The following is a 288,358-nucleotide window of genomic DNA, read 5'->3' as shown; positions in this document are numbered from 1 at the left end:
CCCATATGGAATACACTTTCAGACTTTGCGGCCGCAGCAGGGCTAAAGGTCAACTGGGCAAAATCCACTATATATCCCCTGAACCCAGATCTTTCCCCACGAGAGATAAGAGTCGGAGACTTGAGGATTGCCTGGAATACATGCACCCCACGATAACTTAGCATTCGACTTTATCACTGTCCCACAGACTTCTTTGAGGTCAACCATCGTAGAGCCCTAGCTGGAGCCAGGGCCTGGGTAACCTTTTTGAAGGTTTTGCCCATGGCCCCAATAGGCAAGATAGCCTTAGCGAAGATGATCTTAGTGCCGCAATTTCTCTTCTACTTTGCTACTACCCCTGTCACCACCCCCTCACTCTTTATTCCACTAACTGGATACCTTATTGAGCTTGAGCTCCCTCATATGGGGAAATGGACGCCAGAGAGTGGCCCTTTCAAAACTGCAACTCCTGACAGACCGGGGAGGACTGGGGCCGCCATCCTTTGAAGCCTACTTTCTTGCGGTGCAACTCCAGTGGCTGTCCCAATGGACAGCGGTACGACATCTGGGGGAGACCGCCTCGGAGATGGGACCTATGTCAGTTCAGGCTATTTGCCGCCTGCTCCTTCCTGGCACCCGTCCTGAGTCGACATATCCCATACAGGTGACGGTAGCATGCACATGCATATTACACATTCACAGCATGTCTGGCAGGACCCCTCTATACACCCTCTACTAGCTGAACTCTCTAGAAACGGAGGATACTACTCTGCCCGAACAATGCACATCTGGATGAACCATTCAGTCCTGGAGGTGGGATCCCTGTTCACAGAAAGGTCAACTACTTCCATTCAACCAGTTCTAGGGGGAGACAGGCTTCCCATGGGGCCAGTTCCTGCTCCATAGACAAATAATCCTAAGTTGCCGCCACCTTTGGGACCTCTCAGAGGGGGAACCCGCAACGCATCCGGTACTCCACGCAATACTCAATATGGGCATGGCCGACACTTAATTACATGGCTTTATAAAGCAATCTGAGATCTCACTGCCACTACACTTACCTCGTTATGACAGAAATGGGAGGAGGAGATAGGACACCCACTACATGATAAGGAATGGGACAAGCCCTAGAATACCACAAGAAACTCTCCCGCAATGCTCGGTTTAAAAACATACATATCTCCATAATACATCGGGCCTATCTTACCCCGGCGCGACTCCAACGGTTTTACCCAGACACACGATTCCCCTGCCAAAGATGTCAAGCTCCAGATGCAACATTTAAACACATGTTTTGGCAATGACCCATGATACAGTCCTATTGGAGTACAATAAACAAGGCACTACAGGAGTTAACAGGGCTCACTGACATTCACACCTGGGAAGCCAGCGAGATTGGGATATTCCGCAGACGAAAGACCCTTAAGATCCATACACGCTTTGTCTCCCAAGCCCTTCTACTGGCTCAGAGAGGGATCACAATGTACTAGAGAGCCCCAGAAGGGCCCACACTGGCAGCCTGGACAGGAGCAGTTAGCAAATGGGGCTCGGCAGAGGAGGACATAATCAGGTGGGAAGAGGTGCAAGGAGTGCGTAAGAAACATTTCCATGGAGTTGACTTCCCTACTGCACCAAATTCGCCACCACGCAGTAAGCACCCAGCAAACGCCACCACAGCCCATTACAACTGAAGCCCCAAGATATACAATCCCAGCCTGCCCTGCATACCGGTAACACTGTGGCTAACTCCAGACATCACCATAACGCATGACCTGGCAGTACCCCCACGGGGAGCTAATGACCCACACACAGCGCTTACACTTGTCTGCGCCTTACTGTGGAAGAGCCTTGCTTCCTCCCCTAAAAAGTACATGCAACAACATAATCTTCCCACTTCTTGATGCCTATGGATGAAGATGACCTCACTTGACTCACCCCAATCACCCCAGGTTCTTACCCCAGTTCGTTATACATACCAGTAGTTTCAGGGACCGGATACCGTACAAGTTACATGACACCTATTATAGCTTTATTAAGACACATCACAACACTGCACGACCACAGCAGGGAGGCCAATAGCTAATCCCACTATGCACGTACTCCATCACACCCCTGATGGACTGGTAAACATATACTGCGGAATTGTGATAATCGTGCCAATTGATATAATTAACAATATTTGTCAGCTGTTGTGAAAACGTCAATAAAAATTGTTTTAAAAAAATAAATAAATAAGGCAAATAGCACTACAAGGTGTAGGATGCACATGTCACCTATACTGGTAGGCAATTTTTAAGAGTGCTTGGTCTGAAGAAGCACAAACTGAGGATTCAGAACATAACACCATGGTTAGGGTTAACTTTAATGATAGGAATTCATTCTATCCTAACAAACCTTTTTTTAGCAACAACAAGATAAAGAAAGACTGGGAAGAAAACATAACTTTGTAACCTGTAACATGCACCTTGCATGCAGCTCTTTCACGGCAGTTCACAGCTCACTGTGCTAGATTACATATGTAACTTATGAGCTGCACAGTAACAAAAGAATCTCAGTGACGAAAGTAGTAACCCACTGAGTTCGGCACATAAAACACAAGTTACTTACCTGTACACCGTGGTTCTCCAGTATTGATATCTTTTATAGATTCACATGCTTGTATCTTCCCTGTCGTCATGGTGGAAGTCTCGCGGTAGTTAGAAAAGTAGTACCATAGAAGTACATTAGAAACCACCAAAGGGAAAGGACATTTTTAACATTCGTCAGCATCTTGATGTAGGTCCAAACTTTGACCAATCAGAGACGAGCCCTAGACCTCACCTCCCCAGCAGAGCCACCAGACCTCAGATTTCGCGCACAAGTGTGCTAAGGTTAAGAAGTAGCATGAGGTAAGAAGTGTCAAACCTAGACAGGGAGGAGAGAGGGCCACATGTGAATCTATGAAAGATATCAATACTGGAGAACCACAGTGTACAGGTAAGTAACTTGTTTTCTCTCAAGTATTGAATCTTTCATAGATTCACATGTTCGTATATGAGTAATCAGCAGCTCCATTCCTTAAAAGCTTTGCGTCTAAGCGAAGACCTTCATATGCATTAAGAATGAACACAATTAAACATGCCGATCTATATGAATCACGAAATCCAAGTAAATGACTATAAACATATAAATCTGTGAAAACCAAATAAACAACATAAAATAGAGGTGATAAATATAAATAGATGGTACCTCAAGAGAACAGATGCCTCAGGACCACCTGACCCACTGCAACATCTGCTTTCATTGCCGAATCTAGGCAGTAAAGCTTGGTGAACGTATGCACGTCATACCATGTTGCCGCTCTACAAATGTCTGGAAGCAATAGCCCGGCAAAGAGGGCTTTAGAGTCTGCCATCTTCCTTGTGGAGTGCGCAGACACCTTCGCAGATAGAGGTTTCCAGCTTTTTTATGGCAGAAAACAATTGCAGAGGAGATCCAACGTGCAATACTGCTCCTTGAAAGTGCCTGTCCCTTCCTTGGCAATGTAAAGGAAACAAAGAGCTGATCCGATTTTCTGAAAGTCTGTGTTCTATGGATGTAGAACTTGATGTATCGCTTTACATCCAAAGTACACAATGCTCTTTCAGCAGCGGTTGAAGGATTTCCAAAGTACGTAGAGAGCACTACCGGCTCATTTAAGTGAAAAGAGGTTTGAACTTCAGGAATAAAGCAGGGGGTTGTTTTTAATAATAGTTTGTCTTGCTTGAATTTAAGAAAGAGTGCAGCCACAGTGAAAGCCTGAATCTCGCTGATTCTACTAGCCGATGTGAGGGCCAATAGGAGAGCCGTTTTCCATTAAACATATTTTAAGTCAGCTTTGTGTATCGGCTTGAAAGGCCATTCCATCAATTGGGCTAGGACTGTGATTAACCCCCACGGGACTGCCGGGCACTATAAGGGTGGAAAAACTCATCTTGCTCAACATTGCTTCGGATTAGAGGAAAACGGCGGAAAAGCATAGGCGAACGTCCCCATCCATTGCATTATTGCATAGATTCACATGCTTGTATCTTCCCTGTCGTCATGGTGGAAGTCTCGCGGTAGTTAGAAAAGTAGTACCATAGAAGTACATTAGAAACCACCAAAGGGAAAGGACATTTTTAACATTCGTCAGCATCTTTATGTAGGTCCAAACTTTGACCAATCAGAGACGAGCCCTAGACCTCACCTCCCCAGCAGAGCCACCAGACCTCAGATTTCGCGCACAAGTGCGCTAAGGTTAAGAAGTAGCATGAGGTAAGAAGTGTCAAACCTAGACAGGGAGGAGAGAGGGCCACATGTGAATCTATGAAAGATATCAATACTGGAGAACCACAGTGTACAGGTAAGTAACTTGTTTTCTCTCAAGTATTGAATCTTTCATAGATTCACATGCTTGTATATGAGTAATCAGCAGCTCCATTCCTTAAAAGCTTTGCGTCTAAGCGAAGACCTTCATATGCATTAAGAATGAACACAATTAAACATGTCGATCTATATGAATCACGAAATCCAAGTAAATGACTATAAACATATAAATCTGTGAAAACCAAATAAACAACATAAAATAGAGGTGATAAATATAAATAGATGGTACCTCAAGAGAACAGATGTCTCAGGACCACCTGACCCACTGCAACATCTGCTTTCATTGCCGAATCTAGGCAGTAAAGCTTGGTGAACGTATGCACGTCATACCATGTTGCCGCTCTACAAATGTCTGGAAGCAATAGCCCGGCAAAGAGGGCTTTAGAGTCTGCCATCTTCCTTGTGGAGTGCGCAGACACCTTCGCAGATAGAGGTTTCCAGCTTTTTTATGGCAGAAAACAATTGCAGAGGAGATCCAACGTGCAATACTGCTCCTTGAAAGAGCCTGTCCCTTCCTTGGCAATGTAAAGGAAACAAAGAGCTGATCCGATTTTCTGAAAGTCTGTGTTCTATGGATGTAGAACTTGATGTATCGCTTTACATCCAAAGTACACAATGCTCTTTCAGCAGCGGTTGAAGGATTTCCAAAGTACGTAGAGAGCACTACCGGCTCATTTAAGTGAAAAGAGGTTTGAACTTTAGGAATAAAGCAGGGGGTTGTTTTTAATAATAGTTTGTCTTGCTTGAATTTAAGAAAGAGTGCAGCCACAGTGAAAGCCTGAATCTCGCTGATTCTACTAGCCGATGTGAGGGCCAATAGGAGAGCCGTTTTCCATTAAACATATTTTAAGTCAGCTTTGTGTATCGGCTTGAAAGGCCATTCCATCAATTGGGCTAGGACTGTGATTAACCCCTATGGGACTGCCGGGCACTATAAGGGTGGAAAAACTCATCTTGCTCAACATTGCTTCGGATTAGAGGAAAACGGCGGAAAAGCATAGGCGAACGTCCCCGTCCATTGCATCTGCAGAGCGTTTCCCCAAGAGTTTGCCTGAGGAAACCTGCTGGCAAACCTTTCCACTTCTTGTTGCTTGCTGTTGCAAAGAGATCCAGTTTTGGAGTACCCCACAGTTTGAAGACTTGTCGCAGCTGTTCTCAATCTAATTCCCATTCGTGACATTGGGAATTGGTTCTGGTTAGAAAATCCGCCCAATTGTTTTCCACGCCCGGAACATGCTCTATTTGCAATGTTATTTTGTGCTGAATTGGTCACTTCCAAATTTCCTGGGCCTGTTCTGACAATGTGAGTGACCTAGTGCCCCCTTGTTTGGGCAAATAGAACAGCGTTGTGGTATTGTCTGTTCTTACCAGAACAGAGGATCCCTGGATTCTTGGGAGAAATGCCTGCAGTCCCAGAAAAACTAAATTCCAAGAGATTGATGTACAATAGTGTTTCTTAAACGGACCATTTTCCGTGGATTTGCAATTCCTGGAGTTGTGCTCCCCAACCGTCCATTGATGCATCCGTGTTCATAATGTAACAAGGCGGTGTTGCTTGAAACAAGAGGCCTGAAGAAATATTGCTTTCTTTCTCCCACCATGACAGAGCCTGCTTTATTGTCTGAGAGAGAGAGAGATGATGTCCTCAAATGAGTCCTGCACCTGAATCCACTCCATGTCTAACTGCTCTTGGAGAAGCCACATGTGCAGCCGATAATTCAGAATCAACGGGATGCATGATGACAGCATCCCCAGAAAATACTTGAACACTCTTACAGAAGTGAACTCTCTTTCGCATAGAAGGGTTGCTAAGCGCCTTATCTTGAGCTTCGTTCTGAAGTAGGAAGCGCCTTCGCCAAGTGGTGTTTACTAATGCCCCGAGAAAGATACACTTCTGACTTGGAATCAAGTGCGACTTCTCTACGTTGAGTTGCAATCCTAGAGACTTCAAAAGCCGTTGACAAGCCTGTGTAAATTTTCTTGTAGAGTGGAACGTGGTCCCTTTTACCAGCCAATTGTCCAGGCAGAGATAAACCTGGTGTCCCTGCCTCCTCAGAAAATCCACTATTGGGGCCATACATTTCGTGAAAACTCTGGGAGCTGAGCGAAAGCCAAAGGGTAAAACCTTGAACTGGTAGTGATCCTCGAGCCTCAGAAATTGATGATGCTTCGCATGAATGGAGATGTGAAAATATGAGTCCAAGGGATTGAGGGACGCTAGACAATCTCCCTTGCTTACTAAAAAGAGAATCTCTAGCAGGGACAACATTCTGAATGATTGTTTCTTGATGTATTTGTTCAGCTGTCTGAGGTCCATGACCTGTCTCCATTTCCCGCACTTTTTATTTATGAGGAAGAAATTGGAATACAAGCCCTTCCCTCGTTGACTGGAAGGCACCTTTTCTATCGCCCCTTTCTTTAGCAAGGTATAGAGAGAAGAGAAGATGATGATGCATTTTCTTTGGGGGCGGATTTCGAGGAGGCTTGTGGACACATTCTAGGGTGTGGCCTCGTGGGATGATGTCCAGTACCCATTTGTCCTTTGTAATGGCTTGCCATTGGCTTAGAAATGGAGAGAGCTGATTGGACTGCAGAGGTTGAAGTCGAGATGAGGTGGCTGTTGGGAGACAAACGTCACTGTCGTCTAGAGGAATCCTGTGATTTTCCTCATCCCTCAGGCTTGCGTCTAGCTGATTTCTGATTGTATGGCACATTGGAAGCACAAATCTGCTGTGGTTGCTGTCCTCCATATTGTGGTCTGTAATTTTGTTGGGTATATGGCTGGAATCCGTATGACTGATAGGACGATCTTTGTTGAAACTGACCTCGTCCTCTACCTCCACAAAAGGACTGAAAGCTCTTTTGTTGCAACATGCCTAAGGAACGTGCGGTTTCAGTATCCTTTTAGATACCCTGTAGCTCTTCATCCACGTGCTTCCCAAACAGATTTTCCTCATCGAAGGACATGTCCAAAACCTTTGATTGAACTTCAGGGCAGAAGGACGTCGCCCTAAGCCAGCCCTGTCTACGAAGAACAGTGGCACCTGCCATTTGCCTGAAAGCAAATCCATTGCTGAGTCAGTCACTTCCGAAGAAGCCCTAGCACCTTCCTGCAGGAGGTCTTTCGCTTCGTCCTTTTATCTTCGGGAAGGTGTTCGAGAAGAGGAGCAAGACATGACCATAACTGACGGTCGCACTTCCCCAAAATCGCGAAGGCGTTAGAGGCCTTGATAGATGTAGCGGCCATAGTAGTGAAGCGTCTTCTGATGCTGTCAAGTCGTTTGCCTTCCCTGTCTGGAGGCACCGAGCACAGAGATTACGGATTCCTGGAGCGCCTCTGCGCAGCTTGCATTAATACCGAATCCAGACGAGTATGACCAATTAAACACGCCGGAGCAGAATCAGGTGCTTTATATTTTTTTGTCCATCCTCTGTAATACAGCAGGAACTGAGGCTGGATTCTTCACAATCTTCAAACCTTCATTCCAAATATAATCCACAATAGGTATGGATCGAATCGATTTTTTAGCCGCATCCTTAAAATCATAAATGAAGCATTCGGTTTGTATCACAGGCAAAGACAAATCGAATCTTCTAGGGGCTCTTTCAAGTAATTCGTGGAAGCCCCCAATATCCCCTGGAAAAGTTGCTGGAGGAGGGGAAGGCGACGGCAAAGATTTAGCAAAATAATCATCCCATTCCTGACCAACTAGGTCTGGATCCTGAATGAGCTCACCCTCCTCGGGCTGATCGTCTGCTTCACTCTCGATGTAATCATCTTGAATTGTAATGCATCGAGGAGCCTGTCTCTCTACCTGTGCAACAGGCGGTGTAGCAACCACTGGTGGTGGCTGAGTAATTTGAATACCTGGACCGCCGGGCGTCAACGGAACTGGAGCGTGATTTTTTATATTAGTCATGAAGCATGTGCCTAAGGTTGATGACCAGGGAGAATGGCACCAGCATGGAATCTCTTTGAACTTCCTGAGGCTATTTGTAAGTTTCATAAGGATAGTTCTCTTGGAAAGAGTCGTATCGTTGGGCCTGCGAGTGACCCGTGAAGAAGTAATCCCCTTCCATATACTCTGACGTGTCCTGCCCCTGTGTCTCCTCCTCCTCATCAGTGTCCTGGCATTTAATTCCAAGCTGCGAGGGGCTGGAAGCGGGACCAAACAGACTTTTATCCCCTGATACCTCCGTATCAAGAAGGTGAGAGGGAGGAAAAGGTGAAATCTTGGATAAAGATGACAAAGCTGGAGAACTTGGGACAAACTGGAGATCTTTAAAGTCCTGTTATTGATCTTTCGACGATGGCGTCGTCGACAACAGAAGACGCCTAAAAGTGATCATTATCGATATTAGCAGAGAGGGTGTCTTAAACACTGTTCTCGACAGAGTGTCAGCTGATGGGGTCGTAGACGCCATTATCGACAGTGTTCCCATCGACGGAGTCGTAGACATATTCGTCAACGCAGTGTTCGTCGTTGTCGTCATTGGAGCCGCCGAAGAGAAAATAGTCGTCACCGTATTCGTCGACGATGCTATCACCACTGCCATCGATGATGCAGTAGTCGCCACAGAAGTCAGGGATTTGGTAGAGGTCCTAGACGACGGGTCCGTCAACGGTGCTTTTTTCATCAACAAAGCCTGTTTCAGAGGTGTGACAGGCAGAGAAGTAGTATCAAATTTTTTCAGGCCCGAATCTTTTTGCTTAAAGACTGCTGTATTGGCAGTGGAGGATTTTTCTGCCTTCAATCCCTTAGAATCAGCCTTTAATGAGGTAGAGCCCTCATTTTTATGCTTCCTCCCGGCTGAGGATGGCCCAAGAGTCTCTTCAACATCAGATCCAGAGTCCGATTGAGATTTTTTCTTCTGGAGCCTTAATAATAATCTTGCCTCTCTATCCTTCAGAGTTTTGTCTGAAAAGGTTCTGCAGTATTTACAGCCCTTGGCTGTATGTTTGGGGTAAAGGCAATAAATACAGTCCTTGTGGGGATCTTCAGAAAAGAGCCTTGCTTTCCCACAAGATCGGCAGGGTCTAAAAAGCCTCTTCATCGAACCCTCTGACATTTTTTAAGCAAAGAAGGTAGAAAGGCAGTACCTTGAGGTGAATTCTAGAAGTGTCAAAAGTGCACTCACTGACAAACTCAAGAACTCAAGAAGACTCCCTTACACACGACGTGAGGTTAGAAATCTGAGGTCTGGTGGCTCTGCTGGGGAGTTGAAGTCTAGGGCTCGTCTTTTATTGGTCAAAGTTTGGACCTACATAAAGATGCTGACGAATGTTTTTCCTTTCCCTTTGGTGGTTTCTAATGTACTTCTATGGTACTACTTTTCTAACTACCGCGAGACTTCCACCATTACGACGGGGAAGATAAAAGCATGTGAATCTATGAAAGATTCAATACTGGAGAAAATACTATTCTTTGATATGCAAGGTACACATTCTTTGCAGCAGGCATACTTAACCCTCTGTGCTACCTTAGATGATTCAAAACTCCCATCTCGCTCCAGCAGGTACATTAGTCAGCAGGCACTGGTGAACCACACCTAAAAATAAGTGAGGCTTCTTTCATAGTTGCCTGAAAACTGCTGGATATTCAAGGAACTTTGCAGTGTCATCCCTCAGTAACAAACATCCTCTCCCCTTTCCTGCCCCCCAGAAGAACGCCCGGTGCCCGGTCTGGCCGGTGCGGCCTTGCTGCCACCCTCCATTGGTGCCCCTCATCATTACATAGACCTTCTCTCATGCGAATTTAATTTCTTTTTTAGTTCTACTCATCCCAAGTATGTAGGGCAGGGTGTCGGAGTGCATTACATTATACACATGTTATATAGAGACAATGAATCATATAAATATGAAAGCCAATGTATAGGAAATGTTACTTAAGATAATGGGGGCTACAAGGTGTAGTCATTCTTTAATCCATCATTCAGTCTTTCACCATTCATTCTGTCCTTGAATCTCTGTGCCCAGACATATCCAAACATATTCAACCATTTAAAAAACTATCCATCAGGTATCCTACCATCCATCATTCCAATCATCTATCCCTTCATCCACCCTTTCACTCATCCATCCAGTATCCATCCATCCACCCTTTCATCCTATCCATCCGTACACTCATCCATGCACTCTTCTAGCCATCCATCCATTCACTCATCCATCCAGTCATTTACCCTTTCATCCATCCAGCCATCCTTTCACTTAATCATCCATCCACCCAGTCACTCATCCTTCCACCCAGTCACCATTTCAGTCAGCCATCCATCCTCCCTCTCTCTCTCTCTCTTCATCTCCCTTTCACTCAGCCATCCATCCTTCCATCCACCCATCTACTCATCCACTCATGAATCCATCCATTGATCCCATCAGTCATCCATCCATCCTTTCTCTCATCCATTCACCCTGTCACTCCTTCACTCATCTATCCATCCTTTTGTCCATCTACCCTCTCTTTCACTCTGATCCATTCTTACATCCACCCTTTCACTTATCAATTCATCAATCCATCCTTTCACTCATCCATCCACCCATTCACTCGCCCATCATCCACCCTTTCACTCATCCATCCATCCTTTCACTCATCCATCCATCCTTTCACCCATCCATCCAACCTTTTACCCATCAATCTACCCTTCCACCCATAGATTCATCTATTTACCTTTTCTTTTATCCATCCTTCCACTCATCCATCCATCCTTTCTCTCATTATCAATCCATTCACCCTTTCATTCATCCTTTCACTAATCCATCCACCTATCCCTTCACTTACTCACTCACCTACCTTTTCACATTAATTATGAGCAGAGCCTTTGTCTGCAGAGTTGCAGACAGACCATATCCATCAAGAACTCCACCCGCGCTGTAGCTCTTAAAGCAAGGGGGGGGGAATGGGGGGAGGGTTTACTATGCCCCTGCACATAGGCAATGTGAAAAAGTGGAAGTCATGAGTCATGCATGATAGGGACAGGACGTGAGGTGACTGTGACATGGTGTTGTTCCCAGGGCTTTAAGTGGGATGAAAAAACTGGGGGGTCTCTCCATAAAGGGTGTTCGATGTAATTAAGGGTGTGGCTTACACCTCAGCTAAAAATCTGTGCTAAGCATAGTGTGCCGTCCAACTGGTATTTTGCTGCTTCTGTCACTGCATACAGATTTATAATACAACAAGTAACGTTACAACAAGCCAAAACTATTGGCCTCATCAATGTTTGTTAGTTGCATAAAAAAAAATCTGCAACCATGGCTTCGTTGAATATTGAAAATGCATCAGTTCTAAAATGAGATTGTGAAAGAACTATAACCCCTTATTTTTAACTTGTTTCACCGCCTTCTTTTCATAAACTGGATTCTCACGTAGCATCTGACAGAATGCCTTGCCCTAGAACGAGGCAGGAGGAGGCCCACCACATGCTGTAACAGCCCGGATTGGTCCATTGTCATTCTTTATGTGACAATCAGCTGGCATACAGAATGACAATGGACAGGGTGGGGCTGCTCTTGTGCTCTGAGGATGAGTTAGAGGGGGGCCCATCAGGGAGCTGAGGCGTTTTGCAGGGGTGACAGTGATGAGAAGGTACTCGCGCTTTGCATCGCGCTATGCGCCTCAATACCGCGCTATCATTTTTAAAGCTACCCTTATAACTATTTGTGTTCTTCTTAGTTGTATTTTGCCCTGATTTTAATAGGATTTATTGTAACCCCCTCACCTGCACTCTAATCGGCTCCTTCACCGCTGTTTTGGCGGGTCCGGTCTCTGGGGTGGGATTGGCTTTGGGCGCCATCTTGGATTGGTGATCACTCTGGGTGGGTGTTGCTGACGAGCGGTCTAGCGCTCCGGCTGAGTGGAGGGACGCCTATCTAAGGCGACCTGCCCTGTGGACTGCCTTGAGAAGGTACTCGCGCTTTGCATCGCGCTATGCGCCTCAATACCGCGCTATCATTTTTAAAGCTACCCTTATAACTATTTGTGTTCTTCTTAGTTGTATTTTGCCCTGATTTTAATAGGATTTATTGTAACCCCCTCACCTGCACTCTAATCGGTTCCTTCACCGCTGTTTTGGCGGGTCCGGTGTCTGGGGTGGGATTGGCTTTGGGCGCCATCTTGGAGTGGTGGTCACTCTGGGTGGGTGTTGCTGACGAGCGGTCTAGCGCTCCGGCTGAGTGGAGGGACGCCTATTTAAAGCTCCCTCCAACGCGCAGCGGGTATGTGCAGTGGGCGTGCCTTCGCTGTGCCTGAGTCGTACCAGAGTCCTGCCCGTCTGCGCCCGTCCGCGCTAAGGAAGTGCGGCTCGCGGCAGAGCTCTGGACCTGGCCATCATGACTATACCTTTGAGAACTTATAGTAGGGCTGATCTACTGGCCCTTCGGGACCGATGTACACGCTGCGAGTTTTCGCCTGTAGTCCCGCTGTGTGGCCCATATCATTGTAGGTGTGGTGCTTGGTCATTGGAATCCCCCTCTCTTATACGCCCCTTGGGGCCTGTTATAAAGAGGGTAGGACAACGGGACCTGAGTATCTGGAGCTTAAACGTCAGATCTGTGGTAAAGCACCATCAGGAGGTTTACGACCTTCTTATTGATGGTTCGCCGGATGTGCTCTTTCTGACGGAAACGTGGCTCCAGGACTCTGACTCCTCGATAATTAACCTAGCCTTTCCCCCAGAGTATGCTATTTTCACTTTAAATCGGACGACTAGGGGTGGAGGTATTGCGATGGCCACCAAACGGTGTTATCCCTGCGAGTGGAAAGCCGCTGAACTTTTGGGGTGTGAGGGTGCCCTATTTAAAATAGCGTTTAGTCACCAGTTTACCTTCTCTGGGCTATTAATTTACCGGCCTCCGGGCTGTGACTCTGTTTTTAGGGCTGCTCTTCCTGAGTATATTAGCATAGAGGCACTAGGATGTGCAAATTTTAATGTTGTGGGAGATCTTAATCTCCATTTGGACTGCCCTTCTTTACCCTCTATTAGGAGCTTTCTGGCGGATCTTGAGGCTCTACAGCTCTCGCAGATGATTACTTTCCCCACACATAAAGGTGGTCATATTCTCGACCCGTTCTTCACAAATCTAGAAGGATTCAGAGTTCTTGGTTCCTCCCAGTTGGTTTGGACAGACCACATGCTGGTGAAAACGGCATGCTCTTTGTCTGACTCTCCTTTTCTATCTCAGGATAGACTTGTTCTTAAACGACTCTGGAACAAATTAAGACTGGAGGACTTTTACCATCAGCTCGAGAAGGTTCCTTTAGGTCCGCTCACCGAGGTTGATTGTGGATACGACTGCTTCTGTGAGTGGATATCTGGTGCCCTCGACTCTCTGATTCCTATGTGTTGGTCCAAGTGTCACCAGAAGGAGCCGAGCCCTTGGTATGACACTTCCTTGGCATCTCTTAAGAGGGCCTGTAGACAGGCCGAAAGATTATGGAGGAAGTCGTACGACCCAGATCTGAAAATATGTTATCTGGCCAAGGTCAAGATTTATCACAGGGCAGTGTGTCAAACTCGTGCTTCCTTTTATGCTCAACAGTTTCAGAACTCTGCCAATCCATCGAAACTTATTTTTAAAGTATTAAAGGACTTGATGGCGAAGAGAGCAACTGCAGTGGAAATATGCTCGGACTCACATTGTGAGGGTTTGGCCTCTTTCTTCCATGAAAAAGTGCAAGCCATCTATCGCACTTTCCCAACGGGTTCCCTGATGCTAGAGCAGGTTGGTCGCACCTTAGGTGAGGGGGAATGTCTTTCCATCTTACCCCCCTTATCTCTGGAGGTGTTTGACTTTCTCAGCGCCAAAATCAAGTCTGGATCTCCGGCAGACCCGCTGAAACCGGCCCAACTCAAGACCCTGGCACCGGTTTGCCGTACCCCAGTGCTGTCTTTGATCAACCTGTCTCTCTCTTCTGGAGTGGTTCCCGTTAGATGGAAGCAGGCAGTAGTCACGCCAATTCTGAAGAAGGCGACCCTTAACCCCCTTACACCTGAAAGCTACTGCCCTATCTCCCTTCTCCCTTGGGCCACGAAAATAGCGGAGGCCCATGTGAATGCCACTCTTACAGACCATCTTGGTAGGCTTAACATTCTCGACCCTACCCAGAACGGGTTCCGTGCGGGTCACAGCACGGAGACGGCCCTTCTCTCGATGGTCGAGCATCTGCGTTCCGTGCTGGATTCCGGTCGGACGGCGGCACTACTGTTATTAGATCTTAGTGCCGCCTTCGACACGGTCTCGCACGGGATTCTGATTCGGCGTCTTGAGGAGGTGGGCGTTTCTGGCTCCGCCTTGCACTGGTTTTGTTCCTTCCTTACGGATAGGTCATTCCAGGTGGCGATCCCGCCCGGTAAGTCGTCATCCTACCCGCTAGACCAGGGAGTCCCACAGGGGTCTTCACTGAGTCCCACCCTTTTCAATCTGTATGTGAGACCGTTGGCTGCGGTCATCAAGCGGTGGGGCCTGACCATGGTCTCTTACGCATATGACACGCAGCTGGCGGTCACACTGAATGGGGACCCAGACCTGGAGGCTCCCAGGTTCTGTGATGGTCTGCGGGAAGTGGCTAACTGGATAAATTCCAACTGTCTCCAGTTAAACACCAAGAAGACGGAGATTATGGTGGTTGGTAAACAGGTGGCTTTGTGGGATGACAAATGGTGGCCTTCGGAGTTGGGTGTGACTCCCCTCCCAGCGGCAGAGATAAAAAACTTGGGGGTGTGGTTTGATCCTTCTCTGAGTTTCATCTGTCATACCAAGAAGGTGGCGGCTTCTTGTTATGGCATCATCAGAGGACTTCGACCCATCCTCAAGTTCTTTGATGCACTCCTCGGCACTCCTCAGCTTAAATTTGACTCAGCACGTCACCACCCCCACTCACACCGGGGGCCACATCCTGGATCACATCTGGACGCAGGGGGTATCGCTCTCCTGTCCGATCATTTCCCCATGCGTCTGGTCAGATCACTCGTTGATCGAGTCCTCCATCTCTGTGAAGGGACTGGTTAGACTCCCGCCTTTGGAGGGTGGGGTCGCTAGGAAATGGAATGCTCTTGATCTCCCTGCCTTCCTCTCTCTTCTCGCAGAGACCCAACCCCCACCTAGTAACAGCCCAGGCGTCAATGCTTTGGATGCAAATATCACCCACTGGCTCACGACGGCTAGCGACCAATTTGCCCCCCTATCCCGGTTCCCTCGCTCCCGACACAGTAAATCTCATAAATGGTTTAACTAAGCTTTGAAATCTCAACATCTTGAGCTACACCAAGTGGAGCGTAGGTGGAGGCATAATTACCTTAGCACCGACAGGGAGGCGTACGTGCTTGCACGTAAAGAATACAAAAAAGCCATTACCACCACTAAGGCCGCCTTTGTCTCCAAGAGAATACTAACTGCCCCTAATAAATCCAAAGAGATATTTAAGGTTCTTGCTGAATTAACATCAGACGCCAGGACACTCCCCAACCAGGCCCCCTCCTCCGAGTCATGCAATGCCTTGAACTCTTTCTTCATCGATAAGATTTCGGTAATTAAAAATTCCATTCCTCATTCTCCCCCTCTGGCTACTGTTGTAGTCTCTTCTATTAACACCTCTACCTTGACTTGCTTCCCGACCCTTGACTCCGACTCCCTAGCCGAATTGGCTACGCGAGTGAAATCTGGCTCCCCCAAAGATTGTTGCCCTCCTTCAGTGTTTCGTGAGATCTGCCATACTTTCCCGCACAGTGTTTTACCCCTACTTAATGCCTCTCTCAGCTCTGGAACAGTCCCCAGGTCGTTCAAGGAGGCCATCCTGGTGCCTTTGCTGAAAAAGCCTGGCGCGGACCCTGCGGTCCTCGCCAATTATCGGCCCATCTCCCTCCTACCTTACCTGTCTAAAGTCTTAGAGGCACATGTCACTGCTTGCCTCTCGCAATTCATTGAGGAATCCAACTTCTTAGAACTAAATCAAGCCGGCTTTAGACCAGCCCATTCCACCGAGGCTGTTATCCTCGCCGTGCTGGACAACCTCAGAAGCAATGCTGACAGAGGACTCTCCCAGGCACTGGTCCTACTGGATTTGTCGGCAGCATTCGACACGGTGGATCATGCCATCTTACTCCACCGTGTCGAGTCAGCTGGAATCCGTGGGCTCGCTCTGACCTGAGTTAGATCTTTTCTCGAGGGAAGATCCCAAGCTGTCAGCCTGAGCCCTTTCAGAGCTCCCAGCGCCCCGTCGCTCTGTGGCGTCCCCCAAGGATCATCTTTGTCCCCCCTTCTTTTTAATTTGTATCTCCAACCCCTTATTCACTCCTTGGGTAGGTGGGACGTCACCGTGTTCAACTACGCGGACGACCTACAAATTATTTTTCCCCTCACTTCCCCTGACGCCATCACCAACTTCCAGGCGGTCATGATACACATCCAGCACTGGATGAATCAAAACCAACTGAAGCTCAACCCTGGGAAAACTGAGCTCCTCCTTCCCGGGAGGAGCGCTTCCCACTGGGGCCCCCAGTATTGGCCCTCTGAGCTTGGCCCTCCGCCTCTCCCAGCTGGTTGTGTAAAGAGTCTCGGGGTCATCATTGACTCTGAGCTCAATCTCAAGGCCCAGGTGAGCGCTGTAACATCCGCCTGTATGTTCCAGCTTTACAGGATACGGAAAGTCGCCCACCTTCTGACCCCGGAAGCCTTGCTACAGGTCATTATAGCATTGGTGATGTCCCGTTTGGACTTCTCCAATTCCCTGTACCATAGCCTCCCAAAATCCCTGCTATCCAGGCTACAGATCATTCAAAACCAGGCCGCAAGACTTGCCTTTAAAATCCCAAGATGGCAGCCGGCCAGACCCCTACTCCAACAATTACACTGGCTGCCCATCAGTGAAAGAATAGCCTTCAAGGTCTGCTGCCTGGTCTTTAAAGCCCGGACTGGCCCCTCCCCGGCTTTCGTGAAGTCCCTGGTCACCCCCTACTGTCCCTCCCGTACTTTGAGGTCCACTAACCTCCTGCTTCTGGTCATCCCTCGTTTTAAACTCTCCAGACTAGGCGGCCGCAGCTTCATCCACCTGGCTCCCAAACTGTGGAATTCTCTTCCACTCTCCCTCAAGACTGAGCCCTCTCTTCTGTCCTTTAGGAAATCCTTGAAAACTCTGCTCTTTTCACACCCCCGCTAAATCCCTCCTGCACAATCTCGGTGGTCTATCAGCGCCAGGAAACTCATGGTGACAGTGCGCTTAACAAATCTCCCTTAACATTAACATTAACACCCACAAGACAGCTGGTGGTCCAAGCATCAGTGCTGTCCAGGCTGGACTATGCCAGCTCCCTACTGGCGGGGATAAACCAGTCAGAACTTCTGCGGCTCCAGTGGGTTCAAAACGCTGCTGCCCGACTGATGACAGGTCTGCCTAGGCGATGCTCAGTGTCCAATACTCTGCGCTCTCTCCACTGGCTCCCTGTGCAGCAGAGGATTAGATTTAAGGTTCTCTGCTTTGCATTTAAAATCCTAAAGGGTACTCCCCCACAAATCTTGGAGAAATTGCTGATCCCCTATGTCCCCTCTCGCACTCTTAGATCGTTAGGCCAGAACTTAGCAGTGGTCCCGCGTTTTAAGTTGAGCAGAATTGGTGGCCGCTCCTTTCGAGTCCTGGCAGCGAGTTGGTGGAATTCTCTTCCTCCACAAATTCGGGCCATCGATGAGCTCCTTCAGTTTAGACGGGCTATCAAGACCTTTTTATTTGTTTAGTTCATCTGTTGTGTCTCGTCTCCTTTTGTCCGCTTTTAGTGCTGTGTTGTGTTCACCTTCTCAAAGCGCCAGGACGCCCCTTTGCTGAGGCAGCTGTGCGCGGTATAAATAAAAATAACATAACATAACATAACATAACATGCTCCCTTTAAACTCCAAAAATACGGACAAAAGGCGTCTGTAAAAGGGATCATCAGTGACAACGGACATGAGATCCAACTTACGGACGGTCTGTAAAATGTACGGACGGTTGGTCACCCTAAAGTGAGCACAAACACACTGTGGTCTCAAGGGGGAGACAAAAGCATGTACCAAAGAGATGGAATGCGAACTGTGACCAAAGTCGGGCTTGGACCGGAAGACTCAGAAGGGCTGGGGACATAAGGAACCATCCGAGGTAAGTAACCAGGAACCCCACAGAGGCTATGTGTAGAGTGGAAACATAGCTGGGTGCTTAACGCCAGTCATAGGGAAAGTTTTGGTTGCAGTTTGCAAGAAGGACCCTTCCCAGTGGACCCAGAAGAAACCCCGTGAAAGACAGAAGGTTGGAGAGTCAGCCCACCCGTGGATACCCCAGGAACCAGGATACCTACACCAGGGAAGCCAGGAGCATATGTGCGATGTAACATTGGAAACTGCCGTAGAACACAATGGAAGACTTCAGGAAAGATGCCGCTGGTGAAGAAGGTGAAAGAGTCTGATGGAATCCAAGGGTGGATTCTTGAAGAGAAGAACCTGCAAGCAGAGGCGACAGAGTCCATGCCACTTGTAGGTGACCAAAAGGCACGAAAGAGCAATGACCACCGATAATGGAAGATGCAGGAGTGTTGACTGTGACATTGCCACTGCAGATGTGCGGACCAGGCGATGCAGTGGAAGACTAGGAGCCGTTCATGAGCTGTCCCACATTGGAAGTCGAGAGCCAGGGGGTCAGTGTCCGGCGGGAGCACCTACAAGCCTTGGCAGCAGCAACAGACATGGTAAACAAAAAAAGAGCAACATTGGGACCAGCAATGTCCAAGGCACTCATTTGACTGAAGCACTTTGTGTCTTAATAACTGAGTCATGTAAAGTCAGAGTTGGTCCCGAGCAAGCAGGGGAGCCCACTGAAGTCAAAGAAGACTCTAAAGAGGACCTACAGGCCGAAGGCATGGGAGTTGCAAGAGGACCTTGAGCAACTCACCAAACATGCAGCCCCACGGTCCAGAGGATGCAGTGGGGAAGAAGATTGTGACAAGAAGAGATGCTGGAGGCTGGAGCTTCTTGTAGCCCGAAGATCTCTGCAGTACAGAGCCAACAAGCCTTGGCAACGGCAAATCAATGCGGTGCACATGGGTTCTGTTCCAGCGGTTCTGACGAGGGATACTGACCTCAAACTTGCTGAGATGACAGGTCAGACCTCGAGGGAGTTGCAGAACCACCACCTATGTTGCTGAGCCTTTCGATGTCCAAGGGACATCAGGAGCAGCAGAATAGTCAGGGAGATTACTTTGGTGTCCTTGATTCCCACAGGCCTGGAGAAGAACCTGGAAGAAGCACATGCACAGACAACAAAAAAGACTTGCAGAACAGCGAGACCAGGAGAAGCAGGAGCCCTCCTTTGTGCAGTCTTGGTTCCAGGTGTAGTCCAGCAAAGTCCAGGTGCCCAGACGGTCAAAGTTGAAGGTTTGAATCTTGTCCCACGACGAATCTGAAGAGCCACCCACAGGTAAGCCCTTGAGTACCCAAGGGAAAGGTTTGGAACGATTCAAGGGTCCCTCCTAGAGTGGGGGCTGGACAGAGGGGAGGATATTCCCATGTCCTCTGTCCAGTTTAGCGCCGAGCATGAGCCAATGGCACCCTGAACTGGCTCAAACTGGAGTATGCAAGAATGGCACCACATGTGCCCTTCAAAGCAGTCTCGTGGCGCTGGCAAGTGCTCCCACCTCAGCCCAATACAGTAAGTCCTGTCTGGGAGGTGGTCACACCTCCCTCCGACAGGAAACTTATTGTTCTACCTTCCCCTGCTCAAGCTCAGCTCAGCAGCAGGAAGGCAGAATCGTGTCTGGGATCAGCAGCAGCCTTGGCTTGCTGACAGACCCTGGAAGGCTAGTATCGGGAGTACTGGGGACTTCCCAGAGAAGCCCCCAGTGCACGGAATCATACCTCTAACACTGGCAATGGTGTTGGGGTATGATTCCAAGATGTTTGATACCAAACATGCCCAGGTTCGGCACGGCCAATAAATAGTTAGCAGTTGCATAATGACGCATGGCCACTATATGTATCAAAATGACTGAGCGCACTTACAAAGCCTGGGGAATCGACTCCGGGGTTTGTAGAGGGTGTCCTGCTCATGCAGGGCACCCTCACACTTATCACCCAGGACCCTGCCTTAAGGATTCAAAGGCCTGCCTAGGGGTGACATAGGTTTTAAGTGTTATGACTTCAGATATAAGGAAAGTTTATTCTGTCGTAATTGGTGCTAGCACCAACTCACACTGTCTGCAATGACAGACATATAGTCACAGTTTGAGCGGTCTCTCATGGGTGGCATAATGCATGCTGCGGCCCATGGGAGACCCCTGGTGTACCTATGCCCTGGGTACCTCAGTATCATATGCTGGGGACTTACATGGGTACACAAGTAGCCAAATGGGAAGGTACCAAAGTAATTACCACTGTCAAATTTAGGGAGAAAGCACAGTGACTGAGGTCCTGATTACCAGTCGGACTAGTCAATAACAGAATAACACCAGCAAAAAGTGGGGGTAACCATGAAAGCAGATCCCACTTTCGCACAAGAAGTCATTACTGTGGCAAGCTCATTTAAATCAGGCTTGTTGCTTCCAATAGATATCCTACTGAAAGGGGGAGATGTGTGGCCCCCCTTCTTTTTCTAATTTATTGGCCCTGGGGACCCCATCCCCCAGGGCCTGCCCCCTAATGATTTTTTTTAGGAAAAGAAAATTTGTAAGGGGGCCGCATGGACCCCTCCCAAGGCTTTAATCGGCCCCGGGACCCCAACCCCCGGGGCATGGCCTTTTAAAAATAAAATCTTTAGGAGGGGGGCTGCGTTACCCCCATCCTCAGGCCACTTATGGCCCCGGGGACCCCATCCCCCGGGGCCGGCCTTTGTTTTTTATTATTTTTTAAAAATATATATTTATAAAAACACCTAGGACATGCTGGACAAACCGTACGTACCTATCACCATGACGATTTGAGTGATATTCATTAAAAGGCGACTATGCATACAATGAATCCATGTGAAATGTATTTACACCGCTAGTGAAGTTCTGACATGTCTGACGCCCTACCGTGCCTAATCCCGGCGCCTCTGCCGGTGGGTACTCTCCAAGTAGACACCCTTGTCGTTTATTTATACAAACATGGGTAGCTATTGACGGGCACATTTAATACACACGCACACCAAGCCATTCAAGGGGGATTCGACAAAAATTAGACCAAAACTATGCAAGAAACCCCCCTCACGGTTAATATAACACACATCCACCACCGGATGTGTAATACTTTTTATTTTACTCTCTGGAAAGGAGACAAACCTCACTTGAGAGTCACAGCGTGCTCCTGGCTGATCCCAATGCTGTGTTACACCCACCAGTGCCCGCCGAGTGCCACAAACCTCTGTGTTGTACACTTTAACACCACCCTGTGAATATGTCATGCCACACTTGCCTTCGCACGGGTTATATTGTCCCATCTAACGTGCCTTCCTCGATGCCTATGTTATAACGCACAGCGCTATGCCATACATATTACAATCTGGGATCCATATCTTGTCACAGTGCATATGCAACGTTACACTCCCCAGCACATATTTTATATTACAACGTTAGAGACTAGTTAGGTTACACAACACTGCCCTGTGCATATTACACTCCAAGGCGCATATCGCATAGCACGCGCTAGTGCCTGTGCTATCTCGCACTCTCCAATGAATCTGTCATTGCGCACAATGTAGTGCATATTATATTTCATGCCCCGGTTCATCTTATATCACACTTTTTGGTGCATAGTTTATACCATACACTAAATCACTATATCTAGTTTTCATTTTCAATCGTGCTCTCAGGACTATGTTCTATCTAACACTGCGTTCACTTACCCTTTTCACGGGCATTACATTTTGCGATGGGGGGGGGGGTCAGGGGGTGTTTCTGCCAAGTGAGCCCAGAGTCACAGTCACAAACGTCCTCTTCTTCCTGAATAAAAGTGAGATTATGCTGCATACTTGTTCATATTTTAAGTAGTTCGCACAGACACACATTTTAAAAACAATAAAGTTCCTAATACCCACCTTCTCTGAACAGTTAGCTTGCTGCCCCATCCACCTCCTCCCTATGATCTGTTGTCTGAATCCATGGACTAGCCTCCTCCCTCCTGCCATGCATGGCCTGATGTGCTGCCACTGCCCTCCATTTAGCATGATGTACCAGTCCACTCCTCCTGCCCTCCATTGCCCAATTCTATGCCCCATCATTGACCTCCTGCTTAGCCTCTGTGCTTAGCTTGCTGCCCCTATTCTCTTTCCCCCTGCCCTCCGATGTCTTTGTGCATGCCCCTGCTCCATCCTTTTTGCCCACCATGTTCCATGGACCTGCCACTCCTATCTACTCTGAGTGTTCTGTTGAGCTGCCATACCCCTCCCACGTGCCTAGCATTGTCAGATGACTGTAATCTGTCCCTGCCACCTCCACCCTGCCTGTCCACATGCCATGCCCCTATCCCCTTCCTCCTGTCCTCCATGGTCCATTTTACTGCCACACCCTTCTGCCCTCCCTGGCCTGTTGTGCTGCAACTGCTCCTCCTGCCTGCCCCGCGCGGTCTCCTGTGAGGCCCCTTCCCCTGAACTCTCGTCTGTGCCCAGGTCCTGACCCTCCTTCTATCCTCCATGGTCCGTTGTGCATGCCCCTGCACCCTCCTTCTTGCCCATCATAGCCATTGTGCTGCCACTAACCCTCCCACTTGCCATGCATGGTCTTCTGTGCTGCCACGGCCCCTACCACCTTCCCTGTGTGGTCAGCAAGCTGCCCCTGACCCTCTCCCACCTTCCCTCCATGGTCTGTGTGTATGCCATCATAGTCTCACTGTTGCTCTCCATGGTGTGTCTTGCTTCTAGTGCCCATCCTGCCTGACCTCCATGGTCATCTTGCTGCTCCTGCCCTGCCCCCTTGCCCCCAGCCCTCTGTTTCCATGTGCAGACCCCTATTCCCTCCCTCCTGGCTTGTCTGTTCCATTGTAATGCCCCCTGATCCGTCCCTCCTGCCCTTTATGGTCTGTTATGCTGCAGCTTTCTCTCCTGTCTGTCCATTATGGTCAGCTAGCTACCATTTCCTCTTTCCCCTCTGTTCTCTGTTGTCCATGTGCATGGTCCTGTCCCCTCCCTATTGCTTTCTATGGATTGTTGTGCTGCACTCCCGTCCCGCATGCCCTGTGTGGTGTATTGTACTGCTGCAAACCCTGGTGCCTGCCCTGTAGGGTCAGTTTGGTGCACCTCTCCATGTCCCTCCTGTCCTCTGTTATCCGAGTCCATGTCCCTACCCCAATTCCTCCTGCCTTCCATGAGCCAATGTACCATACTTGCGAACATTTTGAACTTGGTAAGAGGGAGATTTTGAAAAAAAACTGGGGTATTGATTTTCCCCTTTGAGTTACATTGAAAAAGAGGAGATTGTAGACAGGAGACAGATCAAATAAAGCCCATTTGAGCTTAAAAACATTGGATGTTTCCTGGCTGAATTGGGTCTGTTGGCATGTATGGTTGTACTACCACTGCCTCTTCCTTCTGCCCACAATGGTCTATTATATTGCCACAGCCTCTCTTGCAAGTCCTGTATTGTTGGTTTGTTGCCCCTGACCCCCTTTCCACTGCCCTCCATAGTCTGTTGTGCTGCCACTGCCCAGTGTGGTCAAATTGTTGCCTCTGCACCCTCCTACCTGCGTTCAATTTTCAAAGTCCGTGCCACTGGCCTCTGCCTCTCAACAGTATCCTAATGAACAACTAGATTGCTAACATTCTTTATTTATTACAAAAGTGTGGAACGCCTGACGTCATCTTGATGTAATCAAAACTGAAATACCTAGAGCATTTCCTTTAGAAATTACATATATTAGAGGGACTTATTTGCATCAAAATTATGGTTAGTCCTCTAAAAAACTAAAATGAGGACATATTTTCTGAGTTTTCAAATAGCGACAAAGCACTTTTAAATTATTTGGTATCTTTATGTTTTTTTTATCCAGCTGACCACTTGATTAAATGTTGCACTTAGGGGAGAGGATGTGGTGTTACTTCCAGAGCTGCAGACTTTGCAACTGGGGAACCAGGTTGGAGTTTCTGCTTCAGCTCAACATTCTGTGATTCTGGTCAAATCACTTAATCTATCCATGTATAAAACCAAAATGAATTTGGTCTTGTGTGATGTAACCAATGCTCATGTAAAGCACTCCAATACCTGACAAGTCTGCACTATATAAAACTGCAAAAACACAAAAAATAAAAAGTATTTTGCACACCTCTGTCATTGGGCTACATGTGGGCTACATCTGGGTGATATTTGAGCTGCATTTGGGTTCTTTTGTCTCTGGTGGCCATCTTGGGAGATTTATTTGTTATGAAGTTTCCTAATTTCCTCATTTACTGCAGTCTCCTCAGTAGGAAATGCTTTCAGTTTTTTACTTTGATTCCATCAAGAAGGTATTAAGATATGTCACACATTTGCCATAAATTCTGAATGTTAGCACTCTAGTTGCTCATTAGATCACTGTAGTAAAGCTACTGCTCACCACGGATGTCTGCTGCTGGTATTAAAAGTGCATGTTTCAGTCTGCATGTCAGAATTTTTTAATGAAATAGAAGAGGATTTGAGAAGTCACTCAAAATGTGCCCTAATTTTTCTTTCTTCAGCACTAATCATAATTTCTATGGCAAAATGAACCCCCTCATTATGTTCCGTTTTAAATTAAATGTTTAAGTGTTACCAGTTTATTCCAATCAAGATGGCTTCAGGTGTGCCATACTTTTGTCATAAGTAAGACAGTAAGCGCTCTAGTTGTTTGTTAGAACACTCTGGGACATTCTGTCATTGGGCTATACTTGGGCTACATCTGGGTGATATTTGTGCTACATTTGGGCTCGTTTGTCTCTGGTGGCCATCTTGGGAGACTTATTTGTTATGAAGTTTCCTAATTTCCTCATTTACTACAGTCTCCTCAGTAGGAAATACTTTCAGTTTTTTACTTTGATTCCATCAAGAAGGCATTCAGATGTGTCACACATTTGCCATAAATTCAGAATGTTAGCACTCTAGTTGCTCATTAGATCACTGTAGTAAAGCTACTGCTCACCAGGGAAGTCTGCTGCTGGTATTGAAAGTGCATGTTTCAGTCTGCATTTCAGAATCTTTTCATGAAATAGAAGAGGATTTGAGAAGTCACTCAAAATGTGCCCTAATTTTTCTTTCTGCAGCACTAATCATACTTTCTATGGCAAAATGAACCCCCTCATGGTGTTCCTTTTTAAATTAAATGTTTTAAGAGTTACCACTTTATTCCAATCAAGATGGCTTCAGGTGTGCAATACGTTTGTCATAAGTAGGACTGTTAGCGCTCTAGTTGTTCTTTAGAACACTCTGGAAAGCTGCAGTAGAACACAAAGGAAACAACTGACAGTCTCTGCCCTTGTAGGATGTACATGTTTTACTGAGAATGTCACACTTCATTCTCACATGACTGAGAAAGATAATGTGAATTTACAGAAAATATGCTCTCAGTTTAGCTTATAGATCACCTTCCAAACCTCTGTGGGAAAAGCATGAGAAAATAGTTTTCTCTCAAACATGATTCATGATATCACAGCAGAAGGCTTTTTCACATGGTAAAATCACCTTAGAGCACACCACAATTCCTAAAATGAGTATGGTACCATCAACAAATGATTTATAATGTAAATAAAGTCTTAAAACCTTCTATTAACTGCAATGCTTTTTAATGAGGTGCTATCATGTATATTGGTGCCAAGATGGCTGCCAACACTTCTTGGATGAAGTGCTGACAGCCAATCAGATCTCACGATGAGATGTGTGGTTAGGCTCCGCCCAGATATATATGTGATTTTGATTTTCTCAGGAACTACTGAACGGATTTACACCATTTAAGCAAAAGGCACGACTCTGAACCAAGGTCTACCTTTCTGCCGAATTTGGTGTAATTCCGTTCAGCAGTTCGAGCTGCAGCTGCAACTAACGGTCCCTATGGGAAATTGCATGGGGAAAACACGTTTTGGGACCCCCCTTTTTTCTCGACCCCCGCTTTACAAATCACCCCGAGATTTTCAGGATAGGAGCGGACCGGAGTGGGCCACAAGTTTTGAACATTTCGCGAAGATTCCACAACCGGCGCCAAAGTTATTCCAAATAGAATGTTGCGGATTTCCTATGGATAATAGGTCCTAACTATAACTACCTACTGGCAACCGCCAGTAGGATATATATATATATATTCTTTCTTGATTGTTTCATGCAGCACATATAGTATCAATTTTCCATATCCGTAGACATCCTACTGTTTGACTGACCTTGTTAACCTTACCTGTATCCTCACTAATTATATGAATATCAGTTTTCTAATGCACTTGGAGTAGAACTGTTACCCAGTCGTTTGGACTAATTTGCACCTTTTATACTTTCCCCTACTTTTGTCTTTCTAATTTTAAAGGAGTGAGGCGCCAGACAACAAAGCAATGAACACTAAACGCTCTCTCCGCATAACGATATGCAAACATGAGGACACTGTCATCCGAGTTTCCTTCCCCATCTGGGTATTACACCAACAAGTTACAAGCAGCTTCGGGGACCTTTATTAACTTGGGACTCATGTTTGTTTAAATTTATGTTCGTGGTTGACATTATGTATCTGCCACGACGGAATTTCATTTAGGAGATTAGTATTTTGGAGTGTTTCTCTTATCTACCTCCTCGCTGGATTCCCGCTGGATTTTTATCATTATTTCACTAGTTTTGCACTTTACTCACTTTTAGATTGGTTTTAGGATCGTTAACATTGGCTATTGATTTTAACAGCTATTTTTGGTCGCTCACTTAGATTTTATCATCGGATATTCCTCTAAACAAATGTTGATGGGTGGTAATGAATTCTGATTGTGCAATATTTAAGGACAGTATCTATGGTCTCCATATGCATTAATATGCATCTATTTGCAGTTTGCACTACCTTTGCGTATTTTGCACATTTGCATTTTGTTGCACATTGACAGTACCTCTTTGCACTTTAGGTATGAAATCTTGTACCTACTATTGCGTATTTGCACAACGTAGCACTGTCCCTTTAACCTATGTAGAATAACTTGTAGTTATAAGGTTGTGATATCGCTATCAACATAAAAGAGCAGTTTGAATCAGGTTCACCGATTTGCATTACTATTTAACGTTTCCGACCCACGCTGGTTCATTTGCCAATGTATTTGTATTTGTTACATGTTTTCCATCACTGTATAACAAACTTAGAAACCAATGTAGTATTTTTTCCATGTCCATGGACACAAGTATCACGAGATGTTAGAGTGCTCTTGAAGTATAAAAGCATAATGTTTCAGCAGTTACTTCATGTGATCAAGGCCATCTTGTGGCCGAAACGCGTAATGGCGTGCTGTGTGGGTGCTGAACAACATTAAATACCTTTGAAGCACGATCTGGTGTCCGTGTGCTTCTTCCTCGCCGGCTGGAGGTGGGAGATAGCTGTTTGGATTCTTATACCAATCATCCGGTAGTGGGTCTGCTACCGTTCACGGATCCCCTCGAAGAGCGTGGGCCGCCGTTTTCAGCCGCTTCATGTAATGTATTCCTGGTAAGGAACAACGCGGTGGCTCCCCCGTACGGACTACATATCCCAGAGTGCCCATGGTGAAGTCTTGCCGGATGCGATTCTCCGACGCATTTGTTGGTTATTCCAGGCAGTCTCTCTGAACTTGGGCCAGAAGGATTTCAGACGCGTATGGGTTTCGAGGTAGTGCTTCAGTATTCATCCGATCCGGGCACATCTCCGGATCTTGACGAGTAAGTGACATCACCACCCCACAGGCATGTCAAGTAACGTCCAGCGGGATCGCGAGGCGGAGGCCGAGGAGCTTTTCAAAGATCTGATGGCAGCATCTGCAAAACCCTCAGATTCTGTCATTGGTCCGACTGCTAACCCAGACCTTAGAACACTACTTAAATCACTCGAAAAATGCCAACGGAGTGAAATGACAAAGTGGTGGGAGGAGATATCTTTAACTAAATATGTGGAAGCAGGTCGGATCCCACGAGGCTTGAGGATTATGCTGGCACCCAACTTCGACAACATCCACCCAGAAATGCTGGTGGAATGGGCGAATAACAACTTAAATGCGTCCATGAATGCAGTGAAAATCCTCATCAAATATGCCCGAATCGATCGTGATGCACTCATCAAACAGATAGAGGATATCAACGACCAACTTAACAATCGTACAGAAAAGGAAGAAATTGCCAAACAAAGAAAAGAAATCGAGGACAGGATTAAGGTACAACAAGAAAAAATCAAACTGAGGAAATTACGAAAATTCGTAAGAGATAAAGAGGACTATGAGCTGGGGCAGATCTTTACTTTTGCCCGCCGCTATGATGGTGCGCGGAAGAGACGTTCGGATAAATTGGCTACCACCACGCGTGAAATACCTAATAGTGGCGAACAATGCATGACAATAGAATCCGATACAGGTGATTCTGCTTCCCTGACCAGTGGAAGCGGCAATGAAGGCGATGAAATGATCCGAGGCAGTCTCATGTCCGGCATATTACAACCTGGTGAGGAGCTGAATTTTTTAGCCGAGGACCGCCGTCAAACCCTGAGGCCGCGGAATCCACAAGTATCTGCAGGGCAAAACAAAACAAAAAACGCAATGCCAGAAGGAAGGCCCGCCGCGCAAAGAGGCAGGAAACCACAATGGCGGCGACGTTAGATGAGGACCATACCAACAAAAACACCGTAGTGAATCTATCCAAGATCGTGCTCACCTCCAAAGAGGAGAATATCCTTTCCTTGGGCCTCTCATATTGCGCTGGCAATAATTTCAACTACTGCAAAACCAGAGCAGATTTATTCAATTTTACAAGGAAGTTGAAATTAAAAAAGTTTTTTACCATCAAATCTGGCAGTAAAACGAACATGGGCCCCAAGGACACCAGTGCAATTCCCAATGACTACAACTTGGAATCTGCAGATGCTCAGTTACTTCTTACTCTGGCGGATCTGACCAGAACGAATCAGGATTCCCCCAGCCAGACAGTCGACATACGGCCCTCTCAAGACAGACTTACTTCAATCATTGGCACAGAACCTTGTGCAGGGCTAAGCCCCTTTAGAGGCAAATCCAATTTCATCCCTATGATGCCCAAGGACGCGATCGACATCTTTCAAGAGATGGTAACCAATGACCTAAAGCATCTCTATCGGGTCACTAGTTCCAACAGCAGGAAAACAAAACAACGAGATCTAGAATATAAGAACTTGATCCGCAAATTGAATAGTAACCCTGGCCTCATAATTTGCATGTCCGACAAGGGGGGCAATGTGGTCATCTGGCCCAAGGAGGAATACAGGCTTGAAGCAAAAAGGCAGCTTTCAGACATTGAGTGCTATGAGAAAATCAGCCTGAAAATTTACAACACTTCTAAGGAATCCCTTAAGAAAATGTTACATGCCTATAAAAGGCAGGGATTAATTTCTAGCCAAGAATTCGAGTTTTTGTTCAATGAATTTCCGATCATCCCAACGCTCCGCCTGATACCAAAAATCCACAAAGGCGTGAGACCAGTACCTGGCAGACCAATCATTTCGTCTATTGGGAGCATCAGTGAAAACGCCAGTAAGTATGTGGACTATTTTTTACAGCCATTAGTCCGAGCCTTACCAACGTACATTAAGGATACTGGTGATTTTATCAGGAAACTAGCTCAAATTGAATGGCATGAGGATTTCTTATTGGTCACTCTTGACATAGAGTCCCTGTATACTAGTATAGAACACAATACAGGGATTGCCGCCACTAAACACTATCTGGACTGCAGACCAATCAAGTTTTATAATCATAACAATATGCTTTTAGAACTTATCCACTGGGCATTACATAACAACTATTTCATGTTTGAAAATGAACTGTATTCTCAAAAGAGGGGAGTAGCCATGGGAGCTTGCTTTTCCCCCAGTTATGCCTGCTTGCATGTTGGCTGGTGGGAGGAGCAGGTTCTCATGGGAACCTATGCTAATGTGTTTGGATCTAAAATTGCAGAGTGGTATAGATACATTGATGATGTTTTTATGGTTTGGAGAGGCGATCGTGAAAGTGTGATTGATTTTATTGGGGTTTTAAATGATAACGCTTTTAATCTCAAATTCACTTTTAAGATAGACAACACATCAGTTGAATTTTTAGATACTACTGTCACGATTGTTGATAACCATGTAGAAACATGTCTGTATAGGAAACCCACTGCTGGCAATTCCATCCTACACGCCAGCAGTGCCCATCCATCACACCTCATAAAAAGTATCCCTTATGGGGAACTCCTCCGTATTAAACAAATATGCAGTATACCGGAGGAGAGGGTACGATGTTCAGAAGAAGCAATGAACAGGATGAGGCAAAGGGGTTACTCTGAGGGGACCCTCAGGGAAGCTTACAGAAAAGTTGAATCCACTCCCAGAAACTCACTACTCATAGACAAATCAGTCAATACGAGTGAACAAAGTACTGTGGGCACATTTGAAAATACAAATTCAAATGTACCACGCCTGATCACAACATTTAATAAACAACACAGCAAGATCAGAGCCATGGTGAATAAAAACTGGCCAATCGTACTGACTGATGGTGTACTGGCCCCTATGTTACCTTCAAAACCTGTGTTGACATTTAGAAGGGCCAGAACCATGAGAGAGGAGCTTATGAGACCCAACAACCAAACCCCGACCAACAGTTCATGGCTAAAACCTAGAAGAGGTTTTTTCAAATGCACCAGTTGTAGAGCTTGTAAATTCGGTCAGAACACCAGTCAGTACTCAGTTCCGTTCAGTGATAACCCTAGACAAATTAAGGGTCACTTCACTTGTAGATCTGAATTTGTGGTGTATGTCCTTTCTTGCACATGTGGCTTGAATTACATCGGGAGCACCAAGCTACAGGCCCATGTAAGAATTTTACAGCATCTAAGGGCAATCGTAAATAATGATTCCAGCTACCCCGTAGCTAGGCATTTCAGTAAACATCATAATAATGATCTTAGTTGCCTGAAATATTTCATTGTTGATGGTGTCCCCGCACAGCGAAGAGGGGGCAACAGAGAAAAAGCCCTTAGACAACTCGAAACTAAATACATACTCGAGTTTGATAGTAAAGCACCTATGGGCCTCAACACCAATTTTATCTGATTACTGGCAGACCGTAGGTTTTCACTCTTGTGCTCTCTCACATTTTAAAATCAGTTTTTATCTTTCTTGATTGTTTCATGCAGCACATATAGTATCAATTTTCCATATCCGTAGACATCCTACTGTTTGACTGACCTTGTTAACCTTACCTGTATCCTCACTAATTATATGAATATCAGTTTTCTAATGCACTTGGAGTAGAACTGTTACCCAGTCGTTTGGACTAATTTGCACCTTTTATACTTTCCCCTACTTTTGTCTTTCTAATTTTAAAGGAGTGAGGCGCCAGACAACAAAGCAATGAACACTAAACGCTCTCTCCGCATAACGATATGCAAACATGAGGACACTGTCATCCGAGTTTCCTTCCCCATCTGGGTATTACACCAACAAGTTACAAGCAGCTTCGGGGACCTTTATTAACTTGGGACTCATGTTTGTTTAAATTTATGTTCGTGGTTGACATTATGTATCTGCCACGACGGAATTTCATTTAGGAGATTAGTATTTTGGAGTGTTTCTCTTATCTACCTCCTCGCTGGATTCCCGCTGGATTTTTATCATTATTTCACTAGTTTTGCACTTTACTCACTTTTAGATTGGTTTTAGGATCGTTAACATTGGCTATTGATTTTAACAGCTATTTTTGGTCGCTCACTTAGATTTTATCATCGGATATTCCTCTAAACAAATGTTGATGGGTGGTAATGAATTCTGATTGTGCAATATTTAAGGACAGTATCTATGGTCTCCATATGCATTAATATGCATCTATTTGCAGTTTGCACTACCTTTGCGTATTTTGCACATTTGCATTTTGTTGCACATTGACAGTACCTCTTTGCACTTTAGGTATGAAATCTTGTACCTACTATTGCGTATTTGCACAACGTAGCACTGTCCCTTTAACCTATGTAGAATAACTTATAGTTATAAGGTTGTGATATCGCTATCAACATAAAAGAGCAGTTTGAATCAGGTTCACCGATTTGCATTACTATTTAACGTTTCCGACCCACGCTGGTTCATTTGCCAATGTATTTGTATTTGTTACATGTTTTCCATCACTGTATAACAAACTTAGAAACCAATGTAGTATTTTTTCCATGTCCATGGACACAAGTATCACGAGATGTTAGAGTGCTCTTGAAGTATAAAAGCATAATGTTTCAGCAGTTACTTCATGTGATCAAGGCCATCTGGTGGCCGAAACGCGTAATGGCGTGCTGTGTGGGTGCTGAACAACATTAAATACCTTTGAAGCACGATCTGGTGTCCGTGTGCTTCTTCCTCGCCGGCTGGAGGTGGGAGATAGCTGTTTGGATTCTTATATATATATATATATATATATATATATATGAGTGGGTGTATGAGTGTCTGAATAGATGATTTAGTAGGTGCGTGACAGTATAAGTGAGTGATTAAACGTGTCTTACTGAATGCATGGGTTAGTGAGTAAACTGTGTAAATGTCTGTATCAGTCTGTGTGACGAAGTGCTCCTCCCTCAGACTCATACCCCACACAAGGGAGCAGAACCAGGCTCCCCTTACCCTTCTCCCTGTCCCCTCCTCTTTTTTCAGAATGCGGCTAAAGGACAAGATGGACACTATTCCTTTAAGGACTGGTTCCCGTCAGATCCACTCCCAGATAACTTGACCGCCCAGGAAATCCGCTCTCGCTAAAAGTGGAAGAGGCGGTATGGAGAAGGCGTTCATCCGGAACACCATGATCAGCGAGGGAGGAACCGGAGGAAGCCGAGGGAGGAATTCAGACCTTCTTCGTCTCCCCAGGACTGCCGGTGCTGATGATATCCGAAGACAGAGAGAAAGCAACACCAGAAGAAGGACCTGCAGTCGTCCTTTCCAAATGAGACCCAGAGAGGGAGCCAGACCCTATCTGGCATCACGCAGACGCCTGCTGCGTCCCTGGAGTGACGTGGCTCCACAAGGAACGGATCAGGGTGGAGACCGTGTGGGGAAAGGGGACCGGTATTTCCACGGAAGGCAAGGGTGGAGGATACTGAGTACGTAAAGCACTTTTCTCTGGGTGGCATAACGTTGAGCGCGTAACTGCTCTTCACTGCGCAACCACACTGGTGCTGGTATCAGGTGCATAATCCCCACACTCCCCATCCCTGACCACTACTTAAAGAAACAGAGCCTCCTCCTTACGGGGCTATGAACCAGGAAGTCGACAGTATATTCGCCTTGGGGGTGATACAGCCATGCCAGAGCGAGTGGTCATCTCCCATAGTACTAGTGCCAAAACCGGATGGTTCCGTCCGGTTCTGTATTGATTTTAGGGCTGTGAGAGCAATCTCCAAGTGTGATTCCTATCCCCTTCCCCGTGTGGATGAGCTGATCGAAAAGCTAGGCGAGGCACAGTACATTACCACCCTGGACCTCACAAAGGGGTATTGGCAGGTGCCTCTAAGAGCACAGGACCAAGAAAAAAATGCCTTTTCGACCCCCACAGGCTTATTCGAATTTATTGTTCTACCTTTCAGTCTACACGGGGCACCTGTCACGTTTCAAAGGCTCATAAACAGGGTATTGTCCGAACACCAGGCTTATTCGTCCGCCTACCGTGACGATATTATCATCTACAGCCCCACCTGGGACTTACATCTACTGCACTGCCGTCAGATTCTTCAGGCCCTTCTGGAAGCAGGCTTACACATAAATGTGAAGAAATCCCACGACAGCTTCCAGAAGGTTAGATATCTGGGGTACCTTCTAGGGGATGGGTACATTGAACCCCAAGAAGAAAAAGTCAAAGCAATAGCACAAGCCCCTTTTTCACCACTAAGAAAGAGGTCAGAACATTCCTAGGCCTTCTTGGATACTACAGATGCTTCATCCCACAGTATTCCGAGATGGCCACCCCTCTTACCAATCTGTTACAAAAACAGGCAAAAACAAAAGACCTACTGCATCCCTCCCCTGAAGCCGAGAAGGCCCTATTTTAAGGTCACCAGATTTCTCGCAACCCTTTTTGCTCCAGACTGACGCCTCTGAACATGGGGTTGGGGCGGTATTGTCCCAAATCTCACCTAAGGGGGTGGAACACCAGGTCCTCTTCATAACCCACAAACTCTACCCGCGAGAACAACGATATCCAATAATAGAAAAAGAGTGTCTAGCGATCAAGTGGGCGGTGGACAAGCTGAGATACTACTCGGAGGGTTCCCACTTCCTCCTATATACCGATCATGCCCCACTCCTATGGATGAGTCGGAATAAAGGGAACAACAGACAAATCTTCCACTGGTTCCTCTCCCTCCAGCCCTTCTCATTTGAAGTCCGCCACTGAAAGGGCTCTGATAATGGGAACGCAGGCTTCCTTTCGCGCATCTCCCTGTTCCCCGACCGTGAACAGACTGGGGTAGGAGTGTGTGACGAAGCACTCCTCCCTCAGACTCATACCCCCCACACAAGGGATCAGAACCTGGCTCCCCTTATCTGTCTCCTTGTCCCCTCCTCTTTTTTCAGAAGGCGGCTGTAGGACAAGATGGACACTATTCCTTTAAGGACTAGTTCCCATTGGGTCCACTCCCTGATCACGTGACTGCCCCAGGAAATCCGCTCTTGCTAAAAGCGGAAGAGGCGGAATGGAGATGGCGTTCATCCGGAACACCGTGGTCGGTGAGGGAGGAACCGGAGGAAGCTGAGGGACGAGTCCAGACCGTCTTTGTCTCCCCGGGACTGCTAGTGCTGACGACATCCGAAGACGGAGAGAAAGCGACGCCAGAAGAAGGGCCCGCAGTCGTCCTTTCCAAACGAGACCCAGAGAGGGAGCCGGACCCTATCCGGCATCACGCAGACACCTGCCACGTCCCTGGAGGGATGTGGCTCCACAAGGTACGAGCCAGGGTGGAGACCGTGTGGGGAAAGGGGACTGGTATTCCCACAGGAGGCAAGGGTGGAGGATACTGAGTACCGTAAAGCGCTTTTCTCTAGGTGGCATAACGTTGAGCGCGTAACTGCTCTTCACTGCGCAATCACACTGGTGCTGGTATTGGGTGCATGATCCCCACACTCCCCGTCCCTGACCACTACTTAAAGAAACAGAGCCTCCTCCTTACGGGGTGTTTTTTTTGGTTTGTTTTCCTATGTTCTTTGGGCCTTGACGATCCGGTGAGAATCTCTCCCCCCCCCCCCCCATCTGAGCCGTGGTGACAGAAAGTCGAGGACCTCCACACTCTCTGGAAGAAGAGAGAAAAGACGACGTCCGCCCACAAAAAGATCCCACAGGAAGCCTTATAGTTAATAAACTGTGCACTGACTATCCAGACAACCTTGACTTGTTAATAAAGCCTTTCAAAGGTTATTGGTTGTGTCCCTGTCTGCTTCTCCACCACGCCACAGTCTATCAGTTGGTGTGTAAGCAGCTGCATGGGTTGGTGAGTAGCTACATGAGTGTCTATATGGGTTGTCTGAGTATCTGTATGTGTGCCTGAGTGTCTGTGTGGGTGGGTTGGGGGTGTGTGACTCTGTGCATAGATGTGTGAGTGGGTAATGCACTAGGTAAATAGGTTCAAGAGTGCATCTGTGAAGGGCTGTATGGGTTGGTGAGTGTGTGTATGGGTATGTTGGTGAGTGAATGGGTGTCTCAGTTGTACATGTGTGAGTAACTACATATGTGAAAGGCAGTATATGTGAGCGTTGGAGTATATAAATCACTATATGTGAGAGTGGCTGTATGGATGAGTGTGTGCTTGTATCAGTGATTGTATACGAGAGTAAGTAGGTGTTGGTATCTGTATGAATAAGTGAGGTGGTGTGTGTATAACTGTATAGGTGAGTAAATGGGAGCGTGAATGATTCTTTGCATGATTGACTAGGTGTGTGAGTAACTCTATGGATGAGTGGCGATGTGTGAGTGTCAGTATAGGTGTGTGAGTGCAAATGATAGTAATGTACTGATGAGTGATTGCATGTACGAGTGACTGTATGGTGAATGAGTGAATGTGTGTGTAGACCTAGGAATCAGTGAGTGGGTATGTAGTAACTGGTATTGGTGTGTCTATGGTTTCGAAAATGGTAGTCTGTATTTTAGAGTGCGTGTATCAAAGGTTATACTAGGGTGTGAGGAGGTGCATCAGATTATCACATGGATGATGTCATCAGTGATGTCATTAGAGATGTCATCAGTGATGTCACTGACCATGTCATGAATGATGTAATATGTGACATCAGCAGTGCATTGCGGGGGCACGAGTTATAGTTAGCTCAACTAGCTATAACGGCCAAATTTCTCTGGTTTGTACGAGTGAAATGTCCAACTAACTATAACGTCCCTGAAACCTATGTTTTTTTCAGTGAATTTCTATGTTTTTTTTAAATGCTAATTTCTAACTATAATGTCCCTGAAACCTATGGTTTTTTAAGTGAATTTCAAAGGTTTTTTAAATGATAATTTCTAACTATATTGTCCCTGAAACCTATGGTTTTTTAAGTGAATTTCTATGGTTTTTTAAATGATAATTTCTAACTATAACGTCCCTGAAACCTATGATTTTTTCCAGTGAATTTCAAATGTTTTTTAAATTATAATTTCTAACTATAACGTCCCCGAAACCTATGGTTTTTTCAGTGAATGTCAAAGGTTTTTTAAATGATAATTTCTAACTATGCCTACAGAGGTAGGACATCTGAAGAAAGAGGAAGTAAGGCACAGAAAGAAGCAAGAGAAATGCAGAAAGAGACAACAGAGGTGGAGAAAAAGCTTTGTTGCAAAGTCATCCTGTGCCCTCAACATTTACTGACTGGTACTGGTGGTAACTGACTCTGACTAACCAGGCCCGGAGCCAGTGCTATGCTGAAAGACACTTACAATACAGTGACATCACCTACATACACTAGGGTACACTATGGGTTGGGATACCCCTGCAATTGGCATGACCTCCCCTGTAAGGCCATAGTACATATTAAGGCAGGGGGATTAAAACTACCTCTAACTCAGAGGTGCAGAAAGAGGCAAGATAGGTGCATGAACAGGCAGGAAAGGTGCAGAAACAGGGAACAGGGGTGCAGAAAGAGGCAAGTGAGGTGCAGAAAGAAGTAAGAGCAGTGCAGAAAGAACCAACACAGGTGTAAAAAGAGGCAAGAGGGGTGCAGAAAAAGGTAGCAGGGGTGTACAAAGAGGCAAGAGAGGTGCAGAAAGGCAGGAGGGGCGCAGAAAGAAGGAAGAAGTGCAGAAAGAAGCAACAAAGGTGCTGAAAGAGGCACGAGGGGTGCAGAAAGAAAGAAGTGCAAAAAGAAGCAACAGAGGTGCTGAAAGAGGCACAAAGGGTACATAATGAGGCAAGAGAAGTGCAGAGAGAAGCAACAGAGGTACAGAAAGAGGCAAGAGTGGTGCAGAAAGAGGGAAGAGAGGTGTAGAAAGAGGCAAGAGAGTTGCACAAATAGGGAAGCGGGGTGCAGAAAGAGGCAGGAGGGGTGCAGAAAGAATTAACAGAGGTGCCGAAAGAGGCAAGAGAGGTGCAGAAAGAAGCAAGTTAAGTGCAGAAAGAGGCAACAGCAGTGTAGAAAGATGCAAGCGAGGTGCAGAAACAAGCAAAAGTTTAGAAAGAGCTAAGAGAATTGCTGAAAGAAGCAACAGAGGTTTAGAAAGAAGCAAGAGTAGAGCAGAAAGAGGCAAGTGAGGTACAGAAAGAAGAAAGAGCAGCGCAGAAAGAACCAACAGAGGTGCAAAAAGAGGCAAGAGGGGTGCAGAAAGAGGTAGGAGAGGTGCACAATGAGTCAAGAGAGGTACAGAAAGAGGCAGGAGGGGTGCAGAAAGATGGAAGAGAAGTGCAGAAAGAGGCAAGAGAATTGCTGAAAGAAGCAACAGAGGTGTAGAAAGAAGCAAGAGAAGTGCAGAAAGAGGCAAGTGAGGTGCAGAAAAAAGCAGGAGTAGTGCAGAAAGAACCAACAGAGGTGCAGAAAGAGGCAAGATGGGTGCAGAAAGCGGTAGGAGCGGTGCACCAAGAGGCAAGAGAGGTGCAGAAAGAAGGAACAGAAGTGCAGAAAGAAGGAACAGAAGTGCAGAAAGAAGTAACAGAGGTGCAGAAAGAGGCAAAAAGGGTGAAGAAAGACGTAAGAGGGGTACAGAAAAAGGCGAGAGGTGCAGAAAGAGGGAAGAAGGGTGCAGAAAGAGGTAAGAAGAGTACAGAAAGAAACAAATGAGGTGCAGAAAGAGGGAAGACGGGTTCAGAAAGAGGCAAGAAGGGTACAGAAAGAAGCAAATGAGGTGCAGAAAGAGGGAAGAAGGGTGCAGAAAGAGGCAAGAAGGGTACAGAAAGAAGCAAATTAGGTGCAGAAAGAGGTAAGAGAGGTGAAGAAAGTAGAAGAGATTTGCAGAAAGAGGCAAGAGAGGCGCAGAAGGAAGCAAGAGTGGCTTGCACACCATTAGTACCAATTTAACACCCACATTTAGCAATAAGTAACAGGTGACCATTCTAGGTTTGCAAAGGGCCTTCCACCACGCTGTAACACTTGTCGCTGCATTTTTGGTAACATTTTTGCCATTTGAGCTAGAAACAAGGCTTTTTTTGTTCAAATCTGCAGATTAGGGAGCAGATGATGAATTATGTGGCTAATGCAGAAAATGTATATTTGTGCAAAAGTCGGTGCAGCCAAACAGTCGCATAATTCCCACAAGTGCTCCTCAGTGATTCCTTCTTTTTTTGTCTTACTAAGTTCATAGTTGAGCTTCTATGGAAACGATGAAGACTAAACCTGAGGTTACCACTCCACAACACAGACTACCATACCACATAATTACTCTCCATAACACATAATCCCACTCTACATAATTCCTATACACTAAATACCACATACTTTCTATCCACATAATTTCACTGCACAACATACCACATAATTCCACTACACACAACATACATCCACTCCACTCCAAAAAACATTGGTAAAAATCTTTTACATTTACAATGCCAATAGCTCTATCTCTTGCAAATGCGAAACCTATTACTTTGCAAACACTTCTTTAACTAGTAGTCGCGTTTGCAGAGTGGTGGAGAAAGGGTGCTATGCCTCTGACCATCACTCAGGAATTTCACTGCATAGGACTTACAGGAGGTACCAGGAGGGCTTCTTGCCCCCAAAGTCCATCAGGAGTAAATTGGACGTCATCCCCCATCCCGTAGTCTGCCAGGAACCGCGTTTGCAGAGTGGTGGAGAAAGGGGGCATGGCCTCCGAACACATTTTAGCAATCCCACTGTGTGGGACTTACTGGAGGTAACAAAAGAGGTAGTTGGGCCCCCAAGGACAGCACCACACAGCAGGATTGTTAAGTTCTCATAAGAGGCCACGCCCCCTTTGCCCATCACTCTGCAAACGCGCTCCCTGGTGCGCTCTTTAATAGGGATTGAACTCCCTTCCCTGCTGGGGGTCCTTAGGGGCCAACTAGCCTACCTCTTACCTCCAGTAAGCCCCACACAGTGGGATTGCGAGAGGCAGGCACAGGCCACTCCCCCTTTCTCCCCCACTCTGCAAACACGCCTCCTGGCACGTTCCAAGTTGGGGGATTAAGTCCCCATGAATACTGAGGGTCCCTCGGGGCCAACTAGCCCACCAGTTACCTCCAGTAAGCGCCACACAGCTGGATTGTAGAGAGGTGGTCCAAGGCCATGCCCCCTTTTTACACCACTCTGTAAACACGACTCCTGGCGCACTGCTGCTCGGAGGATGAAGTCCACTTGTGTCTTGAGCTCCTCAGGACACAAGAGGACCTAATCGCCACACCAGCAGTGTGCCACGAGGCACGTTTGCAGAGTGGTGTAAAAAGGGGCGTGGCCTCAGATCACCTCTCTGCAATCCAGCTCTGTGGCGCTTACTGGAGGTACCTGGTGGGCTAGTTGGCCCCCAGGGACCCTCAGTATTCAAGGGGAATGAATTCCCCAACTTACAAGCCGGCATTGCTTTTGTACACAGGGAGCTCCTGACATGCAGCTCCCCTTGCCCAAAAGCAAATCTGCTTTGCTTTTTGGAAGCTTGCGTTCAAAAACCAAAGCAGAGTTTGCTATGGCAGGGCGGGAGCCGTGCTCCTACCCTGCCATAGCAAACAGCATTGTTCCGGGGTTGGGCTCCCCGGGACATTGCAGGAGCCGGCTCTGGGGGGGTGGCAATCACCAGGGCCATCAAGGGCTCCAGGAGGGGGGCTGCATGGCCCCCTTCCCTACATTTTCAAAGCTGCAGGGAGGTGGTGGTCCCCACTATGGACCTCAGCATTTAAATAATTAGTGCCCTAGGGAGGTGGTGGTCCCCGGGGCAGTGTGGGGGAGCACGGGCTCCCCCCACACCTATTTTATATTAATTTAAGCCCCGGGAGGTGGTGGAGCCACATGCCCTCACGCATAATCAAATAAAGCCCCAGGGAGGTGGCGGTCCTCGGGGAATGGGGGGCCTGGGATCCCCCCGCATCCAATTAAAGAAGACCCGGGGAGGTGGCGGCCCCGAATATAATTAGCATAGCCCCAGGAAGGTGGCGGTCCCCGGGGCTGCGGTTACCGAGTCACAAGATGGATGCCAAAAACTTCCTGGTTTGGAGTGGTGACAGCCAAACAGATCTCACAATGAGATGCGTGGTTAGGCTCCGCCCAGATATCGATATTTTTTTATTTTTGAATTTCTTAGAAACTACTGAACAGATTTACACCATTTTAATAAAGCACGCTTTCTAGACCAAGACCTACCTTTTTGCCAAATTTGGTGTAAATCTGTTCAGCAGTTCGGGCTGTAACCCGTTTCAAACTTTCTATGGAAATTAGCAAGGGAAAAACACATTTTGGGACTCTCCTTTTTTCTCAGCCCTCGCTTGACGAATCACCCCAAAACTTTCAAGAACGGAACTGACCGGTCTGCCCCATTAGTTTTGAAAATTTTGCAAAGATTCGTCAAACAGTGCCAAAGATATTGGCAAATCATAAAACGCTTTTCCTAAGAAAACTAGGTCCTAAGTATAACTACCTACTGGCAACCGCCAGTAGGTAATGTGTATTATATTATATATATATATATATATATATATATATATATATATATATATATATATATATTAAAGCTCCAAGGTGCCCACAGGCAAGGTTGCACTCATCCAGCAGCACTTCACTTACAAGCGGGTAAAGGACATCACCGCATGCCGGTCTGCAGCTCTCATGTCTCGATTTAAAGCCTGACGCGTTTCTGAGCCTTCGCTCGTCTTCAGAGGCTCGACTTGAGTATGGCGCTTTGACACTCCCACTATTTAAACCATAAACGCCCAGGATTGGGCAAACTCCAATGAGTTTGAACGCACTGCATTGTGGGACTAATAGTCCGTGTCATCTCCCTGTATGGGTGCGTCTCTGCCATTTCACAGCCCTGGATGGGCCCCGGGATGCAGGTGTCCATTGATCCCTCGGCTGCTGCCTCACTTCAGAGGCTCGGCGAATTCCGGCCCCCGTGACCCCCATTTTTCTCGGGGGGGTGCAAACCTTCGCGGCTGGGCTGCCGCGTGTCAATTAAAGCTCCAAGGTGCCCACAGGCAAGGTTGCACTCATCCAGCAGCACTTCACTTACAAGCGGGTAAAGGACATCACCGCATGCCGGTCTGCAGCTCTCATGTCTCGATTTAAAGCCTGACGCGTTTCTGAGCCTTCGCTCGTCTTCAGAGGCTCGACTTGAGTATGGCGCTTTGACACTCCCACTATTTAAACCATAAACGCCCAGGATTGGGCAAACTCCAATGAGTTTGAACGCACTGCATTGTGGGACTAATAGTCCGTGTCATCTCCCTGTATGGGTGCGTCTCTGCCATTTCACAGCCCTGGATGGACCCCGGGATGCAGGTGTCCATTGATCCCTCGGCTGCTGCCTCACTTCAGAGGCTCGGCGAATTCCGGCCCCCGTGACCCCCATTTTTCTCGGGGGGGTGCAAACCTTCGCGGCTGGGCTGCCGCGTGTCAATTAAAGCTCCAAGGTGCCCACAGGCAAGGTTGCACTCATCCAGCAGCACTTCACTTACAAGCGGGTAAAGGACATCACCGCATGCCGGTCTGCAGCTCTCATGTCTCGATTTAAAGCCTGACGCGTTTCTGAGCCTTCGCTCGTCTTCAGAGGCTCGACTTGAGTATGGCGCTTTGACACTCCCACTATTTAAACCATTGGAGTTTAAACCATTGGAGTTTGCCCAATCCTGGGCGTTTATGGTTTAAATAGTGGGAGTGTCAAAGCGCCATACTCAAGTCGAGCCTCTGAAGACGAGCGAAGGCTCAGAAACGCGTCAGGCTTTAAATCGAGACATGAGAGCTGCAGACCGGCATGCGGTGATGTCCTTTGCCCGCTTGTAAGTGAAGTGCTGCTGGATGAGTGCAACCTTGCCTGTGGGCACCTTGGAGCTTTAATATATATATATATATATATATATATATATATATATAATCTGTCCCTGAACAAATGCAGTGTTCCGGAGGAATGGAAACATGCTATCATACACCCTTTACTTAAGAACCCCACACTGGGCCTCGGGGTGGAAGAAAATTACAGACCTAGAAGGTTGCTCCCTGTGGTCAGCAAAATCTTAGAGAAGACAATAAACCGGCATCTTTTTGAATACCTAAGAGCCAATAATATCCTTTACCCCACTCCAACAGGATTCTGCGCAAGTTGTGGCACAGAACCAGCACTTTTAAGTGCCAAGGATCTCATAATGGTCTTGGACCAGGGTGGGTCAGCTGCACTACTCCTTCTAGACCCTAGGGCAAAATTTGATATGGTCTCCTATCCTATTCTAATCCAGAGTTTGGAAGATGTAGGCATTACATGAAGTGCCTTAAAATGGTGAACCTCATTTTTGGAGAAGCAGAGCTTTCAGGTTAGTGTGGGACCCTTCCTCTCAACAAGTCATTAGCTGAAATGTGTGGTACCACAAGGCTTCTCCTTGAGCCCTAAACTTTTTATTCTGCACGTCAGCCTTTTATCTGATACCATTGGCTCATTTGGCTTCTCAACTGTATCCTACTTGGACAATACTCAGATTGTCTCTCTATCTCTCAATATAGGTTCTACCTCTTTGAGACTTAACAGTTGCCTAGAGAAGGTATCCAAATGGATGGCAGCCAGCTGCTTAAAGGTAAACAGGGATAAAACAGAGGTCATGGTAACTGGTAACAATCCAACACTTTGGGACCAAAATACTTGGCCTTCATCCCTAGGAGAACATCCATCCCCCCAAACTGGAAGTCAAGAGCCTAGGAAATACTCTGGACAATCAGTTCTCCAGGTCATCAATAAAGAAGGTGGCAGGCAGCTGCTTTGCATTCCTAAGAGCCTTAAGGAAGACTCTGAAATTGCTTCATATGGAGGCCCAAAGGAAAGTGATTGAAGGACTGATTCTTTCCGGCCTTGACTATGGCAACTTACATTACTTGGGCAGTACAATGTCGGTCATTAAAAAAACTCCAAGTCATTCACAAAGCTGCAGCTCGATTACTGTTGGGTAGTCCTAAACCAGTCAGCACATGCAGTGCTCAAAACTCTTCACTGGCTGCCTTTAAGTTGCAGAATATGAATACAATTTAAGGTACTATGTATCACACAACGGGCAGAACTCAAAGTGGGCCCAAATGTTCTCCCCCATTTGGTCACCTCCCATTGGACCAACAGTGCTCTTAGGTCTAACAATCATGGTCTTCTGCTTGTCCCCAGAGTCAAGATAGCTAAAAGTGGAATTAGCTCCTTCACATATGTGGCACCAAAACTCTGGAATTCTTCGCCTATTAGTTTGAGAATGGAAGATACTTTTTTGAGTTTCAAAAAGCAAATGAAAAAACTTCTCTTTCCCCCTAAACATCTTTAATTATCCTCCAGCTAGAACTGATAGCGATGGTAAGACCGTTCGGGTATCCATGTGCTTTATCGAACAGATGAATAGAATAGAATGGAATGGAAGCCAAACGGATGGCCCTCAGGTCTAAAATGGTGATGTGGAGGCCGGTCTCATTCGGAGACCTCTAATCTCCACCTCTCCCAGGTGGTCACACCAACCCAGAAACAATGAATCGGTCACCACTGTCAACCCAGGGTGCGGAACGGAGAGAGACCCGCCACTGACCCAACTGCTGTAGAACTACCACTGCAGGTCTTTGGCACCCACCCCTGAGATCAGGACATGTTCAGAGATCCCCTTGATGGGCCTTCTGAGACTTCAGAACCCACTGCAGAGCTGTCATAGGTCACCAGGTGTGCTTGACCACCTGGATGCAGGAGGTAGTCAGTCACAGTAGCCTCAGTCAACCTCACTGAAATACAGGAAAGAGGCCGAACTATCAGGATCATAGCCTGAATGTCCTGGGATCTCCTTTTCGGAGGAAAGGCACAAAACCAGACCATATCCAGAATGGCTCAGATGAAAGGGAGATTCTGAGGAGTTGGGTGTAACTTCGGCATGTCGATTGTGAACACCAAGGATGTGAGGAGGTTTTCCGTAGTCTGGAGGTGGATGACTGCCCTGGGCGAGCCTGCCTTGAACCGCCAGTTGTTGAGGCAGGGGAAGACTGGAACCACTGACCTCCAAAGATGTGCTGCCACCACCAACATTATGAGTGAATGCCCAAGGGGCAATGGTGAAACCTAAGGGGAGCACATGGGACTGAAAATGCTCCTGCTGCACCATAAACCACAGAAAATAGGCATACTGCACGTCCAACACTACGATCCAGTTTTCATGGTCGAGGGCAGACAAGACCTGGGACAGAGTGAACATCTTGAACTTGCCTTTGCGGAGGAAGGCATTAAGAAGGTGCAGGCCTAAATAGGATGGTGGCCTCAGTCTTTCTTTAGCACCAACAAGTAGCGGGAGTACCCATGTCCCATGCGCATACATATATCTACAAGGACCACCCTATATGCCCATGGGACACGGGTACATAAGTATATAAATCTCAAAATAATGTTGCATAGGACTCATTTAAAAGGAAGGAGATCTCCTCCATGAGTTAGAGGCCTCTATCTTATTTTAACGTAATTCAATTTAACTTGACTATGGGGAAAGAGAGAGGGAAGTTCCAATAAATTCACAATCTTTTCTTGTTACTTGTAGGTGCCAACCACAAGGTTCGACCCTAAATTATTTCTGGGGCATGCAATCAAAACCTGAAGTGTAGTTCTTGGTCCAAAGTATCTTATTTACAGGTATCCACACGGATGGCTACTCTAAATGTGAGAGCCCTACGTGGTTGCCACTACTTCAATGACATAGTGAATATATACTGGAAATATCAGGTTACCAAAACCGGGACCAATCGGTGTCTTAATTAAAGTGCTTACTGTTGTCTTGATAACAGTCCCATATGTGACCAGTGATTTCAAAGAAGGTTAAACCCCAAGACTCTAAGCGCAATATTTCAAGAAGTCCACAATGCTCCTACAACATTATAGTTTCTATTGCCTTGTAAATAATTGTGCAATTCAATATCACTAGAGGCAAGGAGAAAAGAGAGCAAAAAAAAAAAAAAAAAGGTCTGGTACCACCCTTGTTATTTGTAATCTACAGAACTGAAAATTTGCCAAATAAACATGTGCATACTCACAAGCGGGAGAGCTCCATGCGCCTCGCTTCTTCAATTGCCGATACAGTAGGAAGACGCAGCAGAAACTGCGGACTAAACTTCAGGTTTTGATTGCATGTTTACTGGATTCAAATTGAGGTTGTTAATGGGGATATTGGAGTGCCCTGGTTTTGCCTGAGCACCGATTCCCATAGTCCCGCTGCACAGTGATGGAGGGCAGGAACGTTGGATAATAGTTAGTGAAATGTGTAATTTTTGTCTTTTGATTCAGTCGTAGAATATATGAAGATAGATGGTTGATGCTATCCAATACATGCGAGGGTGGAGAGTAACTGTAGTCAGCGCGGCAGGGCAGACAAACCCAATGAGTGTGCTGTGGCACTACTTTCTTTGAAATGCTCCATAGCAGAGTCTGTCTCATCCCCAAGAACAGGAGTCCTGTCAAAGGGCATGTCTATAACGGACTACTGTACACTGCTGGAGAAGCCCGTAAATCTCAACCAGGAGTGGCAACGAATGGCGATGCTAGTTCCAATGGCTTGCCCACAGGAAGCTGTAGTCTCCAGGCAACAACGGATTTTGCAGCATCACTCCTTGTATGGCTCATGTCAGTAGTAGGCTTAGCTCTTCCAGGACCCATGGGAGAACTTGAGCTAGAGTCCCAGAGTGCGTAGGTATAGTGACCTAAAAGGCAGCTGGCATTTGCTGACCAGAGCCAAACTTAAGGAAGAAAATAGCCTTCTTCTAAAAGGTCTGCAGCCTATAAAATAACCTATACGGAGAATTAGTCGTGAAGGCATTCTGGTTTATTCTGCTGGAAGAAGCTTATACCAACAAGCTCTCAGGGGAAGAGTGCAGAGTTAGAAAAACAGTGTTGCAGAGGGCAGGGCAATCGCTCCGCACAATCTGGCGATGCACTGGGGGTGGGGTGTTAGGGGAGGGGACTAAAGCAAGGCAAGGATAAGGCCCCTAAAAGAGTGTCGGTGACAGCCAAATTAAATAGCAACAAGGGCTCAGTATTGGTCTGCCCTGGTTGTAGATCTTCAGTTAGCACAGTTTTGGCATTCAAGGTGGGGATCTGGTGATCGAGAACCCTCCACATAACCATTGGGAAGCAGGCACTTTACTTCGTGGCAGGGCCTGGAGTCAAGACCAGCCCAGTATCGTGAGTCGTGTTGAGACCATAGGCATCTTGGATGTCTTCATTCCACTTTCCTTCATGATAGGGCTGCCCAAACTGGTCTCCTACATTCTCATTGTCAGAGTCTGTCCCAAATAAGGAATGCAGCGTATGAGGCCTATCCTGCGGAACTGGGACACTGATCGGCTCAGATGGAGCAGGCAAAGGCGGAGGCTCATGAACACCAAGTGTGGCCTCAGTTGATATTGGGGCAGCATCGAGTTGGAGAGCACAATAGGTAGTGCCTTGTCCTCTAGGATTGATGTACCGGAGACTGGCCTGGAGCTAAAGGTGGAGTTAGCAACTGTGCTATTAGGGGCCTGGCTGTGGGCTCAGGTGGTCCAACCGGTACAGAGGGTTAACCCACCGGCAGTATCACAGATTGAAGACCTCTCAGCTGGAGATGGAGTCTGCAGGTGTGCCAGAGGGAGTTGGAAGTGATCCAAAAAGTCAGATCAACATTGGGAACTCTGGTTGTGCTGGGACAAGTTGCAGCATTGACTCAGACATCGACAGACTTCGGTAGCAACTTGACGACCTCCGCCGTCTCACAAGTACAAGAATGGTGAGAAGGAACAGATGTATTGATTTTGAAAGTTTTGTATAGCGCGAGTATGACCTTTGCGGGAATCAGAGAGGCTTATAGGGAAAAGGAAAAGTACGAGGTATATCATTATTGCCTCCTGTTATAGTTACAAAAGTGTATTAAGACAGAAAATACAGAAACGTTAAAAACAGTGATGGCCAACATCTGTCATGCAGGTTACATCAATCTTGTAAGTGAACTCATGAGTAGAGACTTAACTTCTTTCTTGAAAGCGAGTAGAGGGATTAATTCTGGTTTCGGGGGGTGGGGGGGAAATGCGTTCCAGATCCTTGCTGCGATTCCAGAGAAGGCTCAGTTAGGTTTTCTTTTTGGAAAATCCTTGTGGTTTCAGAAAAGTGATGGAGCTCCTGGAGGATCTATCACCACCCTAGAGCACCAATTTCTGGGTAGATATCTTGGGGTCCTGTAGTGAAGGGCTTTAGGAGTCACGTAAGAGATTTTTTTGTTGAATTTTTGCTTCATATGGGAGCCAATTGAGAGCTTTAAGGTCAGGGGAAATGTGGGAGTTTAGCCTGGCAGCCGAATTGAGGGAGGCTCTTAGAGGGGCCGTTGTAGACCTGGGAAGTCCACAAAGAGTTGCAATTCCACAATCTAGTCTGGGGATTACTAGAGAATGTACTGCCAATTTGAAGTTATTAGGGGGAAGGAAGAGTTTTAATTTTTTTCAGAATGCTCATTTGTAGGTTTTATTCCAAGAGATCTCACCGAGTCGATAACTTGAGGCTGACACTTAAGCGCTGTAAGTTGTTTAAGCCATTCCTCTATAATGGATGTTTGATTGGGAGAAGCAATTAGGAGGAATTCAGTCGGGAGGGTGTTTAGTTTAAGGTGGTTTTCAGCAAGCCAAAACTGCATTTTTTGTAGAGTTTAATTAAGAGATCTGATGTCCCTAGGGGAAGAGACCTTTAAGCACAGTTGTGTATCGTCCGTAAACATGTGATAATGATTGTTTGAAGAGCTAAGAATTTCGGGAAGAGATTCTATGAATGGCTGGGGACTCTGGATGACACTGACTGGAGGGACGCCCAGATGGCCCCTAAAATAATTGAAGTCTCGGCGAGGCTGCGGCTAGTCCAAATATACTTCTTACATGCTGCCTATCTTACACTGTTGCGTCTTCACCACGCGGGGCTTCGACTCGATGGCCTCTGTCCCCGCTGTTCCCACTCCCAGGCTGATTTTTATCATATGGTGTGGCTTTGCCCTGCGATACAGGGGTATTGGCAGTCAGTAACGGGAGAGCTCTCGGAGGTCTTGGGCTGGGAGGTTCCCATCGACCCTACACATATTCTCCTGGGCATCACAGAGGGGCTGGATGGCACCAGGGCTGAGAAACTCTTCCTTAATACAGCGCTAGCAGTAGCCAAGAGGGACATTGCAGCTCACTGGCTGAATAATACCACACCCACATTGGCGCGTTGGTGCGGGGGGGGTGGACTGGTGTGCCACACAAGAACGGCCTCTTTATGTGGCATGGGGTTGTCCTAAGAAATTTCACTGAGTGTGAGGCAAATAGGTCGGTTTGATAGAAGACTGATTTGGACTGATTCCTCAAGTTTTCAGTCTTCTCACTGGAGGAGGCAAATTCCTTGCAACTAGCTAATGAGCAAGGTCTAGCTTGGGGGGTGGACGGGAAGGGGGGGGGCGAGTGTCGGTTTTTAACTTAGTCTAACTGGTTCCTAAAAAGGTTTGCTTTAGACCTTCTGATGTTTTGCAGTAGGAGTTCCTGGTAGCTCTTAGAAGCTTAAGGTGGTCAAGGGACGGGTTGGCTCTCCACCAACGTTCAATTAGTCTTAAGGTACATCTATCTGAATTGATGCTGCCACCGTACCATGGTTTGGAGTCTTGGTAGAAAGTCTTTTCAGTTGTAGCTGTGCCACAGAATCTAGTACAGTAGTCATGGAACTGAAGTAGTGGTTTGTAAGGCCCTGTCATCAGTGGGAGGCAAGAGGTTGCCACGGAGAGCTGTTAGTAGATTAATGTTATCATTTCAGCTTTGACAATGACAAGATCTAAGACTGAACACTTATGTGTGGGGCTGTTGCAGATTCGATTCAGGTCGAGGTCCGTAAGGAATGCTTTGAGGCTGTTCACAGCAGAGTCATTTAGGTCTTTCTAATATAGTTTGAGACCTCCGAGAAAGATTTGGATGCCTTGTTGCCCTGTATTTGCAGTCACGATATCCATAAACTGGTCAATGAAAGTGAGGTTGTCACCTGGAGGATGGTAGAACGTGTGCAAGGTGCAAACTGGTCTGTTGCTACATGCGATATCAATACAAAGGTATTCGCAAGAGGATAATTCCGGTGAGTGAGATTGTTTCACAGTAAGGCTAGTCTGATGGATGCAGGCAATGCCACCCCCAAGTCTATCAGATATGTCTAATCTAGTGATAGCATAGTTTGGAGTGACCAGGATGGGTGTGGACGATTCATTTAACCAGGTTTCGGTCAGGATTAGAAGGTCGGGTTCGTCATAAGATCACCTATGTCCACCGCATGTCTTTAAGATTTCCGCTTGGATTTCTTGTGCTTTTTTCTTTGACTTATCAGAGGATTTGCAGCATTACCACGATCAACCTCAGGACCAACTTCTGGACTGCGATCGAGACAAACATTTGGACCTGGACCAGACCTGACATGGAGCCTCCATTGCCTGCTGACGTAGAGTTTTGCCTCATGGTTGCAAATGGCCGTAGGGTTTATCGATGTAGTCATTGCATGCATTAGGGTCGTGACCATGGGCACTGCAGGTAAATGAAAGGAAATGACAACATGCAGGTGTGGTGTCTATATTGTCTCCACATATAATTTCCAGAGTGGAACAGCATCAGTGAAGAGCAGCACGGCAAAACCTAGCAGTGTGTAGAGGTACTGCTCAAAGGTTTCCAGATCCAGTCCGACGCCTGTAGAAGTATTCAAAAGGTAAGGGAACTGCATTTAGAAGTCTATCAGAAACCCTTAACTGACAGCTCAAAAGGAACACCCATCAAAAAGGTTAGCAAAAGGTTCAGACGTCACTGGAAAACTAAAACAACTTCCTGGGTGGTGCAGCGTGGAAGGAGGAAGGCTAACTGATCAGATGGCCCTTGCCTCTATACTGTCAAAGAAGCTGCTTCTGTGGAAGCTATGAAGGTAGCAAAAAACTTAGGATAATCTTTGAAACTCGTCAAAACCGATGGGAGTTTTTTTTACTTAGAACTGAAGGCCAAGAGTTTGGGTTGTCGCTCTGTCTACCTTGAAACGCTCCAGTGCGACATCTGCCTTGTCCCAAAATAGATGTGCCCCATCAAAATGCATGCTGATAAAGTCTGACTGGATGTTACAAAAGAAGTCAGTTGGCCTAAGCCAAGCGTGCCTCAGTCAGAGATGAGCCCAGATCACTAGCCACAGAATTGTCTGTGTCGAGATCTGCTGTGATTACTTGTCTAGAAGCATTCTACCAATCCTCAACTACCCCCCCAAATTAGCCACCAAGATAGGTAGGCAGCTATGGCACTAGCACATGTGCATGTTCTATAGAGTGTGGGTATATCTCCTCTAACTAGCAAGCTGCATTTAGGGATCGGAGTGTCAGGCTGTCAGATGAAAAGACCTCCTGAACTAGGTCTACAGATTAAACAAAAAATCTTTTTAACTCAGTCTGCAGGCGCCTCTGAGAAAGACCCCAGATTTTGCTTAGTACATGAGCTCTGCACACCCACGTTTCCTGGAGATGGGTGGACTAGCCAGAACTATCGGATCTGTAGAGGTCAGTCAGGCTGTCACAAGTGGCAATTTATTTACTGCTACAGCAGGAGTATGGCTTTTCCCCCATGCAGACGTGACTGGGTCTATTGCTACCTTATTAAAGGACAGTAAAGTAAACTTCTTAAAATATTGGCCTTAGTCTCAAAAGAAGGCAAAGGTAGCTTGAGGGTGTGCACTTTCTTGAAAGCAGCATGAAATGACACCACCTCTGAGGGAATTGGTCCTGATGGGAAAGCCTTGCCCACCATGGGGATCTAATCCACTAACCTGCCAAGTAATTCACTCCGTCAGATGATGGGGCAGAAGCAGACTGGGGGCTTTGCCGCTGTCATACGTATCATGCCGAAGAGGATCCAGCATCTGAATTAGGTTGTTGTCCAAGACCAACAAATCATGAATGGTCTGCCGGAAACTGTGGCAGAAGTATCTACTTGTTTTTCCCTGTACCTGTCAAATAATTGATTGGGATTCATTTCTGATCCCCGCAATATAGTTGGATTTAGGTACAGGCTATTTCATAGTCAGAGGAGTCCGGTGCAGATGCCTTCAACTGTTGACCTACCTATGTCCCATTTGTAAGTCAACAGTTGAAGGCATCTGCACTGGTAAGTTTCTTGACAGCACAAGAGGAGTTTCAAGCAGAACCAAGGGTATGAACAATTCTGAGGGAGGACTTGCCATTAGGAATCCAAAAAGAACCCCGAAAGGTTCCATGGGCCTAAAGGCATAGCATGGGAGACCAAAGCACACCTAAATATCTCTATTATGGTGTGCAGCAAGAAGGTAGGTTTGGCTTCTAGTGCTGGAAACTCAGGTTATGCATAAAGTGGCACTAGAAAGTACGCTAGAGGTTCTGTGGCCCTAGCCCCTCTACTAGTAGATGATCGCTGGGAAGAGTGATAGTCTCTGCAGTCTTCTTCAAAACCAGAAAGGATGACCAAGGGTTGTTATGACATTCCCTTAGAACAGTAGTGGTGCTACTGTGAAGAATCACCATGCCTTCGGTTATTTTTGTGTCTCCCCTGCCTTCCTTTGAAGGCAGAGGAAGTAGACAATCTGGACTAGGATTTCGATCTGGAGCCCAAACACCATTTACCCCAACACTCAAAGGCCATGAAAAGTAAAGTCTCACAATCTTTAAAGGCCTTGGAGCTCATTCTGTTACAGAGCTCTCATGACCTAGACCTGCTTTGCCCCCAAGCACCACAAGCAAACATCGTTTGGGTCAGTGATAGATTGCTTAACCCTAACTTTTTAAGGTGCAACATCTCTAATTACTGGACCTGTATGAAATTTAGGAGAGACTTTCTCTGGCAAGAAATTGTTTTTTAAATGAGGAAAGCTTCAGACCTTTGCCAAAGAGCACAGAAAAGGGTGAACCTAACTTTGATCTCTAATGTGGGTGAATTTATGGTTTCAATGACGTCACAAGGGCATCACTTCCAGCACAAGAGAGCTATTGAAAAGTTTCTGGATCTAGTTTAACGCTTGGTGATATTCAACAAGAGAGAAATCTACATGTAGAAGTATCAATCAGAGAAAGAACCTACACAGAGTATTGTTCTGAGTCAGACAGAATCCTAAATATCACACACACCAGGTACCAACAAGTATACTGCCAACACATAAATGGTGCTTTAGCCATCACTTATAACAAAAAATCGAAACTAAATTAAAACAAACACTTCCTCCAAAGGCATTCCACGTGGCTTGAACGGATGGCTGAATCACTTTTTTTGACATTTCTTTTCACTATTAGCCAGATTTTCTTCATAGGTGTGAATCCATCGGTTTGTTAGACATCAACTACCTTCTTAAAAATATGTCCACTAAAGTTTCTTTGAAGAAATAATCAATTCATTTAGGACAATGCTTCTGAACTCAGTGGTAAAAAAATATCTAAAGATAGTGAACATGCTTTCAATATTGTGGATTTATTGTCAGTTATCAATGTCTTCATGAGAGATATTAACTTCGCATCTGGTTGGTGCACAGAGATGATTTTTACATCTGTTCTTCAAACCAAGTGCTCTAACATAAGAAAACAAGTTACTTACCTGTAACTTTAGTTCTCCGGTATTGGAAACTTTCATAGACTCACATGATTTAATCATTCCCCGTCATCCAGATGGGAGTCCCCGGTATATAAAAATAGCAATGCAAAGCCATTACAAGCTAGAAACCAGGCCTAGGCCTATTACAGTTTTGTAACATAGCCACCTCTTTTTGTATAAAAAAAAAAAATCCACAACCAATCAGATCAGCCTCACCCCTTAGAACCTTCCTGAGAGAACCTCAGGCCTTCAGATTTTCGTAGCCGTAGAGCCATAGGGTAACCAAGAACATGCAGAAGGTCGAGCTCTCCCAGGGGAGGAGGGTGGGTTGCATGTTAATTTTATGAACGTTTCTAATACTGGAGAACTAAAGTTACAGGTAAGTAACTTGTTTTCTTACTCCAGTATTGGAACTTTCATAGATTCACATGCTTGAATCAGAGTAGCTAGCAGTAATGAGCACTTTTTTTGTCTTAGTATATTTAACAACCATAAACTATGAACAGAAGAATAGAGAAATGTAACATTTTCTCATTTTAGACTTCATAAAATATCACGACTACATTAAGGGTAACCCAACGGAAAATTTAAAGAAGAGAAACAAGAAGCATCATCAAAGCTTACAAGCCCATAGAATATAATCAGAAACAATATATTTATCAAATAATGTGCGAAAACTTCAATAAAAAGGAAGGAGGGATGAGAGGGAAAGCTCACTGCTACTTAAACAGGTTCCTCAGGACTGCTTGTCCCATTGCAGTGTCGCTCTGCATCGAAGAATCCAAGCAGTAATGTCTAGTAAGGAGTAGTTTCTTACCTGTAACTCCAGTTCTGTAGTAGGGGTATCTCTGTTATAGTCATAATCTATGAATAGTCCCGCCCATGTGCGGGGACCCCGGAGCAATCAAAATATCTCTTAAGCTGTCCTGCATTTGCAAACCTGCAAAGACACTTAAGAGACAGACAAAATAATACAGCCTAATAACAATATGGCTGCACTGGCCAGCACTTCATCTGAAGTGAACACAAAAGCCAACATAAAGTTTAAATGTCATTTTTATTCACATCTGACATGTTACTTTATTGTATCACACTCCCTTCACCAAAATCCCTTTAAACAATAGAGAGGAAGGGGTGGACAGACAAGCCCTATAGGCTGTCATTATGTGTCTGCTAAAAGGATACCGTGCTTTTAAGGAACTCTCTAAGAGACCCCCGGTATCCCAGGATGCACAGCCAAAGCAAGTTACTTTCAGTTCTTTTTGAAGGTGTATAACAACAGGCATGATACTGTCAGGTTACTCCACCGGGGAGGAGGGAGGGCCGCTTATGACTATAACAGAGATACCCCTACTACAGAACTGGAGTTACAGGTAAGAAACTACTCCTTCTGTAGTAGGGGATCTCTGTGTATAGTCATAATCTATGAATAGAATGGCAAGCCCATCCCAACCAACAAACAGCGGTGGAGTAAAAACCGAACACCAAAAAAATTACTGTGCAAACAAATTCCTCAGCGAAGCCTGTCCAACCTGCGCATCTGCCCTAGCATCAGAGTCCAGGCAGTAATGCTTTGTAAACGTATGGACCGACTTCCAGGTGGCAGCCTTACAAATGTCAGCAATTGGAACATTCCTAAGCAAAGCTGTAGTCGCTGCTTTGCCCCTAGTCGAATGCGCTGTAGGCTTACCCCCTAACGTCTTATTAGCTTTCTGATAACAGAGCTGAATACAGGACACAATCCATCTGGAGATGGACTGTTTCGAGGTAGCTAGACCAGTTCTTACTGAACCATAATTTACAAACAGTTGATCCGACCTGCGGATGTCTTTTGTCTTATCTAGATAGAATTTCAACACTCTACGCACATCTAGCGAATGCAGAGACCTCTCCGCCGGAGAGGAGGGATGCTGAAAAAATGTAGGCAAAGTTATCATTTGATTTACATGGAAATCAGATATCACTTTAGGCAAAAACTTAGGATGAGTACGCATTACCACTTTAGAAGCATGGAATACAGTATACGGCTCTTGACAACACAGAGCCTGAATCTCACTTACTCTCCTGGCCGAAGTAATGGCCACAAGGAAGGCAGCCTTCCAGGACAAATGCTGCAGAGAAGCCTTATGAATAGGCTCAAAAGGCTCCCTCATTAATCTGGACAACACCACGTTCAATTCCCATGGTGGAGAAGGTCGTCTAACAGGGGGAAACACCTTACGCAAACCCTCCAAAAAATCTTTAATCACAGGGATTTGAAAAAATGAGGTTTGGGAAGGGCCCTTTCTATACGCAGTCAAAGCTGCGAGATGAACTTTAATAGACTGAAAATTAAGCCCAGATTGAGCTAACTGCAGCAGATAAGGCAAAACAACATCTTCTTTACAGGATGTAGGGTCAATGTCCTTTGCCGTGCACCATAAGCAGAATCTCTTCCACTTATAGGCGTAAGAAGTCCTCGTAGACTGTCTCTTCGCCTCTTTCAAGATCTCCATACAGTCCTGAGGTAGGTTCAAGTGTCCATACTGTACTAGCTCAGGAGCCATGCTGCCAAACTCAAGGACGAGAGATTGGGGTGAACCATCTGTCCTCCGAATTTCATGAGAAGGTCTGGCCGACACGGCAGGCGCCGGTGTGGCAGAACAGACCGGTGAAGAAGGTCGGTGAACCACCATTGCCTCGGCCACTCCGGAGCAATCAGGATCATCCTGGTTCTGGATTGCGACAGCTTGATCAGCACCGCCGGAATCAGGGGAATGGGTGGAAAGGCGTAGAGAAAGCTGTTGGACCAGCTGATCCATAGGGCATTCCCAAGTGTCCCTGGTTGGTAGTACCTGGACGCGAAGTCGCGGCATTTCCTGTTTTCTGCCGTAGCGAACAGATCGATATCCGGAGTGCCCCACTCTGCAAAGACGTCTCTTAGCACGTCGTCGTTTAGCACCCACTCGTGATTTTCTTGAACGAGCCTGCTGAGCGCATCGGCTTGGGCATTCTGCACTCCCGGCAGATGGATTGCCGTGATCGTTAGGTTCCTGGCCACCAGCCAATTCCAGATAGTCTGTGCCTCCCGAGACAGCGTGCGTGAACAGGAGCCCCCCTGCTTGTTGAGGTAATACATGGTAGTAGTATTGTCCGTCTGAACCAGCAGGGAGTTCGTCTTGAAGGAGGGATGGAACGCCTTCAGGGCCAAGTGTACTGCTCTGAGTTCCAAAAAGTTGATGTGGTAAGTCATCTCCGTCTGTGACCATTGTAGGAGAGTAGGGTCTGCTTTCTATGTTCACCCCCACTTTTTGCTTTTGCTTTACTGGTTTTCGACTTGGATGTGGCTGTGGGCCTGCTAACCAGACCCACAGCCCTGCTGTTCTCTCTCTAAATTGATACTATGTACTTTAGGTGCATAACACCTTTGGATAGGATCACCTTATTGGCCCCTGTACAGTGTACCCTAGGTACCCAGGGCATAGGTGTACCCTAGGCCTACCAGGGGCTGCAGCATGTATTATGCCACCCCTGGCCTGGCCTTCCATTATGACACAACTGGCTGATCACTCAGCTGGGGCAAGGTTGTGTAATCACTCCTTGCTTAGGTGTAGTATTCCTATACCTAACTTACATATAGACACATGTGTACCTATCAGCCACTCCTATGGCAGGCCTTAACAATCCTGGAGGCAGAGTGCTTGGTAACATGTGAGATGGTGCTCTAGCATGAGCTGAGCCTGTCTGCAGCTTTCGGAACCATGTCCTTATAGCTGTTCTATGATATAGCCTACCATATACTCTTAAAGTGCCTTATAATCTTAAACGGTTATGGTAACTATGGTTTGGCTTTATAAAAACATGTCGTGTAAGGTGTCTAACACTTTGGAATAATACCCCCATCCCATATCTGGGGATGAGGATATTATCCCTCCCTTCTAGAGGGAGAAGACAAGTTGTAACCTACTTACCCGGTTAAAGTTAACCAGAGCCCCAGCATCACAAAATGGATGCTGCTGCCACAGACACGAGTCTGACCTCCTGCTGCTGGGAGTGATCCCGGCAAGGGAGGCTTGGACAATAGGTTTCCTGCCTTGGGAGGTGCGAGCACCACCCCAGACAGGCCTTAGTGTATTGGGGCAGGGAGGGATGAAAAGAATGAGACATGCCTGGGGCACACAAGGTGTCCCGTGCATAGTCCAGTTCAAACCGGTGCTGGGGCACTCCAGCCCCAGTCCTGGCGCGAAACTGGACAAAGGGAAGGGGGTGTAACCACCCCCCTCCCAGGTCCCACCCATAAGGCGTGACCTAGCAGGTAACCCAGCCCCCCAGATTAGTATAAGAGTGGTAGCTGGGCCCCAGGAGATTAGATTATCCTGAACCTGCAACTTGAACAGAAACTCTGGACCTTCGACATTCGACGAAAGAAGAAGACTGAAGAATCTCCCTTGTGGCCAAGGAGTGGCTACCCTGTGCAAACAGGCACCATCAAGAGACTACCCTTTGCTTTGCTAAAGTTCTACGAGGGACCGACTGCAGAGCCCGACCAGAGCCTTGACTTCCAGACTTCTCCGACCCTGATCCACATCCACAGCCGAGCTGAGATCCGTGGAGGCGACGAGAGACGTGGGACCGGCTACCTGGGAAAAGTGGCTAGTATCTTCCAGCACAGCTTCTGAGGCACCCTCGAAGTTGTGCACCGGGGATTGAGAAGCCCCAACCCCAAGCACCATCTGCACCGAAGATCAGCCCCTCACACTCCAAGAGTCCTGCGTGGGGCCCTTCTGCATTTTCCTGCTTGCCGCGTCTGTCCGGTTGCTTGCCCGTTGGCTAGTGGCCTTTGTGACGACGCATCCAGAAATCTTCACTGCTGGTTTGGCTCCTCCAGACTGGCTCCCGCTTCCTTGCAAAAGAGAAGCACCCCAGACCATCCTGGTCTGCACCAGAAGCAAGTCCTCCGTGGGTTCCGCTTGCCAAGGCTTGGTGAGTCCTAGTCCAACTTCGACGCCGTCGACAGCAAGAGCCTTTGTGGGACAGCTCGCCTCCTGGTCCTGGTCGTCCTCGACGTTCCCTGGTCCTCGTGGCTGCAGCGACAAGCTTCACCTTCACCTGCCATCTTCACGACATCGCCTGGTTCCTTCCTGGTTCCACGTGGTCACTGGCTAGTGACCTTGACTCTGTCCCTTCTGCTTGCAGGTCTCCTCTCTTCTTGATCCCAGCCTTGGGATCCACCGGACACTCTTCACTGACTGCCTGTCAGCATCTTTCCTTCAGGCATCCATAGAAGTCCACGACGAAACCCGACGCAAGTTCACACCTATGCACCCGCAGCCTGTGGGCTAGGTAACTTGGGTACTTCGGTGCTCACAAGGGTAGTGACTATCCTAGGGTCTAGTTTCCGAGTCTCGACTCTCTAGCTGCTTCAGAAGTGTCCTTAAACTGTTAATTTCTAACTGCTAGTAATTCTATCGACTTTTACGCATTACGCGTGAGTGTTTCCACTCTGCACCTGAATCCCGTGGGCCTCCCACTTCCTAACTGTTGCTAGTGTAGTGTAGCCCCAGCGATTCCCTAGGCCTAGGCCTATCCTATTTCCGTGACAGTGGTCCTTATACCACTTACTTAGTATATGGTTTGCGTGGCCCCTAGGGCCTAACTGTATTACTTACCTGTGTGACTTAATGTATCCTTAAATAAGACTGTGTTGTACTTACCTCTAATCTCATAAAGAGTGCTGAGGGTTTGACTAGAATAAATACACTTTATTTTATATATATATCTGTTGTGGTGTCCTTTCATTTGGTATTCAAGGGATTATATATGGTATCACAGCTGGCTTCACATGCCATTCAGAGTTTAGCCTAAGACTGCTCTTGTCCATGCTACCACTAGGATAGCTGGTCTATAAGGTTGACTTTACAACCAATCACCATAAGGGTTGTTTGGACTGATATAAGGTGTACACTAGAACTAGTGACATCATACATCAGGCCAACTTCTCACAACCATATCCCCTGAATCTGAAGAGGGCCCGAATGCGCTCCCCAGCCCTGGAGAGACGCATCGGTCACTATGGTCTGGACCGGAATATCCTTGTGAAAGGGAGTCCCCTTGCAGACATTCTCTGAGGAGCACCACCATTTCAGAGACTGTAGAGCGTGTTGGGACAGATGAATCTTGTCCTCCCAACGCCCCCGCCTCTGGTCCCATTGATCCTCCACACATTCCTGCAGAGGCCTCATATGCAGACGTGCATTGGGGGTGAGAAAGATGCAGGAAGCCATCGACCCCAGTAAAGAGGACACCGTCCTCACTGTAGGAGAGTGGGCTGAGAGGAGGTGCAGGGCCTTCCAACGGATAGATAAGCGTCTCTCCTCCGAAGGACACACGCTTGCGTTCAAAGTATTGACTGAGGCCCCCCAAGTACTGGAGACACTGTACAGTGATCGGCACTGACTTCGACATGTTGATGTGCAGTCCCAGGCGATGAAGCAAGGCAGCTGTCCTGTTGAAATGACACTGGGCTTCCTGGTACGTGGAAGCTTTGATCAGCCAATCGTCCAGGTATGGATACACAAACACTTTGTTCTTCCGCAAGTGTGCTGCCACCACTGCCATGCACTTGGAGAACGTCCTTGGTGCAGACTTCAGACCAAACGGGAGTACTGTATATTGGTAATGGTTGTTGCCTACCAGAAACCTCAGGAACTTGCGATGCTTTTGTGCGATCGGCACATGAAAGTAAGCGTCCTGCAGATCTATGGCGCACAGCCAGTCTCCTCGATGCAACTGAGGGTAAATCTGATGCAGGGACAACATACGGAACTTTTCTCTGCGGATCCACTTGTTTGCTTGACGCAGATCTAGAATAGGCCTGAACTCGTTCTTGTCCTTTTTTCTGACGAGAAAGAACCTTGAGTAAAGACCTTTTCCTTTGTGCCTCAAAGGAACAGTTTCTATCGCCTTCTTCTTTAACAGAACGTCCGCCTCCCACTGGAGCTCTCGCACCATGAAGGAAGAGCGCACTGGTGGAATCTGTGGAGGCGGGCTGGTGAAACGAAGACTGTACCCATTGCAAACAATATTCAGCACCCACTTGTCCTGAGTTATTGTTCTCCACTCTGCCAGGTAGTATTGAATACTTCCCCCCCCACCGGAGCGGGTAACGGATGAGGGGGAAGTGACTTTTCAGGGCTTCGACCCGGCCGGGCCTTTGTTCCCCGACGAGGATTGATGCTGGCCTCTGCCCCTCTGGCGCTTTTGAAAGGACTGCCTCGGGAACTGTTGTTGTTGCTGGTGTGGTTGTTGACCAGACTGACGCCCTTGGCCGCGCTGTTTAGAATAACGCCTGCCATAGGAACGGAAAGATCTCTTCTGTTCCTTGGGTTTTTCCAACCCTACGGCCTTCAGGGTTTCTGCTTCGGCCTTCATGCGGGCCATTTCGTCATCCGCATGAGACCCAAACAACGTCGTGCCAGAGAAAGGCAAGTTAGCAATCTTTTGTTGCGCTTCAGGCTTCAGAGAGGTAAGTCTCAGCCAGGAATGTCTCCTCATGTGTACTCCATGACAGTACCCATGGGCCGCCAGCAATGACACATCCCCCGCTGCACTGATGATCTCGTTGGAGACCATCATGCCCTCATTCAACACCTCCTGGAAGTCTTCCCGTTTATCCTAGGCAGGGAGTCAGCAAACTGTTGCAGGGAGTCCCATAACGATCGGTCATAGCGACCCAGCAGAGCGGAGGCGCTAGCAGCCTTCATAGTCGAGGCCGACGTAGAGCACATCCTCCTCCCCAAGGAGGAGCTGTGGAAGAGGGCGACGTGGCATGTTGCTTCCTAGCCGCAACCACAATGACAGAGTCCGGGGGAGGATCCACCCTGAGGGAGTCCGGGGGAGGATCCACCCTGAGGAACGCCGGGTCCGAATCAGGGGCCCTGTATTTCTTTTGCAACCTTGAGGGTGCAGACTTCACCACGGCCGGTGTCAAGAAGACCTCCATGGCTGGTTCCTCCAGAGCTGGAACCAAAGGGAGGAGGGGGCGTGATAGATGCGCCTTGTGTAAAGTCTCGAATATCACAGAGGTAGGGGGAACTGGTACTGTCACTGAGATTCCCAATTTCGCCGCCCCTCTCATCAGAACATCTTGGAAAGTGGCAATATCATCCACTGGCGAGATTCTAGTAGGCGGCATTCCCGATAACGTGGGGGAAAGCCGTCCAGTGCCAGAAGAGTCCGAATACCTCGTGCCTCTAGATCGAGACCTATACCTCCGTCGCCCATGCCTTGTGTGAGTGGACGATCTGTGCCTGCTCCGTGACCTCCGGCGCGATCTAGAGCGTGATCTCAGTCTCTTAGGAGCCACCGGTCGCCGAGGAGAAGGCGGGAGCTGCGGCACCAGAGGCGGTGGTGGCGGAGGTCGCTTAGGAGGCGCCACTGGGAGCCGGGGGTCAGGCGGAGGAGGAGGAGAAGGAGGAGGAGGCGTGGGAGGCTTAGGTTGCGGTCGCGGCATGGGGTCCATTGGAGACTCTCTCCCATCACTCCTTGCGGGAGAACCCGGACTAGCCCTGTCCGGACTTCCGTCCACCCTTCTCTTCTTTGCAGGTCTACTCCGTGAAGAGGCCGAAGTGAACGAGGGGGAGCGTCCCGCTCTCCGAGATCCACGACTGGAGATCGTAATCACTGAAGAAGTGTTACCAGGTGATCTCGTCCTAGACGTAGAACCATGCGTGGACCTCGTACGGCTTCTCCTCGCCGTTTAACGCAAACTGCGTCTTCTCGACGTCGAACGGCGTCTTCTCGACGTAGAGTGCCTTCGTCTCGACGGCGAGCCTCGAAGTCGACGGTGATCTCCGGCGCCTTGACGGCGATCTCCTTCGGCTCGACGGCAATCTCCGTCGCCTCGACGGCAATCTCCGTCGCCTCGACGGCGATCTCCTTCGCCTCGACGGCGATCTCCTTCGCCTCGACGGCGATCTCCTTCGCCTCGACGGCGATCTCCCTCGACTCGACGTCCGTCGCCGGTGGCTTTGCGTCGATGACGTCGATCCACGAGTCAACGGCGAAGGAGGCGAGCGGGCTCGCCTCGATGGCGAGCGGCGCTGGCTGCGGGGCTCAGTACGACGTCGATGGTGTGTCGACGTCGACTGTGAAGCCTTCGACGGCGACCTAGTCCGAGGTCTCGCCGGCCCCTCTCTCGACGGCGAACGTCGAGGACGCCGAGATCCAGAGCCCTGGATCGACGGCGAACACACCGGTGCTGTACCTTTCGCCGTCGAAGCCCTCGACGTCGAACGGGATCTTCCGGCCGGTAGGCGTCGTTTCTGCTCCATTTTCTGCCCGGAGGTCCCTCCAGTGGCTGAAGCATGGGCAGAGGATGGGGAAGGAGATCCTCCATGCCCAGAAGTCCCACCTGTTCTCTGCTTCTCCTGTCCCTGAAGGCGAATCTTCTCTCTGTCTCTCAGGGTCCTCCTGGAGAAGGTCTTGCAGATGTCACATGTAGCAGGGACATGTGAAGATGATAAGCAGAGAATACAGACATCATGTGGGTCCGTCTTGGCCATTTTCCTCCCACACTCAGGGCATTTATCAAATAAAGCCATGCTAAGGGTGGGCCAAACTGCACCAAATTGCAGGATGCAGCAGAGAAAGGCTCTAGACGTCGAATGAACAAACTTCTTTATAAAAAAAAAAAAACAATTTTTATCCAAATTATCCACCCAAAAGGGTAGAGGTCAAGCTCCAGGCTGTGCATCCTGGGATACTGGGGGTCTCTGGAGAGTTCCTTAAAGGCACGGTATCCTTTTAGCAGACACATAATGACAGCCTATAGGGCTTGTCTGTCCACCCCTTCCTCTCTATTGTTTAAAGGGATTTTGGTGAAGGGAGTGTGATATAATAAAGGAACATGTCAGATGTGAATAAAAATGACATTTAAACTTTATGTTGGCTTTTGTGTTCACTTCAGATGAAGTGCTGGCCAGTGCAGCCATATTGTTATCAGGCTGTATTATTTTGTCTGTCTCTTAAGTGTCTTTGCAGGTTTGCAAATGCAGGACAGCTTAAGCGATATTTTGATTGCTCCGGGGTCCCCGCACATGGGCGTGACTATTCATAGATTATGACTATACACAGAGATCCCCTACTACAGAAGGTATGGCTACTCTTCCAGGTGGCTGCTCTGCAGATGTCCCGGATAGGTTACCCAGCAAAGAGGGCTGTAGAGGAAGAGACTGCCCTCGTGGAGTGCGCACGGACTTTACCCTGAATGGGTTTCCCAGCTAATTGATAACAATACTGGATAGAGCTGGCAAGCCAACTTGCAATTCCTTGTTTAGAAAGGGGGAAACCCTTACGAGGAGCACTACCACAAAGAGTTGTGGCGACTTCCTAAAGTGTTTAGTCCTTTTAAGATAGAATTTTAAGCAACACTGAATGTCTAATGAATGAAGTGACCTCTCTGCCGGAGTTGCAGGTCTAGGGAAGGAGACTTGAGTACCACAGGTTCGTTTAAGTGAAAATTCGAGGGCACCTTGGGGATGAACTTTGGGTAAGTGCAGAGCACTACCTTGTTATTTTTTAACTGCAGAAAAGGATCCTGGATAGTGAGTGCTTGCAATTCACTAACCATTCTAGCAGAAGAGACCGCAGAAGAGCCACCTTCCACAACAGGAATTTCAAGTCCCCCCCCCGAATCGGCTCGAAGGGATGTTTCATGAGCTGAGCCAAGACCATGTTAAGGTGCCACAGCGGTGGAGGAGGCTTAATCAGAGAATCCCCTTCATAAATTGTTTATTCTTGCTGACCAAAGAGAAGGGCCCGAAGTTGTTCTCCTGTAGTGAGAGATGGCCGCAAGGTGAACCTTAATGGATGCATGAGCCAGGCCCGCTTTTGCCAAAGACAGAACGTAAGGTAGGATTTCATGAGAAGAGAATGGATGCACTCCCGATTCTTGGCACCAGTGACAAAATCTGTCTCCACTTCATGCGGTATGTCTTGTTTGTACTCTGAGCACGAGCTTGGGAAAGGATCCCTCTACATTCTGCAGACAGCTTTAGGTTGAGAAACTCTGTGCTGAGGAGCCATGATGATAATTGCAGGGATTTGGGATCCGGATATAGTATCTGGCCCTGGGACATAGGCAGTAATGACGAGATAGGATCCAAAGGAATCGGATGCTGAGATTTAGTTGGACTGAGCCTGTCAGACCTATGGGAGGTCTTTTTAGAGGCTTTTTGGGGGCGCTCCTCAGAAGAAGCTGGGTCAGATCATCTTTTCTCAGATCTTCCAGAAGATGCAGCAGATGAGGCCTCATCATTGTCATCATTAGACACTGGATATCTTCTGGATTGTAGTTTCTGGAGCCAGGTAAGGAGACGCCCCTCACGGTCCCTGAAGGTTTTCGTAGAAAGGGTACGATATACCTTGCAGTCCTTGGCCTTATGGTTCGGATACAGGCAATATATGCAATCTTTATGAAGGTCATCCACATAAAGACTCTTTTTAGAGCAGGTGGCACAAGCCTTAACAAGCATTTACAATGCAATGGTCTCGGCATTGGTAAGGTTAGAGCTATTGGCATTGCTCATGACATTATTTTTGTTTATGTTTTTTGTTTTTAAAACATTTAAAGAAACGGCATTGTCATGAGCAATGCCAATAGCTCTAACTTTAACAATGCCGAGACCGTAATTAAGGCCAAAGGATGTGTGAAGTCACTTCCGCTACCCCAGGCATTTTGGTGAATTGACGCCCATGCTAACTCCTCTTAACTTAACGCACCACTAGAAACTGGACAGAAGGCTTCCCTTCCCTCTAAGCACAGCACTTACCAACACATTTTCATCCGTAACCAATCATCCTTGGGCTAACCTCGAACTGCGGATTACGTTGAAGCGTGCTGCTCGCCATAAAGCGCCTTGCGAGGCACAGTAGGCGCTGTGTAAATGCAATTATAATGCATTTACCTCACAAAAGCACAGCGGCCGTCACCCCAGTCGGTGCCTCCAAGAGGTCCCACCTGCGAGGCCTCGCCTGTGATTTACGCCCAGCTAACACATTTACTTCCCCCGCGTGCCTTGGGGTTTCTGTCTGTTTTGAAAGTTAAATACACATCCCTGCGGGGTTGAGTGAGGGCTCGGCCAGCGGTGACACCCGGGTGTTTTTCTTCCTGACAGCCCCCCATCGACGGCGAGGACAGTGTGATGGTAGCGGGGGCGCTCCTCGAAGGAACTTCAAAAGCCGTCTGTCCTCGCCGAGCGGCCAGGTTCCTGTCGGGGAGGCTGATAAGAGACCGAGGCCGCCGAGCTCTTCCTCCGCAGAGGAGTGCGGGAGAGATTTAAAGCCTGCTCCTCCTAAAGCGCTTCCTCGGGTCAAAAGTCGCCGACATTAGGTTATAATGAGACACCCCAGGCCATTTGTAAAGGCCTGGCATCGGGCGTGAGGAGAAGGGGGTGCGGGTAAACGTAGAGCATGCCGCAGCCATCAGGCACAGGACAGCGCAGGTGGTTGAGTGAATGTAGTGATGAAGACGCTGCCCACTCTGGCTGACGTCACAGAGGAGGACTGTCCTGTGGGGAAACTGGGGGATTTACAGGCAGAACTATGGTTCTATAATTCTAAAAAGCCCGTTGGGCTGGGGCGGGAGTCAGACAGAAAGACTCTGTCTCAACAGTAGCAGCTCTACGGAGGCCGGATGTGATGATACAAATGAGACTGCTAGGCGGAGGGCGTGGACACGCAAACCCACCCTCTGCAAGCTTAGCTTACCTGGGCTTGGCTGTAAATTGATCCCCTCCCGTACCAGCATTTCGGGCTTCCATTGTGACTGGTTACATCTACCGCACGCACCGCCCGGCAGCGCAGGCGAGGAGGAGGAGGAGGAAGAAGGACGACGACGACATCCAGGAGGTGCGAATACCGGGCAATGATGATGATGAGGAGGACGACGACATCGAGGAGCTGGAGAACAGCCGGGAGCCTGAGCTCAAGGAAAACAACCGGAAGACACCACCGCCTTTCTCCGAGGCAGAGAAGAACTGCCTCGGAGAAACGCAGCGTCGTTTTCGGATTCGGGGGCGTGTTTTGCTGTTGTCTCCTCCCTGAGACTTTTCGCAAAAAACACGCCCCCGATCCGAAAAGGACGGGGCAGGATTGGAGTGACGGGACCTCTTCTCCAATGGCTGGCCAGCATTTACTAGGCCAGCCAATGGAGAACAGGGTAGAAGAGGGGCGGGTTCAAGCCCCTCTTCTCCCAAGTCATTATCTCTCGCGAGCGAGACTGCGCAAGCGCAGCCATCGCTAGCCGAGACCTAAAAATGCCTTTTTTCTCCTTGTCTGCCATTATGAAAAGAGAACAGACCAAAAAGTAGAGTAATCTGTTGAAAAAAGTACTGAAGAACTCTCTCAAAAGTAGTAATAAGGAATAACTGAGCAGAGTTCAGTGGAGACTCCCCAGCACAAAGTGTGGTAGAAAATCTGAAGGTCTGAGGTTCTCTCAGGGGGTTCTAAGGGGTGAGGCTGATCTGATTGGTTGTTGACTTTATTTGGTCTCTTTTACAAAAAAGAGGTGGATATGTTACAAAACTGGAATGGGCCTAGGCATGGTTTCTACTTTGTAATGGTTTTGCATTATGACTCCCATCACGACGACGGGGAATGATTCAAGCATGTGAATCTATGAAAGTTCCAATACTGGAGTAAGGAAAATGCTACTTACCAGTATGCATCTGTTCTTGGCATGTAGAGCTGCAGAGTTGTACACTATGCATAGATCGCCATCTGGTGTTGGGCTCAGATGCTTGCTCGTTGTCTTGGAAGTCTTTTGTAGTCACGAGATAGGGGACTCCTCCCTTGGACGATAGTGCGCATGGGCATCGACTCCATCCTCAGGTTGTTTCTCCATAATGGGGAAATGGTGGAGTCAGTAAGAAGTAAGATGTCCATGAGAATGTATCTAATCAAGATAATACTGGAACAGACAGGTTCCGGGGAGGCGGGTGGGCATGTACAACTCTGCAGCTCTACATGCCAAGAACAGATGCATACTGGTAAGTAGCACTTTCCGTTCGAGGCATATGAGCTGCAGATTGTAAACTATGCATAGACTGTACAGCAGTGTCTCCCCTAGCGGTGGTCACTAGTATCTGTTGCAGTAGTTTGAAAAAGTGTTTTAGAAACAGCCTGGCCTACAAAAGCTAGTGGCTTAGCCTGCACATCAACAATAGTGTTTGGTGAAGGTGTGTGGTGTAGGCCATGTTGCTGCTTTGCAGATGTCATCTAAGGGAATGTTCCTTAGGAATGCCATGGAAGCCCCTAGTTTGCATGTTGAATGCGCTCTAGGGGGTTTTGTCAATGTGGGTTTAGCCTTCTGGTAGCATATTTGAATGCATTTTACTATCCACCTCGCGATCCCAGCTTTGTAGATGGAGTTGCCTTTATGAGGTGGGGAGAAGGCTACAAACAGTTGTTTTGTCTTTTTAAAGGGCTTAGTCCGGTCAATGTAATAAAGTAGGGCTCTTTTGACATCTAGTGTGTGAAGAGCTCTCTCTGCCAGAGTCTGAGTTTTGGAAAAACACCGGTAACTCAACTGACTAGTTAAGATGGAAAACGGAGATTACTTTGGGAAGGAATTTTGGATTTGTTCTGAGAACCACTTTATTATAATGTATTTGTAAGAGGGGTTCTTGTATGGTTAAAGCCTGGATCTCACTTACCCTTCTGAGAGAGGTAATTGCGACAAGGAAAGCTACTTTCCATGTGAGGAACTGAAGTTCACATTTATGTAGAGGTTCAAATGGGGGACCCCATGAGACTGGTAAGAACAACGTTTAAATTCCACACCGGAGAGGGTGGCAGTCTGGGAGGAATTCTTTTTTTAAGGCCCTCCATAAAGGCTTTAATGGCAGGTACTCTAAATAGTGACAAGTGTTGTCTGTTGTGTAAATAAGCAGCAAGTGTGCTAGATGTAATCGTATGGATGAATATGCTAGATTACATCTTTGTAAGTGTAGCAAATGATGTCTTGGATTGAAGCATCCAGTGGCTCAATCTTGTTATTGCAGTAGATGCCAAATCTTTTCCATTTAGCTGCATTGCAAGCTCTAGTAGTAGGGCGTCTGGCTTCTTTAATGATGTTCATACAGTCCGGTGGAAGGTTAAGGTAACCGAACTCTAGGACTTCAGGAGCCAGATCGCTAGATTCAGTTGACCTGCATTGGGGGGCCTCATCTCTCCATGGTTCTGCGTAAGCAATGTTGGGGAGAGGCGTAGTTTTTGGTGGGGAACTACTGAGAGTGTTGTGAACCACGGTTGCCGTGCCCATGTGGGAGCCACCAGGATCACCCTGAGAGACTGTTGTCTGAGCTTGGGTACTACTAGGGGATTCAATGGGAGTGGCGGAAAAGCATATGCAAATCTGCCTGACCAGTTCATCCATATCACATTGCCTTTGGACAACGGGTGTGGAAACCTGGCGGTGAAGGTGGCTAAGAGATCTATGTCTGGTTGACCCCACATTTAGAAAAATGGTTGAAGAACTTGGGGATGAAGTTCCCATTTGTGTATCTGCTGTGTCTGTCGACTTAGCAGATCCGCAATTGTATTGTGAACTCCTGGAAGATGTTCTGCCAGAAGGTATATGTTTTGTGGAATGGCCCATCTCCAAATGGTTTGTGCGAACTGGGACAGCTGCAAAGAATGTGTGCCTCCTTGTTTCTGTATGTAATACATGGTTGTCATGTTGTCTGTCCGGACTAGGACAGTCTTGTGCTGTAGATGTACTTGGAATGATTTTAGTGCTAGAAATATTGCCAGTAATTGTAGGTGATTGATGTGGAGCACTTTCTGCTGCGTGGTCCATTTGCCTTGAATCGTGTGGTTTAGGAGATGGGCTCCCCAGCCGGTGAGTGATGCGACTGCTGTTAGCACTATCTGTGGAACCAGCTGGAGGAACGGCCGCCCTTTGGAAAGGTTTCGTGTGTTCCACCACTGCAGAGAGCGATGTGTGCGGCTGTCCACCAACACCAGATCTTTAAGTTGACCTCGAGCCTGGTTCCACTGATGTGCTAGGCATTCCTGTAAGAGGTGCATCTGAAGTCTTGCATGAGGTACGATAAAGATGCAAGAGGCCATCATCCCTATGAGTTGCATGAATACCCTTGTTGGGAGGGAATGCTGTGGTTGAAATCTGGAAATTAGTGTTTGCATACCGGCTATCCTCGTTGGATTGGGATATGCTAGAGCTCTGGAGGTGTCTAATGAGGCCCCTAGATACTGATGTATGTGGGAGGGCTGAAGATTTGACTTGGGGTAGTTTACTGTGAATCCCAAGTCGTGTAGCAGCTGGATGGTTTGAGGAGTGTGATGAACACACTGGTTGAATGACTTGGCTTGTATTAGCCAGTCATCGAGATATGGAAAGAAATGGATTTGTTGTCTTCTCAAGTGTGCGGCTACCACTGCAAGGCACTTTGTTAACACTCTGGGTGCGGTGGTCACCCCGAATGGAAGGTCTTTGAACTGATAGTGTTGTCCGTCTACTATGAACCTTAGATACTTCCTGTGAGCAGGATGTATGGGAATGTTGAAGTAGGCGTCCTTGAGATCTAGGGTGGTAAGGAAGTCGACTTGTTTTTTTTTTTTTTGAAACCGTTTATTGCAATCTCAAATATATACAGATATGGGCCTACAACCTTCCGGCCGGCCGCTAAAATGACGACGACAAATGGCATACATACAATGAGGCACTGAACTTTACATAGACACTAAGGCAGGAGGTATCCACAACGCGGGCCATATGGCTCTGAGCCCACAATACGGTTTCATTTTATACAACACAACAACAGAAATAAACACACACCCGCAAGGCAACCCACGATCAAAAGCGGCAGCACGTGCTCCTCAAATGGGGGACCCCAAACCATCCAATGAAAACCCCCAAGCGGGGAAGGGAAACAGGTCCGGGACTAGGAGAATATTGTGCTCGGAACTGAGGGAGGGAGTAAACTAGGGGGATGGAGCTGGGGAAGCGGGAGGCAGCAACGGCGGCTCGCAGATACCCCCGCGGTAGGCGTTCCAGGGGCCCCATATCTTCACCCATGCCCCAGGCTTACCCCGCGCCACATACACCACCTTCTCTCGGAACATGCACCAATCCATGTGTTCTTTCCAGGCCGACACCGCCGGGGACCTCTGGGATCCCCACAGCTGCACAACGTCCCGTTTAGCCACCATATAGCCCAGAGTCACCCATCGCGTCTGCGGAACCGAGTAATCGGTCGGTTCCCACACATTCAGCAAACATCTCGCTTCAGGCAACAGCGCGACATGCGTGACCGCTCGCAGGACCTCATGCACACCACGCCAGAATCGCTCCACCCTCGGGCATTCCCACAAAATGTGCAAAAAGGTCGCGTAAGCACCACACCCACGCCTACACAATCCGTCCTCGGCATAGCCCATACGCAGAAGCCTTGGCCCCGTCATGTACACCCGGTGGAGTATCTTAAGCTGGACGAAACGAAGGCGAGCCGGGATGGCCACCTCCTTCGGAGAGGCCACCGCGGAAATCCAGTCCTCGTCGTCCAACTCCAGCCCATCGGCAACCCAGGCCTCGCGGAGGCCAGTCAGTAAGCCCGAGCGATCATTTATCAATTTCTTGTAAATGAGGGAGATCGTGCTGTCCGGAACATGGCCATCTAGCACTCGATCCTCCAGGGGGGAGGACTCCGGGATGGAGGCCACGTCTGGGAAGACGGAGCCCAGCGCGTGACGGACCTGCAGGTAACGAAAGTGTTCACTGCCCCGCAGCTGAAACTCCGCCTGCAGCGTCTCGAATGTTTTGAATCCTCCCCTCGTCCAGAGATCCCCCACTGTACTGATGCCTATAGTGTCCCACTGCTCAAAGCCCTTCGAGGTCCACAGAGAGCCCAACCTCTCAGACGCGTACAGCGGTGACGCCCGGGTCAAACGGTCCTTCCAGCCCATAGCTGCATTAGCCGCGTGCCATACTCGCACCATGACACGCGTGGGTCCCGTCAAGCGGGAATCGGGCACACTAGCGTAGAGCGCTCGATTGTAGTCGCCACCGGGCAGGAGCATCTTGTCCATTTCAAATGCCGGGTTTAGGGCGGGCCCATAGAGGCCCTGATTAATTGCAGCCAACTGGGAGGCCCAGTAATACCGTTTAATATCCGGGAGGGCAATCCCTCCATCGTACCACGGGAGCGTCAACTTTGCCAAGGCTATACGCGGCCTCCCATCCAAGAACAGGCGGCGCTGTAGACCTTCCACTTCACGGAAGTAGCGCGCTGGGACCAGGTCCATAGTGTTCTGGAGAGCGTACAGGAAGCGCGGCAGTGACATCATCTTGAACAACGCCGCCCGGCCGAGCGGCGAAAGTGGCAAGCGCCGCCAGCGCGCGACGTCCTCCTTCAAGCGCTGGAGGGGGGGAAGCAAATTTCGTTCGTAGCGGGCCACCGGGTCCAGCGTAATGTAGACACCCAAGTATCGAAATCCCTCCGAGGCAATCTGGATCGGACAGCCCCGCGGGAGGACAGGAGCCTCCCCGGAAAGCACATAGACACAGGATTTGGCCCAGTTGATGACAAGGCCTGAATTGCGGCCAAAAGAGCGCAGAACATCGACCAGGACAATCAGTGATTTGCGCGGGGAAGCTAAGTACAAAAGGATGTCGTCTGCATAGAGAGACACGCGGTCCTCATACTCAGGGGTCCAACGGAGACCTCGGATAGAAGGGTGCCACCGCAGCCACTCTGCCAGGGGTTCCAAGGCCAGTGCGAACAGGAGCGGCGACAGGGGGCAACCCTGTCGCGTGCCCCGTCCCAGCACGAATGGGGCCGAGACTCGACCATTCACCACCACCTGCGCAAGTGGGTCCGAGTACAACAATTTGACCCAGCTGATGAAGCCCGGCCCGAAGCCAAACTTCGCCAGCATCGCCCAGATGTACGGCCACTCGAGTGTGTCAAACGCCATAGTGGCGTCCAAAGCCGCCAAGATGGCCGGCTCCCGCACGAACGGAACACGCGCTAGCACGCCGTGCAGGCGTCGCAAATTAAGAGCCGTATTGCGATGGAGGATAAAGCCGGACTGGTCTTGGTGGACCAGGTCGCCCACCACGCCGACCAGCCGGTTGGCGAGCACCTTGGCAAGGATTTTAGGTTCCGCATTCAAGAGCGAGATAGGCCGATAGGATGTGACCCGATCTCGAGGTCTCCCCTCCTTGTGGATGACCACGATGGTAGCCAGACGCTGGTCCGGCGGGAGGGAGCCCCGCGAGTGGGCCGCAAGGAACATTGCGCGGAGGTGGGGTGCCAGTACATCCGGTCGCAGCTTGTATAACTCGATAGGAATGCCGTTTGGGCCCATGGCCTTGCCAGAAGCGACCGAGCGGATGGCGAGGGCGATTTCGTCCGAGGTGGGGGCGGCATCCAGCGACTCCCTGTCCTCCACAGAAAGGGAGGGGAGCGCGATGTCACGCAGCAGGGCATGGGAATCCTCCTCCGAGCAGGGAGAAACCGGGGAATATACCTCGCGGAAATAATCCGCAAAGCAAGAAACAATGCCTTCCGGCTCAATGACATGCACGCCATCCGTCCTCTCAATCAGCGGGACCACACGACTCGCTCTCTCCTTCTTATCCAGCCACGCAATCAACTTGCCCGCCTTATCACCCACATCATACAATCGCCCCTGTTGCTCTCTGCTGAGGCCCCTGGCCGCCTCCGTGACGAGGGCCCTATAGGCCGCCTGCTTAAGGTGCAGGACGTGGAGCGCAGCGTCAGTCACCCCACTCCCCAAATCACCCTCCAATTCAGTAATTTCGGCCTCCACCCGGGTCACCTCCTCCTGTGCGCGCCTCCGGGCATGGGAAATAAAGGAGAGGGCCTCCCCTCTCAGTACCGTCTTGAAAGCCTCCCACAGGGAGATAGCAGACAGGACTGACCCCACATTCTCCTCGAAATACCGTTGCAAGGATTTAATCAAGGCAGCGCGAATAGTGGGGTCGCGCAGGTACCAAGCGTTGATTGGAGCTACCCTGCCCTCCCCCCTCGGGAAGACATCAAAGTGCAACAGGAGCGGGGAGTGATCTGAAATGCCCCTCGCCAGATGGCGCACCTCCCCCACCCTCCCGGCATAGGCCGCAGGGACAAGGATATGATCAAGCCGCGAAAGGCTACCATGGGCACCCGAATGGAAGGTGTACTGCAGCTGAGTGGGATGCTGTAAACGCCAGCAGTCTACCAATCCCAGTGTGTCCAAAAGGCCCGACAGCCACGCCTGTGCCCGGGGGAGGTCCCTAGGGGGATAACGATCCATAGTCCCAGAAACCACCGCGTTGAAGTCCCCCCCAACCACCAGAAGCCCCCCCGGAAGGTCAAGAAGGAGGCGTCCCAGGTCCGCAAAGGTGGTGGACTGTAGCCCCGGTGGGACGTACACTGAGACAAAGACGACTACTTTGCCCTCCATTCTCCCCACCAAAACAGTGTAGCGTCCCCTCTCATCATGGCGCACCTCGTCTATTTCTAGCGGGAGCGAGGTCTTGACCATAATGCCCACCCCTCGTGAGCCTGACGTAAAGCCCGAGTGGGCCACCAAACGATAACCACGTCGATTCATGGCACAAAAGGAGTTACCAATAAGGTGTGTCTCCTGCAGAAAGACCACATCAGGCGAAATCCGTTTCAGATACTGCAGGACCACACCCCGCTTAATCCTATCCCCCAGCCCGTTAACGTTCCAGGACAACAAAGTCAGGTCCCTACCCCCCATCACATACAGAAGCCATCATTTGTCCCCCCGAGAGCAACTCAAAAACACCAGTACAATAAAGGGTTTGCCTTGCGGTAGAAACGAACCACACCCCACCCCAACCCACCCATCCCAACAGAACTCCCCCCACCCTGCACCCCTGCATGAGCCCGAACAGCCCCCCCAAAGTGCAGTGTGCCTGTCGCCCCATAGAAGAAAACTAACTAGTCCCCCAGAGGAGGAGGGAGATCCCCCAAGAGACCCCGCACGACCTCCACAGGAGGGGAACTTACCCTAACAGTCAATGGTGACAATAACACAGCCCGGAGCAAGGCCTACCATTAGTCCCTTAGTCCTGATCCGGCGGGCCCTCCCCACCAACCGCACCCCCCCGCCCCCCCGGCCCCGATCTCCAGGCAAAGTGTCCAGCCAGTCCCCGGCCGCCTCGGGACGATCAAAAAAGTGCGTGCGGCCATCTACCTCCACCCTCAGCTTAGCTGGAAAAAGCATCGAATATTTGAGATTCAGGTCTCGTAGGCGACGTTTGACACCCAGAAAGCTTAGTCTCTGCTTTTGGACCGCCGGGGTGAAGTCAGGATAGAAATTAATATCCATGTTATCAAGTCTGACTGGCCCTTGGAGCCTAGAAGTCTGCAGGATAGCGTCTCTGTCCCTAAAATTGAAGATCCGGGCGATGAGAGGCCTCGGAGGGGCGCCGATCTTAGGCCTACCCCCGGGGACCCTATGGGCCCGTTCCACTGCAAAGAATTTGCTCAGCCCCCGAGGCTGTAGGTGGGTGAGGACCAGGTCCTCCACGAACAGATCCGCTGCCTCCGCCTCTCGTCCCTCCGGCACCCCGATAATGCGGACGTTGTTTCTCCGGGCCCGACCCTCGGAATCCTCCAGTCGACGATTCATCAGGGCGCTCGCCTGGCCAAGCCTGCGCACCTCCTGTTGGAGGGCCGCCACGTCAGTTGTGAGGCCCGAGGTAGAGTGGGCCAAAGAATCGACCCGGTCATTTGTTTTAGACAGATCGGCTCTCACGAGGCCCACGTCCACGAGGGCCGAGTCGATCTTCTGCGCCAGAGTGTCAAAGCGCTGGTCCACCGAGGCCTTCATCTCGGCGATGGCGCCCATGACGTCCCGGAGGGTCAGGTCCGTGGGCGGAACAGGAGCATCAGTCGGGCCCGTGGGGGACCTACGCAGCACCTCTGGAGATCCCTTCTGGAGGGTGTAGCGGTCCATGTTATTGGATTGTTGGGCCGTGCCACGACGGGTCGACTTCACCTTGGCCCGGTCGCCATCTTGTTTTGTGGCCATGGTCGCAATCCCCAAATCGAGCCAATCTCCTCAGAAAAGGGGCAGACAATCCCGTTCAAGGGCTCCGGGGGGGGGGCGACCACCGCTCCTCAGGACGGATCGCAGCCGGCGGGCCGGCAGGGCAGCCCAACGAGGCCACAGCACCGCACACCGCCCCGCAACCCAACCTCGCCTGGCAGCAAGGAGGGCGCAAAAGCGAAAGTGAAAGCGCGGGGTACGCGAGCCACCCAGCTTTGCCCGCCGCTGTTGTTCACTTTGTGTCCGGATCGCCCCACGACTCCAGTACGGGGGGCCGGCGTGGAGAAGGCCGCAAACCTCAATCGATGCTCCTGCCGGTGTCCGAGGTCCGATTTAAAAACGGAAAACGGGCGTCACCTCTGCACGGGTTCACAAATACAGTCCCCTCATCTGGGACAGGATTCTGTCAGGATTTATACAGGAGGTCGCGGAGGTCCTCGGGAGCCTCGCACCTACGCGGCCATCTTGGTTGCGCGCTAGGCTCCTCCTCCGGAAGTCACCTTGTTGAAGTAGTGGGAGGACCTGTTGGAGAGTGATCATATAAAAATGATCTGATTGTATATAGAGACTGAGGGGTCTGAGGTAGAGTATTGGCCGTAGGGTCCCGTCTTTTTGGGGGATTAGGAAATACCACGAGTAAACCCCTGTTCCTTGATACTGTAAGAGAACTAGTTCGATTGCCTGCTTTTGAAGCAGTGAGAGAACCTCTTGTTTTAAGAGCGCGAGGTGTTCCGTGGACATTGGATGCGGTTTGGGTGGTATGGTGGGTGGGGTTGCTGTAAGTTCCAGGCAGTAACCATACTGGATAATTTGTCTTACCCTCTTGTCTGTTGTGATGGAATCCCAGACAAGTGGGAACTGTGAGTCTCCCTCCGACTGGAGTGGAATGGTCTGGAGGGAGTGGAGGGAAGTCACTGTTTATTAGTGGGGGAGGCACAAGTGTTGTGGTTACCTCGGCCTCTCTTTGTTATTTCCCCTGTATCCACCTCTACAATATCCTCTGTTGGGGGATGTTTGCATGGTGTTTTTGTAGGAAGAGGAGGCAGGGCCTGTTCCAATGTTTTATGGATGCTCCTCTATAGAAGGAGCGACGAAAGGAACCATGTGTGGATGGAGACTGTAATGCGCCCATAGATTTAGCAGTCTCCGTGTCCTTTTTCATCTTCTCAAGAGTGGTATCTACAGCCGGTCCAAAACGTTGTTCCTGATTGAACAGCTGGTGGAGGATAGTGGTTTGTCAATCCCGGGATTGAGAATTCTAGCTCTCACAGGGTCTTTGAATATGTCGGGGGCATGTTTAATTACCCTTTTTGCATTGACAGGATTTGGACAGTTTTCTGTGATTGTTCAAAAGTGTCTAGGAGGAAGTCCTCATCTGCAGGGTCTGAATGCATCTGAACACCATGGTAGACAGCAGCTCTATTTACAAGCTGACCAAAGCCAATATTGTCATCTGGTGGAGATGACTGTTGGATATGGGTGGGGATCCGGGAGGTCTGGGGGGGATCAATTGGGTCATCATAATCGTCCCAATCGTCTTGTGGTACGTCCGTGTTGTCATCTGGGTCAGTGAAAGAGTCATTGTTGCCTTCCCCAACCCCTAAATCATCATCGTCATCCTGCGGTGGTGGTGGAAGTTTTGGAGGCTGTGGAGGAGAGACAGGCTTAGGTGAAAGAACAGGCTCAGGAGGAAGGACAGGAGAAGAGGGTCTTATAGAAGAAGTGGCACAGTCTTTTTCTTCACAAGCACTGCAGGAGTGTCTGGTGAGTCCAGCTTCCTCTGGAACAGCAGCCACATGTCCCGTTTTGGGGTCTATATGGAGTTTTTTCTGCTTCAGATCGACAGGATACGGTTGAAAAAGTTCTTCCTCCTCGGTAACCGCTTTCGGCGCTTGGGTCAGAGCAGGGTTTGGACTTCTGCTCCAAGGCCTTAGGAGTTGGTTTGGAGTCCTTTGGCTTGGCTATGGAGACGGAAATCTTTTTCGGTTCCAAAGGCTTTGGTTTTGGATCCAATTACTTTTCTTTCGGCGTCGAGGTAGTCGGTGCAGACTTCTTTTTGGGAGTAGGATCAACTGGGTCATCATAATCGTCCCAATCGTCTTGTGGTACGTCAGTGTCGTCATCAGGGTCAGTGAAAGGGTCATTGTTGCCTTCCCCAACCCCTAAATCATCATCGTCATCCTGCGGTGGTGGTGGAAGTTTTGGAGGCTGTGGAGGAGAGACAGGCTTAGGAGGAAGAACAGGCTTAGGAGGAAGAACAGGCTCAGGAGGAAGGACAGGAGAAGAGGGTCATATAGATGAAGTGGCACAGTCTTTTTCTTCACAAGCACTGCAGGAGTGTCTGGTGAGTCCAGCTTCCTCTGGAACAGCAACCACATGTCCCGTTTTGGGGTCTATATGGAGTTTTCTGCTTCAGATCGACAGGATACGGTCGAAAAAGTTCCTCCTCCTCGGTAACCGCTTTCGGCGCTTGGGTCAGAGCAGGGTTTGGACTTCTGCTCCGAGGCCTTAGGAGTTGGTTTGGGGTCCTTTGGCTTGGCTATGGAGACGGAAATCTTTTTCGGTTCCAAAGCCTTTGGTTTTGGATCCAATGGCTTTTCTTTCGGCGTCGAGGTAGTCGGTGGAGACTTCTTTTTGGGAGTAGGTTGCTCTCCCGTCTTCGGTGCCGAAGGCGCCTGCGGGACACTGAGATACGGTTTGCTCAGTCCCGGCTACCGGAAGGCTTGTCCTTTATTTTCGGAGGCGGGCGCGGGGCTTCTGAAGCTGGTTTTCAGTCACGACTGGGGCCAGCAGGCGAAGTCTTGACCAGGGCCTTCTTTTTTTTTGGGTGGAGTTGGGTTAGGGGGAGTTGTACTCACTGGTTGACCAGGAGTGATTTGGTCATCTGAGTAGTCTGCTTCGGACATGATTGCCAGGTCCTCAGAATCCTCCTCTGGGACATCGGGTCCTTCATCGAAGATGTCCACTGGTGTCGAGGCTGCTCGCTGCGCCATGATGTCGTTGGGCCCTGCGATCAAGGATGGTTTTCTTGGATCGAAAAGAGGCGCAGGCCTGGCAATTGTTCTAGTCGTGCTCGGGCGAGACACACAGGTTACAGACCTTGTGATGGTCACTGTGTGGGAATTTCGCTCCACACTGGGGGCATTTTTTGAAGGGAGTCCTTTCCATGAGCTGTAGGCCCGAACGGCGTAGATAGGCCAAGAGGCCTGCATCGACGACTGGAATAGAGTAGCTCGGATGCACGAAGATCACTCGATCGAAAACAATACCCTCGAGTTGCAGATATTTTGCGCGTTGAAAAGGTTTGGACAATAACGTGCCGAACCGGAATGGAAAAATTACATACGTACCCAATGGCGGAAAAAAACAATCTGAGGATTGACTGGATGCCCATGCGCACTATCGTCCAAGGGAGGCGTCACCTATCTCGTGACTACAAAAGACTCTTCCAAGACAACAACGTGCAAGCATCCGAGCCAACTACCAGATGGCGATCTATGCATAGTGTACAATCTGCAGCTCATATGCCTCGAACACAAATTTCCTAATCTGGGAAATAATTACAAGAGAAATGTAAAGATAGAGGTTGATAAAACAAATTGTGCCAAAAATATGACCTTTCAAAAACGGCCTATGATGTGTGATCGAAAGAAACTCATTTTTAAGCTTTCAAACAAAACCTATATAAACTTAAGATTAGATTGGTAGGACAAAACTTTTCTGTGCTAAACTTCTGGGTTGGACAGCTTTTCAGTACAAGCTATTTATAACGTAGCTATAACTTAGTCAACACACAAGGCACACTGAACTGATCAGGGACTATACTAAAGAACAAAACAGGACGTGCTGACCTAAATCTGTTGAGTCACACTAGTTTATTACTTTAAGGCATTTTTGATATTTTGTAGAAATAGCACTTAGAAGAAACTAGCTGCTTCACAATTTGAGGGACAGATACAGATACCTAGAATTAACCTTTTGGTCATGTGCCAAAGCTACAATTAATGAATCAGGCTTCAACATCAGTGACTTAGTCACTAGATCAGATCTTCGTTCCAGAAATGTTATTCAAAAGGTGGGAAGCACCGGCTGAAACTACACCCATAAACTGTCAAATTATATTTGGACACACCTGTTAATTTCTGGGTGAAACTAAGCATTTCTGTGCATGACCCAGCGAGAAAGATCATGGAGGGCATATCTTATTAAAAAACAATACAATATTTTCAAACCAGTTTTTACTCACAAGAATATTTATTTTATATAAATGGTTTAGAGAGACCATATTTAATACCCCATATTATTTAGTGTTGTGGGTCTCATAAAACATGTATGAACGAGCGTCTACTTACCTGTAATTCTAGTTCACCTTCCTTGGAATCCTTATTGAAGTCATAAGCACTTAATTGTTTCACCAACGTGTGGAAGCATTTTTCAATATAGATCACTAGCACACTCACACATTGTGTTACATTATATATATATATATATATATATATATATATATATATATATACACACACACACACACATATATACATACACACACACATATATATATATATATATATACACACACACATATATATACACACACATACAATTCTCTCAACACAATGAATTGATAGAATCCTTGATTTTTTGCTTGACTAATAACATCTTCGTTTTCCAAAGACAGCTCTACAGACAAACCAAAGGCACGGCGATGGGCACCTGCTTCGCCCCCAGCTATGCGAACCTATTCGTAGGCTGGTGGGAGAAGCGGGTGGCCGGCACAGAGACTAACAACCGCTGGGTCTCGTCTGCAGTATGCAGGTATCGGTACATTGATGATCTTTTTATTCTTTTGAAACGTCCACAATCAGAAGCAGAGACATACATCAGGAAACTTACCAAAACACTTACCAATACAGTGAACCTTCACTTTAGTGGCCACATAAGTGCATCTGAAGTAGATTTCCTTGATCTAAAAGTCTTCATACATGAAGGGTCAATATGCACAAAACTTTTCAGAAAAACCACGGCCGACAACTCGATCTTGGAAGCACACAGTAACCACCCAATATCCTTTAAGAAAAGTATCCCCTATGGGGAATTACTTGGGCTCAAGAGAAATTGTACCAATGAGAATGATTTTCAACGGGCAGCCAGAGATTCTATTGAGAGATTTGTGGTAAGAGGATATGCCCCTACACTACTGAATGACACCTTAAGTAGAGTAGAGAACATTCCACGGCATACCCTTCTAAAAGATAAACCACTTAAGAAGCATGCATCAGAAAGTACACCGAGATTCATAACTACTTTCTCAAGTGACTCCAATGACATTAGAACCATTTTATCACGCAATTGGAACATTCTTAAATCAGATACTATAAATCGGCAAGAATCTAGCAGAACGCCCTCTAATAACTTTCAGGGGTAGCCGATCGTTAAAGGATTCCTTAGTACATAGTCACTATGAAGGGATCACTTAGAATCTAAGAATTGGCAATCTGACAGGATTTTATCCATGTTCCAATTGCAAAGCATGTAAAAATAGTCCTAAACCCCTCCCCTATGAAATTCCAGGCAGGAAAGAAAAGCGGACCATCAATACATTTTTTTACCTGCACCACCCCTTTCTGTGTATATTGTCTAGTGTGTCCATGTAGAAAGATCTATATTGGGAGCACAATACATCCCACAAAACGAAAGATCTTGGAACACGCCAGAGCTATTGAGAAACGTGACTTTTCATACCCTGTCGCAAGACATTTTGATAAGTTTCATTAAAGCGACAGGAACCTTAAGATTTTTCTGTATCAATCACATAGCAGAACACAAAAGAGGAAATCGAGAGTTAAAATTCCGTAGGTTCGAGTCTAGATACATTTTGGATTTACAAACAAAAGCTCCAAATGGATTAAATACTGAAGAAGAGCTAGCGATCCATCTGTGAAAAACAAACTGCCTAAGATCGAGTTAGACAAAACTAGGTGATGGTCTATAATCAATTACGGGATCTGATTTAATACTGGATACCTTTAAAAGAAACAGAATGTCAAAATGAGTTGATAAGTATTGGTATTTTGATAAGTTTAGCTCCCGAGATGCAATCCTCCAATTCTGACCTTAGATCACGAATTTCAAAATTGTCTGCTAAATTGCTGTGTACTGTTGCCCATTTGGGGCCCCACAAACAGAGAGATACGCCCATCCAGGGCTCAATTATGTCTAAACATGTAGAACTGCTTACCTAATTTTAGGTCTTAATTCTTTTGAGTTTCGTTTTTTGGTGGTTTATTTTGTACAAATATCCTTTTAAAAAATAAAGCTTAGGAAACTCCTGAAATACATGATAATTTTGATTTAATTACAAATTACCTGCCATGATTGAAGTAATATGGCACAGGCCAATAGTGGCAAATATGATTAACTGAAATTAAGACTGACCTGTATATATCTGTATATTTTAGCGATTCGTCCAAAAATGAAATGCTCATCCAGGGTTTCATAATGTCAAACATGAACGCGTTACAGTGCTTTGATTAGAGAATAAGAAAGCTTTATTGAAATGACACTTTCCGTTTTTATTCCAATATGGCGCAAAGTTGAGTAACAATATGTTTGTCCTCCTTTTAGGTTATTGATAGTATTATGGAGAGACAATAATGCTGTACCATTTCGCTGTTCATGCTTTATTCCTTTTTAAAAAATGCACCCCTTCCCGTTTCCACTTACAGTGGAAAAAGGCGCTATGCCGAAACGCATCCCGTCCCTATGCACGAGTTCTCAGTGTTGAAATAAACTGAATTTTCCCCAGAAAGCAGTGTGCGGTCGTCCTCGTTTCGAGTGGAGACGAGTTGGGAGCGGATATACACACATATACATACATACACACACACATATACACACACTATAACCACAATCAATCCTCCAATAAAAGATTGCGCCGAGCCCAAAGTTTCTTCAGCGTGCTTTATTCAATTCAAACAGCAATGGCAAACACTGCCCGGCGCGTTTCAGACCAGCCGTTCCTTTGTCACGGGTCAATCAGAGGTTCACGTTTACCATGTGATATAGTGCACCACAGTGTAATCAATACTAACAAAGGACTACTTCGCTGCCTCAAATGCATGATTGCAGCAGCATCCATTTTGTAACGGTAATTTCATACTACAAATTTCATGCTTTTCAGTATAAATGTACATGAGCATTTGTATTTGCCACATTACTTTGATAGAACCATGTCATTTTCTCTAGTAAATTACTTCCTAGGAACCAAATAAATTTTCGTAAGTAAACTTAAAAACAATTCTACCCCCGTGGGTTGTTTCTCACATTGAAATACAATGTCAGTTTACATTCTGCTCATTTCAATTCCTTGAAGTTAGAGAGATTATCAGAATTACTTAAAGAAAAATGTACCGCAAGTGAATTAGATATGGAAATAACCAAATTAAAGTCAAGTCTCGAGGAAGCAGAAGAAGAGATTAAACTGAAAAAGCAGCGGAAATTTCACCGAGACGAAATTATAATCAAGGCCAGATTTTGACATTTGGCAGGAAATTTGACCACTTGAGAGAGAAATAGACACCACATATGGGAACTGCACAAGAGGTCCAAGAAACATTGAAGTCACGAATGAAGCAGCTTCAACAGCACGATTACTGACAAGGGAAAGAATAAAACCCCAGAAAAACAAGACACATTGGGAGTTAAATCCAGCATTTTAAAATAATACAACATCATTACCAGGGGAAGACAGGAATCAGCGAGTCCCCTAGCGGCAAGAGGTCAAGGCGTCAGAAGCGCCGAGCAAGGCGCAAAGAAGCATACAAAGCTTCATGGGAATGACAAGAGGCGAAACAACGACAAAATGAAGGACACCCTTCCGGTAATGAATTTATAAAATGTTTTATAGACTGATGATCAAATAGATGTGCTCTCTCTTTTGTCTAACTAGAAGTTTTAACTATACTGAAAGTAGAATTGATTTATTTTTCTTTATACGTAAACTGAAATTGAAAAAGTGGCATGCTAATCGACAGACAGATGGTACATACAACTACAGATAAGGAGCCCAGGTTAACGATTGGGGATATAGAGACATTGCAAATACTCAGATAATTGGGGGACTGATGATTGGGTGGATGACCCTTTAGTCTAGCACAAGAAGAAATCACAATTGATCAATAGTGCGCCAGTGGTTTTAAATCTGTATTTTTGCCCCAAGTATATAAAGAACCCATTGAGGTTTTTGAAAAAGGAGTTCAGAAAGAATTTAAGAAATTGGCAAAACCTAAAATACATTTCCATAGTAACCTCACCAGAAACAACAGACAGCAATTAAGGAATTACAGGACAACAAGTTATTGGTAATCAAAAAATCAGATAGGGGGTGGGGGGGACGTAGCTGCATAGCCTCTTATAATGTATCTGGAGGAAGGAAGAAGACAACTTAATGACACAAAGTTATGTAAAAAGTAATAGGCAATGTTACGAAATAAGTAATGATGTGTATAAGAATAATGTGGTCAAATGTAAAAATGAGAACGTGATATCAAATGATGAATACAAGTATTTGTATTGTGAACATCCAAGATTGTCTGCGATGTATTTACTGCCTAAAGTCCACAAAGAAATGTATTCCACATGGACGACCTATTGTATCTTCAATAGGGAGCATGTTTGAAAACACCTCAAAATACATTGCTCACTTCTTAAGACCATACGTACAAGCATTACCTTCGTATGTACAAGATACGGGGCATTTTCTGAGAAAGATAGAAAATATAACCTGGGAACAAGATATGCTATTACTAACATTAGATGTAAATAGCCTTTACACATGTATACCCCATGAATTGGGCTTAGAAGCCTGTAGATACTATCTAAAAGGTTGGCCTGTCTGTTACCTCATGCATACAGAAATGCTACTGAACAGGATGTCTATTTGCCTGAAAAACTATTTTTTCATTTTTGATCATGTGATCTACTGTCAGGCCCGGGGAACGGCGATGGGAACCTGCTTCACCCCCAGCTATGCGGGTCTGTACCTAGGCTGGTGGGAGGAGCAGGTGGCAAAGAACATCGAAGCTTTTAACCATAAAGTCGTCCCATGGGCCAGATACATTGATGACATATTCTGTATTTGGAGAGGGGAGGAAAGGGACGCAATTAAATGTGTGGATTTCCCGAAGGACAACAGTTTAAACCTTAAGTTTACCTGCTCATTGAATAAGAATACTATTGAATTCTTAGACGTAGAGGTAGAAGTGAAGGGAAATCGGCTGGAAAGCAAGCTATTTCGAAAAGGCACGGCTGGAAACAGCATATTATATGCCGAAAGCGGTCATCCTACCAATCTTATAAACAGTATACCCTATGGGGTATTGCTAAGGGCACGACGCAATTGTAGTTCAGAGAACGCATTTGAAGAAGAAATTAATACTATGAGAAGTAGAGTTGAAGAAAGAAGATTACCAAAAAGTAATTAAGAAAGCCTGTGATAAGGTAAAAAAAGTTGAGAGGAATTACTTACAATTAAAGATGATGTCCATAAGATTCATCACTTCTTTTAGCAATCAGGCAGGAGAAGTGCGAAAATGTTTGAAGAGATTTTGGAATGTACTAAGCACGGATGAAACCATGGCGAAGTGTATGGATAGTAATCCTAAAATTACATTTCGCAGATGCCCAGCATTGAAAGATATGTTGTGCAAAAGTATTTTACCCCCTGAGAAGGACACATGATTAAATATTCAAGGGTTTTACAGGTGCACGTCATGCAAGACATGTAGGAATAGCACAAATTGCAAACAGATACTACTTTCAAAATCTTTGAAAGCATTTATTATCACAAAACACCTAAATTGCAAATCCGATTTGTGTGTGTATGCCCTAATATGTCCCTGCCAGTTGGACTATACTGGTAGTACCATCCACAAAGTTAAACGGCACCTTTTAGAACACATGTGGGCGATAACAAATGAAGATAAGCAATATCCCATTGCCCAGGCATTTTAAAGAATGTCATAATAAAGATGTAAGTTTGCTTAGATACTGTGCCCTTGATAGAATTCCCATTTCAGAGAGAGGTGGAAATAGGATTCAAGAGTTACGACGATTAGAATCACGAATGATTATAAAATACGAAACTATGTATCCTGAGGGCATTAACAAAGACGAGGAGCTATCAGTACATCTCGTCTGAGATGTATTAGAACCATGACTTACTGATGTATGATATATGAAAACTCGCAAGATTGCCTCTTGTAAATGATGTTTGTGTTTTTAAATTAGGTATGAGACCATCTGTTGATTAGTGCACTTGGTTTTATTTATTTTTTAGGAGACGGAGCTTATGCCTTGTTGTGGAGAAATGCAGAATATGCTACCAGTGACTGTGTTATTTCATGAATTGAAGACATGCATGTTTAAATTGGATATTAGCCCACTGGGGCAGAATTGAAATGAGCAGAATGTAACATTGTAATATTTTAATGTGCAAAACAACCTACTGGGGTAGAATTGTTTTAAATTTACTTATGAAAATGTATTTGGTTCCTAGGAAGCAATTTACTAGAGAAAATGACGTGATTCTGTCAAGTAATGTGACAAATACAAATGCTCATGTACATTTATACTGAAAAGCATGAAATTTGTAGTATGAAATTACCGTTACAAAATGGATGCTGCTGCAATCATGCATTTGAGGCAGCGAATTAGTCCTTTGTTAGTATTGATTACACTGTGGTGCACTATATCACATGGTAAACGTGAACCGCTGACCCGTGACAAAGGAACGGCTGTTCCGAAACGCGTCGGGCGGTGTTTGCCATTGCTTTTTTAATTGAATAAAGCACGCTGAAGAAAAAGACTTTGGGCTCGGCACAATCTTTTATTGGAGGACTGATTGTGGTTAAAATTGAAGGGTCGCGACCTTGCCGGCAGCCCGCCACCATTGGACGGCAGAGGAAATACGCGAAAAACGATTTATACACACACACACACAGGCATGTATGCATACATACATGTATGTATGTATACATACATAAATGTATTTCGCCAAATGTTATTCCAAAGGAAAGAAGGATCCACACGAGCCCGCTCGATCAGTGTAGCAGTTTAATTCAGTCAGGCAGAAAAGGACGACGCGTTTCGACCACGTCCGTGGTCTTGGTCACCAATTTATACACACATGCATGTATACATACACATATACATACACGTAATTAGCTAGCTTGCAGCCTTCAAAAGCAAAAAGACACTAACCTTTTATGGAGGCAGCACCACCAATTTTCCATCATGCGCTAGTGTCAGTTAATTCAGTTCTTTTCTGGCTCATGTTCTGAGGGTTCCAGAGGACGTAGCGTTCTCTTATGTTTTTTTTGTTTGTTTTTTTAAATAGTCATTTCAAAGTAACTTGTGTAGGTTTTCACTCGACATAATTAGGGGCTAGTGTTTGTGAGGCATTTTGGAAAATGTTGGTCAATGTTTTATCCAACCACAAGGCACTTCACAAACTCAATAAGGACGCCATGAATACAACTAGGGTTTTTACTGCTTAATGATTTAGTGAACCCAATCAGGAGGGAGCGGATTGCATTGCTCTGTTAGGTTAGGTACTTGCACCATGTATTCAGGGCTACAGCATGCAAGGGTAAGTCAAAATGGAATACATACACCTGAAATGTTAATTTTCCAAAATTGCCGCTATAAAATGTATTTTGAGCTCAAAAGGTGAAGCAAACAGAGGCGCAGAACTGAAAACACCACAATATCGACAATTTGGGGAGGCAGGAGAGAATTTATTGATAATTACAGACTGATATTGGTAATGCTTTGGTATGCCTGTCAAATTGGACGAGACTAAAAATATATACAGTAATCTTCTGAGCTCACATAGCAGTATCAAATACACATGTTTTCTATCAAGAAAAAAAGATTTTAAATACTGAAAAAAAGAACATTGTATGTGTGCACAAAGTGAAAAAAAAGAAAAAAAAATACATTGAAATGAGCCTAAAATAGGAGCCCATAACTAGGTGTTCCATCACAACAGTCAAACATAAGCACTTATTTTAGTGACATGGATGTGTATACAAGTTGAAAAGCTTATGTCGTCAATGCTACGTTATAAGTCTTGTATTAGTGACCAACACAACTGCATATGCATCCCCAATGCGTATTCTAATTCAACGTAAACAGTAGGAGGGTTTTGCACACACTTCAGCAACATATGCTTAAGGACAAAAGGGGTTACCATACCAGAGCAACTACTTACCGACTACATGCCCACAAGAAAAGTCTGATGCTGCAAATCTGCAAAAGTAGTAAAAGAAGCAATCCTCTGCCCTCAACCGCCTCTCTTCACTAATAACTGCCCGCTTGCTCTTCATGCACACTTTGATACACATCAATGAACTGAGCTTTCAAAGGGACATGAAAACTAGAATTATGTCTGCTGAGTTAACTTACAATGTTCAGCATCACACTACACCTTTCCGATGTGAACTGTAAAGATCTCAATAATGTACTCGTTTATGATAATCCAAAAAGACAACTTACTAAAAAATAAGATGTGCTGCTTCAATTGGGAAGGATACAAATACTATAAGGAACCTAAATGATGCAAGTAACCCTATGGTAATGTTTGATATACAAGAAAACTAATGACATTTGTGGTATTCTACTTGGTATATTTGAGGAAGATCTCCCATAGAAGCATAATCTTAGTATTAAAATACACTCAGGAATTACGGTTATTGCCAGTCGTAAAAAATACGTGGTTGCAGGGGAAAAATACTCCAGTAGGTACAGGCCTAATTCCCGATGAAGTATTACAGGTGATCATGAGAACTGTCACATTTGCAGGGGAAAGCACACTCACCTGTCCAGTATTTTACTAGATTGCTGCTCGAGACAGAAAAATTAACAACACTCTCGTACTTCGGTATACAGCAAAAATAAGTCTTACATTTATTTAAAGGACTACATTGAAATTTTGGACATAGGTACAGCACATTTCTTAGCATCACTCAAAAAAGTAACACATTTAAGGCATCCATGATTAAAAAGATTCTGCAACTATAACTGATGGCCCATAACAGAAGAACGATGTAGTGAAACTGAGCAAAAATTATTATTTCGGCGAAACAGGATTTTTCAGTCTGTAGACAAAATAAAATTTAACACATCATACAGCCAAGGAAACACTTAAAACGACGACCCACATGATACAATTGCATAGATTTTCCCTTTGCAAATGGTGACAGAAGTCATGGAGGATTGTAGTTTGGACATCATCATATACATGGTACTACTGCAAAGAAGAACAAGGATAAAGACTCGGAAGGTCAGAGTAATTCTTGAAGGACTGCAGATGAACATTTACTGTGCATTGTAGTTCAAGTCCTGATTCTTCACCAAATGAGTTGCAACAAAACATTTCACCTGCACTTAAAGTCTGAACTGACATTAACTGTACCTTCATACGAATTAACTCATTAGCCTCTCCTGTGCTTGTATGGAGAAAGAAAATTACTCAACAGCTTGAACAAGGCTTCCGAGAAACAGGTCTTAAAACGTGTGGCTTTGTTCTAGTCCTAATCTTTGCAGATTAAAAGCCACAAGTACGACTGTTAACAGGTCAAATATGTCCGACAAGCTTTCAGTCAGACTTGTCTTTCTTTTTTCCTGTTAAAGGAACTTTACTTGAAACAGCGGATCCAACAGCCGACATGCCACCAGCAACTGCAGAAACACTTCCTTTAACAAGGCTCACTCCCATCGAAGGCACTGCTGTAACAGCAGTCTTGGTCACCTCATAGCTTTTTCCTCCAATCCAGGCTACACCGCCAATGGTAGCACCCACTGCCCCTTTGGTAACGCTGAAGATTCCACCAGTTACTCGAGAAAACATTCCAGGCTGCGGCTGTGGATGATCTTTCATGGTACCTGACGAATAAAAGAAAGCTCCAGTCAATGTAGGTTAAGACCAGTCTTTAAAGGACAGACAACGCATTCACCTGACATACTGTGAAAAAGCTGCTCTTAAAAACACAAAACCAAACATCATGCTAAGTAAACCAAAAGGTTTGTCAAAGAATGCTAAAATTAAGGTTGAAGTGTTTCTGGGTCGAACAAGGTAAACTTTGTCTGGCTTGTGAAGAACATCTTCATTTTGTATACCAGAAATACATATTTGTTGCTTTCAATATAAATAGTCAAGACAAGGCTACCGCTACATTAAAAAGGGCAAATTACTCTATAAACAATAGGAATACAAACACTGGGTAACTAGGTGAAGTACGTGAACAATGTATAAAAGTACACATGCTTAATATCAGAGAATGGACTGAGATTCAAACGTGGGTGGAATGCAGCGACAGTGAGCAGTTACGAAAAAATCTGAATGGTTAGAAATATTCTTTATTCGTCACAAAGGAGCTATGCATCAAATCAATACAAAGACTCTCAAATTAGCTAATATTCAGTTATTCTCATGTTTTACTGACATCGCACAAGCACAATACTTTCTACAGGGGTAACACTAAATATTTACTTTCAGATCCCTTATACAAACAATTCATGTTACAGCAAAGAAAGCACCATGGACAACATCCCCTCAGTGGAAACTACAAATTGGTATTTAGTGCTTTTGGGAAAAGCCTGGACATACTAATGTTTCCCTTCAGGCGATAGCAGTGAAACATCTAGATCAGGGGTCTCCAACCTTTTCTGTAATGAGAGCTATTTTCGGTTCAGTTCAGTGAAAATCTTTGTGAGCTACTGAAGGCTAAACAACTCCCGCATTTTTACCAGACACCCCCACACCCAGTTTCATTGACTTGAAGCCTTTTGTCCATAGAGCCAAATAATATTTTAACAAAATACTTTGGTTAGAGGCACAGTGACAGGGCTGCAATGTGAGTTAGTAAGAGCATTGTCTTTGGGAATGTATGAACATGTGAGCGTATGAATGGGATGTATGTGCATCTGGGAGCCTGTGCTGTATGTACATGCGTTATGCGAACAGTAGTTCTGCCACATCAATACTTTTCATTTTATATCCCCCAAGGGTGGGACTACCAACAATGATTTAGTTACGCATAACACTGGTAATGTAAACAAAAAGAATCAACTTGAAAGACGTTAATATATTTGAAAAAAAAACATTTATTTTTAGATAATGACATAAAAGGACCCATATCGAACCTACACAACAAACATAGGTGATTATGTACAATTGTGACATAAAAGTGGATACACAGTGACTGTACACAATTCAACAATCTAAAGTTTACACAGAAAACCGTACATGGAACATCAATTTTTCATTTCATAGCATTGTATAAAGTGTAACAGAAACCCTAGCAAGAACTCCTTTATTCTATGGGTCTGGTTGGGCAACAACGCTTAATTATGAACGACGTTTCGACCCCTAAAAGCGTGTGTATCACTGACCTCACGGTAGGGTCTTCAACAGGACTAACAGTCGTGTATGGCCTTTTACAGAGACTGATGAAGTTCAATTCATTTGACAGCTTACAACCTTCACAGTCAAGCGCAGGATTTAAATGATCCAGAGCCCGCCGGGCTAACCATGACTTTAAAAAAGTTAGAGGTGAAGATATCTTCCTCTGGAGAGCCTGGTGTCTCAACAATTCAAAAGCATAGTCTTTCAAATTGAAGTATCAGGGGCACGCCTGCTCCCAACCGATCTACTGCGTCACGCGCTCAGAGAACGAAGATGGCGTCTTATGCCTACAAAGCTGCACACATCTTATATCAAACAGACCAGGTCAGTGCCAATGTCTGTATTTACCCGGCAATATCGAGGTTGAATTCCTTTGGATTCCCTGGCGTCTCGCGCTCCGAGTTCACTGTGAGAGCATGATGTATGTATTTGCAGCACAGAACATACGTTACATGAGCAACACAAACATACAATTTTTTTGTTGACAACATTTTTTATTGCAATTTGCACAACTTCTATATCGGACCGGCAGCACCTGTGACCCAGCAACACATAGTGGGATGCTTTTTCCTGATACAGTTTCATACTAAGTGACACTGGTCATGGTCCACAAATCCCTTACTGATGCTACTTTAAACAGGCATGGAAAAAATAAAAACGCCTCCCTCCCTCCATTCCCAACATTAAACTAAATAGGTGCAAAGAAAATAGTAAATAACAGGGTGAGGTACTCAGTCAGAATATCGGAGGCTGACTAGTGTTAACTATAGGTGTGCGCACTTGGGGCGCAACTTGAGGACAGAGGCAAGTTCCAGACATCTCATTTGTTTCGGTGGAAAACAGTTAGATTTACAAAAGGTGTAGTGCCCTTGTCCTAAACGGTCATGCCAACAGCGGTAGGCCCCTCGTGAGATAACAGGCTAGGCCCCCCCCCCCGGTATATTAAAAGTTTTTAAAGTCATACCCAAAGATGTCACTCAACCGCTCCATAGCGAGTGCTAGCCAGAGACGGGTGTGATACTGGGTGATGGACGGTGCCCCAGGCTTCGTCCAGGCTACCGACACATCCATTTTACCTACCCAGACATAACCACATAAAACCTTTATCCGCCTTTGTCTGGTACTTTAAGGACAGAGCCACAGATTCCCTATGAACCGTTATGTTCATGGAAAGAGAGTGGGCCACTATGGAACAATACCCAGTGGGTATAAAAAGCCCTCACTCGCCAACCTGGTTGGTGACATGCTTCATCATTGGGCTTCCACTGGGACGACCGAATGTCATCCCAGTGTGCTGCGACGCCAGGTTACTGCGGAGCGGGGTTTGTTGTGTGGGGAAAGTGAATTTAAAATATCCAATTGAGTCAAAAAGAAACTTTAATGATTTTGCTTAATTGGAAAGGAGTAAAAAGGAGTGAGGGTCAAAAAAATAAAAGACCTGGTTCACTCCGTGGCGGTCAACATGTTTCTGCCTCTAAGAGTGTTAATCGGGCATTCTTCAGGACCAGAGTGGGATGTGCGGAGCCCCGGTGGTGTGAACACACTAAGGTCCACCCTACCGTGGGCTGCTATGTGAAAATCAAAAAAACACTAAATAGTGTAAACTCCGCCAGATAATGTAATTAATTATGGGGAGAGGAACGAGTTTACTCTGACAATACAAAGAGACAAACAAACAAAGACAAAACATAAAGAGAGATATCAATGTTTGTCGCAAAATCGTGCTCTACAAATCAGGAGTTAGGAACTGTTGTGCTCGAAGGACAAATGAGTGCCTCTAGATCTACCTCAGGTGCCAAAATGTGAGAAGCTGTGCACCTAGGTATAATCAAATATCGGTGTAGAATAACAGAACGTTATCCTGTCAAAAGTGACTAATAGTCAAATCTCGGAACGCACGTGAAATGTAACGGTGACACTCAAATGCGGAGACATAGGGCTAGGGACTGAATCAACTGCCCGCGATGCTCAGTATGCACAAATAAGGGAATGAATCTTACAGAGAGGCCAGTCCGTTAAATGCCTCATGGATCCCGGGAGGCGGGTGGGAGCAAATTGGCACACCCTGCATCAGGAAGAAATGAAAAGAAAACGGAGTTCGTGTGAATGTCACGAACGGAGGAGAAAGCGAAGGCTCGCTTACCTTGTTGGGCGAGGAGCGGATAATGGTACTTACGCCCTTGCTGCTCTACACCCGTGAAAAGCCTACACAGCCTCTTGCTGCCGGGTCCGGATGGTAGTGATCCGGGTCCGGATGGTAGTGATCCGGGGCCGGAGGTGTGTATATAAAGGCCACTCGGCGCGTCCCTGGTCAGGCTCTCTAAGAGAGCTTCTACCTGATTGGGTAGGAAGCTCTTGCTCCTATGCTGATTGGCCAAGAGAGATCCAATCGGAGCAACGGTGAGAAAGAAGAGGTTGTTCGTTGCGCTTGGCAACGCGTAACAACGAAGGAGGAAAGAAAAGGGTTTGTACAAAACTTTAATGGCAGGTAACACTGGGAGCGCTAAACAAACCAACACAGAGCACACGTGGAGTGTGCATCGGAGCCTGGAGGAATTACCCGGTCCCAAATGGGTGGATGAAGAGTATCGAGTGTACTGTACTGCTCGAAGGGACTATGAGGCAGACTCGCGCACTTGGTCAAGGAGACCTTGCCTGTCTGAGGTTAGGGCATGGATAGACGAACGTGTCAACATGGCTGGGAAAATGACAAAATTCGGACATCGCTGCCGGGGTGGCAGGAGTTCCTAATGTACACAAAATTTATCGTTATAGCAGGAAAGATGAAATACACCAAACGACTAATTAGAGTCAGAATAGTAGTGGTATCAGGGGTTTCTAATGAAAATAGTGATCATCATATAGGCTGAGAGTGTTCAAAGGATATTGGCCCAAGGGACATTATCATTCAACCCATGGAGGTTAGTCCCCAAACGGTAGACCCATCTCTGCTCCCTTTCAAAAAGTACTTTAGGGATGTTTCTACCACTTGAGATCTCTTCTATGACCGTCCACTTAAGGTCGTTGGTTGTGTGGTTGACGGATAGAAAGTGTTCACTCATTTTGGTAGTTGCGCGTTTGCACCTGACGTTACTCCGGTGTTCGCATATCCGGAGTCTGACCTTCCTCGTCGTCATCCCTACGTATCGTAAACCGCAGGGGCATGTAATGAGGTAAACCACATTCGGAGTGTTACAATTCGTGTGGCCTCTTTGGGTCCAGATCTTGTTAGGTTCAAGGTTGAGGGTTTTGGTATGTGAGGTCAGATGGCATACACTGCAGTCAGAACAAGGAAAATGCCCAGTGATCTTGGGGAGGCCCCAAGCTTCCGTTATAGATCTTTGTGGGGTCTCTCGTGGCATCAGTGGTCGTGTATGTACCAGATTGTTGCGGAGGCTTTGTGCGCGTTTGAATGAAAAGAGCGGTTTTTCCCAGTTGCGATTAGCGCTGTTGATTATACCCCAATGTTTATTGATAGTTTTTTTCAGTTTGTTTGAAAGGGTACAATAGGTGGTGACACAAGTAAGTGGGATAGACGCAGTATCCTTTGGGTAGTCAGTTAAGAGTACATCCCTTGGTTGATTCCTCGCACGTTTGTAACTTCTGGAGAGGAGGGGGGAGGGGTACCCTCTCGTTTTCAGTTTGGTTGTTAAATCATGAGATTGGCTCTTGAAATCGCTCAGGGTGGTGCAATTTCGTCGTAGGCGGAGGTATTGTCCGTAGGGTAAATTTTCCCTCAGGGTGCGTGGGTGGAAACTGGTAAACTCGAGGAGATTGTTCCTCGAGGTTGGCTTGTAATAGGTCCTGGTTTGAAAGGACCCTCGTATCTTAGTTATCACCACATCAAGAAATACAACCTCAGATTCGTCAAATGTATGTGTGAAATTCAGGTGCGGGTTCAGAGTGTTGATCCATGTGAGGAAAGACTGGAGGGTGTTATTACCTTGCCAGATCAGAAGCACATCGTCTATATATCGCTTCCATAAGGCTATGGAAGAGCGATATGGGTTAGAGGTCGAGAGGATGAACTTCTGTTCAAAAGCATAGACGTACAGTCCAGCTACACTGGGAGCAAAGGTACTCCCCATGGAAGTACCTGTGGTTTGGAGATATAATTGTCCCTGGAACTCAAAGAAGTTTCTCTTCAAGGCCAAGGAAGCACATTGAATCACAAACTCTTTAGTGGTTCTGTATTCCCAGGGAGTGGAATCAAGTGATTCTTCCAGGACCCTGATGGTTTCGTCCTGGGGAATGCTCGTATACAAGCTTTCTATGTCCAATGTTGCCAGTATAGTGTGTTCTGAGCACGTGGTGTTACTGAGTAGTTTTAGAAGGTCCTTAGTATCCTTGAGGTAGGTGGTAGATTTTTGGACCAAGGGTTTCAGGAAGTGGTCACAGAACCGGGATAGGGGTTCCAAGAGAGAGTCAATCCCCGAGACTATGGGGCGTCCAGGTGGGGGGACTCTCTCTTTATGGATCTTGGGAAGTGTGTAGAAATAAGGGATCTTACCCGGGCCTTCAGTAAGGAAACGCGCTTCAACCCTGTGACCACTTCCTGAAACCCTTGGTCCAAAAATCTACCACCTACCTCAAGGATACTAAGGACCTTCTAAAACTACTCAGTAACACCACGTGCTCAGAACACACTATACTGGCAACATTGGACATAGAAAGCTTGTATACGAGCATTCCCCAGGACGAAACCATCAGGGTCCTGGAAGAATCACTTGATTCCACTCCCTGGGAATACAGAACCACTAAAGAGTTCGTGATTCAATGTGCTTCCTTGGCCTTGAAGAGAAACTTCTTTGAGTTCCAGGGACAATTATATCTCCAAACCACAGGTACTTCCATGGGGAGTACCTTTGCTCCCAGTGTAGCTGGACTGTACGTCTATGCTTTTGAACAGAAGTTCATCCTCTCGACCTCTAACCCATATCGCTCTTCCATAGCCTTATGGAAGCGATATATAGACGATGTGCTTCTGATCTGGCAAGGTAATAACAACACCCTCCAGTCTTTCCTCACATGGATCAACACTCTGAACCCGCACCTGAATTTCACACATACATTTGACGAATCTGAGGTTGTATTTCTTGATGTGGTGATAACTAAGATACGAGGGTCCTTTCAAACCAGGACCTATTACAAGCCAACCTCGAGGAACAATCTCCTCGAGTTTACCAGTTTCCACCCACGCACCCTGAGGGAAAATTTACCCTACGGACAATACCTCCGCCTACGACGAAATTGCACCACCCTGAGCGATTTCAAGAGCCAATCTCATGATTTAACAACCAAACTGAAAACGAGAGGGTACCCCTTCCCCCTCCTCTCCAGAAGTTACAAACGTGCGAGGAATCAACCAAGGGATGTACTCTTAACTGACTACCCAAAGGATACTGCGTCTATCCCACTTACTTGTGTCACCACCTATTGTACCCTTTCAAACAAACTGAAAAAAACTATCAATAAACATTGGGGTATAATCAACAGCGCTAATCGCAACTGGGAAAAACCGCTCTTTTCATTCAAACGCGCACAAAGCCTCCGCAACAATCTGGTACATACACGACCACTGATGCCACGAGAGACCCCACAAAGATCTATAACGGAAGCTTGGGGCCTCCCCAAGATCACTGGGCATTTTCCTTGTTCTGACTGCAGTGTATGCCATCTGACCTCACATACCAAAACCCTCAACCTTGAACCTAACAAGATCTGGACCCAAAGAGGCCACACGAATTGTAACACTCCGAATGTGGTTTACCTCATTACATGCCCCTGCGGTTTACGATACGTAGGGATGACGACGAGGAAGGTCAGACTCCGGATATGCGAACACCGGAGTAACGTCAGGTGCAAACGCGCAACTACCAAAATGAGTGAACACTTTCTATCCGTCAACCACACAACCAACGACCTTAAGTGGACGGTCATAGAAGAGATCTCAAGTGGTAGAAACATCCCTAAAGTACTTTTTGAAAGGGAGCAGAGATGGGTCTACCGTTTGGGGACTAACCTCCATGGGTTGAATGATAATGTCCCTTGGGCCAATATCCTTTGAACACTCTCAGCCTATATGATGATCACTATTTTCATTAGAAACCCCTGATACCACTACTATTCTGACTAATTAGTCGTTTGGTGTATTTCATCTTTCCTGCTAGAACGATAAATTTTGTGTACATTAGGAACTCCTGCCACCCCGGCAGCGATGTCCGAATTTTGTCATTTTCCCAGCCATGTTGACACATTCGTCTATCCATGCCCTAACCTCAGACAGGCAAGGTCTCCTTGACCAAGTGCGCGAGTCTGCCTCATAGTCCCTTCGAGCAGTACCGTACACTCGATACTCTTCATCCACCCATTTGGGACCGGGTAATTCCTCCAGGCTCCGATGCACACTCCACGTGTGCTCTGTGTTGGTTTGTTTAGCGCTCCCAGTGTTACCTGCCATTAAAGTTTTGTACAAACCCTTTTCTTTCCTCCTTCGTTGTTACGCGTTGCCAAGCGCAACGAACAACCTCTTCTTTCTCACCGTTGCTCCGATTGGATCTCTCTTGGCCAATCAGCATAGGAGCAAGAGCTTCCTACCCAATCAGGTAGAAGCTCTCTTAGAGAGCCTGACCAGGGACGCGCCAAGTGGCCTTTATATACACACCTCCGGCCCCGGATCACTACCATCCGGACCCGGCAGCAAGAGGCTGTGTAGGCTTTTCACGGGTGTAGAGCAGCAAGGGCGTAAGTACCATTATCCGCTCCTCGCCCAACAAGGTAAGCAAGCCTTCGCTTTCTCCTCCGTTCGTGACATTCACACGAACTCCGTTTTCTTTTCATTTCTTCCTGATGCAGGGTGTGCCAATTTGCTCCCACCCCCCTCCCGGGATCCATGAGGCATTTAACGGACTGGCCTCTCTGTAAGATTCATTCCCTTATTTGTGCATACTGAGCATCGCGGGCAGTTGATTCAGTCCCTAGCCCTATTTCTCCGCATTTGAGTGTCACCGTTACATTCACGTGCGTTCCGAGATTTGACTATTAGTCACTTTTGACAGGATAACGTTCTGTTATTCTACACCGATATTTGATTATACCTAGGTGCACAGCTTCTCACATTTTGGCACCTGAGGTAGATCTAGAGGCACTCATTTGTCCTTCGAGCACAACAGTTCCTAACTCCTGATTTGTAGAGCACGATTTTGCGACAAACATTGATATCTCTCTTTATGTTTTGTCTTTCTGTTTGTTTGTCTCTTTGTATTGTCAGAGTAAACTCGTTCCTCTCCCCATAATTAATTACATTATCTGGCGGAGTTTACACTATTTAGTGTTTTTTTGATTTTCACATAGCAGCCCACGGTAGGGTGGACCTTAGTGTGTTCACACCACCGGGGCTCCGCACATTCCACTCTGGTCCTGAAGAATGCCCGATTAACACTCTTAGAGGCAGAAACATGTTGACCGCCACGGAGTGAACCAGGTCTTTTATTTTTTTGACCCTCACTCCTTTTTACTCCTTTCCAATTAAGCAAAATCATTAAAGTTTCTTTTTGACTCAATTGGATATTTTAAATTCACTTTCCCCACACAACAAACCCCGCTCCGCAGTAACCTGGCGTCGCAGCACACTGGGATGACATTCGGTCGTCCCAGTGGAAGCCCAATGATGAAGCATGTCACCAACCAGGTTGGCGAGTGAGGGCTTTTTATACCCACTGGGTATTGTTCCATAGTGGCCCACTCTCTTTCCATGAACATAACGGTTCATAGGGAATCTGTGGCTCTGTGCTCTTTTGATTACTGTATTGCATTAACTACAGTGCCCCTTGTTTTGAATTACTGTACACTGGCTTTGTTGATTCTGGATAATCTACTGAGGGGACTAGCCGTGTTGATCCCTTCCTCTCTTGTTGATTTTTGATGGTACTTTAAGGAGTCTGTCCTGTGCCCTAATAGCAAAAAGGATACTCCGGGTAGCCCAGAACAAAATTTATTTCGGATAAGGTTTATGATTAAAACGGGTGAATGTTCGGCCAGTCCCACCAAATAGGAGGAAGTCGCCCAATAGTCCACATCCCCTCCAGCATAGAGCTGATGTGTCTGGATAACATTCTTGCAACTTCGTGCGGTGTAAGTACTAGTCGTATAATATTTTGTAGTGTGCCTCTCTGAGATAAAGGGAATGGTTATGTTTGTGTATGTCCCTCCAGAGTGATTGACTTATGGTCTGAGATATCGTGACCCAGGATTCGTTCCCAGAAGGCCATATGTCGCGGTAGTGGGCGGGTGTTGTGCGTAGTAGCAGAGAATATAGGGAGGAGATAATGCCCATAGTACCTTGGGCCCTCTTCATGAAGGTTTCTAGTGGGGTGAGATATCTTGTACTAGCTTCTCTCATCTCTGGCTGCAGTGCCCAGTGTCGTAGTTGTGGGAAGTGAAAAATTCCTCTTTTGTTAAATTAAAGTCTCGCTGGCAGTGTTCAATGGTGAGAATGTCTGTATTATAGAATAGATGTGACAGAGTCAGACAGCCCCCTTCCCTCTAGGCATCAAAGGGTCTGGGGTGCAGTCCTGGTGGGAACGCTGAGTTATAGAGGATCAGGGTAAAAGGGGAGGGAAATTATGTCCAATGTGATTTCGTGGGCAATTCATCCCAAACCTTTAGGACTGTTCTAGTCAGAGTCCTAACATAAGCATTGGCGGGACTGTCTGTTTTGGGTTTCCACAAAAAGTCTCAAATGACTACCTGCGATTGCCGTGTCCATGTGTAGCCTGTGCTTGTCCTATTTCCTCCGTGAGCACTCTATAATGACCCTTCGCTGCACTGCCTTATAGTATAGATTAAAGGTCGGGAACCCAAGACCACCCTCCGTTCTGAGTCGTCGAAGAAACATAAAAGGCAGTGACGCCGGTTTATTTGGCCATATAAACTTATTGAGGATGGTTTTGAGTTTATCTAGAAATTCTGCCTCACGTTCAATAGGTAAACTTTGGAATAGGTGGGGAATCGAGGCAGTACTACCAATTTTATTGTGTGGATTCTACCAAACCAGGAAAGAGAGTGGGGCCCATCTCTTCAAGTCTAGAGTTTGTGCTTGTAACAAGGGTGGATAGTTGGCTTGGAATAATTGGGAGAGTTGGTGTCAATTTAATATCTAGGTATGAGGTTTTTCTTTGCCTATTGAAAGGGTGTGGAACGAGTGAGTACCCCCATCTTACCCTCCGGGAGGGTTAGATTTAAGATAAAAGATTTGGGGAGATTAATATGGAAACCTCCTACTTTTTCGAAGAGACATAGTTTTGGAGGGTCTACAGGGAACCCTGTGAGGGGGAGTTATAGATCGACTGCGAACAAGGACATTTTATGCTTTTCCCTACCAAAGGTTATCCCTTTGATCGCCTGATAGGCTCTAATCGCTGCTGCTAGGGGTTCGATACTCAGGGCGAAAAGAAGGCGAGAGAGCAGACACCCGGCTTGTCCCCCTTTCCAATCGGTATGGTTTCGCACTTGCGCCATTCACGAGGACTCTTGAGCTAGGGGCGTCGTAATTTGCTCGGATCACATCTATGAATGCATCCCTAAAGCCAAAGCTTTGCGAATATAAATTCCCAGTCGACCCGGTCAAACGCTTTTTCCACTTCTAGACCATGCAGAACTGCAGGTATTCTTTTAGTTGTTTTTTCGATGAGGTGGAGAACTCATCTAACGTTATCGTGCATCTGTTGCCCCTTTATGAACCCAGATTGGTCAGAATGAATCCCTCGGGCATTTGGTCTTCTAGGCGCGACACTATTATTTTTTAGTACATTTTGGTGTCCAAATTAAGAAGTGCTATAGGGCGGTAGGAGCTACACAGCTGTGGGTCTTTCCCAGCTTTGGGAATTACTATTGTAAGTGCTTCCCTCACTGGGGGCGTGACCTTCCCTACTGCAGCAATGTGATTAAATAATACTGTCATGTGTGGAGTCAGGTCCGAGCTAAATGCTTTGTAAAAACGTGCTGTCAGTCGGTCTGGACCTGGGGATTTAAAATGTTTTAGGGAGCCAATTGAAAGCTGAACCTCTTCCTCACTGATGGGTTCTGCCAACCTGTCCTGTTGTTTGGGAGTTAGTTTAGGAAGATCGAATTTGTCGAGATATCTTGTGTGAATGTGTGTGTGGGTGTATTCCGCCTTGTATAGGAAATGATAAAATTTCCCCGAAAACTTCCGCTTTTCGATGCTCTGCGGTTTCTAGCCTATGGAGTTCTGTATTTCACTGACAAACCTCGTCTCTCTTCATTCTGAGCAGTCGCGCTAGGTTTGTACACATCTCGTTACCTTGTGTGTATGTTTGTTTCAGCCTGAATAACGTCAGTTCGGCCCGGTTTGCATAGATTGCGTTTAATTTGCCCTAGGCTGCGGTAACTTTACACTGGAGGGTTAGACTGGGCACCTTCTTGTGTGCCTTTTAGGGGGCTTGGAACTCTGATTCTAAGGAGCGACGTTCCACGGCCCATTGCCTGTTTAATTCTGCTTTTACTGCTATACAATGTCCCCTTAGAACTGTTTTGAAAGCATCCCAGTCATTAGTAGGAGTTGTGTTTTGAGGGTGATTTAGTTGAAAGAATTCCTTTATGGTTTTGCGGGGGTCATCTCGCGCAAGTCCTTCTCGCAGTAGCGCCTGTGGGACAAACCAACGTGAATGTTTGTGGGAGTGTTTTCGCCATTCAAAGGAGCACGATACCTGTGCGTGGTCTGAGATGATAGATTTAATGTCGGCGGTGTGCATATCGCACTTTAGGGTCCTACCCATAAAAATGTAATCACATACCAAGAATATGTGATAAGAAAGTGACCCTGCACGAAGACCCAAGGAGCAACATACAGGGGTGAGGGGCAGAACGTTGGGAAAAACGCTGGATAAGACTCCAGGCCGTGTCGGGCCCAGGTCCAAGGGAGCACGGACAACAGGGTTGGGTCCACTCCACTGCGCCCCCCCTCCCTCTTCCTTTCTCCCCCCTCTGGCTGGTCAATACAGGCAACTCAGGAACTTGCGGGGAACGCATGGCCAAGGAAGCAACTGGTGGTGCCGACCCACTGGCAACATTGATGGTCATCAATTGGGCGGGGCTCTGCATCAGGCCTGCCATCCCCCTCTCCTCTTCACGGGCAAATGCAAAAGTGCAGTGGCCCTGTGCCAGAGCGCATGAAGTGCACTGACACCCCCCACCTGTGCGGGGGCTGGTACCAGGAGGCCTAGACACGAACTCAACAAGAGGCCTCCTCCCACACGCACAAGAACTGCTTGTCCCTCCTGGGACTGACAGTATGGGTTGTGAGTTGGAACCCTACATCGCTGACACGCCTGTGGTGTGCGCCCCAAGAAAATGAATCCAGGCTGGATCGGCTTATGCCTTCTGCCCTACAGCTAGCCATGGGTCGACTGTGGTCCACCAACCCGCAAACATCCACCCACGCGGACTCAAGAGGGGCCACAACAAGCACGGGCAACACAAAAAACAGAGCTCCAACATCAGTTGCTTTCAGCAAAAACCGATATGGTCTTGAACTCAGTGGAGAAGCTGGGTGCAACGACGGAACAAACTAGCTCCTCTTTAGAAGCAAAAATTGACAAAGTGGCCAGGGACTGCACGCAGATCACAGGAAGCTAGCAAACAGGGTAACGCCCACGAAACGGCAATCACAGAACTCCGCCCCGCCACCAGCTCAAACACAACTACAATGCTCAATCTTACAACCAGGATTCAGACTCTGGTGGAAAGGCAAGAGAATGCAGAAGCCCGGTCACTACGCAACAATGTACCAGTGGTGGGAATGTCGGAGAATGTGGATGGCCAAGACCCAGTGTCCTATGCAAAACAGTGAATACAGGATTTGCTACCTGAAGATGCTGAGATAGACGCTGTGATGAAGGAGACTGAAATTCCCAGGCATAACAGTAAGCAACGCCCACGTCATGTTCTTCACGGACTACACTGCACAGGTCCAAAGACGCAGAAGCTCCTTCCAGTCGGTGAAGAAACGTCTCCAGGAGCAGAGTATGCGTTACTCCCTCCTGTTCCCAGCCTAGCTTCGTGTAGTGGCAGAAGAATCCACACACTTCTTTGATTGTCCCACAGAAGCTTGTAAATGGCTGAGGAGCTAGGGCTAGCCTCAGGACATCCAGAACCCGGAGCCAATGAGAAGGTGCGATGAGACAAATAGCCGGAACCTAAAACAACAAAGCTATAATGCAGTCAACCACGCAGATCACACTCCCCAACCTGGAACAAATCATTACGGAGCGCTGGAGAGCCATACAGATCGCAGGTGCAATAGGCGACCAGCCTCACAGTTCAGACGCAGACACAGAGTCTATACAATCCATGAATGAAGAAGATTAGACCCATTTGTAGCCAGAGGGGCTAGATTCACCCAGCCTCCGCGAGGCAACACCGCAGACATCTGACATCATCTAATACACGCAACTACAGGGCGCACCCCCCTTAAATGTACCGTCAGCCCAGACGCAGCAAAACAGCCAGGCGGAGCCGCGCATCGCCTTGTGATCACAAATCTGCGCCACTATGCCACAACATCAGAGACGCATAAAGATCTTGCCGAAACCTGCTGTCCTCTGCAAGGGACTGTATCAGAGAGAAACCACAAGGGCGCAACAAAACCACCACCACCGCACAATATCAACCCCATCTTGAACTAAGGTTTTTTTTTTAAGCAGGATAGATCAACAACAAAGTTTGGGAGGACCCTCGTTGGGGTTCCTCTCCGATAATGTTCTTCAAGTTTTACTGTTTATTCCCTTTCACATCTCACGCAGTCCGCACTGAAGCACACACTACCTAGGGCTGACGCGTTTACACAATTCTATTACTAAGGGGTCAGCAAGCCAATGGCAAGCAGGGCACAGCGCCAGGACACACAACTGCAAATGGCACATACTAATGTAATTACATGGAACGTGAGTCATTCACACCCCAGTAAGGCGATACTCCATATATTCGTATCGGAGGCGCAGGGCCGCTATTGTAGCGTTACTACAGGAGATGTACATTACGCAGCTTGAGGCCACTAAACTCCGTAGACGTTGTGAGGGCAGGTGTTCAGTACCAATTTTTCCACACAAGCAAGAGGGTCGCTAATATGGATAAGGGCTTGAACTCCTTTTGTAGCAGACAAGGTGGCGACAGATCCGGGTGGCAGAAATGTCCTTGTAGGAGGCAGTCTAAATGGACAGTCTATTCTTATAGGGTCCATATATGCCCCAAATATAGAACAGCCAACCTTTCTATGCCACCTTACACGTACGCTTGCACCCTGGGCTGATATTCCTTGGCTGCTGGGAGGGGACTTTAATTCAGTGCTCGGCACTTTTTAGACCGCGAATAAAGGAATTGAAATCTACCTGCCAAATTGAGGTCGCGTTTAACTATGCAGTTATAAAATACTAATGAATGAAAAAATCCTTGATGTAATTATACTGTGCTTATGCACGACTACAATAAGAGTGCTGGATCATTTAGTTTCATAAGCTTAGCAAAACCGTCTAACTTTTTTTTTTTTTTATTTGGCCTATCAGACCGCTCTCACCATCTTTCAGATATCATTTCAAGAAAATGTATTCATAAATATATACCAAACCTATGGTGTACATGATATAAATATGTACAGTAGCTTCCGGTCAGCCCTCTTCATCCACTGAATGAATTAATTTATTCATGTTCGATTAATTAAATTAATTACATGTATAGACCATTACATAAAATAAAATCATTAATGTTACAGCCAGGGAAATAGTGATATTTTAAACGGGAGTGCAAATTAATTGGTACCACGTATATTAAAACATGGCTAAAATGATGGGCAGATGAGGTTTTAAGCACGGTTGGCTTTAGACCAACCAGATTCAAGGGTCAAGAATCAAAGTTTAAAGTGCGGTGTGCCTAGTGCAAAAACTCCTTGAGTGCCCTGCTGTTTGGGCCCCCACTGCACACAAACATCTTGGACCACTGGAGGTATACCTGGGCTGGATACCTGCGGCTGTGAAACCATCTGGGATGGTTCTCCCGGAGAAACCACTGCAGAAGCTGATGGTGTAGGCACAGCATGTACCACAGAAAAAGTCGAAGAAGGAGGAGTGGCTTGAGAAAACCTCTTCCTATAATCCTGCAACATGTCCTGGAGACCTGCCAGGAGGAAAGAAGGGACTGAAACCATCTTGTGGCCTGCGCCTTCCCGACGACGATAGGATTGCTGGTATGAGAAACTCATAAATGTATTCGCCCTCAGAATCAGTGTCTTGGCATTTTACCAATAATTGTGAGGGGCTATGGGCATAGCCAAAAGAATCCCGATCATCCCCGTAAGAGTCCTCTTCTTCCTCGAGGAACAGTGCGATAGGCAAGGGGGTAACCCTCCTTGGAGAAGTCATATCAGGTGTTATCCTCCTTAAGAAAATAGTGATCCTCTCCGTCGACGAAGATGTCGTCGACGGTGGCGATGGGGTTGTAAGAGAAACCATAGTCGGCGAGGTCGACTGAAAATGCACAGTCGACGGTTGAATCGTCGACGAAGAGATGGGCGTCGTCGACACTGCCGTCGACGAGACAGTCGACACTCTTGCAGTCGTCGTAGTTGCTCTCTTTGACGACAACATCGTCGCCGCTACGATCATTGACACACTCGTCGTTGTAACCGTCGTCGACGCTCCGATCGACACTGACTTCGATATGTGGTTAGAAGGTATCGTCGACGGTGCAACTTTTTTCACCTGGGATTTTCAAATTTTCCTCAAAGGAGTCTTCTGCAGAGTCGTCGACGATCTGGATTCTTTCTCTGACTTCTCAGATGTCAGAGAAGAGGGCTTTTTAAAAGCTTTAGCAGACTCCACCACTGCTGCAGCTGAAGATAGTCTTTCCCTCTCCTTTGCATCATGGTGAGGAGATTTGCTAGCACTCCGGCTCTCAGACTCACGGGGGTCTTTTTTGAGGCCTTAATAGGACGTTCTGAGGATGGTTAAGGGGAAGCCCTACCCCTTTTCACTGACCTTCTAGATGAGGTGCCAGATGAGGAGTCCTCACTGTCACTTGACAGTTTCCTTCCTAGACTTCAGCTTCTGGAGCCAAGTGAGGAGGCAACCCTCACGGTCCCGGAGGGTCTTTGTAGAGAAGGTGCAGCAGATCTTGCAGTCCGCTGCCTTGAGATCAGGTTACAGGCAATAAATGCAGTCCTTATGCCTGTCCTCCACATACAGCCTCTTCTTGCCACAGATGGAACAAGCCTTGAAAAGGGCTTTCTTCGCCTTGTCAGACATTTCCAGATGAAATACCATACAATTCTGAAGAAAAAAATGCTGAAAAAGTAGTCAACTAGAGTTGAAGTGAGCAGAGCTCAAAGGAGACCCCCTTAGCACAACGTGCGGTAGAAAATCTGAGGCTCTCTCAGGAAGGTTCAATGGGGTGAGGCTAATCTGATTGGCTGTTGCTTTACTTTGGTCTCTTTTGCAAAAAAGAGGTGGATATGCTACAAAAGGGAATGAGGCCTAGGCATTTTCTTTCTCTTTTGTACCTATTGCTATGTTATTTTGTTTACAGAGACTCCCATTCCGATGACGGGGAATGATACAAGCTATGGGAATCTATGAAAGTTCCAATACTAGAGTAACCCATCTTCCGCCTACCCTTCATGGCAAAGGTCACCGAGAAGACCGTCAACATCCAACTAACTAAATTAATTGAAGAAAACTTCATTCTCGACCCCTCCCAATCTGGATTCCGCAGCAACCACAGCACAGAGACTGCTCTACTCGCCGCCACAGATGACATATGCATGGTCCTCGACCAAGTCCACACCGCAGCCCTGATTCTACTCAACCTCTCTGCAGCCTTCGACACAGTTTCCCACCTCACACTCGCCCCAGACTCCATGACGCAGGCATAGAGGGAAACGCCCTCAACTGGCTCTGCTCCTTCCTCACCAGCAGAATGCAAAGAATCAGACTGCCACCCTTCCTCTACAAACCTGCTGAAATCAACTGCAGAGTACCCCAAGGATCATCGCTCAGGCCCGTGCTCTTCAACATCTACATGCCCCGCACCCCTCACCGCAATCGTCAGACAGCACAGACTCAGCATAGTATTCTATGCCGACGACACCCAGCTCATCCTCTCCCTCACCAAAGACCCAATCACCACCAGACTCAACTTCCATGAAGAAATGAAGGACGTTGCATCCTGGATGAGCAGCAGCTGCTTGAAGCTCAACTCAGAAAAGACAGGAGTCCTCGGACCCTCCTCCTCTGCATAGGACAACACCTGGTGGCCCACCACCCTCGGCAGTCTCCCAGCCCCCATGGACCACGCCCGAAACCTTGGCATCGTGCTCGACTCCTCCCTCTCCATGGCACGACAGGTCAAAGCAGTTGCCTCCACCTGCTTCAACACCCTCCACTTCCTACGAAAGACCTTCAAATGGATCCCCCCAAATCAAGGAAGACCATCACCCACACACTCGTATCCAGTAGACTACACCGGAATCAACATATCTCTGCTCGCCAAGCTCCAGACCATAAACCACACCGCAGCCAGACTAGTCCTCGGCATACCGCGACATTAACACATCACCCAACACCTACGCAACCTCCACTGGCTCCCCGTCGAGAAGAGAGCAACCTTCAAGATACTCACCCACTCCTACGAATGCCTCCACAACACCGGCCCCCAATACCTCAACGACAGAATCCCCTTTCACATACCCAAGAGGAACCTCCGATCAGCCGACCTCGCCGAACCCAGAGCATCCGCAGAGCAAGAACAGGCGGCAGAACCTTCTCCTACATGATGGGCAAGACCTGGAACGAGCTACCGATCAACATCAGACGAGCCCTTACCCTGCACATCTTCAGGAAGACCCTTAAGACCAGGCTCTTCAACTGACCGAAGCTGCTCACATCTCCACCCCCCCCCCCCCGCGCCTGAGACCCTCACAAGTGAGTAGCACGCTTAAAGAATCCCCGCCTGATTGACTGATTAGCCCAGGTGGGGGTCGAACTTGGCAACAATCAGGGCAAATGGCCTCATATAGAGAATTTTGTTGGCAAAGGGCCTCATATAGAGATTTTTCTTGTGGGCCTGGGCAGAGTGCGCAAGTTGAAAACATGGCTGTCTTTCCTGGGCTATATGATTTGTCCAGTGCCTGTCAGTGGAATGTGCTGGAGACTCCCAACTTTTTCCAGGCTGAGAATGGGATGTCTTGCATATGCAGGCTGTCTGACCTTATCTTCAAAGGGCTTATTGCTGCTGCCAGTTGTAATTGGGAACCTGCTTCTTCAACAATTGCTCTCAGGTGGTATTGGAGTGAAGACTCTGGCCTGCAAGACACTGAAATAGTACTTTATTAGGTCCCCCTGTCCTGCAAGGTAAGGCCTCCAAAGGCCCAATTCCAGCCCCAATCATGATCTTCTGCCCTGCCGAGGAGCAAGTAAAGTTGTCTTGTAGGCCTTAATCTGAGAATTCGTTTAAAAGTTGTGACGAGCACCAGGGAAGGCCATGTGGCAATAATTAAGGGCTGGGATCAATTTTGGTCTTAATACTATCTGCATGGGCTCAGCTGTTGGGCTTGGTAGGCAATTGCCGAGACGCTTTAGTAGATGAAGGACTGTGGAGCCTTTAATTTTAAGATGCCTCAGGTGGGCGGCTAAATTGGCCCTTTCCGATAGCCACACTCCAAGGTAATTGTAGGCTGGGGCGGTCGTTATTAGGAGGTCCCCCAGCTGCCAGTGAGTTTGTTTTTTTGGTGCGGATATTTGCCAAATACAATGACTTTGGGTTTTTTCAGATTCACGTGCAAATTGTTAGCTAAATTGTAGCAGTGGAGTGCTTTGAGGTCACTTTGTAAACCTACCCTCTCTAAGGCTCACTGCAGTCCCGGAAGCTTCTTTGTCCCGCCATCCTAACATTGGTCAAGTCGCCATTTAACCTTTTCCTTTCTTGGCTCATGGCAGACTTGGCCGCTTTTAAATCTCAGAACCCCAGCCCAACTGCTCACGTCAGTTACTGCAGATTATCTGCCTTATTTCTTCATTACAAACAAAGGGCTCAACTATCACCATTGTAAAGCTTCATAAATCTATGTGAATATAATTATGGTTCTTTTTATGTTGGAAGATCGGCATTTCACTTCTATATGCCTTTCGTAATACTTAATTAATGGACTCCATTCTGGCCCTCGTGCCCTTCCGGTACTTGGAAAACTGCCTTGTTCCTCACCTAACGCCATCATTTAAATTACATTATCAATACAATCTAGACACAGAATTAAGCTTGAAAGCTGCGCATTTTAAACACTGGGAATCGTGTGATTTTATACTGGATTATATTGTTCTGTTAGTATGTATTAAATCTTTCTTTTTAAAACAAATGTGAGATTCCTGGCTTATTTTAATGGAATATTTCTTTCTGCACTTTTTTTTTTTTTTTAAACAGCCGCCTGCCTATGCGTGCTTGCTAATGAACCAAATGGAGTTAGTCCCTAGATTGTGGCAATTAATACGAACAAATACTACGGGATAATACAGAATATTTTGTTCAAAGGAGTGTGGACACGCAATTATCTTTAGCTACTCTAGCACTTTCGTATACAATGCGCTACTCTTAGTCTACAGAACAGTTAACCAAGGCTTTAGTCTGGTACTGCGTTGTTACAGGATTGGTTTTTTAGGTCTCGGCTAGCGAAGGCTGCGCTTGCGCAGTCTCGCTTGCGAGATTTCATGACTTGGAGAAGAGGGGCTTGAACCCCCCCCTCTTCTCCCCAGTTCTCCATTGGCTGGCCTCTTGAATGCTGGCCAGCCATTGGAGAAGAGGTCAGTCATTCCGATTAGGCCCCGTCCTTTTCGGATCGGGGGGCGTGTTTTTTGCAAGAAGTCTAATTATCTCCTCCAGCCAATGGCTGGAGGAGAGAAAAGACAAACACGCCCCCGAATCCGAAAATGCCGCTGCCTTTCTCCGAGGCATTTCTGCTCTGCCTCGGAGAACGGCAGTGGTGTGCTTGTTCCCTCTTGTCTTGGTTTCCTCCTCAAACCCCCCCAGAAGTTGGCCGCATCGTTGTTAAAGTGCTTTCTTGTCCGGCAAAGAATGCAAGCAGCTTCATTAGCGGCAATCCAAAGATGTTATATTATTTGACCAAACACGAATACGGCGATTTAAACAAGCCCCAGGGGTGTAAAGGGTGAGGTTAACTTGGTGCTGTAGAAACTTGCCCATAACAAACCCACCCTCGGCTCACTTTCTACACGCCCTCCAACCAAACCCTGGCCCACAAAAGATCAACAACAAAAAAATGAACTACGATTTTTTGTTCTAAATTGGCAGGTTTTACGAAAGACTACTTATCCATTAGGTTTTAACTCTAGACAGACTGCAATCGTCGTGCTTCCACAAGCATTAAAACACTAATATTCAGCGATCTCACCCGAACAAATCTAGCGCCTGCGCAGTGCAACATACACGACTCTCAGCGAGTCGCCAGCACGCATGCGTCAGTGTATGGAGCTTGGGCTGGTGACATTGACGTGCGCGTTCTTGGCAGAAGAACGGCCCCGTATCTGGTGCTGGCCGCCAGGTCACCGCTGAGCGGCGGTGGAACGCTGTTTTGTGCACTAAAATTGAGCTCCCGTACCTCCTTTCTCAACCGGGTGAGTTATATACAGAAACAGCGTGTATGACTGACATTGAAGAAGGACTAGCTTAATACGACGCAGCGGCTAGAGCGGCAGGCTCCAATAAGTAAGGGGAAAGAATAGAGCGAGCAAAAGATATTATAATGTTGTTATCTGCAAACGGTGTAATAACACTTGAAGTCACATCTACAAAACGTGTAGTTTTGTATTCCTTGGAGGAAGGTAAAATTCTTGATACGATCTTACCTTGGTAACTGACTGAGTGTGCATTCTCACTCTGTTCTGGTTCACGGTTTCATGTTATTTTCGGAAAGTTGTACTTTTGCTTTACAGAAGACACAGTGCGCTGGAAGCAATTGGCTCCTCTAAAATCGAACCTTTCCAACATGGCCGATCCATAGTGTGGTCCATGATTGGGTGTGCGGTTAGGAACAAGTGACAGGCCAAACGTCAGAGCATGATTTACATATTAGGAGTCCCGAGCTATTATCTGTTTTGATTTTGAAACCTGGCTATTGGCGAATTGGTAGTGTGCATTTTAGAATTGTATTTCACACCCTTAGTATTCTGTCTTTATATTTCCACTCAATCACTCTTAATTAAAATTATATAATCCACCCTCAGTTCCCAAGTGCATGTAATGGAGCCATATATAAAGCAGTGGGAGACGTATAGGTATGAAGCGGAGTAAGCTCATCACTGAGGTCACGTGCAGAGTGCGTATGTCACTCATGAACCTTGGGGAAGGTCTGTAAGTGTGGGTGGCTCTGTGTGTGTGTGTGTGTATGTGTGTGCCTCTGTGTGTAGCTCTGTGTGGGTGGCTTTTTTTGTAGGTGGCTCTATGCGTGGGTGGCTCTGTCTGTGTGTGGGTAACAGTGTGTGTGTGTAGGTGGCTCTATTTGTGTGTGGGTTGCTCTATGTGAATATCTCTGTGTAGGTGGCTCTGTGTGGGTGGCTTTGTGTGTGTGGCTCTGTGTGGGTGCAAATGCAATCGGTCTCGGCATTGTTAAAGTTAGAGCTATTGCCATTGCTCATGACAAATGCCGTTTCTTTAAATGTTTTAAAAACAAACAAAAATAATGTTATGAGCATTTTAGATCAACGTTTATAAAACATCGAAGCAGTTATTCTTTTAAATTAGCACGTTCGCCCACAAACGCTGCAGTAAATGTATGGTTTGTATATTATTTACCTTTTTCGTGATGGATGTCTTTAATAAAAGAGTTCGAATATGTGCGCTTTAGACCTGCTCCAGCATTCGGTAGTGAAGTAGTTATATTATAAATTCTAATGTAAAAAGAGGACTTACTCCACCACTACCTTTATCACTACCACCACCAGCATTCTCGCTTCCATCTCTATTAACATGCGAGATAATCAGCACCTCTTTTTGTTCCAATTTCCAAAAGCACTATTACCATCACTTTCACACAGGATAACAGCACCTTCAATAGTTACCACCGTTATGAATTCTAGAATTTAGCACCACTAATATCGCCACCAACATTGCCATCAGTAGCACTATCAGCATCACTACTACCAACCCACCCCCTGAAACAATCCTCACGACTATTTGTGTGCGTTAAGAGCAATGTGTGGAAGGCAGAACTGTGTATGTGATTAAGAGAAAGTGTGATGTTGGCATGTGCGAGAAAGGCTGTGTGCTATCAGTTTTATGGAAAAAAGGCCACACCCATAAGCGTTTTTGTCATCCTGGTCTCTTTAATTAAACTGTGTTCCCGTTGTGCTCATTCCGACTAAATACTAGCTTTTCTGCGCACTACTAAAGATCAGTTTCCTGCTTTAAGTATTTCATAAAAAAGAGTTTCCATAAATGAGCCAAGTACACGTGCCAAGTACACCTGCCTACGGGGGTACCCATTCTGTTATAATAAACTACACAATTTTTTTCTCGCAGCGGCAGGGGTTTTCAGCCACCACTCTTATCTATTGGTATGTTGCATCATTAACATTTTTTCTGTCCACTACAAGATACACCACAGGGTGATAGGGCAGCTCTTTTAAGCCATTGGCTGCCTTCTCTGACTGACTGCATTCTGCTCTTTTACAAGTGCCAAGAACTACTTCCTACCCTTCTCCCTCCTCCATGCTCCATCATTTCTCTCACTCGACACCTTCCCACTACCTCCTCTGCAGCTGCACTCGGCCCCAGTACTCTTCTCTCCCCCCCTCTACTTCATCTGAATTCAACCCATCCCACTACCTCCTCTTTATACGGCCCCTACCGTTGCTCTCCCCTCTACTTCCTTCTGCATCCCATTACTGCCGCTTCGGTTACGCTCCCTACCTTTACCCTCCCCTTCTCTTTCTGAATCTACTCCTGCCTACCTCTTGACATGTGGCCTGCACCTTCTGGTCTCCCCTCTTCCATCCTTCCATCTCTTTCACCTTCTCATTACCCTCCTACTTCCATCTCAGTGCTTACCTACCCTCTCACTCCCTTTTTTCTCCCTCTTCGTCCACTAGCCCTTCTTCTGACTTTAAACCTACTCTCTACTCCCCTTTAGTTATCCCTTCATCCCATCAGCCCCCTCCCTCTGCTAATGCTACCACTCCTTGTGTTCTCTGTACTCTCCTTCTCTGCACCCTACCCACTTCCATCTAATGCCTACCTACGTTATCTATCTTAGTCCCTCTCTCGCACTTCCTCTTCCTCTCCGATACCTCCTATTATCCATTTCACTCCAACCATGTCCTCATCTCTAGTTTTCCCTGATCTCAATGTACCTGCTTTCCATTCTATGGCGTTTCAATTCACCCTCTGGTTTGGTTAACGTATTTTACTATGCAAATAGCTCTAAAGCCTCTTGGTGTTTGGTGCTGGTAAACAATTATGGCAATTAACGATTTTTTAGAACAATTTATTTCTCAAAGTTTTACAAAAGGTATAACAAAATAAAACAAACATCGGATAAATCCAAATGGCTGGGAGACCAAAATATTGAACCTGACGTATCAGTGGTCTCCCAGAGTGGCCAGTACCCTTTTTCCAGCGGGCAACACACTCCATTAATTGGAAGTGATGATTTCTATTTGAATTGCCGGCCTGCTATCTCGGACTCCTGTATGGGCAGGGGGTAATTCGTCCAGCAGTGGAGATGCAGGGGTTCTAAGAAGGGATGAAAAAACAACAAAGCCTTGTTAACAAGTAAATGGTCTTTTAAAGATCTGTGAAGTACTCTGGTGCGGCTGCAATAAGACAGGCGCCAGGCTACAGCAGCTCAAGATCGGTCTGTGTGTGTCCGGGTAGCTGTCTCAGCCCGGGCTGACACACACGATGGGGGAGGAGGGGGCTGAAGCCTTTTAAGACCTATGGGCGTTGTGCACCTGATAACTGTTACTACACTCCTGAAAGAGTTAATCATCTGTTTCTCGCACCTGCTCTAGGTGCTGGGAGAGAACGTGGTCAGAGGTGCGACACTTTGCATATCTGGTGGTCTTGCTCAAATCTCAAAACATTTTAGACTGAGGAATGTCAACCACCACTATACGTGAGAGCAGGGTCGGATTGGGATCACAATTCGCCCCGGGCACTCCAAAAAAAAAATATATATAAAAGTGGCACACATTCCCGGATCTTTCATTAAACACCAATTGGTTTAGTCTCATTGGGTACATGTTTATAGAAATGTTTGGTAATTTTAACATTTTATAGCTTATTGAGCCAGAGCTACAACACCTGATCTGATGGGTATTTTAATATCCTGTCCTGTACAAAAATGACACAAATCACCCGAATCCAGTATTTTTTCCCCTTATCAGTATGTATTTTAAACAGTAAACGTAAGGCAAATGCACTTTATATTGATTTCTAAAGGTATCTTTGTGACCCGTGACTGATCGTAAAGTTAAAGGCATAAACGCCATGTTAAAAAGGAATAAGGTATTTATCATATATAAAGATTCGTCTTCAATTATTATGCTCTAGCGTTTGCAACATTTTAAAACGTGAACAATGGCTGGTTATCTTTTTAAATGTTTTATTATAGTTTTATATAGTGTGAACTGCTCCCAAGGGCATTGATCCATCTACATGAGCACCAGCTGCCTTAGAGGAGATCAAATTCGTTATTTTTCAGCCTCAAGGCATCAAGTGATTTGCCCAGAATCGCAGGATGTTGAGCTAAAGCTGGGACTCCAACATAGTTCCAGAGTTCCAAGCTCTGGTCAAGGCCTATGCAAACCCCCGTCTCCCGTCTCCCCCCTCCCCCCCCAACCACCTTACACTCAACGCAGAAAGACACTGGGGCTGAGATGAAAACACCTGGTCTCCAGCAAAGCCCCTGAATACGGTCTCCCTCCTCGTCCGCCAAGGCCTGAACATGATGTGATGGCCCAGTGGGGGAGGGGACAGGGAAGAGACCGTGATTTTGGGCTGGATCGAACCCTAGGGGCGAGGTGAAAATTACCCTACAGCCAGAGGAACAACTAGCCCCCAGGGAGGCCTCAAGCCACATCATACTCAAACTCCACAGCCCACAATAGCCTCGGGGCTATGACCTGGCAGAGGTGGAAGGAAGCAAAGAACAAAGCTTTTGGGCAGGCCTAGGAGGTGGGGGGCCATGGGGGCTGAGGTGAAGATGGGCCATCGGCCGTTATCACCCGACACTGAACCACCCAGGGAGGCTGCTTTACTCCTCCCGGCATGCCTTTAACAGCCCAGCAGGGGAGAAGGAACACTGCTTTTGGGTGCATGCAGACCTCCAGGGGCTAAGCTGATGTCTGTGACAGCAGGCTAGTGATGCAAGTCCCTGCCCTGACAGTCAACCTGCCTTACAATACAGGGGCCTGGCTGGGGGACTGTCGAAGATTGCAAGGTTTCGTGGGCCAGGTGACAGGGCTTCAAAAACAAGCATTTGCAATACAATAGGCCTCGCAAGTACGCGAGTTTGAGCTATCGGCATTCTAAATAACAATGCCTTTTTTGTTTTGTTTTTTAAAACATAAATTAAAGACATTGTCATTTACAATGCCAATAGCTTAAACTTGCGTAAATGCCAGACCTGTTGTAATGGTCTTACCTGATGAAAGCGCTAGATACAATTCGAACAGGACAAACAAACATTTTCCTACAATCTCATGATGAAGGCCTTTCACGAAGATGAAAATAAATGGGGAATACGCTACTAATCTTCCAACAACAAAAGGAACATGACAGGGGTGTCCACGCTCACTCTTGATGTTTGCGCTCACAATGGAGCCTCGCATACAACAAATCTTCTGCAACCGGAGTTGCAAGGGTATAAAGGTGGGGAATGTCGAGCACAAACTAGAGCTGTTTGCATACAATATCCTTGGCTTTATAACCAATACTGGATCATTAGGCATCACGTAAAAGCCTTGCAAAATGAGCTGGGCCAGTTTGCAGAGGTTTCTGTGGTTAAAATTAACTATTCTAGATTATAGGGCACTAGAGTTGTGGACCCCCGTCGAACAGCCCATTAATATGTGCTACAGGCAGGCTTTACACGGAAAAGTGACCCCCACCCCATACTTGTGGGTTAACCCCCCATCCACCACAAAAGCCAATTAAAAAAAAACAGCAATCCTCCTCTTCTCCAAATGCTATATAAGGACATGCATCGTTGAGAGAAGCTAGAACTTTCTTGGTTCAGAAGTATAAACTAGCTTAAAAATGAACTTCCTACCTCAATTATTATATATGGCCCAGACACGGGCCCTTTATTTCCCCAAGGCGACCATACTTCAAATCCGAAAAGAAATATCAAGCATTGGTTGGCAAGTCATGGAACCAAGAGTTTTGAAAACGACACTGAATCAGGCCACAGCAGAAAAGGACTTGGCATTCCCCGACATAACACCCTATAACCAGTAAGATCAAATCGCCGAGCTTTAGACTGGAACTATAACCCAAATGAAAAGCCTTGGATTCTTGAAGTAGAGCAGGCTTAATTCAAAATCCCATTGTAATATTTGTTGTGGCGACCTCCAAGTTCTAGGATCAGGGCCTATACTTTTCTTCAGACTGCATCAAAGCTATTAGAGTACTGGCAACAAATACGGAGGAAAAGAGGTTCCACCATCCGTCCCCAGTGCTTTACACCCTAGATTTCCTGCCAAGGTTAACTGCCCCGGATTTCCTTAGTTGGAGCAAAGCTCAGTCACCATTCGTTAGCGACTTTTTTTGATTAAGACCCATCAAGGGGACAATCAAGGAAAAAAAAAAATAAGGCCTGGCTCGCAGAGACGAATACAGACTGTCCCAAATGCTCCACTGAATTATCAGTAGGGAAGTTTGGTAACTAACGAGTAGGGATATACATCACAGAGAGACCATGTTTAGCAATACATTATATTGCAATGGCATCATGTGGTTATAGCAATATATTCAAAAACTCAAACTGCAATACAAACACTATTAGGCACTGAACTAGGAAAGGAGCTACGGATAGAAATAGCAGAGAACACTTGGGCCACAATTTGGACAAAAAAGTGCGGCTAAATAAATGCCTAAAATCTTAACTAGATGGCGTTTCTCACCTTGGAGGCATGAAGGCAATGTTTGGAGAGTCAGACATATGATATAAAGGGTGTGGAGAGGGGCACATTCCTACGAAAGTGATGGTCTAGTGCCCATGTCCAGCCATAAAAGCGTGAAATGTTATCCCACTTTAGTTCAGTAATGGACATTTCATTAACGCGGTTATGAGGAAACCCAGGAGAGAACATATACTCCCTGGACATCTAGATTGGAAAACTAGTCTTACACTTCCTCCAGGAAGTTAGATTAGCCTTAGCTCAGATGGTGAACAACCAATAGCCCATACAATTAATTAATGTTGGGGAAAGGTATGGTCCATTTATGAGATGGAAAAGATCTTGGAAAACGTTCACAGAGTATATATAAGTTTGACAGTGCTCCCATTTGTTACTCATGTGAAAACATCTCATGTGCTGGGAGGAGACCTGCAGTAATAGACACAATACACCACTCTCGGATATCGAATAAATCTCGTAACAGAGGTTTTTATTAGGTCTCGCCTGGCGAAAGCAGCGCATGCGCTGCTCTCGCTATTGCAAGTACCTATCGGAATCTATTCTGCCGAGGGCTTTCATGCACGCGTCTGCATGGACAAACATGGCTGCTGTTGCCATTTCTCCATAGCAAACAGCATGCGCGTGTCCGTCGGACTGTGGACAGTCGAACGCCATCTTGTGAAAATAGCTTTCTATTGTCATGGCAACCAAGCTTCTTATCAGAAGCTTGGTCACGTTAGTTTCCTGTCCCCACCCCGTGACATTTTTTCGTGACTTATTACTTTAATGAGTGCGGCGCCCGCTAGGGACACTGCGCTCACTTTATTTATATTTTCGCAATCGGCTTCCCAAGGCGGAGGGCAAAGTTAGCCGCGCCGCTTGTTTTGCGTTGATTCGAGAAGGAGAGCTCAGCGAGTCAACCTGCAGATAAAGAGAAAGATATTTGCGCACATGGTTTACAGTGATACGGAAAAAAGCTTATTTGATTCGCCGCAGGTCATGAGTTGCGTTTGTAAGCAGGCCATGCTTGCGGAGTTACACAAGTGCTGCTTAGGCTCTGGGTTCTAGCGAGACCGTGCGCTGCCTTCTGGATCACAACACACGTCTAGTTTTTTTAAGCCGCTTAAGTGCTGACAAAGGCAACACAGATTAGAATCCCCATGTTGTGCTCACCATTCAAACCCAAGGTGAATCACACTACATGCACATCACATTCCACACAGCTCCCTGTCCATACAGGAGGCAGTGAAGCGGCCCAGCTGTAGTCGACTCAATGGATGCTGCACAGACATGTCGGCAGACGGCATCTCAGCGAGATAGGCAAACAGGCCTGTGCTCCCGCTCTATAACAGCTGCCAACAACCTTCTAGCCTCCTCATGACCTGGTAAAGGGATGTGGGCGGGGGCACGGTGTTTGTGTACGTCCAGTCCAGTCCAGCACAGCATTGCTCTCTGCCAGAGCAGCAACAAGATACCTGGAGCTGCATCGTCGTCCTTCGTGCAGACTCTCGAGCACGCGGAGGGAACCCAACAGGGCAGGCAGAAGCAAGGCCAAGCAGATAGACTTGCTTTACTTGCCATGCCTCAATATCCGGCCTACCCCAGGGTTTAATTATTGTAATTCCTTTCCTATAGTACCACTCTGTTGCATTCTTCCTGGCCAGAACTACAAAGCCGGATACACTTCCTGCATAAGGTGTAGTCTTTAGGTTCACTGAAATGTTGGCAAGATTGGAAAAAGAGGAAGTTACAATCATTCACCCAAAAAACGATTTCAGTCGTGGCGCACTTACTAGTCAGTCTGTACGCTTTTAGGGTGTCAAAGAATGGTGTACGAAAGAGTTTTTGTCTAAAGTCAAAGCCTCAGATCCCTGCTGTTTAATCCTTTATTTATAAAGTCTTTGCACAAATACATCGAAATGATACATTGGTTCACTAAACTGTGGCCGGGCATCTTTTACTTACTTAAAAGCTTGGTCGCGGATAGAGTTTCACAAGCGCCTGCCAGGGCAAATTCATATAAAAAACTAAAAAAACACATCACGCTCATTTACAATTTTTAAGAGATTATAAAAAATCGTTTCGCGTAATCATTTGTTTCTCCATGCTGTTAACACTTTCATAGCGTTTCATTAATCAAGAGCTACTGAAGCGCTTCATTAAACCCCATCTAACAATATTCTGTTGCCATTAGAAAAACCTCGATATTGATGTAGGACTGGCATTGAAACTTAAGACTAAGACACTGTTAGAATGTTGAAATAGTCAAGGGAAATATACATATATTTAAGGAGAATGCTTTTGTCATTCCTTAGTTTCAGTGCATCAGACACAAACATTAACGTCACCAGTTGTCAATGACACATGGCTCCCAGGTTTTAGCTTAATTAGGTGTGGTGTGACATTGAAATAACATGTGTGAAACATCAAAATGGGCGCAACAAGGCAATTATGTGCACGTTGACAGATTAATTTAATACATTTCTCCTTTGCTGTAAAGTAAAAACTTGAAAATGGAGCACAATTCACTTTATTGCAGAGAAGTCCGTATTCACAGGCTCTGACAGTTACACACAGGTAACGAGTCCATTGATACAGTAAAGCTCCAAGAGACAGGTAAACAGCAGTGTCAACCCGGTGGAGCATTGCCCCACAGACTGTCCAAGTCTTCTGGCATCAGGCTAACATACAGGATCATGGGACAGCCGCATCCGGACACTCCTCTAGTGCGTTCTTCCATTCCCACACCATCACTGTTGTGAATCATAGGCCCACCAGGGGACTCTCTTACAGAATCGGCCCTTCCTCTAGGAGTTCCAGGATTGTTAGTTGCCACCTACACCTGAAGCAGAAACAAAGACTGCTGAACCACAGCGGAACTAAGTGAACAAGTCACTATGCATCCTGGGCTTGTTCCTAAGGAAAAAAACCGAGATATGCGCCCTCCTCCTAGCTTTCCTCTTTCACTGCTAGGGCCAAGAAGCACTTTGGTGTAGGCACAGTTACAAGTAGCTCATTCACTTGCTCCCCCCACCATATGTCATCTTCCTTCTTTTCACCATTCACTGCTTGCTCTCCACCCATCTAAGGTTTTTCTTCTCTGCTCTTGCCCTCTCCATCCTCCATCTTCTCCCTATCGCTACCCATACTTCTTCCTTTCGCCCACCTTTCTGTCTGCCTCTTTTAGCCAGGGGAGGCGCTAGGCATTGGCAATGTGAGCAGATGTCCTGGGCCCTGCGCTCTGCTCGAAAACATGGGGCCCTGTTCTGTGTGAAATGCCACACTATCAGTCTGTCCACCTGCTCTTCAAGTGCACCTCCTCAATCATAAAACATCAAAGCGCTACAATGCCTCGTCAGGGGTAGTAAGAGATATTTAAATTTAATTGCAAATGTCATTTAAAGGAATGTTTCTTACTCTCGATGGTACAAGGGCATAGTGGCATCCCTGGGTTCAGGGGTGGGGGAAGGGAAACCGTGGGTGGGGAAGTGGGCAACAGCAAAGCCAACGATTGTGTTGGCTCACAGGGTCTGGGGTGGGAGGGCAGCACTTTTCTTAATTAAACCACCCAGAAATGGTCAATAAATGCTGCTATTATCAGATACATTTTGTATTTATACCTGCACATGCCACCCACTGTACTCAAGCTGCAAAACAGTAGTCAAATGGTAAATAAATGCATCTTAACTTTCCAATCAACAGGTTTTGTACAATACATGCTCAACTTGTCCCTTTTTATTTTGTTTGTCGGATGCTATTGAAGGCATTTCAGTTACAAAGCTAGGCAATTTGGCGAACCTGCAATACCAGGCTGTTGAAGTTACCAGCGACGTCTGATGACAAACTCCGTAAAGTGTAGTCTCAGGTATCGAGTACATTTTACATTGATGGCACGTTCTGGTAATACCTTAAATTCTCAATAATTAGGTTTCATCCGCAAACTGTTTTGGCAGCTGTGTAACCGCCAGTCACCCTGTAATCCATCAATGTGATGACTATATCATGGATATACCTATCGAGTAACTTGCTTGCTTTCATTTTAATGAATGAATTTTGTCAACTACGCATTGCTGTCTAATGGATACAAACGATGCTTTGTATTAATTGAAATAATGCCTGACACCCCGCCCCCCCACCCCCCAGAGGCACTTGTATTGACGCAATTCACTTGTTTGACAAACCCATTAAATATAGGTTTAAAAAAATAGCAGCTCTTGTACCAGGACACCAGTGTTAAATCACAACACCTACCACAGACACTGCCCTGAGGCCCAAGACTGCTCTAACTACAGTCCGCACAAGCAGTCGAGGCTTGTCATGGTGTCCCTATGTTGGTGTTGTCGGTTCTGGTTCTAGTATATGTGCGTTTGTTCATGTGATGGTTAATCTGCTATGTCTGCACTAGTACCACCAGTGCTTGCCAGCGTTTGACGTTATATCAGGGCAGTCAGTGATTGTATCAGTGTCTCACTCCATATTGCAACTGATACTTGTATTTGTGTTTCTATGCTTTTACCATATCACCGATTGCCGTGGTATTTCTCAGTTGTGGATATACAGTGCTTATGATGGCAACGCTAAGTTGAAACAATGGTGAAGCTGGTTGCGCCGTCTCCCTGTGCCTGTCTGGTGTGTGCTTACGCTGGGGCTTCAGTGCGTTGATGCAATCAGAGGTTGTCCTCTTTTTGTTGCATACTTGTGAATTGGAGACTGCCACTTCACCATACCTTGCTGCCTTCCTCCCTGTGCTCTGGCGAATTTCGCCGTTTGGTCGAATGCCAGTATTTATCACACTGCCCCTCTGTGTTATAATGTTTTGGTTTGTCAGCTAGCGTCAACACTAGTGTCTATTTTGGAGCAAGAAGTGCTTGTATTCGTATCTCTCAGATTGGTTGAAGTCAGTACTTGTCCTGTTATAGCACGAGCTCATCTGCCTTTCAATCCCTGAGCTAGCCCATGGCCATTCTATGTTCAAACCCTTTGGACTACTAAAACTCAATTGGCACAACTGCTCCGGGTAAACTTCAGAGTTCAAGCCACCTCTCGAGAAGTCTACCCTTAAGCCCAATTCTGAAGTACATTCTCAGCTGACTCATGATGAGAATCCCCCCCCCCCCCACCCCTAGCTTTTTTTGCTTCGAATCTCCAGAGTTGTGCAAGTTTAGGCATTACAGTGTCCATTCCTTCACCAATAACCTCCATCACTGTTCTATATAACCATCACTAGAACTCTGCAGTACGGCATCGTCTGGTACTATGACCAGTATTTGCAGCTAAATAGTGTCATCCATAAATATCTACAGACATGCACTGAGGTAGGAGATGCATGCCTAGGTATCCCTCCATGTTGGACTGTCTGCAATTGCCCCGGAGTGTCATGTTTTGGTGTAGTGTCGGGGCTCGCCCTGGTGTCCCTTTGTGTTAGTGCAATCATTGCTCCAGCAGTTTTCTATTTGTGTTACGGAAGACTCTAGTTTTACAGATGTAGCTCTGGGTTGGTGGAGCAATGTTTGTCATAGTGCCTCTTTGTGTCAATTAACTTGACGTGCTGATCAGCGTTTGCTCAGGTGTTTTGTGCCAGTGCAGTATGAGCTTGATCTGTTGTCACTTGTTAGTGTAGCTAACATTTCGCCATTCAGTGTTTGGCCTGATGTGCCTTTCAGGCCCATTAGTGCTTGCCCTTGTTTCTGTGTCGAGTCAGTCAATGGCTGATTATCTGAAAACTCCCACATGATTTATACCATGGATGCCGATTAGTTACCTAGTTATAGTGTTCACTCCACTGGATTAAGCACGCTGCGACTTGTACGGTAACATGTTTAATAGGAAAGTGAAACTACAGCTCCCAGCAAGCCCACAGCTGTTTGTGAAACAACTGTCAAAAAGTCACCCTCCTAAAAAAAAAGTGTGATGTTTGCCCAGTTAGTGTTTCTCATCGTGCCTGTGCTGCTGTGCAGTCGGTAACTAGGTGTCCGAGTTGGTCGTGAAGTCAGCGCTCATCACCGTTGGGTATAGAAACCCCGTCCTCCAACCCTGATTTCCCCAGTCTCTCACCAGTATTCCGGCTACCAGACACCCGAACATGCTAACGGTGATTGAATGGTAATAGCTTATCGTCTCACCGAGTGCGGAAGCAAATCTTTCTGTATATATCAAAGGGGCGGGGTGAGGTCCTCGTAGTGGGCAGAGCAAACACACGTGTGCAGTGCATTTTGTCTACACTCTTTCCCCAGCTCCATGCCTCTGTTGTAAACCAGCATTTGCAATGCAATAGGTCTCCAATTTACGCAAGACATATTGCATTGTAAATGGTTGGCAACTTGGCATCACGGACAACGGGAGGGAGGGTGGTTGAGGGAGACAGCACAGACATCGGTAGGGAGGGCAGGAGAAGGCAAGGACAACGGGAGGCCAGGCTGTTTCAAAAGTGAAAGCAGACGTGGCCGCTAAATGTGGGGGGAGGAGAGGAGAAGGCACAGAGAACAATAGGGAGGGTGGGAAGGGGAAAATAAGGCACGGACAACGGAAGGGAGGGTGGAGGGGGGAAGGGAGGGGGGGGGGGGGAGAAGGCACGACAAAGGGAATCCAGGCTGTTTCAAAAGTGAAAGCAGACGTGGCCGCTAAATGTAAGCCAAGCACGTCCTCCGCCTAATGGAGAAACTTAATAAAAGAAAATAGTACATGTCCTGTGTAACAACCAAGTAAAGGGGTCAGTAGCCATGGGAGGATACAAATTACATGGCTATACTAAGGAGGGACTAACAAGCCTCATAATGAATCAGAAGCCAGCATTTACAAAGGAAACACAGACGCCAATGAAAAATAAGGGCGGGGGAGTGGGCGAAGCTGCTCTCTGTACTGAACTACCACAGCTCTTTGCAGAGCAGCGCTTACGCGTTGGCTCACGCTTGACCTAAAAACTGTGACACTTAGGTCCAGCCCATTGGCCAATGCCTGACTGCCCGTCTTTCCAATACGACCCTGCTTGAGAGGTGGTTGGTACATCTTTACACCCGCAGACTCTGGAACAGTACAGTTAGGATTATGAGCCAAAGAAGGGTGGATGTCTAGAACAAAACATACCCTGATATTGCAGTGTCTAGGAGCAACATGCAGTGGAAAAAGAGGAAGGCTCCCTTCTTTCACTACGGTATACATAAAGTTGGAATGTTTAGGCCATGGAAAGGCATGTGGTAATATTTGACACTAAGTTTAACGCTGTCTGGAAAGCTCTACTGGAATGCAGATCAGTGGACATCCAGCTTTGGCATGGACATCTTGTCTCCAGGCACTTGATCTTTTTCCCCTGATGAGTTAATAGGAGGCCTAGATGCAATACGGATAGTAGTTCTAGTATCAGAATGATAGAAGATACCCTTTTCACTAGAATTATGCAGGGGTCCGGCTGGGATATGAGGATGTTGTTCCAGCTTCTGTTCTCCATGAGTACGCAAGCAGTAGGGTGCCTAGGACTGGGAAGGGGTGGGGGTAAGTAGGAAGTTGGAATTATTACCTTTTCTCATATTGACTGATTGAACCAACGTGATGTGATGCTGCAACAATGCGAGGCTGTTTTACGTGCCTTTGTAACCCTTTCCCAGCAATGCCCCTCCCTCTCTCTCCCCCCCCACTCTCTCCCCCCCCCATTCCCCCCCCCCTCCCCCCAGTTCCAAGTCCTCCTGAATCTGTGGCGTTAGGCATATTAAAGGAAGATCAGATTTGAGTGGAAATAAAAATGCACATGAAGTCACAAGCACTAAACTTGTAATAGGCGCCAGATTTCTGTGGAAAAACAAAGCAGAAGGGACACACAAGAAAAGCAACAGCACCACTTTGAGTAGAACAGAAACAATTGTTATTTGCATAGGATTGCTTAGGTGCCTGAATTGATGCAATGGGCATAAAAATAATGGACTGAAATATCGCTCGAGTGACACTGGCAGACACCTTTGTCAGCATTTCACAGTTCACCTGTTGCTGCTTGATAGTTTGAATCAAGCCAGCAAATGAAAATGCTTCATTTGAAAGCTGGATCTACCATTATAGGCCTTGCAGAAGGAGGATTCTGTGGTGGACAGCTCAGTCTCGCTGGTGTGCTGCACCCTGCCCCTCAACAACAGCAAAAGGGCAAGTGCTAGCAAAATCTGCACCACTAATTGCTGCAGTCAGCTACATCACCACAACAGCTGCTGACGGCTGATGACGTGGAAATTCTGGCTTCACCGTTGTTTTGGTGATGGGGAATGTAAGCCGAATAGCCACACAAAGTGAAAAATAAAAAATACACGTAGTGTTTAATGTTTTCTACTTTTCTGTGGTCGATTGCTTCACACCTTACTTTAAGGGAAAGCCCAAAGACAGTTGTGCAAAAGCAGCTTCAATGGACGGGAAGCTAGTGCTCGGAGCCGTTTTTAAACACAGCTACCGTATGCCAAAGCGGCACCCCCGATGAGACAGCACCTGCTTTTCTCTATTTTTAAGGGGGTGGGGTTAGTTAATGGGTTTAATTCTCTTACCTGCAGGGTAATAATTCATTTTAAATACCAGTCATTACAAGACATTGCCTGTAGCCCAGGCCCATAATTAACAGCCATTATTGCTTGCAAGTGCAAACAATGATGCTTAATAAAACAAATCCCCTCCAACAAGGAAGATGTACATTTTGCTACCTGCCTATTTTCACAGTACATTAAAAAGGAAGTTTTGAAATCTTACTTTGTAAGCTGAGAACACAAGACTCAAAAATAACCCCTCAACCTATACATTGTATCCAATATAGGTCTGCGGTTCCAACTAACCGAGCGAGTGGCCAGAGATGCACAGAACGAAGACAAAATGACACTTACACGATGAAACGGTTTTGCTGCCCTTTAGCGATGTGGAAGGAGGCAAAGTAGACACAGAACTTTTGCCAACCAATTTCTTTCAACTTCAGTGTTTTGGGAAGATATACATGATTAACACATCTTATGTGCTGACTATTTGAGGGATCACAGTGCCACACTTGAACCCACATGCTTCAGCTACCCAGTGGACTACCAAAATCTTCAAGAGAAGAAACAGTTCTCTTGTCTAACTTTTTTTGATGGGATTAATACAGAAGACAACCATGTCTCCTTATTGGTCTACTAATCACGAAGGTATACTGCTATTTTTCAGTAGCCTTTTGCAGAGGTCATGGTTTGCTTCTTCTACCAATGCTGCATTTGTTGGTAATGCAACTGCATTGCCACAAGAGAACCCCAATTGTGAGAGTCTCAAGATTCAGCTTAGTCTTGATTATTACGTAGATCATTTCAAAGAGATCTATGCTTCAGGTCAAAATGTAAGCTATGGATGAGTCTCTGGCCATATTTAAGGGCCGTTTTGTTGTCAAAAAGTACATACCCAACAAGAGATTGTGTTTAGACACTAAGTATGTGGTACATAAATGTGCCACTGGATATGCTTACCGTTTTAAAGTCAACACTAGTAAGAATTATTCTTCCAAGAACACTCCTATCCCCACCCCACCCAGCTACTTTTAGGACAAGTGAAAATATTGATTGGGAATTTGCCAGTACATTTTTCACAAAGAGCATCCCTTGCAGCTTGATAATTTCTACACAGAACAGGACTGCAATGTACTGCAACTGCATTCATATAGTGCTTAGTTTTCCAGGCGAGGTACTGATATGCCATATGCTACACCGGACCCCAAGGTTAGTCCGGTGGTTATTGCGATTGCTAAAGTACTCCAGGGAAGAAAACAAACATTCCAAGCATTTACTCCAGTTTTTTGTGATGGAATATATTATTAGGAGTTACGTGTGATCATAAATTGGGGCAAAGTTGGTTCATGCAAATGGTTGGTGTGATGAATTAAACTAGTGGAGACTAGGTATTGTTAGGTTATCCAAAGCTTTTCAAGCCTGGAACGCAGACTTGCCCACTCCGTTATCTGAGGACCAGTGGGGGTTCTGTTAAAAGCAACTAACGGCACTGTCCCCCAAGTATAAACTTCGCCTAATTCATTTTACATAGGTTCTATAGGACTCCCTCTCAGCTGCACCGTATGGGGATTAGGGCGATCCACAGATGATAGAGATGTGGCTACTCACCGCCGCGTTTCTGCACATGGCGTGGGACTGCCCTCAATTGGTCACTTTCTGGGTTATGATTTTCGACACTATACACGATATCACCTAAAGGTACCAGGAAGTTACATGCTATGCTATAGTTGCTAGTCAAGCGGAGGGTTGCCATGCAGTGGGGTGGGAGGGGAATCTCCTCTATGAAAGACTGGATTCGGGACGTGACATTCAGCCATACACAACTTTACCTTTCTGGGTGCTAATGCCATCGGCCTCCCGGCCAAGAGATATATAAAGTCTTTTCTTGGAGTGGGCCTGTACGCGTCAACAGGACGTCACAGACACCATGGAAACACCTGCTAACTAGTAGTCTTACACACCCACGCCTGGGGATGACTAGTGTCTGTATGTTTTAAACACATGTGTATATTATAACAAAGCTGAGTTTACTACAGTGGATAGGAGTGGGCCCCTTCCTTACTCAAGTATCAGATTCAATTACAGTCCTGTATTTTCTTTCCGCTAAAGTACATTCCAACCATTACTTAGATATACAATGTAATATGCCTCTTTATCTGCGATTCCTAGTCATCAGTAAAACAGATGGATTTTTTGTTTGCATAGAGACATGTGACATTACTCATACAAAGCTGATGTATGTTCTGACGAGAAGTATCTGGCTTCTATGTTTTTGTTGTTTGTTTATCGAAATGCCAATAAAGAAATAAATACAAAAGTATTGTTAGGTTATAGAAACAGGGGTTTCAAAGATTGTTAACTATGAAGTGAGGGGTGAACCATTTGGAGAAAACCAATACTAAAGATTAAGGCAAATAGGAATGAGACAGAAGGATGTACTCAGAAAGAGGAGGAATGCAAGACGGTCAAAGAAAAAAGAAAGGAGTGTAATCAAGAGTTGTGATTCAAAGTAACTTTTTCATGCAGGGTTTTAGGAATACAGTGGAAGGTGTCTTTATGAGCTAGTATACAATTTGAGGGTGTAAAGCTGTAGAAAGTAACAATATTATACATCTCTATGTACAGGGCAGATTGCCTAAGCAGGATAGTCAAGAGTTTGTAGACCATTTAAACACAGTGAGTCCGGGTCTGCTGTGTGCCAAGCCTATGGCAGTCCTAAATCCAGTCAGAAGTATCTAAAGCTTGGAACAAGGTCTGTATACTGCACAAGGGGAGATGGTGTAGAGGCCTTCATTAGGAAAAGCTTAATTTAATGATCTTTCCTCAAGCAGTCTCACTCGCACTTTTAGAATTCGGTAAATAGGGAGCACTCTAATGTGTGCGTGCACCCATAAAGGGTCATAATCACAGCTGCAGAGCGGCCATTGTTATGTACGACACATTTTGCAATTCCTCGTTGTTTAGCCGGCGCCACTTTGCATGCTGGGATTTTTGAGCCCATACTTAGTTTTAAAAGTAAAATTGCAATTCGCAGAAAGAAACGCTCCTTTGGCCAGCAGGCGTGCCAAGTCAGAAAGTGTGAGTTATTCTTCTGAAAATTCCCTGCCTGCATGCTCGGGTGCATATTACAAAATCTTTCTAGGTCTGGCAGCATTACACAATGTCTCTCCAATCACTCCAGTGCAGGGGTACTAAAGTTGAGAGACTGTATGCTTGCCCTTCCCACCTGTGCCTCAGCCATCATTGCCATGAGTGACCCGTCAATTAGTCAATATAACTTTATTTGAATACATGTTGCATCCATAAAAGTGTAACAATAAAAATACATTCGATTCATTAAAAACCATAACCATACATAAATATGACATACAATGAATAAAAAAAGTTTAGAGATCAAGCGCCCTCAAAAGTACATAAAGTGCGAAATCGTGCATCAGAGCTATGCAGTATTCATGGAGCAATGTGAATGAATGAATGATACTTTATTGATCAGTTAATTAAAACTTACTTTCTGGTACTTTGTTTTTGTCTGATCTCGAGTCTATTGTTCTTGTAAAAAATGCTATATGCTACAAGTTGACCATATACAGGTGGAAGTCTTAGGTCCCTGTATATAATTTATGTAGGAATAGTGCGGACTTAAAACAACTTCCGGGTCGTAAGAAAGGTCAGCCCCCAGCATGCCCGGTTGTGTAGTCTTCACAGTTTTAGGTTACTACTGTACCACTTTGTAGCCTGCAGATCATGTTGCCTCTGTATCTGGTTACAATGGCGGCAGCTGGGACGTGCTACTAACACACGAATATCTTCTAATAACTACTGTTAGTGGAATATGATTCACAGAGCATTGACCAGTTTGTCTGGGAAAAGTTGTGTTGCAAGTTCATTTGATAAAATAAGAGGCGATCCAAGGTCAGACAGTAAACAGCTGACCTCAGCTGGTTGACTGCCTGATTAGCCAATGAGGACCAGGCATATACAACAACCAGTGCTGAACCTTTTGGGGGTTTACTTCCCATCTGGACCCCACAGACTAGAAAAAGAGCCCTTGCACAGAGAGAGGCATTACCAGGCATGCCCCCAATTGCTCAGGCTTCCAACTGCCCTTGGGAATAACAAGGCACAGTATGTTTTTGTCCCGGGGGGCCTGCCATAAGGAGTCTTGGGGTATTTGCATGAAGCCCCTATGGATGCTTTCTTGTGGTTGCTTTTTGCATCAACATGCTTTGGATTGCCGTGTATCTAAGCCAAGCCTCTGGAGAGGCAAATGCCTTCACTGGGACCTCCCACCATTACCCGCATCGTTAGATGACCAGAGTTTAATTTGTATTTTTTTCCCATTCCTCTTTAATCTATCTTTCGGTCTGTCCATACTTCTTTCCTTCCATCTCATTGTATTCATCTTTCTGACTTTGGTTATATTAAATGTCATTTAATTTCCTTCTTCCATCCTTTTTGTAATTCATTATTTTCTTGTTCCTTCTGTTCTTATCATCCCCTTATCCTTCCTCCCCCCTTGATTCTATCCTTTTTTGTATTCCTTCAATTTAATACTTCCTCTTTTTCCCTTCCTTTGCCCTTACTTTTGTCTCCCATTTCTTCTTTCCATTATTTCATTCTATTTTCCAGCTCTCCTTATTTTTTCTGCTTCCATTTTCCGTTTTATTTGTTACTTCCATTTTCTTCCTTCGTCCTTTTTTTCTTTCTTTCCATCTTTCTTCTTTTGAGCCTTTTTCCGTTCTGCTCCATTTTCCATCTTTCTCTTCTTATTTGCACTGTTTACTCCTTCCTTCACACTCTCTCACTTTATTTGCTCTGACTTATGTTTTCTTTACCATTTACATACTTTCTCTTTCTGTCTGTCACAGTTTTTTTGGCTACTTGTGCAACCCTTGGCCACTGTCACACACCTGTGTCATGGTAATTATTCTTCCAGTACTACGAACCACAGATCAAAGATAACAAGCACTGGTATAGCCAATAGGTCTCGCCTTTGGGACCTTATAAGTGTTTAGCCATGCAACAGTTGGTGTTGTTGCACCAAGGATATTGTGCTGCTTAACTAAATACTTATAAGGTCCCAAAAGCGAGACCTTTTGGCTATGCCAATGCTTGTTTTCTATATTGTCGATACCATGACTAGGTTCAGCACTGCACACAATGATTAAAACTCTTTTAGAAAACCACAAGATTTTTGAGAACTGGCAAAAATTCAAACTATTTTGCTGTGCTCATCCTCAAAGTATTGAACATTCGACGGATTCAAAAGCAGTAAAATAATTTTCTGCGACAAGCACAAATCTTGTTGTAACCCCTACCACATATGATACACTAATATAAGTGAACCAAACATCTTCTGTCAATCACGCTTCATTTCCACATTGTGTTTGACCAAAAGCCATGCACCACTTTCCAAGTACAATGGCAGCTCGTTCGCAGCATGTACACACAAACACTACCTGGCCATACACTGAGTCAATCAGGAAGATGCCAGAGGCGGGTTCCCTGATGCACCATACCTCCACTTTGAAAGCTAGCCTTTAGTATTTTGCAGACACCAATAACACTTATATAAAAGATCATGCAAACACGGAGTGGGTTTCTGAGTTGCTAAGAGTTCCTCCATCTACACCAGACAACAAGTAGCAGGCCGGTCTACTGGCATGCAGAAAGGCATCGATTAGCAGAGATGAGAGGTTGTGCTCTGAACACACATTAAAGAAATCAGGAACGAAAAAACACAAGTATGTCAAACAAAAAGTATACAGTAATGGTTTTTGTACAGTTTACATACTCAACTCGTGCAATTTTTTTTATAGTGATACAAACGTTCCCCCAAGTGCTTCATATCAATTAAGTGAAATTTACACCACACTTAACTAAGGCACCTCTCTGAATTCAACACAGAGGTTATTCACTTTGTCTCCCCATGTTTATGAAAAAAAGAACCATTACTAAAAGTTAGTAAATCCTTCAATTGAATAAGTCTACAGCAGTCAATGTCAATGTCTTGATGAGACCCTGCAATTTCAGAACTAAGGTGAAATGTGCCAACAATCAAATTAGGAGGATAGAGACTTGTAGAAGGCATATATTCACAAAAACCAGTCAAAGAAATTCCAAGAACTATTTCTACCCTCCACACTAGGATACCCCGGAGACAGACTACATCAACAAAAGTGATTTTAGTACAAAGACAATGCAAAATGCATAGGTAAATAAGCTGATCTCTCAAACGTTTAATTACTTCTTCTTGGCTCCCAAATGATTATTTTTCAACATTTTGGTTCTTATACACTTTTTGATTTGCACGCATGTATGTACTGGGTTTGTAATCACAAGGAATCAAAACTTTTATGTTGATCCATTACAATTACCCTCAAGTTACAAAAAGCAAACTTTCAAAACAGAGGTGCAACAAATTAGTCACCCATCCTTCGGCATTTTCCTGGTCACTGCCTCTCTGTGCGTCCATGCAATCTTTCTGGAATGTACGCGCAGAGAAACCGCTAACAACGTTCTTAGGGGACAAGGCATGGGTTTTGGCAGAACCCGATTTTTGTGGCAGAGAAGTGCAATTAACAAACTAGGGCTCCTTTCTTCGAGATTGGAGTGTCAGGCAAGGTAGGCTTCCCAGTGAGATTTACTCGTACTCTATGCAGGAAAATTATTTTGCCATTTTTTTCACAAGTTGAATAGGTGTGCCCATATGCATACCTGTTCATTTATTCATTAATACATTCTGTAAACCCAGATTGCTATTCGGATGAAACAAATGCCTTTTCAAAGTCGTGAAACAGATGCCTATACTACAAGCATTTTCTCGACTGATACATTACAATCAGCTCTGAAATGAAATAATGTGAAAATAGGTCGACAACGTATTGTTAATTATGTTCTCACATATTGGGCCTCGTGCAGCTGACATGGCCAATTGATTTCCTAGAATCCAGGGGGCTTTTCAGCCCCCCAAAATGGTAGTAAACAGCTCTGATATGCACCACCAGGAGAGCTGAAAAGCAGATGGGAGGAAGAGGTCAGAGAGGGGCAAAACATGAGCTAGGATGCCCAGTTCCACAATCCTGACAAAAATCACAGCATACTGGGGATATAGTCACACTGTGCATCAACTGCAAACAAAATATGAGGATGTGCTCAGCAGGTTTCCCACTACACATCAGTAGATCTGGCTCTTAATAGGTTTCCTTTTTGCAGGCGTTAGAAAAATGACCAATTCAATGTCTTAGGGTGAATGGCAGATCAATGGAATGGTGCGATAGGTATTTTTCTGAGTGGTGGGTTAGGAGGAGGGAAATGGGGAATTGAGCACTAGATAGGTGCAGGGGGCATGTCTCCTATTTGTATTTTCGGTGTCTAGAATGGAGGAATACCAGTTCAAGGTAAGTGACATTCTGCACTCAGCAGAAAGAAATCCTTCTGTGAAAGGTCACATTAGAAAGTGATGTTTACCCCTTTCAAAAGGAATCATGCTCTGGGGTCCTAAGTAAGGAGTACTTGCAACTAGGTTGTAGGAAAATTGAATAGGAGACACTTGGACTTAGTCTACTTATGCTTCCCCTTCTAGCACACAAAACCTGACAAAGGCAATTCCTTAGCCATAAACATTCTTACCAATACTCAGCAGGTAAGAGGTAAAGGGATTACTCACTAATCTGGGCCAGAAAAGTCAGTAGTCTTTAGGCTTGAATATAGCATAGAGGCTGCTATTGACAAGGGTGATACCAGTCTACTTATCCTCCTCAATCGGTCTTCAGCCGTAAATGATTTTTATGCCATCTTAAAATTCACTAACAATAGGCAAGTATCCACACTGGTGTACAACAATGTTTCATTCAAGCCACCAACTAGCTCAATCTATACATTCAGCCCTTGGAGAAGCTACTTTGTGAATCAAAAATTATCCGACTTTGTTCTGCTTTCTCATGCCGAGGTTAACAGCCGGACCTCTCAAAGTAATCACAAACTGAACACACAACAGAATCCTTACCCATTTCCTCCGACCCATTAAACTGACCTATCCCACTAACATTTTGGCTGTGAGCACACCATCACACAAAATTCTGAACAAAAAGTCTCTATTTCAGCTCACGATAGGAAAAGAGATTAAAAATGTACTGCCAATAGGCTACCTTACAGCGGTGATCAATCCTTGGTCCCCTCCAGACTAAACTATACCAATTACTTGCCATCAGGGCTACAGAAGATCTGACTAGTAAGGATACCAAACATGAAATCAGTCACACGATCATTGTAACAAAAAGTTCAATAACACCACTGCACTGACACTATTATGCTCCAATGTTGGTGTACGGATTCCTGAAACATCCTCCTTATTTAATATTTTTCAGGCTATCCATCACAAGTATACTTTGTCATGCAGTCCTCTTCCTGTACTACATAACACCCCTACTTTAAATCTAATATATGAGCGTTGTAAATCTAGCCATTTTTTGATCTTGTTATTCAGAACTGTTTTTAAGCTTCAATTTCATATCAGTACTTTGCTTCCCTTTACCTATAGTGCCGAGACAATATTATTGTACTATATAAACCTTTAAAAACACTGATGGCACTGGGAGAATTACTCAGCCATCAACTATGTCCCTCTCGAAAAAGTACCTGCTTAGGGATCGGGTTAATGAAAGTCAGGCAACCTGTATTGAGTATCAGAGGCTGGATGTGGCATTTGGGAGCAAAATGGAGAACAAATAGTTCATTGATGACAAGACAGGAGTCAAACTCTCAAATGACTGGGAGACTAGCTACAGATAGGTTGGATTGGGACAAGGAAGGTAAAAAGGTCAAGTGTTGAGTTGTTCTGCTGTGCTGGGCTCACACGGCCATGGGAAGAAACCAATCTAGATACTGCAGGCCAGGTACAGAAATCAACAAGCATTTACAATGCAATGGTCTCGGCATTGGTAAAGTTAGAGCTATTGGCATTGCTCATGACATTATTTTTGTTTATGTTTTTAAACATTTAAAGAAACGGCATTGTCATGAGCAATGCCAATAGCTCTAACTTTAACAATGCCGAGACCGTTGCATTGTAAATGCTTGTTTGGTACTCTACGGCAGGAAGGCAAGATACCAGAGAAACCTGGATTTGTTATCTGCCATGGAAGATGGACAATCGACCCATTGCCACCTTGGCCAGAGTGGGAGAACAGAATCCAAGGTTCATTGCAGGGCACCTGGCTATTCGTTGTAGAGGGTTATGATGGCATTCAGAGCCATCGAGGAGAGTAGGCATCTTACATTTTCAGGTCATTTCATCCACTACAGCTCTAAGCCACCGTTTAAAGAGCGGCCCTTGCAGGGGCATCCGACATCTTGTCAGCAACAGTCGAAAGACGGGCAAGGCCCTGGCTGCAGAGGAGACTGTAAAGGGACCCAAGCTGCAGACCCCCCAGGATGCGCATCATCACAAGGGAAGCTCACTTCCTGCACTGGTGAATCAAACACAGGAAGGACCCCGCCACCCAGGTTTAATCCCCCCAGCTTACAGCGCTTTATAAACTACAGTAAAACACAGAAAGAAAACAGGGGAGGTGATGTCCCAGCAGAGCGCCCTATAAAGCTTTCAGTTACACAGAGGAGGGGCGGGCTTCAGTACAAACGCCATTTACAGCCCTTTAAGTGGCTCTCTCTTTTACAGCCCTGTGCATTACAGGGAGGGGCTGGGGTCTGCCTCCTGTAACAACCTCATGACTTACATACAGGTTTCTGTTTTTACTCTGCACAGATAATGCAAAGCTTTGTTCAGTCAATCATCCTACAAAAACACACAAAATAAACACCATCACACAAATGCACTTTCAACCTTGGTAGAGAGTTAAAACATCTGCATACTTGACAAGATGTACAGCGCATCAGTCAAGGGAAAAGCAACTATCTACATTCATGATACATGACATCGGTCTTAAATCCAATACTGAACCTCGAATAAACTACAAACCACCACCTTAGACCGCACAAACGTTATTCATTTCTTGCGTGTATTCCGGCGGAGGGGGCCCCCATTCAGCCTGAGGCCTATGTATATCTGGTAGATATCTGGATTATGGTCATCCTGCAGGAGGTGTGGGGGACATCATTTACCGTTATGCCACTGGTTCTCATGACTGCATTGCTTCTTTTTAATATATTAAATAGGTCTATTTCACCACCTCCAAAGGCCAGTCATTACCGGGACAGTTTACTCTTGTGACTTACTTTTATTTCAGAAAGTCTATATTAGGATTTTGTGCAAACAGTAAGATTCAGCCGAGAAAATACAAAGGTCTCACCCTAGTTGAGGACCTGGTGACATCTAATCAGAACAGCGCAAGTGAGGCTGATGGGAGAACACGTAACAGGAATCCATAATTATAACGCAGCAGCAAACAGTTCAGTCCAATCTATAAAGTTTTCAAAGCTCATTAAAGATCCATAAGCGTTCTTTAAATGCAGGAACAATGTACTTCGTTGCAATTCCAGGATAGCATTCAAGAGGCCATGGGGCGTTAAGGTTATTGTACGCAGATGCTTTATGATGCCACCATACATAGTCAAAGGAGCGCGCCAAATTACAACAAATGACCTTCAAATTGGCTTGTTCCCACTGGAAATACAAGAATGATAAAACCTATAGGTCTTGCCTTACAGACCTATTGGATTTGGCAATTATTTTTGACAGTGCTGTACAGCGTTGACAGCTGACGCTATGCGGCATTTTTATTAATACATTAAAAAAATTGATGTGCTCGGCGAGGCAAGTTATAGCGACATGCATGATTATACATGTGCGTGCATTACAAAATAGCGTGTTTTTTTAGTGGACAGATCTGCGATGCACTGGTAAATGTAAAAAAAAGTTGCAATAGTAGGGCGAAAGTGCGTTGTGTTGTTTGGGGGGTGGGGAGTGAGCTGGCCAGGGTGGGAGCAACACAGAGCGGGATGGAGCAAAAAACGCACTCTGGGTAGAACAACGCAGGGGAGACGGATAAGACAATGAGCAAACACACGGGGGGGAATAGATGGGACAGCAACATGGATCCGTTGAGGGTGAGTAAAACAGGTGATGCATACATGCCACTATACCAGATTCAGACGGGAGACTCCCGAATTTCGAAGCCAAACAATTACTTTTTTGGGCTGTCTTCCAAGTTCTGCCTGAAATTAACCTCTGCTTCAATAGAAGTCAATGAGGAAAATACACTCCCTGATATTCTTTTCCCCCATTTTCAATTTCTAAAATGTTGGCATGTATGGTAACGGGAGACCAACGCCCACGGATGGGGAGAAGCAGAGGGGGCACCAAAAAGACGTTGCGGTACGGGTTAGAGAGAAGCAGACAGTGGAGAGTAACACAGAGCTGGTGGGAGCGAAGCAATAGAGGGAGAGAGAGCTAGAAGTGGAGAGAGAGCTGAAAAAGACCGGGGCAGAACTCTAGCATCAGTGCTCCCCGCAGTGCTAAAAACGCTTAGAGTGGAGGGGCGGCTGGGTGATTGCTGGTTAAAGGGAACGGGGCGAACAATAAAACATCCTGTCGGTCAAGTACGTGCGCTTGACCACAGTGTACACTAATACATTTTTTTTTTAAACGCATCTCGTGCCCCATGACCAATATTCGTTCACGGATACCATTGTCAGTAGTCTCTGCAGCGTGCGTAATTAGCCTAGAAGTACTTGGAAAACCGCCCCCAAACTACTCGAGCACAGGCTGTAGGCCTAGAGCGTCCTCCATTTTCCTGTGATACGCCGCTGCGCATAAGTACCACCCCTCTACCAGGCGCGCCTCACCTTGTTTGTTTTCGTTCAGTTGCTGCTCATTATCTCCTGCAAAAGAAGAGGCGGTATGAGGGCGAGTCCGCCCGCCCCGCAAATCTTAACAGCCAATCATGTACCGCACTGAAGAAGGCAACCACTGAGGATAAGCTGTAAACGGAGCAGTCTTCGCTCCACGCCACTGACGATATGTCCTACGCGCTAGTTACGTAGAGGCAGTCGTGAGGCTATACATACGCACATATAAAAATGTTTAAAATATAAATAGACCTTAATGTCCAGCTTGACAAAATACAACAACAAGCACGCAAAAATTGCGAGCAAAATAAACCAATCAACGGAGCAGTCTTCGCTCCACGCCACTGATGATATGTCCTACGCGCTAGTTACGTAGAGGCAGTCGTGAGGCTATACATACGCACATATAAAAATGTTTAAAATATAAATAGACCTTAATGTCCAGCTTGACAAAATACAACAACAAGCACGCACCTAATGAGAAGATCGCGACCTGGCAATTAACAAATGCGTCCGGACGCCGGGACACCACCGCCTTTCTCCGAGGCACAGCAGAAAATGCCTCGGAGAAAGGGAGTGTCCTTTTCGGATTGGGGGGCGTGTTTTGCTGTTGTCTCCTCCCTGAGACTTCTCGCAAAAAACACGCCCCCCGATCCGAAAAGGACGGGGCTTCAACGGAGTGACTGGACCTCTTCTCCAGTGGCTGGCCAGCATTTAAGAGGCCAGCCAATGGAGAACAGGAGAGAAGAGGGGCGGGTGCAAGCCCCTCTTCTCAAAGTCACTCCAACTCATTAAATCTCGGAGCGAGACTGCGCAAGCGCAGCCTTTCGCAGCCGAGACCTAAAAAGCAGCGAGGTAAACGTTTAAAAAGTGGTGCCTGATGAGTCTTCAGAGATCAAGAATTATTCAGGCATGAAACTTTCCCCTGAGACAGGTTGGAGGAAAATGAAGGGTCAAAATCTAGGAGAATACACAGGGGAGCTGCAGAAAAGCAAAAACGAGGACTAGATGGTCACAGAGGGTGTGTACCAGGCCGCTGTGAAAGATTGAAACTGGAGCTCAAGGGGGTACTTATATGGTGGGCCTTAGGCACGAAAGTCCGTTTCCAGATTTAACATCTGTACATTAGAGAGAGATTTTGGTTTTCTTATGAACATTTTTTAATCAGAGTACACTTTAGAAGCAATTTCTTAGATTCATACTAGATCGTATACAAATCCCCTTAAACCTTGTGTCCCACTATTACAGTAGCATGACCTTTTTGAGTGGCTAACAAATTGAACAATTTTACCTTCTGGCGGCTCATCGCGCATATATGATGGAACTTCTTCTTCGTGGTTTTCTGTTTGATTCATTGTACCTTAAAAAATGAAAAAAATATTTATACACAGATTTACATCAAACATTAGCAAGACATGTCAGCTCATATGGAAAGAATAGGCAGCCAAGTTTCTAGTGAAAGAAAACATGGACACTGTATCTTACTAATAATCGCAAATTAAAGGAGGACTTCAGCCTGTTTAAATCTATATTAAACTGTAAATAATTCAGGAGGTCGAAATATGCAGCATCTGTTACGTTTCATACCTTAAAATCAGGATAGCACTTCCACCAAAACAATTCAGGAGGAAGAGATATATGCAGAGGTGTGCCCATTGCTCAGCTTGCACTTTTCACCACGTTCGACTCAATATCAAACACACAAAGCAACACTGATTCTACTTGATCTAAAGAGGTGTAAGACAAGCCTCTTGAAGTATGCGAGATTGAAGCTACAACACAAGAATGGATTTGAAAACAAAATATCCATCTCTTCAAATGAAAATATATATCTTTACCAACAAAATAGTTCACCGAGATGGAGAATCACTTTTACTGAAATACACTTGTATTCATCTTCTATAAAGCAAGGAGTAAAATAGGCTAACTTCAAAAAATTATTTACCTCAAGGAAACAAATTGATTAACCCTAACAGAGCTCAAAGGACCACTAACTAGATAGATCATGATGCACTTATTTCTGTCAACTTCATGACTGGCATGCAAGCGTAAGAGGAAGCCAATAGTGTGCTATTCGTGGAGTCTAGGAAAGCCGTGGCCCTGAAACAACACACTATAGGTGCCCATTAAATGTTAAAAAGCAACCAATTTTAGACTGGAAACAAAACAAGCATTGGCATAGCCAATAGGTTTCGCCTTTGGGACCTTATAAGTGTTTTCCCAGAGGTGTTTTGAAGTTTGGTGGGAGTGACCAGTAAACACCTCAGAAAACAGCCTAACCCCTTCGCCGCGGCACGAATTTTGCGCTGGGGGGGTTTGGGGTGTTTGCGGCGCCGCCATGCTCGTGACGGAACCACTTCGTCATGAGCCACGGGCGCGCTGTGCTCATGACGGAGTGGTTCCGTCACGACTCCGCCCACTTGCATTGATCGCCCGTACAGGCGGGGAATCAGTGCCGCGTGGGCGGAGCGGCCGCCAACGGCTGCAGCATGACGGAACCACTCAGTCATGAGCACACGGCGCCCGTGGCTCATGACGGAGTGGTTCAGTCATGAGCAGGGAAGGGGCTACATAAAGGTCCCAAAGGCGAGACCTATTGGCTATGCCAATGGTTGTTTTGTTTCCAGTCTAAAATTGGTTGCTTTTTAACATTTAACGCTACATCTCTAACTACCGATCTCGTTTTTACGGTTATTAACTTTTAAAGAGATGTTATTTATATTATGCTGCCTCTTTACAGCTGTTGTTGTTCGGCGCCATCTATACCATGTGTGATATTTAGTTTGTCCTATCATTTTACGTAACGTTTTTTTTGGACTGCGTTTAAAATGCTTAAAGTAAATGAAGTTGAAGATTCCAACATGCTCTTGGCTAAATGGCCAGGATTGAGGTACACCTACGACACGGGGCCTCCTGGCTCCAACTGCAAGGGTAGATTAAAGGTAGCACAGATAGGGCACTTGGGAGCTGTGGCAACTTTTGCATGGCCGCATTAGAGTGTCAGTATGCAGCGTACATAGTTCACTGTAACATTCACAAACTCCGGCGTTGGGTAGAGGTACACTAATTTGATATGACTTTAAGGGCAAATTAGGAACACCCACTGAAAGTGCAAAGAGCAACAAACGCTGAAAGACAAGCCCCTCCCCCCCCCACCAGCTGCAGAACTCTAAAAGCATGCGAGTGGTGCGCGCGCGCCACAGCAAGCGATCGGATTTCAATTATCGCGCCCGCGACTGGGCACGATAATTCAAAACAGATGCCGCCCGTGTGGGTAACCGCAAGCAATAGGCCGTGGGCGGAGCAAAGGCAGGACATGCACCCGCCTTTGCCCAATTGCGTGCTGTCTTTCTTAGAAAGACGTAAAGATAGTTTGTGCGAAAAACAAAAACACACGCACGAGCATGTGGTGAGCTTGGTGAGCTTTCTGATGCCCCTTACTGAAAGTCTCGCAGAGCAGGACATGCGCGCTGCTCTAGGCTCGACCTAAAAAACGAACTGTATGAATAAATGCAAAATAAGTTCAAGTCTCTTTAGTTGCAGTTGAATTGGCAGATTTTTCAAGACTAACTCGCTGACAAAGCTAATTTACTCGTGGATATCTTAACCACTGTTAATGCATCCCATTTTGTGCCATTTATCAGAAGTTTCACGCTTCATTCTCACCTCATAGAATGCACTCATGTGCTCTCTTCTCTCCCAGTTTGACAACTCTGAATGGTCTTTAGAAAATCGAAAAAAGCAAATCAGGAGATATCATCCAAACACTTTAACAAAACACGAGACCCAGAGGATCCATGCCCTTTCAAGTACACAACTTTGTGTGCATTTTTCTTGTGTATCCATATGTTCACCTTAAAGTGCTTTCCACAGCTGACTGAAACAGGAATTAGCTTTATCTTATGATATTTTTGGGAGAGGTTAAATTTAATAATATTTATGTAGTGGTGTGTGGTATCCAGTTGACTGCTTCAGACCACTATGAGACCTGCATTAATCAGATACTTTCAGACAAGAATTAAAGGTTCAGAATGATCCATAGAAAAATCTAGACATTTCAAAATAAACTGCTGCCACCAACAGGGAGATAAAGTCACAGTCATTCACATGGCTTACTCCACCTGGGCCCCCTCTGACTTTACCTTGAATGGACAGCAACCCTACATTTTTTAATAGACAACAGGTCGCATTTAGTACACTTGCCACTAATGCAATCACCAATTCACAGCATTCTTTTCACTCTTTAGAATAATCCTTTGTCACACATTTGTCAATGTAAGTTTTTTAATATACCCTATGATACTGAACTGATGCTGAGATGTAAAAAAAAAAAAGAAATCTAGATACCACCGTCACCAACTTCTAGGACTGCTAACTGCTGGAAGTGCTAATAACTGTTTAAAGCAAACCGGTCCTAAAGAGATCCTTCATGTTTTAGTACTAGCAGTAAGTTGAATACTCACCGGTGGCAAATGATATGTGGTTATCTGAAGATCACAAGTCAGAAGGATGGAAGGCTAAGTCCGCCTTGGATTCAAAGGTAAGTAAATTGAGAACAACAAATAGGATAACACCAACACGTGTTGTTTGCAAATGATAGAGGGGCAGTATGAGCTACTATACAAACAAGCATTGGCATAGCCAATAGGTCTCGCCTTTGGGACCTTATAAGTGTTTAGCCAGAGATATTGGCTTTGCCAATATCTTTAAGCTATGTTGCAGAGGATTGCGGTTACTAGGCAGCATGTGGAAAAGTTATAATAAGATATATATATATATATATATATATATATATATATATATATATATATTCACTTAAAAAACCATAGGTTTCACACATGTTATAGTTAGCTGGACATTTCCCTCGTAAAAAAACAATGAAATTCCCCCGTTATAGTTAGTGCAGGCAACTATAACTCACGCGACCGCAATCCTCTGCTGATGTCAGATATTACATCCCTGTATTTAGACACCTATTTACCCATGTCTTCTTCCATTAATCTTTAGCTATACATATATTACAAATATTTGGTTTTCAGAAAGACACATATTTCATCAGTGATGTAATATCTGACATCATCAGCAGAGGATTGCGGTCGCGTGAGTTATAGTTGCCTGCACTAACTATAACGGTGGAATTTCATTGGTTTTTTACGAGGGAAATGTCCAGCTAACTATAACATGTGTGAAACCTATGGTTTTTTAAGTGAATTTGCAAGGTTTTTTAAATACTAATTCCTAACTATAACGTGTGTGAAACCTATGGTTTTTTAAGTGAATTTGTACGTTTTTTTAAATGCTAAGTTATGTATTTATTAATATTTTTTTTTCAGGATTTTCACCGTGCGCGCGCTGTGGGCATTCGGTGCGCTTCGCGCACCGAACGCCCACGTTGCGTTGTGTGTGCACCTTGCGCTTTTTCGAAAACATTTTAAAAAGTTTTTCACCATGGGGGGGTCCTTCAGTGACCCCCTGACAAAGGTTAGGGGGTCAGGAACTGTCCACCCTGCCCCCTTTTCAGGTTCTCCACCTTTGTTTTTCACTGCCTCAGACTGCGAGAGACAAAATGGCGGCCAACAATTTCTGATTTCGACCGATTTGAATGTTTACTGACATCTAACAACCAATCAGAATTGCGCTCGCGCACGTCACCGTGCGCGCGTATTGATATTTATATGGTTTTAAATGCTATTTTCTCAGGAAATACTGAACAGATTTACACCAGACCTGCAAAAGGCACTTCTCTGACCTGAGTACTACCTCTCTGCCAAATTTCAAGTAATTCTGTTCAGCCGTTCGGGCTGTAGCTGCGACTAAAGGTCCTATGGAAAAATACAGGGGGGAAACGCGTTTTGGGACCCCCCCCTTTTTCTCGGCCCCCGCTTGACGAATCACCCCGAGACTTTCAGGGTAGGAGCTGAACGGAGCGCCTCATTTGTTTTGAAAATTTCGCGAGGATTCGTCAACCGGCGCCAAAGTTATTCAAAATAGAATTTTGAGATTTTCTATGGAAACTCGGTCCTAACTATAACTATCTACTGGCGACCGCCAGTTGATTATATATATACACACACATATATATACATACACACACACATCCACATATATATACATATACACACACATCAAACTCCTCCTTTCGAGAGAGCAGAGGCCACACAGGGGGTTCATCTTAGGAAGCACTTTATTGGTCACTGGCGAATGCATTTCGGCATATCATCAGCCTTCTTCAGCGCCCAAGTGTCCAGGAGGTTTGCAGCAAACTGATGGTAAGTCCTGCCTCCTTTTTGTTCCTAACACCCCTTGGAGTGCAGCGTGGTTACTGTAAAGATATATAGATATATAGATATATATATATATGAATGAAGAAAAGGGTGCCCCCGTTTTGAGAAGCACTCGCAGGAAGCACTCGTTGTTCAGGGAAGGCTTCTGCATTCACCGCGCCACCTTACGCGTTTCGGGCCACGCCCTTCGTCAGAGGTATGCTGTGCGCGGCTCACCAAACACATGACTCCAGGTAAATTCCCTCTTTTATTTCATTTACAGAACACGACTCAGGTGAGTGTATCCAGAGCATTATGGGACTTGGAGTTCAACATTCAAACCCAGGTGGGCTGTTGGTGAGATACGAGTCACATATATATATATTTTTTTTCATTCCAAGGTTGTCTTCCGTAAAAGAAACAAGGGGACACGGCGGGGGCCTGGCATGGCGCGTTTCGGCGGAGCCTTCCTCAGTTGCCTCTGGCGCTGTTGGGTTCCATTTTAAAGTAGTGTTGGGGCATCCCCTAAAGTAGTGTGGGACACACCTGTACCACATTCCTCCAGAAGCACTCCAACAGTTCAACTATATATATATTTTGAGTAACTTAAACTAAAATAACATCTGTTGAACAATTTATGTTAATACGATATGCAACACAAAATGTTTTGCATTAGGAATCAGGTATCTAATTTTGCCAAATCACATTGAAGAACACAAAATAGAAAAAAATTTAACCTTTTAAAAACCAAATGCCATTGGTAGATCTGCGTCATGTGATCAAGTCCCCCAGGAGGGATGAAACGCGTAATGGCTGCCGTTCTATCTGTGAGATCCAACGAGTAAACGGATATTGAACCAGAATCCTGTGGTCAGTGTGCTCTTTACTCGGCGTGATAAAGGAGAGTGCATTCGAATATTAGAAGACAGTTATTGACTCCTTTTGTCTCCCACACGGACCCCTCTACAAAACGGGCTCATCTGCTGCAAGGAGCTATCGCCCGGCAACGAGCGTTGAAACGGAATCCGTAAGGATTAACAGCAACGGAGACCCCTAACGGAAGTGACAGAACGATAGAGCAAAAAGTCTATCACTCTGCAGGAGCACAGGTAAGCGGGGGCCGCGTCGGAGGACGCGACTAGCGCATAACCAGTGTTTCTTCTGTAGTATAGACTTGCTCGTGTTTTAATCATTTCGAGTTGGGTGTGGGGTGATTAGAGCGAGGAGACTATTGGCTGTGTGACGGAGTTGTGTCAAGGGATCACCCTATCTAGCCAAAAATCTCCCGCAATCTTTTATAATTCAAACGGAAAATCACAGGTAAACAGGATGGCAGCTGACGCATTAAGAGAGAGGGAGGAAGCAGCAGCGGCAATATTTAGCGATGAGAGCACACCTCCCAAAGACTACATTACCCAGAACCCACCAATAATGGGTAAAAATACAGGGGATAAAGGACAAATGTAAGCAGCTAGAAAAAGCAATGAGAACGGAGCAGAAGCGATGGTGGGAAGCGAAATCTCTACAACGCTACATAGACATGGGGAGGATTCCCCGCGGTTTAAGAATACTGATAGCTCCAAGCTATGAGGCGCCCGATCGGGAAATGATGCGCGAATGGGCAGAAACAAACCTTGAATCCTCACGAAAGCTGCTCTTCATCCTTGTAAAATATGCAGAAAAAGATTGCATCAAACTAGCGGAGGAAATTGCTAATATAACCAAGGAATTAGACAAAATGGACCAACAAGAGGAGATTGAGAAATTGAAAGTAGACATGAAAAAACGTCTTAAAAAAAGAAGATGTGATAAGGGAACGAAAAGCCTACAAATTCCACAGAGATCGATGTGACTATGAACAGGGCAGAATATTCACTTTTGCTCGGAAATTTGATTCATTAAATCATTAAAAGCGGACAATAATGAAATGAGGAAAAAAGATGCAGAAAGTGCAAACCAACATAAAGATTTAACGTCTGCATCAGAAGGAAGCTCTGCAGTGGAAAGCGGGTCGGAGGTGGAGACCCATAACAAGGCAAAACAAAGCTCATCCCGCAGACACTCTTACAGAAGAAGTGGATTTTTTTTTATGTATGGAGCGCCTGCAATCCCTAAGACCGAGAAAGCAACAGACCGGCGAAAAACGGGGGCAAAAAAAAAAAAAAAAAAAAAAAAAAAAAAAAAAAAAACACGGAGAGAGAGAGAAGAAAGGCCAAAAGACGAAGGGACACAAAAAAATATCAAAAGAAACAACAGAAGAGATACTGGAAGAAGTAAATCACGACTTTCCAGATGACTCCAATGCAAGGACAGTGATTAACCTAACAGAAATGACCCTCAACAAAGCAGAAAAGCAACTATTGGCCTTAGGTCTCTCTTTTTGCCCGGAGAGCTCAATCATCTACTCAAAATCTAGAGTTGATATATACAAAAGTGTTAGAAAATTTAAACTCAAAAAATTCCACACGCAAACAAAGACAAAGAAAAAGTCAGCAGAAACTGAAATATTGTCTACAACAACTAAACCATCTATACAAGAAGCAGAAAGTGAATCCAATACTAATCAAGAGTCAGACTTTTATCAATGTTCTCTAGGATTTGGTACAAGGAGGTAACCTAACAAGTGGATCCATGGATAATTATCTGGACGGCATCCCAATATCAACAGGCACAATGTGCAAGACACCCTTCAAACCACCTTCCTCTTTTTATCCATTAATGATAAAAGACACTATAGACACGTTTCAAGACCAAGTCATCAATGATCTAAAAAACCTGAACAGAATGACTTACAAAGGGGCACAAAATGTCGAAAAGAACACACGGGAACTCCAGTACCACCAATTAAAGACCAAAATCAAAAGTGATAAAGAAATAGTTGAGAGGCGCCGATAAAGGCGGGAACGTGGTACTTTGGAAGAGAGAAGATTACACCAAGGAAGCCATGTGTCATCTGGAGGATAAATCATGCTATGGAAACAGCAATAGAACAGCCTGGAATGCAATACAGGCATCTTTCCGAGTAAATCTGATGGCATGGCGGGAAAAGGGCCTGTTAACAACAGAGGAATACAAATTTTGGTGGGTAGCAAATCCAAAAATCCCAATTTTGTATTTCATACCGAAGGTGCACAAGGATAAAACCAATCCACCGGGAAGGCCTATAATATCAGCCAAAAACAGTATATTTGAGAACACTTCAAAATATGTGGATTTCTTCCTTCAGGAACATGTTCATAACCTAGCATCTTACATTAGAGATACAGGAGATTTGACAAAATTAAAAAACTTTCAATGGAAAAATGACTATTATTTGATCACCCTAGATGTAACGTCACTCTATACATCTATCAGGCACAATGATTGACTTCGAGCCTTAAAATATTTTTTGGCAAAGAGAGGAATACAATATATGTAACACAACAAAATGATTGTAAATATGGTGGAATTATGTCTAATGAATAACATCTTTATGTTTCAAAATGCAATGTACTAGCAATTGCGAGGTGTGGCGATGGGGGCCAGCTTCTCCCCCAGCTACGCATGTCTACACATGGGCTGGTGGGAGGAGCAGGTCCTCATGACCAAATACACTGAAACATTTACCAATAACATAAAATGTTGGTGGAGATTCATAGACGATTTGTTCTGAATTTGGAAGGGTACAGACAAGGAAGCAGTAGAATTTATTGAGTCCCTAAATAAGAATGACCTCAACTTACATTTTACATCAAACATTAGCAAAACCACCATAGTATTCCTGGACGTTGAAATATATGTAGAACATGGAAAGGTGGAATCTAGACTACACAGAAAGCCCACAGCAGGAAATGCAATCCTACATGGGAGCAGTGCACACCCTAACCATCTTATACAAAGTAATCCCTATGGTGAGCTCTTACGTATTAAACGCATATGCAGCAATGAGGAAGCCTTAAAGAAAGCCCAACAGGAATGCATTAAAAGATTCAGATTCCAGGGTTATAGCAACAAATGTCTAGAAAAGGCGCTTATCAAAACTAATCTAAATGATAGGGAAGTCACTGGAAAAGAAACCTAAGGTAACTGTCTCTAATGATGCTCCAAATGATTTCAGATTCACTTTAGATTACAACCAACATCAATTGGCAATAAGAAAAATCATTAATAGGAATTGGTACCTCATAAAACAGGACCCTATTATTGGTAAATTGGTACCAAAAAAACCATCTATAACATACAGGAAAGGATCATCAATGAAAGACTCGCTAATTGATAATGACCCATGTGGTACACCAGCCAAGGGATCTTGGTTGGCACAAAGACAGGGATTCTTTAACCCCTTCGCTGCGGCGGGAATTCCGCCGCAGCGCTGGGGGGTGCGGGGGGGCAGCGCGGTGGCGCTGTGCTCATGACAGAGCCACTCCGTCATGAGCCACGGTTGAGCTGTGCTCATGACGGAGTGGTTCCGTCATGACTCCGCCCAGTTGCATTGTCCCCCCGCACAGGCGGGGAAACAGCGCCGCGTGGGCGGAGCGGCCGCCAACGGTCGCGGCATGACGGAACCGCTCCGTAATGAGCACACGGCAACCGTGGCTCATGACGGAGCGGTTCCGTCATGAGCGGGGAAGGGGTTAAATGCAAGACCTGCAAAGCCCGTCAACATGGGGTGTCTACAACAAATTACTCTACTCTTTTTGGCGGCCCTAACAAAGAAATAACTAAAGCTCTAAATTGCAAAACAGACTATGTGGTGTATATATATTGGAGTGCCCGTGCAAATTAAGATACATTGGTAGCACTATTCTACCAGGTCATAAACGGGTGCTCCATCAAAAATAATGATCAGGCGTACCCAGTGGCGCGCCATTTTCAGGACAAACATGATGGCAACTGTAAAGATCTTAAATATTTTTTCATTGACTCTGTTCCAAGGAACAAGAGGGGGTGATAGGGAAAAATCCCTAAGACTTTTGGAGATGCATTATATCCTCAATTTAGACAGCAAACAACCTAATGGGCTTAACAGCTCGGAGGAGTTACATGCTAGTCTATAAATAACAATACGCTAACAGGAGAGATATACAAATATATTTAATACATCACATAGCTTTCTCTTATTTTGAGAATTAATTTCTTAAAGCCGCCCACTAGCATACTTTCAATATATTAAGAACAAATAAGAATTTTCTTGCTCACTTCCTCCTCCCCCCAAATCTCTCTAACACATTAGTTTTAACCCCTTCAGTGCCACGCCCTTTCCCCCTCCTGTGCCGGGCGTTGCACTAGTGGGTGGGGTTCATGACGAGATAGTCTCGTCATGGGCACAGCACAACCGTGCTCCATGACGAGACTATCTCGTCATGGGCACTGAAGAGGTTAACTAACTTTGGTTTCAATTAGGTACAATTTACACATCACACTTTAATATATATATATATATACACACATATATATATATATATATATATATAAAAATTAATAGATAGAAAATCTTTTCCTCACTGTCCTGTCTCATTCCCTTCCCTTTAGATGTTGGGGTATCAAACCTGTTCAACTACAATTAATTAAGATCCAATAAGAAACAAACTGCTATATAAGGTTGAGTAGATTCAGTAGATTATAAAGGAAAAAGGCCAGGAACCAATTATAGGTTTGAATAATACAACATGAATCAAGAATGTTATGGATATGATATAATATAAATACTAAATGTTATGTATTTATATATTTGGAAATGATCAGTTGTATTTATGGCCATATTTTGCACAGTGAAAACTCCACCTGTACTTTATTGAATACTGGGACACCAAGTTAAGGTGTCAACTAGTAATATGCAGTTAAAATGTTGGAAATTTTCAACAAATTATGTACTTATTTGACGATTTTAATTCTCTTAGAGGAAGTTACCGGGGGATTTATCCCGATATTTTGAGTAACTTAAACTAAAATAACATATGTTGAACAATTTATGTTAATACGATATGCTACACAAAATGTTGTGCATTAGGAATCAGGTATCTAATTTTGCCCAATCACATTGAAGAACACAAAATAGAAAAAAATGTAACCTTTTAAAAACCAAATGCCATTGGTAGATCTGCGTCATGTGATCAAGTCCCCCAGGAGGGATGAAACGCGTAATGGCTGCCGTTCTATCTGCAAGATCCAACGAATATTGAACCAGAATCCTGTGGTCCGTGCTCTCTTTACTCGGCGTGATAAAGGAGAGTGCTTTCGAATATATATATATATATATATATATATATATATATATATATCCATCCAAGAAGACGACATATAAAACTGAACAACCCAATTAAAAAAAGGATTAACTTAAAAAATTTATTCTAGTTAAGTGAAACTCCTCAAAACGAGCGGGTGACCGCCCGGTGCATCTTATAGGTCCATTGTTGGCTCGTACATAGAGCAGTGTTCGTAAATAATGTGTGCTAGCAATTTGAGCACTGTACCTCCGTAGTGAAGATCTGAGAGAAACAAGTGAAAGCACGGTGCATTGTGTAGAGCTTGTGGACATCTTGTAATGCGTGTTTACTGTGCCCTCAGGGCCACGCTCGGGGTTGTAACCATATTCACTGAATAGAGTTTTTTTTCCGGAATGCAGTGACAGCAGGCACACCGATGTCCGTGTGCTCACACTGTTCACTTATCACTTGTGGAGAAGTTACGGCATGACGTCATGCCAGGTGAGCGTTGTAGGGGGAAGGGAAATCCTCTAAAAAGTTATTTTCTCTCTGGATTTTCATTCTCCTTTTTAAACTCAGGAGCAGCAACATTGTCACGGTGTCACCAGGGCTTTAAGTGAAAGATTTTTCAATATTATATACAAGCCATAGTTGCTGCTTATTTATCTTATGCAACTAACAACCATTGGCAAAGTCAATAGTCCTGACTTGCTGTAGGTATGACGTTACTTGTTGTATCGCATATCTGGATGAAATGACAAACAGCAAAATACAAGTCGGGCGGCACACTATGCTAAGCACAGATTTTTAGTGTACATGTTTTTAAGTCACGCTCTTAATTACATTGGCCACACCCCTTTGAGAGTCCCCCCCAGTTTGGTCCTCCCACTTAAAGCCCTGGCCCTACCTATGTGTACTGTAAAACATTACAATTTTCTAAACACTACACCTGCTTCACTGCAAACAATACGAATAATATTACCTCAACTACCAGAAAATTAGAATAGCTAGATTCAGAACTACTGGGTAGAGATATACCATCATGCACCATCTCGAGCTTCATTTTTATTTTTTATATATAGCGCGAACTCGATCCGAAGCACCAGTTGCGTTACACACGGACACATTAATTTTTGTTAGGCAGGACGAGATTAAAAGATTTGCCCATGATCACAGGATATTGAGCCGACACCGAGACTGGAACCTGGTTCCCCAACTCCAAAGTCGTCAGTCTTGGCCGAAACGCCATATCACACATCTTTAGCGTTGACTCATGAAATGGAAGCCTGGTTTCATTTAATTGAGCATGTACCAGCCACCTATCGACTTTAGACCATGGCAGTTGCAGTTCTACTGCATGGTAACGCTTTCTCTCCAGGGAAGCGGTGGGGGCAAGGGAGGGGGTAGGCACGTCGCCATAACAGGCCCCGCTGGTGCATCTGGCTCCAGACAATCACAGGAAATGACCCCTTCAAGATAAGCAGAGCGGAATTCAATTCCAACACCACAACCCCTAGGTCCCGGCGCCCCCCAACGTCAGTCCGGCTTCTTCCGTGGAGACTGCTGGTCACACTGGCATTTCCTACCCGGGGGAGGGGCAAGCAGTGGGTGGTGCTCCAGGGCAGATGATATGTGGTGACTGGAATAGGTGTGAACTGGACTGGGGGGGGGGGGGGAGGAGGGCAGGTGTGGCCGTCGCGCAGCGCAGCCTCACAGGGGCGATACGGGCACCATGAGCATCAAGGCTGCGCAAGAGAAGCAATCCTACCTAAAGATGAATACATTTTCTCACAATTCAAAGTATTCTCCCCCAGTTTCCAGCACAACCTGCTCTCTTGTTGCACAAAAATTTTAAGAAAGTTTTTCATAGTATAGTCATGTAAAACATTTTTAGGTTTCTTTGTAAGGCAATGGGAGTTAAAACCCAATATAGTAGAGTCATTTGCATATAAAAGCTTCTTTTGGAGGAAAATTATTAATTTTTTGCTCCAGCTTACAAAAGCTCGCATCGGTGTTTGTGCACCAGATTACAATAGTTTTGTATTGAAGTTTGTGCACTATATTACAATAGCTTTGCATAGCGTTTTGTGAACCAGATTACAAAAGTTAGCATCAGTGTTTTGACTCTATATTGAATAGGTTTGCATAGATGTTTCTAAATCACTTTTAATAGGTTTTCATTCTCAAACATTATTTTCTTTGCAATTTTTGTACCCTGATGCCGAGATGTGCATGGGCTGACTAGCACAGAATCTACACTGGAAGCATACCCTTCCAGTACAGAATCATATGCCTAGACAAATTGTTAAACATTCCACCCACTGTGTTTGGGATGTACACTGCAGCACACCTTCATTGTGTAGAATGTTTGGAGAAATTAAAGTATTTCACCTTGTTAGTGCCTGCTTCAAGGAGGGTTTATTTTTAGGTCTTGCCTGAGCCAGTGCTTACAGCGCTGCTCTGGAGAGAGTTTTAGTAAGCAGGTTTTGGAAGTGCTAACCTAGTGCCTTTTTTCAGGCCTCCAGCTTGCGTTCGTGATGGCGTGCACGCGCACAGCTGCTATCCTGTTTTCTAGCATTCCTCGCATGGCTGGCTTTCCTCCCCCTCTCTCACCCGCTCCTTCCCCTCCCATACTGCACAGAAGAGTTTCGTGAGATGCTAAGGAGGGAACAGACAACAGTCGCCATTGGGCTCGAAGCCAGACAGAGCCATCCGGCTGGATTAATGGCTTGGCGCATTTGCAAGTGTTACAAGTACACAAACCACGAGCGCCAGGAGAGAACAAGCCATACCAGACATCCTCCTTAATTTAAGTTGCAACTGTGCTGCAATTCTGTTTAGATTTTAACACAATCTTTTATGCAGGAAAAGCTTCACATTTTTAGGTCTCGCTGATTATATAAAAAGTAAAGAAATATAAGTTTTTTTCTATTTCTTTACTTTTGGTATAATTGCGGCACACGCGCTTTACTTTTAATATTATAAGTAAAGCACGGGTGCTGCGATTATACCAAAAGCAAAGAAATAGAAAAAAACTTATATTTCTTTACTTTTGATATAATCGCGGCACCCGCGCTTTACTTTTAACATTAAAAGTAAAGCGTCGGTGCCGCGATGCTGGTTTATAATCTTTGTATTTTGCAAAGACTATATCCTGTCCTTCAAAAGACTCCGCACTCCTTATTTACTTTAGCACCAGTTTGCATTCAAGATCAAACAATGAAGAATTCCCCTACTTTCATGATAATTAACTGCAGAGAGCTCACTAATACTCTAATGCCTCTGTCAGGGATTTAATGCTTCCTCACACCCTGTGTAAAACATTGGCTGTATATCAGACCTGTGTTCTCAGAGTCCACTCCTCCCCAAAGGGCTGGCCTTCAGTGGGTCGGATTTCACTCATGTCTACAAAGATATGCACGTTGGGCACAAAGTTTAATCTAACACAAATCTAACATACTAAATGTGACCCAGAGAGACAACAACATTTACCGCTATTAAGAGAGCCCAGAGCAACACGTGAATGGCTACAACAAGATAACTAATTCATATTTCAGAAAGTGTGTGTAAAATCCTTGATGTTCTATCTTACTTGAAGAGTGAAAGGTGATACCTCAAGGTACCTTGCATTCAGTTCAATTCAGAGCAGCAGCATCATTGTCCCTAATGCCAGCACTTCCCGCTGAGATGAATGGTTTAAATGATGAACCACCAGGCTGCTGTGAGGCCATTAACAAATAGTTCTGTACACTGTGAAACCCCTACAATAGTACCACAGCCTCAAGCCTTCCAATGAGCCCACCTGGGAGAAAGACCCAGGTGTGCCAGTCCTCCATACTAAAGATCTCAGATGTATGCCGAGCCCTCTGCTAAATAAACATACATGCGACACCAGAGCAGCAGGGCTAAGCTGTAGTTGATGTAAAAAGAGAATCCTCAGAGCAGCAACACCCATAGAATGCACACGTGGCCAGCTTTCCAGGGCGAGGTTTCCTGTATAATGTAGATCTCAAGGACGAGCTCTGCTAACTATGGAGCAGCAGGCAAAACTAACAAGCATTGGCATAGCCAATAGGTCTCGCTTTTGGGGCCTTATAAGTATTTAGTTATGCAGCACAATATGCTTGGTGCAACTACATCAACTGTTGCATGCCTAAACACTTATAAGGTTCCAAAGGCAAGACCTATTGGCTATGCCAATGCTTGTTTGACCCATCACCTGGTCGGTTATCTTACTAGATCAGACTTTGGGTGTGAAACACTATGGAGGCTTGAGCTAATCTATTCAAATCACACCCAGGTACCTCCCTCTTGATGTAAAGTGGTGCAAAGAGGCACAAAATGCTATTTGCAGTGAGAAAATTGAAACTTTGCAGTGCAAAATATGACATCCCCTTGAAAGAGTTTGCATTGTTCAGCATCGCTCTGTGCGACTTCGCCCTGGTACTAAGCTTTGGTAACTCTGGTCCCAGGCTTCTGTTGAGCATGCTGGGCTGTCAAACTAGAAAAATATAAGCTGTTTTATCAGCAATGTCATTATAGCAGGACTATTGACTGCCCCGCTGTCTTTACCTCAAGGCTCCTTGGAAGGCGGGCCCTGGGCAACTGGCCACACCTTAAAATGTCGCTGCAATAATATAAACTTGTTTAGATGGCAGCATATTTTACAACAGGGTACTCGTGACTTAAAATGTGGTCAACTAAGTCTCGCCTTCAGTTTTCCAATATTTATTTTAAATATCCCTCCTAGTTCAGGTAAGAGAAGTAAGGCGGAGCCGCAGTTCTGTTAAAGTCATCTGAGAACGTAAGTAAGCAGGGCCCCACATGTTTAAAAAGAGCCTTCACACAACCTAGAAGGACTCAGGACTCACCAGCTTTTCCAAGAAAGGCTGCCTTTCAGATGTGGTGATAGTGTGTTCCTAGCAGAAGAGACACAGCTCAGGGCTCAAATGTAAAAGAGATTAACTCAAGGTATGGCGTTGGGCATTACATGCACCGATACGCACAGGTTGTAAGCAAATGCTCTGAACATATGGAAAGCAGTAAGGACTGCATCACAGAAGCTCTGCAGCTGGAGGTTAGAGTTCCGTGCCATAACGCAGGCCTGCGCCTGAGCTCGTGCTCGTCCATAATGAATTTACAAGCATTCCACAAGCGTGCAAAACATCGCCCACCTGCGGTGGTCTCAGCCTGTCATCATTTAACCCCTTCAGCGCAGCGCGGATTTCCGCGCCGTGCTGAAGGTTCTGTGCGCGGGCGGGGCCATGACGGAGCAATTCCGTCATGCGCACAGCGCAACTGACGCTCATGACGGAACCGCTCCGTCATGAGCGTCGAAGGGGTTAAAGGTTAGTAAAAACCAGACCACTGAATTGGGTAATGAGGTTATCTGGCATTTAAAGTGTTATGAAAGTTAGTTCGGCAAAATGCAACAAAAAAAAACAAAACATTCCTGTAATTATGCAAAAGTTCTAATTCGGGAAAAAGTGGCCATTTTCGACATATTGCGAGAAAAAAAAAAATTGCGAGTGACGCAAACAGGCGCTTGCGTTCACTTTGTTGCCCTGCTCATGGAACTGAATGTTTAGCTAAACAAAATCTTGTTTAGAGGACATGGCCTAATGTTGGGCATTTTTGCGTAATAATCATAATGCGAATACAGGAACCTATGCAAGATTATGCCGCTGTAAAGGACCTAGGGGGGGAGGGGGGGGGGGGGGGGTCAGAGATCAGAGGAAGAACTCTCTACTATAAACTACAATTCTACTATAGCATTGTGGAGTAGTTCTAGATGTCATGATCTAAAAAACACAGGGGGAAAAGTAAACATTTAAAGTGCCCGTGACTGGGCATTCGCAGTGCGGGGAGCTACATATGCAAAAAACATCAACTAGAAAGAAAATAAATAAATAAATAAATAAAAACACCCTTCCTCTCTCAAGGGACCATGACGTGAGTTCTTTAAGCTTCCAAGAAAACGTTTCAGGAACCAAGCTTTAAAGAATGGCTCCGCGTGAAAACGGAGAGTTCCTTAGAGGCACTGTGCTTCACAGAAAGGGGGACTGTTTAAATGTATAACAAGGAGGGAGGGGGGGAGAGCGAGGCGCTTGGGAGAGCAAGGCTTAATGAGCCATAAAAGCCACATGGCGGCTGCGCAAGCGCTAGGCCACCAAGAGCCTGTGGCAGCACTTTGAAAACCCACACACTAAATTTCTCACAGAGCAGCGCATGCGCGGGCTCAGCGGGACCTAAAAAGCTGCTATTTTTACATTATTTTCTTTCAATTCACATTGCTCCCACAACAAACTTCATTGCAGCTTAATTACTGAAATGCCATCTATTTACACTTACCCAAGACCTCAATTTACGCTTCACAAAAAAATTCAGAACGCTGCTGCTGTTGTGTTTAAAATTATCTAACCACATCTCACCAGATCAGACATTCTTATACTGACTTCTACATCAAGAATGCACTTAAACATGTGTGCTTGGCCCACAATGTGAGTTACGGACTAAACTTGAACACTTATTCCAGAGTCAATGTCCGAGTTCTTTGGCATTCATATAGCTTGTGCACAATGAGCCTGCCTAGGAGGTAGTCTTGTCAGTTACTGCACAGCTTTGGATCCCACTCCCAAAAGAACCACGGGTAGAAAGAAAACAAGTTACTTACCTGTAACTACAGTTATCCAGTATTGGTATCTTTCATAGATTCACATGCCTGAATCAGAATAGCGAGCAGTATACCAAGTATACAGTCGTTTGCGGATGGTGGGAGACTAGTGCTGATACTCCCTAGTTGCATCCACAGCTTGTTAACAAGAGGTATAAGAAAAAGAATCTTAAAATTCGAAACATGCAATCTATAAAGAGAAAACAGCATGTAAAGCAATAACATTAAAATGAAAGCAAATTATTGTAAAACATTGCATTGTCATACCAAAAGATAACATATTACATGTTAAAAGTATGAAAAAGGTACCTGAAAATATCTCAAAGAAACAGATGTCGCAGGACAGCTTGTCCAACTGCTGCATCGTCTCAAAGCGTAGATTGGAGGCAGTAAGGTCTCGTAAAAGTGTGGACATTTTTTCATGTCGCAGCACGGCAGATATTTTCTAGAGTCACACCAGCAAACAATGCTGTAGACGCTGCTACTGTTCTAGTGGAATGGGCCTTGGGTTTCCGCAACAATGGCCTGTGAGCTTTGTAGATGCTTTCCATCTGGCAACGGTGGATTTTGTCACCGCCCTTCCCAGGGTAGTTTGGCCATAAGCCACGAACAATTGGTCGGACTTTCTAAGGTGCTTTGTTTTTTGAAGATAGAATTTAAGATATCTCTTGATATCGAGAGAATGTAAGGCTCATTCCACTGGAGTAGATGGGTTAGGAAAGAACGTTTTTAACGTCACTGGTTCATTAAGATGAAACTGTGACGGCACCTTAGGGATAAATGTTGGATTAGTTCGGAGGTGCACGTAGTCTTGAGTGAAGTGTAGAAAAGGTTCCTTTATAGTAAATGCCTGAATTTCACTCACTCGTCGAGCTGATGTTAAAGCCAGAAGTAAAGCAACCTTCCAGGTAAGGAATTTGAGGTCAGCCTTGTGGATAGGCTCGAATGGATGCTTCATTAATTGCATTAAGACTGTGTTGAGTTCCCATTCCGGTGGCGGAAGTCTGACTGGAGGAAACTCCCGGAAAAGTCCTTTCATAAACTGCTTAATTAAAGAGGATGGACAAAGGGAAGGGCCATGAGCACCGTTTCTGAATCTGGAAAGTGCAGCTAAGTGGACCTTTGACTGAAGGGAAAGAAAGTCCAGATCTTGCCAGGTGCAACAAATAAGGGACGATCTGTTCTGCAGGAGCGTCCACCGGGTGCACCTGGTTTGCTTCACACCAACAGCAAAACCGTTTCCATTTCAAACAGTAAGTTTTTAATCGTGCTGTGGGCTCGTGATTTCGTTAATATATCCCTACAGTCTTGAGGGATATCCAGGTCCTTAAATTCTAAGAAGTCAGGAGCCATGCGTGTAAATGTAGGGACTGAGGGTCTGGGTGGAGAACCTGACCTCTGTTCCTTGACAGCATTGTGGGCGTCTGGAGAAGACGGATCGGCTGGTCCTGGGATAGTAATAGAAGCTCCTGAAACCAGTATTGGTGTGGCCATCTGGGTGCAATCAAGATGAGACGACAGCCCTCCAACTTCATTTTGCGTATGACCCTCGGTATTAGAGGTATCGGGGGGGGAAAAGCGCAAGCACAAATCCCTGACCATCGCATGGACAGGGCATTCCCCCTTGACCCCTGTTGAGGGTATCTGCTGGCATAAAAAAGAGGCATTTCTTGTTCTCTTTTGTGGCGAACAAATCCAGTGGCGGTGTTCCCCAAGCTCTGAATACTCTGAGCACTTGAACTTGCTCTAGCTCCAATTCGTGGCAATCTGATTGGGATCTGCTGAGCGTGTCCGCTAATGTATTGCAGAGACCTCTGACATGTTCTGCTCTGAGGGTTATGTTGTGGAGTGTGAACCATTCCCACAACTCCTGAGCCTCTGTGGACAGAGTGCTGATCTTGTCCCTCCTTGCTTGTTCACGTAAAACATGCTGGTGGTATTGTCGGTCCGAACCAGAACCGAAGAACCTGCAATCCTTGGAAGGAAAGCTTGCAGAGACAGGAAAATTGCTCTCAATTCCAGACTGTTGATGTGTTTGTTCTTGTACTCTGAAGACCACTTCCCCTGTATCTGTAAGTCTTGGAGATGACCTCCCCATCCTTCCATGGAAGCATCCGTAGTGAGGACAAAGTCTGGAATCTTCTGTATGAAAGTGAGCCCTTCTGCTAAGTTGGGTATGTGGGACCACCAACGTAGAGCGCTCTTCATGCCTGAAGTGACTCCGAGGATGTCATCAAAGGAACCCATCGCCTGCTGCCACTGAAGGTGTAACTTCTCCTGCGCCATGCCAGAGGGACGAGGTGTATTGCAGAGGAGCACATCCCTAGGAGCGACGCGAACATCCGGACAGAAACTGACTTTCTTTTGGAAATCAGGATTGCTAACTTTTGAAGACGAACCTGCCGTTCGTGAGATAAGAATGCCTTGCAGCGGACGGTATCTAGCAGAGCTCCCAGAAAAGGAAGGACCTGCCTTGGGTGTAACTGAGATTTGCTCCTGTTGACCGTAAGCCCCAAAGAGTGGAACAGACGAAGAGATGTTGTCAAGGCAGACTTGACTGAGCTTTCCGAAGGACCTTTTATCAACCAGTCGTCTAAATACGGGAAGACTTGGATTCCTTGGGATCGTAACGCTGCTGCCACTGGAGCTAGGCACTTCGTAAATATCCTTGGGGCAGATTTTAACCCAAACGGGAGCACTTTGAACTGGTAATGGGCGCCAGCCACTGTGAAGCGAAGATACATGCGATGCTTCGGATGTATTGGGATGTGAAAGTAAGCGTCTTCCATATCTAAAGAAGCTAGAAAATCTCCCTCGTTGAGGCAACTTAGAATTTCTGCCAGAGTGACCATGCGAAATCTCTGCTTCTTGAGGAATCTGTTCAGATTGCGAAGGTCTAAGATTGGACGCCACTCCCCTGATTTCGTCGTGATGAGAAAAAAGCAGGAATAGAAACCCATCCCCTTTTGAAGTGCAGGAACCTTCTCGATTACATTCTTGAGGAGCATCGTTAAAGCTTCTTTGAATAGTAAGTGAAGATGAGGGGGAGGGGGTCCCTTGGGTGGTGTGTTGGGTGGCTTGGTGACAAACTCTAACCTATGACCGTTGAGAACCAGGTCCAGAACCCACTGGTCCGACGTAATTTCTTGCCACTTGCTCACAAAAGTTGAAATCTCCGCACCCACAAGGAGGGGAAAAGGAGTGGAAGGCGCCCTGCAGAAATCATTGCTTCCTTGTGGTGTCTCTTCCCTGATTCTGCGATCTTTCTCGTCCGCCTTGACGAGAGAAACCAGACGTGTTGGTTTGTCTGTAGGAAGATTGATACGATTGTCGATACTGAGGCTGGTACCTATTCTGTTGGGTGCGATAACCTCCTCTGGATGAAAATCCACAGCCTCTTGCTCCTCTGAAGGTACCTCGTTTGTACTGCAAGGAGCCCAATGATCTTGCGGTATCAGTATCGGTCTTTATTGCTTGGAGTGCATCATCTATATGCTTTCCAAACAACGATTCGCCATCATAGGCCATATCCAATATTTTTGTCTTGACTTCTGGTCTGAACGTGGTGGCCTTAAGCCAACCCTGGCGTCTGAGAACAGCTGCCCCAGCCAACTGGCGAAAATTAGTATTTACAATATCCAGAGCGCAGTCGATAGTCTCTGATGCTGCACGCTCACCCTCCAACAAAATCTTCCGAGCGTCTGGTCTGTTGTCCTCTGGGATGAGGTCAATAAAGCTTGCCATTTCTGACCACATTTGGCGGTCATAACGCCCTATTATCGCCAACGAGTTGGCTGCCCTGATGGATGCAGCTGCCATAGTTGAAAAAATGTTGCCAATTAAATCCAGGCGTCGTCCTTCCCTATCCGGTGGTGTAGTGACAGGTGCTGCTGGATTCTTAGATTTTTGTTGGGCTGCCTGTGAGAAAACAGAGTCTGGCCGAGGTTGGCCAATGAGACAGGAAGGACTGTTGGCAGGAGCACGGTATTTTTTGTCAATCCGTGGAAGCACCGCTGGCACTGATGCTGGGTTTTTCATAATTTTAACTCCTTCCTTCCAAATGTAGTCAATGATAGGGATAGCTCTTTAACCTTTCTTGACTCCTCTTTAAAGTCATGAAGAAAACAGTCAGAATGCTCAATGGTAACCGGCAAGTGGAACCTGGTCGCAGCGCGCTGCATAAGGTTATGGAACCCCCCCTATATCTTCTGGAGGCGAATCAGATGGTAGAGGGGTGGGTGGCGAAGGCATAGGGATTATATAAGAATCCCAAGGGTCTGCTGGGGCTGGTAGCTCACCCTCTTCGAATTCCTCCTCAGAGGTTGAATCTTGACCTTGACGCGGGTCCTGTGGAGGATCAGGCAGTTGGGGCTGATCTTCAGGCAAAGCCAATGGGTCCGGCTGCGACGCAGTCCGCGGAACCTGTGGAATGACTGGCTGTGGTGGAAAACGCTGCTTATTATGTGCAAGCATGGCTTGCAGGTCTTGAATTAAAGTCGGAGGCAGATGTGACATCTCGCTCTGACGAGGTTGTCTGTAGCAAGGTCTATGATGCGGAACGACTAGGTCTTCCCGATAGTAATGCCCCTGATAATTGTCGTCCTCCTCCTCCTCATCATCTTGAAAATTGATGTGCAGTTCAGAAGGATGGCGAGCGACCCCAAAGGGCCCTTCGTCCTCGTCATCCTCAATCATCATCCTCACCCTGCACATATGTTTCTAGGAGATGTGAGGGAGTAAGCGGTGATATGTCGCTATATTCCTGTCTTTGAAAAGTCTTTAGCTGGAAACTCCTGGTGGAAATAGGAGTGGAATGAGCGGGCGCCATTGCAAGTGTCGGAGACTGAACAGGTAAATCTCCAGGCATTGTAGTAGAAATGGATTCCTTTGATGTTAATAGGTTTTTAGTGTCCATCGTCGACGGACTTGTCGATGGGATCGTCGTCGTCGACGGGATCATCATCGACGGAGCCTTCGTCGACGGAGCCTTCGTCGACGACAGGGTTTTCGTCGATGGGATTTTCGTCGTCAAGCTCTTAGTCGACGGGATCGTCGTCGACGCTTCTCTTTTTGACGATGAAAGCTTCGTCGATGGTATCGTCGATGCTGGCTTCGTCGACAACACCTCGACGACGGGCTTTTTTGAGAGTATAGTAATCCTTGTTGACAGAATAGGAGAGGTAATGGCCGTCGTCGAGATGGTATCCGTCAATGAAGGAGCAGACGAGGTGACAGAAATCGTAGATGGAGAGAAAGCCAGAGATTTTGAAAGGCTTTTACTCACAGTTTGTGTCCTACCATTGACCGTAGAATCCTGAGGAGAGAGCGCGGATTCAGAGGAAATTTTGGGACTCCTCTGAACAGAACCAGAAGTAGAATGGTGAGATTTCTGGTGCTTCTTCCCCTCACTGGAAGAGCTGTCCTGCGATCTAGCTCTCTTGCTAGAAGTAGAGGCTCGGTCATCCTCCTCAGCCGAGGAGGATTTCAGCCACAAAAGCACTATCGCATCCCTATCCCCAAGAGTTTTGGTAGGGAAGGTGCGGCAAATCTTGCAATCTCTTGCCTCATGTTTAGGGTAGAGGCAGTAGATGCAGTCCAAATGTTGATCATCAACATGGACCCTCTTCTTGGCGCAGGTCCTGCAGGATTTAAACAAGGCCTTCTTGTCAGACATACTGTAGTAAGTTGAAAAACAGAGGCACTCAGGGAGACTCCCTTCCACATGACGTGCGGTGAAAATCTAAGGAGAACTGGCTCTGCTGAGAGGGTTCTAGAAGGGTGCTGGTGTCTGATTGGTTGTTACCAAATTCTTGGTTCTTTTGCATAATGAGGTAGATAGGCTACTAAGATATAGGCTTTAGGCCTTTTCTTTGGGCCTACTACTACTACTACTACTAACATTTCGGCACTACTTTTTTTATTTACCGGGGACTCCCGCCTCGGTGACGGGGAATGATTCAGGCATGTGAATCTATGAAAGATTCCCCAATACTGGATAACAAGACATGAAGATTCAAGTGGGGAAAGTAACAGTAGCCACCCAGCGAACAACTGCATACTATCATGCCAAGACGTCAACTTGTTATATGCTGCCCTTCCTACAATCCAGACAAATGCAGTCCCTGTTCATGAGAGGTCAATGTGCTTGCGAGCCCACAACAAATTATACATCATTTTTGGGTAGCTTGAGCGAGTAGAGAAACTCCGGAACAGTTGAAGCTGAGTGGAGGGAAGATGCAATGGTTGGTGGGGAATGACAAGTTTATTTTTTAGCTGATCAGGAATGTTTTGCTCCTGTATGCAGATATAGGAAGGTCTCTTTGGCAAATCCAGCAAAAAAGTGATCTTGTTAGAATTGCTGGAAAGAGCGCAGAACTAGGCTATTCAACATTATATTACTAATAAATTGTTTTGGGCACGGCAATAAGTGGGATGAAAAAACTGGGGTGAGGGGGGTTTCAAAGGGGCGTAGCCATTGTCATTAGGGGCGTGGCTTAAAACACAGAAGCTAAAAATCTGTGCTTAGCATAGTGTACCGCCCAACTCGTATTTTACTGTGTGTCATTGCAAACAAATAATATCATACCTACAACAAGTCAGGACAATGGTTGTTGGTTGTGTATGATAAATAAGCAGTAACTGTGGCTTGTTGTATATAATACTGAAAAAGCTTCCACTTAAAGCCCTAGTGACAACACGACAATGTTGCTGCTCCTTAGTTTTAAAAAGAGAAGGGAAATCCAGAAAGAAAAGGACTCTTTAAAGGATTTCCCTTCACCTTCAACGCTCACCTGGCATTACAAGAAGTGAGCAGTGTGAGCAGCGCACATCATTGTGCCTGCTGTCACTGCAGTAAAAACGGACCGACAGCCTGTGCCAGCGCTCAAAACAGAGCCAGATAGAGACCCGTTTCGAGGCCCCCTTTAAAAAACTGCCTGTGCTCAGCATCGGTGAGACCCAGCCCACATAAAGCCCTGGTTTTGGGATATCAGGACTTCGAGACCGTACAAAAGTCACTGTTTGGTTTACTATTTTGTATGGTCCCAGCTACACTTTTCTCCTCTTTTATTAAAGTTTGTGCAGGTTTTAGACAAAATACTAAGAGCCTGATATTCAAAATTTCTATTTGTTAAATGTAGTTGCAAACGATGCACCGTTTTTTTTGAGAATGGAAATGAATTATTAGTATTGCATACTAACAGTGACCTCATTTGAAGTGTCGGTAACCAATTACCAACTCATTTGAGGTGGCAGTAACTTATCAATGGTTTGCAACCATAATTGCAGTAGAAAGCCATTAATACATACCCATAAGAAGTGTAAATAGGAAGGGCCGACCTAAACACGCACCATCCAATTTGCAATATGACACGTTCGCTGAAACCCATTTTGCAAATTGGTAATTTGTAACCGAATTGCAATCTGGGATTTCTACACACCCAAGATACTTTACGGTTGCCAATGCTCCGATTTAGAGTTGCCAGATCACTCCCCGTGCACCGTCTTCATTTGCTTCAACTGAATCTGCAGGATCAAAATCAGATAGTAATAATTTGTAAAAGCAAAGCCTGGGACTGAATGAAATGAACTTTGTTTGCTACCCAATGAGTGTTACAGATAGGCCCCAGAAGGGCCACTAATGGATAACATTGTTTTCCCAGTGAATGACCAAATCAACAGTATCTATTTTAGGTTCCAAAACAAATATTATTTAACTCGATATACCAAGCCTTTTAGATTTTCCAAAAATGTGCCACTAAACAATAAAGGTCTCAAACATTATGTAAATGCGTCTTCTGAAAATGCGACCAACTGAGAACACTTTGTTTTACCTAGGATTTAAAATAAAAACCCTTAAGTTAAGCATTACCAGTTAACAGACCAATAGTCAACCATAATTTGTTCAAGATGGGGGCAACAAAACCGCAGTAAACCGATTGGATTACCAATACTACAATTTTAACACTACATGTTATAACAAGCATTTGCAATGCAATAGGTCTCGCATTTGCCAGAGTTTGAGCAATTGGCATTGTAAACAACAGTGCCTTTTATTTATATTTTGAAAACCTGCAACTAGTGCCTAAACACACACTCTGTACTTCTAATCGTTGCTTACGAGAAGTATGGCTGGCAGTAAAAGAGGTGCAGTTACTGTCAGCCTTGCTTCTCGTAAGCAACAACTATAAGTACAAAGTGCATGTTTAGGCACCGCTTGGAGGTTTTCAAAACAAATAAAAGGCACTGTAATTTACAATGCCCATAGCTTAAACTCTCGCAAATGCAAGACCGATTGCATTGCAAATGCTGGTTTCCTTACATGTTTCATGGTAAAGGAGAAACCAGTGGGACATGTTTTAATGCATTAAACTGCATTTTGGACATGCAATGCAAGTAAGCAACTGACTGTGTATATTACTTATGATGGAACATTAGATATTTTGGCTTTGGCCGTGCTTGTTTTTTGTTGCAAATGAAGCACCGAAGCCTGGGAGGGATTAGCCAAACTCTAAAGTATGTGCAGGTTGGGCCATAAGGAAACTGAATCTCTGTCCAGGTTCTGTTGCAACTTTAAATGTTTAAACTTTAATAGATGTCTTAGCTTAGAAATTGTTCATTCGTCAGTATCTGCGGAATTTCGTAATTAGATGCCACATGAATTCTGATTCTATAGATTTATCTTCCGATTAACATTTTTAAGTTGCTAGTCAGTAAATAATTAAATATATAATCGTGGTTCATGTTTTTAAAACATGAAGCAATATGTATAAATATAAATATTATTGTTTAGCATAGTAGGATGGTGGAGGTATCTCTCCGCTAATCTGAGAGGTTTGTCTTCGATGCTGTATTTTTTTTGTGTTTTAGGGGTCACGGTGGTTGGAGTAGGCGTGCCTCTCCTCCTTGCAAAGTATCATTGCTGCCAGTGTATTTCTGCTATAGGTTTGGAGACAAGACCGTCTCCGAGATCACTGTGCGAACTTGCTACTCCAAGAAGTTGTGCGTTTGCTGATGGTATGTGTCTGCTAGTTTATTTAGTGTTAGAGTATGATTTTGGGTGCGTGTTTGTGACAGTTTAGAGTTGTGTGTGTGTGTATGTATGTGTGTGTATGTGTGTGTATGTGTGTGTATGTGTGTGTATGTGTGTGTATGTGTGTGTATGTGTGTGTATGTATATATGTGTGTGTATGTGTGTGTATGTATATATGTGTGTGTATGTATATATGTGTGTATGTGTGTGTATATATATATATATATATATATATATATATATATATATATATATATATATATATATATATATATATATATATTACCTACTGGCGATAGCCAGTAGGTAGTTATAGTTAGGACCACGTTTCCATAGGAAAACCTTAACATTCTATTTTGAATAACTTTGGCGCCGGTCGACGAATCCTCGCGAATTTCTCAAAATAGGTGGGGCGCTACGCTCCGCTCCTTCCCTGAAAGTCTCGGGGGGATTCGTCAAGCGGGGGCTGAGATAAAAGGGGGGGTCCCAAAACGCGTTTTTCCCATGCATTTTTCCATAGGACCTTTAGAACGAGCTACAGCCCGAATGGCTGAACAGAATTACTCAAAATTTGGCAGAGAGGTAGTCCCTAGGTCAAGGAAGTGCCTTTTGTAGGTTTGGTGTAAATCTGTTCAGTAGATTCTGAGAAAATAGCCTTTAAATCAATATATATATCTGAGCCAGCTTACGGTACGCTTACCGTACGCTTACGGTAAGCGTACGGTGGCGTGCGCGAGCGCGATTCTGATTGGCTCTTAGATCTTAGTAAACATTCGAATCGGCCGAAACCAGGAAGCGGCGGCCGCCATTTTGTCTCTCGCACTGAGAGAGATTTTTAAAATCGGAAGCCCAAAAACATGTAAAGGGGCTGTTTTGACAACTCCCTCCCACATAGTCATGTGGAGGGAGTCCCCAAACATCCCCCAAGTGCAAAAACGATTTTATTTTTTTTTCGGCAATTTCGCGGGGTACGCTTACCGTACGCTTACGGTAAGCGTACGGTAAAAAAATAAAAATAAAAAAAACACTATCCACACTTACCCCACCCCCTGTGCTTTTGGTGGCCGAAGGCCACCAAATGTGCTGGGCTTATTACAATGGAAAAAAACACTATCCACACTTACCCCACCCCCTGTGCTTTTGGTGGCCGTAGGCCACCAAATGTACAGGGCTTATTATAAGGGAAAAAAACTTAGCATTTAAAAAACCGTACTAATTCACTGAAAAAACCATAGGTTTCACACACGTTATAGTTAGGAATTAGCATTTAAAAAACCTTGCAAATTCACTGAAAAAACCATAGGTTTCACACATGTTATAGTTAGTGGAAATTTTACTGATAAAAAACCAATGAAATTGCCCCGTTATAGTTAGCGCAGGCAACTATAACTCACGCGACCGCAATCCTCTGCTGATGACATATGTGTCTTTATGAAAAAAAAATATTTGTAATATATGTATAGCTAAAAATGTATGGAAGAAGACATGGGCAAATAAGTGTCTAAATACAGTATTAGCATCAGCAGAGGATTGCGGTCGCGTGAGTTATAGTTGCCTGCGCTAACTATAACGGGGCAATTTCATTGGTTTTTTATCAGTAAAATTTCCACTAACTATAACATGTGTGAAACCTATGGTTTTTTCAGTGAATATATATATATATATATATATGTGTGTGTATATATATATATATATATATATGTGTGTGTATATATATATTCAATGAAAAAACCATAGGTTTCACACATGTTATAGTTAGCTGGAAATTTTACTGATAAAAAAACCAATGAAATTCCCCCGTTATAGTTACTGTAGGCAACTATAACTCACGCGACCGCAATCCTCTGCTGATGCTAATACTGTATTTAGACACTTATTTGCCCATGTCTTCTTCCATTAAATTTTAGCTATACATATATTACAAATATTTTTTTTTCATAAAGACACATATGTCATCAGCAGAGGATTGCGGTCGCGTGAGTTATAGTTGCCTACAGTAACTATAACGGGGGAATTTCATTGGTTTTTTATCAGTAAAATTTCCAGCTAACTATAACATGTGTGAAACCTATGGTTTTTTCATTGAATTAGCAAGGTTTTTTAAATGCTAATTCCTAACTATAACGTGTGTGAAACCTATGGTTTTTTCAGTGAATTTGTACGGTTTTTTAAATGCTAAGTTACTTTACGCCATTCGTGGCGTGCACGCCCACTTAACGCAGTTCGTTCCGTGCGCGCACCGTGCGCGCACAGTGAGCACGCGGTGCGCTTTGCGCACCGCGCGCCCACTTTACGCAGTTAGTGCCGTACACGCAAGGTGGGCACGCAGTGCGCTACGCGCACCGCGTGCCCACGTTACGCACCGTGCGCACATGGAGGACATATTATGCGCTTCCTTGTGATAGGTAATCTGTTAAATTTAATTTGTAAGTGATGACAATAATATGCCATGCACAGAGAGTGTTTTTTTTTTTTTATTAAAATTTTTAGCGTAAGCGCACCGTACGCGTACGGTAAGCGTAATCGGCGAAATTTTCAAAAAATAAAAATTTACCGTTTTTGGCCTTGGGGGATCTTTGAGGACTCAACTAACATGGCTATGTGCATGGGCGCTGTCTAAACAGCCCCTTTATATGTTTTTTGCCTTTGTTTACAGCCCCCCCCTCAGAGTGCGAGAGAGAAAATGGCGGCCGCCACTTCCTGGTTTCGACCGATTCGAATGTTTACTTAGATGTAACAGCCAATCAGAATCGCGCTCGCGCACGCCACCGTACGCGTACGGTAAGCTTACGGTAAGCGTACCGTAAGCTGGCTCAGATATATATATTGATTTAAAGGCTATTTTCTCAGAATCTACTGAACAGATTTACACCAAACCTACAAAAGGCACTTCCTTGACCTGAGGACTACCTCTCTGCCAAATTTCTAGTAATTCTGTTCAGCCGTTCGGGCTGTAGCCCTGTCTAAAGGTCCTATGGAAAAATGCATGGGAAAAACGCGTTTTGGGACCCCCCTTTTATCTCAGCCCCCGCTTGACGAATCCCCCCGAGACTTTCAGGGTAGGAGCGGAGCGTAGCGCCCCACCTATTTTGAGAAATTCGCGAGGATTCGTCGACCGGCGCCAAAGTTATTCAAAATAGAATGTTGCGGATTTCCTATGGAAACAGGGTCCTAACTATAACTACCTACTGGCGACCGCCAGTAGGTAATATATATGTGTGTGTATATATATATATCTATGTGTGTGTATATATATATATCTATGTGTGTGTATATATATATATCTATGTGTGTGTATATATATATCTATGTGTGTGTATATATATATCTATGTGTGTGTATATATATATCTATGTGTGTATATATATATATATATGTGTGTGTGTGTGTGTGTGTGTATACATGTGTGTGTGTATACGTGTGGGGGTGTATACGTGTGGGGGTGTATACGTGTGGGGGTGTATACGTGTGGGGGTGTATACGTGTGGGGGTGTATACGTGTGGGGGTGTATACGTGTGGGGGTGTATACGTGTGGGGGTGTATACGTCTGGGGGTGTGTGTATACGTCTGGGGGTGTGTGTATACGTCTGGGGGTGTGTGTATACGTCTGGGGGTGTGTGTATACGTCTGGGGGTGTGTGTATACGTCTGGGGGTGTGTGTATACGTCTGGGGGTGTGTGTATACGTCTGGGGGTGTGTGTATACGTCTGGGGGTGTGTGTATACGTCTGGGGGTGTGTGTATACGTCTGGGGGTGTGTGTATACGTCTGGGGGTGTGTGTATACGTCTGGGGGTGTGTGTATACGTCTGGGGGTGTGTGTATACGTCTGGGGGTGTGTGTATACGTCTGGGGGTGTGTGTATACGTCTGGGGGTGTGTGTATACGTCTGGGGGTGTGTGTATACGTCTGGGGGTGTGTGTATACGTCTGGGGGTGTGTGTATACGTCTGGGGGTGTGTGTATACGTCTGGGGGTGTGTGTATACGTCTGGGGGTGTGTGTATACGTCTGGGGGTGTGTGTATACGTCTGGGGGTGTGTATACGTCTGGGGGTGTGTATACGTCTGGGGGTGTGTGTATACGTCTGGGGGTGTGTGTATACGTCTGGGGGTGTGTGTATACGTCTGGGGGTGTGTGTATACGTCTGGGGGTGTGTGTATACGTGTGGGTGTGTGTATACGTGTGGGTGTGTGTATACGTGTGGGTGTGTGTATACGTGTGGGTGTGTGTATACGTGTGGGTGTGTGTATACGTGTGGGTGTGTGTATACGTGTGGGTGTGTGTACACGTGTGGGTGTGTGTATACGTGTGTGTGTATACGTGTGTGTGTATGCGTGTGTGTATGCGTGTGTGTATGCGTGTGTGTATACGTGTGTGTATACGTGTGTGTATACGTGTGTGTATACGTGTGTGTATACGTGTGTGTATACGTGTGTGTATACGTGTGTGTATACGTGTGTGTATACGTGTGTGTATACGTGTGTGTATACGTGTGTGTATACGTGTGTGTATGCGTGTGTATACGCGTGTGTATACGCGTGTGTGTATACGCGTGTGTGTATACGCGTGTGTGTATACGCGTGTGTGTATACGCGTGTGTGTATACGCGTGTGTGTATACGCGTGTGTGTATACGCGTGTGTGTATACGCGTGTGTGTATACGCGTGTGTATACGTGTGTGTGTGTATACGTGTGTGTGTGTGTATACGTGTGTGTACGTGTGTAAACGAGTACGACATTAAAAGTGTAAAAAAAATAAAACATTTAAATACCTTTGCCTACAGGTGATGTGACTTAAAAAAAAATGCCCCACTGCTAAGATAAACACGAAATTAAAGCAGAAATTAAAGCAAAGTTTGGCATAGCAGCCCTGGCACTGAAGTGCATTTTTTTTTTTTTAAGACAGATTGCATTATGACCCTGCACAAGTGCACGGCCATAATGCAATAACTTAGTCAAGAGACGTGGGCTCACCCACTGCTCCATGATGTAGACTGCTGTGAATTAAATTTGAACAGACCAATAGATGTAGAGTGCTGACCGCAAACTCATGTATGCATACATTTGTATTTCGTTTTTAGGTCTCGTCTGCGTTGCAGCACGCAAGCACTGCTTCGTCTTAGCGAGAGGTATTGTTGCCGCTTTTGTGTCTGGCTTCTCTGGAAGTGGGGTTGGTGTCCGCCCTCTCGGCATTAGGCCCCGTCCACCCGGACTGCAGATTTCGCTCGCGCACGGCGTCTATACCAGACACGCGTGTTTATATATGCATTGCGCTTTCACTTAAGGTGAAAGCGCGATGCATATATAAACAAGCGGCAGACACGCGGTTTCTTTTTTAATGCTGGTTACTGTAAATGTGACGGGTCATAAACACTTCCTGGCACTCTCAAAACGCAAGACGGCCGAGACACCGACTGACATTACCAGGGCATTGCAAAACCCCATCTTACCACATACTGTGGCAACATGGCTAAAACAATGCAGAAATGTGCAAGACTCCCTCAAAGAAGAACATCTAAAACAATTAAGGAGACACTGCCGAGGCAGGCCGGCATCTTCTATGCTGGTAGCATTCGCCGTCACTCCATCCAGAACCTTTTGATCCCTTTGGTTGTGACGTAGGGAGGGGGTTAGAAAAAGAATTTGGGTCATCCGGAACAGGGCTGACGCACGCGAGGAGTGTTGACTCAGAAGAAGGAGCTGGCAGGAAGTCACCATGCAGTTATTCCAGTCCTGCGAGTTGTCAAGAGAGTATATATTATACATAGACCGAGGTAGGAGCCTCGTGCTCCAATACACTAATAATGCCAGCTGCACCTGAATAATTAATCCACGCGCACTCCCTTGCAGCTTTCATGCCGACACTTCACGCTGGTTATTTATTATTCAAACAAATCCAGAATTCTGAGGGGCAAAACCCTTAGGTCAGCGCTGATTGGCAGCGCGGTGGAGTGCGGTAACCAGTGGACACAAATGGGGCCGATTTTAACATTTGTGCAGCCCAGTTTGTGAACGACTTTCACAGAACATTTTACTACTAAATGACCATTCAGACGCAATTTCTTTTTTTAATAGAACTGTGCAGCGAGTATTTTTTCCCCATAATGTTTGCAGCGGTATACTGAACATAAAATAAAAAACTAGCATTTGCAATGCAATAGGTCTCGCTTTTACGCGAGTACAAGCTATAGGCATTGTAAATGACAATGCCTTTTATTTACATTGTCTAAACCAAAACAAAAAAGTTATTGTGATTTACAATGCCAATAGCTAAAACTCCAGTAAAAGCGAGACCTATTGCATTGCAAATGCTTGTTATATACATTGCTAACATTAGTAGCCGCTTATTTTGAGCTCTGTCCAAGAGACAGATTAAGCTGGCTGACTCTTGAACAGAGCTTAAAATAAGAGGCTACTAATATAAGCAAATGCCCAGTGTAAGAAGTCAGCAAAACTGTTAAAAGCTAAGCTTGAGCACGTCCCTGGTTCACAGGGTAGCAGAGGCAGTCAACTAAACTCTACAAAGGGCATTGTGGGTAGAACGCAATGCCTCAAATCCCAATCTACTGGGAAGGTGGTACAGTGCTTGAAATATAGACGTGTAGGTGCTCACTACGGCCAATTTGTTTACTAAATATGTGGTACTCTCACTTTAAGCACTGCAGTTGTGCTGAGAAGTAGTGTACTCTCTCGTTCAAATCAAAGAAGATTAGGTAGGAGTACTCGACAGACCTGCCCATTTAAGGCACTGCTCTGACACAATAATCTAGACCCAGGATGTTATGGGGTGTTATAGGAGAAACTGTTTGTTCGCCTTTTACTGAGGATTAAAGGACACGGAGAGCGATGGGGTACAAAATAAGTTGCAGCATTACCTAGAGTGGAGCAGAGAATTTTGGCAAGAACAGTGACAGACCCAATACTGCAATGGACCAGACTCAGCAGATGAGCAAAAAGAATGCAGTTCACATGCTGCCGATTATAGAGCGCAATCTCTACAAAGAGGCTGGCCTCTGCAAAACCAATGTGACACCAGTACTGGCCCAGCGTGACATCTAATAAACAGAGCCTGCATCCAAGGAGCAGCCTGTTATATGCTAGTGAGATCCCAGATCACCTGCACAAGCCTTCACCTAAAGGTAGGATAAAGGATATTAACATCAAGGTTTGAGCTGCTTGCTTCTTCCTGGGTTTTCACTCTGTGTGCCGACATCTGAACGCTACAGCAGAAGCCAACACCAAAGGCAGGTGAACCCACCAAGAACAGTCCCAACATGTTGAACTTTGGCCAGAGTTTCTGCCCAATGCCAGAGCAGACGTATGCAGGGAGTACCAAACATTTCGCTCCCAATATGAACATGACTATGACAATCATTTAGGCTTGAAAGTTACATCTTAGATTTCGCCTCGGAAAGCATCATGTATCGTCTGAGTGGCTCACAGCCGTTCACAAAGCCTCTAGAAGCTGCTCCTCATGTCTCAACTAAACTGTGGCGACACAATGCAGTACACAGCAAACATCAGCATGGCTGCAGTGTCGTGAGCTGCCAGGCCCTCCTACAATGAATTATTATTATTACTAATACTAAATACATTTTTCAAAAAGGAGTATGGGGGGGTAAAACAAGCACTGGCAAAGCAAATCGGTCAGGCCTTTTACGTAACAGTAATAAGTTATTATTTGATGTCCTTTTGTGAGTCAGAAGAAACAGTTTGACATCTTTAACAAAACTTCAGTCCTTCAGAATCTTACTAGAGGTTTCTCTTAAGTCAGAAGCAAACGCTTAACAAGTCTGTCACAAAGCTGCTACTAAATTTCCTTCTTGAGAAAGATTAAACTGCTTCATATGTCCTCCACAAACGTGAATGGATGCAGCTTCAACAGAAGAATGTGTATATCTACTTTTGCTGCTCTAATAAATTGTGCTTATTTCAATATAAGTAAATGTGGCAATGGTGGTATATGCCGATGAATGAGTATTGCAACTTTCAATAAGTGTCTGGATTACAATGGAACACTTCTAAAGACAACCTAGTAAACACAAGGAGGTAGCAATTACTACTTGGGTCTAGTACCTTCTATTGTATTGTTGGTAAACGGTTTTTAGTGGCACTAAATGCATCTCCAAGTAAAATGTTCACTGTCTTATGCTATTGGCTGTGGTAGGGAGAAGCAAAATGAAAGTCAAGAGAGAAAGATATTTGGTGCAAAACAAAAAGGTTAAAATAACGTAGTTAGGTGAGAATTTCAGTGTCAACTAATGTTTTGAACTTACAAAATTAGAAATTCTTACAGTAAGCAGCAGTTTCATTAGTTGTTAGTAGGTGTCCCTCACAAGTTAAAAGCATTGAAATTCTTACATGAGGCTGCACTTCTACCTGTTAACAGAGCCCCAGCTCAAGTCAGAAGTAACGGCTTGAAATGACCTGCACCAAGCTGAGGGAGAGTAGCTCTCGTACAGAAATTTACATATACACTTGGTCTATTTTTTTTTATTTTTTATTCTTTTTTATTATATTCAATATAACCAAGGCACAAGTCGTTCAAACATCGTACATATATGTAACATTTCAGCGTGGAACATTCCGTTAACATTGGCTCATAGTCAAACATCTCATTATAGTTATTATCAGCATCCCTTAGTTTAGTCCCCTGTCCCAACCTCATTTTCGTCATCAGTGCCCTCTTCATCTTGTACCCCTGGCGGAGCATATATGTATCCCCTGAATTTATTCCAGTTCCCCCATACCCTGCTCCACTTTCGAGGACAGCCACGGCTGACAAACACTGTTCTTTCGGCCACCATAGCTGTGTCCATATCTTTACACCATGCGGTGAGTGTTGGTAATTCTGCTGAGCCCCATTTTTGTGCAATATTACGTTTTGCAAACATAATCCCCAACGTGGCCCAATTCTGTGCTGTGCGAGTAAGGTCATTTAGCTCCCAAATATTTAACAAACATCTCTTAGTCTCAGGCACCAGTGACACTTCCTCTGCCTGCGATATTGCTCTCATCACCTTAATCCAATAATCTCTGACCTTTGGGCATTGCCACAGGGTATGGAAAAATGTGCCCTCCTCCCCACATCGTTTTAGGCAATACGAGTGCAATGTTTTACCTATCTTGTGAAGGGTGAGCCTAGTGTAGTAAGTTCGGTGCAGTATTTTAAGCTGCACCAACTTAAGTTTTGAAGGTATTCCCACCTCCCTTGGGGAAGCTAGTGCCTCCTGCCATTCTGTGTTGTCAAGTTCTCCCACATCGCGGGACCATTTTTCCTTAAGTGTCGCAGTAGGATCAGGCAGGTTGTTAATTAGTTTTCGGTGGGTGAGAGAGGTAGCCCGTTGGTGCATGTAGTCTGTCAGCAGCCTGTCCTCTAGGGGGGTTGCCTCTGGGATCTCAGTGCCAAGTGTCAAGGCAGCTTGCAGCGCGTTTCACCTGCATATATCGAAAGATTTCGGAGGGTGTCAGCTCGTACTGTTGTTGAAGACGTTTGAATGGGATTACTTTTCCTTTGTGTCACATGTCACCCACTGTAGATATACCAATTGCGTCCCACTGAGCGAACCCCTTACAGTTCCTAAGCCTTCCCAGTCGTTGCGCATCCCAGAGAGGAGTGAGTTGTGTTATAACCCCAAGCCAGCCCAGTTTGGTGTGCGCTGTATGCCATATGGTAACTGTATGCTTTGTAGGCCCTATTAATGAGGTGGCTTGCTTCTTGTTATAAAGGGCTGACAGCACACCTTCTGTTCCTAATCATGATCTGTCCGCTTTGAATGCAGGGTCCGCCTGTGGGGCGTGTATCCATTGATTAATGACTTAACTGAGCTGCCCAATAATATAACTGTATGTTTGGGAGTTCTATCCCTCCATCATACCAGCCCTTAACCAACTTGTCCTGTGCAATCCGTGCTGGTTTGTTCCCCCACAGTAGACTAGAGACCTGTGCTGCTATCATTTTGAAGTAGCTGGGTGGCACCGGAAACTGCGTATTTTCCAGTGCGTACAGGAATCGAGGGAGTGCCATCATTTTAAAAAGCACAGCCTTTCCCAGCAGCGTCGGTGGTAATGTGCCCCAATGCATCGCATCCCTTTTCAGACGCTCCAAGGGGATCACAAGGTTTTGTTTGAAGACGTTATGTGGGTTGGGTGTTATGTATATACCCAAATATTTAAACGCGTCTTCTGAGATCTGCAGTGGGCAATCTACTGGGAGTTGAGGTGGTGGGCCATATAGGACAAACATGATCGATTTGGACCAGTTTATGGTGTATCCAGATGCGCGACCAAAGAGTTCATATATACTTAAGAGTACCAGTATGGAGCGCCTAGGGGAGGTCATATACAGTAATACATCATCCGCATATAGGGAAATGGCAGTCTTCCCATCCTTCCGCCCATCTGAGTCCTCGGATCATCGTCTCCCACCTAATCCACGCTGCCAGTGGCTCCAGCACAATGGCAAAAAGCAGTGGTGACAGAGGGCAGCCTTGGCGAGTGCCCTGTGTGAATGGAAAATTGCCGGAAATATGACCATTGGCAGTAACATGTGCCACCGGTTTAGTATACAGTAAACGTATCCATGCGCAGAATTTAGGGCCAAAGCCCAAATGCATAACTACAGCGAACAGGAAGGTCCATTCAACCATATCGAACGCCATTCGTGCGTCCAGAGAAAGTATGACAGTTGGTTCCTGAATGTATGGGATACGGGCCATCACCCCGTGCAGGCGTCTCAGGTTTAGAGCCGTGTTTCTGCCCGGCATGAAACCGGATTGGTCCGGATGTATCAGAGTCGCCAAGTGTGGCGTCGGTCTGATCGCAAGGAGTTTCACAAGAATTTTGGCCTCTGTGTTGATTAAAGATATTGGGCGATACGAAGTACACTATTCAGGGGGCTTTCTAGGTTTTGGGATCGCTATTATGGCGGCTAATCGATCTAGCGGGAGTTCACCCACCTGCAGACTGTCATAATACATATGTAACAGGTGTGGGGCAATGGTCCCAGCCGCCGTTTTATAGAGTTCTATTGGTATACCATTTGTCCTACCGCCTTCCCAGATTGTAGTGAGCTGATCGCCACTAACAGCTCTTCAACCGTGAGATCAGCCTCCAGTGTAAGGGCCGCCTCCGGTGTGAGTTTGGGCATAGCAATATCCTTTATACAAGACAGTGCTTCATCTGCAGTCATCGCGGAGGATGACGCATATACCTGCTGAAAGTGTTGCGCTAGAGTGTGCGCTATCGTCCCTGGGTCAGTCGTCTCCTGTCCTTCCCTCGTCCGAAGTCGCGCTATCCATTTTTTCCCTTGCTCCCTTTTATCAAGCCACGCCAAGAGTTTTCCGGCTTTGTCACCTATGTCGTAAACCCTATGCTGTGTGGCCATCAGTCGTAGCTTAGTTGCTTCCCTAAGATACTCCCTGTGCTGTTGTTGCATAAGACGCAAATGCTGGGATTTTGCCGGTGTTGGGTTATTGGTGTGTTGAGCATCAGCGTTATGTAGTTCTAGCTCTATAGCAAGCAGTTCCTGTTTCTCGTTTAAGCCCTGTAATAGAAGCGATGGCTTGCCCTCTGAGAACAGTTTTGTAAGCCTCCCACAGGGTAGTTGGAGTGCGGACCGATTGAACACTCTCTTGAAAGTAGTGTTGTGTCACCTTAATGCTAGCTTTCTTGTTCTTGGGGACCTGCAGATAACCTGGGTATATGGGATAAACACACTGCCGCACTCTATGGCGATATGTGTATGTTAAAACCAAAGGAAATGATGGATGGAGTGTTGAGCATTGCAAGCACTCACCCCCAGTCAACTGATCTGGTTTTAATCCATCACCGTTCTTTAGCCCACTCTGCACCCCAGTTCTGACATGGCCATATGCAAATCAGTCTGACCCTGTGCCTCATGGGAACAGTCCAGCCCGAACTGCCAAGCCATGTCTTCCCTGGACCGGAAACAAGCTTCCTAGGACCGGTTTCTGGCATTTCAGCCGTCTTCAGCCAGGCTTGCTTGAATCCAGTGGCAAAGTGAGCAAGGGCCTCACGTCTGAGCATACCCTGCCAACTTATGGCGAACAAAGCAAAAACCAAAGGAAATGATGGACGGAGTGTTGAACATTGCAAGCACTCACCCCCAGTCAACTGATCTGGGTTTAATCCATCACCGTTCTTTAGCCCACTCCGCCACCCCAGTTCAGACATGGCCATATGCAAATGAGTCTGACCCTGTGCCTCATGGGAACAGTCCAGCCCGAACTGCTTGATGTGTATGTTAACAACACTGGAGAATGCTCACAGATAACTCTGGGCCGAATCTCTACGTTTTCAAATCTTTTCAAGCTATCTGCGGAAGCGAAGAAGTAATCTATTCTAGATAGACTGTTGTGAACCCCAGAGTGGAAAGTGAACTGCCGTGTTGTGGGGTGGTGACTTCTCCATATGTCAGTAAGCCCAAGTGCTTCTAAAAAGCTCTCAAGGCGAGAACCGCCGGTCGGATGATTCTTCACAGGGTATCAGTCTAGGGTCCCATCCATAATAGCATTAAAGTCACTCCCAATCAGTAGCTCCCGCCTCCGGGAGGTCAAGTAAAAAGTCACTCAGAGCCGGGAGTGTTACAGCATGCAGGGCCGGGGGAATATATACTGACACTATATTAATAGCTCGCCCTTCCCATCGACCTGCAATTGCCGCGAAGCGACCATAGTCATCGGTCTTTATTTTATATATTATTAATGGCGACTGTTTTCTAACCAAGATACCCACCCCCCTTGAGCCAGAGGAGAACTCCGAGTGTGCAATCATTTTAAACCCCCATCTGTCCAACGCCTTACATGTGACACCGCTGAGATGGGTCTCTTGCAGCAGGGCCATCGTCGGGGAGCTCCGTTTTAAGCATTGCAAAACTAAGCCTCTCCTTATTTTTAGGGAGCTACGCGAGTCATGGGAAACTACCTCGGATCAATGGCTAGTGGGTCCAATACCATCATAGCGGTCATAGTGTAGAAGAAGTATTGCGGATTCATTTGCGTGATGCATTCGTCGACCAGTGTCTAAGAATGTCTCATATGTGTGCCTCTACAGAAACTACAATAAAGAAAAAACCTAACCACAAACAATCCCAGTCCTTCCACCCCCTCCCTGCTAGAAGAACTGCAAACTACCCGCCACCCCAACTTTGCAGAGTGCTTAGTAGCCAATCCCACGAACAGTACTTGCGTGTGGGGGTGAGAAGTCCGAGGCAAGCCGCAGTCCATCCCCACCCCAAAGACGATCTCTCAACAAAGTACTACTGCAGCTTCTTGGTAATACCACTGCCGTGGTCTTCGGCTCACCCCCCGCAGGGAAGGGGGGGGGGGGGGGGAGGGGGATGATATCAGGTTCTCCAAGTCCCATCTGTGATGAAGTCCTCTTCACATGCATGCCCAAGTTATGTAATCTGCACCTGATTTTGGTGAGTCCCAATTGTGTATTATTACTTGTCATCATTCCTCGACCTCTGACCGTCGTGCAGTATCTTTCCCCTGTTCATTTCCTCGATCTCCAGAGTCCTCTTCCTCCCTTCGCTGCTGTTGGAGTCTCTCCGATCGTCTGGATCCGTCCACACGCCGCCATCCCTCGAGCCAGTCGTGGGCCTTCTCTGGCGTGTCGAAAAACCAAGCCTTACCATCTGCCACCACCGCAGCTTCGCCGGAAACAGCAAGGAGCAGGACAGCTCCCTCCGCCCAAGTTCTTTCTTTATTTCAAGGAAGCTTCTGCGACGTTTAGTAACCGCCGCCGTGTAGTCTGGGAAGAAGAATATGACCGAGTTTTGAATGTGCAGTGGTGGAGCCACTCTCGCTGTTTTTAAAATGGCGTCCCTATCGTGGAAGTTGAAAATGCGGGCCAATATTGGTCTGAGGGGCGCCCCAGGTATGGGCCTTCCCCCCGGTACCCTGTGTGCTCTTTCCACAGAGAAAAAGGTTGAGAGTCCTCTGGGCTGGAGTCTGGTTTTAATTAGATCTTCAATATAAAGGTCCATGGCTGGACTCCCTTCGCTTTCGGGAACGCCCGTGATTCTGACGTTATTGCGGCGGGAGCGCCCTTCTTGGTCGTCTAGTTTCGCCGCCATCATTCTATTTTCGGCTTCCAGTTGGCTGACCTTTTTGATTAGTGTGGCTGAGTCTTTAGACAAGGATTTTGTCACGTGCTCCACCTCTGTGACCCTGGCGGTCATTTTTTTTAAAGTCGGCTCTCAAGAACGAACATCAGTGGAAATGGATCCCACCGTCGACTGCACCTTAGTGAGAGCAGCCAGAATATCATACAGTGTCACTTTACTCACTCCTTCCCCCATCGGGGGCCTTGTCCGTGACAGCTGTGCGATCCGGCAGATCAGTGAAGTCTCTAGCATAAGCATATTTTATCCAGCTAGACCTGTGAGGTCGTGCGTGGCCCTTTGCACCCCATCTCAGTCCGGATAATATCGCGTTGGTCAGTAGTCGGCGCTGCCTGCCGCAAGACCTCACTTCCTGCGCGGCCTGTCGGTTTTTCCGCCACGTCAGAAATGTATGGGCAGTGGGGTACTGATCCAGGAGTGACAAAACAACAAGAGGGCACTCATTCACCGTGGGCACTTAGGCAGCCGGCGTACTTCTTGCTTTGTTTAGGGGGATCTCCACTTCTAATCAGTTAATCTTGGGTCATGTATAGCTGCAGCCCAGGACGTCGCAGCCCAGGGAAGTACCACAGATGCAGATGATGGAGTTAGACTCAGCAGGGCTCCCCTGGGGCAACAACCATGCCCTCCGCCGCCTGTGTGCTGTTGGCCGGTGTTTTGGCTTGTTCCCCAGGTTCACCACTGAAAGCGCGGTGTTGCAAATTCCTGGATTCCTCTAAGCGGGTCTCGTTATGTGAGACTCCGGCCTCGTTCGGCTGTGCAGGTCGCTTCCCTCTATATATTGCGCAACGCAGTGGTGGCTGTCTGTTTTTGGGGAGTTTGAGTGCGTATGTAGGCGTGTGGCTCTAGATTCCGTCTCCGATGTCTCGGGGTGGGTCCCAGTACCCTCAGGTCGCAGTCTACAACTCGGCCTCACTTTCCTCTGCCCTCTCCGGGGCACGCCGCTCTTCAAGTCGGGCCGGGACCGCCACCGCCCTCTGTAGGCCGCCCGTCGCGCCGAGCACCAGAGAGCTTAGGCGAGCGCTGGGCAGCGTCCGATGCAGAGGCGCCGCGTCTGCACTTAGTTCCTAATGTTCTCGAGGGCGCCCCCTCAACTTTGAATATTCGCGGGGCTGCGAGCTCCCCCGCCGGACCACAGTCGCAGGCGAGTTCCAGGTTGTGGCTGCTCGGTCAGGCCGCTCCGCACCACACGCTCATCCCAGCGCGCTGACAGTCATTGTGGGCCAGAAGTATGGACGATCGGAGCCCCGGCGCCTCCGCAGTGAGTGATCGTCTCTGGGACAGGATAATTAGACGGATTAGGTACCGGATAGTCGGGGGAAGCTATGTCTCCCTCAGAGCTCCTCTAAGCTGCGGCCATTAGGATCGGCTGCAAGCCACGCCCCCACTTTGTCTATTTTAATAATTTGTGCTAATTTTACATGGGATTATTTGCCAAAGACGGTTCTTACTAACAAAATTCTAAGTAAAAATTACAGATTTCAAGTACAACCACATTTAGATAGCTTATTTTAGCTGTTTCTTTCAGTGGGTGTAAGCTTAGTCGCTGAGTGGAGTGGTAAGGAATGTTGTTATGCATACTGACCATGCTGGTACAACATTTCAGTAGGGGTGATGTAGATCCACAAGTATTTACTAGAAGCCTCTTTCAAGTGGTTAAAATGTCAATCACAAACCTGTGGGAGGTGTGATTTCAACCTAAAAATCTGCATATACATTTCAGCCACACTAATGACTTGTGCTCCTTCAGTAGGATTAAAAATGCACACCAAATCTGGTTCATAGTGGAATGAACATTATAATTTACAACAAATTTCTTGTGACTTATGAAAATAGTTGATGTAAACTCTACTATGCTTAGGGGCTATCAGTCATTGGGAAGTGTAACAATTTCTATTTTTGGGGAACTATTTTTAAGGTGTATGTGTACATGTGCGAAACGCGGTCACTCAAAGTGAAGACATCCAATGGCTGAAGTGGGCTGGTCTGTTACTCTATATTTTCTGCTGGGGTGGGAGGAAATATAAATTGAGTAACATGTCGACAGACCAATGGTAAAAGTGTGTTGATTGGAGCCCCTCTATATTTATGTAGTTTTTGTGGGATACTTTTTTTTTTTTTTTTAACGAGGCTGGCAAGACAAGCTAAAGCGGTTTTGAGGCCAGACCTAACAACAAGCATTTGCAATGCAATCGGTCTCGCCTTTGGGACCTTATATGTAGTTGGCTATGCAGCACATCAGCCTGGGTGCTGAAACATCTACTGTTCTTGAACATGGAGGGAAAGTAAGCCCCAAACTGCGTGACACACCAGGTATGGGAACACATGGAGAGAAATGTTGCCTTTCAATGTTGCTTGATTAAATGCATCACCAGTGTGAAAAAAAGGTGGAACAACATCTAATAGGGAAACTAGAAATGGGTAGAGAGGGAAGGGCAGAGAGACCCCAGATGAAGAGATGTTGATATTATTGTAAACACGGCACTGAGGGTGTACACGTCTCAATGCTGAAGGTTGGTGTACTCCAAAGTATTCATTGGGACAGACTGGCTGCAGTCTCAGTTAGCGTCCATTGGCTTCATTAGACCAACATACACAAGAGCAATTCTCTGCAGGTGAAAGAAAAGCCCTGGACTGGAAACAGTGTCTTCAGTGACCTGGAGTGTGGCGGGCACTAATAGTTTCCACAAACGAGTTATGAGCGGGGAATTGGGACCCAATGATAGCTACATATCACTCATATGCAGCCCCCCTCCCTAAATTTAGGAATAAAACGCAACATAATGCAAGGTCAATAACTATGCAATACTTATGAGAGTAAAAACAAACTGCATTGTTGCAAGATAATTAAACTAATAATCGGACGTGGACGATAGGAGCTACTAAAGAGGGGGTGCCGCTCAGTGGATGCATTGGTGGTTACAATTCGCTGGGGCACGGCCCCCCCACTCACTCACCCGTTAAAGGCTTGGGCTGGAGACGGCGCTGATCTGTGTTTAAGAGCTCAACTGAGTGCCAGTAGAGCGAGAACGAAAGAGAAAAGAGAGACAACGAAAGAACAGCAAGAGAGAGAGGGAACAGCAAGAGAGAGAGAGAGAGAGAGAGAGAGAGAGAGAGGGGGAACAGCAAGAGAGAGAGAGAGAGAGAGAGGGAACAGCAAGAGAGAGAGAGAGAGAGAGAGGGAACAGCAAGAGAGAGAGAGAGAGAGAGAGAGAGAGAACAGCAAGAGAGAGAGAGAGAGAACAGCAAGAGAGAGAGAGAGAACAGCAAGAGAGAGAGAGAGAACAGCAAGAGAGAGAGAGAGAGAGAACAGCAAGACTGGAAGAGAGAAAGAAGCGAGAAAAAGAAGGGGGAGCAAGACTTAAAGAGACAGACAATAAATGGAACCACAAGAGAGAGAGCGAGAGAGAGCAGGAAAGAGACAAGAGGGCAAAGCGGACCGCGCTTGTGCAATTAAGTAAATAAATAAATAAATAAATAAATAACCTCGGCCAAAGCAGACCGCGCTTGTGCAACAAAGTAAATAAACAAACCAGCGCGACTGAAGCGGACCGCGCTTGTGCAATTGAAGCAGACCGCGATGACTGAAAAAGAAAGAGTGCTTGCCAGGCTTTTCAAGATGACCGTGTACCTCTGCCAGTAAACCATCCAGTCCCTGTGGGCGGGACCAAAAGTGGACAGGGTGGTAACCAGGAGGGGCTAAAGAGCCTCACTTACAATCATCACACTCCGTTTAAAATACGTTATGACCAAGCAGAATAACGGGCAGAGCTGAAAGCCGACTTGGGAAACCGTATCAATTACAAGAAGCCCTCGCAGAGCGAGCAGCGCATGCGTGCTGCAACGCTAGGCGAGACCTAAAAAGCACACTTTGGGAAAGTAGGTCCTGGCACTGAAAATGATTACTTATCCTCTGGGTGTGCATACTGTGTGGGCGATTGATATGCCACCACTCGCGCAGAGATCAGTAAATGGCCGAAGTTTGTGTCAATTGCTGTGGCGGGTGGAAGCAAACCATGCATGATACTACAGCAGGCCCATGGATGAGGAGGGTTATCAGAAACCCCCCCATCCTATGGTAACCAGAGAAAAGATGTTAACATGGAAGTATCTGAGAAGAGGAGACATCCATATTATTTTTGGGTCCATCTTTTAATGTCCATTTAGAGAATTTTTAGGCAAAACTCGCATTCCTTAGTTAAATAAAAAGATGGTAAACACACCAACACAGCTTATGCGAGTCTGATATTGCCTTTTTTGTGCCACTGGATGGTCACTTCATGAAAAGTTAACACATTTTGACCGAAAAAGTATGTAAAATGTTCAGAGGAAAAAGAAAACCAGATTTACGTGCAGATGAGATGCAAAGAAATGGATTACGCAAAAAAAAAAATTTGAATTCTGAGGAAATAAATATGTGTAGATTAGAACCTCTGTGTGTTCCAGGAGCCATCTCGCACAACCTGGAAAAAATAACTGCCTGATGTCAGCGACATGCATAATGGGTACTAGAAACGTCTGGACTCTTAAAAGCACATTATCTTTCTCCACAGCTTCATAACCAAAGCCTATCAGGCTGCATTTTGTTCCCTAATGATAGGCAGCTTTACTTTTTTGTACATTTTATTCAAAGGCGTGCATGCAGTTTCAAATTGAGTCATTGTCTTGAAATAGTAGACTTATGAAGGGTGCTTCACTCCATATGGACGTATAGATACATACCCTGCAGACATTAACTTAAAGTGTTCTGGGATCCACATATGCAGCGGGAATTACTTTGACTTTATGACCATCAATGAAGATTCCATTATGCAGAAATACAGTTTTAGTATTCTCTGTCAAAGGTGCTACTGATCTAAACACGTTTTGTGTTGCTGCTTTAGATTTCACCATGGTTCATACTGGCAGGCTGTGCAGTTTTGTAATAGTTATGGTTATCAGTTCTTCAAAAACTACAATTAGAAGTCCAACGACAAAGCGAACTTCGGGTTAATCCCTTTATCCACTGTTTTTTGTGCGTTTTCCATGGCCCGCCATCGCTTAGGCGGATTGTCCATGAATGCTATGGCATTCTGTGGATGGTAACTTTGCTCCATGTGTGCTCAAATTAGGTTACAGTGATGAGATTCAAAGCATCCTTTTAGACTACAGCCAGTGTGCGCTGTCTGATGTATTTACTTTCCAGACAACATTTTAAATCACTGTTTTTTCCATTTATAGAGTATTTGCTGTTTTGAGGTTATTTAAAGAAAGAAAAAAAACTACCGAGAACAGAGTTGTATTTACTAATCGCACTTGCACTTTCATTAGTTTTACTTTGCAGTCTTTTTGCATTTACAGCTTTTTGATCATTAAGTAGGAAGACATACAGGCACGGCGGCAGTCTTCAAACTCAGGGTAAAACACACATTAACCCTCACGCTTTTATTGCTGTAATTTGGATCAGCAAGTTTAGATGCCCAGTAATTTTGCTTTATGAAGAACAAAGCGGATTAATTGTTTCCAAATTCGAGAGATTGTGAATAAATGTCTTTAAAGAGATCTGTTTTGGGACAAGGTCATAAGGGGAAGAACGGGTTAGTCTGCAAATCTTAAATGGAAAATCTTAAAAAATGATCAGTTAATTTCAACTCAAATAGGCCTCCTCGTTTCAGGTTTCTCCTTATATACAATTAGTAACCAGTATACACATTTGTGCCATGAAATGCAGATCTAACCAAGCTTATGTAATTCAATTACGGACCGAGGTAGCTAATGTTGGCCCAAATGTGGGATTTGCAATAATTCTGAATAGAAATTGATATGCCCACTCCATGAATGTTTTTAAGTCAACACTTGATGTCTTCGAAGTCCATCGTTAGCATCATTCCCAGTTTATTTCATGCATTTTAGAAACTCTTTAACACCACTGTTTTGAGTGACATGCTATAGAACTAAATAATGAAAGTGAATAGCAAGTTAGACAAAAGAGATAAACCTCAACGGAACAATCTCTTGATATTTTGTACACTACACCAATTTAAATATAGATTTTAACTTGCTAACATGTTCCATTTGTTAGTGCCATATAAAATCTGCAAATCTGTGCTCACAAAAAAAATCCACTTAACTGAGGTGAAAAAGGTTGAGGGAAGAGGTTCTGTTCAACATACTTCCAGACCAATATCTATCCAGATTGTCACCATACTTTTCTTTAACTTGTTTGTGCCATACAACTCATTAATATCTGTGGATACATTTCTTTCAGGCGTTTCTGGGGGTCTTCATTCAAAATAAATAGCTGCTTAAAGTTGTTTCAGGTTACACACTACTATTAAGCGTCTTAGGAACGTTATATTTGGATGACCTCAAATTTTTTCTGATTGGTACATCAGATGGCAAAAACAAGGATATTTCTTACCATATCCACATTTAGAAAGGGGAAATGTCTCACATTATATCCAAATAAAAGAAAAAGCCCTTTTGTTCAGGGTGGAATTATAAGGATACGTGAACGTTTGAGAATCACTCAGAGAAAAAAAAACAGTTAATTTTTCACCGAAGACCAAGAGCTTCAAAAAAGGAGGAAAGAGTAGTACACTTAAGAGGCCCATGGCTACACATTCAAAGCAATTCCAGTATCAGGTTTAACTCAAAGCCAATTTACCTTGTAATACAAAGACTGTCCTTAGATTTTGTGTGTGCGTAACACTCGGTGTCAATTATGACTCACACAGCCAGTGCTCTTTACACCAGTTTCTGGATCTCTCCTAAGGTGGATCCAAAATGTTATGTGAAAACGTAGAGGCAGCAGCCCCTAGGGTTGTTAGGGTCTGAATTCTAGCAGGATCACGCTCTATACACTCGAGAATGTGGCTATCCGGAATACAAAAGATACACAAGCAGTCGGATACATTTCAGAGTTGTCACCTAAATGGTGTTTATCAAATGGTGAATGGACGTTTTGCAGTAGGAAAAAGCTGTAAAAATGAAGGACACTTATAAAAAATAAAATATTGAATTCGGCCAGAAAACAGGGATCCAAACTGTGCTTAGCAGAAACATTAAATGCCAAAGGTGTTCCCTCTGGAAGAGGACGTTTGGCCTGGGTGCGAAGTTAGGTTGTCTCACTTTAATGAAGAACCAGATGATCGATTCTCTTATGCAGTTAAAAAAGTAGCACTGAGTAAAGTTCAGAGGCATACAACTATAATTAATTGGCTATCAAAATAAAAACATTTCGTTCTCTTGTAAAGTATTCCAGGATCTCGCACGCAAAGCTATTATAATTGAAGATGCACGGGTAACGCAATAAGAAATAATGCTACGAAAGAAGCCCCCTGGGTGGCATGGAAATAATATACCGTCGGACCCATTTGCTTTTTAGACCTGCTTTATGTTTACATCATGGTGGTCTTGACAATCTTCAAGCCCACAGGAGACCCCATCTTTAGCAAGCAGTAATAATGAAGACAACCTCTGCTGAAAAAGGTACCCCTAGCCACACAGAGGGTGGCTACTATGCCCCACCACCCCCCCAATCAGACTGTAGCGACAGTCTGCTATAGTAGACATTTTTGCCTCAAAAACTGGAAGAGATGCCTAGTGGCCCTTAACTCTAAAGGTTCTGGCCATGCCCCCATAAGGGGTGTTCTTGCCCTTCCTCTTGTATGTAGCATGTATGTATGTATGTATGTATGTCTTGCAAGTGAATGAGCGATCAGGGACCCATGCAGAAGCTTTGCAGTCTAGCTGAGAGCCTAGCCAACTAGACTGGAACGCTCTAGCAAGTACTGATCAACACACAATCCCTTCTACAAACTGAGACATGTCTATCGCTGGCTTTCAAGAAAGAGAGGAGTCAACAGCAGAACGGTTTACCACCAAGCCTTGTCCCCGGAGGAGTGCCTGGCAAACGTCACAAGTCTGAAGATATGTAGCAGGCTGGTCATTTATGCACCTCTTCCACTGGCATGCACCGGGAGGTTTAGCGACAAGGTGGAGAGGATCTTTCCTCTAAGGAATCAACTCCACAGACTCAGAATTGCTGACCAAGCTTGTAACCAGATATTGCACTAAAAAAGTCTAGTACAAGAACCCTCATAACAAAGGTTCACCTAGAGGACCAAAGAAGAGTGGAGGTTTTACCAACCACTGATGGTTTCAACATACTACAGAGATGCCTGTCCTCGACAGGGAGAACCTGTGTTGCACACTGACCCTCCACCATGTAGAATGGGGAGCCTGCCATAACTAACTGAGGTGTCAGTTGCTGCCAACCCGGAAAAATAGGAACTTGCTATGGGTCTGAGAAGGAATGGAGGTTCTCTGAACTTCAAGTTGCAGGGGGCGTTTTGTACACAGAGAAAGCTACTGTGATGGCATTATAATGTCAGACAACTGCCTCCTCAGAAGTGCTGTGTCAAAATGTAAGGAGGCCCCATCCCAGGGACACACCACCACCAAGGGGCGATTTGTGTTAGGAGGCTGGATACCTGGAGACTAGTGATTAAGGCCACCATGCAGACCACAACAGTCATTTAGACCTTGCTAATCTTGAAACATGGAAATTCCTCTGTAGTAATGGGTGTCATGGGTTGCCTGGCAACCAACCCTCACTGAAAGCTCAGGTTATGCTGCCAAGGTGAGGGAAACGGTTTCTCAAGTTCCCCGTGGGGACTACACTGAGAGGTTGAACTCTTCTGGGTCTGCTCACCATTTACTACGAAGGACATATGGCCTAACATCGCAGACCAGATTACTCCTTGAAATGCAGACATTAGGGAACCTATTCCAGTTGTATTGGCTCAGCGAGATTTTACCTGGGCCTGTCCCAAAGTCAAAAGCTCAAGGGTTATAATTAGTGGTGGCTCCTCGAAGGGGGGGGGGGGGGGGGGGGGTTGAGAGGGACAGTGTGGAGAGTAGTAAACTCAGGAATACAGCAGAACAGAGTTAAGTAAATAAATAAGACAAGTTACATTGCACGCGCTGCAACGCCAACTCAGCCAGTGCCTGCCCCACCCAAAAGTCACCCATCCTGGATTTCACCAGAGTGTCTAGTATTCAGAAATATACAGGTTTGCTAGGTTTCCCTAGGTGCTGGCTGACATAGGGTCCCAAATCCACAGCTAGGCACATTGCGAAAAAAGGCGCCAGTTTTCACAGGAAAAATGTGATGTCCACATTGCGTTTTAGGCAGTTTCTTGTCCCAGGTACTAGGTCTACCCACACAAGTGAGGTACCATTTTTAGGTCTTGCGAGCCAAAGGCTCGAAGAGACATTTTATATGTGGGATTTTCAAAGTGCTACCCAGTCTTTTGGCTGGCCTAAACCTTGAGTGCACGAGATCACATGCACGTGCACAGCTGCTCCTCTGCTAATTGCATTCCCCCCTCCCTTCTCACCCAGTCCTTTGATGCTCTGCTCGATTACTTTCACTTTCGCCGCTTTGTCCCCCGCCCTTCTCTCCCCACCTCTTCGCAGAGACGGAGGAGACAGAGCCTGCTCCTCGGACTGCCCTTCCCCCTCCCTTCTCTCCCCACCTCTTTGCAGAGACGGAGGAGACAGATGTATCTCTTCCTCTCAACCCATATCTACCTCTCTTAAACCTGCATTCTCTGCTCACAGTATACCTGTCTCTCTACCCATCGCTCTCTATACTCACACTCTATTCCTCTCTGTACCTCTAGCTCTAAACCTCTCTCTCCAGCTTTCTCTCTATCCCTCTCTTAAACCCTCTTTCTCTACACCTCTTAACCCTGTCATCGTGCCAGCTGCAGTTCACAGGTCTTAAAAAGAGCATTTGCATGTTAATGAGGCCTCGCTGTTGTCACCCCTTTTACGAGACCCTGCAGCTCCACGCTGCCTATTGCTTAACGTTTCAGCCCCCCCCCCAAAAAATGTATTCTAAGACCACCCCCCCCCCCCCGAAATTTGGCTTACGTTGCGCCTCTGCAACAAGACAACACGCTCGTAAAACAACTCTCACGCACCTCAAGGGAGATACTACTGCCACTGTGTACCGGGTGAGCAAACGTAAGGGGGGAGTTTACAAGGCTGCACTGCCGCAGGTCTATCACTTTGCCTCGTAAAAAAAAAAACACGTCCAGCCGGGGAAAAGGGCTTGCGAATCAGACCCGTAGCACAGCTTTCCCCAACTGCATTAGCAAGAAACACTCAAACACGGTCGCTGGTGTACCCTGGCGATGCCTGCAACAGTCTGCGCATGCTAGAGTGACTCCACACAACACCTGGAAGGGTTCAAACATCTCGTCGTTTGTTCGGGTGCGAATTGTCTCCGGAGTTACTTGGGGGCATATTTTCAAGCCAGGCTAAAAAATTATCGCCGCTTTCGCGGGCCAAAAAGCCGCAAAAACGGCGATAAAGGGCTTGATAATACGCTCTATGGAATTCCAATTCAAGTCCAGGTTATATGTCCAAAACATTTAGCATGGCCTTTAACTTAAATTACATAGAGCATATTATCACGCCCATCATCGCCGTTTTAGCGGCAGTTTTCCGAGGCTAAAGCGCCGATAATTTACACGCCTGCCTTGTTAATATGCCCCATAGAGCTTTGGTCACATTATAATACCTCTGACTAGCGTGAAATGACTCGCACAAAATCTAAAGTTAAGTGTGCTTCCAGGTTTCCTTCTCTTTGCCAGGTAGCTCAGTCGCTGCATGCAGTAACAAGAAAACATTCATAGTCATGTGGCAAGGGCATTAGTACACGGTGACTACATACTGGCCACAATCCACGACGGCCCGTACAAAGGGCAGCTTTGGGGGAGATACAATTCCAAAAAAAAAAAACACTGTGAGACTGCAGTAAGTTACACACCACATTAAATTCCACAACATGGCACTATAAAAGGGGACAGGTGTGTACGGGCCGGGGGGCTGGAATAGGAGGCTCCTACAATCGGGCACTCTTTGCTCACCTGCAACAAATTTTGGAAAATCAATTTTGAGGAGGGACACAGCACAAGCAGTTTCCTTTAACGAAGGGTCACAAGGACAGACCTGCAAACCCTCCCGATTTCAAGGCTAGTTTCCCCCCTCACGTTTCAAGCATCCACAAACAAGATTCCTCTGAGATTCAGCTGACAGGCCTTGCAATTGTGTAACGTCCGAAATCTTACAGCAAGACTCAGCGTGGAGAGGCAGGGGGCACTAGAAGGGGTGACAAACCAACAAAGCACCATTCCCAAGCAATAGGCCTTTCAAAGACCTGTGAAGTACTCGGTGGCACTGTGTGGGTGCCCGGAAAACTGTTTCAGGCCAGGCTGCCACACATGGAGGGGGGGGGGGGGGGGGGGGGGGGGGGGTTGCACCGCCACCTGTTAACTGTTAATTGGGACACCCTCTCTCTGCCTGGCAGTGCACTCCATGAAGAAACAAACGTGCATTTGGTCCGGCAGCAGCACAACTTTAATAGCCCATACATGGCAGTAAGCCGATTCAAGGCAGCATTCTACGGGGGGCAGACACACATTGAAGGGGGGATGGGATTGGCCATCCCGGTGCAAGGTTCTCCGCTCACGCACCACCCACCCCCCCTCTCAGAAAAACAATAACATTTTACTCCCTCACCAGAAAAAGGTACACGTACCTTAGATTCAAATCACAACACTCTAACCTCTCCTTCGCAACTGCTCACAAACACATGCTCGCCGGGAAATACAATACTGCCTCAGCAGTCCGCGTCGTGTTTCAAACGCGAACATTTCAGGGGTGAGTACAAACCACTACTTCTAACATAAAAAAAAAAAAGAGAGACAAATTCGACAGAGTCCGGTTGCGCACATCCCAAAACAGTCCAGCTGGTGAGTTCTAGGAAACTTGGAGCCAAAACACACTGAGGGCACTACATTGCCACAACACAAGGGGAGGAAAAAAAAAAAATACAGAGGTCACGTGTCAGCAGCACACACAAATTGATACAAGCGGGGCCTCTGGCTGCAACGTAAAGCACTACCTGCTGTTAACTGACAAAGTGCCGCTCCTCCCCCTCCTCCCCAAACTCAGTCGTTTGCCGGGACAATAACTCAAGGGGTTCAAATGCGAGGTGCACAATGCACCGCGAATAATAAATCCTCTTTCTTTGTGGGAGGCTTTCAGAAAAACACATTTGGGGACAGGCGCCTTCATTACAATATTACAGAAAGTGGGCAGGCAGTTTACAGCGTCTCCCATTAAGCCCCAAAGCTAAAGCACGCACAGGGATGTGGTCTGTCGGATTAAAATGCCGAATTTGGTGCCCGAAAACAGGGATAGAGCCTCGAGGTCGCGTCCATAGCCGGTGATTCTGTGCTAATCACTTCATCTCCCCGTGCATAAATGTTTAATGTAAATACGATGATACATAAAGCGCACAAAAACCTTCGGGTCGAGTGCGCGCTATATAGAAAGATGCAAAATGAACCCCCCCCCAAAAAAAAAAAACTGGCGTCACTACAGGGCGGGCAGGATGCATAATGTTTCCAGACTTAAATAGAGCTTTTGGCCCATTTAAATGCCCCGGAGTAGCGTACAATGACTAGCACTACATCTAAAGCAAAGTGTGCATCCAGCTATTCTTCTCTTTGCCAGGGTAGCTTCGTGGCTCCATGCGGTAACAAAGCCAATTTAAAAGTTATGTGGCCAGGACTTTAAGTCGGATGAAACAAGCATTTGCAATGCAATAGGTCTCGCATTTGCAAAAGTTTAAGCTATTGACATTGTTCATGACAATGCCTTTTTTAATCTATTTTATAAAACAAACACATAATGGCATTTATTTATCATTTACAAAGCCAATAGCTAGTGTTGCATTATTATTAGCAATGCCAGCTGCTCACACTTTTATAATGCGAGACCTATTGCATTGCAAATGCTTGTTATAATCAGCCTTGGGGGAATGCTGGGTGGGTGGAAGATTGTGGCTCTACACAGATTCCAGAACTTTCCATCACAGAAATATGAGGAAAATGTTTTTATTTTTTACAAAGTTTGAGGTTTGCAACGGATTCTGGATAACAGAAACTGATGAGAGCCACACTAGTCACCCCCTCCTTTATTCCGCTGATGTCTAGTTAAAAAAAAAAAGTATAGGTTTGCTAGGTGTCCTTAGGTGCCAGCAGAGTTAGGGTCCAAAATCCAGCTAGGCACACAGCGAAACAAGCATTGGCATAGCCAATATGTCTCGCCTTTGGGACCTTATAAGTGTTTAGCCATGCAACAGTTGCATAACTAAATACTTATAAGGTCCCAAAAGCAAGACCTATTGGCTATGTCAATGCTTGTTTCTGTTTATTACTGCTCTGTAGTAATGGCGGCACATGTGCTTTAGCTTAAACATCTTAAGCTAAAGTCGGGTGCCGAGATTGCTTCAAAAAGTAAAGAATTGTCTATTTCTTTACTTTTGAAGCAATCTCAGCACCCGACTTTAGCCTACGATGTTTAAGCTAAAGCACGGGTGCCGCCATTACTACATAGAAGTAATAAACAGGAGAACGAAAGCAAGCGCCCGCTTCGAGAAATGACTGCCGTGGCAGGGGAAAAATGCTATCGCTGGCCGCAGCTTGCAGTGCATGTGCGCAAGTGGTGCGCGCGCAGCAGTAACCACGCCATATGGCGCATCTGCTCAAGAGCGCGCCCGCGCACATGCACTGCAAGCTGTGGCCGGCGGTAGCATTTTTTGAAGCCCCTACTTTAAGTCTCGCCAGACCAGTACAAGCGCTGGGTCAGGCGAGACCTAAAAAAGGGCCAGTTTTCACTCGGAAAATGTGATGTGTCCATGTTGTGTTTTGGCCGTTTCCTGTAGAAGGCACTAGGCCTACCCACACAAGCGAGGTACCATTTGTATCAGGAGACTTAGTGGAAAACAGAATAGTAGAACAAGTGTTATTACCAATTGACTTTCCTTGCATTTCTACCTTCCAAACGCAAGAATGTGTAAAAACGAAGTCATTTTGAAAAATGTCCTCCAATTCAATTGCTAGTATTGGTACCTGCAATTTCAGAGATGTGCAAATAATCGCTGCTTCTAAACTCTATATTTTGTTGCCATTTCGGAAATGTATAGGTTTCCTTGATACCTATTTTACACTCTTTATATGTTACCAAATTAATGGCTATATACCCGGTACACAATGAAAAGCCATTGCAAGTCACAGCTCAGTTGTTGGATCCGAGTACCTCGGGTTTTTGGTGAACTTACAAATCCTATATATCCCCACAACCAGAAGGGTCCAGCGAACGCAACTATGTATTACTTTAAAAAATCTTCAATAATTGGAAGTTACAGGTAAAAACATTGGTACAAATGGCTGTTTTTTTCAACTCAATTTCAATAATATTTTATTTTAACTGTTAGTTTCTATAGGGAAGCCTAGAAGGATCTACACAAATTACCACAAGCTGAATTCAGAATTGTGTCTACTTTTCAGAAATGTATAGTTGTCCGGGATCCATTACTGTTTTCACATCCATTTCTACCACCAACTGGAAGGAGGTTAAAAGCACAAAAAATAAACAAATGTCCCAGTAAAATGCCAAAACGGTGTAGAAAATTCTGGTTTTGTGGCAAAAGTCTGCTTGTTCCTAAAAGCTGGAAAGAAGGTGATTTAGGCACCATGAACCAATTGTGGATACCTTTTGCAGGGGGAAAAACCAGACGCTTTTTTCCTGCAGCATTTTATCCCTTTTTCCAGGGAGGAGGGGGAGGGAGGGGAATTATTGTATTTTGGCTAATTTCTTGGTCCCCTCCAGGGGAATCCACAAACCGTGGGTACCTTTACCTTTTATTGTACTAATTTGATCACTGTTGCTTTGTGGAAGGTCCAGTCCTCGAATTAAGGTTTTGAACAAAAATAGATGTTGTAGATAAAGCATGTCTTTTACAAGAGATAAACAGACCTTCAAATGGGTTGACAGATATCAGGGAATTGGCAATGCAAGTTGCGATTTAAAAGCAAAAACAAAGAATTATTCACTCAAGTGTTACGTCATAGACTTGGGATAGAAACAGAATTAAAATATCTGAAAAATATTGGCCACACACCAGACGATCTCAAGATGCTGAAGAACGGACATAATCAAGAGGAAGGTAAGTATAGGGCAATTTATAACAAACAAAACAAACACTGGCAAAGCAAATCCATCTCAGTTTCCCAATGCTTGCACCTGCATTTCTAAAGTCAACAGTGGTAGCCAGCCATTTGGAAACTGCATTTTCTATACTTGCACGATTACTGTCAAGTTGTGGCTAAAGTTTCAGTATTACCAGGCATTTAAAACTGGATCCACAGTGAGTCTGATCGGATATTAAATGGTGCTTTGTTCCTTATGTCTATGCACCATGATCTGGGGAAACTGTTTTGGTGTGGCCAGACCTAAAAAAGACGTCTTGTGTGCCCCTGTATGTTGTTTGTGTTATGTAGACATGAGGTCTATAGGACAACTAAAGCTTTCTGTAGCTATTGAATACTTCTAAGATGGGTCCAAGGGGGATCCAGGCTGTTCGTAGATAATTATGTATTCATGCCTGGGGTGTTTTCACCACAACAGTGGGTCTGATTTTGGGAAAATAAGTTTTACCACTTTTCTATTCATTTTCTTTCAAACAATGAGACTGGGAATTATACTAATCTACTTCAATTAGATTGAATTGTCACAAAATGTGATTGAGGTTAGCATACCATTGAGAGTTGGGGGTTCTTCTTCCCCATGTGCTGTTTCGTCATAAAATGAATTGTCCCTTCTTTTGTCAGTAAAATACAGTGGCAATAGTTAAACATTTTTTAATATTCGAGTACTATAATAGTTAGCCCAGACTGCAGTCTCAGAGCATACCCCAGCATCCAAAATGCTAGTCCATTCCAGCACTTCTAAACATTTATTTCTGTAGATTTGATTGAGAAAATAATTTCGCTCAATACCATACAGCAACATGCGCTCCATTTTTGGAGTGTAGTCTCTCCAAGTATCTCTATTGATTTATGGGCCAATATTGAATCAAACCTCCCCAGAAGCCCTGTAACTGTCTACACACGTCCTACCACTTAGTCCAAGTTGTGGTAAACTTAAATTATTGGAAGATGTCACCCCCATTTAAGTACTTATTGAATCGAAATGTAAATGAACTGAGCTCCTGTTGAAATTTAAATTACATATTTTCTGAAACACCATCACCTTTTTTCTGGTGTTTGTTTTTAGATAGTTGTCTTCACAGTAACCTGCAAAGGTCCCCAAGTCTCTTTAAAGCCCAATAGAATTAAGATCAAGGAGAACTGCATTATTGGCATAAAACTGACGAATGCTTTCTTGATTTAATTTAGGAGAAACACAGTAGGTTCATTAAAAAATTTCAGGGCCATCTGCTATACCGATTGTCAACATTTATCCAGCCTTGTATTACTCTAACCAGGGTCTTTATTCTTTGTGTTAGAGCTTCATTTTTCCCCGATAGAATTTGAGTTGAAGTATTTTAGTGAAGTTCTATTATTAAGTGTAGTAATCCTATTGGAATCCCCAAATCTAAAATGTTTATCCATAATCTACTATCGATAGAATTGAAAGTCGTTATGAACTTAACATAAACATAAAGTGGTACTCCTACATATATTTCAGCTTGTAGTTTTTACACTAGGAATCCATAGTAGAATGAGCTCTTCTGAAACAGATATGGAACTTCGGATAGAAAGTGCACAAATACTACCAGTCTTAAAAGCACTTTAATAGAAGTCCAGCACATCTTGTACCCGAGAAATCCATTACTGCTATCATTCAGTAGTTTTCAGAGCAAGACCTGCATTTTTTTCTTGTAGACTGGTACTCTGCCAATTCCATTCTAGGAACCTGAGATTGTGTTAATTTCCATTCTGATTTTATCAGGGGGAACAAATGGGATTCCCATAGGCGGGGCTGTAGCTTGAACATATTTGCTGAAATCCTACCCGGACCTCTAGAAGATTTTATGGCTTGTATATAACCTTCCAGATTTCTTATTGATGGAAGATCTAGTTTCAGTAACTCCATGAATGCCTTCTGTATTATTAGTTGATGTATCATGTCCCACAGAGGATTTATCTGTTCTTAATAATTTAAAAACTGTACATGTTTCACATATATATGATCCATTGATTTTCTTTAACTGGGGGGTGGTTGCTCTGGTTTCTACTGCCCATAACATATCGATGAAGTCCCAGAAGAGTTATGATTTTTGTTCTTTTTAAATGCAGTTATCACTTCGCTCCAAGAGTTTAATTTCTCATATTTTATTTGTTGTATTATTCCTATATTGTTTTCTGTATTTCTTTTATTAATGTTTCTCTCTCCTTTCTCTAGTTTATATGATTCACAAATTTAGTTTCCCATCTGTTTGAATTGCTCTAGGCTCCTTCTCACTTTTCTTTCTATGACATTTATTTTGTACCAGGCGATACCCAAGATGATTTACAAAATAATTTTCAATCTATTCTTGTGCAAAACAGATGCAAACTCCATGACCCTACATACCTCTTCTGCATAGCACTCACACCCAAGTAATGCACTTATAGCTATGGACTGTGATGTTCCACAAAAGAATGCACCTGCATAGAGATTAAGTCATTCTGTGTTAAACTGAACCAAAGAAATTATCTAACCTTTACCAATTGAATCCTGTGGTATCCCAGTGCAGTTCAATTCCAGGCTAGCCCATGAACAAAATTAGGTTTTAAGACCTGTATTAGCTTGCTTAAGACTGGGGATTTTCAATTTTCATAACCTCAGGGGACAGTGTCTCAGCCTACATTTCTAGTCCGGTACATTGCAGACAAGATTGGCAGTCTATGGAGTTGCCCAAATAAGGCATTTTAATTGTTTATTTCACTCATTTATCTTAACGAAGCCATAATTCCCATTATGCCCTTCTAATAAATCCATGTCCCACTCTTCCCTCAGCACCCAATTTCAGAAAGGGGTTTGGGGGTATAGGCCCGAATACAGATGCACCACTAATCTGAAAAAGGTTGGAGCTCCGAGGATCAGTGGCTGATACATCGGAGATTCCAATACTAATCTTCTAACAATGCATATAGACTATTCGGTAAAACCATGATAATCAATTAAAGAGTCAATTGAAAGGAACAATCTGATTGTTATTTGGACAAACAAACTGCTGCTCCTAAAATGAGACTATATGTAGTCACACACTGGTGTGTTTATTTATAATTTGGATAGACTTTCCTTCTCATGTATGTTTTGTTTTTAATTAATGTATTTATAAACTACATATTTGTATATGGTTTTTATGGTCGTGTTTTAGAATAGTCACCTTTCTCTTTTAAAAAGTTATATGAAATACAGTTTATAAATCTTATGTTCTGAGAATAGTGCCACCAAGTGCTGTTTTGCCACAAAATAATAAAACTATCTATATACATCTAAATTGTTAGAATCGTCAAGATCCCTGGTTGGCTGAGGTAGGTACCGCAGGCCAGGCAGGGACCTGTGAGCCCCAACGTTAGGGAAAAGACAGGTCGCCTCCAGAGATAGCGCCTGCTCCACCCCCTTGGTAGCTTGGCATGAGCAGCCAGGCTTATCTTCAAGGTTTAATGTGTAAAGTATTTGCAATTACGCTCACAGCAATCCAATGATGACACCAGAAAGACTCCACTTAAGTTTCATAGAAAACAAGTATATGTTTATAAAATGATATACGATGCGACCACACAATACTAAAAACCAACATATGAGTCGGGGTAATGTTACCCCTGGCCTGTTATTATGGAGCAAAACTAAACATTCCTACGTAATCCTAATGTCTTAATATGCAGTTCAATATGCAACAGTCAGGTACTTCACAACATAATAATGCAGAGCGTAATACGGTTATCTGGCGATTTCTACTGTCACTGTAATGCAATGCGTAAAGCAACAACGTGGTAAACTGTTATGCCCCAGTAATGCAATGCATACGGTCCCCCTTCAGGTACCCTGGTGGGAAAAAGCAATGCAACGTGTAATACATATCCGGCAGTTCGGTATGCAACACTAATGCAATGTGCAATACAACAATCCAGCAGATCGTGGTGCAGGATTCAGAGAAGGCGTAACACATCTATCAGGCAGTTCGTTATGCAAACCAGGTGCAATGAGTAACACCTATCAGGTAGTTCGTTAGGCAAACTAATACAATGGACAATACAACAAAACAGGCAGTCCGTTGTGCAGAAATAAAGCAATGCGTTTTACAATCATCAGATACTCCGCTATGCAGAAGTTATGCTATACGAAAGTTACTCCAGCACCGTTCACGGTGCCTCCGGCGGTCTCTCCGCCACTTGTGCTGGCTTGCGGTCAAGTCTCCGGCCACAGTTGCCTTCCCCCCAACGGGTAAGATAGAACACAGTAACTGCAACTTTGCACTCAGGCCATGGTGCTGCCACTCCCTTGGCACATGGGCCTCAATCCAAGCTGAAGCAGAGGCTCGCACTGCAAAACAGAGCGAGAGAGGCCAAGAGCATCTCCCTCCGAGCCCGCGCCCCAGGAGTCGACACAAGTTACCTGGGGGGATCGAACCCACTTTCCTTGTCCAGCGACTTAGGCCTCCGATGCAATCTCTGACTTTCCGGGTAATGGGAAGATCCCAGGCTGTACACTACAGAGCCACGAAGACTCACGGGAACTCCGGGTGCACGCTAACCGGACAACTCCTCACGAGGGTCTCAGGCTACGCACGACACACGCACGCACGGTCGCTGAGACACACTTGATCTACTTGTGCCCACGATGAAAGGCACAGCTTGCGCAGGTCTAAGGTAGTAGAAAGCACAAGCAGCCCGTGTCGCTGAGACACACTTTATACTCTGGTGGCCCAGATCACAGGTCACCCCCAGCAAGGGTCTCAGGCTGCTAACAGCACACACACAGCGTCGCTGAGGCACACTCGCTCTTCTGGTGTGCACGATCACGGGCCAATCCACACGAAAGTCTCAGGCTGCCCACATGCACACAGCGTCGCTGAGACTTACTTGGCTCCTCGACACACACGTTCACAGGACAATCCTCTCGAAGGACTCAGGCTAGACAGAGCACACGCACACCGCATCTCTGAGTCGCGTTGGAACTCCCAGTGCCCAAGATCACAGGGCACAACTTGAAGGTCGCAGGCTAGACAGAGCACACACATCCACGGCGTATGAGAGAGTCTTCTCTGGAAACTTTTGTGTTCCTGTGTTTCCAAACGGGGAGCCAGCTCACCTCAGGCCCTTGGGGATAGTTACTTCAGGACACAGCTAAGTCCTTCAAGCAGGGAGACAGCACACAGCATAGTCCCTACAGCCTTTCCTTGGTTAAAACAGCAAACTGCAGGCCAGCCCCAGATCACACAGCAAGAGCAGTCCTATCCAGCAGTCTATTCAGTTGTTTCTTACTTTGCAAAGGTTCCTCTTGATCCATAAAGTAGCTCCAGTCTTGTTCACACTTGATCGAGCCATTCTCCAAGGGTAGGGGCTTCAGCTTGCATAGTTATACCCCTAAATGGCTTTGAAGTCTGTGTTACAGGGGGCACTGACCCCTGCTCAAACCAGTTCTGGCTACCTCCCTACCAGTGACACCTTCTCCCTTTGATTAGTGGGGGTCTGGATTCTCAATCACTCAGCAGGGGACGGGGTTAATTGTTTTATATCACCAGCCCAGGCCTCTTAACCACTAGGCCTGCTCCTCCTCCCACACACCAGATGCAGGTCAGCCTGTGCTGTCTCACCTCCTCCCCTGGGTCAAGACATTCCCCAGATCCTATCACTTTCATATCCAGCCAGTCAATCCACAACTAGGCAGAGACACACAAATGTTTAAAGCACAAAAACCCAGCCACGTCTAAAAGAATGGCTTACAAACACACAATACAAAAACCATCTTCATAAAAAGATGTGTTATTGCAGTGTGAGTTCAGGCATACTAAACTTCACCTTTCCATCTTAAGCCTTTAGGAAGAAAGGCTAGTAACGTATTGCACAGCCTTTCCATTCTAGTCTAATAGGCAAGAAGGCCTTTCAGAAGTGAAAACGAAATGGAGACTATTTCGCTTCCAGGACATGGCACACACCATGGTACATGTCCCACCTTTCACATCATGTACTGCACCCTGTCCAGGGGGTACCCTAGACCTACCATAGGGGTGCCTGATGTGTATGGGAAGGGCAGAGTCTGGTAAGTGCGTGCACTTACCAGAACAACATGGCAGTTTAGGAAACTGTGCGCAGGCCCTGCAATTGCAGGCCTGAATTCCCTTTCCAAGGCTACTTGAGTGGGTGGCACAATAAGTGCTGCAGGTCCACCAGTAGCATTTGCATTACTAGCCCTGGCACACAAAGCACTTCACTAGGGACTTTACGAGTAAAGCAAACATACAAATAATGGACAACCAATCAGCATTACGCAGGGAACACTTGCACTTTTGACACCGTTTAGCTTGATCTATAGCAGGTAAAGGTGTATATATTGATTAATAAATGGTTCTATCTGGGAGTATTGCATTTCTAATTGGCTGCACACTGCTCCGGCGGCATGTCTGGTTCATCCCTATGACGTGGTAATATCAGAGTTGAGCAGATGAGGGGTACCCTCCAAGATTTTGCCTGCACACTTTCAAACAACGGCGGAAGTTACTGGTGGTAAAGAAGAGGCACATTTTGGAGATTAAAATCTGATGCACAGATCAATCTAGTTTTCGCCCCCACTCTGATTTAACAAATCTTTAAGATATGGTGTTATTCTCAGAGGTAAGTTACTCCAAGGTCTGAAAACTTTTAAAAGTTTATGTAAGAGGGAGGTGCATGCTACAAGTTGGAGGCAAACTGCACATTTAAGAGGGAGTTATCACAAGATAGACCAAGTGAACTACAATTTAAATGCTGCATCTCTTTTCAAATATTTTCCAGCCTTGGTACTATGGGACAAATTGAAGAGACAGCAGAAAGAAGAATAAAAGTAACGTCCCGGACACTTAGGGCCAGGTCTTATGCAACTGACTAGGAAGATCTTGACATGGCTAGTAATAGAGGCGCTGGCCCACAATCCTGTACATACGATCATGTACACGGTGGACGCTTAGTGGTTGTATAGCCAAAAGGGATATGGAGTGTATTTAAACAGCTGTAAAGCCACTTTAAATGGCTATCCTACCAATGTGTACTGAGGAAGAGCCAAACAATTCAACAAGCAGAGCTAGTGAAGAAATGCCACAAAGTAAGGAGGAGGCAATGCCACCCGTCATGAACCAGGGGCAAGGAAGCAAATTGTATAAGCTAGAACATGGGTACTCAAATATTTTCCCGGGGGCCGCAAAGTTTGGTCTATGGTGTAACCGAGGGCCACACTGATGCCAGCGGGGGGTGTAAAGTGGGAGATGGGGAAGAAAAGCATGTAGATCTAGTAGCTGTCTTTAAAAATGAAGGTGTTTCTAAAGTTAAATGCCTAGTTACTTCCTTTCCCTAACTGCAATTAACCTTTAAATAAGTGTTTGCTGTATATTTTTTTTTTTTCCATGTTAGTGCTGAGTCGAGTAAACAGCAGCCCAGTGCTGCTGCTGCCCAGAGGGCCACATGTAAAGGTCAGGAGGGCCACATGCGGCCCCCGGGCCGTACTTTGAGTATCACTGAGCTAGGACTACTGCTGGCCATCGGACCTAGGATCCACACCCATTCCCTCTGACGATGCCAGAAACCTCGGAAACATCAGCAAACAAGATCACCATGAAATCACATATCAACGCTGTCTCCTTTGTCTGCTTCCTCACTCTGCACATGCTTCGCAAGTTCTTCAAGTGTCTACCCCTACAAATGAGATGTGCTGTGACACCTGCCCCCCATCGCCAGCCGACTGGACTACGGCAACACCCTCTACATAGGAATCACTTCACCCCCACCGACAAACTTCAAACCATACAGAACGCTGCAGCCAGGCTCATCATCAACCTTCCCCGACGAACTCACATCACACCCCATCTCAGGCAACTCTAATTGTCACATGTACTGAAAAGATGCCAATTCAAGCCGCTGACCCACACACACACACACACACACACACAAGGCTCTACACAACCAAGGGCCTGCCTAAATTAACCATCAAGACTATGCTGCACCTCCCTCTCACTTGCCCATACTCTCGGCATCTACCGAAGCTGAAGCGGGGGGCGCTCCATCTTCCACATCTCAGCAAAGACATGCAACCCGGGACCATCACCTCACTTCCAGAACTCCGAATGGCCCTCAAGACCTGGCTGTTCGAATAAGCCTCTGAGACCTGCAAGCGCCTGGATACCGTATTGGTTGATTAGCCGCACTTTATAAATTCCGATTAATTGATTAGCATTTTGCAGCTTCCCTGGTCGTTACAGAATACATACAACTTCAACACTAAAATTACAGCACTGAATAAGGTTAATAAGGAAACTAAAAAATTTGACTTTGGATTTCCTGTAATTAACATTCATTGAATTATGCTAGTGATTGTTCCTAGCTTAACCTTTTTCAATATACAAGGATGCTGCTCCATCCAATTTATCGAGAACACATGACATACAGTTCTACCAAGTGAAGTTGTCGACCTCAGAAGGGTTGCATCTTTGGTTGCCACCCCAGACAGAGTACTTTTAAGCTCTGAGTGATCCTTCGGCAACTAATTTTTCAACTTGATATTCAGCCCATATTTAATAAAGGTTGTTGAATTGTTCTAGAAATAACTCAAGGCAAAGATGTTGATGAAAGAAACTGACTAACAACTTAATTACAGAAAGAACCACACAAAGAAATGTGACAGGTCTATATCTGGTCACCACTATTCGCACCCACTTGTACAGATGTCACTGAATATCATAAGGGGTAGCTTGATAACTGTTCGTGATGAGATCTCCTTTAACCTTTCCAAGGATCGGCAATGTACCTATGATATTGTTGCTACTGCCAGTATCTCAGATTTAATGACACTTGGAGGACTTCACATTCTTGTGGGCGTCAAATACTATAAAATATCTAGTGACTCAAGTTACCCTGAACCATGGTGTTTAAATTAAAGATCCAATTCTATAACCAATCAAACTGAAGAGGAAATTTACAGGTATATCTCAAAATTTCAATTAGTAAGTACAAGACTGGACAAATTATTACTCTCACCCATGATTCTTTAATCCATTGATAGGGGGTTTTGTACTTTCGACAGGACCTTTTTAAATGGGCAGATCACTGATCACCAAATTGTTTGTAGCAGACTAAAATCCTAGGAGATAGAAGGACAATGGCTAACAGGGCACATGCCTTAAGGGGACTTACACTAAGGATAACTGGGAAAAACGACTACGGGGGGCAGCAATGAAACCTTTGATGGAACTGCTAATAATGGGGGTATCGGGGGGGGGGGGGGGGAGAAAGGTATCTGTCCAGGTTGACTTGCAACCTGTTGGTGTGGGTTGAGGGTTGCCGCTCGTCTGCACCTTGCATGGTCCTGTGACAGGATCTCAGCCTACTGTCTGGAGGTGGTGACTTGACTGAGGAGAGTGATGAAGTTAGATTTCGGTCTTCCCTCGCGACAGTTCCTGCTGGGTAGAATACTGAAACCTACAAACCGGAAAATGCAGTACAGGTTTTTGCACCTGTCACTGCTTTTAGCAAAGAGACAGCCATGGGATGGTTGAGCACTGCGGTGTCTCTATGGGTTAGGGGTGCAACTGAATAGACACTGGGAAAAGAAACGCAGATTAAAATATCTCAAAGGGATGACAGGGTAGCCGAAGGCATAGCCATCTGGGCAGACATCCTAAGAGAATTTTTTTTGGGGGGTGGGGGCCGGTGGGAGGAGACACAGCCGAACCCACATTCACAGTGTTCAGACGATAACTCATGAAGTGTTTGGGCTTGGGGATAGAAGAATATGACACAAGCAGATCACATTGGGAACTGGTACATCCACGAAAAATAAAGAAATTCTGTAAATTCAATGTGCGCCGTTTTTGGTTACTATTGAGGCTCCTTTTAAACCCTTTATTGGCAAAATGGTATGGTTCATCACCAATTTTGTAATTTGTGCAATAACGGCCAGCAAGATGTTAATCGTATTATTTATTTACCCAGCAATAATATTGTGTTAACGAAAATGGATAAGAACAATATGTCTAAAGCTATCCTTTCGGCCTCCGCATTAATTGAATTTCTTTATGAGCCGCCAAATGAAATGTTTTGTCATAGAATTTTTACCGTTTTAAACTAATTATTTTGTACAGTACATTATCTTGCTATGTTTTTAATTTGAAGACTTTTTTGTAACGTTGGATTCTGCTTAGGAGTCCCCGATGCCTTGTTGGGAAGGAATATTTTTCTGTGTTCATTTTATCATCAAAATGGAATCCTTTTTATTGTGTTGTTAGTTTCTTAGTTTATGTGGACCTCCACCAGTTCCGTAATCATAAAATAAATAAATGAATAAAATGTAAGTTCAATGTATTGTATGTAAGGGGGTGGGACCATGAACTGGCAAATTTGTAATATTGGATGGTGAATATGCGACAGTGCTATCAGTGGTATATATGATTGTTCAAATGACAAAAATACATTATAAAAAAGTGGTTTAGATGTATTTTGGTACTGTGATACTCATTGGTCAAACTGCAGCATGCAACCAATTGTTAGAATTTAATAGCAGTCTAAAAGAACGAATGGCAAGGTTGCCACATCCCACGAGAGACAGGGAAACATGCACGGTTCTAGCAGGTGGGCCAGGCCCACCCAAACATCACCTTTGGCCCACACAGTCAGCAGAAGAGGTCATGAGGACGGCCAAACATTGAGATGGCTTTTCACTTTGTTTACATTAATTATCAATCTGGGGTAGCGTTGTCATCTTTCTAAAAGAAAATACCGGCAGTTTGTTGCAGCTCTAGAATCCATTTACAAGTGCTTTCCATTTATATTTGCTGTTTGAATTAGATACAGATAGGGGCTAAAAATTTGTGGTTTGGGGCACTAAAATAACAGTGGTGTGAGTAAAAAATAAAAATAGGCTAGGTGGCAACCCTAGTCAGGTGTAATTAAGGAACCTTTGGAACACATTTTAAAGTGCATTGTTTTTATAAATACTGTTCTAAGTATGCACAGTAAAGGAGGAAAATGCTGACTTTGGGTGATTTTCTCTATTTTTACACTGGCTGAGACATTAAAATATTCATGTCAGAAGAAAATGGCAATGTGGAAACTGTACCTCATGTTGGAGGCAAGCTGAAGTTAGGCGGTGTGTTTGGGGGAGTGGGGACAGGGTGTTGCCTGCCAATGATGCAGCAGTGGCAGCGGAGCCCAGAGCTGTGAGCGTCCTTTTGCACCTCAATTATCTCACAAAACATGCATTTGTAAAATTCATTCACCCAAAAGTATCTTGGCACTGAATAACAGATTTTTATTGTTATACAACTCAATGGTACTCATTTTATTGACCTCAGAAGGATGAAAGGCTGAGTGGACCCACCCAGGATTTGATCCTGTGACTAAGCATCTAACGTGCACTACCACATGTACGCGGATGACACGCAACTATACCTCAAGATCAACACTTTAGAAGACATCAAACTGCTCAACTCAACGCTTGGGGATACCCAGATATGGCTGGCAAAAAAACCATCTCAAATTAAATGCCCAAAAAAACGAATTCCTGCTTATAGCTCCACCCGCCCAAGTCCCTGTAATGCAAGAGTGGATAAAACACCTGACGGCACTCAATGTTCAACCTACCATCATTGACTCAGCTAAATCACTGGGAATAACTCTTGACAGTAGCCTCAATATGCAAAAACATATCAGCAATGCTACAAAGGGAGCTAACTACCAGATCAACACATTAAGGAAGCTGAAACCTTTCCTACCAAGCAAGGACTTCAAGCAAGCAGTACAAGCACTTGTTATCCCCAGAGTGGATTACGGAAGCGTCTCTCTCTGCGGCCTTCCTAAAGCAACTACGGCACCACTAAGAGCCTCAATCAATGCCGCAGCGAGACTCATCACCGGTTCTAAAAGAAATGTACACATCTCACCAGACCTCAAATCACTGAACTGGCTTCCCCTGGAAGCCAGAATTCACTTGAAGATAGCGTGTATGACGCATAAAGCCATGCACCACAACGCACCTAGATATCTAACACAGAAGCTGACTATCTGTGGTGGGCTCAGATCTTCCAGAAGTGCGGAAAAACTATTACTAAAGCCACAGCGATTCAACAAGAAAAAAAAAATACAACCGTACCTTCTCAGGAATGGCACCAAGAATCTGGAATGCTTTACCATCCGAAACCAGACTTAACCCCTCTACTGTCTCATTCAAAAAGGAAGTAAAATCAATCTTCATGGCCAAATTCACCTGAATAAAGCCCAATGTTTTGTGACGAACTACTATAGCGCGGCCATTACCCTGACTAGGACAAGGGACCTGCTAAGCAAGCTGGACATGCCATCTACCTTGTGCCTGTCGCATGAGGATAGCGTCCGGTTGTACCTGATCACCTTGCTTTTGTAACATGTTTTGTGTATAGATGCCTCAATTCGTCTTTTGTTTATGTATAAAAACTTTATTTACTGTTATGTGCTCCGATACCCGCAAGGGTCTTGTCCGCGCTCTATAAAACTTTCAAATAAATAAAATAAGGTCGAACACAGGCCCCTACAGTGGACGCATTAGTCCACCAAACCCGGCTGTTTCTGTGTGTGGATTCTGAAGGTGTTTATGTATTTTAGTCTGTGTGAACCACTCAGTAATATATTGTAGTATGTGGCATACATTATAACATACCCATAGTGGCAGTACATTGCATAAGCAGCCAAAAGGGAATCATAAATATCCGACCATTATCTAAGAAAAAATGAGGAACTATGATCTTCAGATGAAGACATTTTTCATGTAAATGTAAGAAAAACGATTAATGATCTCCTTTCAAATTACGTCAGCACCCCAATACAAGTGGTATATGAAAGACATTTTTCAACGTTGTGTTATTGTATTAGTCATTATTTATTATGGCTTTTATTATAACTTCAACGAGGTCAATTATTGTGATGTTATAAGGGTTAAGGCTTAAGGTCATGTGACTTCACTTTGTAGGAAGATTGAGGGTCAAAGATCATATGATGTCACTTCTTTGTGATGTCATTAAGGTCAAGGATGTGTGATGTTATTTCCACTACTACTGGCATTTTGGTGAATCTATGTCCATGTGTAACTCTAGGGCTTGCAGTCTACCTTCGGAATTGTTATAAATTGGGCCTGCATTCGTCCACCCAAACGCACCCTTGGCTCAAACAGATAAAAATTTCTGAAAGCCGGCCTGCAGGGTAATACCATCCATTCCTCGACAAGTGTAAAACTAAAGGGGAGAAACCGGAGAACGCACAATGGCAAAAGACACACTTGAAGTGTCTACACCATGGAGTCCTTCAGAATGATCTGTTGGGAGGTGTAACTGGCGCCAGGTGCGTTACTGTGGACATGGCTTCGAGGCGGAGGAGGGAGACAAAAATTTGAGCACTGGTCATCTATCTCATTTCTGCAAGCGAACAGAATCAACAGGTGGTTATGTATGCATTGCTTGTATAACAATAACGTCAGAACACACTTCAAAGACAAGAGGAGGTGGGGGGGATTTTCACCAAACACAGAACTGTTGACAAACAATGTAGCACCGGAAAAATACAAGAAGCTTGGGCCTTGGCCTAAGGACTGTTGTCAAGGTTAATTAAATACCTATAAACACGGCTATCGTCCTTCGCTTAGTTTTCCTAGTAAAAAAAAAAATAATTAAACTTAGCAGAGATCACAAAACAAAAAGTAAAGGATTGATACCAACTTCAAAAATTACGGTATAGCTGGAAGGGGGAACTCATTGTTCCAGCACATCTGTGAACATGTAAACGTGTCCCTCTGTCAAGTGTTCCCACACCAAGCGACGTTTCGCTTGTCACGGAAGAACAAAATGTGTGGCTTGTATGAAAAAGTCGTGTTGGCAGAAAGTCAAATACAGCTGTTTACGAAGCACCTTCGGTTTTACGGAGATGGTAAAAACTCCTTGTGTCGATGTGACGTGGCAGCAAAGCAAGGAGATTAAATCTCAGACCTCCTCCTGACTGCGCTCACCCAGGAGCACACACATACAGTCCATGGCATTGGACTAGTTCCGTGGCAAGAAATGAACTGTGTAAATAGAGCTCCCCCCACAAGGCATCGTTTCTTGCATGACAGCCTTTCACCATGGCCACGCACAATCCCTTCTGTACTATGACTTCTTAAAGCGAGCACACCTACAACAGGGCGAACGTTCAGTTTCTACACCTACAAAAGGCAGACGGAGAAAATCGTGAGGCGGGGGGGGGGGCGCATGCTGTGCGAGACGTGGATCGTGCAAGTTAAATGCCCCGATCAATTTATTCGTTGGTCTCTTGCTTTTAAGTATTGACGGGAAAGCACCGTGCATGATGGGTAGCAATAAGTAACAATATCAGACCCCGATGGTAGGCCGAGATGACAGAGTACCTACAACCAGGCAGCAGTGCTGCGTAGTACACCCTGTGCAGGATGGACGCTGGATCATAGGAGTCGAGTAGCCACGAGAGTAACAGGTATCGACACACACTAGAGCAGGCACTACAGAGGGGAAGGTAGTGTGCATCACTGTCATCTGCACGGTAGTACAGAAAACAACCCTAGGATGAAACGAAAATGAGCCCTTGGTCACTTGCACCACGTCCGCGCTCTTTCGAGGGGACAACGGACTCTGTGCACGGGTTAAGTGTAGACCACCCTTTTCGGAGGCCACAACCCCAGCAACTAGCTTGAGCATGATACCCACCTTCGAGAGTTCTCTGCGGCGTCTCCAGTGCTCTACTGCTGATTTGGCCGCAGAGAGGGGCAGCGGCGAGGCTCTCCCTCAGGGACTGGTGAAGGTGCTTGGTATCAGTGGCGTTCGTGGCTTTCCCTGCGTTCGGTCCACAGACTTTACTCGGATGCTGACTGTTGCCTACGTGGCGTCCGACGCATCATCGTAGAGCTCCGACGGCCGCAGATTAGCCAATGGGCGCAGCTATGAGGGAAGTGACGTCGCAAACGTCGTGGTGCTCCTCCTGCGCGATTGCGCGCGCGCGAGTCTCAGAGACGCATTACCGTTAATTCCTTGGAGGGTGACGAAGGGTTGGTGAGGTGGGGGGTTGTTGTTCGGGTCGCACCTGGCGCCCTTTCTGCACAACATGTCTTGTCTGGCACGGAGAAAGCAGGCGCAAGAGAACTGAAAGGACTGTTTCTCTCTAAGCAGGAAGTGCCGTTTTAAGACTGGCTCTTTCCCACAGTTTTGGCTTAACGGGTGTCTTTAAGTAGTTGAATAGCTGCAGTGTTTTACTTTTCTTTGTGATTATGATTGTCATTTGAACTTTAGAGGAATAATATGCTTTAAGTTGTAAATAATGTGGCAGTACTTGTTGACACATTTAAAGTAATTACAGAGCACACCACCATAGCACGATACAAAGAAAAACATAATGAATGATGCTTTCCATAGATTTTGACAAAGTACACAGAAGTATTTATTTCGTCCATTGACTTATATTGAAGGGGCGTGAGAGCGTTAACATAAAGCCACTTTTGCCTTTAGAAATTGCGAGTCTTCCGTTTGGATCTTGTCCATTGGCATCTATTGCTTTCATAATACAGTGCTAAAAGGTGTTTGCATCAAAAATTGCCTGATCAGCAAGGATATGTAACAGTGTCTGTCAAAAATATTTTGTGACCCTGCCCCAGATCTTTTAAGCGGCAGAGGGTCTTAATAATTCCTTCTCACTTGTAGCTACCAGTAATGTTGGATCAAGTAGTGATGGCTTTGGGTATGCACATCCACCTCTATTTTATCTTAAAACCTTTTGAAATTTATCACTTTATTTACACTGGTATATGTTTCTATAAAGATGCAAACCAAGGAGCAAATACACTGTTTTTCTTTATGGTGCACAATCTGCACTATGTCTGCCGGCGTGTAAAAAGTGTGTGTCTTTCTGACGACCTAATTTACAAAATGTGAATTAAGTTTAGGTGGAGCAAAAAACAAACGTTCTAGTCGGAGTAAAAAAACAAATAGAATAATTATCTATTTGACTTGTACTATTCCTTTAGGAATCTACATGCCATCTCGCCCAATAGGCAAAAGACATGTACAGTCCAGAGGGTATAGTTCCCTGGAGGTAACTAATCATTCTCATTTTTTCCTTTGTGTACAAAGACAGTTTGGTTCTTCCACAAATAGGTACAGCTGCACCAATGGTAAAATTAACAGGCACTCTGTTGCATTTTAATTGTAGTCAGTATAACAATGTACATACCTGGATCGGTCACTAATTAGTAGTCTTTGTGATGAGGAATTTACATTAATTTTATTTCTGTAATAATTTATTGGATTTGTAGCATACTAACATGTTAAGGCCTATTCAAGGGCCATACAGGAATAGGATAAACACATAGTAAATTATCAGACTCAAAGCTGTTACAGTAGCTAAAGTCAGTCAGTCAGTCAAAATTCCTTTATTCGATAAATTAATATCATAAAAGACACATACAATCCTAACAAACACAATTAAAAAACATTGAATAAAACACACAATTCATACCAGGAAACCTGATCATAATATGACCTATTTCATATTCAAATATAAATAATGTAAAAACTACAGTTATAAAATGTGTACGTAAGATGTTAAAAAAGATCTAGTTTAAAACCTGCAAAGGAAAAACAATTTTTTTCCTAATACGCATAGCTGCGACCAGGAAGCTTGCAACGTGAAACATGATTCGTGGGGTACTTAGTTGCAATAAATATATGAGTGCTGGCCTAACCTGTCTAAAACCCAGCTCCCTCAGTATCGGCAGCAAAAACTTCCTCCTGCAATCCTTATAAAAACTACAGAACATTAAAAAATGTAGAGTGTCCTGTCTTGAGCTATTATCACATTTGCAGGGTTCTGCACGATCCACAGTGCACCAGGTTTTAAAAAAGCCCAGAGAAAAGTGCACCAAATTAAACCTAAATCTGATTAGGAGGAACCGGTGGTATGAGGCATTCACAACAATCAGATATGGTTCAGGACCAGGGGAACTAATCAAGGCATAATTGGCTCTAACTGTTGGCTTTGTCATTTCTAACTCCTCACGTTCTCGGGAAAATAAGGTCTCAAGGGCGGTTTTGGTCATTTCAAGATCCTTCTTCGTGATAGTTTCTGGTGATCGGAAGAGGGCCTCACGACCTATCTTTTCGAACCCAGATTTTATGTATGCTAACCATGATATTTTATTTACATTATCCAGTTTTAAACAGTTATTTAATATTACATGGTTTAAAGTAATTTCTTTGTTCAGCCAAATCTTGAGCCAATAAAGGAGAGGGGCGATTCTAATCAGGTCTGTCACAAAACCAATCCCCACTTCCATGTGTGTGGAGAAAGTCGGAGTAGACTGTGGAACAGAAAGGGTTTCTCGTAGGAACTTATTTTCAATAAGCTGTATTTTATTATGGTTGGTGTAGCCCCATATCTGGCAACCATACGTTGCAACAGCTAAACATTTTGCCTGGTAAACTTTTAGTAGGGCTACAACTGGTCTAGCCCCTAATCTTTTAACAAAGCCTCTAACTCCCGAAACTGTCCTAGCAAATGCCACACTCCGGCTATTGATTTGTGGGTTCCAACTGCCCTTTTCATCGAAAACAACCCCTAAATAAGGGAATGTTGAGACCCTGTTTACCACATCCCCACAACTAAAGAAAGTTTTAGCCCTGGATTTCTGCCTTCCCTTCCCCGCAATCAGGACCTGAGATTTTTTCGCATTTATTTTAAGGTCCAGATTTTGCATAAAATCTCCGAAGGCATCCAGCAACTTTTGCAACCCTACTCCAGTGCGAGCCAGAAGCACTGCGTCATCCGCATATAGGAGAACCGGGACAACCTGGTCTCCTATGCGCGGAATGTCTAAAGATACCTCTCCCAGTTGGGAATCGAGAGCATTTATATAAAGGGTGAACAACAAGGGGGCCAGGATACATCCCTGTCTGACGCCTCTATCTGACCTAAAGTTCCTCGTGCAACGCCCATTTGAATTGACTCTAATTTTGGCTGATAAATCCGAGTGAAGATCGGCCAAAAAATATACAAGGGAAGGTTGGGGGCCCATGGTCAATAAGATATTCCAAAGTTTAGATCTATTGACAAGATCGAACGCAGAGGAAAGATCCATAAAGGCCATGTACAGAAATCCCTCCTTGGCCACTGTATATTTATTTATTAAAAGGTGCAAGTTTAAACACTGGTCAATGGTGCTCCATTTAGGTCTAAAACCGTATTGTGCATCCGACAGGATCCCACTCCCCTTCAACCAATCGCTTAATCTGTTCAAGACCACTCTACCCAGTATTTTGACAGATGAATCTATCAAAGAGATTGGTCTGTAACAGGAGGGGTCCTGTCGGTCTCCTTTTTTAAAAATTGGGATAATGATTGAGGTTGCCCAGGTAGCAGGAAAACTATTCTTATTTAGCCCAGTCCTATTGAATACATTGGTTAAAATGTTTGCCCAAATATATGGATCAGCTCTAAACAGATCCGCAGGGACCCCATCATGTCCCGGGGCCTTGTTTCGCGACATTTCTTCTATGGCCCTTTCTACTTCCGGAACCCGAAAGTCCAGGGAGTAAGAATTGCTTTGTGGCATGCTTGATGAGGCAGGATTACCATCTACAGGCAGGCTGTATATTTTTTCGAAATGGGTTAGCCATGCCTCGTCAGGAATATTACAATCAAATTCGTGATTTTTATCCTCATTAGAAAACAAGGGCTGATTTATAGTTGCCCAAAATTTCCCACTATCTTTCAGGGTGTCAGTAGATAGAAGATTTGCCCAAGCTTCCTCCCTTAGTTCCTGTTTTCTTTGGGCTAAGGCCTGTTTATATACTAGCCTTTTCGAGATTACAAGATCCCTATCTCTGGGGATTTTTTTCAAGGCTTTAAGAAGGTCAGCATGGGATTGGGAACAGTTTTTGTTAAACCATCTTTTTTCCAACTGAGGTTTTTGCTTCCCTTTAACCAATAGGTTCTGGTTTATTTGTTTACAAATAATGTTAAAGGCATTTATAACCTCTACGCCTTGAGACTGAGGATCTAGGCAAATATTAAACTCCGTTTCGGTTTGAGACCGAACTTCGGACAAAAAAGTAGTTGGAACCACTTTAGTCCACCGGAGTTTCCTACCCTGATCAGTTAGGACAACTTCTTTTACCAAGTTTTGTGACGGATGCCTGAACGTTAATGTTCGGCCACCCGGGGTTATCTCCAAAATCACCGGGTTGTGATCACTAAAAATAGAGACCTCTGTAAAATAACGTACAACTTGAACTAGCATAAAAGAGCTCAAAAATATATAATCGATAATTGTACCTTTGTCTTTCCCTTTAAAGGTTGGGATTCTATTTTCTCCCTCCCCACAGGCTGATTCATAAAGATTCCATTCTGCGAGGAGATCTTCTAATTTTTCCCCCTGTTTAGAATGTTCAAAATGTGGGGTGGCCGAGAATTGCGGATCCTCATGATCGTCACCTCGACACAATTTATCGCAAGGGTGGATATTTAGATCCCCCAACAAAAAGATCTCAAAGGAATTCGACCTTGAACTATAAGATAAAAGAAACTGCTCTAAAAGGTCCAAATTATTATCGGCATCCATTGAATTATATAAATTGATAAATAAGACTTTATTTGCATCAGGAGCCGAAAGTTCCACAATTAAACAGTTTGGACAACCTGAAATATGAGAGGCAACACAAAAATAAACTAGCTGGTATACTGTAATATTACAGGATTAACGTAGCGCACAAAGAGATAAGCAGTTTTTCAAATTTCTTCTTTATTATGAAGATGTTGTTATATCCACAGCCAACGCGTTTCGCCCAAACATGGGCTTCTTCAGGGCTGTTAAAGTCATACAAAAATTCACATCAGATTTATTCATAAAAACATGTTGAATAAAAAGACAAATATGAGCCTAATTTTAGCGAAGAATAGAAACCTTATACCAAAAGTGCCAGATTATACTTCAGGGCCAAGAAGCTGCCCATATCCAAAACCGAGATACCGTGAGAAGAAAAGATCAGAGTAATTAGAAAAGGTTTATAGAAAAGTGAAGCATGACGTAATAATCACCGAAAATGAGATAGTGAGAGAAAGAAAAAGTCCAAAATGCAAGTAAGACTGATGAACACGTGAACAAAGAGTACCACCTAGGAACCAAAAAAACTGTATCCTAATGTTCAAAACGCTTACCAACGGATCAAGCTGTCGAACTTAGTAGAACACGATTGTTGAGATGTAGTGATTTGAAAGATTTCCAATGTGCAAAGATCTAAAGAGCGTGTAAAAGAGAAAAAGGGGAGGAGAAATGTCTATATTCATAATTTCCCAAATTCGCAGAGAAAGATATCAAATTATGTCAGTCCAAAAGTTCCTAACCTATTAGGAACAAGACTGTAAGTAATGACTGATCGGCATTAATCTGAGTAGATAAAATTAAATAAAAACTTAAAGCATGGCAAATTATGCACATGCGGTCCCAACGTCATTTGTGTAATCACCACAGAATTCAAAAGGCATACGTACAGCCTTAATATTTAATATTCTTACCGAGTTATATTGCCAGTGGACAGGCGTAGGCGTTGAAAAGTTATCCAAAGCGACAATAATTCAGAATAATCCAAGCTGTATTGTTCCAGCAAAGAACAAACCCTGATGAACACAAATATACAGTGTCATAGGCCAATGAGAACAATGATATAAATTAACAGAAAACATGTGCTAGGACACAATTCCGTCAAAAAGATTACAGAACTCTACCCCTCAACCTTGGTGAAGAGGAAGCCAGATACGTTCTCTAGCAAGTTACAAGAATGCGCCAAATTCCATGACAGAAGCCCTGGCCAAATTCGTAGACACTTTTCTACAGCCTCTAGTTTTGAACCTACCCTCATACATCAGGGATAGCACGGACATTTTAAACAAACTGGAAGACTTGGAATGGGAGGATGGCATGTGGTTTGCAACTTTGGATGTGACGTCATTATACACGTGCATCCAAAAGGATCTGGGTTTGAAGGCTGTTGACTTCTTTCTTGATAAAAGATCAGCCACACTCATGGAACATAACGATATGCTTTTGTCGATGATCAATCTGATCTTAGACAATAACTTTTTTCTGTTCAATCAAACTTGGTATAAACAAAACCAAGGGACTGCAATGGGTTCTAAATTCGCCCCTTCATATGCGAATCTATTCATGGGGTGGGTGGAACATGTACATGCGTGGTCTAGGATGGCGGCTAACTGGACTGGATACATCCAGTTCTGGGGTCGTTACATCGACGACATTATCGTAATATGGACAGGAACTGAATTGGAACTCAATGAGTATTTTAATTTCTTGAATCAGAATACCTTTAATGTGGCATTTACCATGGAGGCGTCTCAAACCTCCATTTATTTCCTGGATCTTGAATTTTATGTTGTAGATAATCAAATACACAGCACCCTACATAGGAAGGATACTGCTGTCAATAGCACACTACACTACACCAGTGCGCACCCAGCATCTACCAGAAATTCCATACCGTATGGTGAGCTGGTCCGTATCAGAAGGAACTGCAGCGAAGACAAAAACTTCAGACACCAAACCACACTGGCAATGAATAGACTGCAGAAGAGAGGATACCAGCAGGTTATTTTGCAGAGAGCGAAGGACAGGGCCATGTCTTTGAGAAGAGACGAGTTACTTAAGAATGCTAATAAATCCACTCACAGACAAAAGGAGAGACTTGCTTTCATTACAACTCATTCCACACTGAATCATGAAGTATTTAAGATCTTAAATAGGCATTGGCCTATTCTTAAGGGAGCACCAGGTGTCAGTAACTTCATTTCAGACAAACCATCTCTGACTTTTAGGAAAAGTAGAACTATCCGGGATGATCTCTGTCCAAGCTACACGTTGTCTCAGTCATCCAAGTCAAGTTGGCTGCAGAAACCGTTGGGATTCTACACTTGCAGTTCTTGTAACATTTGTGTTTTGGGTTGTAACAAAACTACAACATTTAGTTACAACTCACAAAAGCAACACAAAATCTACCATTTTATCAATTGTCTTACCTGTTATGTAGTGTATGTCTTGATCTGCGGATGTGGGAAAATATATGTTGGCAGCACAGTTAGACCCCTAAAAATCCGTATACAAGAACACCGTAGAGCAGCCCTGCATGGGGATACCGCATATGCATTAGTGACACACAATTGTATTGCTGGGGTAGACAGATCCAAATTTCGCTTCCATGGCATTGATGTAGCCCTGCCCGCAACAAGGGGTGGAGATAGAGTACTCAAATTGAGACAACTGGAAGCCCGATGGATATGTATGCTACGTTCGGTAACAAAGGGGTTCAACAGTGACAATGAGATGCACTACTTTCTCTAATTTAGAACTGGTTAGTAGCATTTGAATCCTGTTCGTGGCAGTAATTCAATTTGTTTGCATGTCACCTTGTTTTTTACATATGCTTTACTGTGTCGACTACTAATATGTATGGCTGGATAATGTTTTCACATTTCCTAACGTTTCTCCAAATGTGTATTTAGATAAACACAACTATCAAATGTAAAACGAATGTCATATCTATTATACACTGTCTGTATGTTGGCCCTGGTGTCCGTCCATATATTACTGCTTGTTAAGTGCTGTACGTGCCTATTCTATCCGACAGGCTGTTCACACACATTATTGCGGTGTTATATGTTAGAAAATATCCATGGACCGTTGCTTGATTCCTTAATCTATCACGTTCTTTTAGCATTTAACCTTCTGACTATCAATGGATGCTGTTCATCATGCTATCACATTTTTCTGACTCTACATGCTCCCTTTCCTTCTTTTTCAAACTGCATTACAAAATAGTCTCCGGAGGTCGTCAACGCTTAAACATTGGTTGTTAACAGTCTACAACAGTGTGTGGGAATGTTTCTTTAAGACGCTACCATTTTAGCGGTGTATACTTATATTTGAACACATTATTAATCGTTTATCCAGATCTTGGTAACTCTGGATTCTTTATATTCACCTCATTTTAGCATGAATTTTGTGGACCCTTTTCCATTAAGTATTAAGCACGTGGCCGGCTGTCATTAACACAGGACTGTACATAATATAAATCTCTTGGCCATCCATACCGGCATATGCTCCGACGTTGCGTGATACACATATACGCGGTCACCCCCAGGCGTAATGCTTCCATTAATATACTTCAGTACTCTAGTAAGTTTTTGCCGTCAATTGCATGTGTTATCCCGGTACGCACACATGCTTTACTTAACACGGACAGTATGACTGTGCACAGTGACCATGCACTGTGAATCAACATGCCGTTGACAATTTTGTTCGTGGCATTTGAACCGCTAACCTTCCCAAACGATCAGTGCCGTCGCTACTCTCAGCAGTTTCGAAATTCAAACCAATCCAAGATGGAGACGTTGGTGAACTACTTGTATTAACATCTAATTTTATTTGAATACTCAGCACTTTCACTGATTCATATACTCATGATTACTCTGACTTTTAAGAAATGTGGATCTGCTCGTATTATGTTAAAGCATTAGGGCTAGCATTGAGATATTACCTTGTTTCGTACATAATGTCTCTTATTCTTGTCCAAACACGGAACTAGTCAAAGATGGCGGGGACTGGGCCACAGATGGTTTGATGCATTTACGCTGCTTCCGTGTCTCGTAAATTTGCTGAACACGTCCCTTACTTACGTATAAATACGGGCAGCTGATTACTAGTGGTTGATTACCGATCCGACTCGACGGTGTATCGTAACTACGTTATCGACTCCTGTGAATCTGCTTGATACTTCGCTCCGAATTTACTCAGGTATCTGTGGGACTGAGTCAGGGCATCTTGGTTTTAACAGTGGGCGTGTAACGGCTTTGGTCTTAGATTATGAGGGCTTATGTGCCCCTGTCATACTTTTCGAATTGGACGTTTTAAGTGTATGGCTGTGCTCTGTAACTCAAACTATATATGATTATTGCGCCCTATACTGTGAGATTCTCGTCCGTGGGGTCCGCTATGCTTGGTCACATTGTTTGTGTTTTTGTTTCTTTCTCATAATTTTCACACATAATACGTCGCTGCATTCTGCAGCGTCAACAGGCTGTCGTACGTATTTTCAAATTGCTTGGCTTGACTGTGTTACCGTTAAAACTGCCAATTTAAAAAATTATTACAGCTCAATTTGCCGGAATTTGGCGCATTCTTGTAACTTGCTAGAGAACGTATCTGGCTTCCTCTTCACCAAGGTTGAGGGGTAGAGTTCTGTAATCTTTTTGACGGAATTGTGTCCTAGCACATGTTTTCTGTTAATTTATATCATTGTTCTCATTGGCCTATGACACTGTATATTTGTGTTCATCAGGGTTTGTTCTTTGCTGGAACAATACAGCTTGGATTATTCTGAATTATTGTCGCTTTGGATAACTTTTCAACGCCTACGCCTGTCCACTGGCAATATAACTCGGTAAGAATATTAAATATTAAGGCTGTACGTATGCCTTTTGAATTCTGTGGTGATTACACAAATGACGTTGGGACCGCATGTGCATAATTTGCCATGCTTTAAGTTTTTATTTAATTTTATCTACTCAGATTAATGCCGATCAGTCATTACTTACAGTCTTGTTCCTAATAGGTTAGGAACTTTTGGACTGACATAATTTGATATCTTTCTCTGCGAATTTGGGAAATTATGAATATAGACATTTCTCCTCCCCTTTTTCTCTTTTACACGCTCTTTAGATCTTTGCACATTGGAAATCTTTCAAATCACTACATCTCAACAATCGTGTTCTACTAAGTTCGACAGCTTGATCCGTTGGTAAGCGTTTTGAACATTAGGATACAGTTTTTTTGGTTCCTAGGTGGTACTCTTTGTTCACGTGTTCATCAGTCTTACTTGCATTTTGGACTTTTTCTTTCTCTCACTATCTCATTTTCGGTGATTATTACGTCATGCTTCACTTTTCTATAAACCTTTTCTAATTACTCTGATCTTTTCTTCTCACGGTATCTCGGTTTTGGATATGGGCAGCTTCTTGGCCCTGAAGTATAATCTGGCACTTTTGGTATAAGGTTTCTATTCTTCGCTAAAATTAGGCTCATATTTGTCTTTTTATTCAACATGTTTTTATGAATAAATCTGATGTGAATTTTTGTATGACTTTAACAGCCCTGAAGAAGCCCATGTTTGGGCGAAACGCGTTGGCTGTGGATATAACAACATCTTCATAATAAAGAAGAAATTTGAAAAACTGCTTATCTCTTTGTGCGCTACGTTAATCCTGTAATATTACAGTATACCAGCTAGTTTATTTTTGTGTTGCCTCTCATATTTTGGGCTTATCATTATTGTTTATAGTCTCTTAAGCGGCTGACTATTTGAGGTGGGCAACGCACACACTACTCGTAAGTGACTTGTTCAGGCAGTGCGAATGTGCTCAAACCCAGCTGCTTACTTCTCATATATCTTCAGTTTGGACAACCTGCGTCAAGCTGCCTAAGTGAGCCCTTTATCTCAAGGGAGAACAACGTGATCAAGCCACCCTTGGCTCTCCCTGCTACACTTTGATTGGCTGGAATGTGGAAATGGCAATAGCCATCCATAGAAAAACTATTTTGTGTGTCCCAGGTCTCTTGTAGGGATATTATGTGAAATGAACATAAGAATTCCTGCCAACTAGAGTCATTCATTTTTGCCCTGATACCCGCCACGTTCCAACTCATAATCTTGCAAGGAGGGACTGATGGAATTTCCGGGTGTTTTATCTCCCTAATGTCAAGTTCCAAGGATGTAAAAGCCTCCTGAGCTGAAGCCACCAAGATGGCAGGAGGGGCAGGCACTGGATTAGGTGAAAGAGAAGGGTTGAGGTGATCCTGTGAATATACAAGAGGAACGGCGAAACTTACACCAGTATTACAGTCTTCCATCAATGAAGGGACAACTAATGTAGGAAAATCACCTCCAGACTGTATTGGACCACCCGGCAGTTGGACATCGAGGTTTTTTCTCTTTGCAGCGGCTCTATCCTGATCTATTATATCAGTAAGATCAAGAGCTGGATTGTTAAGGTTCAGTCAATCCACACCATCCATATCATTGAAGGGGCCAAAACAATTATGCAATGGGAAGTTAAAATCTCGAATAGGTGGTCTAGGATTACCCCTGTTTACCCTTACCCATTGTGCTGACCGGGTAAAATAGGTAGGCGGATAAAAATACCGTAAATCAAGGGTAATGATACCTACTGGATTTTGGGTATTAGGATGGTAACAAATGTGCCTAACTACTATAGGGTCTCTAAAGTTTATAATGATGCAATCGCCCTCCACGTCCTTAATTTTAGTGCCCACCCAACTCACCCTTCGTACAAACAGAATTTCGGCTTGCAAATTGGATGGAAGAGACCTATTTCCATTAAGCCAATGTATGACCTTGTTTTTTAAATCTCTAAACGATTCTGTCTTGTCGTGTGAAATCTTAGGGACGCCCACCAGAATAACCGTGTAAGGGAGTGACTCTTGGGGTAGATCTATACATGGTAGTGTAGAGATCGGGCCAGTATTCCACGGGGCGGGGGTAGCACTAGCAAGCTGGTCTTTATTTAAGTCTACGCTCACTTGTTTGGTTTTACTTGTTCTATTTACAGTATTAGGGCGTTCTTTGTCAGACACATCTGTGGAACCAGTTTCCGTCGCCATGGGTGCAGAATCTGAGCCACAATGAGGCTTTTTTGTATGTGGAATTGGCACGCTGATAATATCTGAGGTGTCCTTATGTGGTAACACGTTCTTGACCCCATTATCTGGATGCAAATCTAAAACTTTTTCCATCACAGCCGTATTGGCCGACAATAAATTTTCAAGGTTCTCTACTTTGGCGCTCAATTGTTTTACTCTCTCTAGGATAGGAGCCAGCAGTGATCTTAATAAGTGTTCAAGAGTGTCCATGTTATCAGTAGAAGATGATGGGTTCGCACGTGGCTTGCCAGATGTAATTTTAGTGGCTGTAGAACCAGAAATATCTAAGAGTGAATTACAGTCTGATTGAACGTTGGTATTGTTTGTTAATACCTGTTTTTTTGCCACTTTAGCTCGTTTACCCTTGCTCACCCCGCCTGGACGTTTCCTTTTACAGGATTTGGGCAAACTCATGCGCCCTTTGTCCTTGACTTTATCTTCTGATGGTATCTCCGGGATCGGAAATAAAGGAATAGTGAACATGAACTGTTTTCCAGAATAGAAATGCTGGCTGTGCTGCGGCTGCTGTTTGGACTTATGTTCGTTTCATCCGAACCAGGAGCCTCGATACTGGGTACCACATTTTGGACCGTGTCAGCAGCCGCATGAACAGGGGACTGTGCCAACCTTATGTTCCCCAGGGAGGATCTCTTAGCTGCTATCTCTACGGACAGTCCCTTCTCTGTGATAATAATCTCATGTTCGAGAACACGAGTAGCTCTGGAAATAAAGTCATCCAAAGAGCCTGATATTGATCCCCCTGGACAGTCTTGGCCGCGTGTCCGACCAGATCTTAGGGAGGTTGCCATAATTTTAGAGATATAGTAAACGATCCAGGAGCAAGCAGGAGCTGAACAATACTTTCTGCCCTGGGACAAAGAGGAGCCAATAGATCAGACTGTTACTATACTCAGCGTAAATCGTTGCAGGGATAACAGCCAGAACCTGAAATGAGTGACAAAGAGATGTGGCCCGGCCCGGCCTCCTTTGGCCCCTGACGGCCACAGACGGCCCGCCCTCTGCCCGGGCTCAGACGGCCCGCCCTCTGCCCGGGCTCAGCCCGGCGGCGCCCGCGCGCGTCCCGCGACGCGGAGGGCGTGCTCCAATTTGTAGCGCCTCCAGGCGCGTCCAATGGGCGTGCACTTCCGCCCTGCCCCACCAGGTGCTGCTGGGATTTTTAGTCCCCCTCCTTGCCGGTTCCGCGGATGTTGTAGCGCGGCAGCGGGAGGGAGACCCGGACACAGGCAGGTAGGCTCAGTGCGAAGTTCCCGGTATCGTAGGACAGGACAAGAGACAGGAGACCTCCGCTGACACAACTGTTCGAGTACGACGCCCCCGCTCCACCGAGGGCGTGCTCCAATTTGTAGCGCCTCCAGGCGCGTCCAATGGGCGTGCACTTCCGCCCTGCCCCACCAGGTGCTGCTGGGATTAGTAGTCCCCCCTCCTTGCCGGTTCCGCGGATGTTGTAGCGCGGCAGCGGGAGGGAGACCCGGACACAGGCAGGTAGGCTCAGTGCGAAGTTCCCGGTATCGTAGGACAGGACAAGAGACAGGAGACCTCCGCTGACACAACTGTTCGAGTACGACGCTAAAGTCAGAAACAGGCAATCAAGATAGTCATGGTCGGAAGTGTAAGGGTGATCATATGGAAGGCAAGGGGCTCGGACCCAGCAAAAATGTGGGGAGTGGTCTTGATTGTTTCCGCCTATAAGTCAGATGTCTTTGAAGAGGTTTGTCTTTAGTTTTTTTTGTCATCTTAAGGGATTTTAAATAAGAGGTCCCTGAACATTCCCAATTTTTCTCTAGTGGTCCTTTCTCCTGTATTCAGGAATGGTGATCAGACAGGAGCTACCACATACATGCACACACTAACTGATTCAGTGGGAAACCCTCAAATGTTTATGGACTTGTTTATTTATTGTCACAAGGTCCCCGTCTGTGATAGAAAGCTCTGGGAATATGTAAGTCCTTATTTGAAAAATTGTATCATTCATTATAAGATCATTTGCTGCAAAATAATTTTGAGCCTGATTTACAGTTTGGTGGACGGGTTACACTGTCACAAATCTGGCATATATCCCGTCCGCCTTATTACAAGTGCATTATATCCTTGGGCACTTGTACTAAGGCAGACAAGATATCCTTCACTCTTTTGACTTAGTAATGCATCTACTAAATTCTAAATCAGATCCTTAATTTTTAAGATAAAGCATTGCTTTCAAAATATATATTTTAGTACTGTATAATCAGGTTGTACCTAAAACAATTTTTTTTATTTTTATAAATGTTATTTAAAAGGACATATTGCAGAAGTCAGCTGCTAACGCCCTTACATTACCCTCTCAAAAAGAATTAATATTTATCACCATGCAGCTTCAAGTGACTTCAGCCTTGCAGCCCTATGAATTTCTTACTAATCCATTTTTATAAAAATAATTTTGATTTGCACAAACTTCTTTCTAATTCTATGTCAGGAGCAGAGGCAAGGATTATGCTATTCTTTCTTCACTTTATTGAATAGCAGCCATTTGTAGACAAGTAAAATAAACCACTATTCCCATGAAACATAGGGCATAAACAGACAAAACAATAGAGAGTCCATGTCTAGAGATTCCATCCTCTGCAGCAATCACGAGCCAGCAAGGTGCTGGTAGTCCTCTGTCCCTGTTCATTACTCCTCTTTCTTCGCTGCTTGCAGCCAAGATAAGTCCAACTTTTTTATTCGCTCATGTTTTCATTGCTTGATTCTTTTTTGTATACTTTGCTGTTGATCTGTTTGGCGCGATGCGCTAGTGTTAATCAGACCGTTAACAGGTCGTTCATTTTGTGTATTCTAGTGGTTGTGCGCTGGTGCTGACCGTTAGGCGCGCTGTGCCGTTTATTTGCATGTTCTGGTGCTGTTTCCCTCACGGCTGTGTGGGGGGGTCGGCGCGCATCTGTGAACGCGCGCCCGCCTCGATTTTCAGTGTTTTTCTCTCTCTTTGCAGGTTTTATTTCTGTGGTTCAGCGAGTTCTGCCGCTACTCGGCATCTTGCTTTCAGCCGTGGGAGCGTCTGAGCTCCCTAGCGGCCACGTTGTTGGTGCCGGCGACCGTGTCTCCTCACTAGAGGGCACTTGGTCACGTGCTTATCGTGGCGTGCGTGCCAAGGATTCCGTGCGCGTCTGGATCCTGAGCAGCACTGCCGTGCGAGCCTGGTCTTGCCTGTATTACACCCCTGACCCGGGTCGGTACACGTTTGCTTGGGGTAATTGCCTCGTGTTGTTTCATCTGTTTTACGCCCCCCTGAACGCCCGGATTTCGGGTCAGTACCTGCCATTAGGCAGTTGGTGGCAGTTCTCCTGCCTGGGGGTCGGTATCTTTTAGGCCTATAACGCTCTTTTCTTATGAGTCAGTATTGCAGACAGAGTCTGCTGGGACCCGTGTTTCTGCAGGCCGCCCTTACTTATATATTTGGCACCAGGGCTGTTGGGGTCCCGGGCTCTGTGCCCTCTTCTCATTGCGAGCACTGCCCGCCCTTATCTAGGCTGACACCCAGCCCCCGTTTATCTTGAGGCATACCACCTCGCTGTAATAATTTCCTGGTACTTCCTACCTGCGCCTGTACTTACCTGATATTGTACCCTACGCCTGTACTTACCTGATATTGGTTCAGGCCATGATGATTAGCAGATTGGACTACGGGAACGCTCTGCTGGCCGAAGTAGGAGAGACCTTGCCTGCTAAACTACAGGTGATTCAGAACACTGCGGCAAGAATGATTCTGAATCGCCCGGCAGGCTCCCCCTCTGATCCTCTTTTGAGAGTTGCACTGGCTACCAGTGAGGAAGCGATCATATTTCAAAATCTGCTGTCTTACTTACAATGCCTTGAAAGGCAAAGGTCCCTGCTATCTGCAAAAGAAACTTACAAAACACATACCCTGTCGAAATCTTAGATCCAGTACACTAGCTCTCCTACAGGTGCCCAGAATACGTCTTAGTCGTACAGGGGGCAAAGCTTTTTCGTACCTTGCTCCAAGATACTGGAATAAATTACCTATTGCTCTGCATGAAACTTCCACCTACAGTACCAACTAAAAGCTTACCTGTTTTAATTTTGTATGGTCTAATTTCCTAGTTTCAGGTTTGTCTCTAAGCAGCGCCGAGATGCCCCTGGGTGAGTCGTGCGCTATAAAAGTAGAACTAACATAACATATTGTACTGCATTACACTATGGAGGATTTTCAGGATGAGGTGTTTCAAGACGATCACTGGGAGGAGGATCCCCTTACTGCCCTACAGTGGGATGAGGACTTCTACGACGCTGTGGATGCGTCCATCCACAAAGCGGTGGAACAGGCCATGACCCCTCTCGAGGAGAGGTTGTCCCAAAAAATTGAACAGGCCTGCGACAGGCTGGCCAGATCTTCGCAGAGTTTGCCTACTGCTCCTTCCCCCAGTGGTCCGCCAGCAGATCCGCAGCCCCCCGGAGAGCATGCTAAAGTCGCTGGGGTGGATGCTGATGCTTTTGACCGCCTTAAACAGGCTTTTCTGGCCAGTACTACTCCTCCAGCAGTCCCTTCCTCTACTCCCCTAGTGCTTCCCTCCCCCACTGCGGACGAGGATCAGGGTGATGCGGACGACGCAGCTGGCCCATCCCGTCCTTGGCGCCCTTCTCGGCCTGACCCTTCCGACGGGTAAAATCTCTGCGCGGACATGTTGAACTTGGATGATATTCTTCACCCGCGGTCCTCCGACTGGGCCCCCTTGGACAAGGTCGCCCAAAACGTGGCCATTCGGATCCGCCGCCTCGTTGAGGCCGTCACCCGCAATTGCCTTAGGGTAGAGTGTCCGCGCCCCTCCCTCGATGGGAGGGTGGCCGCCACACCAGATATTGATCCTAGAACGGCCACATTTCTACAGAAGTTTATTAAAGACCCTAAAAAGGGCATTGATCGGTCCTGGCGGGCATGCCAGGACAAGTTCCTAGACATCTTGGGCCTGATTACCAAAATCTTAGATATGGCAGAGGAGGCCAAGGCATCAGGCTCCCTTATTTCTCCTGAGCACCTTTCCTCGTGGGCCCAGCGTGTGGTGGTGTTTCTTGGAAACGCCAACTGTGCAATATCCACAGAAAGGCGCAGGTCCCTCCTGATAAAGGTGTACCCTAAGCTGGGGGACTTGGCAGACTCAGAGGTGGGACCGGTGGCACAGGGCGGCCTTTTTGACGTTCTGTCGAGCCCTTTATTAAGGAATTGGGGAGGTTTGTCAATACCTTTACCTCCTTGGACAGAGCGCAATCCTCCCATTAGGAAGTTGTTTCGCCCTCGTGTTTTCCGAGGGGCTGGACGAGGTAGGGGCCGCTCGTCCGGCCGTCCTAATCAGCACAGGGGACAAGGCTCCAACAATGGGCAATATCAAGACTAGGCCCGTTTCGGCAACTTTTACCCCACTGAGGACGGCGAGGCAAAAACGGAGGCGGCAGAGGCGGTGGCGTCTCCAGTTCTGCCGGTGAGTGTTCTCCCTTCTTCCCTTCTAAAAGTGGGGGGCCATCTGGCACATTTTTTCTCAACATGGACTTTCATCACGAGGGACGCCTGGGTCTTACAGACGGTACAGGGTTTTCACATGGAGTTTCTCGGGGCTCCTTCGCAGCCCGTCCGCTTTGTTTTTCCGCGGCAGACTCCGCTCTGGTCGATCAGGAAGTCCAGTCTCTTCTGGACAAAGGGGCTGTCACAGTAACTCTGCCACATCCCAGAGGTTTCCTCAGCAACCTCTTTTTAGTGGACAAGCCAGACGGGGGAAAACGGCCTGTTATCAACCTACGCGAGTTCGAGTGGTTGGTCTATCGCCACTTCAAGATGGAGGACATCCATCTGCTCCGCGACCTTCTTCGCCCCAACGACTGCATGGCGCGTCTCGATCTCAAGGACGATCCCCATCTTCCCGCCTCATCGGCGTTTTCTGCAGTTTCCCTGGAGGAACAGAATTTACGAGTTCACCACTCTCCCCTTCGGCCTGTCCTCCGCACCTTGGTGTTTCACCAAGGTTCTCCGACCAGTAATCGAGCGCCTCTAGGCGTCGGGCATGAGGCTCATCGTCTATCTAGACGACATTCTTCTGATGGCTCAAGATTCCGGTACTCTCTCTCTCGTCACCTTCACACAGCAGTCAACCTCCTTCAGAGCCTCGGGTTTATGATCAACGAGGCCAAGTCCACATTGATTCCATCTCAGAAGGTGCTTTTCCTCGGCTTTGCAATAGACTCAGTGGAGTCCACCCTCAGCCTCCCCTCTCGCAAAATGACAAAAATTCGTCTCGAGACTCGGAGATCTTTAGCTCAGTCTCAGATCTCTCTCCGGCAACTAGCTCGCATTATAGTCGTGCTCTCGGCCTTCATTCAGGCGATTTTTCCAGGGCCGCTCCATTACAGAGCCCTCCAGCGCGTCAAGGCTGCACACCTGCGCAAAGGTCTCTCCTATTCTCACAAGCTAGCTCTCTCGGCGGACGCCATTGAGGAGCTCCAGTGGTGGCTCTCTCACATGGAGGCCTGGAATGGATGGGCCATTTTCGGTTCCACGCCAGATATGGTCATCGAGTCCGACGCGAGCAGATCCGGCTGGGGCGCGAGGTGTGGCGATTTCGCCACGGGAGGTGTGTGGTCCCCGTCGGAGCAACAATTACACATCAACTGTCTTGAGCTTTTGGCGGGCTCGTTCATGATTCAGTGTTGGACCAAAGACTCAATTCAGTCCTGCGTCCTTCTCAAGATGGACAATATATGTGGTGTCTTGCCTCAAAGCATATGAGTAGATGTCGGAGGAGTTTCGCCCTCCCGGGGAACGTCCGTTACTCATTTTGTTTGGGAAGCCTCAAGGCTGTGTCGTCTCCCACGATTGCCCGTTGGGTTCGGTGGGTAATGCAAGAAGCCGGTATCGATTTACGTGCGTTTGGAGTGCACTCTACCAGAGGAGCAATGGCCTCCAAAGCATTTACCCTGGGAGCGCGTCTGGAATACATTCTGACTGCAGCAGATTGGTCTTCGGACTCTACCTTTAAACGGTTTTACTTTAAGCCGGTTATCGATATGGCACACTTGGTGGTGAGCAAGCTTTAAACCAGCATAATCCTCGCCTTCGGTCCTGACATAGAATGAAAAATTTCCTAGCTACCGTAACAGAAAGTTTCAATTCTATTAAGGACTCGGAGGCGAGGATTATCCCACCCAGGGTACAAGTTCCTTGTGTTTTCGTCTCGCATTTGGTGTGTCTACGGATAGTAAATGTAACCCCCGAAGGGGAAAAAATCCTACCCGAGACATCCGGGGCTCGAACATCCGAGACTCCTCTGCAAGAGACTAGACACAACAGCATGGCCAATTTCGCCAAAAGCTCCTTCCTAGAGAGGAATCTATTTGATTGCCAGGATAGGAACAGGTTCAAAACCTAAATAACATCCCATAGTTGGGAATAACGAGGTTCTGGTGGCAAAGAGAGACGGATGCCTCGAAGCAGGCGACAAACCAAGGGATGTTCACCCACCGGGGAGCCGTCGACCATGGTTTGTCCGGCCGAGATCAATCAATCAATCAATCAAAACATTTGTATAGCGCACTACTCACCCGTAGGGTCTCAAGGCGCTGGGGGGGGGGGGGGGGGGCGTTACTGCTCGAACAGCCAGGTCTTCAGCTTCTTCCTGAAGGAGAGGTGGTCCTTGGTCAGGCGTAGGTCGGTCGGGAGGGAGTTCCAGGTCTTGGCGACCAGGTAGGAGAAGGACCTCCCTCCTGTTGTCGCTCTTCGGATGCGCGGGACGGCGGCGAGGGCGTGGCTGGCTGATCGGAGGTGGCGTTTGGGAGCGTAGAAGTTGATTTGGTTGTTGAGGTAGATCGGGCCTTGGTCGTGGAGGGCTTTGTGTGCGTGGGTGAGGAGACGGAAGGTGATTCTTTTGTTGACGGGGAGCCAATGCAGGTCTCTCAGGTGTCCGGAGATGTGGCAGTTGCGTGGGATGTCGAGGATGAGTCTGGCTGAGGCGTTCTGGTGTTTCTCCCTCCCTCGTATTGGAGTAAGTAAAGGTTTTGGCTTACCTTGGTTTTGCTCTGTTGACAAGGTCTTGGGATTGTCTTGAGACGTTTTCTCCCACAGGGTTAATCCTTAAACATTTCTGTCGCTTACGCTATGCCCTTGCTCCTTGCAGGCGATTCCAACAAACAGGACTCTTGAAGCGTCCTTGATGGCTGACCGGGCGACGAAAGAGGAGGAATGAACAGGGACAGAGGACTACCAGCTCCTTGGAGGCCCGTGATTGGTGCAGAGGATGGGACACTCTAGACACGGACTCTCTATTGTTTTGTCTGTTTATTCCCTATGATGGGAATAGTGGCTTATTTTACTTGGCTGCCATTCAATAAAGTGAAGAAAGAATAGCATAATCCTCGCCTCCGAGTCCTTAATAGAATTGAAACTTTCCGTTACGATAGCTAGGAAATTTTTAATTCCTTTTGATGGAAATAGCAGGGCTTGTAGATGGTCAGAATGAGCCTGTATCATTCATATGGATAGGGGACTTCAATCTCAATCAATCAATCAATCAGGGGTTTGTTGAAGCGCGACTACTCACCCATAAGGGTCTCAAGGTGCTAAGGGTGGGGGGGTGCAGGTTCCATTCCATCAAGTAGGGGGTCTGTCGAAGAGCCAGGTTGTGAAGTTTCTTGCAAAGATGGGGAGCGATGTTGTCTGTCTGAGGTGGAGTGGAAGGGCGTTCCATGGTTTGGCCGCGAGGAAGGGGAAGGTGCGGCCTCCTGATCTGGTCCTATTGATACGGGGGACCATGTGTAGGAGAGCTGGGCTGATCGTAGGGTCCTTTGGGCTGCGTGGAATTTGAGTTGGCTGTTCAGGTATGCTGGTCCGGTGCCATGGAGGGCCTTGTGTGCGTGGGTGAGTATCTTGAAAGTGATTCTTGCCTCTACGGGGAGCCATGGGAGTGTGCGCAGGTGCTGGGAGATATGGCAGTGTTTTGGCAGGTTGAGGACTAGTCTTGAGGCAGCGTTCTGGATGTTCTGTAGCTTGTGGGTGACGTTTTTGTTTATTCCGGCATGGAGTGCGTTGCCGTAGTAGAGTCTGCTGGTGACCAGGGCGTGAGTGACGGTCTTTTGGTGTTTGAGGGGGATCCATTTGAAGGTCTTACGGAGGAGGCGGAGGGTGTGGAAGCAGGAGGACAAGACGGAGTTGATTTGGCGGTCCATTTTGAGCTTGGAGTCCAGGATGATTCCCAGGTGCGTGCGTGGTCCGTGGGGGTTGGCGGGTTCCCGAGGGCGGGGGCCACTAGGTGTCGCTCCAGGCATCTGAGTTTGGGCCCATGATGAGTACTTCTGTTTTGTTGTTGTTTAGTTGTAGGCAGCTGTTTTTCATCCATTTTGCAACGGCTTCCATTCCTTCTCAAAAGTTGTGTCTGGTAGTGTTGGGCTCGTTGGATAGGGAGAGGATGAGTTGGGTGTCGTCTGCGTATGACACAATGTTGAGTCCGTAGGTTCTAACGAATAGGGCGAGTGGAGCCATGTAGATGTTGAAAAGCGTCGGGCTGAGGGAGGAGCCCTGGGGGACTCCGCAGGTGGGGTCCGAGAGGAACGGGGGGAGTCTGACCCGCTGCATCCTGCCGGAGAGGAAGGAGCGGATCCAGTCAAGGGCCTTGTCCTGGATTCCTACTTCGTAGAGTCCGCGTATTAGTGTGCAGTGGGAGACTGTGTCGAATGCCGCTGAGAGGTCGAGGAGGATGAGGGCTACTGTCTCTCCTTTGTCCCAGCAGGGTGCGGATGTCGTTTGTTGCGGCAAGGAGTGCGTTTTCTGTGCTGTGGTTTTTTTTTAAGTCGGACTGGGAGGAGTCGAGGATGTTGTGTTCTTCAATGAATGTGGCGAGTTGGCTGTTGATGGCTTTCTCGATGACTTTCGCTGGGAACGGGAGCAAGGAGATGGGTCTGTAGTTTTTGAGGTCGGTGGGGTCCGCCCAGGGTTTCTTCAGGAGGGGGTTGACCGTGGCGTGTTTCCAGTCGGTGGGGAACGAGGCGGTCGCCAAGGAGCGGTTGATGGTGTGGCGGAGCATGGGTGCGAGGGTGTAGGTGGCTCTGTTGAAGATGTGGGGGCAGGGGTCCGCGGGGGCCCCTGAGTGGATTGACTTCATTGTCTTCAGTGTGTCTTCGGTGGTGAGGGCTGTCCAGTTGTCAGTCGCTGGTTTCTGGGCGTCGGGTGGTTGGTCAGGGTTCAATGTGTTGGTTGTCTTTGTCGAAGTTGTTGTAGATGCTCTTGATTTTGTGGTGGAAAAAGGTGCTCAGTTTGTCGCAGAGGTCTTGTGAGGGAAGGATGTCGGTAGACTTGCTGGTGGGTTGGGCGAACTCCTTGATGATGCTGAAGAGTTCCTTGCTGTTGTGCATGTGGGTGGAGATTCTGTCTTCAATTGCTTTTTTCCTTGTTTCTCTGATGAGTTGATGGTGGGCGTTGGTGGCAGCTCTGAAGTTGTTGTGGGGTTCTGTGGATTTGGTGTCCCTCCAGGACTTTTCGAGGCGGGGGCAAGTGCGTCTGGACTCTCGAAGTTCGGTGGTAAACCATCTGGCTTTCATGGCGCAGGTATTGTTGTTTTTCTTGAGGGGGCTAGGGTGTTGGGGCTGTCCAGATGCATCTATGCAGGGTTCGGGCTGTGGTGTTGGGGTCGTTTTCCACGATGGTAGGGGTGGAATTGTTGAGTGAGGAGGTAAGCTGATCATCGGTGATTTTGGTTCAGTTTCTCCGTGGGAGCAGGTGCTGGTGTCTGTGGATGGTGGGTGTTCTGAAGGTGAAGTGGACGCAGTGATGGTCGATCCATAGGAGTTCTGTGGTGCGGCTGAAGGTGATGGAGTTTCCTGTAGTGAAGAGGGGGGTCGAGGGTGTGTCCTGCTGAGTGCGTGGGCTCGGGCACAATATGGCGTAGTCCAATGTTGTGGAGGTTGTCCAGGAGAGATGTTGTGTTGGGGTTCAGTTGGTTGTCGAGGTGGAAGTTGAGGTCTCCCAGCAGGGTGTAGTTGGTGGATGCGATGGCTTGCGGGGAGATGATGTCCGTGATCGAGTTGCCGAAGGGTCCACGGAGTCCCGGGGATCGGTAGATGAGGGTTCCACGGAGGGTGGCGGTGGGGCTGGCCAGTATCTTGAAGTGAATGTGTTCCATCAGTTCTGTGGGCTCGTCTGGGAGTGTGCTCAGGTGGAGGCTGGATTTGTGGACGATGACGATTCCTCCTCCCGGGCGGGTGGGGCGGTCCTTCCTGGAGATCTTGTATCCTTGGGGGATGGCGATGTCCGGTCCCGAGGTGGTGTTCGTACAGGTTTCGGTGAAGAACGCTACGTCCGGGGTGGTGCTGTCGAGAAGGTCCCAGATTTCGGTGGCGTGTTGGTGGATGGAATGGACGTTGAGGAGGATACATTGCAGGGTCTTCGGTTCGGTTGTGTTCTTGCGGGCGGGTTGCGCTGGGTCCGTGTTCTTGGCGGTGCTGCAGGAGTGCCAGCAGCGGTGACAGCTGAAGGGTCCATGGGTGTCGACTGGTGATGCTAGCTTGCAGTTGTAGTTGCGGACTGGGTTGAGTGCATGGAGTGCTGCTGGGTCGTAGCGTTGGCGGGGCAGAGGTCCAGGGTTCCTGGTGCTGGTCGTGGTCGGGTCACGGACGGGCGCAGACAGGCTTGCTCTTGGTGCGCATTCGGCGCGCCCTCTGCGCGCGGCCGCCATTAAGTAGGGGTCGGGGAGAGCTGGACAGCTGGGAGGCGGGGAGGGGAGCTGGATGGGCCAGTCGTGCTTGGGTGGAGGAGCCACGGGGGCAGCAGCGGCGGGGAAATAAGGGATAAAGAAAAGGGGGGAAATAAGCAGAGATAAGGCACAAAAGAGCAGAGATGCAGAAAAGTGCAGAAAGGTAAAAAATAGAAGAGGGCAGAAAAACGAGTGAAAGAGCAGAGCAAGAGGAAGGAGACAGACGTCCACTGGACCACCAGGGATGAGGCGCAGGGAAACCTGCGGGTGGAGGAGGGCCTCGATCACCAACACACAAGAGTGCAAGTGCAGGGGCAGGCCTCACTTAATGGTGGAGCTGTGAGGGAGGGGGAGCAATTTCACTGACAATGAGTCAGTGGTCTTGCTCGCCTGTTTCCGCAGCGGCCGCCATTAAGTAGGGGTCGGGGAGGGCTGGACAGCTGGGAGGCGGGTGCAGGGAGGGGAGCTGGATTGGGCTGGTCGCGCTGTGGGGGGGCCGCGGGGGCAGCAGTGGCGGGGAAATAAGGGATAAAGGAAATAAAGGAAAGGGGGAAAATAAGCAGAAATAAGGCACAAAAGAGCAGAGATGCAGAAAAGTGCAGAAAGGTGAAAAATAGAAGAGGGCAGAAAAATGAGTGAAAGAGCAGAGCAAGAGGAAGGAGACAGAGGTCCACTGAACCACCAGGGATGAGGCGCAGGGAAACCTGCGGGTGGAGGAGGGCCTCGATCACCAGCACACGAGTGCAGGGGCAGGCCTCACTTAATGGTGGAGCTGCAAGGGAGGGGGAGCAATTTCACTGACAATGAGTCAGTGGTCTTGCTCCTCAAGCTCTGCCCCCTCTCTCTAGTTCGAATGTTATGGGCTGGCGGATCATACTGGGAAAGCTTTAACTAATTTTTGCCACTCACCTTATGGGGAAGTTATTAATTTGCTTATTTGTAACTACCGCTTGCTCTTGATTCCTTGTCCACTACTCCAGTTTTAAAACCTACATTTATTGGAAGAGATTGCAGCAGTCTAATTGATTTTATTTTCATAAGACATGCTAGGGCTCCTTTCCAATTATACTGTTCCAGAAACCGCCCATCGCGATCACCGCATGTTGTCCATCTCGGGGGAAGGCAGCTATTGATAGTGTAAAGAAAGGACCAATGATTACATTTGCCAAGGACAAGGGTGTTATGATGAAATGGGAAAATATAGACAAGAAGCTTTTGATAACCAATCTGATTACATAACAAAAAGACAGAAGTATTACCATGTTTAGTTTAAAAGGCTAAACTGAAGACATTAGTTTCAATTTTTCTGTGTTATGTAAATCTGTAAAGGAGTTGCAGCTGGTCTCTCGTCATCCCTGGAAGGCTAAACATCCACCATGGTTTGATGATAACTATTCAAAATCTCCCAGGAATTTGTTAAAAGCACTTAAATGAATCCCTAGAAATAGGTAGTATGTCCGCTTTTGCAGATCAGCATACAAAAAGTCTGTTTGTGATATCCTCACCACTGTTGGCGTTAGACCTGGCATCCTTGGTGCGGTTTCCCCTTCTTTTTTGGCTTCTGACCTCCTGTTTTGCGGACTTCATTTTCGCTGGCCTTAGTATTTTGGGCACTTTACCAGTGCTGAAAAGTGCATGTGCTCTTTCCCTAAAATATGGTAACACTAGCATATCCACAATTTGCATATTTAATGTACCTATAAGTCTCTAGTAAAGTCCACTACATGTACCCAGAGTCTGAAAATTAAATGCTACTAGTGGGCCTGCAGCCCTGATTGTGCCACCCACTCAAGTAGACCTTTAAACATGTCTCACTGTCTCAGAACTGCCAGCACAGAGCCGGTGTGTGTCATTTTAAACTGCCTGTCGACCTGGTAAGTTAACCCTCTTGCTTGGCCCAAATCTTCCTTTTTAATACATATACATCACTCCGAAGGTAGGCCCTGGACAGCCCCAAGGGCAGGCTGCAATGTATTATAAATGTTGAGCATGTACTTTTAAGTGTACATGTCCATGTAGTGAAAAACTCTTACATTCATTTTTCACTACTGCAAGGCCTATCTCTCCTATAAGTTAACACTGAGATTACCTTAATACATTTTATAAGTGTTATTTCCAATTGGGAGAAGATAGATATTTAGAATTTTGTGTCTCTGGACTCACAATTTAAAATCACAACTTATGGCAAGGTCAGATTTTAAGTTGTAAGTCTGAAAATTCCACTTTTAGAAAGTTGTCATTTTCTTACTTCAACCATTCTGTGCCTCTGTCTGTCTCTCAATTCACCTCTGGGGTGGGGGACAGCTGGACTTTGTACATTCAGCCGCACACAAAGGGAGCATAGTTGTGCCTGATGGGTCATTTACATTGTGATGGGCCATCGCCAGGTTGATGGGCAATCTTGGTCAGAATGGGAGGGAGGAGCTGACACTTGCACCTGAATTGGACTGTGCCTGTCCCCACTCAGAGCCTGGAGCCAGGGCAGGGAGGGCAGGGACCATGTGCACTTTAAAGGCTTCTCTTTAAAGTCTCACCCACTTCAAAGGCACAGCTAGGTATAAGTACTGGACCCCGGACACTACCAACTCAGTACACTTCTGGACCAGAGATCACTCTGCCAAGAAGGACTGCTGTGCTGCTGAAAAGGACTCTCACTGCTGCACTCCTGCTCTGCCTTACCTGCTGCTCTCCTTGTCTGGTAGTGAGAAGTACTGGACTTGCATGTCTACATCCCCAGAACCAAGTGACTTCATGGGCCTCCTGTGCTGAAGTCTCAGGGGCATCAAGAACTTTATTCAACCCAACTACAGCCTCTGGACTCTGACAACTGTGAGTTCGGCCCTGCCATGTAGTGCCAAATCAGTCCTGGGCTCTCGGACGTTGGTTCTCTGGCTGTCTCTGCTAAACTCCATACAGTGCCGACTTTGCACCATCGGAACCGATGCATTACCTTCAACGCTGACACATCGCCTCTTCAAGGACATCACAACGCCAACGACTCGCTGACGATGAATCTGCCTACTGCACGACTCAGAATCGACGCATCGTCTCCAATCCTAAAGACTGACGCATCTCCTTCGACCTCTCCCCACATAAGGCTCCTTGACGTTGATATTTCCTCCATAAAGGTACTGTTTGCAGCAGGCCCTGGATGGCTCTTGTATCCGACCCACGTTCCATTGCGGTCGGCCTGACTTTTTAGATTTGACCCAGTTCAGTGCGACCAGATAGCCCCGGTTGGTGCTTTATTTTTCCAAGCACTGTATTTCAAGATATTCTTTAAAAATTCATAACTCATGTTCTACTTAGTGACTTTTGTCGTTTTGGTCTTGTTTTGTTAATTAAATTAAGCTTTAGTTTTCTAACCTGGTGTGGATTCCTTTTGTGTGGTGTTTTGTTTTAACTGTTTAACTGTATTGTGTTGTGTAGATATTTTACACATTGCCTATTAAGTTAAGCGTACCTGCTCTGTGCCAAGCTACCAGAGAGTAGGCACAGGTTAATTTAGGGTGTGTATCTAACTTACTCTGTGTAGGATTGTGGTTCCTGCTTGGACAGGGTGCCTACCACTGCCAACCAGAAAACAAATTCTTATAGTTGACTAGGTTTTATTCCACTTATCCTAGCCTGCCATCCTAATACCTATGCACTCAACTGAGTTAGTTATGCTCCTCCGGGAACGTGGTGGGGCTGTGGGCCTCTGTAGAAATCCATCCTCTGGAGACCTCTTGGCGGTTGCGTTAGTCTCTTGCTCATCAATTTTGGTGCTGTGCCCAGGGTATATTTCTTTTTGCTACGGTCCTTTAGCGTCCCAAACTCCTCCTCCAGATTCTTCCCTTGGACTTTCTTGGGCATGCTCTCTGGCAACTCCTCCTCCATTTGCAGTACTTCTTCTCTCTCAATGCCAACTTCACTTACTGTATGAAAGAGTCCTTTCTTTGTTTTTAAATACATTGTGCTTTCTTTATTTTAACTTTTTTTACTTCCTTTGTACATTCTACTGTTACAGCTGTTAGCGAGCAGATATTTTACAATGCCGAGGATGAATGTTCTATAATAACCTAGGAGACCTAGGAAGGCTCTCGTGTCTTTCTTATTCAGGATGAAGGGAATGTTAGTGATGGCTTTTACCTTTTCCTCTTGGGGTTCGATGAGCCCACCACCAAGTATGTATCCTAAATATCAGGGCTGGTGGTGGGCGAATTTAGATTTTTTTGCTTTGATGTGCTTAGGACCAGCGGCTTGTAAGTCTGATATAACAGCCTGTAAATGCTTAACATGGTCGTAATTGGTAGTGAATATAACCATGACATCCGAGTATGCTGAAGCTTAATGGCTGTGAAGTTTAAGAAGATGATTCATTAAAAGTTGCAAGGTGGCAGGTCCCCCATGCAGCCCAATGGGATGGACTGTGAATTGGAACAACCCGTAGGGAGTGGAAAAAGCTGCCTTCTCCTTCTCCTTGTTTGAACCTGTCCGCTATAACTGTCATCTCAGTCAGTAGCTCCCCGTCTACACCGCTAATCTCTACAACGCTAATAGTCTCTCTACGTTTTCTTAGCAGCGAGGCTAGAATTGAGCCCAGGCGCTCGCCCTCCCCATACGTGCGGGCCGTCGTATATTTACTCAAATGCTTAATTTCGGCATCCGCCGCCTCGTGATATTCTTCCAGCAAGGTCTGGAATTCCTCTTTGATACTGTCATCAGAGCCTGTCAGAACCCTTCGCTCCAAGGTCTTAAGGGATTTCTCTAAGTCCGAGAGTCTCTTCCGGAGAGCTCGAAGTACTCCAGAGTGCTTGTTCATGGCTATTCTTCGGATGTACACCTTAAATGTTTCCCATTATACCGCAAAGGTATCAACTGACCCTTCATTGCATGCGAAGAATGTTTCTATATTTTCCGCTATTTCAGATTTAAAAACTGGGTCAAGGAGTGAGTACGGGAGAAGCACCATGTGAATGGGGGGATATACTTCTGTGGGCTGTCCAGGACCAGCAGTACCGGTGAGTGGTCCAAGAGAGTACGAGGGAGCACAACACAATTGCAGATCTGGTCACGTAAGGTTTGTGAAGCCAATGAATAATCGATCCTAGAGTGTAGGTCGTGAAATGCGGAGTAGTGTGTGAACCCCCCCTCCCAGGAGAGCGTTGTCGCCACACATCGCCGAGTTCCAAGTGTGTCATCACATCTGCAATCGTATGCGCCGCTACCGAGGTGCGACGTTCCAGTCCTCCCGACCTATCCAGTTGTGAGTCCAGGACGCAGTTAAAGTCGCCTCCCCACAGCTGCACATGCCCCCCATACCCACGCATCTTTTCTAGTAATAGTGTGTAAAATATGGGGTTGTCGAAGTTTAGACCATAAACATTGACTAGTATCAAATCCACCCCCTTCCCACTGCATCAAGATATTGCAAATCTGCCCTCCGAGTCAGTGTCGAGTGGCTCCAATTTGAATTCCTATTTGGGGTTAACCCATGTGATTACTCCGCGGTCGTGCGACATAAACCCTGCGACATGCGTTTTACCCTTCAGCCCTCTACTGTGGAGCATGGTACTGTTTAGGGGTAAGTTCGATTCTTGCAGTAAAGCTATATCTATGTCCTGCCTCGCCAGGTAGGCCATTACTTTCCTAAGCTTTCAGTAGTCATTGAGGCCTAGCATATTCCATGTTAGAAAATTAAGCTTACTGGCATGCGTCTGCGTCATGCGTACTATTAGTCTTCATTCTAGAAATCTGTGTGTCAGCTGTCATTATCCTGCGTGCTATTGGTTAGAAAACAGTTCCTGTTCTGGCCTATGTCTACATCATACCAATTACAGTAAGGATCTGGACTCTGTGCCCCCCCACTCCCCCACCCACGCCAAGCGCCCCCCAACTGTGCCATGGCAAAGCCCCCCTACACAAACCCCTAACAGCATAACAATTATAACATCTGTCAATGTCAAACAATTAACAAAATAGACAATACAGTGGTGGTTCTCACTCGTGCTCCCCCTGTGAATTAAACCAAATTAGGCATTTTGCCTATCTCCGTCCGCCATCTTGCACATCTTGTGCCTCTGGTTAGTCATATACAGCATCCATTATATCCCTCAAGCCTTGCTTTTACCGCAAATATCAATATGGCGCTCTTCTATACAATCTGACCCTTGCTCTATAATCAGGTTACCTTTTAGCAATTATTCCTTAGTCCCACATTAGCCCCCTCTGCCCCCCATCAGCTTTAAAGATCTCTTCCAAATACTACTCATCATACCCACTGCGCCCCTCCCATTATTCAAACTTATCTGCAGTAGAGGATGACTCGGCATTTAGTTCTGGTCATCCAGATTGCCTCCGGCCGCTCCCTCTGGGCTGGTCTGATCTGAGCTTTGCTACTTCTCTTTCGACCATTCCTTCAAGGCTTTCTGCAGTGTTTTAGGGTCTGTAAAAATCTGCCATTTTCCTTGTCTGGTCACATGGAGTCTACTAGGTATAACATGGCGTAATCCAAATTCTGCTCGCGTAATTGTCTCTTTAGTGGTGCAAACTTTCTGTGTGCCTCTTGCACGCGCATCGTGAAGTCAGGGTATAGCGATATTGCAGATCCCTCGTACTGCAGTGACTGTTTCTCCTGAGCTGCTCTCAATGCGGCGTCCCTGTCCCGGTAATTTACCAGCTTAGCAATGATAGGCCTCGGGGCGGTGGCGGTTTCGGGCCCAACGAGCGGTGCGCCCTCGCCACAACAAACATCGTGTGGAACCTCTCCTTTCCAAGCAGCATGATCAACAGCTTCTCCACAAAGAGTTGCATGTTTCCCACTTGCGTGGTTTCCGGTAGTCCTGTGATGCGGACATTGCTTCTTCTGGAGCTCACCTCAAGGTCCTCTGCCTTATCTTGGAGGGATTGTAACACCTTTCCCATCAGCTTTTGATCCAATTCCAACTCCGTCTGGGCCTCCTCCTGTGGTAAATAATTTAATTACCGGGACTTAATTTGATACAGAAACATAATAAAATAGCTCAGTAAATAAGAGGCAGAATCCGTGGTATTAGAGGTTCGGAATGGGCTTTATTCCAATGGTCGATTATAATCGGTTGCTCCAAGTTCCATCACCACGAAGGTTCAGGAAGTGAAGTACATACATTATTGATAATTATTCACTTTTATACAATAGGCATTATAGTGAGGCCAATGCAAGAGGCGTAACAATTGATAGCAAAGATAACATTTCACATGCGTAGCTGAAGGAGTCGTAATTGGGTGTAACAAGGAAAACGTCATTGGTTATGATGTCACATATGGGTGGACCTATGAAATAATTTCGCAATGTCAGCAAAAATACTTGGCAGGGATGCGCGCGCAGCAGTATGACGCATGATTGACGTGCGACTAGGGGGTGAAGGGGACTTGACATTTAGCTCTACATGTGGCGACAGAAGTCTGGAGGGTCAAGTCAACCTAATCCCAAATCATATCTAACATCCTATGTTTAAAGAACTATGTTATCCAGAAGGGAGGTCTCTTAGAGTAGAATCTTATTCTATACTGACTATACTGACTGTTAGTGCGTGTACAAGCGTCTAAGTGTCTACACTAGATGCGAGGGCAGGAATCTTCCATAGTAACAGGGCTATGAATTACTTGCATGAAGACAGAGAAGCCGGGCCTTTGCTCGGTAGCTGGAAGAATGTTTATTGAAACTACTAGACAGGAATGCATCGGGCAGGGAACGGAGCAGATAATTTCGAAGGTAAAATACAGTTTCTTGGCAGGCAACAGGCTGATGTCAGGCTTCGTGAGCCGCGCAGGGAATGAGACAAAGTTCATGGTCACAGATGCAGGCTCAGACTGGAGCTTCAGAGGCAGAAAGCAAGAAAAACTTGATGACAGAGTCAGGGCCTACTTGCCTGGACTGTAAAAATGGCATAAGTAAACCATATAAAGGCGGTGGCCTTTTGTACTTAGGAATGGGATATCCGGCCTATTCATGGCGGATCTGAAAGAGGACATGTTGACGGTGGACGCACATGTGTTTGCGTCTTCATAACTGGAACTGGAGGGAGCATACATGTACTTGTGATTCATACATGAAACCATTGGGGTCCAAGATAGGGGACATAACTGACCAGAAAAATCCATATTTCCACATTCCCTCCTTGTCCCCTACTTGCCCGTCAAGAGATATCAATCTTCATTAATCCATTGATCTGTTCATATAGCATCATTTGTTCTTCTTTTTTCTTCTGGGACGAATGAAATCTTGGTGATGGGACACACGATGTGGCACACAGACCACAAATCGCTGGTCCACATTGTAGGCATAGACAGCAACTGAAAAGTATGAGAAAGCCAATACCTAGGAAGGATAGGACCTTCCATCCAAAGGTAGATAATACATTCCAAAACCAACCGGACCAAGTCCAGGTGCCTGGATTCTGGTGTATCTGGCTTACAATCTTATGAAGGCGAGTTATGGCTTTATATACAGATGGCGAATTTTCTGGTATGAAAATGCAACAACTTGATCCGATGACCCTACAAGCTCCGCCCCTATCGGCCAGGATGACGTCAAGGACAAGACGATTTTGAAGCACAACAATCCGCATAGCAGACTGCTCTTCTGTTAAATTGCCTAAGGCGGAAATAGTTTCGTTCACTACTGCTTCAAGGGTTCTGGTTAATCTACGTATCAGCTTACTATTAGTAACTGTGCCTATATAGGGAAAGAGACCTTTATTGAAATCTGTGTATTTTTCCCATGCTGTTTCAGTGTAATCGACTATTGGGAGATCTCTCCTTTCTCTATTGAGTACTAAATGAGTATTTCTGTGATAATCAGGAGGAGCTAGAAAAACAGGCGGCAAAAGAAATCCAATGTAGCAGGTACCATCCCAATCTAGAGACAAACGTACATATGCCGTCTGACCACATATGAAATAGGAATGGCGGGAAGCTCTAAATGTAGACTTGCCTTGATCACTAAATTCTACTACAGTGGTGCATCTACTATGGCCCATATGTATGGAACCATTCTTTCTTACACATAATTCACCTTTTACTGGAAATATTGACATAGCGGGCAAAATTGGAGTAGCTTCGGATTCGACATTTAGGATCATAAGATTAAGCGTAAAATTACCTAATCCATACACTTCATTTTCTAGATCAGTTCCTGTTCTCTGGGGAAATCCCTCCTTGTTAGGATAGCAGACCTTAAGTAAAACTAAATTCAAATTTCCCCATACCCAGTTATCTTGATAAACTGCAGAATTCGAATCTAGGGAATTGATTAAGCTAAACCATGCTCCACAGGAGCCGTTGTGTGTGAACGGGTATGGAAAGAGAGGTAGAATTCCTTTATAATTCTGATAGGGAGGGAGTCGGCCACATATCCAACAATTTGTAGCATTGCTAACCTGATGGGAATGATGTAACATACTAATAAACGTGTTATTGCGCAGCGCAAATCTATAAGACAACTCAAGCGGAGGTAATTCACTAAAAGAATGTTCAGCAGTAACATTATAAACGTGTCTAAAAATAGGATAATATATATGCAACAATATACTTGCAGTAATTATTAAAAGACTTAAGGAAAACAAAATTAATAACGTCACTGTACAATGACTACGCAGTGATTTACAGTACGCCTGTCGTTTCAACATTTTTCGGGTGCATTCTCTATTCAGGTCCAAGGGATACATGTCAGAGACAATTCAACCGCTTCACCTCGGAGAGGACTTAAACAATCAAATTGCTTGACTGATTGGATCTGAGTTTTAGTTTATAAAGTTCGGAATTACTCTTTTCAACAAAAGGAAGTTTTGAGTCAATGGGTGAAGACACACGAGGTGTGGTATTCACATCCGCTGGTAGTCCATGAAATTTCTTGATATGACTTGAATGAATCCAGCCTTTTCTGCCCTCGATCTTCACGGCTGTCCTTGTGGTGAGCAAGACCAATTTCGGTGACTTCCACCTAGGATCCAGCTGAGTCTTTCGATCAAAGTTCCTCACTAAAACGAAATCCCCCGGAATTACGTCATGGGGTTTCACCTCAGTGTTGTCAGGAAAAGCTGCAGCTACCTGTGAACGACAAGATTGTAGTGCAGACATCAAGGAAGCCAAATAATCTGTCAGCATATTACAGTCAATATCAGTTATTTTGCGTGGTATAGGTGTCCCCCACATATTTGGTGGTCTGCCAAAGATCACCTCATACGGGGATAGCCCTGTTCGAGAGTGTGCTACCATTCTTGTGTAAAAGAGTGCAACTGGTAACGCTACTACCCAGTCGACACCTTTCTGTCTGCATATTTTGGACAATCTAATTTTCAGGGTCTGATTATGTCTTTCTACGAGACCTGCTGCTTCGGGGTGTCGGACACAGTGGAATTTCCACTGATAGCCTAACAAAAGTGAAACGTGTTTCATTAATTCGGATGAGAACGGCTGGCCGTTATCTGAGTGAACAACACGTGGTAAACCGTATCGTGGGAAGAATTCTCGAACTAACTGTTTGGCAGTAGTCGGGGCCGTGTAATCTGAAACCGGGTATGCCTCTGTCCAACGGGAAAGAGCACAGACAACTACGAGAACATATTTGAATCCTCGACATCGTTCCATCTGGATATAATCCATCTGGAGGACTTCAAAAGGGTGATCAGGAGGCTGAAATCCACCCTGTTCTACGGGAACGCTTTTTCCTGGGTTGAACTGACAACAGATCATACAGGTACGAACTTTTTGTTTGGCTGCAGCTCGTAAATGTTTATTGAACCAAATGTGTTGAATGCTGTCTAGCATAGCTTTTTCTCCTAGATGTGCTGGACTATGTACAGTGTTAATTATAACCTGGACCATTGAATCAGGAAGGAACCACACAGACTTTTCCTTCATCAACCATCCTTGATCCGTTTGGATCCCTCCTAATTCAGTCCATTTCTTTATTTCGTCTGGTGTAGCATGTGTCTGTATATCAATTACGTCAAGAGTAGGATCTTTAACCGTCATACAATGTGTTGGCGTCGGGACTATTGTCTTTGTCATGTCGGATGTTTGAGTTTGAGCAGTCTGTTTAGCTGTTCTGTCAGCTAGATCATTGCCTTGAGAAATGATATCAGTAACTTTCGTATGAGCTTTACATTTCATAATTGATATTGCAGTGGGTAGATGTATTGCATCTAATAAAGCATGAATGAGGGGTCCGTGCTGAATGTGGGCACCGTGAGAAGTTAAATAACCTCTCTCTCGCCACAGCACGCCGAAGTCATGTGCAACTCCGAATGCATAACGTGAATCAGTGTATATGTTGACTTTTTTATTTGTGGCTTGAATACAGGCTTGTGTCAGAGCGACAAGCTCTGCTGCTTGAGCGGACAAGGTATTTATGCAATTTGTTTCAATGATTTCAGTGTCTGTTGTGACTGCGTAAGCGGCCACTAGTTCTCCTGTACCTTTTCTCATACATGAACCATCTACATACAACGTCAGGTCTGGGTCTGACAATGGGACATCTGTCAAGTCTTGTCTGGGTTTCGTCGTGATTGTAATAACATCAATACAGTCATGAGCTAGTGGGTCTGTTCCTTTTACAGGTAAAAGTGTGGCAGGATTCAATGTGTTACAACGTCTGATTTCTATATGTGGCTGAAACAGTGTTAGTTCGTACCCTGTAAGTCTTGCTATAGTCAAATGTTGTGTTTGCGTTCGATTCACAAGAACCTCCACTGCATGTGGTACTTGTACTGTCAATGGATGTCCTAACACTATGGCATCGCTTTGTCTGATTGCTAAAGCTGTCGCTGCCACTGATTTCAGGCACGCAGGCAGAGCCTGAGCTACGGGATCTAATGTACTAGAAAAATAAGCACACGGTTTGTGTGATCCTGCTTGTTCCTGTGTGAGTACTGACAAAGCAGTACCTTCTCGTTCTGTAACAAAGAGTGTAAAATGTTTTCTGTAACATGGTGTTGCTAAAACAGGTGCTTGGCATAGAGCTTTCTTTAAGCTTTCAAAAGCTTGTGTATGTTCCTGAGTCCAAGGGAGAACAGTCGATGTGGCTGCCTCCTGTGTTGTCAACTGAATGAGTGGTTTTGCTAGAAATGCATACTGAGGGATCCACTGCCTACAATATGAAGTGAGGCCTATAAAAGCCCGCACCTCCTTTTGTGTCTTGGGTATTGGCATGTTAGCTATTAACTGAATGCGGTCGGGTGTAAGCTGCCTTCCCTCCTTGGACAGCGAGTGTCCAAGATAAACAACTCGCTGGACACAGAATTGCAGCTTAGAAGGGGACACCTTGTGCCCCTTTTCGGCTAGAAATCGTAAAACTGTCAGTGATGCTTTCTCACATTCGGGTTCGCTTCTAGCGGTGATCAGCAGATCATCGACATATTGAAGCAAGGCAGTGTTAACTGGCATGTGGATACTGTCGAGTTCTCGTTTCAGTGCTTGGCTATAGATGCTGGGGCTTTCTGTAAATCCTTGAGGTGCGCGTGAGAATTTGAAGCTACGTCCATTTAAACTAAATCCGAACAAATATTGGCTTTCCGGATCTATTGGGACGCTGAAAAAGGCATTTTTGAGATCAATTACAGTAAAGAATGTTGCTTCGGAATCAATAGCTGTCAGTAATGACGAGATATCTGGGACCACAGGGAATTGTGGCACAATGCATTTGTTCAATTCGCGCAAATCAATGACCAATCGATATACTGGCGGGGCCTTCGGATCTGTTCGTTTAAGAATCGGAATTATCGGTGAATTACATACATTGGAGTCTGTTTCTACAACCACTCCTTGGGCAATGAGCTCGTCAATGATTTGTAGTAAAGCCACTACAGCATCTGGTGGTAACTTGTATTGTCGCATTCGTGGTAGTACCACTCCTGCCTTTAGTGTAACTCGATATGGTGTAATATTCATGCACCCAACATCAGTAGGGCCTTGTGCCCATAGATGTGTAGGTAAAGTCTGTAGTCGGGGATCCATGTCTCTAGACACATAGTGACCTTTAAAATCACGTAAAAACAATCTTACTCCTTCCGGAGAACAACATATTATAGCTCCTAGAGCTTTCAGTGTTTTTATACCTAACAAGTTTTCTGGACAGGATTTAGTGAGCAATAAATCTGTAGTTCGGGTCAAAGGTCCTATCGTAAGTGGAAGAGGCTGTGATACTTCATTAACAATAGGTTTTCCTGAAAAACCAAGGGAAATATTCTGTGAGCCTGAGAGGGGTGCCCCTGGAACTTCACTACGTTTTATTGTTGTTCGACTTGCCCCTGTATCGAGTAAAAATTTTCTGTCTTGACCTAATAATTCACTATGTACATAAGGTCCTTCTTGGTCTACAGGGATCTCGATAAGGGGTAAGTCACCTTCCCTCTCTAGGCTGTTTCATGCATATCGTTGATAATCAGGATAGTCATACTGTGCGGTCTGGTACAGCTGTCGGGTCGTTGTTTGTGTGGCAGCAACAGGCAGCGCAGGTGCAGCTGGCACAAACTGTATAGACTGTTGCGGAGCTGGCATGGACTGTGCATGCTGCAAGGCTCCTTGTTCATTCTGATCCTGTCTAAGTGGCCGTGGTCTTTCTTTTGTAATACCTGTGGCGATATTACGCTTCAGGACTGGACAATCGTGTACATAATGACCTGGTTGTTTACAATAGTTGCATGTCCCTTTTACAGGTCCTGCTGAATCACCGGAATGTGTCGTACCCTTTTTATGTCCTTCAGCTGGAACTGTCTGGGAGACTAGCATTTTCATTTTTGTGTCTTTCATGCGTCTTTGTTCATGATCTTGTTCCTCTCTAATTCTATTGTGATGATACTGTAACATTTGTAACATTTGTGATGGGGTGTTACCTTGCCAGGTACTCTCGAATTTTAATACTCTATTCTTCACTTGGGGCAAGGAATTTTCAACTAATTTTGTCACAAACAGATGTGGGTATGATTCGCTACTTGCTTTTATGCCACTATTTATACCAAAACATTTTTCAAATCGTGCATAGAAATCACTAGTGTCTTCATCTTGCTTTTGTTTACAGGCTGAAATTGCACCCCAGTCTTCCTTTTTCGTGGTTAATAAACGTGGCAGTACCTGTACTAGTAAACCTGGTAGTGCTTTAGTTTTGTCCCCAAGCCCCGAACCTGGACCTCGGGCCTTTTCTTCATTTTCTAATGCTGTCCAGTCTATCTTTTGGTCTCCCACCTCCCACTCTTTTTCCTTGAGTTTTTCATAAATGCCAGCAGGCATCAATACCTTTAATATGGTCATAATGTCGTGATAGGTATACTCTCCCATGAGTAACATGTCTTTAATTTCTCGGTGGAAACCCGCTGGGTCTTTGTCATGACTGGGTACCACTTTCTTCATTTCTAACAATTCTATTTTCGATATGGGCGTATATACAAATACACGTTTAAACTCATTGTCCTCGCCTTTTATTGGGTGTACTTCTCGTAAGGGATTCTGTCTGTCCATGTAATACGTGGTTCTTTCCTTAATGGGCAGTGAGACATGTTCTGGGCATATAAAAAGAATGTACTGCTTTCTTGATTCTAGTATTTCTTTAATTAGCTTAGTACCTGAACCTCTCCATCTATTCGTGAGTAATTCAGTCAATATATCAGGTAAGGGACCAGGGTCTGAATGTTGGCTTTTATATAGTATAAGAAGTTGTTGAATCATATAAATCCCAGCTAAACGCTGTTCATCTGGGGTGAGATTCAAAAATGTGTGTGCTACTGTATCATCATCATACTTTCCGGGACTGTCAACCCAATGAACGGCTGACCTGGCTAATTCTTGTTCATCCATAGAATCGAGAAAATGATAACCCCTTCGTTCTCGCAGTAATTTGTCAACGGCTTGGAACGACTGCTCGGGGGACCTTATATTTATTATAGGTGTTTGAAAATTCCTGTTATTTTCTAGACATATCGGACGTATCGGGTCAGTAAGACATCTAGTACTTTTACAAGATCTTCCTCTACCTACATAGGCTATGGTTTCTGACCGTCCTGTGGGCAGTCCTGATCCTTCCTCCTCATTTTGTTCAAACTGGTCTACCGCTAATCTCTCTTCGTGTAGGCGTTCTATTTCTTTACGGATCTTTCGGCACATGGCTATTATACAGTTTTGCTTATCATGTCTCCCTTCTGATATATTCTGGCTCCATCTGGTAAGAATTTGCATTGCTTCCGGGTCTACCCCCGGTCGGTCTTGATTTCTGATCACACAATTTATGAGGAAACGTAACAGTTCCCCCTGTATTTCCACTTTCTGGTATTCCATAGCTCTGTTAATACATTCAGAATCTCGCCCTGTTTGGACAAAATGGTATATATTATCTAGATGCATAGTCATTCCTGGTAACTTCCCTAAATACACCGCGGCTCGTCTGATACGTAATGATGCCAGGGTCATTTCGTCCTCTTTTCCGGGCACAGGGTCATATCTACAATCTATAAGAAGTTCCTTAAGCGTACGGGCATTTATGAGTTTGGGGGTACGTGGATGTGCTGACTCTTGAAAGGTAAGTTTATTTATTCTGGGTGGCGTAGAAAAAATGTTGGTAGCACCTCCCGTAGCCCCATCTGGGGTATCGGGCGTGAAAGGATTCGTTGAACGCGATACAGCAACTATAGGTGTGGACACAGCTGTAGAAGCAGCTGTAGGAACAGATGTGGAAACAGATGTGCTTGCCGGGACTTGTGTCAGGATTTGGTGCTGTAGAGATACAGATACAGGATCTCGGCGTTGAACCTCCCCGGCCAACGGTCTATGTGGGGCGGGGTTAGCATACTCGGGAGCTGCGTCATCTAAATATGAGGAAAGAAAAACATCTTCTGCGGTTCTAGGATGCCCCTTGGGATGTACCTTTATTGGAAATAATGGGGGTGGCAAGTCTTTTGGTATCCCCGCAGTAGCCTTAGGTAATCCCTCGGCCAGAAGGGGATACATACCCTTCATAAGGGCATGTCTTTGTCTGTCTACTTGTTCTGATTTCACTCGTGCACCTTCTTCAATTAATAGATTTTCTCGGACTTCATTTGAATTCTCTTTACTCTTCTCTTCCTGTCTACGTGCTTTTTCTGTACGTCTATACGATTCTTTACGCCATAATTCAATGGCGTCTTTCTGTGATTGTCTAGCTTTCTTTTTCCATAATTCTTCCTCTACTTTCACGATGCACTCTGCATCCCAGGTCCCAGCCGCGGGCCACCTCTGACTTTCTGGTAATTCCTTAGTGTAGTCTACCCATAAATCAAGAAATAATATAGCGTCTAAGCCGTGTTTATGATACATGAAGTACCCTGGAGTGTCCCTAGGAGGAATAGGAACAGCTTCTTCGAGTACCCCTTTTCTAGTTGTGATCTGTCTTAATTTCGAAAAGAGCGGCATATTGAGAACTGATCTGATACTTGATCTTGAACAAACTTAATACAGTAATCACAATAATGAACAGTCATTCATACCACAATATGCAGAACGTACTAAAAACATTTAACATTTAACATTTAACTGAGCAACAATGATGATACGATCTAAGGAAACTTAATTACTGACCATAATACTCGGCATTAACTGAATTATTCTGAATTTATATACTAGATATACTAGATGTACTGCTAAACAGTACAGATACACTGCTGAAACAGTGTAGACCGGATTTGTGTACCCAAACCCGTCTGGACCGGCACAACTTATGTGCACGCCAGAACGCCTCCCCAGTAATGGTACTCACCGGGTAGCTCGGAACGGAAGGCCTCGGAAACTGAACTGAACTTGAACCGGACTGGACTCGACTCGAACACTTCGGAAACTGGACTCGACTCGGGACTTCGGAAACTGGTGGGCCTCTGTATACCTCGGATCTTGCTCTCTCAGCTAGGCTCTGGTCGGGATACTTCGCACTTCTCACCGCCTCGTCTGGGTGTTGATCGCAGCCTCAGTCGCCCCCGCTTGACCGGAGGGAGATACAGGAAATCCTGCTGGTACGCGTTGTTGTCCGTCCAGCTGTGGCAGGAGACCGGGCCTGCAACGCACCACCGGCGCGTGAGATGAGAAAGTGTCCCTGTTCGGGCGCCATTCATGTGGTAAATAATTTAATTACCGGGACTTAATTTGATACAGAAACATAATAAAATAGCTCAGTAAATAAGAGGCAGAATCCGTGGTATTAGAGGTTCGGAATGGGCTTTATTCCAATGGTCGATTATAATCGGTTGCTCCAAGTTCCATCACCACGAAGGTTCAGGAAGTGAAGTACATACATTATTGATAATTATTCACTTTTATACAATAGGCATTATAGTGAGGCCAATGCAAGAGGCGTAACAATTGATAGCAAAGATAACATTTCACATGCGTAGCTGAAGGAGGCGTAATTGGGTGTAACAAGGAAAACGTCATTGGTTATGATGTCACATATGGGTGGACCTATGAAATAATTTCGCAATGTCAGCAAAAATACTTGGCAGGGATGCGCGCGCAGCAGTATGACGCATGATTGACGTGCGACTAGGGGGTGAAGGGGACTTGACATTTAGCTCTACATGTGGCGACAGAAGTCTGGAGGGTCAAGTCAACCTAATCCCAAATCATATCTAACATCCTATGTTTAAAGAACTATGTTATCCAGAAGGGAGGTCTCTTAGAGTAGAATCTTATTCTATACTGACTATACTGACTGTTAGTGCGTGTACAAGCGTCTAAGTGTCTACACTAGATGCGAGGGCAGGAATCTTCCATAGTAACAGGGCTATGAATTACTTGCATGAAGACAGAGAAGCCGGGCCTTTGCTCGGTAGCTGGAAGAATGTTTATTGAAACTACTAGACAGGAATGCATCGGGCAGGGAACGGAGCAGATAATTTCGAAGGTAAAATACAGTTTCTTGGCAGGCAACAGGCTGATGTCAGGCTTCGTGAGCCGCGCAGGGAATGAGACAAAGTTCATGGTCACAGATGCAGGCTCAGACTGGAGCTTCAGAGGCAGAAAGCAAGAAAAACTTGATGACAGAGTCAGGGCCTACTTGCCTGGACTGTAAAAATGGCATAAGTAAACCATATAAAGGCGGTGGCCTTTTGTACTTAGGAATGGGATATCCGGCCTATTCATGGCGGATCTGAAAGAGGACATGTTGACGGTGGACGCACATGTGTTTGCGTCTTCATAACTGGAACTGGAGGGAGCATACATGTACTTGTGATTCATACATGAAACCGTTGGGGTCCAAGATAGGGGACATAACTGACCAGAAAAATCCATATTTCCACACTCCACTTCCGTTACTCTTCACTCAGTCATGTCAAGTCTTTGCACTTGTTTATCCATTCGTTCAGTCATTCTGTCCATCCGGTAGGACAGTGAGTCTAACTTGGCATCTATAGTAGATAGGCTCTTCTGCTTCCCCTCAGACAATTAATGTGGTTGTTCTTCCTGGTTCTTTAAGCTCTCTTGAAAGAGACTATCTTCAGTTTCTGAGGCCTTAATGTGGCGTTCCAGGACACATTCCAATTTCTTTTGCCCTCTGGCCAGTTTCTGAAGAGCATTCTCCATCTTGTATCAGATAGGGTTTGAGATCCCACTTCTGACACCACATGTCGGCATGTTCACTGTTTGCCCCAAAAAACGGGAAACAGGGTGCAATTATATGCCTGTCAGCATTTTTATTTAGCATTATAGATCCAATTCCATACTTGTAGGTTCTCTGGTATTGGTGCGGGCCATTCTGCCTATGGAGCCCAGTTCCGTTTTTGCCTTTTCCATACTGTCTTTCTTGTTTTCCTTTGATGGACGGGGAGAGCTCCTGGCTGGATTTCCTGAGAGAAAAAGAAAAATTAAGCAAAGGTAAGTACTCTGTACTGAGTAGTGACTGTAACTATCTCTGCTGATCTACTTCTCCTAATCTATCATTCTTTTCTACTCTTTTATATTAACTGTCGGTAATTATTTCCCTTCTGTTCTTTTTGGCTGATGGTATCTTTTCCTTCTTGTCTTCTTTGTTCTTTTCTAAGACTGTCATATCCCTGAAATTTTGGTTTTTCAGAGGAATTTTGGAGAAATTTCTTGGAGACATTACTGTCCTCTTCTGAAGAGTTTCTGTCCCACTGTAGGCTTAAGAGAGGGTAGAGTAAGGCTAAGTGGAAAAAGAAAATAATGTTTCAAGTTTGGGAGAAGAATTACTTGAATAAAAGGTGCTACGGCTGCTCTCTTCATCCTTGCTCTCGTCTTCTATCAGCAAAATAAAAAGTAAAAGTATGATGTCTGTTTGCCTTTACTCTTTCCGATAAAGCTGAGTTTTTAGTTTGAGGTATTCTCTCTGGGTCAGGATTGGCTGGGTTTTATTCTGATTATCCCAGCCCACCACCCTCGGACCCGTGCACTCACCTGGGTAAGCTATGCTCCTCCAGGAGTGTTGCAGGGCCTGTAGCCTCTCCATAGGAATCTGTCCTCAGGAGACCTCTTGGTCTTGTTATTCTCCTACTTGTTCATGCCGGTGCTGTGCCCCTTGGTAGGTTTCTTTTCACTGCCTTCCTGTGGCATCCAGAACTCCTCCGCCGGATTCTACTCTCTCACACATGCTCTCTGGCCACTCCTCCTCCTTTTGTAGTCTATCTTCTCTCTTGATGCCAAATTCTTCTTTCTGTTTGAAATAGTCCTTTCTTTGTTTATAATCACGTTGTGTTTTCTTTATTTTGTCCTTCCTTTCATTTAACTGTTTTACTTCTTTTGAAGGTGCTGATGTTATCGTGGCTCGCTGAAAAATAGCCGGTAAGTCCCCCCTCCTCTGTCTCTACCCATTCTAACACTCCATATCTCTCACAGCAAGCTATAGTTTTCATCCAAACTCTACCCTTAATACACATTTGTTGGGCAGTAGTCAAGTACCTGCATTGTGCTATGAGAATTATTTATGATGAGTTATTGTTCTCTTCTGTCCCTCATTTAGATATTGCTCGTTCAAGTTTTATTTCTTTTAAAAAAAAAATATTTTTATTTGCATTTTTAACCAATACAAACACAACTGGCACGTCAAAAGTAATTATCCACGCACCCAGGCGCCCCCCTGTCCCCCCCACCCACCACCCATAGTGGCAGCATCGTGGCCATTAGTCCAACAAGATCTGGCTTCATCCTATAAGTCATTCTTCTGTGTTACTCTTATATTCTCCCATCAACCCCTCCTCGGGTGTAGGGCCCGTGGCCTGCCACCCGCCATCTTGGAGCAGTGTCTCACCCATTAGGACTCTTGGTATATCAATCTGGTCCCAAACCCCCATCTAGACCATGGTACCTTCTCCATTTCCCCCACACTCTGCGGAAGTTTCAGGGACAGCCTCTCGCTTTGTAGGTAACTCTTTCCGCCGCCATGTACATATCCATTCCCCTCCTCCAATCACCCAATTGGGGGGGCAACGACGCTCCCCATGCCCGTGCCACGTCCCTTTTCGCCACCACCAGGGCTAACATTGCAAAGATCAGGTGTGGACGGCTCAAATCTATTTTGGTTCCATGGGAAGCGTTGCCTCTAGCACCGTACTTAACTCTCCTAGTATTTGTGTCCAATAGGTGTGGATATTGGGGCAGTCCCAAACAATGTGATTGAAGTCCCCATTCGGATGTCCACATCGGAGGCAACTGGAATCACTAGCTCGACCCATACGATGTAGCCTAACCCTATCATAGTATACCCTATGCAGTATCTTATATTGAATGAGTTGGAGGCGTGATTTAATCACGACTTCTCTATGGTGCATCAGGGCAGCCTCCCAATCTATTGTGTCCATCTCACCCAGATTCTGTTCCCAAGTTGCTCTCAGTTTCCCCAGTCTATCGGGCATGTTATTATTCAAGGTCTTATACGTCAGGGATACTATCTTATTGGGTATCTGTTCTTGCAGCAGACAACCATCCAATGGGGCATATTCGGGTAAGGGAGAGGAGAGCGCCACCTCAGCCCTCCATGCGTGACGCAGTTGTGCATATTTAAGGAACTGGGTAGGGCGTAGCCCATACTCCGCCGCCCGGGTCCCGAAAGGCTTAAGATCCCCCTTTGCCACTAGGTCCCCCAATGTTGAGATTCCGATATCATCCCAACCTCCAAAACCCCCGAGTTTGTGGAGTTCCTTCAGCCAGGAACAAGTCCATATCGGCGTCTGCTTCGTTGGTTTATGTGTCCACCCCATTGTCTTTGTCGCCCTATCCCAGACCTCTATGGTTATCTGTGTGGCCGGGAGTAATCGTCTCCTTCCTGTGCCCCCATACAAATAGTGCAAACTGGTGCGGCGCCTTGGTGTCCCTTTCCAGTCTGTATGTGGGGTGATCTACTGATGCGTGGAGCCATTCATTGATCGGCGCCAGGTGCTCAGCCCAATAATATGCCTCAATATCTGGTAAGGAGATCCCTCCATTATACTGGTTTCTCTGGAGCGTGTCAAGGGCTATCCTTGGTTGTTGTCCCAGCCACAATAGAGAGCGCAATTCCGTATTTATCGCCTTAAATGTCTGTCTGGGGAGGGGAAAGGACTCATTTTGTAGGGCATACAGAAAACGAGGCAATGTAATCATTTTAAACATTGCGGCTCTGCCTAAAATCGTGAGGGGAAGGGCCTTCCATCTAAGGGCGTCGTCTGCAAAATTCGTAACCACTCGCTGGATGTTTCTTTGATAGGACAGATTTCTGTCCGTTGCCAGGTAGATCCCCAGGTACGTAAACCCCGTCTTTGTGACCTGGAGGGCCCCAGGGAGAGGGGGCCACGTTTCCTCCTGTCATGGGCTATACAGGATCGATTTGTGCCAATTTATCGCGTACCCCGAAAAGGAGCCATACCTTCCCTGGAGCCTAAACAGTGCGGGGACCGTAGTGGCCGGTTGAGCAACATACAGCAGAATATCATCCGCGTAGAGCGAGATTTTTTCTTCCTACATATCAGTCCGCGATATTTGAAATCCCCGTATCTCCTCTGCTTGCCAGATCTCACAGGCCACTATTTCTATGGTGAGGGTGAATAGTAGTGGAGATAGGGGGCAGCCCTGCCGGGTCCCCCTCCTAATAGGAAAGTCGTCAGACAGGATCCCGTTCACCTTAACCCGAGCTCTGGGATCAGTATATAGAAGTCCCACCCATTTCCTAAAGTTAGGGCCAACGCCAAATTTGATCAGAGCGGCCTCCAGAAAGGCCCAGTGTACAGCGTCAAAAGCTTTTTCGGCGTCGAGGAAGAGAAACATATGTGGATCCTCTCGTCCCTGTACCTCCATGAGCCAATGGGTCCATCGTAAATTTTGCCTAGTCGCCCTGTCTGGCAGGAATCCTGTCTGGTCCTGGTGCACCAGGCCCGAGATTACCTGACGCAGGCGGGGGGCTAAGATCGTTGCCAATAGCTTAGCCTCCACGTTCAGGAGGGAGATTGGTCGGTAAGACGCGCAGTCCTCTGGGGGCCTGCCTTGTTTATATATAGGTATGATCGTGGCCATCCAAAGATCAAGTGGGAGGATGCCCTCTTGGGCCGCGTCTTTAAACAGTGCTAGCAGGTCGGCCGTCAATAAATCGGCCCCTCTTTAAAAAAATTCAGCTGGGAGTCCATTTGGACCTGGGGACTTCCCTGGGCGGAGTCTGGATATTGCCTCTCTCACTTCCGTGGCCGATATGTCGGCTTCGAGGGTCTCCTTGTCCACGTCCGTTAAGATCAGGTTTGAATAGTAGCCAGGAAAGCCATGATCTCTTCTGATTCACTCAAATCCCTGGCTTTGTAGAAGTCCCTGAAGTAGGAGGCAAACGTCCGGACAATCTGGGGATCCCCCCTCTGTAGCTGCCCCTGCCCGTCGACCACGCCCTCTACCCACCGAGCATCTCTTTCCTTACGGCTTAACCACGGCAAGAGCTTCCCAGATTTGTCCCCGACATCGTATAATCTATGTAGGGTCGCTTGTGCCTGTGCTTTGGCTTCGTCCGTTACTCGGGCTTTATAATTCTGTTGGGTATCAGTCAGGCGCCGGAGCACCTGTGGGTCCCCTTCCGACAAATATCGACGCTCCAGGTTCAGTATTTGGGTTTCCAGGGAATTAAGTTCCTCCTGTGCTTTTCGCTTCCCCCACGATATTCGATTTTGGGCCCTATCTCGGAGCACTGTTTTGTAGGCCTCCCACACTACAACGCCCGACTGCACTGATCCCACGTTCTCTGCAAAGTACACTTTCATGTCGGCCCTAAGGCCCTGCATTATCTCATTATTCTGGAGATCCCATGCCGTCAGTCTCCAACCTCCACCGCAGGCCCTGGGCATCCCACCCAACCGAACCAGAAGGGGGGAGTGGTCCGAGATCCCTCTTGCCAGGTACTCTGCCTCGTCATCAGCCCCAAGTGCATGCCGGGGGAGAAAGATATAGTCCAGTCTCGAGTGTACCTTATGTGCCCCTGAGTAATATGAGAAGCCTCTGGTGTCCGGGTGGAGCCGTCGCCACACGTCTGTCAGGCCCAGTGTAGTCATGACCCTGGCCAGATGCGTAGTCGGGGGCTGTCAGTTCGGTTCCCTGATCGGTCCATGGGGGTGGACATAATGTCATTGAAGTCACCTCCTATGATGTGTAATGTGTCTGGTGTGTCTAACAGGATATCAGCCAATCCGGAGAGGGTCCTGGCCTGGAGTTTCGAGAGGCGTAGATCGAGGCTAGTGTGACCCTCCATCGTCCCCATGTCCCTGATATTCCCACATAGGTGCCCTGGGGGTCCGTCCAGGTCCCGGTTGCTGTAAAGGGGGGGATTTTTTTAATCAAGATAGAAACTCCCTGTGAACCCGCCGTGTATCCCGCATGTGCCAGTACTTTGTAGGCTCCTCTTGCAAGAAACCCACAGTTCATTCCCTTAAGGTGGGTCTCCTGAAGCAGGACGATATCGGGGCGCACCCGTTTAACATGTGTCGTCACCATCCCTCTTTTGATTTTATCCCCTAGGCCATTTACGTTCCATGTGAGAACCTTGTATGGGCTATTTACCTGTCCATCCTCGAGGGGTCTATGGTCAGTCAAAGAAGCCATGGAGTAGTGTGTCTCGAGTTTATCCCTGACGGAGGGTGGACGGTGAGCATATATGCCTGAGTGTTCCTGTGACCAGTGTGCCAACTAAACATAAAATAAAACCTTCCCAACCATAGAACTAGTGCAACCCCCTCACCCTCCCTTCCCACCCCACCTCCCCCTCCCTCATGACTCATCCCCGGCAAATGCTGAGGAGTAGACTTTAGGGCAGGTAGAGGTCTATCGCCCTCCCTCACCCAACTCACGCCGCAAGTTCCAACTCCTGCAGCAGTCCCATAACCTTCGGAACAAAAACAGGAAGAGGTAAAGCTAGAGACAAAGAGAGAGAATCCAGAAGGAGCACGAAGAACGCAGCCACTAGGTTACCTCTAGTCCTCTGTAGAAGTCAGCACGGGAAGAGAGAGCGAAGAATAGAGAAAGGGGCAAGAAAAGGAGGAAAGAGAGAAAAGAAGAAGGAATGCGTGTCCAGCGTGCATGCTCCGGCATGATAGTCCAGGCCATGGCCAACCTCGCAGGCCCATGTTCACGAGTTGGAATCCGGGGGGTCACCCTGGGATGCCCCTGCCTCTGTCAATGTTTCTTGTTCCATCGCCAGTATTTCAGCCGCCAGAGGGTGCATTGAGGGGCCCACCACCTCCTCCTCCCCAGAGGAAGAGCGCCCGTCTACATTTTCATCTTCGGTATCTGGCTGGGGCCATCCAAGGGGGCAAAGCGCGCGAGTGCTCGCCAAGTTTCGAGAGTCTAGTGATTCTCTGCTGCATCGCCTCCGCCTGCCCGCGCCCTTCGGGGCATATGGGGTGGCCTCCAGGGTGCGACCCTTTCACAACTGCCGAGGTCTCAGCGATCTTTGTGAGTCCAAAGGCCGATTGCCAGCGCCGCCTGAGGGTGCCGCGCCGCGTGTCTCTGTGTCCAGTCGTCCCAGGGTGGGGTGCTCCTCCAGCCACTGCCAGGCCTCATCCAGCGTCTGGAAGAAGTGGGATTTACCCAAAAACAGCACTTTCAGTTTTGCAGGGAAGAGCAACATATATTGTATCTTGCGCACTCTTAACTTGGCTTTAACGGAGTCAAAAGTACGTCTCTGTTTCTGTACTTTCCTACTATAGTCCGGAAAAATCATTATGCGTGTGTTTTCATGCCGTATTTCCCCTAGCTTCCCTAAGTATCATAGCTCTGTCCAAGAAATTCAGGAAGTGCGCTATCACAGGCCCGGGCTGCGCCCCTACGGGGGGGTCGGGCTGTCAGCGCCCTGTGAGCCCTTTCTATGATGAAGCAGGAGGAGAATTTGTATGTCGGGAAGGTGCTCCGTAGCCAAGTGTGTAGGAATTCCAGCATGTTCGTCCCCTCAATTCCTTCTCTAAATCCTACGAAGCGGAGATTGTTGCGTCTTGCCCTGTTTTCCGCATCGTCCACTCTCCACAGCAAGTCCTTATGAGAGGACTGGAGTTCCTTCACCTCTTTCTGTAGGACTTGTACTGAGTCCTCCGTCTCGCCCAGCCTCGTCTCCGTCTCCGTGACCCTGTCCGCCAGATTCCGGAGGTCCTGGCGTAGGAGCGCTACCTCTGCTCCCACTGCGTCAATCTGGCCCTCCAGTTCCGCCCTGGATGTCTGGATAGCCTGGAGGAGGGTGTCGGTATCCGAGCAGGCGCCCGGGCGCTCCCCCTGGGGGTACTGGTCCATCCTGCCCTTGCAAAGCGGCTTCGGTTCCCTGTCTTTTCCCATATTGAGGTGGCTTGGGCGTGGGTCAGTTGCGTAGTTCCGCGGACCGGTGATTTCAGGCTAGCTAGGGGGGGCACGCAGGACTGTCTCACCAGCCAACCCCGAAGTGCACTGTCCGTCCTCAATGTGTATGAGGCCCACCTCACAGGTCCGCAAGCAGGCGGCCTCCCAAGGATATAGCGTGAAAGGCAGTTCCTCGCGGCAGTCTCTCAGGGCTTGACTGGGCTCATCCAGCCCCAGATGGATCCGGGTTTCCCAGTTGCCCGGACCCAGCCTCTCCCACCTCCAGTACCAGCCAGGGCCCTCAGTACTTCAGCTGCCCCCTCCGCTAGGCCCCTTCGGTAATCAAGGAAACCAGGGTCTTCGTCACTCTTCAGCCGTCCCCTTAGTGTCCAGTGGTAGTAACAGCACACGAATATTGAGCAGTAGACGGGGGCAGCCCAGCGTGCCAGCCCACCACCAGGCCACGCCGCAGCACCTCGGAGGCCTGATCTTCGGACGCAGTCTCCTGCCTATTCTGGCCGGATATTCCCTTGAGCGGATCTCTTCACCCACCACAAATTGTCGCGCCGGCTACTCACATTCCCACAGCTCTGGAGCCAAGTCGCTTCACTCCACTTTGCTAGGCAGCGGATCCGCCCGCACCTCGTGTAGGACGTCCCGCTCGCCGATGCTCCCCACGCCGCCTCCACATCCAGGCCTGTCTCCGAGTCTCGGATCCCGGCTGCAGCAGCACCTTTCAATCCCGGAGGGGGCGGGGGGGACCCTGTTCCCAGGCCCTCAATGTCTCGTCCGTTCCAGCCGTGCCCCCAGGGATTCCGGTCCGCTCCGGCAACTTCGAATGGGGCTCGGCGGGGGGGGGCCCAGCGCACCACAACAGCTTTGTCTCTCACAGCTCTTCAGCCCACGGTTCAGGCACCCAAGTCCAGTCCCCCACTCCGTAGCACCCCCTCGACACCAAATTGAGGTTCCCCCTCAGCGCAGGGCCAGTCAGGGATCGGGTGACTGGAGGTGCCCATCCAGTGCTGCAGCCCACCGCCAGACCCCACCTCAATACTTCGGTGACCCCGACTCCAGGCGCCGTCTCGCGCTCCTCCAGCCTTGGAACCAAGTCGTTGCACTCCGCTCCGCTAGTCAGTGAATTCACCCGCACCGCAGGTAGGCCGTCCCACTCACCGATGTGCCTCGCGCCGCCTCAGCAATCAGGCCTGTCTCTGTGCCCCGGATCGCGGCCACAACAGCACCATGCAGCCCCAGAGGGGGAGGGGGCCCCGTTCCCAGGCCCCTGGTTTCTCGTCAGCCCCAGCAGTGTCAGATGGTACTCGGGGGGGGGGGGGGCAGCCCACTGCAGCAACGTTTGACCCCCCACAGCTCCGCAGCCCTCGATCCAGGCACCCAAGGCCGTTCCTCCTTTCCTCAGCTCCACTGCGGCGCCATCTTGGGGCTCCCTCTCAGCGCCAGGGCAGGCCCAGACATCTGTCCCGGGAGCTCACCCAGAGAGTTATGCACCCTGTTTTCCAACTTCGGGCATCAGCCAAGCATGTCCGTGGGTAACGAAAGTGGTCTCCGGGTCTGCGGGTCACCGGAATCAGTGTCGGATTAGGCTTTCAGCCAGAGCTCGGCAAAAGCACAACTCACTCGGCCATGCTGCTGGCCACACCCCGTTCAAGTTTTATTTCTTAAGCCATGAGACTGAATCAATTGTGGTAATGGATTTTATGATTGGATCCTTAACTTGTAGTTGTATCTTTAATTGCTAATTTGAAGAAATTAATTAATTTGCTCTAATAATGTGCTTTAATGATTGGAATCAAAACTGAATGCGTTATACCAACTTGCAATTTTACAAATATGATGCAAATTATGTATTTTATGTTATGTACTTTTATAGTTTTTAAATAAAAACTGAATAAAGTTTGACTGACTGACAGACTCTATCAATTAAAGCCTTCACTGGCTCCTGTTGTGTTGGTGATTCACAGGAAAAGTGAGGGAGCCTGCTGCAACAGAGAGCCACATACTCAAGTTAATTTTAATCTGGCCCACTGGAACCTGGCGGGCCCTATTTTTTTATTTATTGCACATCATATCCTGTCTATATCATAACACCCTGCACAAATGGTATGCCCTGTTATTCACGAAAGGGACAAGTACACTTTAATGCTTAACCAATTGCACACATTTACATTTCTTTCGGATAGTAGGCCCACTGGTAAGAAGGCTTGTTTCTTCCTTAGCTCTCTGTCCCTCCCTCAGATTCAAAGCACAGGAGAACTGCCCCCCCCCCCCAACTTACAGCCAGAGGCACCTAAAGGTCTACATTAACTGTTCAGGGAAGGTTGTTTTTGAACAAAAAGAGGTAACTGTTTTAGTAAAATTTAAAAAAGCATGACATGTCGGTCCCCATAGATCTCACCCACTTTAACCTCTGCTTAAATACAGAAATCCTTTCAGGTGAGTCGAGGAAGGGGTTAGAGGAAGAGGTCACCAGGGTTGTTGTCAGATGCAGAGCCCTTATTGCACAGACCCCTAGAACCTTAGAGTAATGTCCACAGGAGAAAGAGCAAAGGAACAAGCTTCATGGATAGCATGAAAGAGATGGCCTTGAGGAGGGGTTGCTATGTGAGGGGTAATTCATTTCGTTTACAAATGGAGAATGATAGCTTCATAAGAGAGATGCCTGGATTAAGGGAGCGAATTACGGGGGCTGTTGTTTTTTAAAAAAAGGTCCATAAGGTCCATCACTATAATTAGTGCAGCAGGTGCAGTGGTACTGATGTCAGGGATATGAAGTTACTGTTCCCCATATATATACCTGTCTTGCTACTAAAAAGGGAAGGGAGTGCCCATTTTCCTTGCTCCCATTAGGGCGCAGGTCACACTTGCTGCTTAGGCACAAGAGTGTGAGGGGGTGGAGGAGTGAGAGTAACAGCCCAGTGGAGTGTGTACAGATGAGGCAGCCAACTTGGCTCTAGGGATCACTGGTGCTGCAGGTGCAGTGGCACTGGGGACACCTGGTGTGAGCGTCTGATTAAACCCGAAATATGGCTGTTTTACTCTTCTTCCTTGCTTGAATTCAGACCTAGTGCACACTTGCTGTACCAGTGTTGTTTTGAGTCTGGGGACAATGGCCCAAGAGAGAGGAGAATTCAAGCAGAGAAGGCAGGTTAGCTTGGGCCTCAGAGATGGTGGGGAGGGTTATGGGACAAGATGACGGCCTTTATTTTTAACAAAGGACTGAGGGGACAGCGCACTACACACCTATCATTAGTGCAGCAGGTGCAGTTGCACTGGGACCCAGGAGTGCGAGGTAGAGCAGTGTTTATTGATCAATTTCTGTTTTTGTTTGATGGATGTTCACCTTTATGATACTCGCATTCAGCAGGGATTATGAGCTACAGAAAAAGTACCTCTGAAATGATCTCAGCCTAGCCCCTGCACACTCAGCCCTGCCCCTCCTAGTACCCCAATCCTTGTCGTAACGTTTTGGAGAAGGGCCTGACTTCAAAACATTTTGTTTAGGGGACTTAGAGGAAAAAGGTTTGAAGACCTATGGTCTGGAGAACTTGCACAGGTTGAATGTGGTGATCAAAGGATTCAGTTCAAGTGGCCCTGCTACACTCAGAGACTTTTAAAAGTATTTTCTACAGCCATGAAAGAATTGACTTGTCTAATATATTGCATTCATAGTACTACATGCACACTGCTGCCTGGAAATTTGCTCTGTTGCACATCACCAAAATCAGATGGAGCTGTTAAGGTGGGCATTTTTTATTTGCTACGTAGCACTTACGCTTTGGAATAGCCTGATCTTCCAACTGAGGAGGATCAAAAACTTCCTAGCCTTTAGAAAATCACTAAGAATTGTGTTTTGTTAAATTTGAATGGGTCAATTGTTTTTTTTTTTCTGACTACTCTCTTGTTCCCTCGGCACCAGGAGGAGAATTAATAAATAACATACCGGTCAAACAGTAGGGACTTTTGGAACATAATTAATGCTCCATTCCTTAATGAAGATCTAGAAATTACCACCAACTTACATGTTACTGAGGAAGCCTGGGTGACCCGTTTTGGAGAGGTCTTTGGGCATCCAAGTGAGGGTGCATCATTGTCACCTGGCCCCCTGGTGACTGCATCTGAAGAATATCTATCCTTTTATTTAGACGAAATGAAAACCCGCCCTAAACCAATGCAGTTCATCAAGAGCACTTGGACCCGATGGAGTCCCAATAGATTTCTTTTTAAACAACCCAGAGGTATGGGTCCCACTCCTCACTAACGTTTTTATTGTCATAGCCCAAGCAGATATTCCTCCCTCCTTGAAAAAGACAGTTATTATACCTAGTTTTAAAAAGGGGGTCAAGGCCTTACCAAAACATTACAGACCAATATCACTATTATATAGCACGGCAAAATTAATGGTCCGTTTGCTTTTGCGCAGGCTAGAGGCTTGGGCTCAAGAAAGGAATATTCTATCATGCACACAATATGGCTTCAGAAAGGGAAAACGGACGATTGATCATTGCCTTAACATAAACTTGTTAATTGCCAAATACACTGTGGTTAAGGAAGGCCATTTCTACATTGCTTTATGGACTTGTCAGCCGCCTTCGATTGCATGGCCCGTGTGAAATTATAGTCTATAATCGAAGGCATGGGCATTGAGAAACCTAAAATCGACTTTATTCGTGAGATGTATTTTGGTGCCACAGCTTGAGTCCGTCACGGTAGAGGGGGCGAAAGTATTAGACCCTTTGGAATTACCCTTGGGGTTAGGCAAGGGTCTGTACTCACCCCTTTCCTATTTTCACAGTATACCAACGGTGTGCAAGCTGCCCTGGCCGAGTCCGCTACTAATGTACCTATTATTAGTTCCACTCCAGTGCCCTTAACTCTCTATGCATATGATGCAGTGCTGCTGGCTCGGACTGGCAATGCACTTCAGATTCTGATAGAGACGTATACTAGGTACATGAAAAACCTAGAACTCAGAGTAAATGAAGCTAATTCTTTTGTGCTCGTGGTAGGAGAGAGATAAAAAAGAATCCCTAGATGGAACATAGAAGGGAGGAAACTGGAGATGGTGGACTCTTTCTGCTACCTCGGGGTACTATTTGACTCTAAAAATATCAGGCAAAATATGGCGGCTAATAGAGAGATATTGATGGAAAAAAGCATCACCTTGAACTGGATGTTCCCTTTATCATGGACCAGATTAATTCCACTCCACCTCTTTTGTGGCATTCAGTGCGGAGAAGGGAAGAGCTGAAGCTCACACAAGAAATCTTGAGATATTCCCTAAAGCTTGACGATCTATCCAAAGTAAAGTGGCTTCAATTTGTAAAGAATAGTCTTTATACTGTTGGTCAGGCCAAATTATTTGATGATCCAACCACATGAAAGTACCTCTCAAGGTCAGAATTGAAAGAACTAATGCTAGTAAACCAGAGGAGAGTGGGATGGGAGTACATTTGTATCAAGTCCAGGGTTAAATTATACCTCTCAGCACCAAGAATAAATCTAACTGACCCGATGTATTTAACTTTTGTAACCATTCCAAGCACAGATATCTCTTAACAAGGTTATTGCTGAATTACATTCCTTTCATGCTGGGTTATCCATCTAACACACAGTCACATTCCATGGATGCCCTTACAGTCTGTCCATGTGACTCTTGTTCTTTCTAATGTGATCTCCATCTCCTATTCTTCTGTAGTTTGGATAGGGAGGAAAGGAAGATGTTTATTTCTCCCCTAATGCTCAGTCTTAAATGTAGACAATGTTTCCCAGCCTTACTATTTTTAAAGCTATTACCTGATCCTTTTACTTGTTATTGTCTGTCCTCCTTTTTTCAGTGTGCCTTAAAAAGGAGGAAACAGAATCTATGATCTGTGAAAATATGAACAAGATTTTAGCTTCCTTTATGTGTCTGGTTTAAATTGCATGTGCTCCTCATTATGAAGTTTCAAGTGGCACTATTTTTTTACTCTTAAACAGATTTCTATGTAATTTAATGATTGGTATTTTAATCTTATTGTATATGGTATTCTTTTTATTGTGTCTCGTTTGTATTGGCGAAATAAAGTGATTATGATTGATTGATATGACATACCGATCGAACAGATCCCAGTGAGAAACTCAGAAGTGGCACAGTTTCTGCATGACTAAAGTGTGGACAATTACTGATTTGAAAAAATACTTAATTGGCTCACAGATACCAGGTTTACATGAAAACAAACCAGAAACCGATTAATCAGCAAAAAGTTAATATAACTGCAAAAAATAATAGTATAAAAATAATGAGCAATAAGGATAGCACTCCAGATCAGTTACCAAACTGTTGCCTCTTCCAAACATGCTTTAATCAACTACTCCTGCTCCATTGAGTGTCTAGCACAGCTTTTCCTCTCCACATACAATATGCTACATGAGTCAAATACCACGCTAATGTCCACTCTCCTGACATCAGTTTATGCTTGAGACAGTAATCTCTCTAATCTAGAAGGAGCGTTACAATTTTATAGAAATTTTCACAATTAAATATTAAAGTCCAAAAGAAGATCCTCGAGATGTCTGCTCTTTTCTGTATTGTGCATCCAGTCAAATCATCAATATCAGCCAACTTGAAAACAGTTAATACTTTTCACAGCCAACGCGTTTCGTCCCCTTCCGGGACATCATCAGGGCTGTAAAGTAAAGAGTACAAAATCAAAATCCAAACTTTAAAATCAGAAATGTGAATTACAAATTACAAATAAATCTATCTAAAGGTGCGGATGGTATCATCTGGAGAGTATAACTCCTACTCTGCCTATATAACAATCTTGGAACGTTTCATTGCCATAGTTGACACAACCAAGCCAAATGTATACAATAGAAAAAGAACAGGGCAGAACAATACTTTAATACGGATAGTCGGTCTCGAGAATAAGATCTTTCTCTTAGTCAGCATCTAGCTTTCTACTCTCCTATTTATGTTATTCTAAGAACTACCCGTTGACTCGGTGCATACTGGTGCCTAGTTCGTCATACCACATAATTAAATATTGGGAAACAAGTGAGGTAAGTGAGGTAGCCTGACAACACTTTTCTAAGGATAACAGGTTTCAAAGAATTCATCTTTTCAAAATGTTTACATCTTTCTTTTAATCTACATGTAACTCTAATACTCATTATTGAGTAACATACCGTCAGTTAGTTTGCTAAGTGCGTGCTGATACCTTAATAAACACTAGTAGGCCTATGGGAAGAAGGAATTTATCCTAGGCGGAAGGATGTCATAACCCACCACCCTTTGATTAATATAGCTGAAAAACAAAGGTTAAAGATCTCACCTTCACCCAGTACAAATCCACTTGGTCCTTATCTTATCCCACACCGAATATCTTATGTTTTAATGCGACCACATGGTCCAAAAAATCTGTCAGAAAGATCAATATATCCTAAATTAGCTCTCTCGAACTAAAAACGTGTATATCAGAATCCCCTTATGCTCACCTCTTAATTTATTATTGTTCTCATCCAAAACTAAAACGTTTCCCAGATGATCGTTATGCCTCTGAGCACAAAATACTTTGCTCAATCTTCACGTGTATCTAAATTAAACATAATACCAAAAAAGCAAATATCAATTTGCTTGACGCCTATATTGCTATGCATATATAAAACAAATATGCCAGAATACCCCTATGCTCACCTTTTAATCATGTGTGTTACACATCCCAATCCGAGCGTTTCCCAAATGATCGTAATGCTTCTAAGCACCCAAATTCTCAATCTTCCCGTATATTTAAACCAACCATAATACAAAAAACATATATTAATTTAATGAACAGTAACTCCCACTCATTCAAGTAACAACTGCTTAGCTTTCAAAACAAAGTTTCTAATTCCATGAAATAACCGTACCTTATTTTAGTTCAAGCCCACGTATCCAAAGGCGTCCTTCGTCCAGCCCGATAAATACGGAATAAGTGCTAAAGCCAGCCAAGCTCGATTTTAAATACCAGTATGTCCAATCAGAACCACGCGTTACAAGTATTATCTCACAAGCCTCCAATCGCCGAATTCTACCTATTTAGGTGTAAGACGTTTCCTCTCTGGTCGGTTAATGACGTATCCTGTTCCTAAATTATCACCGGTCCAATGCGTACGCACGCTACCCTAAAATTTCCATCCACCAATCAACAAGCAATTGTTTACATTTTCAAGAAATCTAAAGTTGAAAAGTTTCTTTGCTACAATTGACAAATCAATGTATATGAAACCAGACATTAAAAGTTCTGATATGACTATCTCTGATTTGCAGAATATCCATTTACTAATGTCTTTAACAGAAGGAGAAAGGTTGGGGATTGACGATGTAGCAGCCATGTTGAATTTAATAACAGATTTAACTTGCACAAGTGGATTAAGAACTAAATCGAAGTTTATACCTCAAGGATCCCAGTTCGCAGCTATCAACATATTTGTTAAAAAGACTTTGGAGGAATTTCATCACTTAGAGGATAGGGGATGGAATAGCTCTAAGAATAGGGATAATTTGTCTTGACAGTAAAGAGTAGCTTTGAAAGCTTCGTGAAGCTGATAAGGGTGGGAACATCGTGGTTATGAACAGATCTAATTACATCCAAGAAATCCAGAGGCAGTTGAGCGATTCAAATTGCTACGCTAAATATTAGGTAATCCTGTTATGGAAATGACTAGATGTATTTCAGAGAGATTGTACTCTTGGAAGGAGGAAGGATTAATTGTTGAGGCGGAATATAAATATCTAAATGTAACTCATCCGACCTCCCCTTTTATTTGCACGCTACCCAAAATACATAAGTCCAAATCTGATCCTATCCGAATTTGTTGATGGTTTTTTGAAACCTCTAGTGGTTAATTTACCATCCTATATACGCGACACCATGGACGTTTTAAATAAATTGCAAGATTTCAAATGGGAGGAAGGAATGATACTGGTTACATTGGATGTAGTTGGACTCTATCCGTGCATCAATAATGACAGAGGAGAACAGGCGCTCAATTATTTTCTAAGTAGTCGTAGTGCTAGTCTACAGGATCACTCTAGAATGCTGGTAGAAATGAGTGCATTAATCCTGAATAATAATTACTTTCTTTTCGAGGATGAATGGTACCATCAAGTGAGAGGAACGGCGATGGGCTCCAGGTTTGCTCCCTCTTACGCCAACCTTTTCATGGGCTGGTTTGAGAGGGAGCATGTCTGGAGCAGGGGGGCCTCAAGATGGACAGACTTTGTCCTATTTTGGGCCTGGTTCCTCGATAATATTTTGATGATTTGGAGAGGTACTCAGCTATTGGAATATTTCAGCTACTTAAATCAGAACGATTTTAATGTTAGATTCACCATCAATTATAATACCAATAAAATAGATTTCCTGAATGTGGAATTCTTTGTGGATGGTGATGTAATCAGTAGTAAGTTGTTCAGAAAAAGTACGGATACTAATTCCATATTACGAGCTGATAGTTTTTATCCTTCAGCAGTAACAACAGGAATTCCTTATCGGGAAATGATTCGAATACGAAGAAACTGCAGTTTGGATAGTGATTTCAGAACTGAATTAGATAATCTTCAAAACAGATTAAGAAATAGGGGGTACAGGACTAGGAATTTGGCAAAAAGCAAAAGAAAGGGTGCTTAAAATCAAAAGGGAATCAACTTTGGTACAGAAGAAGAAAACAGAATCCAAAAAACAGGTAACATTTGTTACGACTTACTGTTTACAGAAGGATAGGATCATCAAAGCACTAGGAAAAAGTTGGAATTTATTGAAGGGTGTACCTGGCCTGTTGGATCTTGTAGGAGATAGACCAGTGGTGACTTATAAAAGAAGTTCCACCATCAAAGAAATGGTGTCTAGGAATTATGTATGACCACCAAGTCCGGTCAATTCTAATTGGATGCCACCGCCACCTAAAGGTTTTTGTGTCTGTGGATCCTGCAATGTGTGTGTTCTGGGTATGAATAAAACAAAAGATTTTATGTACAACAGTCAAAAACGCTACTATATCAATGAATTTATTAATTGTAATAGTACGGGTGTAATTTATGCTATTATTTGTGCTTGCAATAGAGTATGCATTGGTAGCACAAAAAGGAAAATTAGGATTCAGGAGCACAGACGCGCAATCATTAATCAGGACATTAGATCACCACTGTATTTACACATTGAGGCACAACACAGCACACAGAAAGAGTTCAGGTTTCATGGAATACAGAGGTGGCTCCCAATATTAGAGGAGGTGATTGGGATTTGAGGATAAGATAGGCAGAAGCCAGATGGATCAGTAAGTGTAGAGCGGTCTCTCAAGGTTTGAACACGGATACGGAACTGCATTATTTTCTCACCTGAGGGTTCAGGGGTCTGTATATACACGGATTTGGTGATGTGTAATAATGACAAGTGTGAGGCATTGAGTACAGTTGAACTTCGTTCAGAACTGTTTTGCATTGAATTGGAATGATAAGACGGCCACTCTTGTAAGGGTGATGTGTAACATTGACAATGGGGAGGCACGGAGTACTGTTGTACTGTGTTTAGAGCTGTGTTTCCTTGAGTTATCATGATAAGATGGCTACCCTTGAAAGAGGTATTCATTTGAGCAGTGGATTGCCTGTTAGGTGAAGGTTCCTTTGTTTTACAGGGTAGTATTTATACTATGCAGAACTGATGATAATGATGTGAAATTTGTGTGGAAAGAGAGATACTAGCCCCCAGATCACCTTTCAGTATGTAAATAGGATAGTGGACTGGTTCAGGATGAATTAGTAGACTGAGAACTTAGTTTCAATGTGGGATTATTTAACCCGCCGGGCAGAGAGGGTAAGTTGGTAAGTTGAACTATTAAGAGTACTATGGTGTATCAGGCCATTCAGTAATTGTGGTTGTAATATTTTCAAGGTAATTAGATCAAGGGCACTGCATTGACCATGAGAAAAATAAATTAACCTGGTTGTATACAGGGGAGGAATTTATATCACGAGGCAGCAGATAGATATTATAGAGTTAGGTACTTGAGACCAGGAGTTGCGAATAGTTTCACAGCCCTTAAGCCTATACTTTGGCATATCTATGTGTACTAGCGCGGAGGGGCAAGGAGTGATATATTCTAAATGGTTTGGGAACACCATCTGGATTGGCCCGGATATTTGGTAGCTCTATGCTGATTGGTTTAAGAATCAGTGCTATGTATTTACGGTTACGGTGAATCGCGAAAGGTTGAGGAGGTTTGTGACGTGCGTAATCAAACAGAAGCGATACGACCTCAATTGTAATGTTGTTCCGATTTTCTAACAGATGTGGTCTAGAGACCTCGTTCAATAATAATGAATGGGAAGTGGATATTAATCATTATGGCTCGCATATCAATGGGACTTTGTGCGTTGCGGCTCGAATGTAGGACATTGACACTGGCGGACCAGAGACGGAACTCCTTAAATAGAGTTACACATTGCTTGTTGATTGGTGGATGGAAATTTAAGGGTAGCGTGCGTACGCATTGGACCGGTGATTATTTAGGAACAGGATACTTCATTAGCGGACCAGAGAGGACACTTCTTACACCTAAATAGGTGGAATTTGGCGATTGGAGGGTTGTGAGATAATATTTATAACGCGTGGTTCTGATTGAACATACTGGGATTTAAAATCCAGCTTGGCTGGCTTTAGCACTTACTCCGGATTTATCGGGCCGGACGAAGGACGCCTTTGGATACGTGGGCTTGAACTAAAATGAGGTACGGTTATTTCATGGAATTAGAAGCTTTGTTTTGAAAGCTAAGCAGTAGTTACTTGAATGAGTGGAAGTCGCTGTTCATTACATTAATATATGTTTTTAGGTCTCGCTGAGACAGCGAAAGCTGTCTCTTTGAGACATTTTGTAAGTGGGCTTTCAAAAGTGCTACCCACATGGTTTTGCTGGCCTAGGGCTTGAGTGCACGATGGCGTGCACGTGCACAGCTGCTCCTCTCCTCCTTGCATTCCCCCCTCCCTTCTCACCCAGCCCTTTGATGCTCTGCTCGATTACTTTCACTTTCGCCACTTTGATGTTTGATCGCAAACGCGATCACTTCCGCTTGGCATAGCCTGTACTTGTTCTCTTTGTCCTCACATATGCTCTTCCCTCTATGTTTTTCTCTCTGGTCTCACATGTGCTATTCCCTCTGTATTTTCACTCTGCCCTCACATGTGCTTTTCCCTCTCCATTTTTCTCTCTCTTTCCTCACACATGCTATTCCCTCTGTATTTGTCTCTCTTCCCTCACATGTACTCTTCCCTCTGCATTTTTTCTCTATGCTCTCACATGTGCTTTTCGCTCTGTATTTTTTTCTCTGCCCTCGCATGTGTTCTTCTCTCTATATTTTTCTCTCTGCTCTCACATGCTCTCTTCCCTCTATGTTTTTATCTCCGGTCTAATATGCGCCCTACCCTCTGTATTTTTCGCTTTGCTCTCACATGAGCTCTTCCCTCTCTATTTTTCTCTCCTCCCTCACATGGACTCTTCCCTCTGTATTTTTCTCTCTGCCTTCACGTGCTTTTCCCTCTGTATTTTTCTCTCTGCCCTCACATACTCTTCCCTGTATGTTTTCCTCTTTGCCCTCAAGTGCACTCTTCCCTCTGATCACATGCATACACAACTATGCACACATACAAACACACACATGCATTTACACACACATATGAACATATACAAACACACACAGACATGCATAAACATATGTATATACATGCACACCAACACACCAACCCCACATACACATATAAACAAGCACGCACACCAACATACTCAAACACATATACATACACACAAACATGCATACACAGACATTTGTATACACACAAACATATGTGTACACAACCATGAAGACAAATGAACACAATGACACACCCATACTTGCACACCAACACACACATGCATACACAAACATATACACATACAAACACACACACATGCATACACACACAGATATATACATATAGACACACACACTATGCACACACACGCATCTCCCGTACTGTCTCAGGGGAAGAGTCGGTGTCAGCTGTCTCCGAGAGGGAGATCTCGCATGAGACAGTAAGACTCAGAGACATGTGGCGGTGGGGAGAGAAAGACATGCCTCCCTTTAATTGTGTTGTTGCAAGATGGTGACTATCTTCTGCCACTGGTGCATTCAGATAAGCGGCAGGAAGTTCGTCGGACACATGCACTGGTTTCAATTTCGAGAAAGTGGGGTGAACGTTTCACAGATCGGGAGTGTGTGTCAACACGTGTTTCTCCTTCACGGCAAGGCCAATCAGTACGTTTTGTTTAACCGTGTGGTCATGAATCCTTTAATTGCATAAGTGAGCGGGTATGGATGTAAACAAAAATGTAACACTAATACCACATTTTCTGTCACTCTTGTGAACAGGTTTGCTGTGAATGTATGAATGAGAATGGCGTTTTAGAATACGTTGCATGGAAAAGGGTCAACATGGTGTATACGTGTTTTTGGGTGTTTTTTTATTTTTTTTTACTTTATTTTTTATTGCATGGTTAAAGTCATGATATACCGGATTCGGATGCTTCATTGCAGATCAGTTGTTTGGCCCGTGGTTATTTACGAGTTTGGAAAATACTTTTGTATTGTTTCGATTCTTTTTGTCTCTGCCCTATCTCTTGGCTGCGTCCTTACTCTCTCCCATCTTCTCTCTCCACCTCTTTGCTACATGTTCTCTCGTAATGTTTGCATTTTCCCCAACTCTCCTCTTTACTCTCTCTAATTCTTTTTTTGCTCCTTTTCTGTCTCTGTCCCTTCTCTCCTCTTTCTCTCCCCACCTGTCCCTTCTCTAACCCCACTCCTCTTCCTCTGCCCTCCCCCCCATCCCTCTCTCTCGCAGTACTGCAGCATAGGCAGCACCAGGTCTCTGATGCCTTCTCAGTGTTGGCCCTGGGGGTGGAGGAGGTAAGTCAGCCCCCCAAGTGAATCCCATTATCAACAGATAGTGAATCTCTATTTACCAACAAGTACGGAGCGCTCTCGGGTGACGGCTGATGCGAACAGTGATCTGCTCTCAGCCCCAGCAGGGCCTGTGGGGTGGGGGCGTTACCTTACACTAGGAGAGGAAGTAAAAGTGATATCCTCCCCTCCCCCAACTCCACCACTGTCTCTCCTCACCCTCCACCTCTCTCTCTCCTCCACTTCTGATTCCCTTCCAACTCGATCTCTCCTTACCCTCCACCTCGGTCTCTCCTTACCCTCCACCTCGGTCTCTCCTTACCCTCCACCTCGGTCTCTCCTCACCCTCCACCTCGGTCTCTCCTCACTCTCCACCTCGGTCTCTCCTCACCCTCCACCTCCGTCTCTCCTCACCCTCCACCTCCGTCTCTCCTCACCCTCCACCTCCGTCTCTCCTCACCCTCCACCTCACCCTCCACGTGTCTCTCCTCACCCTCCTCACCCTCCACGTGTCTCTCCTCACACTCCACGTCTCTCCTCACCCTCCACGTGTCTCTCCTCACCCTCCACACGTGTCTCTCCTCACCCTCCACGTGTCTCTCCTCACCCTCCACACGTCTTTCCTCACCCTCCACACGTGTCTCTCCTCACCCTCCACACGTGTCTCTCCACACGTGTCTCTCCTCACCCTCCACACGTGTCTCTCCTCACCCTCCACACGTGTCTCTGCTCACCCTCCACACGTGTCTCTGCTCACCCTCCACACATGTCTCTGCTCACCCTCCACATGTCTCTGCTCACCCTCCACGTGTCTCTCCTCACCCTCCGCATGTCTCTCCTCACCCTCCACACGTCTCTCCTCACCCTCCACACATCTCTCCTCACCCTCCACACGTGTCTCTCCTCACCCTCCACGTGTCTCTCCTCACCCTCCACGTGTCTCTCCTCACCCTCCACGTGTCTCTCCTCACCCTCCATGTCTCTCCTCACCCTCCACGTGTCTCTCCTCACCCTCAACGTGTCTCTCCTCACTCTCCACACGTGTCTCTCCTCACCCTCCACACGCGTCTCTCCTCACCCTCCACACGTGTCTCTCCTCACCCTCCACGTGTCTCTCCTCACCCTCAACGTGTCTCTCCTCACCCTCCACACGTCTCTCCTCACCCTCCACACGTGTCTCTCCTCACCCTCCACACGCGTCTTTCCTCACCCTCCACACGTGTCTCTCCTCACCCTTCACACGTGTCTCTCCTCACCCTCCACACGTGTCTCCTCACCCTCCGCCTCACCCTCCACATGTGTCTCCTCCTCACCCTCCACAGGTGTCTCCTCCTCACCCTCCACAGGTGTCTCCTCCTCACTCTCCACATGTGTCTCTCCTCACCCTCCACACGTGTCTCTCCTCACCCTCCACCTCGGTCTCTCCTCACCCTCCACCTCGGTCTCTCCTCACTCTCCACCTCGGTCTCTCCTCACCCTCCACCTCCGTCTCTCCTCACCCTCCACCTCCGTCTCTCCTCACCCTCCACCTCCGTCTCTCCTCACCCTCCACCTCACCCTCCACGTGTCTCTCCTCACCCTCCTCACCCTCCACGTGTCTCTCCTCACACTCCACGTCTCTCCTCACCCTCCACGTGTCTCTCCTCACCCTCCACACGTGTCTCTCCTCACCCTCCACGTGTCTCTCCTCACCCTCCACACGTCTTTCCTCACCCTCCACACGTGTCTCTCCTCACCCTCCACACGTGTCTCTCCACACGTGTCTCTCCTCACCCTCCACACGTGTCTCTCCTCACCCTCCACACGTGTCTCTGCTCACCCTCCACACGTGTCTCTGCTCACCCTCCACACATGTCTCTGCTCACCCTCCACATGTCTCTGCTCACCCTCCACGTGTCTCTCCTCACCCTCCGCATGTCTCTCCTCACCCTCCACACGTCTCTCCTCACCCTCCACACATCTCTCCTCACCCTCCACACGTGTCTCTCCTCACCCTCCACGTGTCTCTCCTCACCCTCCACGTGTCTCTCCTCACCCTCCACGTGTCTCTCCTCACCCTCCATGTCTCTCCTCACCCTCCACGTGTCTCTCCTCACCCTCAACGTGTCTCTCCTCACTCTCCACACGTGTCTCTCCTCACCCTCCACACGCGTCTCTCCTCACCCTCCACACGTGTCTCTCCTCACCCTCCACGTGTCTCTCCTCACCCTCAACGTGTCTCTCCTCACCCTCCACACGTCTCTCCTCACCCTCCACACGTGTCTCTCCTCACCCTCCACACGCGTCTTTCCTCACCCTCCACACGTGTCTCTCCTCACCCTTCACACGTGTCTCTCCTCACCCTCCACACGTGTCTCCTCACCCTCCGCCTCACCCTCCACATGTGTCTCCTCCTCACCCTCCACAGGTGTCTCCTCCTCACCCTCCACAGGTGTCTCCTCCTCACTCTCCACATGTGTCTCTCCTCACCCTCCACACGTGTCTCTCCTCACCCTCCACACGTGTCTCTCCTCACCCTACACGTGTCTCTCCTCACCCTACACGTGTCTCTCCTCACCCTCCACGTGTCTCTCCTCACCTTCCACGTGTCTCTGCTGCACGCCTCACACTGCTGCATGCCACACACTGCTGCATGCCTCACACTGCTGCACGCCTCACACTGCTGCACGCCACACACTGCTGCATGCCGCTGCACGCCACACACTGCTGCACGCCTCACACTGCTGCACGCCACACACTGCCACACACTGCTGCACGCCGCACACTGCTGCACGCCACACACTGCTGCACGGCACTCACTGATGCAACCGGCACACTGCTACACGCCACACACTGCTGCACACTGCTGCATTACTCACCGCTGCATGCTGCACGACACTGCTGCACGCAGCACACTGCTGCACGCCGCTGCACGCCACAGTGCTGCATGCCTCACACTGCTACACGAAACACTGCTGCACGCCGCACACTGCTGCACGCAGCACACTGCTGCACGCCGCACACTGCTGCACGCCGCTGCACGTCACAGTGCTGCATGCCTCACACTGCTACACGAAACACTGCTGCATGCCGCACACTGCTGCACGCCGCACACTGCTGCATGTCGCACACTGCTGCACGCCTCACACTGCTGCACGCCGCACACTGCTGCACTCCACACACTGCTTTTATGCGAGTTTATGCTACTGACATTGTAAATGACAATGCCTTTTATTTGTTTTAAAACCAAAACATAAATAAAAGGCATTGTAATTTTACAATGCCAATAGCTCAAACTCTTATAAATGCGAGACCTATTGCATTGCAAATGCTTGTTTGTATTATGGTTGGTTTAGATATACGGGAAGATTGAGAATTTGGGTGCTTAGAAGCATTACGATCATTTGGGAAACGCTCGGTTTGGGATGTGAAACAGAAATGATTAAAAGGTGAGCATAGGGGTATTCTTGCATATTTGTTTTATATATGCAGAGCAATATAGGTGTCAATGAAAATTATATTTGCTTTTTTGGTATTATGTTTGATTTAGATACATGTGAAGATTGAGCAAAGTATTTTGTGCTCAGAGGCATAACGATCATCTGGGAAACGTTTTAGTTTTGGATGAGAACAATAATTAATTAGGAGGTGAGCATAAGGGGATTCTGATATACATGTTTTTAGTTTTGTGGAGTAATATAGCTGCAGTTTGTCGAGAGAGCTAATTTAGGATATATTGATCTTTCTGACAGATTGTTTGTACCATGTGGTCGCATTAAAACATAAGATATTCGGTGTGGGATAAGATAAGGACCAAGTGGATTTGTACTGGCTGAAGGTGAGATCTTTAACCTTTGTTTTTCAGCTATATGAATCAAAGGGTGGTGGGTTATGACATCCTTCCGCCTAGGATAAATTCCTTCTTCCCATAGACCTACTAGTGTTTATTAAGGTATCAGCACGCACTTAGCAAACTAACTGACGGTATGTTACTCAATAATGAGTATTAGAGTTACATGTAGATTAAATGAAAGATGAAAAATGTTTGAAAAGATGAATTCTTTGAAACCTGTTATCCTTAGAAAAGTGTTGTCAGGCTACCTCACTTACCTCACTTGTTTCACAATATTTAATTATGTGGTATGACGAACTAGGCACCAGTATGCACCGAGTCAACGGGTAGTTCTTAGAATAACATAAATAGGAGAGTAGAAAGCTAGATGCTGACTAAGAGAAAGGTCTCATTCTCGAGACCGACTATCAGTATTAAAGTGTTGTTCTGCCCTGTTCTTTTTCTATTGTATAAATTTGGCTTGGTTGTGTCAACTATGGCAATGAAACGTTCCAAGATTGTTATATAGGCCGAGTAGGAGTTATACTCTTCAGATTATACCATCTGCACCTTTAGATTTATTTATTTGTAATTTGTAATTCTGATTTTTGATTTTAAAGTTTGGATTTTGATTTTGTACTCTTTACTTTACAGCCCTGATGATGTCCCGGAAGGGGACGAAACGCGTTGGCTGTGAAAAGTATTAACTGTTTTCAAGTTGGCTGATATTGATGATTTGACTGGATGCAAAATAAAGAAAAGAATTTGACAGCAGACATCTCGAGGATCTTCTTTTGGAATTTAATATTTAATTGTGAAAATTTCTATAAAATTGTAACACTCCTTCTAGATTAGAGAGATTACAGTGATTAGTGGTTGGTGACGGTGAACCACAAGAAGTAGAGCGGACCCACGGAGTACGAATACGTTGAAGATAATCTAAAAATAGCTTTCCAGTGCACACAGGGTGTGACTCCCATCGTCTTGCCTTGTTTGATTCTATCCATAGGGGTTGTGTAGCACGGGGTGGAGAAATGGATGACGATAGAGATAAATTGGCTGCAGAAGTATTTCAGTAAAGTAAATCAGCCAGCTCTGCAGTAAGAAAAGATACTCCTAATACAATCTTAAGGGATACATTTCTCAAATTGGAAAAATTGAGAAAATTAGAATTATCAAAATGGTGGGATAGTATGACATTGAAGAATTATCTTGACCAGAAAAGAATCCCTAGGGGATTTAGAATACTCATCTTCCCAACTTTTGATGATTTAGAAGAAGATCATCTTATGGAATGGGAAGAAAATCTGTACGCTTCATCTTTTACAATGATGAATATACTGATTAAGAATGCGGACAGGAAGGTGGAGAAACTGAGAGGCCAGATAACGGATCTGGAGAAAGAAATCAAAGACATGAACTTGACTGATCTGACGGGAAAAAATTATAGCATCTTCAAAGACGTGATTAATAGGCATCAGCTGCAGATTAAGGATAAAACATTGAGTAAATTGAGAAGGGATGAAAGGGATTATAATCAAGGAAGGGTCTTTACCTTTGCCAAGGGTTTTGACGATGCTCCCAGACCAAAGCAAACAGTGGGACCTGTAACTCAGGGGGAGCTGAGTTCAGTAAACTATAGCAGTTCTAGCATTTCATCTCTAGACAAGCCATCTGCACCGGGAGCAGTGGGAGGTGCACCAGCAAAAAGTTCATCTTTTTCCGAGGAAATTCTGAAAATCAAAAGAGGTCGGAAAAAGGTGTCTATAGATTCAGAAGGGGGCGGAAACACCGGAAATATCAGAATTGGAACAAGAAGTCAGAACAAGATCAGGAACTAGATAATGATTCAGGAACAACAAGGGAACTAGAGGTCATCAACTTGTCAAATAGAGAATTAAATAAGCATGAATTATCAGTCTTGAAGAAAGGTTTATCATTTTGTCCATCTAATGTATGTGATTATACGAGTTTGGAAGTTGATTTGTTTAAATTTTCAAGAAATCTAAAGTTGAAAAGTTTCTTTGCTACAATGGACAAATCAATGTATATGAAACCAGACATTAAAAGTTCTGATATGACTATCTCTGATTTGCAGAATATCCATTTCCTAATATCTTTAACAGAAGGAGAAAGGTTGGGGATTGACGATGTAGCAGCCATGTTGAATGTAATAAAAGATTTTACTTGCACAAGTGGATTAAGAACTACATCGAAGTTTATACCTCAGGGAACCTAGTTTACAGCTATCGACATATTTGTTAAAAAGACTTTGGAGGAATTTCATCACTTAGAGGATAGGGGATGGAATAGCTCTAAGAATAGGGATAATTTGTCTCGACAGGAAAGAGTAGCTTTGAAAGACTTAAAAAGTGACAGCACAATAGTAATTCGTGAAGCTGATAAGGGTGGGAACATCGTGGTTATGAAAAGATCTAATTACATCCAAGAAATCCAGAGGCAGTTGAGCGATTCAAATTCCTATGTTAAAATATTAGGTAATCCTGTTAAGGAAATGACTAGATGTATTTCAGAGAGATTGTACTCTTGGAAGGAGGAAGGATTAATTGATGAGGCGGAATATAAATATGTAACTCATCCGACCTCCCCTTTTATTTACACGCTACCCAAAATACATAAGTCCAAATCTGATCCCCCAGGAAGACCAATTGTGTCTAGTATTGGTAGTGCTACAGAACACCTAACCAAATTTGTTGATGGTTTTTTAAAACCTCTAGTGGTTAATTTACCATTCTATATACATGACACCATGGACGTTTTAAATAAATTGCAAGATTTCAAATGGGAGGAAGGAATGATACTGGTTACATTGGATGCAGTTGGACTCTATACGTGCATCAATAATGACAGGCGCGCAATCATTTTCTAAGCAGTCGTAGTGCTAGTCTACGGGATCACTCTAGAATGCTGGTAGAAATGAGTGCATTAATCCTGAACAATAATTATTTTCTTTTCGAGGATGAATGGTACCATCAAATGAGATGAACGGCGATGGGCTCCAGGTTTGCTCCTTCTTACGCCAACCTTTTCATGGGCTGGTTTGAGAGGGAGCATGCCTGGAGCAAGGGGGGCCTCAAGATGGACAGACTTCGTCCTATTTTGGGCCCGGTTCATCAATGATATTTTGATGATTTGGAGAGGTACTCAGACGGAGCTATTGGAATATTTCAGCTACTTAAATCATAACGATTTTAGATTCACCATCAATTATAATACCAATAAAATAGAATTCCTGGATGTGGAATTATTTGTGGATGGTGATGTAATCAGTAGTAAGATGTTCAGAAAAAGTACGCCTACTAATTCCATATCACGAGCTGATAGTTTTCATCCTTCAGCAGTAACAACAGGAATTCCATATGGGGAAATGATTTGAGTACGAAGAAACTGCAGTTTGGATAGTGATTTCAGAACTGAATTGGATAATGTTCAAAACAGATTAAGAAATAGGGGGTACAGGACTAGGAATTTGGAAAAAGCAAAAGAAAGGATGCTTAAAATCAAAAGGGAATCAACTTTGGTACAGAAGAAGAAAACAGAATCCAAAAAACGGGTAACATTTGTTACGACTTACTGTTTACAGAAGGATAGGATCATCAAAGCACTAGGAAAAAAATGGAATTTATTGAAGGGTGTACCTGGCCTGTTAGATCTTGTAGGAGAAAGACCAGTGGTAACTTATAAAAGAAGTTCCACCATCAAAGAAATGGTGTCTAGGAATTATGTACGATCACCAAGTCCGGTCAATTCTAATTGGCTGCCACCGCCACCTAAAGGTTTTTATGTATGTGGATCCTGCAATGTGTGTGTTCTAGGTATGAATAAAACAAAAGATTTTATGTTCAACAGTAAAAAACGCTACTATATCAATGAATTTATTAATTGTAATAGTACGGGTGTAATTTATGCTATTATTTGTGCTTTCAATAGAGTATACATTGGTAGCACAAAAAGGAACTTGAAAATTAGGATTCAGGAGCACAGACGTGCAATCATTAATCAGAACATTAGATCACCACTGTATTTACACATTGAGGCACAACACAGCACACAGAAAGAGTTCAGGTTTCATGGAATACAGAAGGTGGTTCCCAATATTAGAGAAGGTGATTGGGAATCGAAGATAAGACAGGCAGAAGCCATATGGATCAGTAAGTGTAGAGCAGTCTCTCAAGGTTTGAACACGGATACGGAACTGCATTATTTTCTCACCTGAGGGTCCAGGGGTCTGTATATACACGGATTTGGTGATGTGTAATAATGACAGGTGTGAGGCATTGAGTTCAGTTGAACTTCGTTCAGAACTGTTTTGCCTCGAGTTGGAATGATAAGACGGCCACTCTTGTAAGGGTGATATGTAATATTGACAATGGGGAGGCACGGAGTACTGTTGTACTGTGTTTAGAACTTTGTTTCCTTGAGTTATCATGATAAGATGGCTACCCTTGAAAGAGGGATTCATTTGAGCAGTGGATTGCCTGTTAGGTGAAGGTTCCTATGTTTTACAGGGTAGTATTTATACTATGCAGAACTGGTGATAATGATGTGAAATTTGTGTGGAAAGCGAGATACTAGCCTCCAGATCACCTTTCGGTATGTAAATAGGATAGTGGACTGTTTCAGGATGAATTAGTAAACTGAGAACTTAGTTTCAATGTGGGATTATTTAACCCGCCGGGCAGAGAGGGTAAGTTGAACTATTAAGAGTACTATGGTGTATCAGGCCATTCAGTAATTGTAGTTGTAATATTTTCAAGGTAATTTGATCAAGGGCACTGCATTGACCATGAGAAAAATAAATTAACCTGGTTGTATACAGGGGAGGAATTTATATCACGAGGCAGCAGATAGATATTATAGAGTTAGGTACTTGAGACCAGGAGTTGCGAATAGTTTCACAGCCCTTAAGCCTATACTTTGGCATATCTATGTGTACTAGCGCGGAGGGGCGAGGAGTGATATATTCTAAATGGTTTGGGAACTCCATCTGGATTGGCCCGGATATTTGGTAGTTCTATGCTGATTGGTTTAAGAATCAGTGTATGTACGGTTACGGTGAATCACAAAAGGTTGGGGAGGTTTGTGACGTGCGTAATCAAACAGAAGCGATACGACCACAATTGTTTTTTTTTTATAAACAAGTTTTTATTGTTTTTGGTTTGTACAACATGAAAAACTTTTGAGCCCTTCGAACCACCACCATACAGCAACACAGCATGAAAACTCACCGTAGTCCCGCCCTCCCCCCGAAACCCCCCCGTCCCTCCCCCTCTTCTAAACAGCACTTTTATGGTATGTTGCCCAAATATTTTCCCCAGACCCTTCGGTATTTCTTGGGGTAGCCCCTTGCCTGGTAAAGAGGCCGTTCCTGTGTCACACACCAGTCCACCCCGGTGCTCCACTTGGCCAAGCTAGGCGGCTGCGGCTGCCTCTATGCCGCTTCAATGTCACGCTTCGCTACCATTAAGGCTGTCATGAGGAATAACTTCTCTGGGCGTGTGCCATCCAGGCCGTCAGTGATGCCTAGTAGGGTGTGTATAGGGTCATGTGGCACCTCCCACACTAGGACCTCCGTGAGTTCGGTTTCTATGCCCCTCCAGTACCCCCCCAGTTCTGGGCAAGACCACACCATGTGGATGAAGTCGGCCGGCTCAAAGCCACAATGGGGACAAGCTGCGTCAGCGGAGAGGCCCGCACGGTGTAGTCGAGCCGGTGTGAGATAGGCGTTGTGCAGGTAGTAAATTTGGATAAGCCGCAGTTTGGCGGAGGCCGTCACCAGTCTGGGGGCCATAAGGGCATCCCGCCAGTCGGCCTCATCCAGGAGACCCACCCACCCCTCCCATCGTTCCTTAAGGCCCTCCAGGGATGTGGGGGTGCTGTTGATGAGGGAACGGTAGATCCTGGAAATGCATCCCCTCCCCAGGTTACCCATCATGACGTGAGCCTCCGGGGGGCTGTGATCCGGCAGCCTAATGTCCAGTGGGGTGTAAGTGCGTATGGCATGGCGTACTTGAAGGTATTTATAAAATTGGGATGAGTGGAGGGAGAAGCGCGCCTGCAGCTCTGGATATGAGCACATACGTCCCCCCCGCCAGACATCTCCCAGCTGGGAAATGCCGAGTAGATCCCACGATTTAAAGCCCTCTAGTTCCGTAACCTCCCGCAACCATGTCCCATGCCATAGGGGAGTGGCGAGGGTCAGCCTCCCGGTCCATCGGGTGTGGCGGAGTGCCGCTCGCCAGGACAGGAATATTGCTTTAGTAATATCCAGGCAGGAGGCGGGGATGGGGGCGCCGTACAGGCGGTCTTGAATACATGAGAAACCTAGGTCCCCTAATTCCACCCTGTACAGTCGTGGATGACCAGGAGGCGGGTGGCCAGGTAGTAGAGGTAGAGATTGGTCATGCCCAAACCCCCATCAAAGGTGGGCAGGCGGCATAACGATAGAGCCAACCGCGGCCTCCCACCACCCCAAAGAAATCTTGTCGCCATCCCGTCAAGCTCACGAAACCAAGGTCTTGGAAAGGATAGGGGAGTGTTTTGCAGCACATACAGGAACCGGGGAAGAATCATCATTTTGTAGAGGGCCACCCTCCCCAACGGATTGAGGGGGAGCGATTGCCATCTCGCCAGGTCCGCCTTGGCCTTCTTAACCAGGGGAGTCACGTTAAGCGCCCAGCTCAGTTCCGGGAGAAGGGAGACCCAGATGCCCAGATATTTAAAGGACAACCGGCGGAGGGGAATAGTATCCTGCCATTCGAAACATTCCCGGGAGGGGTGCAAAGGCACCAGGACCGATTTCCGCGAGTTCAAATACAGGCCAGATGCTCGGCTAAAGCGGCCCAAGATGGACATTGCGCAAGGTCCGGAGCGCACCGGATTTCCAAGGTACAGCAGGACGTCGTCCGCGTAGAGGGCGATTTTGTCAGCCTCCAGGCCCGGCCACTCCCATCCCTGAAGGGAAGGGCCAGTTCTGATCAGGGCAGCAAGGGGTTCCATCGCGAGCGCGAAGAGAAGGGGCGACAGTGGGCACCCCTGCCTTGTCCCCCGAAATGGCCCCGATAGCACCCCGTTGACCAATACCCTGGCGCGGGGACGTGCGTAGAGGACCCGTACCATTCCCAAGAACGTAGGGCCGAAACCCATGTGGGTCAGGACGTCAAACAAGTAGGCCCACCCAACCGAGTCGAAAGCTTTTTCGAAATCGGCGAGCAGGAGAGCGAGATATGGGGTTAAACGGTGGCGGTGAGCCAGGGCCACGTGGAAGCGGCGTAGGCAGTGGCGAGTGCCCCGGTCAGGCATAAAACCACATTGGTCCGGGTGGACCAGGCTCGATTAAAAGGGCCGGAGCCGTTGGGCCAGGACAGCCGCGTAAAGCTTGATGTCGGTGTTAATAAGAGAGATCGGCCGGTAAGCTGCTCTGTCAGTGGGTGGCGGCGTAGACTTGGGCAGAGCCACAATCGTGGCTATGTCGGCTTCCGGGGGGAATGAGCCGTTCTTAATCGCCTCTACAAAGAGATCTCGCAACCTCGGGACCAGGCTATCTTTATAGGTGGCATAGAATTCCTGAGGGAAGCCGTCTGGTCCCAGGGTCTTCCCAGCGGACGTACGCCCTTTCGCTTCCCCAATTTCTTCAAGGGAAATGGGTGCCTCCAGGCTCTCCCAGTCTCCTGGCCTAAGCCGGTTGAGTCGCACGTTACTGGCCGCGAGCAGAGTGGCCAGGGAAAGGTCCGGTGCTCGGGCCCGGTAAAGCTGAGAGTAAAACTGGGCGAATGCTTCCGCTACCGCCACGGAAGAGGACTGGAGCACGCCGTCGGAGTCGGCAATCGCCGGAATGATGCGCGATGTCCTGGGATAGGTGGCCAGGCGATGCAGCAATGCGCCATTCTTATCGCCCCATCCATACACTCTCGCTAGCGAAGACAGCCAGAGAAGCTTGGCCGCGTCAAGTGATCGTTGACGAATCTCATCGCGAAGGAGCCGCAGTTGCCGAGTCCCGGCTGGGTCCCCAAGCTCAGAGAGAGATTGCTCCAGTCTCAGCGCCCGGGCCTCACAGGCGGTGAGCTGCTGCAGTTGCATCCGGCGTTGCCGTACCACGAGCGCCTTGGCAGCGCCTCTAATGGTTGCCTTGCAGGCCTCCCAAAGGGTGCCCGCCGAGGAGACCGAACCCTCGTTGTTACAGTAGTAGTGGGTCAGCACGGATCCCACCGCCTTACGAAATGTCTTATCCTGGAGGAACCAAGCATTAAAGCGCCACATCTGACGGGCCGTACGGGGTGGAGGGCCCAGACTCAGGAGGACCGGAGAGTGATCTGAGATCCCTCTGGGGAGGATGCGGACATCTTGGATACCCATGCAATCGGCGGGGGGGACGAAGATCGCGTCAATACGTGCATGGAAGTGATGGGCGGCCGAAGTGTGGGTGTGTTGACGTGTGTGTGGATGCCAGGTCCTCCATGCGTCGCATAAGCCCTGAGCCTCTGCCCAACCCGCCAGCTGCCTTGCCCGCGCGGCACGGGAGTCTGAAATCGGTCCTGACGAGTCCAGCTGAGGGGCCGAGACGGCATTGAAATCTCCTCCAATAACAGCAGTACCCAGAGGGAAGGTTGCCAGCAGAGACGCAGCGTGAGATAAAGCCTGCGACAGCCCAGAGTGTGGCGCATAGAGCGACAGGAAGCTGATCGGCCAACCCTCGAGTGTGCCGCGGACGGCAATCCCCATTCCGTGAGGGTCGTGGGTTGCCTGTGTAAGGACAAAGGGGAGGGAGCGGCGCATCAGGATGGCGACCCCACGGGAGCCGCGTGAGAACCCGGAGTGCCACACCCGATCATACCCATAGCATGCCAGAATGGGACATCTCTCACCGAGGAGGTGGGTTTCTTGAAGCATGAGCACATCTACTGCTGGGCATATTTAAGGACTGCGGTGCGCTTAAGCCTATCCAACAGGCCATTCACGTTCCAGGACAGGATGCGCAGCTGGGCCTTGGGGGCTAGGTCATCCATGATATCGGTGGGAGCGAGTCACGCTGGGGGCGGAACGACCAGGGGGGCGCCGGGAAGATACCGAATGGCGTGGGCGCGCAGGGAGGGGACGGGGAGCGTGTGATCGCCAGAGGGACGACGAATCCCGTGCTGGGGGAAGCCAGTGAATGATGGCGGAGAACGAGCGACAGCGGAGCGCATGTCATTGTACGACCACAATTGTAATGTTGTTCCGATTTTCTAACAGATGTGGTCTAGAGACCTTGTTCAATAATAATGAATGGGAAGTGGATATTAATCATTATGGTTCGCAAATCAATGAAACTTTGTGCGTTGCGGCTCGAATGGAGGACATTGACACTGGCGGACCAGAGAGGGAACTCCTTAAATAGAGTTACATATTGCTTGTTGATTGGTGGATGGAAATTTTAGGGTAGCGTGCGTACGCATTGGACCGGTGATAATTTAGGAACAGGAAACGTCATTAGCGGACCAGAGAGGAAACTTCTTACATCTAAATAGGTGGAATCCGGCGATTAGAGGGTTGTGAAATAATACTTATAACGTGTGGTTCTGATTGGACATACTGGGATTTAAAATCCAGCTTGGCTGGCGTTAGCACTTACTCCGGATTTATCAGGCCGGACGAAGGACGCCTTTGGATACGTGGGCTTGAACTAAAATAAGGTACGGTTATTTCATGGAATTAGAAGCTTTGTTTTGAAAGCTAAGCAGTAGTTACTTGAATGAGTGGGAGTCGCTGTTCATTAAATTAATATATGTTTTGTATTATGGTTGGTTTAGATATACGAGAAGATTGAGAATTTGGGTGCTTAGAAGCATTACGATCATTTGGGAAACGCTTGGTTTGGGATGTGTAACAGACATGATTAAAAGTTGAGCATAGGGGTATTCTGGCATATTTGTTTTATATATGCAGAGCAATATAGGTGTCAATCAAATTGATATTTGCTTTTTTAGTATTATGTTTGATTCAGATACACGTGAAGATTGAGCAAAGTATTTTGTGCTCAGAGGCATATCGATCATCTGGGAAACGTTTTAGTTTTGGACGAGAACAATAATTAAGAGGTGAGCATAAGGGGATTCTGATATACACGTTTTTAGTTTTGTGGAGTAATATAGTTGCAGTTTGTCGAGAGAGCTAATTTAGGATATATTGATCTTTCTGACAGATTTTTTGGACCATGTGGTCGCATTAAAACATAAGATATTCGGTGTGGGATAAGATAAGGACCAAGTGGATTTGTACTGGCTGAAGGTGAGATCTTTAACCTTTGTTTTTCAGCTATATGAATCAAAGGGTGGTGGGTTATGACATCCTTCCACCTAGGATAAATTCCTTATTCCCATAGACCTACTAGTGCTTATTAAGGTATCAGCACGCACTTAGCAAACTAACTGACGGTATGTTACTGAATAATGAGTATTAGAGTTACATGTAGATTAAATGAAAGATTAATTTTTTTTTAAAAGATTAATTCTTTGAAACCTGTTATGCTTAGAAAAGTGTTGTCAGGCTACCTCACTTACCTCACTTGTTTCACAATATTTAATTATATGTTATGATGAACTAGGCACCAGTATGCACCGAGTCAACGGGTAGTTCTTAGAATAACATAAATAGGAGAGCAGAAAGCTTGATGCTGACTAAGAGAAAGATCTCATTCTCGAGACCGACTATACGTATTAAAGTGTTGTTCTGCCCTGTTCTTTTTCTATTGTATAAATTTGGCTTGGTTGTGTCAAACGTTCCAAGATTGTTATATAGGCAGAGTAGGAGTTATACTCTCCAGATGATAACATCCGCATCTTTAGATTTATTTATTTGTAATTTGTAATTCACATTTTTGATTTTAAAGTTTGGATTTTGATTTTGTACTCTACTTTACAGCCCTGATGATGTCCCGGAAGGGGACGAAACGCGTTGGCTGTGAAAAGTATTAACTGTTTTCAAGTTGGCTGATATTGATTATTTGACTGGATGCAAAATAAATAAAAGAATTTGACAGCAGACACCTCGAGGATCTTCTTTTGGACTTTAATATTTAATTGTGAAATTTTCTATAAAATTGTAACGCTCCTTCTAGATTAGCGAGATTACATTGATTAGTGGTTGGTGAC

General features: G+C 45.7%; 1 protein-coding gene and 1 pseudogene across 2 annotated transcripts; one reads left to right on the top strand and one right to left on the bottom strand.

The window, feature by feature from the left end:
- Positions 1–87,558: 87,558 nt before the first annotated feature.
- TMEM263 (transmembrane protein 263) lies at positions 87,559–210,026 on the bottom strand. Of its 2 annotated transcripts, XM_085652542.1 has the most exons (4): positions 209,871–210,007; positions 164,306–164,390; positions 139,037–139,105; positions 87,559–89,728 (listed from the first exon to the last, which is right to left on the bottom strand). In XM_085652542.1, the coding sequence occupies exons 3-4, from the start codon at positions 139,098–139,100 to the stop codon at positions 89,442–89,444; spliced, it is 351 nt and encodes a 116-aa protein (XP_085508668.1). In that variant the 5' UTR covers positions 139,101–139,105; positions 164,306–164,390; positions 209,871–210,007; the 3' UTR covers positions 87,559–89,441. The 2 variants fall into 2 exon arrangements, with proteins under 2 accessions (XP_085508668.1, XP_085508667.1); XM_085652541.1 differs by lacking the exon at positions 164,306–164,390 and having other exon boundaries at positions 209,871–210,026.
- Positions 111,608–111,693, top strand: LOC146855052 (Nuclear RNase P; annotated as a pseudogene).
- Positions 210,027–288,358: the final 78,332 nt, after the last annotated feature.

Source organism: Triturus cristatus, chromosome 4_1 (genome assembly GCF_964204655.1).
Source record: "Triturus cristatus chromosome 4_1, aTriCri1.1, whole genome shotgun sequence".
In the NCBI taxonomy this organism is placed as follows: Eukaryota; Metazoa; Chordata; class Amphibia; order Caudata; family Salamandridae; genus Triturus; species Triturus cristatus.
Note: the sequence above shows the minus strand (reverse complement) of the source record. Positions and strands in the feature narration are given on the sequence as shown.

What these genes read in the sequence shown, in the direction of transcription:
- TMEM263 (XM_085652541.1), bottom strand. Translation starts at nt 139,100, where the DNA reads ATGAATCAAACAGAAAACCACGAAGAAGAAGTTCCATCATATATGCGC. An exon ending in GCGCGATGAGCCGCCAGAAG is followed by an intron (nt 89,729 to 139,036) that starts GTAAAATTGTTC and finishes TTTATTCGTCAG; the next exon opens with GTACCATGAAAGATCATCCA.